Here is a 288,358-nt window from a genome sequence, read left to right as displayed (position 1 = left end):
GTTTTTTAAACTATTATTTTATTTTTCTGTTTTTTAGTCTTATGTTGGAGAATTATCAGGCGACGAAATTATTCATAAAACGAGTGCGAGGTAATATCTTAAAGTTAAGACAAGGGCACCCCGATAGGAAGTAGCTTCCTATCGGGGTGCCCTTGTCTAACCACGGATTGTATGGAAAGGCAAACATCCGGTTTACACGCGGAAATGGAAGCATCTATTAGTTTATAGGGATGTCAGATTTTGTAGATGTATGTAAGCCTCTAAATTAAGCAGAGTCTCATTCAAATGAGCGTAATACGCTCATAAAATTTTTATTTTTCCCCTCATTCAGATGGAGTCGCCTAAACTGGATGTTTGCCAATTTTTATATAATCCGTGGTCAAACAGTACTGTGAGTCATCGATGTATGTTTGCGGAAATCATATTTATACTAGCTGCGTCGCCCGGCTTTGCACGGTCTACCTCGGAAATAAAAGTTATGTGAAGTGACGCGTGTTCAACAATCAGGCTTGAACAAAAAAAAAAAAAAAAATATCAGTAAAATTTTGCGGCAAATTGCGGAAAAATAACCAAAAATTAAACATTTTAAATCTTCCGATTACAGGAAAAGCCTTAAAACAAAAGCCAAATTTTATTTCTTCATGTTCGAGAAAAAAATGGCAACAGATCTTTCATCTCAATGATTTTCTTCACGCTGTAAATTTTAATAAAAGCGTTCATCCGGAAAGTTGAGTTGAAGCACTGAATAATAATTTGAATGGAGGAAAGCCTTCGAAAAATATGGATTTTATTTTGAAATCTAAGAGTCATAATTAATAATTTTTAATTGATATCTCCGCTAATTATTATCGGAGGATTATGTTAAATAGCCAAACATGAAGACGGGAGGATTACGAATCCATCGATACCTGGTTCGATGGTCAGTTCACTGTCGTTCGGGAGAAGAAGCTTGGACATAGATAGATAGATACTCAGATTTTATATGTATAAGACTAGCTGCGTCGCCCGGCTTTGCATGGTCCACCTCGAAAATAAAAGTTATGTTAAGTGACGCGAGTTCAACACTCAGGCTTGAACCAAAAAAAAAAAGTCAGTGAATTTTTGCGGCAGATTGCGGAAAAAAACCCAAAAAGTAAACATTTCAAATCCCGATTACAGGAAAAGCCTCAAAACAAAAACAAGAATTTTACCTGTTCATATTCGAGGAAAAAAATGGCAACAGATCTTTCAAATCTCAATGATTTTCTTCACGCTATAAATTTTAATAAAAGCGTTCATCCGGAAAGTTGAGTTGAAGCACTGAATAATAATTTGAATGGAGGAAAGCCTTCGAAAAATATGGATTTTATTTTGAAATCTAAGAGTCATAATTAATAATTTTTAATTGATATCTCCGCTAATTATTATCGGAGGATTATGTTAAATAGCCAAACATGAAGACGGGAGGATTACGAATCCATCGATACCTGGTTCGATGGTCAGTTCACTGTCGTTCGGGAGAAGAAGCTTGGACATAGATAGATAGATAGATACTCAGATTATATATGTATAAGAACTGTTCGATCCGGTGATGGTGCTGCCATCTATCGGTATATAAAATAATGGAGGCAAGGCACTAGTATGCAGTCCTCGACATAAATACAGTTGTAGTCAGTTGTGACTCTTTAATAGAATAGAATAGAATATGTATAAGATTACTTTGAAAATTTGAGATGCATTTGAATAAAAGTTTTGTTCCACAATGGTCTAATCAGCAATGAATTTCCAATTGAAGGCTCACCTAAATTTTGGCATGAAATTAGTTTAAAACAATTATATTTCATGTTCTAATTACCTTGGAACATTAGAACAAATATTGTCTGATGCAGAAAAATTAAAGGTTTGTGTAGATATTTTTAAATAATTTTTACGAGCATTTATTAATGTATTTTTTTACATTTTTCCTTTCTCACATTGTTGGACTTATGCCAAAATATTGATTAAAATTGGAGGAAACTAACAATTAAAAGATTTAATTAATTAACTTGATTATAGAATATTGCATTGTCATCGGATCTGAGGTCGCGTGCCAAATTTCAAAAGAATCCGATCGCAGGAAGTGGCCGAAATTTGAGCTGCAAGATTCCGTTACAAGATACATACATACATACATACATACATACATACATACATACATACATACATACAGGTGAAGCTAATAAAAGCGTGTTAAAAATAGCACTTTTGACTGAAGGAAACAACCCCATTTTTCATTGTTGTGCTACTAGGGTTACCACAGCAAAGTTTCGTGTTTCGCCAAATTTGCTGAATATAATGTTTTATCTTTATACATAAAGGGCAAATCTCTGTCCGGATGTCCGGGGTAAACTTCAAAACTACTGGTGGGATTTTAACCATTTTTTTCACCATAGATAGCTACATTATCGGGGAACAACTTAGGCTATAATTTATCGCTAAAAAACTTAGTTTAAGAACGTCTTGATCGAAAACTGTGAATGTCATGTAATTTCCACATCAAATGATTAAAGATTAAACACATTGTTTCGAAAATTCGTTGCCTAACAACAGCAATATTAAAAGTAATCATAATGTAAATTTCGAATCAAGGCCTCTCTGGAGCAAGCATGACATTGCTTTCTTAGGAATTGCATCCTCATCTTTATACATAAAGGGCTAATCTCTGTCCGGATGTCCGGGGTAAACTTCAAAACTACTGGAGGGATTTTAACCATTTTTTCACCATAGATAGCTACATAATCAGGGAACAACTTAAACTATAATTTATCGCTAAAAAACTTAGTTTAAAAACGTCGTGATCGAAAACTGTAAATGTCATGTAATTTCCACATCAAATGATTAAAGATTAAACCCATTGTTTCGAAAATTCGTTGCCTTACAACAGCAATATTAAAAGTAATCATAATGTAAATTTTGAATCAAGGCCTCTTTGTAGCAAGCATGAAATTTATTGCTTTTTTAGGAATTGCATCTTCATCTTTATACATAAAGGGCTACTTCCGTCCGGATGTCTGAGGTAAACTTCAAAACTACTGCACGGATTTTAACCATTTTTTCACCATAGATGGCTACATTATCAGGAAACAACTTAGGCTATAATTTATTAATTAAAAACTTAGTTTAAAAAAGTTATGTTGGAAAACAATAAATTTCATGTAATTTCCCCATGTTATGATTAAACATAGAGTAATGAAATATACATAGAGAGGCCACGTCTATGGTAAAAAGGAAATAAAATTAAAGCCGAAATTTTAGGATGCATACAGTGCAATGATGGGCTGGGTTATGATAACGTGATCGCTTCGTGAGTATAGTTTTCACCAATCTCGCAGAGAGACCGTATAAAGTAGCTGACGGATTGGTTTGCATTTTAATTCATGTTTTCATTCAATTTCAAAAACGTGCTTCATAAGCTTGCAACAATATCTAAGTTTAAATTAACAACCAATGGAGATTCAGTAATAGAATGTTTTGAATCAAGATGTATCTTAAAATACTTAGCAAGAAGCTAAAGATCTTGTTATACAGCGGTGCAATTTCCGGCTTCAATTCCTTAGTATAGCAGGGCCTCTCTTTGTAATTTCTTTAATCTATGTGATTAAATATAAAACCCATTGTTGCAAAAATTCTTTGCCTAACAACAGCATAATTAAAAGTAATCATAATGAAAATTTTGAATCAAGACTTCTCCGGAGCAAACATGAGTTTAAAGTCATTTAAACATTTGGAAACTCTACTTTTCGCACCCTGAGGAAAACATAGTAGAGAGCTTTTTTTTCTTTTTGTGTGTGTATGTGTGTACTAATTAATTAAATGAAGCAAGCGCACGGTTTTTTTAGTGATCTTTGCTTTTGTTAGTTCATATTTTGGAAATTGATCAAATTTTTATACGCTTAAATTCGTGCTTTCGTTTCTAAATGAATATTCGTTGGTTCTTTATACTTATTGCTATTTTACTTTTATGGGTAAGGAAGAAGCTCGATTTTTAGTCATGTCAAAGCGGTGTGTTTTGAGTTCTTTCAGCTAAAACGGAAAACGAAAGAAAGTAGCGATTGTTTCTTACAATTATTACTGACCCAGGTAACGCCGGGTATTTTTGCTAGTTTAATAAATAATTCACGTACCGCTAATATTCGCTCGCGGTGAACAATCACCGAACATGACAACTTGGCAGAAAAGACAACCACTCAAACACGCGCTCCGATCCAAAATGGCTGATCTTAGAGGCCATTCATTAATTACGTAAGGGTCCCAAGGTAGAGAGGGGTTGTTAAAATCTCTACATACCCTTTCTTGGGGTGTCAGACTCATTCTTAAGCAATATTTTTCAAGTCGATATTTTACATTAGAAATCACGCGGTTAAGTGGTTTGTCAGGGATCATATTTCATTTGCTCTTGGAAAGTAAAAAAACGTATTAGGATGATATGTTTTTTACTTTTTTTCGAAGAATGAATAGTGTAAAATATAATAAAAGAATCGCACTGTGTATGACATGTCTTATTTTTAATTACTATTGCATCATATACGAAAAATAATTGTCGAAAAAACATTTAGTGTCCATTCCTTCAGTAACTATTTCTTTACACAAAAAAATTTCTTTTTTAATTTTAAAAAGTGAATTTAATAACGATTCTAGTGCTGTAAAATTCGTTATTTTTATTATTTTGAAAAACGAAATGGAATCTTACGTAAGATAGGGTTGGGGGAGTTGAAAAATCTTACTTACCCTTACATGTGGGAAGGGGGCAAAAATTGCCAAAATCATCCTTACGTAATTAATGACTGGCCCCTTTATCTGATGCGTCGACGCGTATGTAAAGGGCCTTAGATTATACCAGAGTTTTGGGCAAAAAATATACTTTTGAGTTGCATAAAAATGATTTATTTATTTATTTACTTTATTTTTATTTATTTATTCATTTTTTTTTATTTTATTCATTTATTTTTTTTATGTATTTTGAGGGGGGATGGTTTTCTACCCAACGTGACGTTACTACGTGTTGCAAACATTATTGTTTAAGTTTTCCATTAAAGTAATGGTGAAATGATGCACGTTCTCTGCATTCCATGAAATTGTTTGCACATTTCATATATCGTTTAAAATCCCAACTTTCCACTGCTTATGAGCAAGAATTAAGCTACAAATTGAGGCTAAGTGGCTGTCAATAAATATGTCGCACTTTTTTCGATAAATTCGCCTCCCCCCCCCAATCCCCTTGTCACAAACTGTCACGTTTCATCTTTCCCTCCACTCCCCTTGTTACCAGTACCGCTGTTTTTGTAAGCATGTTGTAAAGCAAGTGGTATGTCCTATTTTTGTTCGACCCTTCCTTCCCCTTGTCATAAATCCATCATCCTTCCCCTGCATACACAACACGCATACACATACATACACACACACACACGAATCCACACACATGCGCCTACACAAATGCACACACATGTGCCAATTTTTTATTGTTCTTCATATTATTTTTAATTACTCTTTTCACTGATTTGAATGGTACTTCGCGTTTATCATTAGACTTGAAAATCACCCGTCTGATATGACGGGTGAAAATTGCTTCTACATTAGATAGAAGCAATTGCATGTTTGGTTCCATTTTTATTGTTGACATTTTAACCCTAACTCCAGTGAATTAACCCTGAACTCCAGTAGGTAGTGTTAATTGTTGACCATACTTTCGTTTCTTCATTCCCCTGAAATGACAGTCTTACCAGTAAAACAATTAAGTTTCTGGATCGAGTTCAGCCTTGTCACAATGAAGCCTTTCCCTGTATTTTAAACTTTACTAAAATATATTGTCAAATTATCATGCCGTGGTGCCAGTTTCATTGCTGGTGACGTCAGGAGCGTTACTCGATCATTCACTATTATATACAAGGACTTCCCTCAAAGATAACCGCGAAGTCTTATTCAAATTAATTAAAAAAAGTAATTGAAAATATTACCAAGAAAATAATTGAAAATATTACCAAGAAAAATTACAGCACTCAATTTCATGAAGGAATTAAAAAAAAAATTCAAAATTAATTTGAATTCTGACATTTTAAATTCAAATTATGTTTTTCGCAATCACGAGTTACGACAGGGCCCTACTCATTGGGGGCTATTGTTTCCAGAAACAGTTCCTGTCCCCCAAGCCTACCCCTCCTCCTGGGCGTTTGTGTGTGTGTGTATGTGTGTGTGTGTGCAGGCGTGTGTGTATGTGTAGGCGCGCGTGCGTGCATGTGTAAGCTTGTGTGTGTGCGTAGACCTGTGTGTATGCACGTAGGCGTGTATGTGTGTAAATGCTTGTGTGTATGAGCGTGTGTGTGTGTGTGTGTGTTTGTATGATTCGCAATCACGAGCGTGTGTGTGTGTATGAATGCGCGTGTGTGTTTGTGTAGGCGCATGTGTGTGGATTCGCGTGTGTGTGTCTGTATGAGTATGCGTGTCGTGTATGCAGTGCTGTGTGTGTAGGCGTTCGTGTGTGTGTGCGCGTGTGTGTAGGATATGGACGCCATCGACCAGGAGAAACGGATTCCAGGAGGCAGTGCTCGGAGCCGCGCCTGCAGAGACCGGTGGGCGGTGGTGCTGGTGTCCCTGGTCCAAGCTGAAGAAGGAACCAAACACCAAGGACGGTCAAATGAAAGCAATAAGCACTCGTGATTGCTCAACAAGAAATAGAGGGAAACTTTTCAAAATTTCAGATTCTCAAGGATCTATTGCAGTTGCAATATTTCGTTTGGAAACTGGACACAATTGCTTTGCTAAATACCTGCATCGCATCTTCCATCCTCACATATATAATAGCGAATGTTCGAGTAACACTCCTGACGTCGCCAGCAATGAAACTGGCACCACGGCATGATAATTTGATAATATGTTTTGGTAAAGTTTAAAATGCAGGGAAAGGCTTTATTGTGACAAGGCTGAACTCGAACCGGAAGCTTAACTGTTTTACGAGTCATTTCAGGGGAATGAAGATACGAAAGAGTGGCCAACAATGAACGCTACCTACTGGAGTTTAGGTTTAATCCACCGGAGTTAGGGTTAAATTTTCAACTACCAAAATATCGTCAAACCGGGAATTGTTTCGTTAAAATGTAGAAGAAGAGAAGCAGTTTTCACCCGTCATACCTTGACGGACGACTTTCTAGTTTAGTAATGATACTGACATTTAGCAACTGGATTCTTTTATATTTCATGTATTTATACGTAATTTTTCTCTTTTGAATCTTTGCACATACTATTTTTCTTGTTTTAGTGTTGATAATTTTACTATTTTATACGGGTCATTCTCTAGAAATGTGGAATTTTCTGTCCCATATTCGCTGCAACCTTATAAATCTTTTTAAATTATTTTTTTTAATACTATTTATTTGTCACCTTCTACCAAACAAAATAACATAGCTTTAACAGTGATAGACATTACCTATTTTTGTTGAGACAAAAAAGATATACTTAAAAGTCATTACCAACCACTGTCCCTCGACTCAATGTTTGTCTTTTGTGATCTAACTATACTGCAAATAAAATTTAAAAATGTCTTGTAAAAATTTTTTCATATTTGTCTCACATAATCAAATTCAAAACAAAGTTTCTTTTTCGTTTGATTGCAATTTTAAAATTTCTGTGAAACAGTTTTAATTTGTCCCTCACATTTTGCATCATTATCATATCCAACAGGTTTTACACTCTTTCATAACCACTTGGTGGCACTATTAACCCAAACAATATTCAGTTTTAGTAACAGCCACCTTAAGTTTGTTTGAAAAGCAAAAATTTACGTGTGGAAATCTTCATGCGTCTTGCTTAGATGTGTAGCTACCAAATTAAGTAGAAACATTTTTATTGCTATCATTACCATCCATACCTATTGATAGGTATTTTAAGCATTATTATGTATTTTTGTTTTTTATTTGTTTACATTAGATGAACCTTTGATCAAAATGTGCAAAATTTTTAGAATTGTAGCTACAATTTAGCTCATGCCCGGTAAAGTAAAGTGAAATATCATTACCATCCACGTCATTACCATCCAGCACAAAGTATAAAGATTTGGATGGTAATGACAGACTGAGGATAGAATAAAATTATTTGCTTTGTTTTTAAAATTATACACATTTTTACCTTCAAATTCAGTACATTGAATTGTTTTTAATATTTTAGATGCATAATTTTCTTAAACTTACTTTTTTTAAATAATCTAATATAATAAGTACTTGTTGGGCAGTGGGTTGCTGTTATTTTTAATGGTCAATGGTTCCCAGTTAACTATCATTTTGTAAAGTACATTATATTTTAAATTGATTGGTTTTAAATGTAATTTGTCATAGGATGATAACTAATTCAGACCTTAATGTGCAGGTGTTGTTGATTCAAACCAAAGTAATAGTCTGAGAATCCACTTTATGTCCAGATCAAAAACAAAAAGTAATTTTGTTGCTCCATAGAAGAGGACAAGCACCAGATAGCCACAGAACACATTTTTTGCGTTATTAAAGATCCTCCTATTCTCATTTCTCTTAGATATACTCTCTCGTAGATTTATGTAGAAAAGAGGAACATAATTCTGCAGAGAAACAAGCAGCATCTGTATTTAATGCGAAATAGATACATAAATAATGACGTCATAGTATTCTGTTTTGAAAAAAAAACATAGCATTTTGACATTAATTTTACTTTATGTTTGCTTAAAGTTATTTTAAACATGCATACGTCATTTCCAACTTGCCATAATCATTACTGTCTTTCCAGAGTCATTACCGTCCTTGCTACAGAATTGCTTGTCCTCGAAGTATTAATGTTCAATTTTTTTAATAAATGTATTTTAAATAGTTAGTTCTATTAGTATTTTCGAAAACGTATTTACTTTAGGTTATAAGACTTAATTTGAACGAGTGAAAATGAATGATGTAATGCATTCAGTATATTTTTATCAAAAAAAAAAGAATCTCAAAATTATTTTTAATTTATTAAAAGACTTAAAATGATATATTTGTTCTTTATTTTCTCTCAAGCTATTGCTGGTACTTAATTGTAATCCTTAAAACCACTTTTTTTTTTTGAGCAATGACGATTGCTTATTGTTCTCACTTGACTGTTTTGAATTCCTATCATTTTATTTTATCACCAGCACCCTCTGCCAGCACCACCGCCGCGTCGACCGGCCTCACGATGCTGCTCCTCTTGCGAAAACAGTCTCCAGGTTGCGTCCATATTCTACACTTACACGCATACATACACGCACGTACACACACATACACACACTCATGCCTGCGCACGGACACAAACACACACTCCTACACACACACACATACACATACACACACTTATGCCCGCACACAGACACAAACACATATGCCTACATACACACACACATGAACGCATACACACACGCGCGTACACACAGAGCACTGGATGCACAACACGCACACACATGCATACATACACACGCACCCACACACATGCGCCTACACAAACACACACGCTCATTCATACACTCACACGCTCGTGATTGTGAAAAACATAGTTTGAATTCAAGATGCCAAAAATTCAAATGATTATTATATATATATATATATATATATATATATATATATATATATATATATATATATATATATATATATATATATATATATATATATAGATATATATATAGGGGGGGATTTCTGCATGATTTTTTAACATGGGATGGTAATAACACCTTTTGTATTTTTTATTACAAACGAAAGCATCATTATCTGCAAAATAAATGTACATGTCTAATGAACTATTGTAGTTTTACCAAGACACATATTTTGTTGTTCAAAAAAAAAGCCAAACTGCATCCTTCCTGAAAACTTCAAAATTTAAAAATTCAGGATGGCAAAATTCCACTTTGCAGGAGAATGACCCATACATTTCCAAATTTGTCATCGTTGTTTCTTTAATTCGATTTTTAGCTTTCATGTATCAGCGACACATGAAGTCCCATATCGAGTGCTTTTGAACAATTAAAACAAAATCTCTCAAAGCGTGACATCACTTGTAGATGATCTCAAACCCTTCCGCTGTTACGGCCTTTCAAAGAAGACGAAAGCCAAGCGCATTATATTCTTCTAGTTCGCCGTAGGTCGTGGAATTCTGACCCTTTTATCTTGTCTCATAATAATATTTTAAGTTTATTTAATTTGACAGTTAAAATCTTGTCAAGAATCAATAATAACGAAAAGCAATGACAGCTATATTAAATATAGGATTTTCCTCCGAAATTGACTGGTTAAAAAAAAAAAAAATCCGAACAACTTTGAACATCAATTCGTATTCGCACATAATTTAACTCTTTATTTCTCGCACATCTTTTACAAATTTCAGTATTGTAAAAAGTAAAAAGTCCCAAGAAGGAAATATGCCGCTTTTATGATCGGCAATGTTGCGAAAATAAGGGTAGGAATTCTGTTAAAAATAATTTCTATTCTTGAAAATTCCAAAGTTTCCGGATTTTTCCCTAAAATCTCCTGGTTTATCCCAACTTTTCAAAATTCCTGATTATTTTTACATCTTTATCCACAAGTTGGCTTAGTGTACCAGGTTTTATGTACCAGGTACACTAAGCAATGTTTAATGTATCGGGTTTTTAACTAAACATAATTTTCATTATTGAAATCATCTATGCATCGTAGAATAAGTGTATACAATGGTCAGAAGTCAGTCCAAGGCCTCACAGGCTGGCCAGATTTAAGAGCAGTAAATACGGGACAGGCTTCTATGAATGAAAGGGGGGGGGGGTATTTTTGAGGTTGAGGGCAATTACTGCACTGTAACAAATTTCGGAAACGTTTCTGGATACATTGGAAACGTCTCCGAAATAGTAAGAATCCTTCATCCAATAGCGAACTCCTCATTATTCAGAAAGCTTTTTGTTATTTCAAGAAATCTAGAAGCGGAAGTGAGGCGCAATGCTTCGAAACGTATTTTATCCTTTCAACACTGGCGCCAGTGAGTCGAAAATAACGAGAGCTTATTTTTTCCTTATCTATGGTTGCTGCAGTCAGCAACTGTTTAGCATTGGATTGCTTGTTATTTCATGTCTAGAAAGTAGTAAATTGTGTCGAAACTAATTTTAAGCCTTTGCATTTTGGGCTGCCTTGATTTTTTAGACGATGTACGCAGCTATTAAGTTAATTAATAACGATTTGCTTCTTTACAATTTCCGGTGCGACTATGATTACATATATATTGTGTGTTCAAGCGTGAATAGTTTCAACACCCGTTTTTATACTTAATGAAACGAAACCCTTTGGATTACTTATCCAGTTGTAATGGAGGTACTTAGATTTTTTTCCGCTCATGTTCATTTGTAAGTATTAATGAATATTTTAAAACATGTTTTTATATACATTTATATTTTTGTTGATTTGCATTTGATGAGGCTCCAATTGTAACTGTTTTTGGGTTTATCGAATTAATTTAAAGTTATCCTACATACCTATGTGCGCAGTGTACTATTTGTTGTAACCAATTGAAACTGATTAATTACGCAAAAGAAATAAGATTTATATTTGAAAAGCAATCACAGAAAAGTTATTTTGAAATACTTGGATATACGTACATTGGTTCAAAAAAAAAAAAAAAAAATCAATTGTTTAATTCATTAAAAATATGTTAATGCAAATGTTTTCTAGTATTGTAATATGCTTCACAAAAAATGTGCCAGTATTATTTATCTTTTTCTATTATAATTTATTCATTTATTTAAAAATATTTATACCATTAGAAAATGGCCCAGTTATCTATTAGTAAGCAACATAATTATGCAATTAATTCATGTGCTTATTCATTTTGTTAAATGTGGTTGACAATAAAAAATTCCTTGACATTAGTTGTTCGGTAAATAACATTTCCTTCGTGGATATACTAGTTTAGTGTAGGACAGTCAGGAGGAATGGGGTAGTGGCAAAAATGGAACACGTGCATTTACATGCCGAAATAAAAAGAAATATTATTTCATATCATTGTTTTAAAAGTAATCCTTTTTTAAATACTATGTTATTAATATACAATGTACATATGGGGAGAAGACGAGGGGCGTTCACCACGCAGACTGCCATTGACATTTTCAGGGATTGCTTTTTTTTAAAGGGGGGGGGGGGGGGGGGGGGGGGGGGGGGGGGGGGCGCTTTATTGCATTTTATGGGTTCACCATCACTCTTATGGTGTGAGGGGGGGGGGAATCTCGTATATATGAAATGGAGTAATCATGCAATAGAATTCAATTTTTTAATAAATAAAATATGTAATGTATTTTGCGCACATTGTAAAAATAAAATCAGTAACCTATTTTGATTAAGTATTTATATTTGTGATGAACTGGAAAAGGGCAAAAACAGAAGAATCACCCCGAATGGTTCCAACAGGAGGACTTGGTGTCATATTTAAATTCACCAATTTCTTTGTTGGCCCTTTTCGGTACACTTTGTTCGTCAGAGAAATAGACTTGACGCGAAGGGAAGGTAAGTTCTGTCAAATTTTATCCGAAAATAAAAGCTATCAAGTTTGATACAAGATATGTTTTTAAGTTCTGCATTAAAAATACAATATGTTGATAATTTTGTGTTGAAAATATTGAGAGAAAAACTGAAGTTTAAGATTATTTAACAAACAATCCCACTTTTGAGAAAGAACCCCCCTCCCCTCCTCTGACGATTTTGTGAATAGGAATGAAATTACTATATTATTTCATAAATTTTCAAAAATTTATAACTGTGCATATGTTATGCTGTTAACCATGCTATTTGTCATTAGAAATTCAAAAAAAAAAAAAAAAATCCTCGAATGATTCTAAAATTGTTTGTTTCATTGCTGTTAGATATGAAAGAACTGAAACTGATATGGTATGCAATACTATAGTAAATAATTATATTTTAGAAAAAATCACGGAAAAAGGATTCTGAAATTCTCGGAAACGTTTCTGAAAACTGTTTGGAGAGTTCCGAAATACTCGGAAACGTTTTCGAAACTTTCATGAACCACAGCTGCACAGAATACTCAGAAACATTTCTGGAAATTACGGAAAGACGGAAAGAGGATTCCGAAATACTCAGAAACGTTTCTGAAAATTACAGAAAGAGTATTCCAAAATACTCAGAAACATTGAAAGAGGATTCCGAAATACTCAGATACGTTTCTGGACATTACTGAAAGAAAATTCCGAAATACTCAGAAACGTTTTTGAAAATTTCATGAACCGCAGCTGCACGATATACTGAGAAACGTTTCCGGATTTTTTTTACAGTGTGGATATGGTGTATTTTTAAGGGTTGCTTACGGACGTAGAACGTCTCTTCATGATAAATCTGAAAAATTCAATCGTAACAAAACATTAAACCTTACAAAACGTCACCGATCGAAGTATATAAATCGTTTTCATTGCGATTGACGACGCATGCGCAATAGATATATTTCCTGCATTAGTCAATGATCTAAGAGGTTGCAATCATTCGGCTCCTCATGGTCTGCCGACAAAATCAACACCAAATAAAAACGAAAATAATTTTTGCTTTTGCAGCCACATGATTTTCTTTCTGCTCTTTATTTCACATTTTTTGTTTTACTTTATTTTTTTTCCTTAAAATAATGTCTCCTTTTGTAAAATATTGTTATTAGCTAGAATACGGGACTTTGCCCGTCCTGTATGGAAGTTCTCCGGGATGCGGAACAATTTTTCAAAATACGGGACTGTCCCTTGAAATCAGGGACGCCTGGCAACCCTGGTCTCATCGCCGCCACCACTTTGCAAGGATTAAAATATTTGTGGTTGGTGTACTCATGAAAAATCACCCTAGTTTAAAACTTCCATTTGCCTTTTCGATCAGTTACTTATTTCACCGGGAAAAAAAGTAATGGAAAAAACTGAGACAGCTCTTCCCCCTGAAATATGCATTTTGCATCTCACTTTTTCTCCAAACTTGCCCCCTCACAAGGTCCCACAAAGGTCTGTTAGGGTGTGGTTGATATGCAACTGCCTATTATTACCAGAGACTTCAGAAAAAAATACCCTTGAAATACTGGAGAGCATCTTGAAATTGAAGGTTGTATCATCCATTCAAGATCAGACTATTGAGGAAGGTTTTAATGACGTGCATAGGGCGTGGGGGTCTATAAACCAATCATTGGAGGTTTTAATTACAGGTCCCATTGTCTATGCTTTGATTTTTAATAATTAAGGTCAGATTAATAGTATAAATATCGTTCAAACTTTGTCATTGGTACTTGCTTACCTTTGTAAAGCAACGTATTCCTTTCGCAAGATGAAAGTTATTGTAAGTATATCAACTGTTATATTACTCGTAATGCTTAAAAATTATTACTGTCATTAAAAAGTCACCCGTCAAGGTATGACGGGTTAAAATTGCTTCTACTCCTCTACATCTGAAGGAAGCCATTGCTTGTTAGGTGATATTTTGGTAGTTGAAATTGTAACCCTAACTCCAGTGGATTAACCCATAACTCAGTAGGTAGCGTTCATCGTTGATCCCTTTTTCGTTTCTTCATTCCCCTGAAATGACACAGTTTTACCAGTAAAACAGTTAAGTTACCGGATCGAGTTCAGCCTTGTCAGAAGTCTTTCCCTGCATGTTAAACATTACCAAAACATATTACCAAATTATCATGCCGCGGGGCGAGTTTCATTGTTGGAACACGCGGGTTACTCGATCATCGGCTGTTATATATACGAGGATTTTCTCTTTTAAAAACTGTCCCGTTCATATTTTAATACAGTAATCCCTCATGAATCCGGACTCTATTAAAATCCGGACATCCATTGAGATGTGCGTACTGTATAAATAAAAGACGAATTAGCGCAGTAATGTACTTTTGCAGGAAGTGTTTTTTTTTTCCTCGTAATGTTTTTTTGTAGTTTGCTATTCCATTCTCTTGAATTCAAAATACAACCTTTACTGTGTTTACAGTATGTTTGCATACCTTGGCTTAATTTATAAGTTATTTTGTTTAACAAGACATTTCATTAACTCGGACGAACTGGATTCCCTATTAGTTCGAATTAATGAGTTTTTACAGTACATAGTCACAGGTGCCTCGAGTTAAAATTTTTGAGAGGGTGAAAAGTCTCACTTTGCCGGAAGAAATTCCAATTTAACCGAATAATAAAATACTCTATCAACCTCATATATTTCTATATATAATAGCGGATGACCGAGTAACGCTGACGTCATCAACAATGAAACTCGCATCACGGCATGATAATTTGATAATATTTTTCGGTAATGTTTGACATGTAGGGAAAGACTTTATTTTGACAGGGCTGAACTGGGTTCGGTATCTTAACTGTTTTACTGGTAAGACTGCCAATTTAGGAGAATGAAGAAGGGAAAACGTGGTCAATCATGAACGCTACCTACTGGAGTTTAGGGTTCATCCAGTAGGGTTCGGGTAAAAATTTCACGTTTCAAAATATCACCGAATAGGCAATTGCTTCGTTCAAATTGAGAAGCAATTTTCACCCATCATACCTGGATGGGCGATTTTCTAGTTGTAAAATAATGTTACATTTTGCTTTTTAAAAAACTATTCAGTCATTTTTTTTTTTTTTTTGCATTGCCAAACTTTCGATGCACTTTACGATATTGTATCATCTTTCATATGCTTTGAATCGCAAACTGTGATGCGATACCGCTTATCGCATCACAGCTCGAGGAAGAGGCCAGAGGGGGCCCGGCCCCTCACTTTTTTCAGATAATAATTTATAACTTTTTATTTATTTTCTTTTTTTCTTTCTTTTTTGTGAGTACTACATGCTTGAAAAAAAAAAAAAAAAGATTGTACCGTATTCTTATGCGTATAATCATCGTATTATCTGTTAAAAAAGTGTAAATTAATGAAGTGCGGATTATCTGAGTTTTTTTTTTTTTTTTTTTCTTCCTCAACACCAATGCATTGAACCTCAATGTTTACAGCGGGATTCGCAGAGACAGTTATCCTACCTGTATGTTGTTAATTTTACATTGCTTAAATGTTCCTCTTTCGCGATTCAGGCTATGCAAAATAAACAACATACAGTAAAGGAAGAAGCCTTCATTTGCATAATATTGCTCCGTGTGTCATCCATCTGAGGGGTGACACCCTAAGTGGACTTGCAAGTTTTTGAAAATATGAAGCCAAAATGCATTTTAAGACTACAAGATTGAAAACTTTCTTGGGGGGGGGGGAGGTAAACCCCCAGACCCCTTACTTTTATCTGCTTTCTGTACATTAACTGACTTAAAATTTCGTTCTAACACAAATGTTGTTGTTTCTGAACTGCATTAATTTCATGTTTTCATTTTTACATATATTTTTTTCTTTTGCGTCTGTAGGGGGCGGGGGGGGGGGGGAGTGACACCACAAATTATTACCTCGGGTGTCACCCGTGATAGATACGTCACTGATTTACAGTCAAGTAAAATATTGACAAAATTTGTAAAAATACTAAATTCTTCAACGACGTTTTTTATTTGTTAAAAAATAACAAGAAGTAAGCATTCTCGTTCGTATGAAACTAAATAAAACGCACAAGCAGTGAGTCCTTCAAAAAATAAATCTAATTTTGTTTTCCGTCCATTACCTCTAGCGCTGCTGCAACAAAAACTGAAACTTGATTAAATATCATCTTCATTACCTTAGTAGTAGATGGCTTTGAGAGAGCTCAACTTTGTTCTCATAATATTTTTAAACTCAATTAAGTAGAATTGCAAGCAAACGCGGAACAGTTCAGTTAAGAACCACTCAAACCGAAATGTAGTCGATATTTGCTTGAAATTCTGCCTTAGCTTATTTGTAGCTGTATTGTCCGTAACGCTTGAAAAAACGGGAAAACTGAAAAATCAACGAGAATGAACGCAAATAAAATTTTGTTGAAATTAGCACACTATTTTCAAAGCAATATTCTTCGTTCGCCGTTGGCAACGAGCTTTTGGAGTCGGTGTGTTAATTTTAATGAAATTTTTTTTGTGTCCATTCATTTTGCTTTTGTCAGTGTATTTCCCTCCAGATAACTCTTCTTTATACTATACTGCGTTCATGCGAAGAATAACTAGATGTAAATAAAGAAATGCGCCATTTGGCGACACCAATCACGTGTTTGGCCTAGAAAGAACAAATTGGGGCCATGCAAATGGCGAATGAGAAAACAGTAAAACCTGTAAAGTTGACTACCCTTACAAGTTGACCACCTGCCTAAGTTGACCTCTTTTTTCAGGCACAGAATTACATCTATGTCACATAATTCAACCTCCAAAAGTTAACCACCTGTTTAAGTTGACCACTAAAGTAGTGCCCCGCAGGTGGTCAATTTACACAGGTTTCACTGTACCATTGTTTTTTTTTTTTTAATTTCAAAAAAAAAAAAAAATCCCCAAAAATGGTTTAAAGTGGTAAACTTTCCGGCAACCTGTTACTTTGCTTCTGATCTATCTTTTTCGTGAACGCAGTATAGTTTATTAGAATAATTAAACCTTATTACCGTAATTGCACATTGCAGATCGCCCTCTTCTTGTTCGCCATGGTGGTGTGCGCCATGAGCCAAGGGCCTGCTTACAGTTATGGATACACTAGCTACACTCCAGGAGCCAAAGTGTCTCACTACGCTGCTTCTGGACCATCTTATGCAGTTCCAGCTTATCACCCGGTGTACAACTATGCTCACCCAGCAGCTTATCCCTACAGGCTGTATTAAGCACTTCTACAACGGTAATATTCAACGAAATTTTCTGCAAATATCTTCTACATTTTTACTGTTTTCCACAAACTTTAAAAAAAAATTGCATCTTTCTCCATAAAATCGGTAGTAGCTTAGCTGCCATCACTACTCAGCAGTAACTTATCTGACATAACTGGTGTAAAGTTACACATCGCTTGTGGAAGGTTACACCATGATAGTGTAACTATAGCGTAACTTCTCATTCATTTCTGCGTAAGGTTACACCAGAATTTTCTGTATGTGTACAGAGGAATAGCTTGAAAGGTTACACATTACCAAAATTAAGCTTTCATCTGAATTTCTTAAACGATTTATTAAAATTACGCTTTCTGACAACCAATATACATCAATTATTATAACATAGAATGTTTATTTCTTTTAATATACAAACAAGACATTTTTATTGATTATTTTATGATCTGAGTGGTGACCGAACTCAGAACGTGAATCTCACTGACTCGCAAAGCTACTCGCTCGTAGAGCTTTTACTGCTCGGCTACCTAGGTCGGTTTCCATTTCACTAATAAAAAATTACCTGCTCTGATCCGATTCTGATCTCTGCGCATGCGCTTTGAATTGTACTGAAACCATAGAGCAAGGTTCCTCCAACAATTTCAGTTTTTAAAACAATGATACTACACATTCCAAAATTCGTTAACATTGCATCCATTAATACTGGTAACCTTACACAATTTTTTTACAGTGCATGTATTTGGCACATGGTTTAAGGCCTCGAACAAGAAAATTTGACTTGCGATTTTTCAAAAAAAGAAACTGACCTTTTGTGTTTAAGCTAGTCCGTAGCAAATGTGACCTTTTCAAAACCAATCACTTCATATATTGTAAAAAATAAAGGTCAGTATTTCACAAAGAAATTGGTTATAAATCTATCAAAATTGACCTGCAATCACGAATCTTGACCTTGATCACGAATGAATGGTGCTTTTGATGGTCAGCAGTTTATAAAAGTGCCGTTACATTTGAAGCAGTGAGAAGCAAAGGGATGTAAGTGGGCATTTTCAAGTTTCGAGTAAAACGCGTTTGAAGATAACATCCTAGGTAGGCTTTTATTGATTTTTTTCCTCTTCTAAATCATGCTGTATAGCAGCAACTGCCAGGGCAACTAGTACTATTTCCTGCCCCCAAGACAGAGGAGAGGTTCACCTACCATTTGTACTGGTTATCTCGAAATTTTTAATTTTGCCACTTACATCCCTTTCTTCTCACTGCCTCATTTGTGAAACTCATCACCAGTAAGAAGGTTGTCACTAAATTTTGTGAGATCAACCAATTTCTTGGTGAAAAATTTTATTTTTAACAATTTAAAACTCTTATTACTCTTATGATTATTATTTCGCAATTGTGAATAACTGTGCAGTACTTCAAAAGTTTTTCTTCAGTTCTAAGCCAATGGCAATTAAAAATAGAGTAATTGTGAATCAGAGTTATCCTGAATGCCAGGGGTGCCCATCCCCTCCCCCCCTCAAGTTCAATGGCGTAAACGGCGTAAAATCCCCCCCACCTCATTTTTCTCACCCTCTTCCCCTTTTTTTATTTTTAGCTCTCTTTTTTTATTTTATGCATTTTTAAAAAATACTTTTAATTTAGTTTATTTTTTAAAGTTATCTATTTATTTATTTATTATCATTATTATTTATTTTTGCTTTATTAGAAAAGTTCTGTGCTACGCCAATGACACACACACACACACACACACAAAAACTAAATAAATAAATGAAATAAATATGAACAGAATAAAGTAAAATTAAAAAACAGTTTTAAATTAAAAATAAATCAATAAATGAATTTAAATAAATAAAGTAAAATAAAAATTTACATCCCCCCTTTTTGATGGCGCAACTTGCGCCATAATTCTCCTCCCCCTCCCCCTTCCCCCCTTGTGGGCACGCCTACTGAATGACCTTAAGTGCTTGACGATGCTGAATAGTAATAAAACCAATATTCAAAGTATATTTTAAATGTTTTGAAAATTATTACATTCGTATATTGTAGTGGAGCGACATCGATGAACAAATATTGATGTTTCAAAACACCGTTGTTCAAAATTAAAATAACGATCTTATCGATACATCGACCTAAAAATGTCGAAGTTCAGAAACATTGAGCCTTTTTAATGCATATTCCTGCATAAATAACTCTAAAAATGGTTTTAGTGCTAAAACTAAATCGACAGTAATCTATTTATTAATTACTAGTGGCACCCGCACGGCTTTGCCCGTAATAGAAGATTAAAAGGTCTTTTGGTTCGCCTGTATATTTACAAATAATGAATGGTGCATTTTTCGCCAATTGGCTTGCCCATGTTACGGTTCCACGTTATGACAACTTGGTAATTTACTCGTCCATCTTATGATAATTTTGCTCGGGAAAATGTTCTAAAAATTGGAATAGAAAAAGAACAAAATCGAATTTTTGAAAAATCGCTTCGAGGTGCACACCGTCATGCTACAAACTAATTCTGTGCCAAATTTCATGAAAATCGGCCGAACGGTCTAGGCGCTATGCGCGTCACAGAAATCCTGATAGAAAAGACAGAGATACGGACAGATATCCAGAAAGAGAGAATTTCAGCTTTATTATTAGTAAAGAAGAAAATGTTTAAACTGCTGAAGAAAAGCAAATAATGATGATGAAAATTAATATTAATATCTAGTATAAATTAGTAACGTTTTACAAAGTTGATAACATGCTCAAAAATAACTGAACTTTTTAAAAAATACTAAGCACTGTTCATAATGCACTCAAAAGGACAAAATAACTTCTCTGAGTCAGAAAAAACAATTTAAGTGTTCCTGTAGTTTTTACCAAAAAATGATCCCGAAAGCTAAGAAAAGTGTGGTTCAAATCATGTAGAGAATTCTTATCATTATCGAACTTTTTTTACTTGGAATAATCCAAAACTACAGGAATAAAATGTTCTTTCTGACTCAAAAAAGTTATTTTGTTCTTTTGAGTGCATGATGTAAAAGTGCTTAGTATTTTTTTTTTTTTTTTTTTAATGGGGTCGTTTTCAAAATTTTAAAATTATTTTTTTTCTGAAAGAACATACTTAAAAACATAGGATCTAACCATTTTTTAAATAATTTGTTTAAGTTTAATATTTTTTAAAAATTACCTAAATCGGTGCGCTTCCATTGTTTACATTTCTTGTCGGTGACATCACAAATGATGAAATGCCATTTTGTGTTGCCATTCACAGAGCAAAATATTTAATTCGCATCTTTACTCACGTGTATTGGCAACGATATGGTTAATAGCACGCGTAGAGCGCAATTTTAATTCGCTTCTTGATTATCATAACGTGTAAACGCGGTACAAAATGCGCCAAAGATCATCATTTGTGACGTCATCAAGACCACGCCTTGTGTGCAAAATCGGATATTTTAAAAAATTAATTAAAAAAAAAACTGTTGGGAAAATAAATGAATTTTCTGGGTCCATGTTTTTTTTTTTTTTTTTTTTTTTTTCCCCTGCTTATTCTATCAATTTCAGTGACTAAAAGTACTACTTTTGACTGAAGGAAACAATCCCATTCTGTTATTTTATTCTTTTTAGTGTAAATATATTTTAGAAATAGATTTGCCATCACGAAACTACCTTATTTCTTCATATAAATGCTCCATACTAAAAGCGAAAAAACCGATATACGTGTCTAAAACTTTAAGCAGTTGGCACGAAAAATTAGTCCTTGTTCCTTTCAAGGATTCATTTGCATGCTAATTTAATTAAAACAATTTAAATATGAAAGGTATCCCAAACTAATTTATGTTTCAAAACATACAAGTTACTCGTGGTAAAGATCCTAATATATCTAGCATAATATGAAACATCGACATCGAAAAACCCAAACTCAAAACGTCGATGTTAGAAAAAACATCGACATAACATCGATGTCAAACATCGATGATAATAACATCGATGTTTAACCAAAACATCAACGTTTCAAAAATATCGACATCGATGTCTCGTCTATTTGTGATTTCAAAACTCAATAGTATTGAAAGCTCCATAGATTATGTAAAATTTGAAATTGGATTTTGCTTTTTTACAGGCCTTGAATTCCGGATGAACGCACATCTTTGAATTTATGAATGTCCAAAGACTGCATCGTCCGATGAGTTATCCAGGATCATATCTGCTGTATATGAACGAATGTTGCTCCTTCGTTCTATAAATTTCATTTCAAAATTTTTGTACTTCGAACCATTAAAATCTTTCTTTATTATATCGTCGTATTTGCTTTTTTATATGTTTATGCAATAGTAGTTAATTTTTTATACTTTTGCATAAGACTTTGACACATATATACAGTCGAACCGCGATTTAACGAATTCATCGGGACCGATCCTTTTGTACGTTAAATCGGGGTTATTTGCAATATCGAGGCGTGAAAATTTTTTTAAAAAATTGCACTTACCTTATCTAAAAGCTCAAATAAGCAACTGCGCAAAAATATCCATAATTAGAAAGTGTACACTTTTTATTCAGTACTTCGCGACTTATTACACACAAGTTAATTTGAAATTTTAAAAGTACTGAGTAATAGATATTTGAAAATTTCTTTGATATTTGACTCAAAATAGTTCTCTTTTGACTTTATGGAGAGAAGAAAATACTGTGTTATTGACAGCCTATGCATGAGATATGTTTTTAGTTTTCAGGCCATGTAAAGCATTTGAAAAAGTAACACCTTTAATGGGAGTTTTATTATCGCTTTCGGAAGAATAGCTAGTATTTATTGGTTGCCTTCCCGCCCGTCAAAAGTAGCAGATTCCAAGAAAAGTCTTTTTTTGGTTCGGAAAATATGGATATATGATTTCGAAAACAATCCAGTATTTCCTAACACAAATTAACAAAAAAAATTTTTTTTTTCTGCCGTTAAAATAATTCGTTAATTCGGGGTTTATTATTCGGTAAATAGGGGTTTTTGCCTTCATTTTAGTCGAGTCCAACACCTTAGTGATATAAATTGTAATGTATAATGATCGATACTAACGATCAGTTTCATGACAAAATTTTTATTTGATATTGTTTTCTACATAATTTTCTTTAAAATAATTGTATCTCTATGCATTTTTTGTGCATTTTATTAGTTCTTATTGCGAAAAAAAAAATAAAGATATCAAATTGAGTTATTCACCATTTTCAGAATAAGTCTTTAAAAATAACTAATTTTGAATTAAACTTTAAAGTAAGAAAAAGAATTACTAAAAGCTTTTTGAATGTTTCCATTAAAAAATGTATCAATTAAATAAAATATCTAGCGTTGCCTGGGTCAGTAATAATTATGAGAAAAAATCGCTACTTTCATTTGCTTTCTGTTTTAACTGATAAATATATTTATCAGTTGTGTTTGATGAAGCATATGTAATTAACTTTTTGCATAATAAAACGAAAACAATATTTTTTCTGGATACAAATTATTGAGTTCATATGTTCAACTAGCATTCCCGTACCCGGCATCGCTCGGGTAATGGAATTAGCAGGGTTTAACAGTGCTTGGTGCACCTAGTTTCGAAAATCCCCTATAATCCTTATATATTATTTCAGTAGCCTGTTTTTGGTTTCTACGCCAGATTTTCCTCAATTCTTGATCGATTTCTTTGATTTATGCCTTATTTTAAAGCTTATGGTGTTGGCTAACTGACGAAAAATAGACCCACGGTTTAAAAACTGTTTTTTTTTTCAGCCGAAAAACCTGTTTTAAAGAACCAGAATGAGGTTTTCGGTTAAACTTATAACTTTAATTTGCGCTGTGACCGACAGAGCTGAATAGCTTGATCGGCAGAGCGTTCTCTTCATAACCAGGAGAATGCGTGTTCGGGCCCACGTCCGGACAATCTGCAACAAAAAATTAGCGAAATATCGCGCGTTACATGAACACTTAATTAAGTGAATAACAGCTATGAAGGAATAGAATAAATGAGAAGGAAACGCTCTTTGCTGATATGAAAACTTGAAGTGACTTTGTGCCAAATTACTTCGGAATTGTAAGTTTTTTTTTTTTTCTTTTTAAGCTTTGGCTCTGGTAAGAAAATTAAAGCATAATGTAAGCGAAAATATAAGTAACAGATTTAAGATTTCAGACCACAATAAAATTGTTTTTTGTTCAGAAAAAAATAATAAATCGTATATTGAAATATATATTCTTCTAATGAGTTTTTGACTCTTTGTACAAATAAAAAAATTACTACCTCAATTTGACGGGTAAAATATATATATATTTTTTTCTTTTTGCAAAAAAACAAATAGCTTATCACATTTTTACTACATTCGAAAAGCTACGCTTAAAAAAGAGCATAGTTCAATTTATTTTGTATTTTAACCGTGCTGTTAAATGATGAACACGTGCTGCCATCTAAGTAATAACGGTTCAAGCAGCCTGCGGTAACAAATTGTAAAAATTTTCAAGAATAAAAAAATGTTTCTTCAATATCTTATATATTATTCCCTTCTCATTTTAAAACTTATCAGGCTGGCTAATGAAGAAAAATAGACTTACGGTCGAAAAATCAAGTTTTCGAAAACGCCCCTTGCTGTTTCAAAACCTTGATGCTGCCTGTAGTTCTTATGCATTTTTTAAAAGCAAAGTTCTAATGCAGTTTTCCATTTTTTACGTCGCTTTCGGCAAAAAAAAAAAAAAAAAAATATCCTGTGTGTGCGTTAATATTTTAATAAAGCTTAAAAGCACTGGACTTAGTTTTTCGGTTAAATTGATAAGTTTTTTTCGGTAGAGCGTTCGGCTATAAACTATCTGAACTTCGGGCAAGTTTGGGCTGTCCGATATAATGTCAAATTTATATTAGTATTACGCATTACATGTACTCATAACATACAAACGTAATAAAATAAATGCAGTGGGAATGCTACTTGGTGTTTCGACTCCTTTATGCAAGCTACAGTTTTCATTCGGATAAGTTGACTGTTAATCGAAGAGTGTTCTTCCTTTTTTTTAAAGCTTTGACTACATCCAGACCACTAAGCATAATGTAAGCATAAAAAAATATTAGATTTACCTCAAGGAAATCCTTTTTCTGCAGAAAAACATTTTCATTGTAAGCTGAAATGTAGATGTTTCTAATAGCAGTCAGGGTCGATCCTAGCAGGTGTGCAGCGTGTGCACCGCACAAGGGCGGCCAAAGCAAGGGGCAGCCGCAGGCCGCATAATATAGTTCTTTTAATCAAGCAAAATTCATCAAGAATTTCTCAGAAGATAACTTATAATAATTAAAATAAATATGCTGAATTTTAAATGTTCAATTATCAACGTATGTGCCGATTTCCCGACAGCATAAGATAGTTTAAGAAAAATGGATTGTTAGCGAAAATTGTGTTGATTCACTGTCCATTAATATTTACTCTTTACTCACATGCTTCATTTGGTTGCAAAATTCGTGACAGAACCGGTAATCAGGCATGGATACAGGGAGGGGAGATGAGGGAAATGGCCTCCTCCTGAAGCATAAAAGGGTGTCTACTAAAAGGAGCCCTCAGGGCCCAGGGCGGCCACTAATGTTTACCCACAAGCTTTTATAGACCTAAACAATGAAGACATATTTTATATATTATATTTAAAAAAAGCTATACTGATTAGATAGTCTCGAGAGTATTTCAAACAACAAATTCTATTTTCAAAAATCGCGGATGCGTGGAGAGACAGTGGAAAATTGTTACTCCGCTGAGAGTCAAACGTATTAGAACTAAAATTTTGTAGTTTTCCCCCTTTACAGCATTTTTTTTTCGAATTAAAATCACGAATGAACTGCTCGGTTTCAGATCAGGGCTCTTGCTGCTAGTAGTAAATTTAAACGTAGCTCCAAAACGAAGGTCTAAAAGGGTGCCATGACCTCCTTGACGACACTAAAGAAGGCTTAAAATCGCGTTTTTAGGACTTTAATTTCGGAAAATTTTGCTATTTGAACTACCGATCATAAGGACCCAATTAAATCTCTGATTCACTCCTTCCACCTTAACTTAATCAAACATAGCCTGAAAATGTTGGCTTTAAAATCCAAAATGTGTTTTCAGAGGACAGTCCTTCTTAATGTCATCAAAATTTGTTTAATGACATTTTTCGTATTTCTCTTTCGAAATTTTTGCGATGGAGGGCCCCAAAATCCATTCCCAAACATTACTACCAAAGATAGTCTCCATTAGCGCCCCTAATCCCACGCCCTCAGTTTGAAATTGACTTCAGTTTCAAAAAAAAAACAGTTCGTGAGGGCACACTGAACCCCCTCCCGATCTTTGTCCCATCGTTATCAAACAATGCGTAAAATACGATTTTCTAAAAAACTCTGGAGGAGTCTGGCTTATGTAACTGCCTGGCTTACGTAACTTTTTACGGCGCTAGGGCATATACCCATCCATTGTCGAAGTGAGATGGATAAAAGTCTGTAGTTGTGTTTTTCAGATATAAATATCGAAAAATATCCGAAAGATCCGCCGAAGCTTCCCAGTTTTGTTAACGTCACCAAAGATAGCATAAAATTGCGCTTTTAGAAATATTCACTTGGGAGCCCCAAAACCCTTCCTTCCCAAAAATAGCCTAAAATGAATTTTAGTTCCGAAAAATATTTCGGGTCGGAATATTTTCCCGTTTTCCTTATCGTTTTCAAATAAAGCCAAAAATGGGTTTTTTATACAACAGTGCCAAGAAATTACTGGAGGAAAGCCACCAAATTCCCTACCATCACCAAAGACACCTAAATTTGCGTTTTAAACTTCAATTTTGAAAACTTTCGACAGGAAGTGATTGAATCTCCCTCCCTCTAGCAACGTCAACAAAGATAACCCAAAACTGCTTGTTTAAAACTTCAGTTTCGGAAAATTTTCGGGAAGAGCGCCGATCTTTCCTAAGCTGGTCACAAAAAATAGCTTCGAATTGATTTCAATTTTGAAAGAATTTTAGGAGAGAACTCCAACATTACTTTTCCCCTGAAGTCTCGTAAAAGTTCCTAAAATTGCGATATTTGACGTCAATTTCGAAAATTTCTCCATGCACCTGGAATATACCCAACTCTTTTCTCCTTGCAACCAAACACAACCAAAGATTACTAAAACTATTTTTCGCCCGCCAATTTCGATAATTTTCTGGGAGCAATCCCCCTCCTCTGATTCCCTCTTCTCCGTCCTTTCTCTGATGTCACCGAAGACAGACTATAAAATGCGTTTTTTCGACTAATAAATTTTGGTATCTATTACTTTCTTCAAAGATGTAAATTGTACCTAAGGAGTTTCTTACTATAAAACTTTTCTTCCTTTTTATAAGTTCATCATTCTTGGTTTTTTTTTTTTTTTTTTTTTTTTTTTTTAAATTAGAACTTGATATAGAAATTTAAAGAAATATTTATATGGATGTCAAAGATTAGTCAAAATATGCAAATTACTCTTTAGGGGCGGCACATTAGATCTTTGCACATGGGCGGCCCACACCCTAGGATCGCCCCTGATAGCAGTGTTCGACCTTTTGTATAAATGAAAAAATACTACGCCAAATTAAAACTACAAGTTTCACCCAGTAAACCTTTATTTTTTTTTTATTCGCGCGAATACAATATAAAACATTAAAATTATTATCAACTTCATTAGTAAGAAATCATTTTCTACTCCTCTGCTTTCTGCTGAAAAAAAAAACATTTTGTCTACGTTCGAAAAATTACACTTAAAAAACGGACTCAGTTCAACTGGTTTTGGTTTTGAATTTTAAGTGTTCGATTAAAAGAGAAACATGTGCGGGCATCTAAGCCGTAACGGTTAAAGCAACCTTCTATGTGAAATAGTTCAATATTCAAAGATAAAAACACTTATTTTCAATCCAATTTATTACTTCTCTAGAATGTTTGTTTCAATCGCTACGTGAGATCTTCGTCATTCTTTATCAAATTCCATGCTTTACGAATAATTTTAAATCGTATCATGCTGGTTAATGACAAAACATAGAAGCATGATCTCATTTTTTTTTCGGCAAAAAGCTTTTTTGCGGTTTTTTACTACGCATTCCTTCAATGAATAGCTTTCGAAAAAGAAGGAGCAGTTGCTAGGTTTGTTGGGGTGTCGGGCTGTTAATCAGAATGGTGCCAATTCTAATCCGTGCCAATAAATATCTCTTTAATGTTTCTTTTTTTCACGTCAGATGCTCACATGGACAGGATGTATTTGCCACAACCTGTTTTTTCACATGCACAATTATTGCTTTTTCACGAGTCGCTACTCAGACCCTTTTTTTTATGATATTTATGTTTGCATTGAAAATACGTACAACCAAAAGTTGAGCGATGATCAAATTATTATAACGTTGTATTTAACGAGGTTTTGTTGCTGATGTCTCTAAATTACATGCCTTCTCTTCTGCGCTTACTTTTTTCGGTTCTTCTTCATAATGTTCTTCCTTTGAAATTTTTAAGGAGCGAAATGCCTTACGAAACGATTCGAAACACAGTGCGGAGTTCCGCACGGATCGACTAGTAATTACTTATTACCTATATTTTTTTCTAATTTTGGAGGATCCCGGGGTCCCTGGACTCCTTATATATATGCCCTTGTCCTTAACCGATCTTTAACTTTTATTAACGATCCTTTTAAAGTATTGATTATCTTTGCAAACACAGGCCATCCACATTTTATTGATATATCTATGTTTAAGCAAGAACTTCTTTGTATACAACATTTTTAGTTTTTTTTTTCTGGTGCAAAAATTATTAAGCTGCTTGATGAACTGACTTTGGAGCAAGCTACATAAAATTGGCCGTGTAAAAAAAAGGTCTTCTCTTAAATCGATCCCTCCTACTTTTAATGTCTGTCCTTGTGACTTATTAATGGTTATTGCAAAGCAAACTTTAACAGGAAACTGCACTCTTCTAAATTCAAAAAGATAGGTCTGCCTGTGATGATGTTTTCAAAAACTGCGTTTCTAGTTTTGAAAAAATGAAAGCAAAAGACAGCAACATTATTATTTGTCTTGAGAGAAGCCTCAATGATTCACGCGAGAAATAAAAACAATATCAAATTTAAAATTCGCTATTTACAAAAAGTTGAGATGAAGTACTGAATAATGATTTGAATGGAGGAAAGCCTTCGAAAATAAGGGATTTGAATTCAATGACAGGTTTTACTTTCGCAGAAATTAAGGTGTTTTAATTAATTTCTCCCGAACTAATTGGGATTTCGAAAAATCCTTTCTTAGTGGTTACTTTCGTAATCATGCGGACATGCCTGCCAAATTTCAAGTCTGAAGCTTCAGCGGTTTCGGCTGTGCGTTGATATATATATATATGTATATATGTTATATATATCATATAACATATATACATATATGTTATATGATATATATAATCTATAACATATAATATATTTAATTCTAATCATCATCTTAAAAAATCTTTAATTTTATAATATCAGCGCGCTCAAATGCCCCTAGCGAATTTTAGCAATTAGCGAATTTAGCAATTTTATAAAGATAAAATCTTTAATTTTATAATATAACACATAATTTCATTCAGAACCAAATTTCCAATATTTGTTTTTTATTAATTGGAAGCAGAAGTCACGCCTCCCCCCCCCCCCAAAAAAAAAGTTTTTCCAAAACATTTTATTCACATACATTTTCAAACAGAAAACTTCCTATTTATATTCATTAAAGATTTGCAGTTTACATTACTCAAGTAATTTTGAAAATGCTTCATTTCGAAAATTTGGACTAATTTATCACAAAAATGTTTCATACACGGAATTTACATTGATTTTGATAAATTTTACATAACCTAATGATTTTAAGTAACATATTAAGGTTATGTATCTACTTAGCAGAGTTAACTTTAAACTATAAAGATGAAAAGACGAAGACATTAATTAGCGAAACTTGATTCCAACTTACTAGATGATCGCCATTGTTAAAGTTCAAAAACTACTTTGTGTTGCCAAACAATAATAAAGAAATACATATAAACAATAATACAACTTTAACACTTTCCCTTATTATTGTTTAGTGCTCCTGAATTTCATTTAGCAGTTCTTAATTCTAAATCAGTCCTATTTTGCTGCACAGATTTAGAATCCTAGGACCGTAAAGTGGCTTAGTAAAAAGGTCAGCTAACTGTAGTTCAGTAGGAACTCGCTTTACAGTAATTTCTTCACTCGTTACCATTTCTCTCACAAAGAAATGTCTAATCCGAATGTGCCTTGTTCTCTTATGGAATTCTCCTTGATTCTGAGATAATTTGACTGCTGCCTCGTTATCCACTTTAAGTTCTGGTACCTGCTTTAATTTTTTATTTCCTTGAACAATCTCTTAAGCCAAACTAATTCTCTGGCTGCTTCACTAGCTGCAACTATCTCCGCTTCTGTAGTGGAAATTGTTACAGTAGACTGTCTTTGACTGCACCATGATATTGCTCCACCAGCGTAAATACAAACAACACCTGTTGTTGAACGGCCTGTTGTGGTGTCTCCTCCATGGTCAGCATCACTATAGCTTTCTAGAATGCCTTTCTTGTATCCTGATTTGTAAACTAATCCTTTGTCTAAAGTTCCTTTCAAGTATCTGAATATTCTTTTGACTCTTTGCCAATCTTCTTTATTTGGGCTTTCTAAAGCTCTGGAAGCTACTCCTACTGCATAAGCTATGTCAGGTCGAGTTCCTGTCACGATATACATTAGTGCTCCTACGGCTTGTCTGTAGGGAAATGTTGTCTCAGTACTCACTACTTTCCCTGATTGAATACTGTCTTTGATAATAGGTGTAGACACAGGATTACAATCACTCATGCCGAATCTTTCAAGAACTTTCTTCGTGTAGGCTGTTTGAGATAACTTAATAGAATCATCTTCTTGACGATGAATCTCAAACCCTAAGTAGTATTCAGCATGTTTTGTTGTAATTTTAAATTCTTTCTTCAGATCTACAAGAAAATTTTCTAAGTGTTGTTTACTTGTTGACGCAACTAAACCATCATCAACATACAGAACTAACATAAGTAATTCCCTATTGCTTCTTCTAATAAACAAGCATGGATCTGCTTCACTTCTTACAAAACCAATTTTACGCAAACATTCCCCAAAACATTGGTTCCAGCACCTTGGCGCTTGTTTCAGACCATAAAGACTTTTCTTTAAGTGGCATACTCTGTCAGTGCCATCTGCATAGCCTTCAGGTTGACACATGAAAATATCTTCTTCTAACTTGCCATACAAAAAAGCTGTTGAGACATCAAATTGTACTAAACTCATATTTTCATTTGCTGCGATACTAAGTAAAGTTCTTATGGTGCTTGTTCTTGCAACTGGACTGAAGGTCTCTTGAAAGTGAATTCCTTTCCGTTGAGCGTAGCCTTTTATTACTAACCTTGCTTTGTATTTATCAATACTAACATCTGGATTTCTTTTTATTTTGTAAACCCACTTGCATGGTATCGGCTTGACTCCTTTAGGTAGTTTACATAACTTCCATGTCTGATTATCTTTCAGAGAAGTCATTTCACTATCCATGGCCTTTTTCCAGTTTTTCATTTCCGAACATTCTATAGCTTCTCGATATGTCTCTGGATATTTTTCATCATAGACGAAGGATTCAATTTCCATGATGTATTCTTCAAATCGCTTTGGTTTCTTTATCTGAGTAAGATTTCTTAGATTCATATCATGTGAAGACTTAAGTTCATCCTCTTCATCTGTACTTTCAGCTTCGGTATCGGACATATTAATACTTTCCTCTCTTAATTCTTCTTCCTCCTCTTCACATGTTTCTTGATCTGGTGGATGATTTATTGAATCTGAATTTTCCTGTAAAACTGTAATATGTTTTTCACACTCTTTCGTTTTCTCATGAAAAATCACATCTCTTGACAGGATTACTTTTCTTTCTTCTTCTATCCAAATTCTATAGCGTTCATCCCCATTATAACCAATCAGAAAACCTTTTACAGCTTTCCGATCCATTTTCTTTCTTTTCTGTACCGGCACATGAGCATAACAAAGTGAGCCGCTTATACGCACGTGTTTTATCCTTGGCCTTTTTCCAAACCATAATTCATGTGGACTAGCGTTTTCCACGGATGAAATTCCAGTTCTGTTTAAAATATATGCAGCTGTATTCACAAACTCTGCCCATAAGAATGCTGGAAATTCGATTTCTTGGTTGGAATACTTCAGCGTTCTGGCCATTTCTACGATTGTTCTGTTTTCTCTTTCACTCGATTCATTTTGTTCTGGTGTGCATGGTGCTGTGAGTCTCTGAATAATACCTTTCATCTGAAGAAATTCTGGAACCTCTTGGTTGTCGAACTCACCACCATTATCACTAAGGATTTCTCTAATTGAATGTCCCAAATTTTCTGCATGAGCTATGAACGATTTTAGAGAAAATGTGACATCCGACTTATGTCTCGGAAAGAAAACATACCGGTACTTAGAATAATGATCTTTGAACACAACGAAATATTTATACTTCCTGTGTGACTCTTCGAATGGTCCACAGACGTCAGTCGACACAAGTTCACCAACTCTTGTAGCTTTTGGTTTAGTGCCGAATCTTAAACGATGTGCTTTACCATATATGCAAGGCTCGCATGGCTCTTTATCAACATTCACTTCGATATAGAATTCATTTTTGAGCATATTCCTAACGTGACGCTTGTCTTCATGACCCCATCTACTGTGATACAATTGCAGCAGGGAACTTTTCCCGCTATACGTATCTGCAATTTGAACTTCTATTTCTTTATCTGGAAGTATTGGCTCTAGAGCAGCCCTGTAGAGAGTTCCACATATACTTCGAGTACCGTAAAGCTTCACTTCATTGTTGATCTTCAACCAGCATTCAGTAGGAGTAGAAGTAAACTCACTATTCTGATTTCTATTTTGAGCAGCTAACACTGAAAACAAATTTCTGCTAATTCCAGGAACATACCAGACATCTTTCAACTCAATTACTTCTGTATTTCTTCCAACTGAAGCTTTGACTAGAATGCTTCCTTTCCTTAAAGCTGTCAACACTTCGTTTCCTGCCGCTTTTATAGTATGGGTGCCAGAAGAAGGAAATGTCTCAAAATTGCTAAAATAAATAAATGTGTTATATGTTAACATGTCTTGTCGCTCCGTTATCTATGCAAAATGTGCATGTTTCCCCTTCTGATAGGAAACATTCTTCACAATAGGATTTCATTGCCGTACTTGGCGATGAAATGTTCATTTGATTATTACAGGACTTATTCTGGAAGCTCGAGCTTGGCTTAGGAGGTCGACCATCTGCAATCCATTTGGAACATGACTTGACCCAATGTCCAACGGCTTTACAATAATTACAAATACTTTTGTTGCTTAACTTGTTCTTGGCTTGAAATTTCTTCGCATGCGCTTTATTTTTAGACTTGGCGACAACAAGAGCTTCTGCAGCTTTTTCACTGCTTTCATTGTTGTCGGCGAAATTTCGCTCAAACATACTTAAATGAGCAGCCAAATCTTCGAAAGGCTTTTCTACATCTTTTGCAAGAAGCATCCAACTTGATTTGAATGATTTGAAGTTACTTGGCAAAATATGTAGAATTTTGCATACGAGCAACATTTCCGGAATTTTATTTTCCCCTTCAGCTATGAGCCCGCTGTTCAACTCATTCCACAAAGTACTTAATTGTGCAACATGGGTTGAAATGTCATTTCCAGAAGTCCAACCAAACTTAAAAAATTCATTGCAGATTTTGAACAGTTGATCCTTTGATGAAGCTTCAAACAACGTTTTTAAAGCTTCCCAAGCTTCAAAAGCTGTCTCTTTGTCCATAATCTTTTGATAAACGGAGTCTGTTACTGTACTTGCGATCATACTCTTGGCATAACTGTTGGCTTTGCGGTATATATTGGCGCATATTTCATACTTCTGGACTTCTGTAGCATCTGCTGTACTAGGTAATTCTTCTGGTTTCTTTAACTTACCATCAATTACGTCCAATGCCCCTTCGTGATAATCTAATATATCTCTTATCTTCCGTTTACACATTGGAAAATCTGCTTCTCCAGATAACGGCTTTACAGTTCTTGATAAATCCATCTTGAACTATTTTCTTTTCGGATTTAACTTACTCTCCGCTTTAATCTTTTAAAAACGCAATGAGCTTGCTGGCGCCCATAACCTGATAAATTTTACATAACCTAATGACTTTAAGTAACATATTAAGGTTATGTATCTACTTAGCAGAGTAAAGTGTGAACTAAAAAGATGAAAAGACGAAGATATTATTAGCGAAACTTTATTCCATCTTACTAGATGATCGCCATTTTAAAACTTCAAAAACTACTTTGTGTTGCCAAACAATAATAAAGAAATATATATAAACAATAATACAACTTTAACAGATTTAACTAGATGAACGTCCTCCTAAGCTTCTATTCATGTGATTTTGTTTCAAAAATTATTTTTTCTTGAAAACAAAGTTTCATATTTTTTCACTTTTAACCTAAAATATCTTTTCAAACACTTTTCTTTAGGAAGAAAAAATCCACTTTTAAATTAACTCAAATCTTTTGAACTCAATTTTGAATACCTAGTTTAAAAAATAAACTTATCTGATGTTTATACATTAAAAGTTGCCACAAAATCTAACATGTCGCTGGAGTCTGACCAGGTTTTTTGTTTGATTGATTGGTTATTATACTACAACTTTTATTGAAATGAATGAACCTGATGAGACGCGTATCAAGTGAAGCCTTGGTTTTTATTATTGAGACTTTTTGGATAACTACGGGCATTCAAAATATTTTCATTCTGATTATGTTTTTGCGATTTTAATTCGCAACTCCAACGAACTATAGGGGGCACTGTCTAATGGCGGAATTGAAAACTAAAACAAACGCACATGGTAACGAAGAAAATGCTAAAAGTGTTGTGATTTATTTTCGTACGTATCATTTTTTCGCTTTATTCTTTTTAAATTAATTTTCAAAGTCTTGTTGATATTCTGACCTACGTAGAAAGAAATGAGAATTCAAGAAGCATTACTAAACGTCAAACATTAATGCAAAGTACGTAGTTCATAGTTCTAAGCAGCCATTTTCACGATGTTGAATTCGATATTTATCAATTCTTGATAAAACTAAATAATAATTGTGGCCTGACAAGAACAACAATTAATGCTAGAAAATTTAATATGACATTACAAATTATTAACAAAAGAAGATGATACTTCTTTGCTTTGCTTTGGCTAGCACTTGTTTTCCATTTGTAGCTGAGTTATTTCTCTTGAATTCCCAAATCGGTTAATTTAAAAATCTTCTGTTTCGATTTTTCTAATTTCTGAGTTACGATTTAATTGTGTCATGTTATGCAAATCATCAACAAAATTCTCACGGATATATGGTGGTAGTTTTCTTTTCAGTTGATTGACAATTATTTCTTTTTACTTATCGAATTCTGTAATCTTACTACCATTTTATTCCACTCATGATAAAAATTGAAAATGGTTTAACTAAAAACGCGAAATCTCGCCAAGGCTACTTTGCTCGCACAACACCAAAACGATAACCCTAAACAAATTTGGCGATACCTTTCAGCTGAGAATAAAAGGAATAAAGTAAATTCTTTCTCGGTTAAACATTTTTCATTTTGTTCTATGATAATATATTCAAGAAAATATTTTGCATACTATCCATTCCAACTAAATGCTGCTGTAAAATATGGTAAGTTTAATTAATTTAAGATTAAAAAAAAACCCCATATTCTTACAAATTCATACAAAACAATAAAATTTTTTACCTTGTATAACGTTATCCAAGTATGTTAATCCAGTATTTTCGCTTTCACCAATTATTAAGGAAATAATGAAAACTAACATTATTTTGAGAAGCTGGAGAATACTACTAAGTGACGAATTAATTTCTGTAGCTGAAAGCAAACTAAGACACATCGATTGCGTTAATAAATACTCAGAACAAACTGCCTGTGTTTACGTCAACAGACACACGTGGAACGCTTCATTTGCAGTTTTGTAAATCACCGCAAGGTAGCGTATTCGAGCGCTGGAGTTCCGAATATTTAAATAAATTATTTTACGGAGTGAGGGACGACTTTCAGTTCCAGCTCCCAATAATACCTGCATATGCTCAGTGGCGGATTGGTTGAAAAAATCGGCCCTGGCATTAGGAGGTGTAGCGGCCTCAGCTCTTATGGATATTAAATTTTACCTAACGATTGGGATATTACTTAAATATGAGGAAATTATTCTTAACAATTAAATATGTTTTATTTAAACAAAATTTAACAGATAGGAACACTTCTGCGCTTTAATGGTGAACAAATTAGTTAAACCTTTTTTTGGGGGGGAAATTGTGATTGTAATTGTCCATTTAAGTAGTTTTATAATGCCCGGAACTTGATTGAATATTTCCTTAATGATAACACTGCTTGGCAAGTATGTCCTTTTCTGCAGTCATAACAGAAATAACTTGATTGCCCTGTAAATTACTGGGACTGTCATAAACATTCCCTGTTTTATACTGCCATATCCTGACGACACCCAGACTCGATGCGAGGTCAAAAACCTGGTGGAAGGGGTCGGGTACGAGTTTGGCCGCCCCTTAATATTTTTTCAAGCGCATGTACCGACATAAAGAGAGAGAGAGAGAGTGGACTTAGTTTTCTGGCTTCTGGTAGTCATTAAAGTATAGCAATAAAAACTTAATGGAAAGATTAACATTGAGCCTGAAATTGGGGGGTCCGGGGGCCTCTCCCCCGGAAAATTTTCGAAATTGTAGTCTTAAAACTCAATATTAGACAATATTTGGTGATGTTAGGGGAGTGTAGGTTCAGAGTTTCTCCTGCTGCAGTTTTTCAGAAGTGGAAATCCAAAAAGAGAATTTTAAATTATCTTCGAGTATATGGTACGACGAGCGGTTCCAAGGACTCTCTAAAGTTTTTAAAAATATATTAGCGCTGAAAACGCAGTTTTAGACGATCCTTGGTGATTTTAAGTCGAGATAGATTCCAAGGCTATCCACCAGAAAATTTTCAAATTGAAGTCTTAAAAGCCTTTTTTAGTAAAGACTAGGACACCGGCAGTTACTCGAAAATTGAGTTCCAAAAACGAAATTTTTGCTGACCTTCAGTGATGTTAGGAAAAGGAGTTTTCAGGAGGCTCACCCCGGAAAATTTTCGAAATTGAAGCACTAAAAACGAGATTTAAAACGTTCTTCATTGATGATGCCTAGAGAGAGGAGGAGACGGGGCACTTTCCCAAAAGATTTTTGATACTGTTAATTTAAAAACACAGTTTTAGACCATCTTTAAGAATATTAAAAAAATGGAAGAGGTTCAAGTACTTTCTTCCAGCAAATTTTCGAAACTGGATGCTCCTCAATGGTATTTTAAAATTGCATATTTTTAAATAATTTTACGGAAAAAATATTTTGTCACTTTTATTCCAATTGTTAAAAAGAGGGTCGCCGAAAGCAAAAGCGGATCTGGGGAAAAAATGACAAAGGTCAATTTTTTCACAAGCCTCCTTTTACACCTTTCACTATTAGGATATTTTACCCTCTGCACGAGTTCAATTCCGAGCCGGGCCCCTATTCTCCAACTAAGCTGACATGACCTCACGTCGGCCCTTGTTGTAAGTTGCATTTTATAGCAATTGTGAATTGTCATTTATAAATAAAAGCGTCCAAGAAACCAAAGGTATTTTACCTTTTTACGACCGCTAAGGTTTCCCTGTTTTTAATTTATTCATTTATTTTTATTACACCGCTAAAAATATATTGGCATCCCCAGAGCTCGACCTTTGGAGGCCTCTTTGTCTAATCACACAACTATGTATAAATCACTTATGTGCATTTATGAATCCCCTTTGGGCCCCCTCATAATCGTGATCAAGTAAATTCGTTACTGGCAGAATGATTAAAAATTTCCTTTTAAAGAAGTTTTTTCCAATTTATAAGTCATATTTTTTAAAAAATACATGTGATTTTCATATCGTTGCAATGCTATGCATAATTCTTTAAAAAATTTTGGGGCCCCTTAGGAACATGGGGCGTCAGGCCTAGGCCTAATCAGCCTGTGTGGTAATCAAGCCCTGGGCAGCCCCATTTCAGAAATTCCCCCTCCCCCCCCTCTTGTGGGGACGGCCCTACCTCCCTCCACCCGCCAGCTTTAGCCCATACGTAAAGAGGAGCAGAGACTGTGTTTTGCGAATTTGCGTTATTCTAAACACATGCGCGCAAAATTTACATTTTGCTGTTTGTAGACAGGCCCGAAAGACTTTGCTGATAGTTGATCGGCCCCAAGCAATCCAAGCATGACCGGCCCACCGGGCAAATGCCCGGTTGCCCGCCGGCTGTATCCGCCACTGCATATGCTATCATCACAAACAGATCTCAAGGTGAAACTTTTGATAAAATTGGCGTATTATGACGTCCAGTGCTTTCACATGGACAATTATATGTTGCTGTGAGTAGAGTTCGCATTCATTCGACTGTTGGAAATTTTATATTTAACGGCAAGATCATGCCTACTTTTACAAAAAATATTGTTTGTACAGAAGTTTTACGTATTAAGGGAATTTTGCGGCATCATTTCATTCAGAACGACTTTCATAATTGTGGAAATGGCGAACTTTATCCATTTTGGCACCAATGCCAGGACGAGAAATATTTTTCTTTTGCATTCGTAAAAAACGAGTACAGAAATGTCTATTTGCAAGGAACTGACTACGAATGAAGTCCTTCTTTAAGGTGGGATTCATTAAATTGTAACAGTTCGTGATAAGGCGGAGGAAATAAATGACAAGCGGAACATACGGTGGGGAGAATGGGACATCAAGCTTTTTTTTTTTTTTTTTGTTTTTTTGATAAGAACGTTTATGAAAAACAGTGTGATATGTGGCAGAGGGAATAGGTGTTATGGTGAAGTGTGAAACATTGCGACAAAGGGGAGAGAGATCAAAAATTTTGAAAAGTGCATTTGTCAGTTTTCCCCTAAACCGTAATCAAATCAAACACGATTTTTTAAAAAATTATATTATTATTGCTACGTCCAGTGTTTTTGAACGGACAATTTTTAATGTAGCAAGTAGGATTCGTTCATTTGTCTGTTTGGAATTTAATAATTCTAACGGCAGAGGTCAAGGCAACTTACTCAATAATATTAAACTTATTAAAAAAAGCATTGTTCAAGCAGAAGTTTTATGTATAATCTGAGTTTTGCAGGATCATTTCATTCGGGAAGATTTCGATAATTGTTAAATTGGCGGGCGCTCTTCATCTATTGGTGTCAAATTTTTGGCACCAATTGCAGCTCGAGAAATGTTTTTACTTTGCTTACGAAAACAAAGAGTAGGGAAATGTATTTGCTTACAGTTGTCACAAAATAGGGGGCTGTCCAAGAATGAAGTCCCGCTAAGGTGGGGTTCACGAAATAGTAACAGTTTGTGAAAAGGGAGAGGAAAGACATGACAAGAGGGGCATACAATAGGGAGAACGTGACAACAAGCCTTTTTTTAATAGAAACGTTTATGAAAAACAGCGTGACATGTGACAAACTGAAGAGGGGGGTAAAGTGAAGTGAAAAACATTGTGACAAAAGGGGGGGGGGAGCGGGTCAAAAATGTTGAAAAGTGTGACATCAGTTATGCACCGCCCTTAACCATAAATAAATCACAAAGTCGACCTTTTTAAAAAATTGTACAATTATTACGACTCCCAGTGTTTTTGAATGGGTAGCTATATGTTGATACGAGTAGAGTTACTTCATTTGATACTTGGAAATTTATATTTCTAACGACAAAGAAGCAACTTACTCAATAATAGTAGACGTTTTATAAGTAACGTTGTTCACACAGAAGTTTTACGTATAAATTGAGTTTTGATGCTTCATTTCATACGGGAAGCTTTCGAAAATTGGATAATTGGTGAATTTTATCCATTGGAGTCAATTTTTTTGTTCCCAATGCCAGCGCGAAAAATGTTTTTCTTTTGCATACGTAAACAAAGAGTAGGGAAATATTTATTTCCATAGGGTTAGCACAAAGTAACATGATATCCAAAATAAAATTTTTCAAGCCAGCAATTTGTCGACCACACCAACTTCTCAATGGGATTGTTTCTTTCAATCAAAAGTACTACTTTTAGTCACTGAAATAGATAGAATAAGGAGAAAAAAAAATGTTGAGCCAGAAAAAACTTTTATTTTTTTAAAAACTTTTTTGAATATCCGATTTTGGGAATAAGGCGTGGTCTTTATGACGTTAAGTGATGTACTTTGGCGCGCGACTCCATTGGAGCGCTAAATATTTACCGTTTGCTCTCAACCATGTTTTCGGGTTATGATAATTTGCGCTGTGCGCTAATGGCATCAATGAGTGGCATTTTATCGCTTTTGATGCCAAAAAAATTAATTTCAATCTGCGCACCGATTGAAATAGTTGTTAAAAAATATTAATTTTTTTCAATTTATTTTAGAAATGGTTAAAACCTTTGTTTTTAAGCAAGCTTTCAGTAAAAAAAAATACTTTTAAAATTTCGAAAACGACACCATTACCGAAATATCCTCGTTCATCCAATTATTTTGAGATTAATAGATGAATAGCAAAATTGGAATAAATTATTACTGTGGTATTGTGTGTCCGTATAAAAAATTGTATGTTTTCAGTTAACATGAGTAAGAGTAGAAATAAAAATGTTGGAAACAGTTAAATTCATACTAGTTTTCTCAAATATTCATTTATGAATATGGTCGAATTTCGACTACTGGGCGAACACTAGTCAACCTAATTCAGTTAAATAGAAGTCGCTCCAGGCTATCAAAACACAAGTATGTTTGTGGGTGTGTGGGAGTGTATGTTCCTTCTACAAATCCAGTTTTCGTCGGATTTCTTCCAAATTTAGCACAAAGGTAAATTGTTGCTCAGGAGTTCATATAGGCAGGTTCTTGAAATTTTAAAAAGACCCAAAATGGTCTAAATTCATATTTTGAGTCAGAAAATTGCTCTTTTCTACACGAACGAATTTGTGTATAGTTATTAAATTAGTCTTAATGAAAAGCTCGTAATAAACCGCCCTAGATGTAGTTTCTTCAAAGATTAACTACTATCGTTAAATTTAGGAACTTTGATTCCAAGCTCATAAAAATGATTTGCAACTTATAACCGCCAGGAATAATTTTAAATGCAATCAAATCTAAAGGTATTCTCAACGTTGACCGTTAATGCCGATTCGCGACTACAGTAAAGCATGTTTGGCAAGAAAACCGAACGAAATCGAAATGCTGCTGTTAAGCGTTTGTTTATAGCAAAGCATCCTGCAAATCAGGAATGTCTTGCGGTCTTCGACGGTTCTACTTACTTTGTATGCTTTCTTTTGGTATTTACGTTGTAGTAATGGTAAAACGAAATTATAGATCTGTATTTCACACATGAACAGCCCTGAAAATATCAAAACCAGCTCGGTATATCAATAATTCATTTATTATCCATGTACAAACTTCAACAAAATAATGCTGGATGGTCCTTAAAACCAATCTGCTTATAGTCTTTATACTATTCCATGATTTACGTCGGATCTTTACCTGATTCGGTTCAACTAAGTTTAATCGCTGAAGGCTATCAAAGAACAAGAGTAAAAAATACTAATTTCGCAAATAAATTGCAAAATAATCATATTTGTGCCTAGTAGCGTATCTGGAATTTGTTTTTCGAGGGGAGGGGATGGTCATGACGGTTCTTATATGCATATATAAGCTACCTTACTAGGATTGCCAATATGTGCTAAAATTAAAGGTTGTGCACCTTTTTAACCCTCAAAACCTCACGTAAATATAATTTGGCAGAATTTATACACTTTGGGATGGTTGGAGCTTTAAGTTTGAAAAAAATGAAAATTAATATTAATTTATATTTAAACTGTTTTAAACTGCAAAAAATTGCTACGTTTTTTTATATAAACAAATTTCTTCATTTGAAATTTTATATTACCTTAACGCTCGAGTAATAGTACATCTGATGAAGCATTTTTGCCGACTAGCAATAATTTTATATCTGTTAGCAGGTATGATGCAACTTTTGACACACATATTACTATTACTATTTTGATATTACTATTTAAAGGCATGATGAAATATTACTCCACAATATGAAGTTTTTTCTTCATCGTGAAATAAGTTGAAAAAAGCTGCATTCCCAATTAAAAAGCTAAGTTCGATAACTGCTATTGTAAACAATCGAAAAATATTGGAAGTTTGCAGCTACCATTAAGCATTTCAACCATCACTGAAGAAGTGCTGTGAGGTATGAATGGAAAATTATCACTATAATAGCTTAAACTATCTTAAACAGTATAGGGACAAGGTGAAACACTTTGTATCTCACGTGAATGGAGTTATCCCGTTCTTTCTCACAAGAAAATTGAATATGAGGATCAATGAAGTTTAAAATACTGTAGATAAAACTTCATGGTTCGTTAGAACACAACAGTCATCAACATATCGAACGTAAAATTGAAACAGCAGTTGTTGGAACAGCTTGACCTCAAAATAATGCATGCAAGTATCACTAAGAATGGAGCTAAGTGGGTTTCCCATAGCCAGACCATCTAATATTGTATAAAATTTCCGGTTAAAAACAAAAGAACATTGCTCAAGACAGGTACGAGTAAGGAAAACTAAATCTTTAATTTCCGTAGAGGTGAAATAAAATTCAGGAAGTCTTCTTCGAAGGCATAACAATGAACCCTCGACGGGAACGTTCCTAAATAAAGCGTTAACATCAAAAGAAGCCATAAAAGAATCATTTTTAACGAAACTATGAATTTTTTAAACAAGATCTGCAAAATTGCTATTAGAAAATAACTTATGACTCCTTAAGAGGAGAGAACACAGAGATTAAATATTTTGCAAACCAATCTTGGAAACAATCGGACTGAAATTAGTAGATGGATTAACAGAGCGTTTAACGTTTGAAGGAATAGACTTTTTTTTTTTTTAATCTGGCGCCCTCGGACCGTTTTTTTAAATATTATTTTACTATATTTGCGTCCTCAGACTCAAACTTGTGCGCCACACGGTGGGGCGAAAACGCCGAAAAGCACTTATAAATGGTTTTTTTTCCTATATTCAACAAATTGAGGGTTAATAAATTTGCACAGGCCTCCCGCTTAGGCAGTCAGAAATGGAATTTCAGAGCCTTTCGTCCAATACAAAGCTAAAGGGCGCCTTTAGAAAGTTGAAGAACCAGGAGCGTGGGAATTAAAAAAATTGCTTTAAAGCAGTCTATATATTTTTTTCTTATTAAAGGCGGACATCTTTAATTTCTCTCGTGTCCAACGATAGAAATAGGACGAAAAAATGAATAATCGAATTCTCAAACTGAAAATTGGTTTTGATCAGCACCGAAAACATGGGGGTTCAAGTTTTTTTTTTTTTCGAAACACTCTACAAAAAATATCCTCTTATATCCTCTTTGAAATTAATATTAATCGGTCATCAATTGTCTGCAGAAAAGCCCTGAAAAGGAATTAGCTGCGTAAATCTGCGAACTTCGGACCCTGAATTCGAAAAAAACTCCCTAATAACGTGCCTGTATAAATTCAGCAATACGATTGCTTATTGCTCTCATTTGACCGTCTTTGATGTCCGTGCCTTTTTCAGCTTGGACCAGTGGCGGATGGGACAGCATGAACCGGCCCTGGCATTTAGAGACCAGCCGGGTCCTTAAGAATTGCTACATAAAGAGGAGAGAGACCCCACTCTACTTCTTTCAAATTAATGTAAAAGGGAGAGCGAATCCAGTTTCTAGTTTCAGGAGAGAGTCGTCACTAAAGTTTGAGGACTCAAGTTAGGAGAATTTGCGTTTACAAATTTGGAGAAAAAGTATAAATAATAGAAAGAGCAGTCAAAAGTGTAATATTCGTACATAATATGGAGGGTCCGGGGGCTCTCCCCCGGAAAATTTTCGAAATTATAGCTCCAAAAACTCATTGTTAGACTATTGTTACAAATTCTGTAAATAGTAATTATTGTAGTAACGTAACCTGTAAATAGTTTCCGTAATGAATATACAACCCCTATACATTCGGCTAAAGTATACGATCCCCCTATTTCTTTTTTTGTTCATTGATAAAATTTGATAACGGTCTACTATTTTCGAGAAGCGTTTGGAATCTTGTGGAATATTTGAGAGATTTCTTTCGATGTTTATAAAAGCGTCCCGCGTGATAAAAAGTTAGTTTCGATTGAGAATTTGTGCTGAGAGTGTATTAGCTCTGTTTATTGCGAGGCATTTCGCTGTGTCGTTTTTCGTATTTGGAAGTAAATACGTGTGTAACCGTTGAGTTTACGGTTTGTGTGATATTTGCATAATTGTTGATGATCAATTTAGCAGTTGTTGACGATCTTCCCTGTACATAGTGTAAATAAATTTCCTGTATTCTTAATCAAGAACTGTGTCGTCCTTTCAAGAAAGTTGGAAGTCTTACCGGATCCGTTACAATTGGCACCCAACGTGGGGCCTCTTCTGGACTTTCTTGGAGTAAGTGTGACTTTGGACATTTTTTTCATAAAGACTCTTTGAATTTATAGACTTTGTTTTTATGGTGATTACTCGCGCAATGGATGACCAATTAAAACAACTTCTGAAAGCAATTAATGCTGTAAAAAGTTACTTGACTGAATGTTTGGCGGCTAATCAAGAACAATTAAAAAATGATGTGGCGGCTAATCAAGACCAATTAAAAAGTGATTTGACTGCAAGTTTTACTGTAAATCAAGAACAATTGAAAAATGAATTAGCGACTAACCAAGAGCTGTTAAATAGTGATTTAACTGCTAAAATTACTACAAGTCAAGATGAAATAAAAAGTGACCTTTCGTCGATGAAAACCACGATGGAGAATCAACTAACCACCATGGGAGATAAAGTCGATGCTCTAGAAGAAAAATTTGATACTGTGGAAGAGCGCATCGCCAATGTGGAAAATAAGTTGGAAGAAGAAGACAAGAAATTGACTTCATTTAAGGAAGAAATAATTAAGGACATGGAAAGGAGATTGGCGACCGCGGAAAGCAGCTCTGTACAGTTTGGCGCTCCCACATCGGTTGCTCGACCGTCCATTAAACTTGCCACATTTGATGGGAAAACTTCGTGGCAGGTTTACAAAACTCAATTCATGATAGTGGCGGAAGCGAACGGATGGGACTCTGCTACCAAGGCCTTTCATCTTGCAGCATCCCTGAGAGGTGACGCAGCGGACATTCTCCAGACCCTTCCAGACAGCCAGCGCCTGGATTTCGCCGCCCTCACGTTTGCGTTGGAGCTTCGCTTCGGTGAGAAGTGCCGGAAAGATTTCAGCCGACTCCAGTTGAAATCCCGTTTCCAGAAAACCGGGGAAACCCTGCAAGAGCTTGCGGCGGACATCGAGAGACTGCCTCATCTTGCTTTTTGCGACTGCCCTGCGGATGTTCGAGACAACTGGCACTCAACTACTACATCGACGGGGTTCGAGATCCGGAAATCCAGAAAGCTCTACGGATGGCAGATGTCAAAGACCTGAATTCTGCTGTTGTGTATGCGATGAAGTTGGAGGCCGCCCAGCAAGCAACCTGTGTGGATCGCCATCCTATCCGAACTCTGGAAGCTGATGAGTCTGTTTCCAGGTCGTCCCACCTCGCTGAACTTGAGAGACAACTCGGTGACTTGGCAAGACATCTGAACAGCATAACAGCCCAAAAGAAACAAGAGCAGAAGGTCTGGAAATGCGGTAGTGAAGGGCACCTGCGAAGGAGTTGTCCGGCTCGCCAAGCTACGCGTGGGAAAGAAATCACCTCCACCAGAGCTCTGCAGATTTCCTCTACTAGTAGTGGCAGTGATGGACTCTTAATTTACGCACATTTAAATGGGAATCCTTGCAAACTGATTGTCGACACTGGAGCCAATGTGACAATCGTTACGGCAGATGTGGCTCGTGAATTTGGATTGAAACTGTTGTGGACATCGCCACGCGTAAGTCTCCAGACTGTGACAGGTGACAAAATTGAGATTGAGGGTAAAGTGGACTTGGAAATAGTGTTTGGGAATGCCACCTACCATCATACGGCATTCGTTGCTGATATCACGGACCCCTTCAGTCTCGGATTGAACTTTTTAAAGAAATACGACTTCACCCTTGACTTCAAGACTAATGAACTGCACTCGATGAGAGAAGACATAGCCATCTTCAACGTTGAAAATGATGTAAAATCCGCTCATCAAATAATAGCCCAAACAGATTTATCGACTCCCTCAAGGTCAGAATCATTAATACTTGACTCCATTGAAGAAAGCAATAGTTTTCGATTTGTACTCATTGAATACCCTAACCTAAGCAATAGCCTAAAAGGAGTGCTGGTAGCATTTACGCTTGTGGACCTTTCTAAGGATGTAATTCCTGTGAGAATCGCCAACGTGAGTGAAAGGTCAAGGAATATCCGGAAAGGTGAAGTGTTAGCAACTTGTACTCCAGTAAATTGCATCATTAGAAGAATCAATTCCCCCGAGACTGTCTTCTGAGTCCTTGTCATCGAAGTTAATTGGGAGTGCTCCATTATCGAAAGATCAAAGAACTGCTGCGGAACAATTAGTGGACGACTTCAAGCATCTGTTTTCATCTACATCGGAGGATGTAGGCCGTACGAATTTAACGCAGCATAGGATTTACACTGGAGAACACCTCCCTATTAAACAGCATCCAAGACGACTACCGTTCGCCAAGAAGGAAGAGGTTGAGACCCTCCTGAAAGAGATGAAGGAGAATGATGTAATCGAACCTTCATCCAGTCCTTGGGACTCTCCCATCGTCTTGGTCCGAAAGAAAGATGGCTCCACCAGATTTTGTGTCGATTACCGACTGCTGAATGAAATCACCAAGAAAGACAGTTACCCTCTTCCACGGATAGATGACACCTTGGACACTCTTTCCGGACACAAGTGGTTTTCGACCCTGGACTTGAAGAGCGGCTACTGGCAGGTTGAGATACACCCTGATGACCGAGAGAAGACAGCGTTTACAACTGGACAGGGCTTATGGCAGTTTAAAGTAATGCCCTTCGGCCTCTGCAATGCACCAGCTACGTTCGAGCGTCTTATGGAGACAGTGTTAAGAGGACTTTCCTACGAATCCTGTCTGATCTATTTAGACGATATCAATATCGTGGGACGCAGTTTCGAAGAACATCTGGCAAATCTTAAGAAGGTGCTGCAAAAGCTTAAGGAAGCCGATCTGAAGTTAAGCCCGTCCAAATGTAATTTGTTCCGCCGGGAAGTGAACTACCTTGGTCACATCATCTCTTCTGAAGGTGTACAAACCGGAAAAGGTATCCAGAAAAGGTATCTGCGATCAAGAGTTGGAGTCGTCCCGAAAACATCCATCAGCTGCGAAGTTTCCTGTGGCTCTGCACGTACTACAGGAAGTTTGTGAAGGGTTTTTCCAGCATTGCACGACCTTTGCATAAGCTGACGGAGAGCAAGCAAAAGTTTGAATGGTCCAAAGAATGCGAAGATGCATTTCTACTACTGAAGGAGGCTTTAACATCAACGCCTATCCTCGATTATCCTCAGCCTGAAAAATCCTTCATCCTGGACACTGATGCGAGCAACGAGGGCATCGGAGCTGTTTTATCCCAAGAAATTGACGGCAATGAACATGTCATCACTTACTGGAGCAAATGCTTATCAAAGTCGGAGCGAAATTACTGCGTCACCAGAAAGGAGTTACTGGCCATAGTGAAAGCTGTAGAACACTTCCATCATTACCTCTACGGCCTAAAATTTCTGCTTCGGACAGATCATGTCTCGTTAACTTGGCTTTTGAACTTCAAGAATCCAGAAGGCCAGATAGCCAGGTGGATACAGCGGCTCCAGGAATATGACATGGAGATCAAGCACCGAAAAGGGTTGTCTCACGGTAATGCAGACGCTTTATCAAGGAGACCGTGTCCTGAGAACTGCAATTATTGTTCCCGAATCGAGAAACAGTATGGAACGACTAGCCCTACTGCCTATCAGGTGACAGTGACTCCAACATCATCAGAACCTGATCCATGGAGTGACGACCAAGTTCGAAAAGATCAACTTGAAGACCCCGACATAAAACCAATTTTGGAGTTCATGGAGAGTGACAGTCGGCGACCTAGCTGGCAGGACGTTTCCATCTTCAGTCCTGCAACAAAAAGATACGGGACTTTATGGAACTCGCTCCATTTACGGAACGGCGTGCTACACCGAAAATGGGAATCTGACGACGGCAAAACATCTAGGTGGCAGTTACTACTTCCGATCAAGGATTTCAGATGTTCTGAAAGAAATACAGAGTAGTGCGACTGGAGGTCATTTTGGTGTCTTGAAAACCCTCAATAAAGTTCGGGAGCGCTTCTTCTGGAGCAAGGCGAAGGATGACGTGGAGAAGTGGTGCCATTCTTGTGACGCCTGTGCTGCTCGTAAAGGACCGAAGAAAAGAAGCAGAGGGAAGCTACATCTGTACAACGTTGGAGCTCCTTTCGAACGAATTGGGATCGGCATCCTGTGTCCTCTACCAAGAACTGCTGATGGGAACAGATATATTTTTGTTTCCATCGACTATTTCACCAAATGACCCGAAGCGTATCCCATTCCAGATCAAGAAGCTACCACCGTAGCAGAGACTCTAGTCCAACATTGGATCTCGAGATATGGAACACCTTTGCCGATTCATTTCGATCAAGGGGGGAATTTCATCTCTGCTGCGTTTAAAAGCCTATGTCAAATTTTCGGAATTGAGAAAACTAGGACAACACCATTACACCCACAATCGGACGGCATGGTGGAGAGATTTAACCGCACAATCCTGAATAATCTCTCGCTAATGGTATCCAGAAATCAACAGGATTGGGACAAGCTACCTTTGTTCCTGCTGGGCTACCGCAGTGCTGTCCACGAGACTACCGGATTTGCCCCATCTCAGATGCTCTTCGGACGAGAGCTTCGGCTACCTTGTGATCTCATCTTCGGTCGTCCTCTGGATGCGCCTTCATCGCCTGAGGAGTACATCCAGGATCTCCAGGCCCGGTTGGAAGACGTTCATAACTTCGCACGAGAGCGAATCAACATCACGGCGGAGAAGATGAAGACCCCATACGACACAAGGTCTTCTGGAAATGAATTCAACGAAGGCGACAAGGTTTGGTTATGGAATCCCATCCGACGGAAAGGTCTTTCACCCAAATTGCAGTCGCATTGGGATGGACCCTAACCGACTGAATGACGTCGTAGTGAGGATCAAAAATCACCTAATGCAAAACCTAGGGTCGTACATTATGATCGGTTAGCCCCATACTATGGCCATAGTTCATGAGTATTACGTAAACAACCATGGTTGATAACATAAAAGTTGTAGATAATTTTTGCTTTTAATGTTTAGTAATATTTCTTGTTATTATTGTGTTTTCTGTATCTGTTAGTTATTAATTAATGTAAACTTGTGATAGAAGTTTGGCACCCTTTCTGGGGATTGTACTGCCCGGGACGTGCAGTCCTTGGGACGGGGGTAATGTTACAAATTTTGTAAATAGTAATTATTGTAGTAACGTAACCTGTAAACAGTTTCCCGTAATAAATATACAACCCCTATACATTCGGCTAAAGTATACGCCCCCCCCCCTATTTCTTTTTTTGTTCATTGATAAAATTTGATAACGGTCTACTATTTTCGAGAAGCGTTTGGAATCTTGTGGAATATTTGAGAGATTTCTTTCGATGTTTATAAAAGCGTCCCGCGTGATAAAAAGTTAGTTTCGATTGAGAATTTGTGCTGAGAGTGTATTAGCTCTGTTTATTGCGAGGCATTTCGCTGTGTCGTTTTTCGTATTTGGAAGTAAATACGTGTGTAACCGTTGAGTTTACGGTTTGTGTGATATTTGCTTAATTGCTGATGATTAATTAAGCAATTGTTGACGATCTTCTCTGTACATAGTGTAAATAAATTTCCTGTATTCTTAATCAAGAACTGTGTCGTCCTTTCAAGAAAGTTGGAAGTCTTACCGGATCCGTTACACTATTTTAAGATCTTCTACGATATTTGCGGGAGGGGGGATTTGAAGAATTCCCCATAAAATTTTCATTACTAGAGTCTTAAATGCACCTTTGTAAGCTAAATTTAGAAACACTAGAAGAAGGGATGGTTAAGTGTTATGGGGAGAAGAGGTTTGGGGGCTCTCCCGGAGAAGTTTTGCGAAGTTGTAGGACCAAAACCGCAGCTTTAAAAGGTTTTTGGTGGTGGTAAGGAAAGGAGAGATTCAAAGTCTTTACATAAGTTAAGGGTGAATTGGGGGGGGAAGTCAGCCATTTTTCGAAATTGATACTTTAGAAGCGCTATTGTTAGATCACTAATCTCTAAAAACAATCTCTTAAATCAAACGATCACTAATCTCTCAAAACTAGTCTATTTTCGACAATGTTAATGAGAGCAAAAATCCGATGCCCCCCCCTCCCTCGGGAGATTTTTAATTTTTTGTCTTAAAAATGCATTCTAGATGACCTTCGGTATTGTTAAAGAGTGAAAAGGTTCAGGGTTGCTCCCCATGACATTTTTCGAAATTGAAATCTAAAAATAGGATTGTCTTCCTTGATAACGTCAAGAAGACCGACAATTTTTCAAAACTGAAGTTTAAAAACATTTATTTTAGTCGACTTTCAATGACGTGAAGCGGAGGAGTTTCCGGGAGATCTCCTCAGAATTTTTTTCGAAATTGAAACCCATAAAACAAAATTTAAAACAACCTTTGATGATGCTCGCGAGCATGTTGGGGACGCTCCAACGAAAATTCTTCAAATTTAGCTTTTAAAATGCAGTTTTCAAGCAATCTTTGGTAATGTTTAATAGTGCTTTGGTTTTTCCATAGTGGAATTTTCAATTTCCAGCCTAATGTTTTTACTTATTTGAATTTAAAGCGCTTTTGGATTCATTAAAATAATCTTTTAACATTTTAGACTGATTTGGTACTTTTCAGTGACAACGTAGGTCTTCTTTTCCCAACTTTATTTTACTTTAAATATCATTCTTCCAGAATCTCTGGATAGTCATGGGTTTTTACTATGTACTGAATACTTATTTTCGTTAAAAAAAAAATAGTTCGAATATGCATTTCACGGTCCTTCAGTTAAGTAAATTATAATAAAGCATGGTAGATGTTCCTAACTGATATTCAAAGGTTTAATTGCTTAGTATTCAACCGTCGCATTTTCTTCTAAAATAAAAAAAAAATACTTTTGTCACTGAAACTCCACGAGTTATTTTTTAATACTTCATTTTTTTAATACCGAGAACTTTTTTCCCCCCTTTGTTTATCACTAAATTAAAATTGGCAACCCCGGTTCGGCAGCCTCCCAGGCGACGAAACTATCTTGACGTGTTCATTGTCCCCTACGAACGAAAGGCAGCTGTTCCTTAGAAGGTCCTGGGCAGTTATGCAACAAAATTATCTTATGGGCCGATGAATTTACCGACATGCAGAAAAATATCTTATTGCTCACAATATGAGTCTATAGAGTTTTTTTTTCTTCCCCAATTTGTAGCCATTAGTTTTCTTGCAGCGATTTTCTTGTAAGTCGTCGAGAAATGTACCAGAATATTATGATATTGCCATAGATGTATAAATATTTTTAAAAAAAAAAGAAGAAAGAAAAAAAAAAAAAAAGGAAGAAAGTTTTTTTTTGTGATATTTAGTTGAAAAATTCAATGCGACCCAAACAGGGGCAGCCCACCGGGCAAATGCCCGGCCGCCCGCCGGCCCCATCCGCCTCTGGCTTGGACCAGGAGCCTCTGCAGCACTACCGCCCATCGTCTTCTACAGGCGCGGCTCCTCTGGTCCTGAGCACTGTCCCCCGGAACAGTGCTCAGGACCGCTTCTCCTTCTCGGTGGCGTCCATGTCCTACACACACGCATGCTCGCACACTCACACACGCCTTCACACACATACACACATACCTCCAAAATTTCAGAATTCAGATAAATTTCTTACTTTTTTGAGCAATCACATTGCTTATTGTTCTCATTTGACTGTTTTGATGTCCCCTATTATTTTATCCCCCCCCCCATCGTCTCCCGCTGCAGCACCACCCTCGACCGGCGCCTCCCGATGCTGCCCCCTGGCGAAAACAGTCTCCAGGTTGCGTCCGTCGTCCATATCCTCTATACATCACACATGCATACATACACAACTACACACACACACACACATGCGCGCACGCACACACACCCCTACACACACAAACTCATGCCTGCATACACAGACACATACACACACACATTCGTGATTGAGAAAAACATAATTTGAATTCCAGATGTCAAAATTCAAATTAATTTTTATTGAGCAATCACGATTGCTTATTGTTCTCATTTGGCGGAATTGAAAACTAAAACAAACGCACATGGTAACGAAGAAAATGCTAAAAGTGTTGTGATTTTTGTTCTTACGTATGATTTTTTCGCTTTATTCTTTTTAAATTAATTTTCAAAGTCTTGTGGATATTCTGGCCCACGTAGAAAGAAATGAGAATTCAAGAAGCATTACTAAACGTCAAAGATTAATGCAAACTACGTAGTTCGTAGTTCTAAGCAGCTATTTCCATGATGTTGAATTCGATATTTATCAATTCTTGATGAAACTAAATATTAATTGTGGCCTGACAAGAACAACAATTAATGCTAGAAAATTCAATATGACATTATAAATTACTAGCAAAAATACCCGGCGTTGCCTGGGTCAGTAATAATTATTAGAAAAAATCGTTACTTGCTTTTGTTTTCTGTTTTAAGTGAAAGAATTTAAAACACATCTTTTTGACGTGATTAAAAATCGAGTTTCTTCCTTACCCATAAAACTAAAATAGCAATAAGTATAAAGAACAAAGTAGTATTGATTTAGAAACGAAAGCACTATATTTAAGCATATACAAATTTTAAAAACATGAAATTAATCTTCTCATGTTTAAAAAGATTAATCTGTTGATACTTTTTTTTTAACATGGAGTCTAAAACCTTCTCTGTATGGCTAATGAAGTACGAAGTGATTAAAAAAAAGTAGCTGCGCTCGTAATCCCCTTTTACTTGCTTTAGTTATTTCGGGAAATTTCAATCATTGTGGCTCTTGGTGCGATTTTACCGAATTTGCGAAAGTCGTTTCGGGGTACCTTCGATGATGCTCCCCCATTCTTTCCTTACTTTGTAAAACGATATGATATTAATTTTCGTTACAGAGATATCGTCGCCAGATGCTGAGATATTTTTGGTCACCATAAAATGGCGCTAAACAGTTTCATCCGAAATGTTACCAAAATAAGTAATAAAATTTGGTGATTGTTTGAAATTGTGCAAAAAGGAAAATTAATGGAAGTTTTTGAGCTGTTTATGGATTTGCCTAATTTAGTTGCTGGATTATTTAACACAGTAAAAAAAGTCTTTTGAAAATTCTTTGATTGGCGATATTTTGTTTACATGGTGAAAGCTGAGAAACATTATGACGTAGTCTTCGGCTTCAAAAACAGCAACGTTGAAAAAACTGCCAAATGCATCAGCTACGGAAATCTTTCTGCAAAAATTTTGGCGATCTGCTGGTTGTTTGGATAATGAGTAAGTGTTCAATCAGTATAAATAATAATAAAAACCATTAATTACATTAAAGTTCCGTTTAAATGGAAAATCTTCAGCCAAATCATGTATTATTTGCCAATCTTGTGCAAAAATCTTACTTCAAGATTTGACTTGAGAAAAGCCTTGAACAATCACGAAAAGCAAAGAAAGTCAACAATACAATTGTCGCTATCGATAGGGAGTTGAGATGATACACTAAATACTGTATTGAGTTGAGGAAAGCCTTCGAACATGGATCTAAAAAGCTCATAACTCATTTTTTATTCTACTTAGAAATTTCGAACAGGTGCCATCTTCAGCAGAAAAATCAGAGCTTTCGATGGACATATAATGTAAATATGTGCAAGTATTTTTTCATCCCAATATTAGAGAATTTATACAAAAATTGTGTTTTATTGCCCCCCTAAGGGGGTTTTGCCCCCCATAACGGGACTAAAACTACCCTATGTGTTATTCTGATGCATAAGCTATATTATTGTAAAGTTTCATCAAAATCCGTTCAGTAGTTTTTGCGTGAAAGAGTAACAAACATCCATCCATACATCCATACAGACAAACTTTCGCATATATAATACTAGCAAAAATACCCGGCGTTGCCTGGGTCAGTAATAATTATTAGAAAAAATCGTTACTTGCTTTTGTTTTCTGTTTTAAATGAAAGAATTTAAAACACATCTTTTTGACGTGATTAAAAATCGAGTTTCTTCCTTACCCATAAAACTAAAATAGCAATAAGTATAAAGAAGAAAGTAGTATTGATTTAGAAACGAAAGCACTATATTTAAGCATATACACAAATTTAAAAAACATGAAATTAATCTTCTCATGTTTAAAAAGATTAATCTGTTGATACTTTTTTTTTAACATGGAGTCTAAAACCTTCTCTCTATGGCTAATGAAGTACGAAGTGATTAAAAAAAAGTAGCTGCGCTCGTAATCCCCTTCTACTTGCTTTAGTTATTTCGGGAAATTTCAATCATTGTGGCTCTTGGTGCGATTTTACCGAATTTGCGAAAGTCGTTTCGGGATACCTTCGATGATGCTCCCCCATTCTTTCCTTACTTTGTAAAACGATATATTAATTTTCGTTACAGAGATATCGTCGCCAGATGCTGAGATATTTTTGGTCACCATAAAATGGCGCTAAACAGTTTCATTCGAAATGTTACCGAAATAAGTAATAAAATTTGGTGATTGTTTGAAATTGTGCAAAAAGGAAAATTAATGGAAGTTTTTGTGCTGTTTATGGATTTGCCTAATTTAGTTGCTGGATTATTTAATACAGTAAAAAAAGTCTTTTGAAAATTTTTTGATTGGCGATATTTTGTTTACATGGTGAAAGCTGAGAAACATTATGACGTAGTCTTCGGCTTCAAAAACAGCAACGTTGAAAAAACTGCCAAATGCATCAGCTACGGAAATCTTTCTGGAAATATTTTGGCGATCTGCTGGTTGTTTGGATAATGAGTAAGTGTTCAATCAGCATAAATAATAATAAAAACCATTAATTACATTAAAGTTCCGTTTAAATGGAAAATCATCAGCCAAATCATGTATTATTTGCCAATCTTGTGCAAAAATCTTACTTCAAGATTTGACTTGAGAAAAGCCTTGAACAATCACGAAAAGCAAAGAAAGTCAGCAATACAACAATTTTCGCTATCGACAGGGAGTTGAGATGATACACTAAATACTGTATTGAGTTGAGGAAAGCCTTCGAACATGGATCTAAAAAGCTCATAACTCGTTTTTTATTCTACTTGGAAATTTCGAACAGGTGCCATCTTCAGCAGAAAAATCAGAGCTTTCGATGGACATATAATGTAAATATGTGCAAGTATTTTTTCATCCCAATATTAGAGAATTTATACAAAAATTGTGTTTTATTGCCCCCCTAAGGGGGTTTTGCCCCCCATAACGGGACGAAAACTACCCTATGTGTTATTCTGATGCATAAGCTATATTATTGTAAAGTTTCATCAAAATCCGTTCAGTAGTTTTTGCGTGAAAGAGTAACAAACATCCATACATCCATCCATACATCCATACAGACAAACTTTCGCATATATAATATTAGTAAGATTAGTAAGATTATCGAAAGAAGATAATACTTCTTTGCCTTGCTTGGCTAGCGCTTATTTTTTTTCCATTTGCAGCTGAGTTATTTCTCTCGAATTCCCGAATCGGTTCATTTAAAAATTTTCTGTTTCGATTTTTCTAATTTCTGAGTTACGATTTAATTGTGTCATGTTATGCAAATCATCAACAAAATTCTCACGGATATATGGTGGTAGTTTTCTTTTCAGTTGATTGACCATTTTTTCTTTTCAGTTGATTGACCATTTTTTCTTTTCAGTTGATTGACCATTATTTCTTTTCACTTATCGAATTCTGTAATCTTACTACCATTTTATTCCACTCATGATAAAAATTAAAAATGGTTTAACTAAAAACGCGAAATCTCGCCAAGGCTACTTTGCTCGCACAATACCAAAATTATAACCCTAAACAAATTTGGCGAAATCTTTCAGCTGAGAATAAAAGGAATAAAGTAAATTCTTTCTAGGTTAAACATTTTTCATTTTGTTCTACGATAATAAATCCAAGAAAATATTTTGCATACTGTCCATTCCAACTAAATGCTGCTGTAAAATATGATTAGTTATATTAATTTAAGATTAAAAAAAACTCATATTCTTACAAATTCATACAAAAGAATAAAAAATTTTACCTGGTATAACGTTATCCAATTTTGTTAATCCAGAGTTTTCTTGTTTACGCGTCCACCATTTAATACTTTTTTGAAAGAAATAAGGAAAACTAACATTATTTTGAGAAGCTCGAGAATACTCTTAGGGGACGAATTAATTTCTGTAGCTGAAAGCAAACTAAGACACATCGATTGCGTTAATAAATACTCAGAACAAACTGCCTGTGTTTACGTCAACAGACACACATGGAACTAAAACGTGGCAATGTTTTAGTTCCATCGGCAGTTTTGTAAATCACCGCAAGGTAGCGTATTCGAGTGCTGGAGTTCCGAATACACACAGGTCTACGCACACAAACAACTATGCACATGCAATCGCCCAGGAGGAGAGGCAGGCTTGGAGGGAGGGGGACAGGAGCCGTTTCTAGAAACAATAACTCCAATGATGAGTAGGGTTCTGTCTCAGTTCGTGATTGCGAAAAACATAATTTGAATTCAAAATTTCAGAATTCAAATTAATTTTCTTTTTTTTATTTTTCTTTTTGCACCCTTCAGGAGTCAAGTTTGCCTGTAAGTGGACGCAACTATGCAATGAAAGGACAAACAGAGATCGGCAGAGAATGTGCGCAGCTCGTGCTCGTATATTGTCGTCTTGTAATCTGGCAACGCCATTGTTTGTTTACAAACATAGATTTGAAGAATGGAATATTTGGAAGTTTCACAGTATTTTGCAGAAGGTTTTTGATAAAAGGTTTAGAAATGTTGAGTTAAATTTGTCTATATATTTATTTTCAATATTTTTTTCTGATTAAATTCCATACATGATAAAGAAAACGGTACCGTCTAAGCGTGATATTTATGTATCTAATTATTTGCAGTGTCTCTGTAGTTACTCTCTACACGTGGTAAAGAACGACATGTTTTTGTATATTTTTGAGAATAAATGGTGTGTTTTTTTTTTTTTTTTTGAAACCGAATATTTGGAGGAATGAAGCAAAGAAGTGATACTCTTTCGCAGAAACATTCTTTTGAATCGGAAATACGTGATTTTGACGTGAATGATTTTGTACATTATGAGGTCATAAATATTAAGAGAGAGCAATATTTTCAAATATCTTCTATCATTTCAGCAGTCGTTTAATTTTATATTTAATTTATATATTTTTATTTTAACTTTGTTGTTTCAGGTAAAATGAGTGTGCAAAGTGTATATGTGTGTACTTTCTGTCAAGTATTTTCTTCTACTGTGTCAACGATTGCTCATCATATTAATTCTTCTCATTCTGAACTTCTTCCTGGTGGAACTACAGCTGAAAACTTTGTTTCCAAACTAAATGCTTTAGAAAGTTAGTTTTTCCGGTTCTTCCACTCTAGTTTTCTTAACCTTTTTTTGTCCCATGCACAATTTGGCGAAAACGCCAAAAAGCGCTTATAAATTTTTCCTATCAACTAGCGCTCTTTTTTCCTATTCAACCAATTGAAAATTAAAAAATTTGCACATGCCTACCTCTTTGGCAATCAGAACTGGAATTTTAGATGCCTTCTTCCATTACAAAGCTTAAGGGAGCCTTTAGAAAGTTGAAGAACCATGTGCGTGGGAATTTGAGAAAATTGCTTTTATGCTGTCTATAATTTTTTTCTCATTAAAGGCGAGTATATTTAATTTCTCTCATGTCCAAAGATAGTAATAGGACGAAAAATATGAATAATCGAAATCTCAAACCAAAAATCGGTTTTGATCAGCACTGAAAACTTGGGAATTCAAGGTCATTTTTTTCAAAAAACTGTGCAGTAAAGAAATGTCCTCTTTATTAATTAGTCATCAATGGTATGTAAAAAGACCCTGAAAAGGAATTAGCTGGGTAAACCTACGAACTTTAGACCCAGAGCCTGCACAAATCAAAAAAACTCCCTAATTACATACCCCTTGTGTAATGAAACAAGCAAGAGAGGTTTAAAAACATTTCTAAGCGCTTTCTGACGTTTTCGCCCCACTAAGCGATGGACTGGAAAAAATTTGTAAAATCATGTCACACAGATCAACAAGTTTTTTTTTTTTTTTGTTAATTTTGTACGACCAAAAAAAAAAAAAAAAAGCTGCAAAATTTGAAAGAATTTATAAATTATGATTTTTAGTATGATTTACTTCTAGCAATAATTAAATGCAAAGGTTATTTGAATTACTTTTCATTTTTATTAGTTAACAAACCTTCAAGGAAAAGGATGAAACTTACTTGTGAAAAGTAATCTAAAATATATATAAAAATTATCATGTAAAGGTTATAACTACACTTTTCAATAAAGAAATAATTTTTAACATGCACTGGTAAAACAGTCTGAGGATCAGAAAAACTTTTCTGGGCGCTGTTGCCAGTCCACTGGATCAATGGTTAAGAATCGCTGTTCTACTCAGTCCAATGTATTCTTTTTTCCTGGATGAACGAAAGCACGGCTCGAAATTAATAGTAACCTCTAGTCCAGGCAGGGCCAGCTCTAGCAGTTATGCTGCCCCGGACAAATCTGCAAAGTGCCGCCCCTCCCCATGGTAAATAAAATAAAAAATGTTCAAACATTACATGTTTTCATTTTTACATTACAAATACAGTTTATTTCCCTTCCCTTTAGTAATAATTCCTTTTAGTTTAATATGAAATGTTCTTCCAAAAATAAAAAGTTGCCCCCCCCCTTCCCCCCTTAAATGGTTATGATAGAAAGCAGTTGTTTCGCCTTGTCTTCAACTATTCATCAATTTATCAGTCCTACGGCCACAGCTTCCTACACTGTCCCACAGTGGCACAACCGAAAAATATTTTTAGATGGGGGGGGGGGGTACGTTTAAAATTTCTTGTGCTACAGGGGTCCGGGTGTTCTCCCCCGGAGAAAATTTTGAAATTAAAGTCCTAAGAACGCAGTTTTAGGCTGCCTCTGGCGGTTTAGACGATGAAAAGATTTAGGGGGCTTTCTGAGAAAATTTCAAGAAACTGAAGTCTTAAAGACGTGATTATAGGCGCAAGGGTGCCCATATGCAAAATTTTAAGAGGGGGCTCAAAAATTTTCCCCATGGTTTAGCAGAATGTTCACCCCATGGAAAGCGATTACAGTACATATTAGAGGTATTAAAATTTGACATTTTAAATACCTTATTCATTAATGGCTGAAAAAGAAATTTTTATACATTTTTGCAAAGAAAAAAGCACTAAAAGCAAGAAAGTTCTCATTTCCAAGGGGCATCTTGAGCCCCCCCCTTCCCCCCTATGTGGGCACCCTTGTATAGGCGATATGTGTTAACATTAGAGTAAGGGATGAAACTTTGTTGCTGTCTTCGATATATATATATTTTTAATAAAGTGAAATCGATCACCTCTCATCCCAAATTTTCCAACTTGAACTTCCAAAACAGAGTTACTGACAAACTTTGATGAATACAAGAAGGGGTGCTGCGTGGTTTCCCCCTCCCAAAAAAATCAAAATTGAAAAAGCGAAGTTTTTAAGCAATGTTCAAGGACTAAGGTGAGGGTTTAACCCGTTCACAGCCAGCATCTCACGGGTGTAACACAATGATTCCTCTCTTATCAGCGAAGTGGCACTTCCCTGCTACACGCTCTGATCAACTCTGATTTCTGCCCCATAAAAACAAATTCTTTTGATCTGAATTGCAGCTAAATTTAATTACTCTTGCTCTGCAATGTTTTAAAATTTATTTATCCAAATGGTGCAATGTGTTTTCTCTGTACTGGAACAAATAGAACAGTTTTGTCCTAGTCATAACTTTAAGGGTTGTAACTAAAATCATGAAACACTTTTGCAACTTATAGAAACTTAAAAAACATACCATCCCGGCATTTCATTAGAAATTGTACTTACGTGCACCATCCGTGAGTAGCACGAAAAGAAAAGATCGTAGAGAAGAAATACTGTTTAAGGCTTTCACGGCCGGCGTCAATATGAGGAGCTCACCAAACTCAAACCACTGATGATGGCTGCAGCAAAGCAAGCCGAAACGTCTGGAATTTCTACTCCAATTAGACCACGGCCAATAAGCCCGGAAATGTTATCTCCTTATGTAAAGAAGAAAGTTTTATAACATGAATCGCTACTGTGACTGCTCAGTTACATGCAAATCAAATGTCTTGCTTCTTAGATTTAGAAGTGAATAAAACAGTTAGTGTTTTAACATAAATGCCAACAAAATCAGTTTAGAAAATAATTACATGGAGGGCAGGTGGCACAGGACCAGGAACATTTCCAACGGCAGGGCATGCCCCATGGGGGGGGGGGGGGGGAAGCACACTTGGGGGGTGGGCGCAAAAATATCCAAGAGAAAATATTATTTAAAAGAATTGATTGACTGAAAGGTAAAGCAGACATACAAACATATTGAACAGCATTTCAACATATTTAATAATTATCTTTTTTAAAGTAAACAACTTCAGAATCAAAACTTACTTAATAAAAACATACCAAATTAAAAAGAAATTTCATAATTATTAGTGACTTCTTTAGGCCTGTCTTGAACTTTTTTCAAAGGAAGGCTTAATATGAGAAATAGCCACTCTCAGTTCTGTTTCTATATTTAGCTGAGATCTATATTTTGTCTTCAAAGAAGCTGCAGCAGAAAATTCAGTTTCACAAAGGTAGAATGTTGATAATGGTAATAGAATGAGAAATGCCATTGTTTTTCGTGCGGAAAAAGAATCTTACTCCTGACCAAAATTCTAATAGTGATTTATTATTAAATTGTTTTTTGATTTCGCCACTTTTCGTAAAGTCGATGAACTTTTCTTCCTCATCAATGGAGAGTTCTTTGGGAGTCTTATAAAATGGATCTCTAGCCCATTCCTAACTTGCTTACTTGCTATCAGTTTGTTGTCAGCAAGAAAATACTTTATAAAATTCTTTGCCAGCATATCTAAATGATTTTTAATGGTTATAAAAATAACTTTTAAGTGTTATTCAGCTTTTGAATATTAGTACTGTTAGAGGTTGATAATCAACCTCATCTAGGTCCTAAATTGCTTCCAATTTATTTGCATTCAGTTCTTTAATTTCCTATGTTCTAATAAGACTATGCTCAAAACAATGTTATGTGTAATAACATTAACTTTGTTTACGAAAAAATCAATATTTTTATTTAATACCCTGCTTCAGCTATCCCAACTAACTTCAGTTTCAAAATTTGACTGTGCCCTTATATTGATGGGGGCTTGAGTTCTCGTCAGTGTTCAAAGGGGGGAGCAGAGCCTAAAAGGTTGAGAACCCTTGAATTAAACCTTTTCTCCATGCAGGGTAGAATTTGCTTATACTCTTGCATAAAAGTTGTCTCTAATCCCTTTCATTTTAATTATTGCAATACCTTAATCTTGTTAAAGAGTTTTAGGATCTGAATTAATAAGTTTGAAGAATGTTAAAGTTAAAAATTAAACTGTCTAGCCGTAGCAAGTAGAAATTGACAGCCCTATTATGACATCAAGATTCTACAGTTTCATCCTAAGTCTTAGCCCAGTCTTGGAGGGGTAACTTGCAGCTTATTATTCTTAAACTGTTATTCTGCTTTTGAAAGAGTTAAGTTTTTTTTTTAGGTTGCTGTTTTGCAATTTTTGTGAAAAGTTTTTGCAAACAATGACCAATATTTAATTTCAATCATTGGAGTATTTTCTTGCATCTTTTCATTCAATCAAAATTCTTTTGTTTCAGATGAATGTAATAAAAAACAGGTGCAAAAATCTCAAAAACCAAAGAAAAGCTTGTGGTATGCCTTTAAGTTTATATGCTTAAAAACAATGAATTCCCTGCTTCAGATTATAGATTATTTAAAGAAATCTAATTCAAGAGCACACATTTGCAATGAAGGAATTATTTTGCTTAAATCTGTGCCTTATCAAATTGGATTTCAGCTATATCATAGTCAATGCAAGGTAATATTTAAATTAGTATTTAAATACATGATGTATTTCCTTATATTTATCCTACTTGCAGCAAGTTTTAGTCGTCAGTAAACTGTTTTCAAAACATCTGACTACTCCAATTATAAAATAACTTGCCAAGTTTTAAATCCAATGTCAAAAAAAAAAGTAAAAAAATGTTTTCTAAATGAATTGAAGACGGGGTCAAATCCAGCATCTATGAGAAATTGTTGTGGAACTTGGTACCCGTTTAGATCTGAACTCTTTTGTCGGTGACACTGTCTACTCCGAACCTCATTTAAATGGAACTTGGCTCCTTTTTCACATTTATGTTTGTTGTGATATCATTATTTTTTGAAAAGCTAAATCAAAGGTTATCTTCTTATTTGAACAATTAAATATAAAAGTGTGTACAAATATATGATTTCCTCTTTTTTTTTGTTCTACTTTTACGATGCACTGGTTTCTTTTTATTAGTAGTTTTGAAGATATTTCGATAACTGGGGATTTGGCACGATCGCCAATTTTGGGCAATAATGGTCCAACGAAAACATTTCTCAATTGCTAATATTATTGCATTTTTGCTCCTCCATTTTACATTTTAATTGAGATCTAAAGTTTTCAAACAACTTGATAAGTTTTAAGGCTGATTATTTTCGATTTTATAGGCTTAGCTCTAGATTTGGTTATTTAACTATTTGATGCATCATTTTTCATCTTAACAAAACTTAAAGTATTGTTTATAGTCCCATTTTGCTTAGAAGTTAAATAGGTGATTTAAAACTTCAACAACCTTGTTTTGGCAACGTTTGGTGGGCTCATTTGTTTTGATGTATTCGGCGAAATATTTTGCAATTGCGCTGTGAAGTGATTGCGACATGATGCTCATAAACAATAGCATATTTTTTTTCCTATTTTAGTGAAGTTTTTTTGACTTTTTAGATTTTTCCCTTTACATATGCATAAAAATCTCTCTTATGCCAAATTTCAATTATGTAGGACACTTGGAAGTTCGTAAACATTTTGATGAATGACTGAGTCTGTGTAAAAAATGATACTTTTCATTCCTTAATTATTCGATAAGAGATACATTGATGAAATTTAGGATTGTAGGTCTAGGTCTTCTATGCAACTCTATTGGACATACGGAATTTCAAGCACGTAGATCTAACATTTTTTGAGAAATGAGGGCGTCAAAAGTAGCTTGAAATGGTTCATGTAAGATACACACTGGCAAATGCATTGTCTGATTTCTGAACTTGGCTGACACGCTGCCATGTGTCTATTATGTGTAGATGTTATTTACACTGATTTCAAAATTGCTTTTGAAAAAGTAGAGTAATGACACCTGTAACAAATAAGGGTTCAGTAACAGACAGTCATGAGTTTGGATTTCAATAATAAGAGTTTTAGACGAGTAAAACTGATGTTGCTGTGACTCATGAAAATGGTGCGATCATCTAGTGTTATCAGAGTGAATTTCATAAGCCAGTTGGTATTTACAAGGCAGTGGTGGAAGGTTATGAACAACCACCATGAGGTCAGCTGATGTTTTATGTTCATTTAAATTTAATAAGACTTAAGTTCTAAAAATCAAGAACTTTTGAATGTTTTGAAGAGAAAAAGGGAATTTTGTTCGTCATTCATCCTTTTCTCATCCTATCTGTTACTGGATATCATTACATTTATCGGTGTCTGTTACTGGGGGTTGGATCGTTTTTCAGAATTTATCAAATAAAAATAGAATCAACTAATTCAGAGGATTCAAGAGGAGCCAAACGTTAGATGAAATGTAGTTACACAAGAGAAAAAGCTCAAAGAAGTGAGTTAATCTAGAGAGATGTCCTAAGCATGTCTGTACCGGTACCGTTACCCTACTATTTCCACTTGCAAACTGGATGTTAACCTTTCCATCTAATCTGTGTTCAGGCAGTAGTTTGCTGAACAATGTTCGATTGAACTGTAACCCTATGGCATGATGCTCTGCTTAGTGAATTTGTTTTCGTTTCAGTGGGAAGTGAGACTTTTTATTGAGTTAGAAACTGGCTTACTGGAAGGAAATCAAGATTAGTTCTTAGGGGATACCACTCTCAGTGAACTGATGTTTTAATTGGGGATCCACATGGTTCAGTTTTAGTTCCATTTTTGTTTGTTGTTTTTATTAATGATGTTAGTGATGAAAAGCTTTCGATATATATATAATATATAAGAACATTAATGTTTTTGCAAGTGAGGTCAAAGTTGTGGGGATCGTTGACAGTGAAAGCAAGTGAAAAAGCTTCAAAAGGATTTAAATCAGTTTCAAAGTGGGCAGTTAAGTGGGGTGTATGATTCAATGTTGGAAAATGTCAAATGGTCCTTAGGTCATGGAAAAAAGCATGCAAGTTATCATTTACTAGGGTGCAGCTTTAGTGACGAGGAAACAGGTATTGATCTGGGTATTTGAATTAGTCTGGGCTGTAAGAGTTTAGTCAACAGTGCAGAACAGCAAGAAACAAAGCCAACAGAATGTGACGTTTCATCAATTGGTCTATTTCTCATGCTTTCAAGGAAACTTTTCTACCTTCATGAAGTAAGTTTAGTTTGGCTTCATTTGGAATGTGCGGTTAAGTTTTGGTCTCCTTAAGATATTGATTTATTGGAATGGTTTCAAAGGAGGGCTACGAGGTTAGTAAATAGGCTTTCTAATTGAGATTGTGATTCCAGACTTGTTGTGATCCAGTTATTTAGGTTTATAAAAATGGAGGTTGTTGATGAACTTAATTTCTGCACAGATTTCAAAACCAGCGGTTATTTCATTTAAGTTTTCAATTCCCAAGCTAATCTTGAAATCAGGAAAAATTACTTCTTCAACAGGGCTGTACTCGGGGGCGTGCACAAGGAGGGTGAAGGGACACCTGTTGGCCCGAGCTTGAAAGGGGACCAATATTTTTTAAACTAGGCATGAAATATAGGGGTAAATAATATGGAGGTGGCCCGGAAAAGTCACTTGTGATGGGCTCCAAAATTTCTGTACACGTCCCTGGTTGTACTCATTTGGAGTAGCTTACCAAAAGCAACTGAGTGAGTTTAAAGAAGCTCTTGATCTGATTGAGGATTCATTCATTGACAACGATCATGCTTGCTGTGCCCTGAGCCTATTGCTGGACTTTTTTATTTGTTTAAATCCATCATGGTATGACAAAGTTGCGACATATCCTCATTGCAAGTTTGTCATCTGAATTAGATTTCACTTAATTGTACATATGAATTTGTTATGTGGATCTCTTGGTTCTTTTTAAATTGAAACAGTATATTGATAAGTGTCCTTTTCATTTTCATTTTTTGCAATTTTTTTTTAGAGTTGAAAATTTTCGTGGATGATTTAAAAAATTTATTGTTCTTTCTACAATATTGTGATGCATATGTTGGTAATACAATAAATATAACGTAAAGTTAAAATTTAAGGAGATTTCATTTAAATATATTTTATTTAATATGTTTTATTTTGTACAGTGAATATGCTCTGGAAGAAGAAAAAATGGAAACTAAAAAAAGTGTACCTGCTCCGAAATCCGATGGCCTTTTTTGGTGTGAGAAATGCCACAAATGTTTCAATAAAGCACGTCAGCTAGTGAAACATATTTGCATGGATACTGAAGAAGAAGTAAATTTTTCAAGACTATATTATTATTTAAGCAATTATTTTCCTTGTTGCTTAGTTTAGTGTACGTTCAACCAATTGAGCAGTTTATTCTATACATGTAGTGATGAAAAATACCCGGGTATTTATTTTTAGGGGTAAATACCCAGGGTATATACCCGGGTAAATACCCAAAATAGGTAAATACCCGGGTATTTATTTCAAAAATTTATATTCAACTAAAATACTTTTCTGTATACAACCAACAATATACAGAACAATAAATTTTTACCCAAAAATTGTATTTTGATCACATGTTTAAAGAATTATTGTGTGAAACAGCTTAGCAATCTAATATGATATTCACGTTAAATGTGTTGGATATGCCTGATCAATGTCAATAGCCAAATTTCAGATATAAAAAGCCATTCTACAAAAAGTAAAAAGATTAACTGGTTACAAAAAAAGCAAACATCAATTTTTTAAGGTCCTAGTCTTTTATAACGCAGTAATATGTCCCTGCATGACATTCAAAATGTAACGAAATGTCGCTCAATTTATTATTACTATTTATTTACCTATATCTTATGCAGAAATTTCCTCCAAACTTAGTTCAATTGTTCAGGTGTATTCTGTATCACACACACACATATATATACACACACACACATAATATACATAAACATTTAAAATTTTTAATCTTTTATTTTAGGATTTATGTTTAAAAAAGAAAATAGTCACCTTTTAATACCACCTAAATTTTTTTTGCAAAATGCGCAATTATTAGGGGATTTACCCTGCCTTCGGAAAAATACCCAAAAAATTATTTACCTTCCCACCCTACAGAGGAGCAAATGCAAATGGGCAAGGCAACAGAAAAGAATATTTTGCCTTTTTTTGCTTATTAATGTGAAAACTGTTTCTATATTTTCCATGTTATCACTTAAATATCAATAAAATAAATAACACGATAGTCTTAATAACTTCTCAGTTTATTCTTCCAAACATCCCTCATGCTTCCTTTTTTTTCATTTTGGATATGACTAACCTAGATTGTGATTTTGAAATCCTGAAGTTCATAATGAATTGCTTATACTTCTCCAATTATGACATTGAAAAGAAAGATTCTTTGGTTCACCATATGTTTCTTCCATGATTTCATCAAGTCTTTCAATAAAAAAAATATTATAAACTGTGTAATACATATATGTATCTATCAGTTTTACCAATTATTTCACATTTAGATTTTTTAAAAAAAATCCCATTCACTTTTTTGCAATTTTTGTAAAATACCCAGTTTTTGGGTATTTACCCAGGCCTTGGGTAAATACCCAAAAAATATTTACCTACCCGCTGGGTATTTACCCGATCCACATCACTATATACATGCAATTAATTTTTTCTTTATTTGTTAGGTTATTCAAATGCAATGGTCCAGAAAAACTTTCTAAATGCATTTTATACAAGAATTATGAAACCCACATTTTAACTTTGTATAAGAACTAAGTTAAAATCAAATTTCCAATTGATTCTAAAAGACTTTCTTGAATTACGTTTATACTCATCAAAAGAAAAGATAGCAATTCAAACTGGTTCTTAAACCTGAACTTTGAGATTGTAGCTAATTCCGTTTAAAAATATTGGAATCAATCTGAAAGTGCTTCCAGTTTAGATGAAATCAGTGATGAAGAGATCAATTTATTAAAATAAATAATGGACCTTGATAGCCTCGATATATCAATTAAAGGAATTGCAGTAGTTAACATTTTTAAAAAATGTTTTGTATGATCCTCCCCTACATGTTCAAGCTATGATAATGGGGTGGGGGGGGGGCTGTCAGCCCACAGTTGCCTTCTTGAATTCTTGTCATAAATCAGAATCTTATTGTTTCATTTTAAATATATTGTTTTTTATGTTGGTAAAATGGTTTCTCATTAGTTACTCAGCAATCCACTTCTGGATCAGCAATTATTCCACATAGCACACACCAAACATTTTCACTATCCACTACTAGTACATTTTGCAATGCTCCTGACACTATTAATTTAGAAGTTTTAAATTTCTTAAAATGTCCAGACTTGTTATATCATGGATAATACAAGCCACAGATAAGCAAGCTACCAGAATTGAAGCTTAAAATTGAGTTTTTATTTGAGCCCCATAAGACTATGCGATCTGGTTCTACTATATTCTACTTGTGCGTTTACCTAAGTGTGTTTGTAAATGAGTTAGTGCCACCAATACACAAAATTGTTTAAGAAACTTCATTTGAGTTATGAAATAATTTTTTACGAAAGGTTATTTTTCATTAAAACGTTGTTCTATATTTATGCATGAAATTTGAAAAGAAGAAAAAGGTTTGAAGATAAATGAAAAAAAAAAGAATGTAATTTTCAAAATATCACTGTAATGAGGGAAGGAAACACTCAAATGCTGTCTTAATATTCTTGCTGAAATGTAGGCTTGTCATTTTGTGGTTTTCCAGAAAAAGAGGAGGAAAGCAAAATGTATGAACTAAATGCAAATTATACAAGAGTGCCCATGGGGGGGGGGGGAGGTCATAATAGCACAAACAGTACCATTGAAATTTTAGAAGGGTTTTATCTCATGTTGGTGAGTTGGGGCGCTTCATAGCTTTGGGGGGGGGGGGGGGGTGAGCCATCAACGTTTGGAGGGGGACAGCCTTGAATCATATCAAAAACAAACAAAAATTTCTCCCAGTCATATGTAACATTAATTTCTCCAATTTGGGAGGGTTGGGGGGGGGGACTATCACCACCTCCTGACCTTCCTAAATGGTGGGCCTGCTGAAATCTAAAAAGTTAGTACTTGCAGCTGTTCCTCATAGAATTAGATATCAAACAGGTATTCAGTGGCGGATACAAGGAGAGCATCATGAGGGTAATGAACCTCCCTAAACCGTCGACAGCAGTATCCCTCCACATTGTGTTCAAATATTTTATGCATAAAATCTAAATTCTTCATTTCATTAGTTATTTTTAAAAGTAAATATTTGAACTGCTACTTTATTTCATTTCTTATGAACTCAATTTGCAACGCTTATCCCCAATTAGGAGGTGCTTTTTTTTTATGACCCCAAGCAGTTTCAGAAATTTTTCGTACCCAAAACCGTCGGTTCCTTCATGGGGTTGAGAGGCGGGGGCAGGGCCGGATTTGGAAGTGTGGAGGCCCCGGGGCAACGAAGGAGTGGACGCCCCTTATCAGGGTTCGAAAAGATCATCATATTTTCGAAAATATCCGATACTTTGATATATATCTAATCTGACTATTTTATATATATGTATATATCCGATATTTTCGATTTAAAAAATTTCCATTCAAGTCATTTCGTCAAATAATTTTAAAATTTTTGAGCTCAAGAAGCGAGAAGTTGTAAGAATGACCTGCAAAGTTAACCATTTTTCGGATTTTTTTTTTTTATTTACTTTATTTCTCTTCAACTCATAGGTACAAATTACAAATTAAATGAATAAAAAAAATATTACCACTGAAATGCTCGATCAAATGAAAAAATTGATAGTAAATGGATACTTGCAATCAGGGCTTTCTGATATATGGATAACTAGCAAAAGTACCCGGCGTTGCCTGGGTCAGTAATAATTATGAGAAGAAATCATTACTTGCTTTTTTTTTCTGGTTTAAGTGAAAGAATTTAAAACACATCTTTTTGACGTGATTAAAAATAGAGTTTCTTCCTTACCCATAAAAGTAAAATAGCAATAAGTATAAAGAACAAAATAGTATTGATTTAGAAACGAAAGCACTATATTTAAGCATATACAAATTTCCAAAACATGAAATTATTCTTCTCATGTTTAAACAGATTAATCTGTTGATACTTTTTTTTTTTTTTAACATGGAGTCTAAAACCTTCTCTGTACTGCTATTGAAGTTGCTCGTAATCCCCTTATACTTCCTTTAGTTATTTTGGGAAATTTCAATCATTGTGGGCTCTTGGTGCAATTTTACCGAATTTGCGGGAATCGTTTGGGGATACCTTCGATGATGCTCCCCCCTTCTTTCCTTACTTTGTAAAACGATATGATATTAATTTTCGTTACAAAGATATTATCGTCAGGTGCTGAGATACTTTTGGTCACCATAAAATGGTGCTAAGAGTTTCATCCGAAATGTTTCCAAAATAAGTAGTAAAATTTGGAGATTGTTTGAAATTGTGCAAAAAGTAAAATTAATGGGAGTTTTTGTGCTGTTTATGAATTTCCCTAATTTAGTTGCTGGATTATTTAACACAGTAAAAAAAGTTTTTTAAAGATTCTTTGATTGGCGATATTTTGTTTACATGGTGAAAGCTGAGAAACATTATGACGTAGTCTTCGGCTTCAAAAACAGCGACGTTGAAAAAAACTGCCAAATGCATCAGCTACAGAAATCTTTCTGCAAAAATTTTGGCGATCTGCTGGTTGATTGGATAATGAGTAAGTGTTCAATCAGCGTAAATAAGAATAAAAACCATTAATTACATTAAAGTTCTGTTTAAATGGAAAATGATCAGACAAATCATATATTATTTGCCAATCTTGTGCAAAAATCTTACTTCAAGATTTGACTTGAGAAAAGCCTTGAACAGTCACGAAAAGCAAAGATAGTCAACAATACAACAATTGTCGCTATCGACAGGGAGTTGAGATGATACCCTAAATACTATATTGTGTTGAGGAAAGCCTTCGAACATGGAACTAAAAAGGTCATAACTCGTTTTTTATTCTACTTAGAAATTTGGAACAGGTGCCGTTTTCAGCAGAAAAATCAGAGCTTTCGATGGACATATAATGTAAATATGTGCAAGTATTTTTTCATCCCTATATTAGAGAATTTATACGAAAATTGTATTTTATTGCTCCCCTAAGGGGGTTTTGCCCCCCATAACGGAACGAAAACTACCCTATGTGTTATTCTGATGCATAAGCTATATTATTGTAAAGTTTCATCGAAATCCGTTCAGTAGTTTTTGCGTGAAAGAGTAACAAACATCCATACATCCATACAGACAAACTTTCGCATATATAATAGTAGTAAGATAATATTATTTTTGTGCAAGCATTCTTTCTAGAAATACAAAAAGAAAATGTCTGGGAGAAAAAATGTAAAATTTGCTGACCCGTGAAAGTTAGGATATTTTGTAAAAATTTTGTTGTGGAGGCCCCGGGGCGGTAGCCCCGCCTGCCCTCCCCTAAATCTGGCCCTGGGCAGGGGAGTCATTTTTCAGCATGACCCCCCTCTAAAGTAGTTTTTTGTAGCCACTCCTGCAGTAATTATGTATGTCCTTAAAGTTTATCACCAATCAATATTTTTTCCTTACTGTTTTGAAATTCTTATCTTTATTAATTTCTTATTGTAAATGAATGTATTTTTTCTTAAATTAATTTCTTACTTTATCAGTTAGTTAATTTATGTAAAATATGCTAAATATATTAAATTTATGTTTTATGAGTAGTAAATTCAGATTAGTTTTTGGGTATTAATATGACAATTTCCCTATTGCAGGATAATTATTTTGAGGACACATCTGTAGACTCTGATGTAACTCAAAGCTACAAATCATACATCATGATCGATCCTGACCCTTGGAGCAAGAGAACCAAGTATAAAAAAGCTGAAGATCCAAATAGTCATTGCACTGAAAAAAATGAAGGTGGGAAAAAGTTTTTTTTTTTTCTTTTTGTAGACTGCTTGTAATAAATTTGGTTCGGGGTCTCCAACCTTTTTGGGAGATAAAAAATGGACACTTCAAAAAAAATAATTAAATTGGATTTTTCAGTCATGTTGCATTGAAGCAATTACTTTATATAGATGCTGGAAAATACCATTTTGCAACAACTTAGTTCTTCCCCTCTAAGAACTCTTCTATGCATTTTTATTTTTTACCACCTTTTTTTTTACCAACTTCTTATAAGAAGACTTTTTCAGTGGAAATTATTTATAATTTAACTGTTAAACATTTAATTCATGCATGTTTATTTATTTATTTATTTATTTTTGGCAACTTTCAATCTTTAGATCAGTGACATTCTATTTTTATAGTTACAGTAAAACCTCGTTAAGTCGTCACTCAAGGGACCAAAAATTTTTGACCACTTATGCGAAGTGACTACTTATGCGGAGTGGGAAGTTAAGGAAGAAAAAAAAATCCTTACAAATATTCATAAAGAGCAGTAGAATTCTGTGAGAAAAACAATAGCTTATGTAATCAATATCTATAAATTAGTGGAAATATTAAAAAGGAAGAAAAATACTAAGGATAGTTACTTTATTTCATTTACTCTTACCTATACATTACTAAATAACAACTTATTTTAATGTAGTTACAGTACATTAAGGTGCCGCGGTACTGAGATCTATTTTGGAACTCGACCACCGTTTCAAAGGAAATCATTTTACGGAATAGCAAAAAGGCATGAGCTAAGCAGACTTGATTGACAGACGAGTATCCAATCAGAGACGAAATTTAGGAGAAAGTACTAAACCACACAAGTGATTTATAGTCGTCATTGAGGCTCTTCGCCTGTGCCTAGGGGCTCGGGGTTGGTGTTGTCTGCGTCTGCCCTTACGCATTCACTACTCGGTCCCCCACATGCTGACTTCCCGCTATTTGGTTAGAAGCTGGAACATCAAATCTTGGGACAGTATCATTGGTAGCTGTCCTTAGAGTTTTGTAAGCGGAATTCTAACTATCGAAGACAAAAAAAATCGCAACTTTGTAATGCATTTTTCATAACTTTTTTTCCAAAATATTATTGATGTTTTTTTTTTTTCAAAAAAAAAAAAAAAATCGACCAATAATTTTTCTCTTTAAACTTAAGAAATGAATTAATTGATTTAAATCGACAATTTTAATCATACTAAGTAGCTAAGACACTTCTAAATTTCACTACTTCAGCCTTTTTAAAGTCAGAACAGCCTATCGTCTTTATTTTTGATTCTGTTAATATAGGGTTTGTCTCCAGGCCCGTAATTTCGAATTTTTATGGGGGGGGGGCAAAAGGTATGTGTTTAGTGTAAATTATCCCCAAAACAGCAAAAACCACGCCGACTTACAAAAAACAGGGAAGTAAATCTTTTTTTGCATTACTCAACCTGAAATTTCAAATGATTAGTAGCCAGTGACCAGCATACACTTTTTCTATCACTAGAAGCCACATTTTTCAGAACCTAAATTTTTTAACTGAAAAAAATCAGGCAATCTTAAAGTGTTACGCTTAAAGGTGGGTCTGAAAAAAAAAATGTATTGGGAAAGTAGGCTTGTTGCTACATTGTATGCATATTTGTAAAAGTAGAGAAATGGAAACGTAAAAACTAATCTTGCTTCAGTCATCATTTCCAGTTGAAAATTTTAAAGAGTGTGTAAATTAAAAAGCAAGAGTTATTTTGAAAGCATTTATTATAGGTGAAAAAGAAGTTTTAAAATGTAAACTTCAAGTGCAAAACAATAAAAAAATATTTATATACCTTTGCTGGAAATGGGGGAAAATAAAAATGGACTGACGTCTAAAAGATATCAGTTCTCAACATAAAGAGTAGATATTATTATTACTTATTTTTTTTATTAATACAAATTTTTAATCTGGGTCGAGAAAGGTCGAATTAAAATGCAATATATATGGGTCGTTCCATGTCAAGTGACCTAGGAGTTCCCAATAGACCCTCTCCAATTTTTATGAAAATTTTAACGGATGTTCATAGAAGACGAATATGAAGCTATGCCAAATATCCATAAATCGTATGGAGATCCATACGAGATCCATTCGCCGATATCCATAGTTTGGCCTTTTTTTTCCACGTTGCGATTGAAACGACAAAACCACCAAGTTTGTGCTTTCCTTGCTCACGGCGGCCTGAGATGGTTACAATACTAGTATTTGGTGATCCTGAACAACTTTTGCGGTAGAAGAGCCTAGTTGTATAGCAAAAGATCGATGCATGGTAGATTTTTCACAATTTGCTGCAAAAGTAGGATAAAAATCACATTTTTACAAATTATAACTATACACATCGGCTTGTACCTGCTGAGAGATTAATTTTCTGAAGCTAATTGTTTCCTCGTTTGTAGCCTGTTGTTATGCAAGTGGCATCTTGATAGCCCAAATAATTGCTGAATTTTTTCCAGTTGAAAAACCAGTCAAAAAAGTTTTCGTCAATATTGTCTCAATTACTTATACATTACTTAATAACAACTTATTTTAATGTAGTCACGGTACATTAATACAATCCTTCAATGCTGACTGATGAAGTTGTTGCTTACGGAAAAGAACTATCTATTCTAACGTACATCAAGCTTTAAATTTTGTGTTTTTTGTTCCTTGTGAAGGGATGTTAAATACTGACTAATTTTCTCCAGGTATTAGATTTCGTATGTCTTGCTGAAAGGAGTTTGATTCATACTCTTGGCACTCGGCAGAGTCACAGCAAGAAATATAATACTTTGAACGACCAGAACGGAGGATCGAGATTTCAAGGAAAAATGACTTTCAAACAAGTCCGACACTATTTTCTAAGATCCGATAAGGAAAAGGAATTTTAGAAAACAATTTTTGAGTGACTAGTTCACCGGGTAAAATTAAATTCGGTGACCAGTAAAGCAGGATCATTTTACCTTACTGTGAATGAGACCTTTTCGGGACCAAAGAAAAACGACCACTTAAACGGAGTGACCACTTAACCGATCGACTACTTATTGAGGATTCACTGTATTACGTTCCTATAATTTATTTTTTTGTAAGAAAATGCAAGAATTCAACAAAAAATCCATTCTTATCAAAAATAACTTTGAATGGTTATTCAGCGGTGTCTGGAATGAGAACGGTGTCTGGAAACGACGATTCAATTTTGAAATTTACAGATTGTTTAGAGAACCTGACATAATAAAAAGCATAAAAATTAGGAGAATGAACTGGGCGGCCCATGTCTCTCGAATGAACGAAGAAAACCCAGTGAAAAAAGTTTTTGCTGCAAAACCTGTGACAATTCGAGGAAGGGGACGACCAAATATGAGATGGTTGGATTCTGTTGAATCTGACTTCGATATTCTCAAAGTTAAAAATTGGAAAACCCAGGCAAAAAGTAGGACGTCTTGGAAGATTCTCCAAAGGAAGGCCTTGGCCCACCCTGGGCTGTCGAGCCAACTATGATGATGATGATGGTTATTCAGCATGTCCATTGTTTATGAAATAATAAGTAATATATGAAACCAATAGCAGATGGTTAAATGTCAACAAAGTTAATTTCAAAACTGAAATACTATAAAGCCTATTTTTCTGCTTGCAAGCAAAAGAATGCATATGTTGTTTTCACTTTGCAATCTTTCTGCATCCCGCGCAACAATTGAAATTTTTCTTTTTAAATATTTTTTAAATCTTTGTTATGAAGTAAATAGAGTAACTTTCTTTTTATTGTCATTGAAATTCTATTTTGAAAATGTAGATGCACTATGTGTAACTAATGTGTTATTAGAAGCATTTAAACAACCAAAAATAAAAATAAACCAAGAAGAAACAAGCAATATTCCAATAGCACGGTTATAACATCGAGAGACTGCAGTTTCGTCATTCTTATGAATTCATCCGTCTGCAACAATCTTTCACCGAGTTGAAGGCAGATTGCCCTTCCACATGGAAGCTGAGCTTTAAACTGGAAGATCAAATTAATTTACCAAACCAGCAAATCAGCATGCCTCAGAGCAATACTGAGACATTTAATCCCTGGAATAACACTAAGATATCATACTGTTGCTTTGTGGCGAGAAAGTGTCCGCAAGCAATGGTGCGGCAAATATTTTTATTTTAAAAACTTTTACAATGTAATTTTAGTACAAAAAAAAAAAAAAAAAATTAAGCCTTCAGCTATTTTAACTGTTTCAACTATGCACAATGTCAACTAATATACCTGACTCTTATTGGCTATTCAACATCCACTTTGGACATTTTCAACACTTTTTAAATTTTATCTTCATTGTACTTCAAAATAAAGCAATGATCAAGTTCTGATTGGGGCATTACTGGAAAGAATTAGAAGAGGGACAATATTTCTTTACAGACTTTCTCAGCAGAATTCATTTATTAATTATGCTCACATATACCAATGCAATGTGTAACATATGATTTGCCTGAATAAGTTAATAAAATAAGAGCCAGTTTTTGTAAGAGTCAGGCAGGTCAGATACATGCCATTTTTGATTTTGCTAAAAATTTTACAGTGGTTTCTTTGAATTATTTTAGAAGACACGGATTTTTTCTTTTCTTCCAAAAAATTTTTTGTGACCCACAAAAATTCCGAAAGTTGATCCCAACTTGGGGTTTTTCTCAAATTGACATTTTTTAATATTCAATTATCTCTGCGCATTGAGCATTTTCAAAAGTAATCTTTGTGGTTACAACACGATATTTAGTGCCTCAAATGAAATACATCGTAAATTTTATGGCTGACCTTCAATGACCCTGGCAGGGGTGGCTAAACTGTGCCGAAAAAGGGAAAATGTGTCATGTTTGAGGCATCCTGGTTCCATGCACTGAGGTTCAACCATAGTTTTTACAAGCAATTTGTGTAGGGATACACATACATTATTATTAAATAGGCTCATTAAATGCATGGTTAATCCTCACTGCTGTGAAAGAATAGCAGTTTTGGCATCAAAATATGATAAAAAGTGTACTTTTTAGGGGTCTCTATCTCTGTGCACTGAGGGTTAGTATACAACTTACTGCCTGCATTTAAAACTAGAGTATGTTTATTTTCACAATCAAGTGACAAAACTATGAGCAAATTCTTTTCAAGAACACAATATGTATTTCAAAACAGTAAAACGAACATTTAGTTTACAATTCAATCAACATATCTGGGTTTAAACTTTCCTCCAGGAACTTCCAAATATTATTTGAAAAACTAGTATGCTCAAAAACTTACCATAAAAGAGTTATAGACTGGCAAATAGACTGATTATGTTTACTCGCATGCTTTATAATATGATAACTGGAAGCAAAGTGAAAAAAAAAGTTATTATTGCGGTAAAAACGTAAGTTATTTGTAACACTTTTTTGAAGGCGTTTTAGGTATATTTTAAATTATTTTAATTAAGATAGCTTTTTTACGTTTGTACTGTACTTTATAGTTCGTTGACATTCATTTATACTGTACATTATAGTGACAAAAATTATTTTCTCTGCACTAAACTACCATGATAGCAAACAATTACTAAGTCATATTTTAGTACTTATGATAAAAGCAATACTATGGCATTATAAAACAAGGGTATGTTTGGCTAACTGACTAGTGGGACAATAAGAAATACAAAACAAAGCATTGTAGCTTGAGTACAACTAGCTGGATGCGTCGTTAACTCTTATGCTATTTCCTCATCTTGAAGTGCATTTTATGAGCCTGCAGAACCATTGCCCATAGTTATGTCACTTGTTTGTGAAAAGACATACACTCTAGTTTGAAATGTAGGCAGCAAGTTCTATACTAACCCTCAGTACACTGAGATACAGACCCCTAAAAAGAACTTTTTTTATCATATTTTGATGTTTTTCTTTCACTTTGCTTCTAGTTATCATATTATAAAGTATGCGAGTAAGCATAATCAGTCTATTTGCGAGTTTATAACTCTTTTATGGTCAGTTTTTGATCATATTAGTTTTTTAAATAGTATCTGGAAGTCCCTGGTGGAAAGTTTAAACCTGGATATGATGACTGAATTGAAAACTGAACAGCTCATTTTCCTGTTTTGAAATACGTATTGTGTTCTTGAAAAGAATTTGCCCATAGTTCTGTCCTTTGTTTGTGAAAATACACATACTCCAGTTTGAAATGCAGTCATCCAGTTCTACCAGGGGCAGCAAATAGGGGGAGCAAGAGGGGGCGGTTGCACCCCCAAATATTTTGCGCAGAATATTAAGAAATCAGGAAATTCAATTTACCTAACGCGCAAATCAGTGATCATATGCAATAGGAAGTTAAAAAAAAAAAAATCTGCAGATGATCTTTAGTAAAAGTTGATGAAACTCGAGACCTGTCCAGCCACGAGCAAGTGTTTTTCGCTATTTGGATAAAAACTTTGAAATTCATGAATCATTTTCAGAACTTTCATAATAAAAAAATAGATGGAGAATAAGTTTATTTCAACTAAAGAAGAAATTTCCTCATATGGTTTAAATGCCTCATTGTACTTGTAAGTGCAGTGTTAAGATGATGCTTCTGCTTCCAATGTGAAAGGGCAGTGCAGTGTGACTGGCCCGATTTTTACGAGAAGTTTCTTGGTATTTTGAGTTCATTGTTGAGCTCATATTTTAAATATACGTTCAGTTAGTGAGTGAACATTGATCCTCCTGTTAAGAGGCATATTTGAGCAGTTCAATATATTGTATACTTTCATGGAAACTTCTTACAAAAGACACGCTATTTTTTAAAACAATTCGTGCATCAACAGATACTTTTGCTGGATGAGGTACAAAATGGTCTTCAAAAGTTAAAGCTAGAACTCTTGATCGAGCTCCTATTGAGAACTTCTTGTTAATTTGGATTTATTGGACATATTAAAAAATAAATAAATAAATAAGTGACAAAAATCCACATGATGATGCAAAGTCAAATGATTGACTCAATATTTTGTATCAAATAATAGATTCATTCAGTTTCTAATGAAATTAACACAAGATTTAGTGATAAATCTAAGTTCAATATTATATGTGCAGGTTAGTGAACAAGATAAATAAAATATTTCAGTTACAAGTAAAAGTTGTTGAACGAATCAAAAAGAATTGTTTTGCGGAGAGCCAGTGTACTTCAATGATGAAAAATGAAGACTAGAGCACAAATTTTAAACTTGCATGATTTTTTCTTTTAAAGAGAAAAATTTTAAAGATGCGGTTTCTAACATAACTTTGTAGCTTCAATTATTTTTTTACCGATTCCAATCAACTCAGCTAACTGTGAAAGATCATTTTCGTGTCTCAGAAGGTTAGAGATTTTTTTTTTTTTTTTTGGTGCATGATGGGACAAGCGAGACTTTCATCTTCAGCTATACTGCCAAGAGCATGCCGCTGGATATTGACGGAATATAGTACCAAGATTTCCTCTTCTTCTGGATTCCAAAAATCGTGCATTAAAAATTTACTTTAGAAACGGTAGTATCAAGATCTTTTCTGTTATAGCTGACTATAAAATAAATTAAAAATGTGGATATTAAAATTTGAATTTCTTTAATGACCTTACTTAAAAAAAATGTACTCGCATTTTATTCCACACTGAGAAAATTCATGTTTAAAAAACTCGACCCCCCAAATGAAATGTTGAAATGCCGCCCCTGAGTTCTACACTGACCCTCAGTGCACTGAGATAAAGGCTCATAAAAACTGCCTTTTTTAACTTTAAGGAATGTTTCTGTTTCCGAAATGAGAAGTTTTTTATACTTTTGGCCTCATTTAAATGCAAACTTAAAAACTGTTGTGCTTACTCTGATTCTAATAATATTTTTACTCTGAACTTTTTGGTATTTTAATCAGGACCGTTTACGTTATTTAGAAAGAGTTGATTTCCTTCTGATGGGGATTTTAAAGGTTTGATGTTCTCTCTCTAAAGGTACATTGTTAGAATCAGGATTTGTAGTGACTTTTGACCCCATTTTAGACGATTTTTTCGGTATACAGTAATTAAACCATAATAAGCTATACAATAATTTAGATAGCCGGTTTAGTTTTGGACGGGGATCGAGATTATAAGGGAAATGTTTGACTTTATTTAAGAATTGTTGATCTCACTCAAATTGGAATTTTTGAGAATTAACCAAACTAACTTCTTTAAGACTCCTGAACATTTTCCTGAGTAGGGGACTAATGTATGTTCACCGGCAAGAGGCGGAGGGCCGGAGGGAACTCCAACTCCCTGATTGCGCCTCTCACGTCCTCTCACTCCCCCTCTGACCTTGGGTTGATCTTCCTCCTGATAGCCGCCTCCCAGGGCCGCCGCGAGGACTCCTAGAAGGTTACGGGGTTTTTTCCCGCGTTTTTGAATATTTTCGCGCCTTTTTGGACTTTGTCGTTTTTTCTTCTAACCTTATACGAAGGTTTTCGCATGACCACGTTTTGGCACGACCGCGTTTTTGCACGACCATGTTTTCGCACGGCCGCGTTTTCACACGACCGCGTTTTCGCACTTTGTCGTTTTTTACTTTTACGGAATGGCAACACTTGTTGTCATGACAACTGAAGTTTTCGGGTGGCAACACTTGTTGCTATGGTAACCAAAGTCTTTACTTTTCGATTTTTACTTTTAAGAACGTTCGTGGTGCCATCTATCGTGACTTTGAATGTTTTTTTCCGGACTTAGAATATTTCCCTGAATTTAATTATTTTTATTTTTCGAGTGTCGGAGTTGGAAATCAAACACCCAAACTTTGAGTTAGCAAAAACGTATGCTAACCACTATGCTTTATTTCCCATTACTCTTTCAGTCTTAATGTGAATCTGTACCATGACGACGAATATTACAATTTAATTAATTTTAAAACCATCAATTAATTTACTCTTTAGTACTAATCAAGACACATCATTAACTTAATTTCGGCTCATAATTGAAACTATCATCATTATTATTATTATTTTTCATAATAACACAGTTTTTCACTTAAGTTAAGATTTATTTAAATACAACCCATTCGAGATTTTTGATTTATTTCAATGCTTTGTGGACTTGAAATTTATTTTAAACTTTGATTTTCTTTTTCATGCATTTCAAACTTTATCATTTTTTTTTACAACATTGATTCTTTGCATGAATTTCAAAACTTGCAACCAATTTATTCTTAGCATTAATTAACACTTATCATTAACAAATTTTCACGGAATTTTTTAAAATCATCTTAAATATGTTTTTTTCTTTTTTTACTTTTATACAACAAAATATTTTTTCTAACTTGTTAAATTTTCTTAACTATTTTTTTTTCTTTGTCAAATTTACAAAATAATTTTTCTAACTTGTAAAAATTTCGAAGAAATAATTTTCTTAACTAATTTTTTTTTTTAACTTTCATACAACAAAATAATTTTTCTAACTTGTAAAAATTTCGAAGTAATAATTTTCTTAACTATTTTTTTTTTTAAACTTTCATACAACAAAATATTTTTTCTTACTTGTTAAATTTTCGAAGAAATAATTAACTTAAATGTTCTTTCATACATTTTGAACTTTATCGTTTTTTCCTGTCATTTAGCATTTTGATATTTTTTTTTTCACTATTTTGCCGTTTTTCAATTATTTTCAGTCTTTAACTATTTTCTTACTTTTTAGTCTTTAACTAATTTCAAGCATTTCAGACTTAGATTATTTTTTCATGATTTTGATTTTTTTTTTAGTATATTTTAGAGTTTGATCATTTTCTCGCTTGTTTTTACTTTATCGTTTTTTTTCCCGATATTTTTAAACTTAGAAATTTTTCACAATTAGTAACAGGAATCGAACCCTCAAATTTTTCGAAACATTATCAGGTCTACAATTTTCATCCAACTAATTTAATTTAAAAACTTGCAATCAATTTACTCTTAGTAGTAACTAACACTTATCATTAACAATTTGTCACGATTTTAAAAAAATCAACTTAATTAATTTTTTCATGCAAGCTAATTTATACTCTATACTGCCAAGAGCATGCCGCTGGATATTGACGGAATATAGTACCAAGATTTCCTCTTCTTCTGGATTCCAAAAATCGTGCATTAAAAATTTACTTTAGAAACGGTAGTATCAAGATCTTTTCTGTTATAGCTGACTATAAAATAAATTAAAAATGTGGATATTAAAATTTGAATTTCTTTAATGACCTTACTTAAAAAAAATGTACTCGCATTTTATTCCACACTGAGAAAATTCATGTTTAAAAAACTCGACCCCCCAAATGAAATGTTGAAATGCCGCCCCTGAGTTCTACACTGACCCTCAGTGCACTGAGATAAAGGCTCATAAAAACTGCCTTTTTTAACTTTAAGGAATGTTTCTGTTTCCGAAATGAGAAGTTTTTTATACTTTTGGCCTCATTTAAATGCAAACTTAAAAACTGTTGTGCTTACTCTGATTCTAATAATATTTTTACTCTGAACTTTTTGGTATTTTAATCAGGACCGTTTACGTTATTTAGAAAGAGTTGATTTCCTTCTGATGGGGATTTTAAAGGTTTGATGTTCTCTCTCTAAAGGTACATTGTTAGAATCAGGATTTGTAGTGACTTTTGACCCCATTTTAGACGATTTTTTCGGTATACAGTAATTAAACCATAATAAGCTATACAATAATTTAGATAGCCGGTTTAGTTTTGGACGGGGATCGAGATTATAAGGGAAATGTTTGACTTTATTTAAGAATTGTTGATCTCACTCAAATTGGAATTTTTGAGAATTAACCAAACTAACTTCTTTAAGACTCCTGAACATTTTCCTGAGTAGGGGACTAATGTATGTTCACCGGCAAGAGGCGGAGGGCCGGAGGGAACTCCAACTCCCTGATTGCGCCTCTCACGTCCTCTCACTCCCCCTCTGACCTTGGGTTGATCTTCCTCCTGATAGCCGCCTCCCAGGGCCGCCGCGAGGACTCCTAGAAGGTTACGGGGTTTTTTCCCGCGTTTTTGAATATTTTCGCGCCTTTTTGGACTTTGTCGTTTTTTCTTCTAACCTTATACGAAGGTTTTCGCATGACCACGTTTTGGCACGACCGCGTTTTTGCACGACCATGTTTTCGCACGGCCGCGTTTTCACACGACCGCGTTTTCGCACTTTGTCGTTTTTTACTTTTACGGAATGGCAACACTTGTTGTCATGACAACTGAAGTTTTCGGGTGGCAACACTTGTTGCTATGGTAACCAAAGTCTTTACTTTTCGATTTTTACTTTTAAGAACGTTCGTGGTGCCATCTATCGTGACTTTGAATGTTTTTTTCCGGACTTAGAATATTTCCCTGAATTTAATTATTTTTATTTTTCGAGTGTCGGAGTTGGAAATCAAACACCCAAACTTTGAGTTAGCAAAAACGTATGCTAACCACTATGCTTTATTTCCCATTACTCTTTCAGTCTTAATGTGAATCTGTACCATGACGACGAATATTACAATTTAATTAATTTTAAAACCATCAATTAATTTACTCTTTAGTACTAATCAAGACACATCATTAACTTAATTTCGGCTCATAATTGAAACTATCATCATTATTATTATTATTTTTCATAATAACACAGTTTTTCACTTAAGTTAAGATTTATTTAAATACAACCCATTCGAGATTTTTGATTTATTTCAATGCTTTGTGGACTTGAAATTTATTTTAAACTTTGATTTTCTTTTTCATGCATTTCAAACTTTATCATTTTTTTTTACAACATTGATTCTTTGCATGAATTTCAAAACTTGCAACCAATTTATTCTTAGCATTAATTAACACTTATCATTAACAAATTTTCACGGAATTTTTTAAAATCATCTTAAATATGTTTTTTTCTTTTTTTACTTTTATACAACAAAATATTTTTTCTAACTTGTTAAATTTTCTTAACTATTTTTTTTTCTTTGTCAAATTTACAAAATAATTTTTCTAACTTGTAAAAATTTCGAAGAAATAATTTTCTTAACTAATTTTTTTTTTTAACTTTCATACAACAAAATAATTTTTCTAACTTGTAAAAATTTCGAAGTAATAATTTTCTTAACTATTTTTTTTTTTAAACTTTCATACAACAAAATATTTTTTCTTACTTGTTAAATTTTCGAAGAAATAATTAACTTAAATGTTCTTTCATACATTTTGAACTTTATCGTTTTTTCCTGTCATTTAGCATTTTGATATTTTTTTTTTCACTATTTTGCCGTTTTTCAATTATTTTCAGTCTTTAACTATTTTCTTACTTTTTAGTCTTTAACTAATTTCAAGCATTTCAGACTTAGATTATTTTTTCATGATTTTGATTTTTTTTTTAGTATATTTTAGAGTTTGATCATTTTCTCGCTTGTTTTTACTTTATCGTTTTTTTTCCCGATATTTTTAAACTTAGAAATTTTTCACAATTAGTAACAGGAATCGAACCCTCAAATTTTTCGAAACATTATCAGGTCTACAATTTTCATCCAACTAATTTAATTTAAAAACTTGCAATCAATTTACTCTTAGTAGTAACTAACACTTATCATTAACAATTTGTCACGATTTTAAAAAAATCAACTTAATTAATTTTTTCATGCAAGCTAATTTATACTCTATACTGCCAAGAGCATGCCGCTGGATATTGACGGAATATAGTACCAAGATTTCCTCTTCTTCTGGATTCCAAAAATCGTGCATTAAAAATTTACTTTAGAAACGGTAGTATCAAGATCTTTTCTGTTATAGCTGACTATAAAATAAATTAAAAATGTGGATATTAAAATTTGAATTTCTTTAATGACCTTACTTAAAAAAAATGTACTCGCATTTTATTCCACACTGAGAAAATTCATGTTTAAAAAACTCGACCCCCCAAATGAAATGTTGAAATGCCGCCCCTGAGTTCTACACTGACCCTCAGTGCACTGAGATAAAGGCTCATAAAAACTGCCTTTTTTAACTTTAAGGAATGTTTCTGTTTCCGAAATGAGAAGTTTTTTATACTTTTGGCCTCATTTAAATGCAAACTTAAAAACTGTTGTGCTTACTCTGATTCTAATAATATTTTTACTCTGAACTTTTTGGTATTTTAATCAGGACCGTTTACGTTATTTAGAAAGAGTTGATTTCCTTCTGATGGGGATTTTAAAGGTTTGATGTTCTCTCTCTAAAGGTACATTGTTAGAATCAGGATTTGTAGTGACTTTTGACCCCATTTTAGACGATTTTTTCGGTATACAGTAATTAAACCATAATAAGCTATACAATAATTTAGATAGCCGGTTTAGTTTTGGACGGGGATCGAGATTATAAGGGAAATGTTTGACTTTATTTAAGAATTGTTGATCTCACTCAAATTGGAATTTTTGAGAATTAACCAAACTAACTTCTTTAAGACTCCTGAACATTTTCCTGAGTAGGGGACTAATGTATGTTCACCGGCAAGAGGCGGAGGGCCGGAGGGAACTCCAACTCCCTGATTGCGCCTCTCACGTCCTCTCACTCCCCCTCTGACCTTGGGTTGATCTTCCTCCTGATAGCCGCCTCCCAGGGCCGCCGCGAGGACTCCTAGAAGGTTACGGGGTTTTTTCCCGCGTTTTTGAATATTTTCGCGCCTTTTTGGACTTTGTCGTTTTTTCTTCTAACCTTATACGAAGGTTTTCGCATGACCACGTTTTGGCACGACCGCGTTTTTGCACGACCATGTTTTCGCACGGCCGCGTTTTCACACGACCGCGTTTTCGCACTTTGTCGTTTTTTACTTTTACGGAATGGCAACACTTGTTGTCATGACAACTGAAGTTTTCGGGTGGCAACACTTGTTGCTATGGTAACCAAAGTCTTTACTTTTCGATTTTTACTTTTAAGAACGTTCGTGGTGCCATCTATCGTGACTTTGAATGTTTTTTTCCGGACTTAGAATATTTCCCTGAATTTAATTATTTTTATTTTTCGAGTGTCGGAGTTGGAAATCAAACACCCAAACTTTGAGTTAGCAAAAACGTATGCTAACCACTATGCTTTATTTCCCATTACTCTTTCAGTCTTAATGTGAATCTGTACCATGACGACGAATATTACAATTTAATTAATTTTAAAACCATCAATTAATTTACTCTTTAGTACTAATCAAGACACATCATTAACTTAATTTCGGCTCATAATTGAAACTATCATCATTATTATTATTATTTTTCATAATAACACAGTTTTTCACTTAAGTTAAGATTTATTTAAATACAACCCATTCGAGATTTTTGATTTATTTCAATGCTTTGTGGACTTGAAATTTATTTTAAACTTTGATTTTCTTTTTCATGCATTTCAAACTTTATCATTTTTTTTTACAACATTGATTCTTTGCATGAATTTCAAAACTTGCAACCAATTTATTCTTAGCATTAATTAACACTTATCATTAACAAATTTTCACGGAATTTTTTAAAATCATCTTAAATATGTTTTTTTCTTTTTTTACTTTTATACAACAAAATATTTTTTCTAACTTGTTAAATTTTCTTAACTATTTTTTTTTCTTTGTCAAATTTACAAAATAATTTTTCTAACTTGTAAAAATTTCGAAGAAATAATTTTCTTAACTAATTTTTTTTTTTAACTTTCATACAACAAAATAATTTTTCTAACTTGTAAAAATTTCGAAGTAATAATTTTCTTAACTATTTTTTTTTTTAAACTTTCATACAACAAAATATTTTTTCTTACTTGTTAAATTTTCGAAGAAATAATTAACTTAAATGTTCTTTCATACATTTTGAACTTTATCGTTTTTTCCTGTCATTTAGCATTTTGATATTTTTTTTTTTCACTATTTTGCCGTTTTTCAATTATTTTCAGTCTTTAACTATTTTCTTACTTTTTAGTCTTTAACTAATTTCAAGCATTTCAGACTTAGATTATTTTTTCATGATTTTGATTTTTTTTTAGTATATTTTAGAGTTTGATCATTTTCTCGCTTGTTTTTACTTTATCGTTTTTTTTCCCGATATTTTTAAACTTAGAAATTTTTCACAATTAGTAACAGGAATCGAACCCTCAAATTTTTCGAAACATTATCAGGTCTACAATTTTCATCCAACTAATTTAATTTAAAAACTTGCAATCAATTTACTCTTAGTAGTAACTAACACTTATCATTAACAATTTGTCACGATTTTAAAAAAATCAACTTAATTAATTTTTTCATGCAAGCTAATTTCGCACTCAAGTTACATTTCATCACTACATATGCTTTTCAAGAGTTTCATTTAATTTATCACATTTTATTTAATCAACTCTATTAATTATTTTTTGATTAGTATTTAACTTAGGCATTTTATCGCATAGTATTTTACTTTAGTATTATTTTTTTTTTATTCATACAAGCACTCTTGTTAGAATAAAACAAAATTTTCAACCTTCATGAATTAGAATCACTTTGACTATTTCATTTTCCCAATAATATTTTATTTTACTTTAACAACTAATTTCTTTAACAAAATCGATATCATTTATTTTAGTCTTTATCCTTTTTGAACGATACATTCAAATGGTTAGCTATACGTTAAATTAAGAAACTTAATCTAAAATTTGACAAATTAAGTTATAGCTAAATACTGAGTAAAATTAATTACAAAAGACTAACCTTTTTCGGGTGAAATCCCTCAAGTACCAGCTATCGCGAAGCTATTTAAAAACAATGAATGAAATTGTAATAAGTGGATTGTTAATTATAACTCAATCTCACAAAATTACAATTACACACATGTTTTATTTGAAATCGCTGCATACGGCTGGCTGCCCATCGTCGATTTGCAGAAGGCATGCCGTGATATCGGCAAATCACCGCGGTTGTTGAAAAAAGCTACCCTCATCCTACAGCACTTCGGATCGTCCACACACACCGATGCGAATTGAGGAAATGACTTTATCGATATTGCTATCTACCCCTTTACCGATAACAGATAACAAACCCCACGTGTGAGTATGATTCACCCCTAGCAAGCACATCTTGTAAGTGATGTCACTGTTTCTGACCAATTAAAATTAGTTCACGTTTCTCAAACGTCACAGCAAATCTCAATCATAGATCGTTAATAGCCTGATGCCAGGTTTTCCAAACAAAATTTTAGATTTTAATTCGTATTTTCGAATTAATTTCTTTTTCATTTCAAACTTATAAAAAAAATTTCCAACTTGTAAGAATATTTCTTTCAAAAACAGATTTTTGATTCAAAACAGTATGTTTTCAAACTTGTAATATTTTTCTACTTGAAAAATGAAATCAAATATTTTTTTTTTCTTCAATCATATAAAATGTTTTTAAGAAATAATTTCTAAAACTTGTAATATTTTTCCACTAATTAAAAAAAATCAATTTTTTTTTTCAATCATATAAAAATAAATTTTTAATCTTACAAAAATAAATTTTTCCTCAAAAATATTTTTTTCAAAACAAAAAATAATATTTTTCTAACATGTTTTTTCTTTTTTCTTTTCAATCTTTTTTTTTTTTTTTGCAAAACTTTTTTTTTTTTTTCAAAAATTTTCAAACTTACAAAATAAATTTTTTTTAAACTGAATCTTCAAACACAATGATTTAATTAAATTTAAAACTGAATAACACTTTACTCTTAGTATTAATAACCAGTAGCACTTAACCATTTACTCTTTGCACTCTAAGTATTAATTAACACACACGCATTACAAATAATAATAATAATGTTTAAGATACTTACAAATCATCCACTCAAGCTTTCAAATATCCATCTAGCATGTTATTGTTCATTCGTGTGAGGGAACTTGTAATAAAACTTTACTCATCAACCGAAATTATAAGCGAAAATATCACATTTTTAGCACTTAATATAATCCTACAATTAACAAATTGGTTTTAACTTTGAATTTAAGAAAAATAAAAACTATTACACACTTAGTAACATATCTATCGATATTATTTCATGACAAATCACAAATAGGTGAGGGTCTTTTATCGATTATGTGACCAACTATGTTAAGAAAGAGCGTTCTTATCTCATATGAGAATTTATAAGTCTTTAATATTTCTCCTTAATGTAAGTGTATTGATGCGTACGAGTTTGTGCATGTGAATATAACTGTGTATTGTTTTCAAACCATTGACATGTTTAAGCTTTACGGTTCTAATTTTAACTTTCCACTTAGCATTAGTCGAAGTCCTTCGCATGTATTAATCTATTGAAATACCACAAAAATTATATTTTCATTCATTCTTAATTACAAAACCATACAATAAGATGAAGACAACACCGATAGTATAAAGATTACTTACAAGAAAGTGCATATAAAAAATATATGTAAGAGTGATTTCAAAGTATAATCCATCAACCATATTCAACAACTCAATAAAAACATAAGTCTCTTTTAAAATGATAAACACAATTTATTCACACACACAGTAAAAGACAATTAAATAAACTTACATCTTTAAGTAAAACTCTTCAAAACTTTCAAGCATATTTTTAACATCGATTGCATCAAATAAATCAGACACATGACATTTTAAACATGGACTATCAACATTCAAAGTAACGAAGTCACGAGCCAAGTTTTCCCAATTAACATTATAAAGAGCCTGTTCGAAAAAAGTGTCGAACTTTCGACCCCTTGTTAATGATTCACATTCATGCACTCTCATGTAAAAAAAGAATCCATTTTTACAATCCATACATTCTTTTTTAGAAAGGTAGTTTATGTTGCATATGAGTTCATCAAATAGACACTTACGTAGAGAACCAGCCAATTTACCAACTATATGTGCTGATTTTATCACATCGACAATCACAGGGATATTTTTTCTCAATTTAAGAAAGGATGTACTCTTTTAGAGTATAAGTCATAAGTTTGTCTTTGACACTACGTGAGATACAAGGGGACGCGTAACACAATTTGTCAATCTGGCTTTCCAAAAGTAGAACTCTATCAGGCATCAACTGGAACACTTCTCGTTTCAGTTTGAACAATCTTTGCACACTAACACAGATGTTACCATTCGCACTCTCGATGAATACACATAAGTCCTTTTTTATAACAAAAGCGAAATCACGGTCTTCGATTAATTTTTGATTTATATTTTTATGTAGGCTTGAAATAAGTGATCTCCACATATCTGGTTCTAAGGAAATACCATCCTTAGTTGGTCGAAGAATACCATCTTTCCCACACGTATATCTTCTAATATGCACGCGTGTACGTTTCCGAAAAGTATTCACTAAAGTGAAAATACAATCGCCCAAGTGTATCATATCATCAGGCTGTGGAGAAGCCTCAATGTTCATTTTCATGTTCGTTGCATCCATCTGTTCATCTTCAGGCTTCAAAGTTTCAGAATGATTTTCACCAACGTTACTCATTCTTAACTCTCATAGGATTAGGAGTCACAATACTAAAATAACTTCCTGTGAACTTTAAAAATAAATCAAACTAGGTTTTAACACTAGCGGGTGAAGAAAAATCTTAAGTACATAGAACAAAATTTCACGACGTCTTTCAAAGCTCAGAATCACTCTGCTCAAAAGTTCGTGTGATATTCTATGACGTCAGTAGCAAGAGACTTATGTACACTTCTCATTGGTTAAAGTGAATATTCATTGGTTTATAGTGGATGTTTGGAGAATCATTTTCAGAGTGATTGAAAAGATTGAAAAGAAAAAAGAAAAAACATGTTAGAAAAATATTATTTTTTGTTTTGAAAAAAATATTTTTGCGGAAAAATTTATTTTTGTAAGATTAAAAATTTATTTTTATATGATTGAAAAAAAAAATTGATTTTTTTTAATTAGTGGAAAAATATTACAAGTTTTAGAAATTATTTCTTAAAAACATTTTATATGATTGAAGAAAAAAAAATATTTGATTTCATTTTTTAAGTAGAAAAATATTACAAGTTTGAAAACATACTGTTTTGAATCAAAAATCTGTTTTTGAAAGAAATATTCTTACAAGTTGGAAATTTTTTTTATAAGTTTGAAATGAAAAATAAATTAATTCGAAAATACGAATTAAAATCTAAAATTTTGTTTGGAAAACCTGGCATCAGGCTATTAACGATCTATGATTGAGATTTGCTGTGACGTTTGAGAAACGTGAACTAATTTTAATTGGTCAGAAACAGTGACATCACTTACAAGATGTGCTTGCTAGGGGTGAATCATACTCACACGTGGGGTTTGTTATCTGTTATCGGTAAAGGGGTAGATAGCAATATCGATAAAGTCATTTCCTCAATTCGCATCGGTGTGTGTGGACGATCCGAAGTGCTGTAGGATGAGGGTAGCTTTTTTCAACAACCGCGTTGATTTGCCGATATCACGGCATGCCTTCTGCAAATCGACGATGGGCAGCCAGCCGTATGCAGCGATTTCAAATAAAACATGCGTGTAATTGTAATTTTGTGAGATTGAGTTATAATTAACAATCCACTTATTACAATTTCATTCATTGTTTTTAAATAGCTTCGCGATAGCTGGTACTTGAGGGATTTCACCCGAAAAAGGTTAGTCTTTTGTACTTAATTTTACTCAGTATTTAGCTATAACTTAATTTGTCAAATTTTAGATTAAGTTTCTTAATTTAACGTATAGCTAACCATTTGAATGTATCGTTCGAAAAGGATAAAGACTAAAATAAATGATATCGATTTTGTTAAAGAAATTAGTTGTTAAAGTAAAATAAAATATTATTGGGAAAATGAAATAGTCAAAGTGATTCTAATTCATGAAGGTTGAAAATTTTGTTTTATTCTAACAAGAGTGCTTGTATGAATAAAAAAAATAATACTAAAGTAAAATACTATGCGATAAAATGCCTAAGTTAAATACTAATCAAAAAATAATTAATAGAGTTGATTAAATAAAATGTGATAAATTAAATGAAACTCTTGAAAAGCATATGTAGTGATGAAATGTAACTTGAGTGCGAAATTAGCTTGCATGAAAAAATTAATTAAGTTGATTTTTTTAAAATCGTGACAATTTGTTAATGATAAGTGTTAGTTACTACTAAGAGTAAATTGATTGCAAGTTTTTAAATTAAATTAGTTGGATGAAAATTGTAGACCTGATAATGTTTCGAAAAATTTGAGGGTTCGATTCCTGTTACTAATTGTGAAAAATTTCTAAGTTTAAAAATATCGGAAAAAAAAAACGATAAAGTAAAAACAAGCGAGAAAATGATCAAACTCTAAAATATACTAAAAAAAAAATCAAAATCATGAAAAAATAATCTAAGTCTGAAATGCTTGAAATTAGTTAAAGACTAAAAAGTAAGAAAATAGTTAAAGACTGAAAATAATTGAAAAACGGCAAAATAGTGAAAAAAAAAAAAAAATAATCAAAGTGCTAAATGACAGGAAAAAACGATAAAGTTCAAAATGTATGAAAGAACATTTAAGTTAATTATTTCTTCGAAAATTTAACAAGTAAGAAAAAATATTTTGTTGTATGAAAGATTAAAAAAAAAAATTAGTTAAGAAAATTATTTCTTCGAAATTTTTACAAGTTAGAAAATTATTTTGTAAATTTGACAAAGAAAAAAAATAGTTAAGAAAATTTAACAAGTTAGAAAAAATATTTTGTTGTACAAAAGTAAAAAAAGAAAAAAACATATTTAAGATGATTTTAAAAAATTCCGTGAAAATTTGTTAATGATAAGTGTTAATTAATGCTAAGAATAAATTGGTTGCAAGTTTTGAAATTCATGCAAAGAATCAATGTTGTAAAAAAAAAATGATAAAGTTTGAAATGCATGAAAAAGAAAATCAAAGTTTAAAATAAATTTCAAGTCCACAAAGCATTGAAATAAATCAAAAATCTCAAATGGGTTGTATTTAAATAAATCTTAACTTAAGTGAAAAACTGTGTTATTATGAAAAATAATAATAATAATGATGATAGTTTCAATTATGAGCCGAAATTAAGTTAATGATGTGTCTTGATTAGTACTAAAGAGTAAATTAATTGATGGTTTTAAAATTAATTAAATTGTAATATTCGTTGTCATGGTACAGATTCACATTAAGACTGAAAGAGTAATGGGAAATATAGCACAGTGGTTAGCATACGTTTTTGCTAACTCAAAGTTTGGGTGTTTGATTCCAACTCCGACACTCGAAAAATAAAAATAATTAAATTCAGGGAAATATTCTAAGTCCGGAAAAAAACATTCAAAGTCACGATAGATGGCACCACGAACGTTCTTAAAAGTAAAAATCGAAAAGTAAAGACTTTGGTTACCATAGCAACAAGTGTTGCCACCCGAAAACTTCAGTTGTCATGACAAGTGTTGCCATTCCGTAAAAGTAAAAAATGACAAAGTGTGAAAACGCAGTCGTGTGAAAACTCGGCCGTCCGAAAACATGGTCGTGCGAAAATGCGGTCATGCGAAAACGTGGTCATGCGAAAACCTTCGTATAAGGTTAGAAGAAAAAACGACAAAGTCCAAAAAGGCGCGAAAATATTCAAAAACGCGGGAAAAAACCCCGTAACCTTCTAGGAGTCCTCGCGGCGGCCCTGGGAGGCGGCTATCAGGAGGAAGATCAACCCAAGGTTAGAGGGGGAGTGAGAGGACATGGGAGGGGGTGGGAGGCGCAATTAGGGAGTTGGGAGGCGGATTTCCCTCCGGCCTTCCGCCTCTTGCCGGTGAACATACATTAGTCCCCTACTTTCCTGATTTATGTTGTGTGATTTTTTGGGTGTCTTCCCAGTTTCGCCGACATTTCATTATTCCCCCCCCCCCCCCCCCCGATTTTTAGTTTTAATCATACTTTTGATATATTAAAGGAAAGGGGGCAATTTGAAATATCGGCTAGACTGGGGACAAACTATTTTTTGGTGACTATTTGTCCTCTGCCTGTGTTGACCATTTACTTGAATCGATAACCCCCCCCCCCCCCCCAAAAAAAAAAAACTACGTCAATGTGAGCAAAGCCGCGGGTAAAAGCTAGTTTATATATATTTTTACACAAATTGTGTACAAAAAACATGGTTGAGCCTGAATGCAGGGAACCAGTGTCAACACAAGAATTTTTTTGTCTGATGCTTAATACACAGAAATAATCACATTTTAAAAAACGTTGATTTTGGAAGACCTCTACGTCAGGCTCCACTTTAAGAATTTTTACAGTTCCTCAAAACATTTTTTGGAAGAAAAGAAAAAATATGTGTCCTCTAAAATCTTTCAAAGAATCCACCATACAAAATTTGAGCAAAATCAAAAATGGTGTATATCTGAACACTCCATTTTTGCCCGGTTCTTATAAAAACTGGCTCTTAAGATCCAACACTTGAACAACCTTTATTATTTACTTTTGCATCATTGCCTATAAATCAAGTGCATTGTTTAGACTTTGATTTAAGGTATGTCAGCACTGATTTTACGTCCATTTTTGTCCGTGAAGACAACTATTTTAATTATTATTAGTGAATGATACATATCTGTTGCATTCAAGAAACTGGTTGATAGTCCCGGTGTCTTATATTACTGCTGTTCTTGTCCGTTTTACTTGTATTTGTTTGAGAAATGTTTATGCTTTTATTTGCTTCAATAAATAAGTGATTTTTTAATACTGCTTGTTTTCTTTTAGGTCAAAATGAAAATAAAAAAGTAAATGCTGCTTCCCAGAACTCTCTTATTAATTGGCGAGTAGACCCATCTTACCTTCCAGTGTTTCAAACTGAAGAAGAAAAAAGAAGTTTTGAGAAGCATTTAAAATCCATAAATTACAGTTTTGTTGATAATTTGTTTGACAAAAAGGAATCTTCAGTTACTTCAGGGTCAAGTGATGTGTATTTTTGCAAGAAATGTAAAAAGGTGATGATTAATATTGCAATCAACTAACAAATGCTTTTACTTTACTTGTGTACATATTAGTTATTCAGAAGCCAATGAAACAAAAATTTAGAAGATTGATGTTTTTAATGCCTATATGTATGATACATGCTGAAGCTTTAGAAAAGTGGTGTTTGATCTAAAAAAGAAAAAAAAAGAAAGCAACATATAAATGCTTTAATAACTAAGAGGCAGATTATTTGTACCATTAAGACTTACAAAGATCAAAAAGTATCCAAAATTGGGCTTAACTACATTCACTTCTGAACGATTCATGTAAAAAATAAAAGTTTTTATTTTATTTACTAGTTATTTTCTGAGCAAAATGTAAGTACTATACAACGTCAGTTATCCGGACTAACTGAAACCAAAGGCAAACTGGATCATCAAAAATCCAGATAAACCATCCTAGTAGCACACAATATCGTGTCGTCATTTATACGTCATTGCCGTATATCGTTTCATCTACCCGATATCTTTCATTGTTTCTACTGTATAGTGCGTCATCGTCAAGATATCACAAAAACGACATGTTACATAATTGCTTATAATAGTCACATTTCAATGATGTACCTTTATGTTATGGATAAAATGGAATAAAGATCAAAAATATAATCCAGTTTTAACAAAAAAAATTCAAATTTTTGAAATTTCACCCACCACTCATCGCTACACCATGGCGCTTACATTATCCTAACAATGACTTGTAAACGATATAGGAAGACATCATAACTATGTGCGAAACGATGACTGCACAATGACGGTTGCGTTATCATTACAATGACGCGCAACAATATTATCACAATAGCGTATGCTCTGTCGGATTCGACATTGTTTTATATCGAGACCCGATGACGCATCGATATAGCATTGGTAACTTTTACGATATCGTCGTACGTCATGTGCTACAGGGCAAGTAGAATGGTTAATAAGCAAAAAAAATCCTTAAAAATTCAGGCTGTGTGATAAAAATGTTCAAAAGAAATAAAAAACAATCAAAGGGAGTAAAAGATGTAACCATAGTAACATACAAATTTAATTTCGAAAATAATTTCCATTTATCATGACTATAATACATCATATTTTGTAACAAATTGTTTAAAAGACACAAAAAAAATATCAAAACAAATTTTTCACATAATTTCAGAAAGGGAAAAGCAGAGGAGAAAGAAATAAGAAAGAATTTATTCACTGTCTTCTGATTCGAAAAAAATGTGTCTTTTGAATAAATAGTGCGGGCTAGAGTAGCGTAATTTATTTTGCTGTCTGTGTAATATCTGTACTTTTAGTCAAAATAAAAGCAAATATTCGGCATAATTTTAGTTAAGTCCTTGCTATCATATTTTAAAATTATCTATTTGAACACAGTTATTTTTTAAGATTCAAATTTGATCCGGAGACATTTATAAAAAAGATTCTACTGTAAACTAAAATATTTGTTTATGGAGAATTATTTTTAGTGCATTAACTCTACTTTTTTTTCTTCCAGACTGCTAAGTCATTGTCTCACATACGAATGCATTGTCTTATTCATACAGATATAAAACCATTTACATGTCCTAATTGCTCTTATGAAACTAATTCAAAAGGAAGCCTGTACATCCACATGAGAAAACATACTGGAAATATGTTTCATTGTTCGTATTGTGACTTTAAAAGCAACAAGAAAGCTCATGTTTTGGATCACGAGGTATTTTGCTCATTATACTTGTTTTTGTTTATTCTATTATCAACTAGTTTGACTAACTTGAAAGTGAGAAATTGATCTAAAAATGTGCATCATTTGTTTTGATGACTCTTTTTTGTTGCTTGCATTGTGTGTGACTTATAATTTTAGTACAGCTACATTAAGAACTTGCTGTTGGGCCAGCTCTTTTCAGATATTAAATGCAATTTGTTAATCCAAGCTTCACCCGGGCCACAGCATCAAAACTTACAATAAATGTTTTTCACTGACAAAATGTATGATAATATCACTGAATTCACCTAACAAACAATCTTTGAGGTTAATCCAATCCACAGTTGCTTCTGAAAAGGAAAAAAAGACTCTATTGGTGCAAGAAAATAACTTTTTATCATGGCTGGATAATATATTCATTGCCCTTATTGGTTACTAGCGTTACTCGCACGGTTTTGCCCCTAGAAAAAATATTAAGAGGTCATTTGACTTGCCTGTATACTTACTACAGTTAACGTCTACTATGCGTTATTATTATTGTTTTCCAAGATCTCTTCATATATTTGAGGGGTTTAAAAACTTAGCATGTAGCTTAACAGAAACCAGGAGAAACCTTAGAAATATTTTTTTTTGTGGAAAGAAGTTCCTTTCCTTGCTGATAAAATGTAAAAAACATATTTTTCCAAAATTAATTACTATCAAAAGAACATTGTAATAGCAATATTTTAATAATTTACTGAACATAATTCCATAAATGATAAGAAAATAAAAGCAGACGACCTTTTCTTATCAGGTTAAAATATTTTAACTTAAATCCTTTTCAGTAAATTAAGGATTGATCTTCAAAATAAGCACATTTTTAAAAATGTTTAAAAGAAAAAATGTAACGAAGCAATCAAAGGGAGTAAAAAACATAACCATAGTAATGTACAAATTTAACTTTTTAAATAATTTCCATTTATCTCCAATATTTTATTTTATTCTTGAGCTTAATCATTTAAAATGGTTTAGCTTCCAATGCTCGTAGAAACTTCAAACAAGCTTCTTCTTATGCAGTTATGCCAAATTTCATGAAAATCGGCCCAACAGTCTAGGTGTTATGTGCCTCGCAGACATCCAGAGATTCAGACTTTCAGCTTTATTATTAGTAGTGATAACTTGGCCATCAACAAAAACTTGGTATTCTATATTGTTCTTAGTCTGCAATTTGTTTGAAAGTAGCTAGCTTAAACGGTGTACTTAAAAAGACTCAGCAGAGTGAATCTTTAGAAAAGTAAACTATTTTTTGAAAAGTTCTGTTTAGAAAAGTTCTACAGAAAAAATATTGTCATTATGCATTCCTTTATTTGTTATTTTCAAATTTGTGCTACAGATGATAGTTTGCTCATCAGGAAATTGAAAACTCGGAAATATTTTCTGTCCAATGTTTATTTACCTGTCTTTAAATTACAGTAAGATTCTTAGAAATATAAGTTTTCTATTTCTTAGTTGTGAGTCATTGTCATTGTCGACTGAAAATCAGCATTTTCGAAAGAAAACGTAAATTTTTTATTTATTCATATGTAAAATGCTCCAAATACAATCAATTTTGTTTCTATAAAATTTATCGAATGCAAGCTTTCAGAATAGCATGGCATGTACATGTTGTAATCTTTAGTACTTTTTGTTCCCTCTTTTTTAAAACTTTCTCGAAAACAGAAATTTCACTATCTTTCATTATAACTAGAAAACATGTTATATCATATTGCATGAGATACATGAAGCTGTTTAAATTATGCCTTAATAAAATGTACTGTGGCGGCCGCTTACTTTAATTTAGTTTGTTCTAAACAGTTTTGATTCCACAAAGTGGCTTCTTTACTAATAATAAAGCTGAAAGTCTCTCTGTCCGGATCTCTCTGTGTCTGTCAGGATCTCTCTCTGTCCGGATCTCTGTCTGTCAGGATCTCTGGCGCCAATTGAGCCCAGACCGTTCGGCCGATTTTCATGAAATTTGGCACAAAGTTAGTTTGTAGCATAGGGGTGTGCTCCTCGAAGCGATTTTTCAAAAATTCAATATGGTTCCTTTTCTATTCCAATTTTAAGAACAAAATTATCATAAGATGGATGAGTAAATTACGAAATTATCATAAGGTGGAACCGTAACATGGGCACAAACCAATTGGCGAGATACGAAATTTTCATAACGTGGAACTGTAACATGGCCAACTGTAACATGTAACTAGGCCAATTGGCGAGAAAATTCACCATACATTATTTTTAAATATACAGGCGAACCAAAAGACCTTTCAATTTTTCTATTACGGGCAAAGCCGTGCGGGTACTACTAATATTTAATAAAGCTGGATTTTGTTCTGTTATTGACGATTTGATTCATTAAAGGGTTTGGTTCAATTAACCACTTATTCAATTAACCGTCATGAACTGTACTACTACATTATGCATCATATACTACGTTATGATGCTATAGAAAGTAGTTAAAAATGCTTTATCATCATAGTTTTTGCACAGTATATGTTTTGAAGTTATTAAGCATGAAGCAAGCTAAAATATCAAAGTTAACCATGTGAATGAAGATTTGCACATCAGGGCATATTTTAAGGAAATTTGACTCTGTGGGCAACTCCAACTTCCTCCGAAGGGGGGGGGGGATTGAAAATGTGCAGTTTATGTTAGTTGAATAATCCTCAAAAAAGAGTTGGGGTGTGAAAATTGGAATTAGGAAAATTATTGCTAAAGGTCGTTTTGTTTGATAGGAAAAGAGTGTAAAGAACCATTCATTAGAACCATTTGAATCTAGTTTCTTTTTCTTAGATTCACTAAAAAATGCATCTTTAATAGAAATTTACTGCTGTGATTTTCTTTTAGCACTCATACTTGCATACTCGATCGAATGCAACTGCAACACAGAATATAAAAAAGAGCGCAAAAACGAATGCTTCAAATGACCATGCACTACAAGCTTTGTACAGGACACATGGGGCCAGTTTCACCTAAAAAAAAAATGGCTACGGAAGATTACGTGACGTTAATCCATAAAACTCTGTTTACGTTTTACGTGCTGCCATCTATGAGTTTTGGAGTGCGAGACATCGTTGTTTAATAGTTTTATTGATTTAAAAAACTTTTGTTTGTGGGAACGGTTAGGGGTCATGCTTCCATTTTTTTACAGAAAAATTAAAAATATATAGAAACACATAACCAATGGAAAAATTTAGGAAAATGTAAGTGGGCAATTTTATTTGACTGTGAGGCCAATTTTATTTGACTGTGTGGGCAATTGCCCAAAAAATCCCATTAAAATATGCCCTGTTTCACATGTTGAACTTATAAATCATCTAGTTTTTTACAGAATTTTAAGTTTTCTTGTACAACGCCTATGAGATGTTTCTGTTATAATTGTAACTGATGTTACTTTCAATTTGAATGTTTGGGTAATGAGTAATCTTTTCTCTTTAAAATAGTATCAGAACAATAATGATATAATTCTACTTTCGATTAATAGCTAAAATTGAAATAAAAAAATTTCCTGCCTGATGGAAATTTAACACATTTTACTCTCATCATATCAGGACAAAAAAGGAAAACATAAGGTTTCTATTTAGGTTGTCGCCAATGCTTAAAAGGGTAGAACTATAGACATGAAAATAAATAAACATGTGTAGGAAAAATTTTTGAGTTTGATTATATTGTTATTCGGCCGCGAAAGTTTTCCGTCTTCTTTTAAAAAATCGAAATTGAAGAAGATATAAGAAAAATAAAATAAATAATCAGTGAGCAAGTGAAATCTAAGAAGTTGAGATAGTTTTGCTTTATTATTTAATGTATATTTCTTGATCATAATTAAGAGAAAGCTGCTACTCATTATTTAATGATGAAAAACAAATTTTTAAACTTATTACAAATTATTTCACTTAATTTCTTTTTTTTTTAAAACATCATTATTATTCAGCGTATTTATAATACTTTAAAAAAAATAAAGACTTCTTTTCTAGGAAGAGGGTTTAGAAAAAGAAAATATTAATAAAGTTGTTATTTGATCGTTTTACACACTTAAAAACAAAATTAGGACGTACCTCCTTTTTAATTCAAAATCCCATCTTAAAAATTGTTGTAACTTTGTAACTTGTTTTGACTTATATTTGTGTTGTGTTTACTTTCTTCTCTGCAACAGATAGAATATCTTGCCTCTCTAAGACAGTATATCTTGCCGAAGTTTTGAAGAGTTAAAATTGTTTATCATGTGAAAATTAGAATAAGAACATTTGTTAAATGTTTAGCATATGCATTGTTTTTTTTTTTTTTGTAAACATTATTTTTTTCTTTTTTTAGGCTACTCATTCAACAGTGCCACAGATTTGCAAACTATGTAAAAATACTTACAAGACTTTGCGCTCCTTGATCGCCCATGTAAAGAAATACCACAATAATTTGGGTGGTAAGAGATACGTCAAAAGTCTTTCACCTGGGCGTAATAAAGTAGCTACCATTCATTGTAGCATTTGTCATAAGAAGTTCTCATCTTTATCAACTTTTGAAAATCATTCCCAGACGTTTCATTCTGTTGCTAATTTACAGCCAAAAGATAGCCCAAAAATTAATACAAATGAACTTGTATCTGAAAATACATTGTGTAAAAGCACTGGTGATGTACAGCTTCAGGAACCTTGTTTACCTAGTCCAAGTAAAAGCTTAGAATGTGAAAGTGTTCCTACTACAAAAGATCCTCTAGCTGAGCTTGTGTTTAGAAACTTTTTTGAGCAAAGTCAATCAAAACCAATTATTTTTAATGGCTTATGTGATGAATCTGAACTTAAAAAAATGTTTGCTGCTACAGTTTTGCTCAATGCTTTAGAAACAGAATCCATTTCAGCGCAATTGGCTTCGTTAAATGAGGCTAATCAATTCCATGAACCAAAACAACCTGATATTGAAGAATGTAATGAAACACTTTCGATATTAGATGAATGCTTGAGAAGCCCAAACTTTGAAAAAGAATGTTTGCGTGTTAACTTTGAGGAAACCACGTTGCCGGTAGAGTGTCAGCAAGAATTTCAACTTCCTTCAGTGCAGCAAATTCTGCCGAATGAAACTGCATTACGGAATCAAGAAGTTAAAGCTGGTGAAAGTAGTTCAAATTCTGTGTCGCAATTGCATCGTCCTGGTGAAAATGGAGGGGAAGAAAATAAATCTGCTGAAATTAAGTTGTTTGAAAAATGTCATCGAGCCCCTGCATATGTTTGCTGTGTGTGTTCTGCTATTTTTATTCGTTCTTCAACATTAAAAGTTCACCTAAAGGATCATATTGACAATTCGAACAGTAACTTTATAGAACAAGAGGAAGAATTTACTTCAAAAATCTCTGATGCTTGCTCTGACCTGAATAATGTTTGTCCAATGCTGATAGGTATTGCTTTTTGCACTTTTATTGATAGTGTTTTCTCCCCTTTTAGTATCATTTTTAATTTTATGCAGTTGTGGTTTAATACTCTGATAATCCAGATTGAGGTTCATCCCCTACTTTTAACCTTTTCTTCTTTTCCTTTTTTCTCTTATTTTATATCTTTAATAGCTGCATTGCCCAGCTTTGCACTTTCTGCCTTGAAAATAAGAGTTTTGTCAAGTGATGCGTATGCGTGTTCAACAATCAGGCTTCAATTAGTGAGAAAAAAAATATTGTAAAATTTCCCGTCAAAATATTCATTCTTAAAGAAAGAAAAAAACGGCACATAAAAAATTCCCGAATAAACTAAACGCAACCTTCCTGACATCACTGAATAGAACCTCACTCATTTGCAGCTTTTTTTTTTCAGAAAGTGGGATGGTAGAGTGGGGGGGGGGGGCAATCTGGAATGAAGCTTAACAACATGGAAGGTTATGCTCAAAAGTGCAAAGTTTGTTTGATCTATAACTGCTTTTAATATATGTATGGATAGATGTTGCATTACTCTCCTTTACAACAGAAATTAAAAAGAAAACAAGCAATAAAGAAAAGAAAAAAAAACAGCTGCACTCCAGATGTTGTACAAAATTATGTGTGGACAGACATGATCTGATATTTTGATTTATTCGTAGTTTTGTGTGAAAAGAATGGGGAAACAAATTAAATAACATTGGGGAAACGCCATTTTGCTATGATCTTGGGTTGGGGAAAACTTTCTTTCCTCCTTCCGAAATTGAGGGTTGGTGCTGGGGTAAGGAATGAAATGAATCATAACTTTCCTTATCAGATATTGAATTAATCAAATGCATTTTATGAAGTGATGATCTAACAAGAAACACTTTGTCTGAAAAGAAAGAAAACATATGTGGTAAAAATAATTCTCAATTCAATCCCCAGGTAAGACATGATACTAGTATAGTGTGCTAATTGTATGTATGGGTGGGTGGGTGGGAGGGGGATGTACTTCATCTTGTTTTAAAGAAGAACATTTACCACGTTAAAATAAGTTTACTATTCATTTTGTTTTATTTTATTTATTTTTTTACATTTTAAAAACTAAAAAAAAAAAAAAGATTAAAAGTGGTGGTGGGGGGGGGGGGGCTTACCAATCTACAAGTTTATGCCAGTTCATTTCAAGCATAGTCATGTTTACTTACTACTCATTTGACCACCACCAGTAAGAGAATCCCATACTTAACTAAATAGAATCTGAAAAATATCATTATTTAAGTCAAAATTTATTCAAAAATTCATAAAAATATGATCCCAACTTGAAATTTTGTACAAAGATGAAAGGCACAAAATTTTTTGGGGATTTTTAGAAAAAATTCATTATATGTTTTCTGCAAATTTTAAATTTAAATTTTTTAAAATGAAATTTTTTACTAAATTAGTCATGTTGCATATCATATTAAACAGCATCTCATGTACTTTAAATTGTTTTTTACCATTTTTTTCTATCTATATTTAGTGTTGAGTTATCATCCATTTTATGCTCAAGCATTTATGTAAAAGGAGGGTTTTTCCAAAAATCTCAAAAATAAAAAATGAAAGAGATAAAAATCCAAAAATTTGGACTTTTGGATTACCTTGAAGGTACAATCGATGAGCCAAATTTCAAAGAAATACAAAATTTGAGTGAAAAAATTTCTGAAATTTTGAACCACTTGACATGGAATGACCCACATGTTTTTTAATTTTACAAATTTCAACCGGATAAAAAGGTTCTACTGAAAAAATACAAATAGAATTGGTAATATTACTTAAAACCAAATCTTCTTGGAATTTGAATCTTCTCCCCTTCCCCTGCCCCTCGTCCTTCATTGTGACCATTAAACACAAATGAATATTTTGACACAATTTAGTGTTTTTCTAACAATGCAGATCAGAATGAAAAAAACATTGAAATCAAAACCCCTCCCTTTATGAAATCCTGGACACAGGCCTGAGTTTGACATACAATAGAAGTGAAGTTTTTGACTATCGTTACTCAATCGATTCAATCAACCCTGTAGCCCTGTAAGCTTAACACCTTCAAATATATATATTTTTTTAATTTGCTTGCTTCTTATTATCAACTGTGCTGCATAACTTCATATTCCAGAGTTTAAAAAAATTCCTTGCTTCGTAATTACTTAATGTATGTTGATTCTATTTATTAGAAATCAATGCCTTTTTTTTTTTTTTGCTTTCACAAAATCAGGTAATATACGAAGGTTTTCTTTTAAAAAATCACTTAGTCAGTCATGTTCTCAATGCATGTTTTTCAGATGTTTAATTGTTGTTATACTTTCAGAACCAACAAGCTCTTATTCTGAGGGTGAAAAGGAGCTAGAGAAACTCTATACTTCATCTATGGATATGATGTGGTATCTCCCTGAAGTTAGTGTTGTATTGGAAAATGATCCAGCATTATTTGATTCGGTATTAGATGATATTAGTAACTTTCCCATCACTGACAAATATGATGAAGTGGAAGTACTAAATGTAAAATCCACGGAAAACAGTGTTTTGGAATGTTTTAAGGAAGTGAGTTTTTTTCTTTTTTTTGGATTTTTAATATTATGTAAATGCAAAATCCCATGTATGATATTTTAACAAATTTTAAAAGATAATGATTCCGAAATTGTCACCAGCTGTAATGTATTTTTTCAGTAATTATATTACAATCAATTCAAATTTTGTTTTCAAGAAAATTTCTTTAGTCAGTGTAATTTTCAATAAGCTTGGTCCATAGTTCTCAAACTTTCTGTGCAAAAAGCCACATGTGGACAGAGGCGTTCACTTTGGAAGATCATGGGAGATCACCGTAACCTCCCAAGAAATGTCCTTATTCGTCATGCTTTATTTGAGGCATCATCAAATTTGGTGGCAGTATTGCAGTATTACATTTTTGCTCCTTTTTATTTTCAAATGATGGCTAATGTCTCCTCTCATTGGTAATTGTACACTATCATATTTTATCATTGATTAAAATTCAATTTCACTTAGTAAGTTGAGAATTTCCAACTCTCAAAAATTTAAGTTCAAGATGCCCATGCATGTGGACAGCTTGCTTCACTTATTTATTTGGTTTGAATTGACAAAGTGAGAAGCAAGGGGGTGTAGTGCCAAAATTAATAATTTTGAGATAACCAGTACAAATAGTAGGCAAAATGGTTTAGGTGGCAGTGCCCTTGAAGCTGTTTATTTTATTTATTTATTTATTATTTTTTTTTTTTTAAAGATAGTGCTTTATCATTGGATTTAAACTGATTACTGATTCGATTTCCTCAAAAAAAAAAAAAAAAAAAGTGGAATATAGCCTTAAAAACAGAACCAATGACCACCATAAACTTCCTTCTTCCAATTCAAAATTCCGTTTTTGTAAAATAACATAAGAAAAGTGCTGTAATTTTTAATTCATATTTTCATGAAATAAATCCATCCTGTAAAACATCATTTTTCAATGAATCTTTAAATTTTTTAACTCTATAAAAATGAGGGGCAGTTGCATACCTTTCCCCCTCATATCAGACGCATATGCACATCGTCATGCAGAAAAATCATAACTTTCATAAGTCAACCTTAACCTTAACATTTCTTAAAAATTGTTGTCTTCAAACGTGTTGGGAAGCATGTCTCTTTAATGTTAACTGTGTACTTAGTTTTGTACATTAACTTTTGTAATAGGTAAAAATAATTATTATCTTTATTATCAATGGCTTAACAGCCCCTTGTGGGTCCTGTCCTTCAAAAAACTTCCCATTCCAGCCTCCTGCCAGAAATTGTCCTCTGAAAAAGGAGGAGGCTTTGGAGATGCTGAAAGCAGTTTGAATAATACTCATCAATTTGTAAAATTTCATCTTAAGCTGCGAGAGATTTTACGTAGTTATTCAGCGCATGTCAGGGAAATTTATTTTCCAGTTTCTGTGGGAGCCCTACTATTGTAATTTTGTGTTTTTTGTAGTATTTATTGAGCACTTTAAAAAGTTTAAGCCCTAGTGCTCTGCTATGTTAGTTAATTTTTGCAACAATTTTGCTTAATGTAAATCTTTAGGTTGTTCAAATAATGTTGCGGCACAGATCAAGCAAAAAGAGGGTCACACCCCTTCCTCTATAAGTGGCCAAAATAGCCAAAAATTGTTATTTTTGGAAAAATTAGCTCCAGATCCTAAATTTAATGCCCAAAAATTATTTATGATTCATCCCCCCTTCTGTAAATTTGGCATCAGTGCTGTAGTTTTTTTTCTTAGAAATATTTATCTGCAAAAAAATGTTTTTAATTTTTGCATAGTATCTCTATTATAGATGTTAAGTACTTATTTTTTTTTTATTCATTTTTTACAGCTCTGAAAAACTAATATACAAATTGCATCAGCATAACATCCGTACAGGTATGAACACAATTGTAAATATTCATGTGTTTAATAAAATTTTCAATTTATAGTTCTTGTCATGTGTTGAATGATACAATGACTGCTAAGTCATTCCAATCTGGACCGTAACCATCAACACATTTTTCATGAAATCCATGTAACCAATAAAGTTAGATTTCATTCATATGCTCTGTGTTCATTACAATAGGTTATATAATTTGGGGGAGGCTACATTACAGGATTTAACGTATCAGTAAATGTAAAAGGTGACTAGGGCTCGACCGATGGCATTTTTTGGCCATTGGCCCTTGCCGATTGTTGGCCGATTGTTCAAAGATGGCCGATGGCTGATGACCGATTGTTTTCCTCCAAATGGCCGATGGCCGATGCCGTTGGCCGATGCAAAAAAAAAAAAAAAAAATAATAATAATAAAACAGAAATAAATTGATAAGATTGTCAGGGATTTAAAGGATTATTGATTTATTTCACTTTACTTCCTTTCTACGAATAAAGAATTGTAATCACAAAAAAAAAAAAAAAAAAAACAGATTTCGACTTAAATTTCTATTTTACTTTTCACCAAATTTATACTTCACTAGTTTTTTCGGCACATCTATACATACATATGTACCTAAGAACATATAGATAACCAGATATCCAATTTGAACACCTCCTCAGTTAATTATCGCAAATTCTCTTGTGATGTCTTCATGCGTGTAATCTTGCGTCACTCAAAAACGTTATGAAATAGTAAATTGAAAACTCATACGTACGTAGTATGATCTAAAAGTTCGAGGTTAAGTTGTATAAAACCTTACCCTGAATAGTTCACATTCCCGAAGCATATATCTATCTACAAAATAGTCACCTTGAACGATTATGCACTTCTGCCAACGTTCGTATAGCTTTTAGAAGCACTCCTGGAAGGCATTTTTCGCAAATTCCTGTAAGGCCTCTTGCGCTGCTGCTTTAACTTCATCGTGGGGAAGAAGGCGACTTTCATGCTGAGGATGCACGGTTTGATTGGTCAATACTCTGATATGACAAACAAATAACATAACGTTTCGTCGGACTTAGCTCCGTGTGACTTTTACCTGTTCCCAGCAAAAAAACATTTGCATAGCCGCCGCTTTTTTCCGTCAGGAGTAGATGAAGCTGCATCATAGAAGGTAGCGAAAAATGGCTTCCAGGAATGTTTCCAAAAGTTATATGAACACTGGCAGAAGTACATAGTCCTTCAAGGCGACCTTTTGAAGGTGGATGTGCTTCGGTAATGTGAACTATTCTGGGTATGATTTTATACAGCTTGTCCCCAAACTTTTGCTTCGTACTACGTACAATCTGTATAGGGTGTAGTTATGCTTCTCCTTTTTTGACTGCTGTATGATGAAAGAGAAAGAACAATAGCCAAAAAAGAAGGAAGAAAAACAAAGAGACTGTTTAATAACCAATTGATTTGTTTTGTTTTTTTAAATTGAGCATATAACTAAGATTTCAGTAATGTTGTAATAATGTATGGATTCAGGTACACTAAACATAGTTAAAAAAAAAATTAAATTACATTGTTAATCATTCAAAAAAAAAATTAAGAATAGAACTATGAAACCGTCAACAAATTACGCAATTAAAGTGGAAAGATTGCACGTAGACATTTTTTAGTCATCAAATTAAACAAAAAAAGTAACAGATAAATTACAATATTAAATCAAAATAGGAATATTTTTATACTTATTTAATATTTATGAATAGAAAATTTTGCATTTTTCATAAAAGCTATAACAGTGATATACATTTTGCTGAAAAAAAAATAGCCATGAAAAGAGCAAGGTTCTTAAAACGCAGGTACAATAAACAAACTTAATATTTACTCCAAGTTAATAACTGAATACATATACTACTTGATCTGATGTTTGCACACATAGTATTGAACAATTTGATTTTTAATCTTTTATGAAGCTTTACAAACAAGTTCAAATTAAATTTTTCAATTTAACAATAATTTTCTGAAATTTGAAAAATTGCATAATAGAAAATCCTTGAAACTTTTCTATAAAAAATGAAAAAAACTTATTCATTGATTTTATATAAATACATAAAAATAGTTACTTACAATAGAAAAAAAATCAATCGCTATTAATGATGCAAAAAAGATGGCAATTTACGAAATATAGGTGAAACAAGTATGAGAAATACGCAAAATAACATTTCTTGACCAAAATAAATAATCGCTAAATATTTAAGAAATGCTTGAAACGACGAGGTAAGGTTGAGTGGGGAGGGGGATCACCCTCTGAATTTGGAATAAACCACACTTCGGCCCCAACCTCTGCCTCATTTTTTTAGTACAGAACAGCTACCACCAACGCCTCGGAAGAGTTTCTGAATCTACTTCAGCACTTTCGAAAAAAAAAAAATTCAAAAGTCTCTTTGATTTCCGAATTATGTCACCATTCAAAACGTCTTTAATCAATTTCTTACATTAATGCCCTAAATTCTTTCTAAACAATAGATAAAGTTTGAAAAAAACCCCACTAATTTAATGAATGGTGTTAGTTTTAAACAACTCAGAAGTGCAACTAGAGTTTAATTTCATAAATTGAGGGAGTGGGAGGAGGGGCACGCAAGTGTTCTCGGAAATTCAAAAAATAGTCGTAAAAATAGAGTTCAAAATAATCATAAACATTGAGCAGAAAACCCTTTCAAAACTTGCATGCAAGTTTGTTTTGACGTGCAATGGCGGATTTAAAATATAGCAAATGTTGCAATTGCACGAGAGGCCCCATAACCATAGGGCCACCGAAGGAGTTACAAAAATGCGAATGATAAATGTTTTACAACTTCTGTGATCCCCAAAATGTATTTCAACGGGCCCCAAACTTGTAATTCCGACGAAGCGATACAGAAAAGACTGCATTACTGTGATTCATATTACAAATATCGAAAAATAAAAAATTACCGTCGGTTCAACGGGAATCTAATAAAATGACACAAAAATCGGTTTCACCATCTCATATTTGTTTCCATGGTCTCCAATTCGGCAATATATCACCAAATGATAGTCAGTCTGAGACGCTATATTAGTTTTGCATTGAAATAAGTAATTAATAGCCACAAAAAATGAGTAAACAGGCTTTTCAGAACACCTGATCGAAAACAAAAAGGGAAGTGCACAACTGGAACGTCCGCAGATCCCACATACGAAACTTTAACCTTCTACCGATTATCATTTTTGAGTTATGACTTATGACAGATACATACATACATCCTGCTGCAAGAAACAACGCAATAGTTAACTTGTTTTTTACCTGAATGTAGTATTAAATACTCTTCTAGGGATGACTAAAAATAGAAATTCATACTGAAATTTAAGTAAATTATTTTATATGAAAACAACAACTCCATTTACTTTGTATTAAAAAGTAAAATAGCAAAGGTCCTTTTTTTTCAAAAACATCGGCCAATTCCATTGGCTTTTCGATGTTTTTTAAGGCCGATGGGCCGATGTTTCCCGCAAGTTAGCATCGGCCGCCGATGCCGATGGCTAAATTGTTGAACCATCAGCGCCGATTCATCGGTCAAGTCCTAAAGGTGACAGGTCTATTTTATGAAGAAGAAAAAAAATTGATGTCTACAGTACATAACTTCATCCCTATTAACTCATTGGCGGTTTGACATACGTGCGATATTTCACCTGGAAAAGGTCACCTTGGGAACATGGCTATCTGCTCGAAATGGTCGATACTTTTTATCTTGAAATTTCCTCCCCCTTTCCGAAGGAGAAAAAAAGCACTTAATCCCTTTTGACCAGCACGTGTTGTCAAACCTCAACCCCTTTCTTTTCAACGCATGTCGCAGGGACGAGTCGAACTCCTCCAGACATGCTGCTAAGGTCCGTCCCGCCCATTTCTCCCCTCAACACGTTTAGCAAACAAGAATTGAATTCCTTTCACCCAGTCGTGTTTTACAAACCACAACTTTCTGTAATATTTATGAAGTAATAATCTAGATTTTAAATCTCTGGAATTACTACCTCCTACTACTACTCTAAATTACTATTCACATATTTTATTATTGAATTTAACTACTCATATTCAACATATATAAAACAATATTTGGAACAAGTTATTGCAATATGAAATAGCTAAATACATTTAGTTATGATTGTAATGTTTTGCATAACCTGAAATGATGCATAATAATAAAAAGCAATAAAGGAATTCCCTTCCCCCCTTCCGCGTAACAGCAATTCGTTGTTTTTCTTTTAACGCTGGGGGAAAAAAGCACTGCAAATTTATACTTCAATGCATACTTTTTACATACTATGTTTGTATATGTATATTTATTTCTTTATTTGGGCATTTTTAGTATGTTTCGAATCTCGCCATATTTGAGACTAAGTGATCGTAATAGCAGTATACCTAGGCTTGCCTTATTTCCGAAATGTTACACCAGGACACCCCCCTCCCCCATCGTGGGTATTTCAAAAGGTACAAACCCCGGCTGGTTTTCAGAGAGTTTTAGAAGGTAGTTTATTCTCAATGCTATGAATAAATGATTATTAATTATCAGCTTAAACCAGGAATAATAAATGATAGATGGTGCAAGCAGATACATTTAAACAATTTATTTTGTCAAGGTTAATCTTTTGAAGTTACTTTAGCAAGAAATGAGGAATTGAATTTTGAACAATATTTACATGTTTTTTGCATTGGCTAGGACTTTTTTAGAAAGTCATCTTTTTGTAAAATTCCTTACAAGCTAATCCGATAGTAATTTTACAGGTCATAAATTACAAATCTGTACTTCAAAGCTAAACTAACGTGAGTCACATACGCTACTTTACAGGAGAGAAAAAAATATGTCTGGTGAGTGCAATTTTTGAAAATATCTAAAATATCCGATATTTTAATATATATATCCGACATTTTCAATCAACACAAACTAATGTCTTAAAAATAGTAAATGCATCCTCAAATCACTCTTTAATTATTATTATAATATGTAGACTTAAAATTAAGGTTTCTTTAATTATTCATATCTAATATTTCATTTTACATTTTAGTCAATTTTAAATAGAGTTAATATAGCATTAGCTGTTCTACTCATTTGTCTTCTGTTAGCTACTTTTACACAGTTATACTATTCAGGAAAAAAAAAAAGCAATATGCAACTGTCAGGAGCACAGTCATAAGACATTTTCTTTTTTTCCAACCAATGTTTAATATTTAATTAGGTACTTTTAATATGCATTAAAATTGTTATATTACTAATAATTTTATGAATAAAAAATAAAAAAAGAATATATTATTTTGTTATATTAATGTGTATTAATACATCATAAAACTATAGTACATAACTTTTTGGTTATTTTTAATAATAAATGAACAATATTACTATGATTAATATAATTTTTATATTGAAAATACCGTAGTTGGAAAAATAAATATCGAAAATATCAAAATATCATGATATTTTCAGAATAAATATCGGATATATATCGACTGATATATATCGGAGAATCCTAGCAGTAATAAACAGAAAATTCATATTTTTGGACCTACGTCAGTCTGGCTACAAGGTACAGAAATGACAAATTTATTATTTTAAATAATCCTTCACGGTTAATTATTTTTATATTTTTTTGGTCATCTGTAATGAAACTTGTGTTTTACCGAGACGTGAAGTAAACTGGCCGGGACACTGGGTTTTTGAATGAAAATTGGGATTGTCTAGGATCCCGTTTAAAAATCGGAAAACAAATTACTATATCCAACATTCACTGAGTTATGGCGTATTTAACAAAGCTATTATTAAAGAAACACTGTCTAATCTTATTAGTTCCTTTAGTATATTGATATTAGGAAGTGAAAAAGAATGAAGTAAAATACGATTCTGGACAAAGAAATATACTATCCTTCTACAAAAATCCTTTAGAAGTACAATGCCAGAATGGGCATGCATTTTGTAGGTTTTTTCATTAACCGTAAATAAAATGTGTTCTTGAAGCTATCGAGGGCAAAAGCTCTTCTTTCTAAAACTAAAAATAGTGTATCTTCCAGATCAATGCCATGAGTGTAGTACAATATGTTTTTGGAATAGAATTTCTGCTTGAATTTCTTCCGTTGGTTACATGGTTTTCTTTTTTTCAACATATTGTCATTATTATTATTTATTTATCTTTTTATTTTTTGATCGTTTAAAATTTTGCTGAAAGAATTGGTCTCAGAGATTTTTCTTTGATTTTACTACGAGCAAAACCGTGGCTTAAAAATTAAAATAACAAAAAAAAAAAGCGTTTAACTGAAGCTTAAAAAAAAGAAAGAAAAAAATGTCAAATCAGATAATTACCAAGGCGGTCATTTTATCGCTCTTGTTGTGAAAGAAGCAAAATTTAAAAGTCAAAAAAAAAAAAAAAAAAAAAACTGAAAAATATGATGACTTTTCTATTTCGATTTTCTCTGATTACCTTCCAATTTTCATTAGACTGATTAAAAGTGCTATTCATTTAAATGCGCGATATAATGAAAGTTCCATTAACTTTTCAGAAAAATCTGCCAGATCAGTAACCAAAAAAAAAAAAACCCACTTGTTACAAGAAAAATTCCATTCAAATATAAAATATTCCCTCAAATCAACTATATATCGCTTTATCGCTTTTTTCGCTAAGAGCCCCATTTACCGGAATGCAATTTCATTCATAACTGGGTATCTAAGCGTTCAAAGTTGAGTAAAATGGCTCATCTTTGAAAAATCCAAATTCTTTTTTTTTTCTTTTTGAAAACTATTCATTTTCATATACTTTTCCATTTTCAATAGCAATAAAAAAAAATTATTATTGTTCTTTGCTAACAACTGATTTTTTTTGTATAAAAGTTAACACAATAGCTGCCTGGTGTTGTGCAAAATTTTTGCTCTTACTATATATTGTTTATTTAGTTTTTTGTTTTTACTTATACAGAATTGAAATTGTATGCTATGAGGTAATTGTTTGTTTTTCTTTGTGATTAAAATAATTATAAGCTGAAGTATTAGACAGAATCGGTGAATTTAAAATGTTTCTGATATTAACGATTGAAATTTGCGACCAAAACTAAGGCCAATCAGTTAGAGTATAAATGAATTTGAAAAAATATCCTTTTTTTTAATATTTTTTATAATGTGTTTCGAGTACAACATCTGCCTAAATGTGCGTAAAACGCGACGTAAGCGCACATAAAAGTTGAAAATTGATCTTTTGCATGTACTTCCGCTCTTTGGTTTTCTTTACAGCATTGTGATTTTATAACACTTAAAGTTCCTAAATTATATGTTAGTAGCGAACAAAGCCGTAGCTATAAATTTATTTCCAAAAGGATACTTAGTTTGTTTTCGTTCAATTTGAAATCTCGCGGCTTTTATTTATTAATTTATTTGAAATGTAATTGAATGTCATTGTCGTCGATTAAATTATGTTGCATCCATTTACAGCACAATTATTACTTAAATGTAAATTTTAAGCTTAGAAGAAAGAGAAGTGGATATTTCATTCTTGGAATACAGTTTTGCTTTTAGCAGATGCTTACAATAAATAGCAAGAAGGTTTGCTTAGAAATCTTTTCGTTGATAAGAAGGATGCACTGAACCTTGAATTCCCAACCTGATGAATGAGCATTGTTTACGTTTGTGAATACAGAAGGTGGGCCCCTGCGCTCCGGGGTGCCACTCTCAGCAGAGGAGAAAGGAAACGCAGGATTCTACGCCTTGGACCATTTGACAACGAAAATTTAGTGTCAGAAAAATACGTGCAAAACACTCTCGACGTGATCTTGCTACGGCATGATAAGACGTGCAAAACCACCGGTAAGTTAAGTATTCTATGTCATTTTAAATAACTTAAAAGAATAGATGTGTGTATTCATATACTCACAAGTAATACTTCTTAAAATCATATTTTTTGGCACCTGCAAAATATGTTAAATATAGAGTTTACCAAATTTGAATTTAAAAAAGTTCGAAGTTTTTGATCTCAGGTATTCCAAATCTGAACGAAAAACGAAAAAACACTGTATTGTTTTGTAAGAAAAGATTTTTGCAATAACTACATTAAAAATAAATACTGCAAATAAAGCACTGCGTTTGTACAATTTGTCAAGAATAATGATTTCTTTTTTCAAATGAAACTAAAATAAATGAATAAATAAATAAAAACTATTTCAGTAATGTGCTTTTCAGCAAAAAAATGAAAAATAAAAAGCATATTTTGGAACAGTTTAAAATATTTCAGAGTATGTTTGAACCCTAAAAACCCACCCCTTAAATACGTTCATGATTCCAATGTATCTACAGTAAACCGATTATCCGCGGAATTGAGTGGCACAAGTGCCGCAGATAATAAAAATTGTGGATAAACCACAAAAAGGCTAAAATGAGGGAATAATAAGGGAGAAATTGTTGTTCCTCAAAAACTTGGCTGTATTGAGGCATAATACTTTCTACAAACAGTTTAAAATATATACAGTACAGTAAAAACGCTTTGCATTTTTACCCAACACAGCTTAACATCAATAAAGAACATGTGTATGTATGATGAAGAAAGCGCAATAAATAAATAAGCAAACAAAAACAACCGAGTTTAATTTTCTAAAAAATTGACCAAAAAAAAAAACAACATCAGTATTTCTTTTTTTTTTTTGAAATAAGTAGGGGGCTCTGCCCCCTGCTCGCTAACACTCACCAACCCCCAAGGATTGCTTTGCAATCTTATTTGATTCTCAGAGATTTAAATCGTCAGTTAGAAAGAAACAGATTAAAAACGCATTATGAGCTCCTTTTGGATCAAAAAGCACCCCTTCCCCGGGTTTCAAAATAACTTGTACCAACTTGCAGGGCCGTAAGGGCTAAGGGGCTCCTGAACATTGCCAAACTGCCGTTTTGTATATTCATTGTCGCAGTAATATATTATGCTCTTTAGCTCGGGGCTTAAATTGAGTTGAGCAGACGTAACTATGGCAACGCCAAACAAAACATCAATAATTTTAATGGAGATAAGGATTATTTAAATTTGATTTTTAACTTTTTTTCTTTTGGAGATGGGAGCTCACTTTTTCGACCATAGGTCAAGTTAGAACTGGAGTAAAAAAAATCCGCTCTTTTCAGTGGTGTCAAAAAGAAAACTGTGGGACAATTCCTTCGCTTTTTACTGATAGATTTAATGAAGAAAGTAGTGCTTAAATTTTAGCTAAGCCTAAAAGAGTTAGAGCTAAAAACGCAAATAACTGCCGCCGTATTCAAGTTAGAGCATTGAAACAAATTGTGTAGAACGCGGAAAATTCTACCCTTTCTAATGGTATGCAATATTAGTATGGTGCAAGTAATTTTTCACCCCTTTAATAGGCAATTTATGCAAAAATTAAGCTTAAAAAAGTAATTACAAAAAAATGATTCAAATTTTAAAAAATAAAACCCCAGGTGCACACCCCCAGGGCTCAAAGTAGTTTTGTACAAAATTGCAAGTCTGTAGGTGCTATGGGGTCTCCTAGACGCACGTCCGTCAGAGTCCATTCCAGAATTTCTTTGAAACCTTACTTTTATTTACTACTAGTGGTATCCGCACGGCTTTGCCTGTAATAGAAAAATTAAAAGGTCTTTTTGTTCACCTGTATATTTACAAATAATGTATGGTGAATTTTCTCGCCACATGTATCCATGTTACGGTTCCACGTTATGATAATTTCGTAATTTACTCGTCCATCTTATGAAAGATATTTTTGTTCTTAAAATTGGAATAGAAAAAGAACCACAGCGAATTTTCAAAAAATCGCATCGAGGTGCACACCCCCATGCTACAAACTAACTTTGTGCCAAATTTCACGAAAATCAGCCGAACGGTCTAGGCGCTATGCGCGTCACAGAGATCCTGACAGACAGAGAGACTTTCAGCTTTATTGTTAGTAAAGAAAAAGAGAAAATACATGTTCCTGATTGTTAAATGACTCACGAATAATCTGCTCAAAGATAATCGGGAGTTTACTGTACAATCTCTTTAAAGGGGGGTTAGCTGAAGTAATTCTTATCTACGAAAAATAAATCTTTCAGAAATCAATAAAACTCATACTTGTGAAGTTTTCTAAGAAAACATTGTGTCTGAAAATTTCTTCATTTATCATATTGTTTGTGCTTAACCTACTGAATTGAAAACTAAATTGAAATTCTCTGTCTGTGTGTGTGGCTGGGTGACCTTTTATTTTCTAAGGATTGCATTTTTCATTTTCTATAAATAAAAAAATTCTGAAATATGATATCCAAGTCCATATCTATAGCTGATTGATTGAATTTTTGTAAGTTTCCCATACTGGTAAATGCAATATTGAATTTTTGTTTTATTTAACGTGATAAAAAATCATATTAATTAATAAACTGGCTGTTTGGCATGGCGGTTAAGTGCAGGCCTTTAAGGTGTGGACACGGGTTCGGATCCGCGGTGGCCAGTCAATGGATTTTTAAGATACAGAAAATCATCAGGGCCCATGATTGTGTGGCGTGTAAAAGACCTATTGGATACTTGTTTGGCTTTGGATGCTCTCGGAAAATTAAATCCCTTGTGCAGCTTTGCATCAAAGAAAGCCCAGGTGCCTCTATTTGGTTGAAACTGGGCGTCAAAATTATCTGTGCCATTGACTTCTGCGCCTTAATGGTGACACATAAAAGACTGGATGCCTTATCGGGGGGGGGGGGGGTCGCACTTGGTCTTCAAAAAGTTAAAATGTCTAACACAGCCCTATTAGAAAGTAAGAAAAAAAGAATATGTGAAGCACAAACTAAGCAATGCTATTAGCTGTAGTTTAGCAGAGAGTTATAACTTTGTGTAGAGTTTTATTATTTAACCGATCCCCTCCTTAATTAAAATATTTCTTAAATTAACTGCAGCCCAGGAAGTATTCTAGTGCAGAAACTGGGAGTCAAAATTATCTGTGCCATTGAAATCCGCACCTTAATGGTGGCACGTGAGATTCTGTGGTTTTGAAAAGCTAAGACGCCTAATGCATTGCCAGTAGAAAAAAAAATTAACTAATGATTTCAAATTGCTAACTAACAAATTAGCCAAATTTTAAAAGTCAGTTGAATTCTGAAGGTATAAGCCAAAGACTTTAAGTTTAATTAATTTCAATTGTTATTTTTTTTTTCATAAATCTTCAATCAAAAACAAAGAAATAATTATAAAATGTCCAATGCACATGCTCATATTTTAAATATGTAGCATGCACTTAAATTGAATAAACAAAACAAAACAAAAAAGAAAAAAAAACAATGCATAAGACATTCAGTTCCCAATTTGATATTTTTTTTCTTTCAAAATTCCTGGTACTAATTTTGAAGATTGAGGGGGGGGAGGACTTTTTTTCTATTTCTTGTGGAAATTTCTGAGATTTTTGCGCTTGCTAATGCATTTGCCAAATCAGTTGCCATTGCTGCTCGGTGCAGACCTTGCTATACTCAATTTGTTTATTTACCCCTATTTTTAAGTATTTATAGTGTACTGCTATGCTATCTTAATTCCACGTAAAATTTGATGTAAATCATGTACATTTGCATTAAAATTTGATTGAAATCATATTGCCACAAGTGTTTTAGTGCTGCTCACTTGAAGTATTTTTTCTATATTTTTTAAAAGTATTGTTTTTAAGCTTAGTTAGGTTTATAAATGGTTTATAGTAAGTTTATAAATTAAAGGTCTATTAAACAACTAAGAAAAAAAAGTATTTAAATTTTAAAATCTAATTTTAAAAAAATTAGAGCAAAATTACAATTTTTTACACCCTGTATAATATTAGTACGCATTAAGAATGAGGTGTATTGTATTCTATTTTAAAAGGCGCAGTATGATAGATTTAACATAGTTTTGGTTTTGTTTTCTTTGTATATGTTTCCCTTTTTTGTTCATCTTAGAATAATGGGCTACCTTTAAGAATCACCTTTGTTAGAATTATAATTGATCTATATAAATCGTCAATGTGCTTAAATTAAATGTTTAAAGTGCTTCATTTTGTTTTGTGAGTTAAAGAAAAAAAATGTGTCAATGTAGTTGAACTTGAAGAGATTTAAAAATACTCATGTAACTGTACACAATTTCTTTTAATTCTTAATGCCATGCTGAAATATATTCATTCAGAAATAACAATAATAAATAATATAACAATGTTGGATTTCCACATAAATTTTTGTTTTTTTTATTTACAATGAAGTATGTGTGATAAATCAAATCTGAGTATTATATAATAAATACAACATTTATATTTAAATATTAACATGGCAGTGTTTTACATGTTCATGAATTAACTTTATATAACTTATAACAAAAATCATTAAAATATAATAAATAAATAATTTGTATTTAAATGATGAATAAAGTCCTAAATTACTAAAACATCAACTACAAATCTGACATATATTTCTATACAATTTGTAAATATATCAGCTGAGCATCGCAAACTGAGTATGTATTTCATCTTTGTACATATATTATGATTTTTTCAGCAAAATTTTTACTTTTTGTGTGAACAAGTACTCCAAACCCTTTTGTTTTCACTTTTGATGTATTAATCTCAACTTTTGAACATCTTTAAATATAGAAATCATTAATGATAAAAAGTTTAATATTAAGTAGTAATGAAGTAAGTGATTTCATACCTTTCAGACGTTTACTTATAGTGTATATCTAGTGTACTTGTCTTTTAAAATTGCCTTTTAAATTAGGTGGATTTTCTTTCGTTATTAGCTCATTTTCAGTAAAATCATTTACCAAACATAAAACGAAAATACAGGTTCCTGTTTTTTTGCATGTATCATTAAATGGTACACACAACTACTATGTGCTATTTGAAATTTAAAAAATTCATAAATTTGTAGGACAATACTGCTATAGCTAATTATAGAGCTTACGTAAATTCAATAAATGCTCTACTCATCTAGACAAGTATTTTAAAAAAATTAAGTTTTGTTTTCCCGTCTAAAATGCATCACAAGTTTATGTCTGACATTTCAGAAGAATTCATTAGGGAAGATCCGAAATACTGTAAGTGGCTACTAGTTTGAGCTAATGTGGACTAAACTTATTTAGCCTCAACATGCTACTTTCCACAAACATGTTGCTTTTCACAGAATCGTGTATTTCTTTTTCATCCAGTAATCTCTTTCAGTAGGCTTGTCATTTCAAATTTTTCTAGGAGGAAGGAAAGCAAAGAGTCTGTACTCAATCCTTTTTTTTTTTTGAAAAACAATAAAAAATGCACCCATTTTTTATACATACATTAATTTTTCAAAACAGGGGGGGGGGGGATTATCCCTAGGGTGCACAAAAAAATGTTCTATTGTCTTGTACATATTATTCAAAGCTCAATACTAGTAGGGTCAATTTATTCGTGCAACAATTGATAATGTGATGTAATTATTAACTGAAGTTTTGAAGTAGTTGCTATCAGATTTAAATCTTTTTTTTTTTTTACTAGCACATAAGATTTGCATTTTAGAAACAATCAGGCCTGTCATTCCGAAACCGAGTTTCCCAAGGGGGGGGGGGGGAGGCAAGTGCTATAAATTCATTGAAGTGAATTTAATTTCAAAAAATAAAACTATGCCCACTTATTTGTGAATACATTAATTTTTCAAAGCTGGTGATGCATGCAATTGGCCCCCTCCTGACCCCCCTAAATAACAACAGTTAAAAACAATTTAAATAAGTTTGGTTCTTAAGCAAATACAGGTGCTCATTATTCGTTTTCATTAGATGACAGCTGAAAGAGCAATTTGTATTTGTTAACTGATGATTTAATCTCTTAATTCTGAAACTGATTAATAATTTTATTGTAGATGAATAACTAAGTAGAATCTAAAATTTAAAGAAATATATCATCTGAATCCAATGTGTCTTCCAGATTGTTTCATTATTTCTTGGTTTTAATATATTTTTTTTTTTTTTTTTGCTAAAAAATTGACTGTATAGTTTGTTTTAATAATGTTCTTTATATAGTTCTTTAAAATTTCAAAAACTGCTGTTTGAGATGGGGTAACTACTAAAAATTCCCGTCTCTGAGCAAAAATTATTGTTGTAAATCTTTTTTGATATGCTACAGCTAGGTTATGCTGCTGATCAGTAAACTACCAAACTGAAAAAAATTCCACATTTTGATATCTTTCTGTGACAAATAATATGTATACATTCATTAATAATTTCATGCTCTAGTAATTGCTCAAAAACAAGAAGAAAAATAAACATTTTTGAATTCAACTTAAGTCCATCAAATTGGCTGTAAACATAAGAACAAGACTGTTATATTTATATCACCTCTACTAATCTTGCTAATTAAAGAAGTGCATTTTCTGTCAAGAAAATTATACCATAAAACTTCTTTCTTATTGCTGAAAAAAAAACCTCTTTCTTTCCTGCCAGGCATAGCAAATTTTGAAATTGAAAACATTTTTTTTATATTGAAAAAAAAATCATCTGATGATATTCTGTCAAATAATATTAAAATATAATACAAGAAAATGCTCCATATTATCTGCACACTTGCAAACCCCGTAGTAAAGGGGGGGGGAGGTGCCAAAAAGTTGGAAAAAAAAACAGCACTGAGACTTACTGACGTCGTAAATATGGAGAGGGGCCCTTACAGATTTTGTTAAAAATGATATTTAGAAATTTAGGGGGGTGGGGTGCAGTGGCGCTGACTCCATGGGGCTTGAGGGGGCCCGAGCCCCCTCAATAGTTTGTTTTGGGGGGCAGAGCCCCCTCAATAATTTAAGAACATTATTTGTCATATTGTGGTTTCTAAAATCACAAAATTATGTTGGTATTTTTTTACTTTTCTTGTTTGAAGATAGTTACATTGTAAAATACATTCAGTAATGAATTAAAACAAATAACTATTGCTGTAGTAAGCAGGTTAATTGAAAACGAGTGGTGTGAATAAGGATAGTGTTACGGTGCTGAGAGCACTCATAGAATTTGTCCCAGTGCGCAAACCTTCGGATGAAGTCTGTCGTCGGCGGCTATCTCATCTAAATAAGTGTTGCTGATCTGGAAAAAATATATCAGGGTTTGATTTGTACATTTAATGGAAGGCGTGATAGTTTTCTTCAATTATTAGAGTTAATGAAGTTATCTGTTTATTAACTTTTTTAACTCTATTAAAGCATTAATTTTGAGACATTATTTTTATTTAATGAACTCTGAGCCTTATTCAAAGCAAGCTTAAATTAGTTATTTCACTTTTAGTAATCAAAGTGCGACATCAATCTTTTATGCTTTATTCTTTTAATGATAGTTTAGATTTATTTAAATATCATTTCAATCTTTTCAGAGCTATATATTCACTGCTAATAGACTAAAAGTATAATTATTACTGTAAATTAAATTAGCTTTTCACAAAAATACCATTTTTTTCTTTTTTTTTTCAAAGCCAAAAAATGTGTCGTCTTGTCGATTTTCTCAGAGTGTCGATTTACGCGAGAGTCGAGTTTTTGGGGTTCTAATGTTGATCATGTGACTCTAAAATGCTTAAAAAACTTTAAAACTCACTATTTTTTATCTCAAATTTAGAAAATTTCAACTGGCAAGGCCCCCGTTATGGTACCCTCTCCCCAATAGTTGTTTTGAATCGGTGCCACTGGGAGTGCCTTTCCATGCAACTCAAGTGCACTACCTTGTATAGTGCCGTAGCCTAGCTATGGTACTGCACGTCTCCCCACAAAATGGAACTGTAAAATTATCCCTCACTTAAGGCAAGTGACATGATCTAATTGAAGCAGAAAATTTGTGTACCAATTTTTAGATTGTTTTACTTTGAAAACGCCCTGTCACATATGTTTGTTTGTATAAATTATACACACCAGAAAATATGTAAGTTGGCATTTTCAAGGCACAAAAATCTGAATTTTTTCGGGGGGGGGGGGCTCCGTGCTTTAACATACTCCCTAAACCCCAGTGACATCCGGCCCCCCCAATAATTTTTCCAAGTCGGCGCCCCTGGTGGGGTGTGGGGGCATACTGCCTGGTTTTACTAGGTCATGTAAACCGAATAAGGAAGCTTTCAATGAACAAAATTTACTGCAATTATGAACTGCTCATTTACAGATAAAGCATGTTGAATATAAACTTCAAAACGATACTTGAGGATTTTTAGCATACCACTTTCACCGGATTTGAACTGATGAGGTTAAGCTGAACTACCTTTTAATATTAAACATTATTGTAAGATGTATTTGAATATTAATTGACATCAAATGCACTTCCTTTTATCAATGCATGGAATTAACAACATTTGCGATTATTATTCGCTCCTGAGTGATGTCGTTGCAAGTTGCTCCTTCGATTGGTCTTCACGCTTGATTCATAAATGTAGTTTTTGTTCTGCCGATTCAAATACGACCTGGAATTTAACTTTCTTGTATCTCGTTGCATAGCTTTTTGGGATGGTTTTAGCTGCTTGATTTGTACCAGCAAAGCTGTAAAAAAAAAAAAAAAAAAGCCTTTAATTTCAGTGGAACAGGTGGAAAACAATTGTACACATCTTTCTTGTTTTGATTATCAGCATTTGCATGTTTGTTACTTTTTTACTGCAGTGGTAGATTCCAGTTTGCAAAATAATGAAGAAAAATACAGTAAGAAAAACATGTTTAAGACATAAATCCTTGCATTTCACATAAATGAGACCTTAAGAATAAAAAATAAATATGAACACATAAAACCCCCTTGCCTCTCGGGTGAGGGTTACTCAGTACCTGCTAAAATAGGGGCTTCCTGGTGCCCTTCAATGAAATTGTAAACCTTAAAAGCCAACATTTTTAGCTCTCTTTAAAAAAAAATTCTTGAATTCCCCCCCCCCCCTCCCCATGGGGTGCAATCTGCTAAAGCATATGGTATTTTTTCATTCTCTCTCACACTCAATGTAGTGTAATGATGGTGAAATGTAAGTTTTGCACAGATATTTTTTTCATTATGTTTACTAATAATAAAGCTAAAAGTCCCTCTGTCTGGATGTCCGGAGGATGTCTGGATCTCTGTAACGCGCATAGCGCCTAGACCGTTTGACCGATTTTCATGAAATTTGGCACAAAGTTAGTTTGTAGCATAAGGGTGTGCACCTCCAAGCGATTTTTCGAAAATTCAATGTGATTCTTTTTCTATTCCAATTTTAAGAACAAAACTATCTTAAGATGGACGAGTAAATTACAAAATTATCATAACATGGAACCGTAACATGGGCACAAGCCAACTGGCGAGATATGAAATTATCACAACGTCGAACCGTAACATGGGTACAAGCCAATTGGCGAGAAAATTCACAATACATTATTTGTAAATATACAGGCGAACCAAAAGACCTTTTAATTTTTCTATTACGGGCAAAACCATGGGGGTACCACTAGTTTTAAAAATAAAATAATACAGTGATTTTATGGAGTGTTGACTGTTTTTCAGGAAGGAGAGGAAGGTAAAAATTGATTTATTCAGAGAAAAGTTATGACTAGTAAAACAAAATAAATAGAAGTTGATTTCATGCATTGTTAAACTAAATACAACAATGCAATGGGACGAAAGCTTAGAATTTCTTCTTGAAGTTCTTTTTATTGGTTCAATTCTGGAAAAAAAATTATTGAGTTATCTTCAGTTGGGTTTTCAAAAAAGCTGCTTTATGCATATCTAATGAAAAGTAGGATGCTTATTAAGTTGAAGCAGCTTGTATGATGAAAAATTATGAATGGGGAAACAAATCAAAATTACATGCATCATGAATTGATAACCTCAGGGTTGCCAACCTTGGAGGAACACTTTGAAGAGCATCTGTGGTGATTTTGTGGAGCAATTTGAAAATTTGCGGAGCAATTTGGTATTTTGCATAAAAATAATTAAAACCAATTAACTAAAATTGTTTTAGAGGTTTAATAATCATTTTAAGTACTAGTATAAAAATAATTATTTGTAAATTTGTAAAACAGGCTTTAAACACTATTTCAATCTTTGAGCATGTAAGCATCTTAAATTTCCGATATTTACATGTTTGACACGATAATAGCAATATATAAGATTGAAAGCGTTCGGCTGGAAAATGCACAGCAAAATGACTTCTTTGCAGAGCCGCGAAGTTTCACCATTTTTGCGGAGTATTTGGCAACCCTGTAACTTCCAACTTTGTTGGTAGTTAGTTGAAAGCAAAGAAAATTTACTTAACCATTCTGTTACCTCTTTAAGTTTAGTTTCAAAATTGAGGACAAAAAGCAAGGCTTTCTGTAGTAGAACGCATAAGATGCACAATGCTCAATCCAACTGTATTATATTAAAAGTTGCTAGAAAACATTTTCTTCACTCGCTGCACTAAAATCTTTTTTCCCCATTACTAACAGTATTTTTTGATGGTGGCTAATCAAGCATGTATAGTTTTAAATGTCTGGAGTAGCAGAATGCAGCAACAAAAATGGTAAGGAAATGTGATTGATCTTATTGTTATTCATTTATTTATTCATGTAATGCAAGTTCTTTTCGATAGGAAAGTTCTTCCAGAAAGAAAATCCTCGCTGCTACTCACTAGTGCAGCCAGAAATATATTCTGGAGGGTTTTTTCTTTTATCAAAAATATCTTGTTTTTTTTTTCTTTTTAAAATCAAAAATACCTTTTTTTTTTCAACAAAGGTACCTTTTGGGGGAGGGATGATTTAAAAAAAACCTTCTGAGGTGGGTTTTTTGATCAAAAATACCTTCTGATGGGTTTTTAAAAATCAAAACAGCCCTTTCATTCGCATAAACTACTGTATTATACTTTACATTTATGTTAAAACCAATTCCTCTACGGGTGTCCCCCCCCCCCTTCGCTGTGCTACTGCTACTGCTATTTGTACTGCTGCCAACACTAACTTGTGTAATGGCACAAACAGGAAAGCATAGCAACCTTGATAAATAAATGCATGTGTTGTGTATACACAAACCGAGGGGTCCATAGGAAAAATAAGACATCATTATGCTTGCGTTCAACAAACCTCATTGGTTGACCGGTGAGTAAACGGTGCTAAGTGCAGCATTCTTGAGAGCTACCGGTTAACTGGTTGCTTCTGATGTCGTTTTATGAGCTTCGCCAGTTGATCTACCAGTCGACCGCTGATTGATTGATTGATGGAACAACGTGACATTTTTGACCAATTATATTGTTGAGAGTTCCAGTGCAGCTTCAAACTTTCTTGAAATGATGACACAGTTCTTGAGAAAACACAGGAGATTTATTTACAGCTATGTACAGGAAGCATAGTTACAACTGCTAAATTAACCATAGCAATTAGGCAAGTATCGATTAACACCGTAAACACAATGGTCAACCACGTGTTTACATTAAAATATGCAAGAAAATACAGCTCAAAGGCTTCACAAAACAGAGCTAATGCTGCTCTCCAACGTACCACTGACACGATTTACAAGAAAAAACTAACTCGAGACTAACTTTTTATTCCGCTGCACGGCTATTTATAAAACCCCGAAAAGAGCTCTAAAATATTCCAGAAAATCGTAGAAACTTCTCTGGTTCTACCTCTATCTTATTTCTTTCCATTCACAAATTTATCATTCAGAAAAGAGGGGACTGAATACTTCAGCCGAATGTACGGGGGCTGTATATTCATTACAAGAAACTATTTACAGGTTACGTTACTACAATAATTTTAGATAAAAGTTAATTTAATAAACGCCAAATTTAGCTAGATTACGACAAATTAATCACAAAAATAATTACTATTTACAGAATTTGTAACAATATGTATTTTTCACTTGCATGTTATTCGTCCCCGTCATGTCTGCGCAAGTAACCAGTGATCAACCGAAAGCATTTGATGAAGCATTGGTTCGTAAACAACCGGTTAGTAACCGCTGACGTCATTGCTGTCACGTGATTAACCAACCGGTCGCTACCAGTTGTGCTCGTCGAACATAAGCATTATGATTATTTTACCATTCAAAAATTGTTGGGTTTTGATCACGCCTCTCTCCCCCTCGCAGTGTCGGATCTGCGATTTTTTTGAGTCAGGGAAAAAGCTTGAAAATGCCGTCCTTACCTATCTTCATTCAAGATTTTCTAACTAATTTCATTTTTTAAAAACACAAATAAGGTGAATTCTCCGTTCCCTAGAATTTGCCGCCCGGGGCAAGTGTCCCGGCTTGCTCCCCCTAGATCCAGCCCTGCCCCCTTGCCAGATGGAAATCCCAAGAGTAATGATGTGGTTCAAGAAATTTGTTGTAGAGGTTGATCCCACTCCTAAGTCCCTATAAATAAATAACTGGTTGATGATAATTAGAAACTGTTGTTGGGATTTCTTTTTTGTGTATCGTTGTTCTTGATGCAACGAGTTTTGAAGACTTGAATATTATTTTAATAGGATTTTCGAGGATTCTCTTCTTATTCAAATGGAGATTTTTGACTTAAATACATTTTTTTTTCAAATTTCAATTTAAAAGTTAGACCTTTATCCTTTGAACTTTTTAAAATGCTTCCATTGCAAACATTTACAAATAACTTAACGTTTTGATAAGTAATAACATTTTATTAGTTAATTAGCATAATTTTGAGTAATGATTACAATAAATCGAATTCACCCACAGATTCAATATATTGAACCTAATAAAGGAATTATACAGGCCATAGTTTTTATGGCATCTTTTTCCATCTGAAATGCACTTCAAAAACTCGTGTTTTTTATGATAACAGCTAATTTATATTTAAAGAAAAAAAATTTAACCAATTATTTAGATTTAAGGTCAAAACATCCAGCACATTACGCAGATTAACAGAAAAAACAATAAATAATAATTAAATGAGAATTTGAAATGGAGTTAATACTGCTTGAATGATATACAAAATTGCAAATACAACATTCTGAGAAAACGCGTTTAAAGTATCAAAATATCATGCTTGACATTTGAGAAGGCATTTCAAAAAATCTTGTAATTTTTTAATTTTTGGAAAATTTTAACAATTTTAATGTCCCTATTTGCTAAGGATTAAATGTATACTTTAGGTGAACAAAAAAAAGTTAAACTTTCGTCCATGTTTTTGATTTGAAACCTGTACATATAATTTTTAACACTTTTTTTTTTAGGAAATATTGTCTGAATACCAATATGAATTTTTAGGGGCTGATCTTTATTGCAATGGCGCAGCCAGAAAATAATTTTTATGGGGGAGAGGGCACTTAAAAAAAATTCCCATATGAAATTAATGTTACTCCCTCCATTCTCTTTCTCTCTCTCTCTTTCTCTTTGCCTCAATCTTATCAAGCATCTTTAGTATATGCATTGTATGTGGAGAGAATGACTGATAAAATTTATGGTTTTGAAAGGGGGTTGGTCGAAGATGAGCATGTAGCAATAGAGGTAGGGGGGGCCCAGGGGCACTCCCCCCAGAAAAGTTTTAAAGCTCTTGTTCTAAAAACAGTTTTAGAGATTTGGGGATGTTAGGGGGGAGGGAGTTCGGGTGCCCTCCACACACACACAAGAAATTTTTTTCATGGATTGGTGGTTTCAAAACGTGATTATATACCATATTTGTTGACATTAGGGTCATTCCATACAGATTCAACGGATGAGTGCGCTCGACCATTTTTAATTTTTTTGAAACTCATATCCCAAAAAGATGCTTATGAATAATGTTTAAAACCACTTTTATTTTTTCTCGCTTAGGGAATAAAAACACAAAGGGAAATATGGCAAAAACTAATCACTGGAGTCGCACTAATGAGAAAATATAGTTGTAATTGTGTGTTTGTTTACCCTTTATAAATTACAGCCCTTCAAAGATCAGAAAATTGAGAAAAATGACATTTTTAGACCCCTGTAAACAAAAAGGGGATGGAATTAAAATTAAAATTTCTTGACCAATTGAATATTCCAGTCAAGTACTATACATGTTATATATATTGTTTTGTGTATTTGGTTTGTAAAAAAGATACAGGTCTTCGAAATTGAGCAATTTTGCTACTTAATTTACGCACTAAAACAGAAATAAAAAGTGTGAGAACTTTATTGCACTTTCTTAAATGGCCTATATAATATATTATACTGGAAAACGATATTTTAAGTATAAAATTAATTATTTTAATTTGATAACTTAGAAATATTTGCACATAAATGAGTAGTTCATACATGATTGACAGCTTAAGTAGTTCATTTATAGACTATCTACACACACAAATTTTCAATACATACAAACATACGCTCTGTACATTAACTTATGTAACTTGCCTAAACACGTGCAAAAGCATTATCTACATAGTTAAAAGGAATAAAAAGGTGCGTTTTTCATTTCTTGCTTCAGTGTAGTTTTAAGAAAATGAACTCACACAGTAGTACTATAGTTCTGGTGGTGACACAGCATATGGCTTACTGAAATACTTTACTCAAATACACAACAAAAATAGAAAGAACTTTCTTAATTTATGTAATCACGAAACGGATGTCAACTTGAGAGAGCTGAATGGCATTGCTATGCAATATCACACGGTAATGGACATTGTAACAGAATCAAAAGAACCGTAAAAAGAATTGATACTACTAAGACTAGCTTGCAAAGAACTACTAAAAGTCACATTTTAATTCCTACAGAAATGCATACCTTCTGCATTTTTGCTACTAAATATTGCATGTATCCTTGTGAGCATTCAGTATATTAAACTAGCTGAAAAAATGCTGCAAGAAAGGTTTGACTCCGCAAATAAAATTCCCAATACAACATTTAATCACTGCTTTATGCCACCGTACTTACATATTATCTCTGTAAAATTATTGTCCCCTAGCAATAGGTATGACGAATAGTGTGTTACTAAAAAGATTATCAAAAGAAAATGCCCATTATTGTCAAAAAAGTTATTACACAGCTTGTGTTGATCACTAAATTTAGAACTCCTGTCATTGTCTTGCTCCTAGTACATTTTCAAAGTATCCAATTATAAATGTGTCTTGGTAAAGCATTCCAAAACGCCATATACTTGAATCACCATTACAGCTATAGGACTACTAGGTGAGTTCATTTTTTCAAAACTACACTCAAACAAGAAATAAAAAACGCACTTTTTAAAATTTAAATTTTGTATATATAATGTTTTTGCATATGTTTAAGGCAATTTAGATATGTTAATGTGTATTGAAAATTTGTGTGTGTAGATAGTCTATAAACAGGGTTGCCACGCCACAGGGAAACCTGAAGAAACAGGGAAAACACAGGGAATTCAAAAATCAACAAAAAAAAACAGGGAAAATACAGGGAATTTCGAAAATTTCCTCAAAAACCTGGAAAATACAGGGAATTTTTTTTCCTTCTTAAATTACAATTACAAAAATCAATTCCCAAATATATAAACTACCAAAAATTAAATAAATAGTAATAATTATAATGAGAATATTAATAAAGTTCAGAAATAAAGTAAAATAAAAAATTTTGCTTGAAAGTTTTTTTTAAAGTAAATATTAAAATATTTATCATAAAAATAGAATCTTGAATTTCATGGTAATTTAGAGTATATGAAATTAGTCGTCAATAATCATTGTTCTGGGTCACTTATACACTTTTAGGTCTATGGCTAAGAGAAGTTTTTTTTTTTTTTCGAATAAAAAGTTGAATATATTCAACCACCATGCTATTATTTCAGTTATTATGAATTCAAATTAATTTTCCCTTATTTATTTAGAAATTTGTGTTTCGTTTTTTTACCCTGTGGTGAAATTATCAAGATATTAATGTTCTTTTCCAAATAATCAGTGCTCGCTCGTTTGTAATGTTTTATTTTCATACAGGAAAAACACAGGGAATTTTTTTTCCAAAATTGAGTGGCAACCCTGATAAATTAACTACTTAAGCTGTCAATCAAGTATGAACTACTCATTCATGTCCAAATATTTCTAAGTTATCAAATTAAAATAGTTTTTTTATACTAAAAATATGTTTTTCCAGTATAATATATTATATAGGTCATTTAAGAAAGTGCAATAAAGTTTTCACACTTTTTATTTCTGTTTTAGTGCGTAAATTAACTAGCAAAATTGCTCAATTTCAAAGACCTGTATCTTTTTTATAAACCAAATACACAAAACAATATATATAACATGTACAGTACTTGACTGGAATATTCAATTGGTCAAGAAATTTAAATTTTAATTCCATCCCCTTTTGGTTTACAGGGATCTAAAAATGTCATTTTTTTCAATTTTCTGATCTTTGAAGGGCTATAATTTAAAAAGGGTAAACAATCACACAATTACAGCTATATATTCTCATTAGTGTGACTCTAGTGATTAGTTTTTGCCATATTTCACTTTGTGTTTTTATCCCCTAAGCGAGCTATGACCATTTGAAATGAGTAAAAATTTTACATTTGACCTTGAACTTTAACCTGTTGCCATTATTTTAATTATTAAGTTACAGCCACGTAACTGAGCATGTAAGACTATCATCTTATGCAATTTAACATCAAAGCGTAAAATTAATCGCCATAAATGTAATTCAAATAGATTTTGGCCAAAATGCAAAGGTCCAAAAGTCCCATTTTTGACTCGAAAATGACTTTTGATGACCTCTAAAAAATCAAGGGTTAAGGTTAGAGAAAAAATAAAAGTGGTTTTAAACATCATTCATATGCATCTTTTTGGGATGAGTTTCAAAAAAATTAAAAATGGTCGAGCGAACTCATCCGTTGAATCTGTATGGAATGACCTGTTAGAGAAAAGGATGAAACTCATGCACTATGCCCAATCGATTTTTCGAATCAATTTACATCTCTCCAAGTATTTTGAAATTGAAGTTCCAAAAAACGCAGTTGTAGACAATCCGCAATGATGTTAGGAAAATCGGAGTTCTAGGGCTCTTCTCTGGAAATTTTTCGAAATTGAAGTCCTAAAAGACGTTTCTCAATGATGTTACCGATAGAGGTTGAGAGGTTCCCCACGAAAATTTTTTGAATTTTCAGTTTTCGACGCAAGTTTGGTCGTCCTTTTGGTGATATTAAAGTGAGGGGATTTTCGGACCTCCAGAAAATTTTCGAAATTGTAATCTAAAACACTTGACTTTAGATCATGTTTGTCAACGTTAGGGACCCGGAAATTTTTCGAAATTGAAGCTTCAAAACGGAATACTATACCATCTTCGATGTTGTTAGACAGCAAGGCTGTTCAGGGGCTCTTTTTCAGAAAAAAAGAAATTGAGCCCTGAAATAAAATTTGAGACGCTCTTTAATAATTTTTTAGGAGGGCGGCGAGGCTTCTGTAGCATTGTTTTCAAAGAACTAGAAAAGAGGGAATAAAAGAAGGAGGTGAGTGGAAGAACGTAGTTAGCTGACCAATATTCTGCAACTACTGGAAATATTTACATCAAGATTTTGTTTAAAAAGAATTGAATTTTTCCCAACATTCTTTGTTTTTTTTTATTGAAATAGCTTCATTTTTTCCAAGACATGTTCTTTTCTTCTGTTCACAGGGTTCGTACGCTCCTTCAAAACTCCTCCAATACTCCTTCATTTATGAAATTATTTTGAAGGGCCCTTCAAACTCCTTCATTTTGGTTTTAACTCCTTCAAAACTCCTTCTTTTTTAGTTCAAGACTCAGGGTTCGCCGTTACATATCAGTCGATATATATCATGATATATATCACGATACATATCCGATATTTATTTTGAAAATATCATGATATTTTGATATTTTTGATATTTATTTTTTCAACTATGGTATTTTCAATGTAAAAATTATATTAATCATACTATTGTTGTTTCTCTATTATTAAAAATAACCAAAAAGTTATGTACCATATTTCTAAGATGTATTAATCCATCATTAATGCAGCAAAGTAATTCTTTTGTTTTATATTCATAAAATTATCAGTAATGCTAAAATTTTAATTATATTAAAAGTGCCTAATTAAATATTATATGTTGGTCAGAAAAAAATAAGTGTCTTATGACTGTGCAGTGACAGATGCATATTTTTTTATTTCTGAATCATTTAACTGTGTAAAAGTGGCTAATAGAAGAAAAATGAGTAAAACAACTAATGCTAAATTAACTCCATTAAAATTGATAAAAATGTAAAATGAAATATTAAATATAAATAATGAAAGTTCCCTTAATTTTAAGTCTACATATTATAATAATAATTTAAGAGTGATTTGAGTATGAATTTACTATTTTAAAGACTTAAGTTTGTGCTGATTGAAAATATCGGATACATATCAAAATATCGGATATCTTCGATATTTTGGAAAATATCATGATATTTTCGAACCCTGTCAAGACTACATAATCGTCCTCTATAACAGAAAGTTAAAATACTTCGATTACTAACTTCGTCACAAAGGCGATTTTAATGTAGTAATTTTGTGCATTTATTTTTTTCAATTTCCAAATTGATCATAGTTAATTCATAAAAGTTGAAGGTGAGAATTTTATTAGAAGACTAAGACATTCCTTAAGTGAAGTAAAACATGCTTAAATAGTGCTTGGCTATTTTTTCAAGTTTTATGATTACTGTTTTTCCCTCCACCACACTCTCAGCAGCAAAAGTCAGGTTGTCTAATTATTATTTAAATATTTAAAAATACATAAGTAGATGTACTATATTAAGTGATTGCGTTTTAAAAAAACAATAGGGAAGTTGCAACTATTAAATGTTTATATTTTGGCTATTGGATATTGTTAATTGACTCTCAAAACTAAAAAATTCACCATCGCCGAATTTTAAAACACCGTGGTTGATTTTTAATGAATTTTTAAAAATCCACGCGCAAAAGTGCGCGCTTCTGAAACGTCACGAGCCTACGTCACAGGGCGCGAATGGGCAGCCTTCCGCCGAAGATCCCTTGTTTTCGCTAGGAACATTTTGAGCGCGCTGATATTTTTATTTTTTAGAACTTCAATAATCCTTTTGAACACACTATGGAGACCGGATTCATTAAAGCACAATCTAAATAATCTTCCTCAAGTAACACCAATGAGATATTTGAATATTTTCGAGAGGATGAGAGGTTTAATGTTCCAGAAATGCGAGGAGTTAAATGCGAGGAGAAAGCCTTTTACGTTTCGTCTTCGAAGTCGAATGCGTGACCTTCGCTTCTCCCCTATCTGAAGAGGGGATGACGTCACTTCCTATGCCATTTGACGTCACAAGAGCTTGAACTTTAAAAATTGATTTAAAAAAAACTACTTATCGTAATTGAAAAATCGAAAACTTCCCTATTGTTTAGTTAATTGCAGTTATGATATTGTAAAAAGGGTCATCCACAAGTGATGTCATGCTTTGAGGAGGAGACAGGCTCATGAAATTGTGACAAGGGGAAGAGAGAGGGCGACAAAAAGTGACATCACACAGTTATTGTAACGATATGTTTGTAAAAATATGACGTGACAACAAGAGGAGTTTGGGGTGAAGTGTGACACTTTGTGATAAAGGGTGAAGATGGTCAAATATATTGAAAAAATGTATGACATCATTTAATGACACTCCATTAGTACTCCTTCAAAATCTCATTTTACTCCTTCAAAACTCCTCCAAAACTCCTTCATTTTATTTCTGAAATTGAGTATGAACCCTGGTTCAGAAGGAGAAATGTAGGTGGAAAACATTCAACTCTGCATCCTGGAGTGGGCACGGGCCCTGTGAGCAGCAGTGGCTCAACTAGAGAGGTGGGGGCTCCGGTAGCCACTGCTTTATGAAGGCATCTTTAGAAACTCAAGTCCTAGTCGTATGGCACATTTTAAGGAAATTCACAACCTAGAATGATAAAAAACTATTTATATACTACACACATTTTACACAGTGGCCCAGGCTCGCTCAGTAGCACTCCAAAAAGCTGTTCATTGAATGTTATCAGCAATCTCAGGAGTTTGGACTTAGAAAGACGGGAAAATGTTTTCTATTTGCAATGCCGCATCCGCGTAAAATCAAAACTCATACACATAAAGCAAAATAATGACAACAAATCTTACAACTGTGAGTAATCAAATCCGCGTAAAATAAAGGTCTACTGTATTTTGTACAATACCTTGTTTTAATACAAAATTAACTTGCCTTCTTTTGGTGCCAGTGCATTGGTCTTCGGAAGTTGTGGTATGACGATTGGTTGAGCTATCGTCTGTGAAGAATTCGTTAATGGAGCTTTTCTCGTCAAAACCTGATTCAGATTATGATTCAACTGTTCAAGTTCCGCTATAACTTTTCTAGATTTGATAACCCGATCTCGAAAGAGCTGTTTTAGAGCCATCACCAGGCAATAGTCCGAGGGGTAGTACAATGAATGATTTACGTACGATGATTCTGGTATTACTTGAAAGTTTTCTGAACATTCCTCGATGAGGATGGATTGAACGGCTACCCTTGTAGCCATGTCCAGGCTTCGCTTGAGGGCAACACTTTGTATGCAGATTGTATCACAGACGTGGTTATCTTGCCCTAAGAGCAATGGTAATGAAGTAAGAATGTCATCTTCCTCGTTTTCCTGATCATCAGGGATCGCTTCCAACTCATCTTCTGATTCTGGACTTTTTTCGTCAGCAGAATCGAAATCTGTGTCATCAACAGCTTGATCTGTAAAGGAAAAAGGAGGAAAAAAATGTAAACATTTGTAACTATTAGCACACTGAGATGAATATTTTAAAAAAATTCTTATACTTTGCGGCTTTTGCCTCCTGCTCACTAATTGCTCACCAACAACCCTGACATAGCTGCCATCTCTCCCAATTTGTTCAGGAGATTCCCGAATTTCGATATCTTCTCCCGAACTCCCTTATAAAGTAAATATCTCCCGAAATTTCATCAAAACCGTGAGATTTCCTTAAAAAGGATTTTTTCTCATGGTTAAAATTTCAGGAAAAATTCCTACAGTAAAAGATTAGAATCGTGAAAACAAATGGACATTTTTGGTACATGTTTATTTAATTTTCTTCTTCTTAAATTTGTATTTCCCAAAAAACGAGGTGAAATGTTTCCGATTTTTCTATCGATTTTCTGAATACGAGGGCAAGTCAAAAAGTCTTTTCGCCTATTTTTTTTCCAGCCGAAATATGGCTGTGAATATAAAGCAAACATATACATTCATAGCAGTGACTGTTCCTTGAACCGTACCAGGCGTATCTCCCTTTTGTTCGGAAGAGCTGAGCTGCTATCTGTCATTTAAGATGCTGGTTGTTCTTCAGACCTTTACAACTTATGAGCTGCGAAGTGTTATTCGTTTTGTATGGAGCAACGAACAAAAGCCCATAGCAATTCACAGGAACACCTACAGTCCAGACCTTGCCTTAGTGATTTTCATGTTTTCGCTCCACTGAAGAAGTTTTTGGCAGGGCAGAGGTTCACATGTGACGAAGAAGCCAAGAACGAGGACCGACGGTGGTTCCACAGGCAGCCAGAAGAATTCTACCACAGCGGGATCTCTAATTTAGTGCTGCAATGGGACAAATGTCTGAACAGGTGTAGTGACTATGTGGAGAAATAGTGTAAGTGGCATAGTTTACTAAGTATATTTGTAATTATCTGTATGTTTCTTTTTTTTTGGCTAATAAAAAATAGGCACAAAGACTTTTTGATTTGCCCTCGTACCTGGTCGATTCTCAAAAAATGTCCCGTGCGTAACACTAAGTTTTTTATTTTATTCAAGTAACTGTTAATTATATATGAAATTAACTGCTATGCTTTGATAGTACTCTTATATTAAAGCATGTATTATTCCCCAACAGCATTATTTTTTGAAGGCTTTGGTTAGCTGGAAAAATTAAAAACTTAGCGTTACGCACGGGACATTTTTTCGAGATTCGCGCACCTGCTGTTAGGAATGTTTAGTATCACTTATAAGAGGAAACTCATTCCTTATTATATATATATATATATATATATATATATATATATATATATATATATATATATATATATATATATATATATATATATATATATATATATATATATATATATATATATATAGAATGTCGCTAAATAGAGCATCGTTAAACATTGTATATGTGTTGTTGTATTAACTTCAAAAAAGTAATAATTTTTTTCAGTAGTGGGAACCAAGTTCATATAAAGAGTCATTGGAATTACAAAACATTTTTCATATTTTATTCATTATTACCCTATTGCATGGTTTCCTGGTAAGCACTTTCGCAATTTAACTCAGTATGCCGGTATTTCCTCTTTGCTCAATCGATAAATCTACCTCAGAGGTGAGGATCCTTTCATACTTGACCTAAGATATTCTTCGCAATGGCTCCAAATGATTAATACGGCAAACGGTCATTAAATTTAAAGCAGCGCGTGGTTTCAAATTTGATGAATTTTAATTAGCAATGTAAATAACAATGCATTAAAGAGATGGAAAATAAAGAAAACTCTAATAAAATAATTCTTATATTATCTTGTGAAGATAGGAATTATCTAGTTATGGTTGAACTTCTATCATCTGAATCAGTTGGTTCCGGAGCCCACTCGAATAATCAAAAATTCGAATAATAGGATTTTTTCTGAAAAAAAAAAAAGGTTCTATCTCTCTAAATAAATTACTGCATGTGTGTTGAAAATAGGAGAAAAAAATCTAAGAAAAAGAGCTTTTAATTAACAATGAAAAAAAAAAAAAACAATCCTTGGAGCTATAGGTCTTTTAGTTTATTTTCAATATTTTGAGCTAGATCTTAGACTAACTTGATGAAGTGTGTTTCATAGACTAACCTGATAAGCTGTGTCTAGGGGGGGGGGGGGGGAGCGTGAAATTTCTGTTGCCTATTTCATGCTATTTTACAAACTCGCCATCAGTTTGATCCGATTAAGCAAGGATTGAAGTTATATTAATTTTGTCTTTAAATCTCGTAATAATCCAGTCGAAACGTCCTTGAATTGCGTTAATCTTGGACGACTGCTTGGCATCATAACAGAAATATATTCATTCCAAAATAAGCAAACTGGTTTTTGTTTTACATTTACAAAAAGTATAGGTCAGTCCCAGGGTTGGCCAAATTGGACCCACTGTTTTTTTTTTTTTTTGAAAAAACCCATTATTTAGCCAAGTTTTGTTTTTCTTTTTAAATTACTGAGAAGTTTTTAAAAACATTAATTAATTTAAACACTTTCACAATTTAAACTCCTTTTCTATTTATTCTTCACTACAGACAATTAATAAAACTGAATAGGATGTACAGTGCTTTCACTATCTTACAAAAAAGTTAAATATTTCTTACTATGTAGAAAGAAAAACAGGCAACATAAAATTCAAAGATATGTAGTGATTAAGCTGCAATTCAGTAATAAGGGATTTAAACAATTTGAGGTTCTACTGTAGTTTTGCTTAACAAAATGAAATACAATAAAGTAAAATGCGGAAAAAAATGTAATTAAGAAAGAACAATAGATTTTATCACTTGAAAAGTAACTTGGCCTGAACTGTTGGTAATCGTGGATAAATCTGAAACTTCACCATTCTTGAGTTTTATCATCTTTTACACTTTTCTTCAGAAAACGCTAAATTTTAACTAGTTTTCCAGCTTTTCTTTACCCCAAGACAGTTTTTACTCGTTACCATATACAAGTGCCCCACATGTTCCCTACAAAAAAAAAAAAAAAAAAAAAAAAAACAGCTTTAGTTGGGTTTTTTTCGGTTTTATTTAAAAAAAACCCCAAAAACTCTGGGTTCATGGTTTTTTAAAAGAAACCCCAGGTTTTTGCCAACCCTGGTCAGTCCACTTTTTTTAGATTTTTTTTCTCCCCTAAAACTCTCTGAAAGCAATTCGATAATTAGCTATTCGGACACTCGGAGTTTAGATAATTTTGGAGTTCCACTATCTTTACTAATATTATAAAGAGAGAGGACAAATTTTTGTGTGTTAATATGTTCGAGGTAATCTCCGGAACCACTGCACCTGTTTGAAAAATTCTTTCACTGTATGAAAGGTGCCTTCTCACTTAGTAACGTACAGTGGCTCCCAAAAGTGTTCGTACACTTTGCAATTTTTTAGTAAAACCAAAATAACTCAAAACTGAATTCGAATATGAAGTCCAATATTTTTTCACATCATTCCTATGGCATTCTAAATACAACCTATTGGTTTTTTCAAAATATTGACGGATCTTCTTTTTGAAATGAGTTAGAAAACGAAGAAACAGAGAAATAACACGCTACAAAAGTCATCGTACACTCAAATATTTTCAAATAAATTCATGATTAAAATTATCATATGCCGTTTTATTAATATTTTTGCATTGTGTTGACCCTTATAAGTGATTTGGCTTTAATTTTTTGTTTATTTATTCCTTAATATTGTGCGTATTATTGTAAAATGACTGGTATTCGTAAAAAACCGCAAACACCATTCAAAATTTGAATTTTTTTCCCACAGTAGTGGTAAATTGGTTTGAAATGTCTCTAAATTAGTTAATTTATTTGTTTGTATAGTAAAGTGCTTGATAAAATGCTTTAAAGAAAGGAATAGAACCGAAAACAAGGTAAGAAAAGGTCAACCAGCAAAGTTGACAAAACGTGATCGGAGATTTAAAGTTAAACAATTTATGAAAAATACACATTTGAGTGCTGTAAAAGTTTCTGCAGAGTTAAATGAAACATTTTACATTTAATTTTCACCTAAAATTGTTCGCCAAGTTCTCTGATTAGCTGGATTCCCGCAGAAATTTTCTTGGACGTGAGAAAAACAGAAAGCTTACGCTTTTCGTCGCAAAATCAATGATAAACAAGCTAAAAACGCTTTAGAATCACGTCTTACTTACAGATAAAAATTAATTAAACATTTTTGGTTAAATTTTTGTATAACTGTAAGTAGAAGAAAAAATTAAAAACTTAATCTTAAGAACTTATTTGGATCAGTTAATCAGGACGGTGGAGGTGTTCTAGTGTGAGGGTGCATATCAGCATCAGGACTTGGTAGTTTGTAATTTTTTGATGAAATAATGAATCATGCTGTTCCTTTAAATATTTTAAAAACTAATTTTGAACTCTTAGCCAAAAATTTGGTTATTGGAAACAACTTTGTTTTTTTATCAAGATAACGATAAGAAGCACACAGTTTTCAACGTTTGCGTCTAGTGCCTCGAGAATTGTCCTAAAGTTTAGAAAATACCGCCTCAATCTCCAGATTTTAACTTAATGTAACGTATTTAGAGATATCTGTAGGCTAGATTACGAAAATAGGGCTTTAAAACGAAAATAGAGCTAGAAACAGTAAGACTCGAAGTGTGGTTGAACACGTACTCAGAAATTACGCAAAAAAAAAAAAAAAAAAGAATGAAATCTATTCCCAGACGTTTAAAAGGTGTTATGAATACTGTATGATATTATACTAATTAATAACTGAATCAAAAGTTAGATTATTCAATAATATATAGACATTTTATAAAGTGTACGAAGACTTTTGTAAGATAAAATTTCCGGCACTTTTTGGTTTTTCATTTTTAAAAAAATAAGTTTTAATATTTTGTAAAAACTTTTTATGTAGTTTTGTTAAAAATTGATCATAGATCTTATAATTAAATACCTATCCCGAAATATTAATTCTAACCAATGGATTGGGGCCTATTTCGTTGAAAGTCATAGGTGTACGAAGACTTTTGGGAGCCACTGTAGGCTATAATTCGAAAAAAATCCGATAAATAGTTCTTTTTTTATTCCCATTTAGGCCCAAATTTCACGTAAATTGCCTATTATTGGCTATTAAAGGGGCGAAAAATTACTTGCAGATATTAATATTATACATCGTTGAAAAGGGTAGAATTTTCCGCGTTCTAAGCAATTTGTTTCGATGCTCTAACTTCATTACGACGGGAGTAATTTGCGTTTTTAGCGCGAACTTTTTTAGGCTTAGCTGAAATTTAGGCACTACTTTCTTTATTAAATCTATCAATAAAAAGTGAAGGAATTGTCCCACAGTTTTCTTTTTGACACCATTGAAAAAAGCAACATTTTTTACTCCAGAAATATCTCGACCTAAGGTCGAAAAAATTAGCTTCTATCTTCAAAGGAAAAAAAGTTACAAGTGTTTTTAAATCAATTTCGAAATATGTCATTGTGATTCATGTTGTCAACTATTTCATTTTCACGTTTCCACGGTTACGCTTGAATCCATTGTTTATTTATTTCAGGTTTTATTTCATGTTTCCATGGTTACGCTTTCAAAATCCATCTTTCGCATTTTAATTTCTCAAAAGTATTTTAATATCTGTCGTCAATGTTTGGAAGGGTCATTTTGCATGGTGTTTTTTTTTTTTTCCTTTTAATTAAGCCTGATTGTTGAATATATGTCACTCGACACAATTTTTATTCTCAAGGTAGACCGGGCAAAGCCGGGAAACGCAGCTCTTAATATGTAAAGATGTGAAAGCTACTGTTAATGTGATCATATACCTTTTTGTTTATTTGGCGAAACATTTATTATTGCCAAAGAAAAAACATCCGCTTCACTCGCAAAAGGACTGGCTTCCGGTAGCGTGGTCGCTTGGCTCGTTAGGCCCTGAGCAGACTGTTAGTGAAATTCATTGTTTTGGCGATTTGTTTTGAAATAAAAGAAACTTTTGATTTGTTTATATCCGAGTGAAATGTACGACATTTTCTTTTTTTCTGAGGATGATTTTTGAATGGTCCACGGCATGTTTTTTTTTTTTTTTTTCGTTGGACGGATGGATTATGATAGCGTGGTTGCTGGGCAAGTTTGGCGATAAACAATAGAGATATGGAATTATTTTTACATTTGAAAGATATTATTTGATGTCTTTTTTTGTTTATTTGGCGAAATATTTTATATTGCAGTAAAAAGCGCTGCACTCGCTAGATAGAGTTTTAAAGCAAATGTAAATCTAATTTAATCATTTGACGAAAAGTTTTAAATTCCAAAGAAACTTAAATAGTTTTTTTTTTTTTTGAAAAGGTGAGTAAGCATTTTATACAAAGAAAAATGATCATTTCACATCAGAGGGGGAGGGGGCGTCATTTTTTTTTTTTTTATTCAACGGACCTCCATTAAATTTTTAGCACGGGCATCGCTGTGCGGGTACTGCTAGTATCTATATAAACAAAACAATTTGTGTGGAAATGGTCCAGATTTGCGAAGTCATGACAAACCTTGGGTTGAGTTTTAATTCACCTTGTAGTGTGTTTCATAAAACTCAATTATTATTTTTTCCCCCTTTTTGTTCCAATTTTAAGTTTAAAATAAAAATAATAATTTTCAAAAAAAGAGTGAGATCGATTGTTTTTTTATTGTCTGAAAGAGCGTTAATAGTGTGAAAAATGAAACCGATGTGAAAATTTAGTAAAAATTAAAATATTTTCCCGGTTAGATGTCAGTTGCCCTTACCTGCTTTAAAGGAATTGTTGTTTCGAATAATAACAATGCAATTATTAAGCGATATTTGAAGGTTTATTCTAATAACTAAAATATAAACCACTTTATTCTTAGCTGAACCCGTACGATGATGCCCATCGATGATTTTTCAGCTAATGAAAATCCCCTCCCCCTTGAAGTAAAAAGAATTAAATCCCGCTTCTGGTTTTGGAGGAGGTCATTATCTGAAGTGGGGTCAAAGTGCACAAATAGGGTTCTGGGGTAAATATTTCGAAATATAGACCCCAAAATGCAGTTTTAGGCTATATTTGGTCGCTAAAGAGGGGAGATCATATCCCCCTATCCTTGTACCCGCTCTGGGGATCCAAAGTTCCCATCACAATTACCTCAAAACAAAAATCCCAATCACTCGAAGAAAAAATTATTCAATTAAAATACAAATTACAATTTGGAGGGGTTTAAGCGGCTTATTTGCATCAGAATATTGAATTATCCCAGCCAGGAACTCACCAGGCATGTTAATGAGTAGCCAATCGTTCACCTCCCTAGTTTCACACTGCATTGATTCTTCCTGGGCATTATCCATGATGCCTCCGAAGATGTACTTGGCCAACGCACTCAGCATGTTGGTGGTGGGATGGATGAATGCAAAATTTTTCTCCAAGAAATGAGTTTTTCCGCTCTGGTTGGATGAATCTGTAAAATTGACAAAGTAAGTCGTTTGAATCATCAGTAGCGTAACTAGGGGTTGGCAGGAATGGCTCTCGCCAGGGAGGCGGCATTTCGACTGATTCAAAAAAATAAATAAATAAAGATATTATTATTATTATTTATTTATTTATTTATTTATTGATCATAGAATTTGAAAAATGCTTAATTTTTTATTTTTTTTAAATCGCAAGAAAAAGAGCTAAAGGAATATATATTTTAAAGATGAAAAAACCTGCAGCTAATGCATAAGGCATTGGTTTTTGAACACTGATATAATGAATGTTATTCAAAAACTTTTTTTTTGGACACAAAAGAAGTTTTTTTTTCTCTCAAAAATAACAGACAAAAGAATGAAAAATTGATAAACTTCCCTGAGCTGCAGGAACTGCGCCCCACCCTATACCCAGTAGCGTTCCAAGTGGTTGGTAGGAGTGGCTCTCGCCAGGGGTGCAGCAGCCAGGGAGCGGTATTTCGATTGATTTAAAAAAAAGAAATTGTTTTTTTTTATTTAAAAAAAATGATCATATAAGTGGAAAAATGCTTTTATAAATAAAATTTAAAATAAAAATAAAATTCGCAAGAAAAAGAGTTAGAGCGGAAAGAGGGATTTCGCAAAAAAAGGGGGGAGGGCGATTGTACTCGTGGCGTGAAATTCTATTCTTATTCATTGAGTTAGCTTAAGTTTTTGTTTTTAGCTTGTTTTAAAAGCACATAATTTGTATACAAGGGAGCAGTAGTGGAGGGCGTTTTATGGCGGATGATTTCACTTTTGGGGAGTAGGGGGAAGGGGGCGAAATTTGTCGGTGTTATTGCTTGAAGTGTATAGTTTTCCTTCCAGGCTATGTATTTACTCTCATTATAATAAATAATCTAAGCATAAAAAGCTTTATTTGAACAAAATATTGGGAGGCTCTTATTAGCGAATATACTATAGTGCTTTTATTTTGCCTGTATATTAGAGGTGCGACATCGATAGCGAAACATCGATGTTTCAGAATATCGATGTTGGAAATAAAAACATCGATGGTATTGATACATCGACCAAAAAACATCGATCTTTTTGTCAATATTTATCATACATTTTTTAATATACTACACTACAAACTTACATAGATGATAAACTCTAACAAATGTTTCTTAATGGATCAGGGAATTCTTTTGGCATTGCGTCTAATTTAAGCAATGCAAAAGAATACGAACCTCACGAATATATTGAAACTACTGAACTGCAAATCATGAATACAATTTAATAGGAATAATTTCGCAACACCTTGGTACTATAATAAGACAAAAAATGATAATAAGACACGCAACAATTAATGCAAACTAGTTAAATATGCGAAAAAATATATCATAGCACTTACAGTCAGCTGTATGATGGGAAAGAGTTGTGCAAATTATATTAAAAGTACAAAATTAACTCTGACAATTATAAATATGTTTTGTACTCTTAGTGCTATATAATTAAACACAAATTGTGAGTAATTGAGGGGCGGCTTGTTGGGGGTAGACGCAGTGGTGGATACAAGTGAGGGGGGTCATAACACCTCGTCCCCCCAACCCGCAACAGTATTTGAATGTTTGCTCGAAAAGATAAAAAACTTGATCGAAACCGTAAGAAGTGTATACAAGGAGGAAGGGGGATTATGGGGGTCATGAACCCCTCCTCCCATCAAAATCTGCGACAATACTTTGTAATCTGTTTCAAGGTTCATTGCATTTGAGTAGTGAAAATGACTGCTTGAAAAAAAAGGACCGAAAGCATAATAAGAAACAATAAATAGTTCTCAATTTTTTTTGAGAGGGGGGGGGGGTTAACTGTCACTTTTCTATTTATAGCATATGTATTTAAAATATGTAGACAGTAAAAATAGCTTTTCTTGAGAGAGTTAGTCTGCGGCGCTGGGTTCAGGAGTCAGTATAATGAAAAGTAATAAAGTTTCTGACGCCCGTTTGCTTTTTATAAGCAACAACAATAATCAACGACAGTTTTTGCAAAACCATATCCAAAGCTTCAGGCATCGCTTCAATCGATAAAACATTTGAGTTCGTAAATGTTTTTTTTTTTTTAATTTATTTTTTTTTTAAATGTAAAAACTCTGTAGAATAGAATTTCTTTCTGTTGTAATTTTTAGATAGTTCAGTTTTTAGTCGTACAGAGTTTATTTTTAAATGTGCTGTAAATAGTTTGTTAGTTTAAATCAGTGTTTAGGATTTATTATCGTGCAAGAATTGTAAAATTTGAGTGTCGTGTTAGCGCAAAACCTCATTATACATAGATTCTTGAGGGGTGCCCACCTAGGCAGTGGCGGATACAAGGGGAGGGTATAGGGGTCATGACCCCCCAAAACGTCGACAATATTATTCGTTCGCGTTGTATTCAAACACTTTTTGGATAAAATGTAAATGATTTCAGTTTTTGAATTATTTTTAAAAGTAAATACTTGAAATACTACTTCTTTTAATTGTTTATAAAATTTATTCATGTGGTATTTATCCTATTAGGTGTCGTATTCCTGACCGATGTAGTATTTTTTAAACACCTATGCAGTTTCAGAAATTTTTCATACCAAAAACCATAAGTTTATTCATGGAGGAGGGGGGAGGGTAACTCTTTAGCATGAACCCCCTAAAATGTTAGTCTGTATCCGCTCCTGGGTAGACGATAAGTAACCCCCAATATTTGGTGTTTAAGTGCATTTCTCTTTTCGCTGACTATTCCACCAGGCAGAGAATAAACTCTTTTCGATTAAACAAAATTCGCCATCACTGTCAAGTACTTCGACACAACTTTTAACAATTCTGAATTTTTACAGTTATAACATTCACCGTAGTAATATATAGGATTCTCCTTTAGTTTAAGAATTGGAGCCTTAGAATCGACTGTAAGGTCTGCCAACAAACTACTAGTGTCGAGTTCTTCCAGTAGCTTTGATCTTTTCCTCACCCTCCAGTTATCTTTTACCATGTAGTAACCTTCCCAAAAATCATCCTTTACACAGAAAAATCGATCTTTTTAAATTTGCGCAAATAAATGAAAATTTTAGAGCAATTCCATAAGTAAACTTAATTACCTAGCGAGAAAATTGGAGCAAATTTTACCATAATTTTCAATTATAATACAAAAACATCAACGAAAAAACATCGAAACCAAAACATCGATGTTCCGAAAACATCGAAAGTAAAACATCGATGTTTTAACAAAAACATCGATGTTTCCAAAACATCGACCCCTAACTGTATATAAATGGTTATGTTTTTTAGTCAGTTTCAGATTAGCCATGCTTTTTTGCATTTGCTTTGCTTTCCTAATTATAATAGAATTTTTTAAATGCTTTGATTTTTATTTGAAAAAAAATATATATATTATTTATTTATTTATTTCTTTTAGAAAATGCTTAAATTATGTTTATGCAGTGAAACCTCTCCGAGCGGCCACCCCTCTTAACGGCTACTTTTTGCGGCACGGATTTTTTTAGCACATAGACTTAACGTTAAAAACATCCCTAGCAACGGTCACCCAACCCTTCTAAACGGCCGCCGAGTGGATGCGTCGATTCCATTTTTCAAAAAAATCTATTCACTTTCTGTTTCTAATCTGCTGCTTTTCAGTTCAAAGAGGCGAATTCTTATTAGCCTTTAACGAATTCCGATAATTTTGGAGTAAAAATGTCACTCATGTTTATTTTATTAGTTGGTCAGTGTGTACGTGTAACCTGGGTTGCAAACAACACTGCCGGAGATCATTTTATGAATCTCGAACTATGTATTGAAATTCTGAGCAATATGAACGCGGAAAATCGGCGAGAGAATTAATAGAGTACGATTTCGAGTTCTTTCCTGCACGAAAAAGCAATGTAGAGCTTTAATAGTTACACTGCCGGCTGAGAAACATTTTCTGGTTAACGGGTCGGCGAAAATAAGCGTTTTTCAATCAAATCTAATATTAGCTTGGGATTGGTTTACATTAACTAATCAGTTTGCTGTGTGCAATTAACGTCTTTTGAGCAAATGCATTTTTATGCTTTTTAGGCACTAATTCGGCCTTTGACAATCAATTTGCGTTTTGTAATCATGAGCACACTAAACTTTCAACTGAAGTGATTTTGAGAGATATATACATACATTACATCTACTGCGAAGGAATATTGGGCATAATTGAAAACTATTTGCGGGTAATAATACACCCCACCTCATCACTTATGTTACAAAAAAAAAAAAAAAAAAAACACCAGTAATGGGTTAATAGTGTTAAACCGACACTTTCTAGACTGGGACCAAGTCAAGAAGGTACTGGATAAACTGATATATTTTCTGCAAAACTAATGTGGTATTTGAGGGCTGCATAAGCATTGAAGTTTTCGCAATAACTTGACAATCCTTTCTAAAGCTTAAATTTGCGAAACATTGTACAGCTGTAATGTGGCAAGTTATCAAAAATGGCAAATATCAAGGCCCTCATAATGTCTCAAAAGAAGGTTCGCAACAAATGCATTCCTCACCGAATCAAATCGTTTTCTACAAGTAGTCCTCTTGATACCCAGGCTAGAACTAGTAGATTCTGTAGTGCAATTCAAATTGTCATACATACAGAAAAGAATTCAAAGAAGTGAATTTCTTCTTTCTGCCATTAAGTGAATTTCTTCTTTCTGCCATTCCGACCTTGCTAAAGTCAGAGAACAGTTTTTGAACAAGTGCCACCTAATGACTTTTCCGAAAATACACTCCGGATTCGACCTTGCCCTCGAAAAAAAGGAAGCAAAAAATAAAAGAAAACGTTTTTGCAATCCTCAAGATGTATGTACACCACTTTTGGCAGGTGAAACAACATTGCACCATAATCCCATTTGGGAACACCAAAAGATTACAGACTGCGCGGAGTCCTTTAAATTTGAAAAACCCTGGGCGGCCAAGTGTCTAGTTTTGACTCATTAATGCGTGTGCTGCTTTCAGCTAATTGATTCAATACCTGAAAATGCTTCAAAAGTCTTTGAATAGTTACTGTCTTTTACCGCATTGAATTACAGCCTGCTAGTTGGATGAGATACAAATTATTTTGGAAAAGAAAGAATTGGGAGTAGTTCTCCGAAATTTAGGCCCAAAGACAAAAGGGTCGTTACGTCATTTGATCAATTAATAGATAAATTCACAAATAATTGAAGAAAATAACACCAGAACACTCGAGAAAATGGTGCTTCTTGTTTAACTAGTTTTCTTTCTTTCGTTTTTTTTTTTTTTTTTCCTAGGACCTTCCTATAAAAGATATGTATCGTAGAACAGTAAATTACAGGAGCTACATTCAGATTTTAGCAATGATTCACCGAGTAAATTCGCTCCATTATTTAATGTGCAACATATTAATATTTATCTCCCAAGTTTTCTGATTTGCTACACATATTAAAGATGTCTACAACAGCAGTTTTTATTTTAGACTTAAAAAAATAAATTAAAAAAAAATCCACAAAAGCCCTGCTTTTATTTTTTCTTTCCTTTCGCAGCTCTATAAAAAATATTTATGTTTTGATTTTTTCATAGAATATGATTTTCCATAATTTAAAACAAGTAAACACATTACATAAACAATAAAAATTATCAACTTTTTTACTGAGAAATGTATATAAAAGAAAAAAGACGCTGGTCTTTTTTCTAAGGGACTGTCCACAAGTGATGTCACGCTTTGAGAGGGAAATTGTGAGTTTTTGACGAGGGAAGAAGGGGTAACAAAAAGTGAGACATCACGCATTTTTTTTTTTTTTAAATATGTTTATAAAAAACAGTGACATGTGACAAGGGAGAAGAGGGGTCAAAATTGTTGAAAAAAAAAAAAAAACTGTGACATCATTTATTGACAGTCCCTAATCAAAATTCTCCGTATTCCTCACGAAACGAAGAGTAAGGAAAATGTTAATTGAAACGGCTGGAGTATTATTCCCTTTTTGGGCCTCCTGATCGTTCAGAAGTTGAGTCATTTGGCTCAGAAAAAAATATGAGAGCAAATCATAAAGTAAAAAAGTGTGTTTCGGGAACAGAAGTGTTCTTCTTTCATTTGTTGCTCAACAGTTCTTCAGTTCCTCAGTCTTTCTTAGACTTCTATTTTTTTAACACCTCTTAGAATTTGTAGGATTTATGCATTTTGTTGTCGATAACATTTGAAGCAATGTTTTGTTTACAATTTCGAGAAAGCTCTCTAATGGGCGCAACGAAAAATAAAATTTCTTATTCGAAATGACAGAGCCAACAAAATGCCTATATCAGTGGCATTGGTAGTGGTACCATTTATATCAGTGGTTCCCAACCTAAGGGCGATCGCCCCCAAAGAAACGATTTGGCTCCTCAACGGGGGGGGGGGGCGGTGGATAAATTCTTGAGGAGTGACAAGTATTTATAAAATAATAATAATAATCTAAAGAAAAACTCAGCGAATATCGAAATTGAAAACGAGTACGAAGCTGATTATTCAGAGTTCAGACAAGGAATCTCAAGTTAAAAAGTAAACAAACTAAAGGTCAAGAGCTTCTTCTTCACACCTCCGTTTTCCCATAAGGAAGTACATATTTCATCATTTATCGCCAAGTTTATGAGTTTTCAACTTTTCATTTATTTAATTCTCTTTTAAATTGTTAATGGCAGTGTTTTTTATTCCTCCAGATTCCAATTTAAAAAAGAAAAAGGTTTCATAAAAAATGTACTTCTGGTTTTCAAAAGTACGTCAATGATCTTGTTTAAGTATTTCCCTCCGAATACCTGTAAGTTCGTTTTGTAAAAGAAAGTTTTAAAAAAAGTAAAAAAGGTACTTTTATGTATTCATTAGCGCGGTACCCGCACGGCTTTGCCCGTAGTAGAAAATTAAAAGGTCATTTGGTTCGCTTGTATATTTACAAATAATGGATGATGAATTGCTCGCCAATTTGCTATGTTAAATGGCTCACCCATGTTACGGTTCCACGTTATGATAATTTGGTAATTTACTTGTCCACGTTATGATAATTTTCCAGGTAAAATGTTCTTAAAATTAGAATAGAAAAAGAACAAAATCGAATTTTAGAAAAATCGCTTCGAGGTGCACATCTCCGTGTTACAAACTAATTTTGTGCCAAATTTCATGAAAATCGGCCGAACGGTCTGCGCCCTATTAGCGTCACAGAGATCCAGATATCCAAACAGAGAGACTTTCAGCTTTATTATTAGTAAAAATAAAGAAGATCAAGATTTCTATTTCATTAACCCCGACACACAAAGGAAGGGGAATATAAATATGACGTGTGTGTGTGTGTATTTGTCTGTGGCACTCTAGCGCCTAAACGGATGAACCGATTTTGAAAAACTTTTTTTTTGTTCGAAAGGAGAGTTAATCGAGAGTGTTCTTAGCTAGGTTGCGTCTTCGGATGACCCTAATTAAAGAAGATATAATTAAAAACCTCTAAAACGTTTTTCACGATTTTTGCAGTGAAAATGTTGTTGAAAATTTTGAATTTTAGTACCAAAATAAAGAGTATTTTTTCCTGTGTCTGATAAAATGGGTTTGGAACTTCCATGTTTCATAGAATTCGAATTATAACTTTTTTTTAAAGCAGATTTTAATAACGGCTACTCGAAACTTTAGAGCTTTGATAAAAGCTTCGATAAAATCTAATCGAATTTTTAAGCGTAGGATCTTTCTTCCAGGTTCTTCTATTTGCTTCAATTTAGAAACTTCATGGAAAAAAAAGTTGAGGAATAAGAACAAAAATCCTTGACAAAATCGTTTTGGGGAAAAATTAATTTAAAAAATCATGGGTAGATAACATTGAGAAGTAATAAAATAGAGGGAGTGAAAACTTTCATTCATGAAACCAAGATCCCAAGTCACGTGATAAATTTTAAAGCAAAACATTTAAAAGAAATCAGGTTTCTTTCGTTTGTTTCACGCAAAGTGCCAACGATTCGTCTTCGTTGAGTCACGTGACTTGGGGTCTTTGGGTCAGCTTTTGCTAAGCCAATGATTGGACTTGTTCCTCTATTTTAGTTCTGCTCTAAGGTAGATAATGAACTCCTAAAATATTGAAATCAGCCAACAAAGTTGCAACCTATCTCAATTTATAATCTGAAATTGCTACTGAAAATAGTTTAGACAACCGTACAACCGTTTATTTTCCAATCTTACGTGCGTGTTGTGCAACTTATTTTCATCCTCTGTGCAACTTAATCTTCGACGGGTTTTTTTTTTTTTTTTAACGTTTGCTTTTGTTTTGAATTTAATACTAAATTATTAATGTAGAATGTAGTTAGTTAGCTGTGACCTTCAGTTGATACATGCAGTTTCAGACACAAATACTCAAAGCAAAGAAACTGTTTCGTTCAAAGAAATGTCTTTAGACAAAAGTAGCATTGTTTTTTCTACGCATAATCAATCTCATTATTTTATCGCCCATTCTTCGGCGCTGTAAATATGTTAGATCAATTTACTTCTAGATAATCATTGTGTGGGAATAATACTGTTATTAATTTCTGATGCCTTTAACTGTACGACTACTGTAGACTAAAGCCAATGAATCATTGAAAATTAGATAGAATAATCATATAAGAGATGGAAACACTAATTTGGAAATCTTTACTGGTTTCTTATGTCCATTTACATAATTTAAATAGCAGTATAGCTAGGCTCGTCGATAGGGCCGGCACTAGTAGTTCTGCCGCCCTAGGCAATATTGACAAGTGCCGCCCCCTCCCATTGAATAATAGTAATAATATAAAATAATAATATATTAATAAAATAAAAATAATTGTAAAGTGCTTGAAATTAAAGTGTGTTTCTAGTTAAATTAGAAACTAGGTTTAGCATATCCAAGCACTGGTACACACTTTAAATTATCTTTTTTAACATTAAAGTAGTGCAATTTATGGCACTGAAACAGATATTAATATTTTTAAAAGACTTTTAAGTCACGCAAGTTGACACCTATGAAATTAAATTGAATTTCTTGTTAAATTCTGAACTATGTTTTGCATATCCAAGCACTGGTACACACTCTAAATTATTATTATTTTTAGTAGCCTGCACGAGCCGTGGCTTGTCGATAAAATGCAAATTATATTTAAAGATTTACTAAAATTCGTGCATCCATTTTCAATCTGCAGTTTTACTTTACAGATAGTTATCATTTGTTCAGCTTGCTCAATTCGTTGATTGTTTTCTAAAGCTTAAAATAAAGTTTTATCTTGATTGCATTTATCTGAAAATAGTTAGTCAGCAAATGTTTATTTTGTCTTCACTATAATCTACTGATATTTTTCAGATTTGTTTTTTATAACATCAACTCTGATGACAATAGCTATTTTGAAGCTGAAACTTCAACTTCGTTACGCCAGCATTTTATCACCAAATATTTTTCTTCTGGGACATTGAGTTTAATTTCAAGTTAATCATTATATACGTATTTCTTCCTCCAGAGCAGAGGTCTTCAACCTGAGTTCCTCGGAACCACGGGATTCCCTGGAACTGGAACAGGTTATGGATCGAATAAAAGTTATTCCCGGCGTGAAAATACTTTGCAATAAATAAAAAACAATCGCAGCCAATTTATTGAAAAAATAAAAATTTTCATTCATGTGATATAATGAAAAATATAGTTGGTTTTGTTTATTATTCATGGAATATATTCCATGAATAATAATAAATAGTCAACTCTCGATAACCTGAAGCCTTGTAACTCTAATATAGTGAAGCCTGGGTAAGTTGACCACTTGCGGTGCACTACTTTCGTGGGTAACATTAACAGGTGGTCAACTTATAGAGGCTGAATTATATGAAAAAGACCTAATTCTGTGCCTGAAAATAGCAGTCAACTTGTACAGGTGACCAATTTACAAGGTTGGTCAACTTTACTGGTTTTACTGTAGTCCTAATTTCTTTATCTCGAAGTTTTCTTTGAGTCCCAAACTCTTGAAAAGATTATGGAAACTTCACATAACTCTAACTACCAATAACTCGAAGGTTTTAGCCGGTCCTTTGAGACTCCGAGTCATTGAGAGTTAACTCTGACTATTTTAGAAAACCAAAAGAAGAAAGAGAGAGAGAAAGAAAATAAAACCGTTAGGCTACATTGCCATTCAAAATCTTAAAATATTTGTATTGTGATTAAAAAAAAAGATATTCCTCATATAAATAATAGCCAGTGATCGAGTAACCCGCGTTTCAACAATGAAACTTGCGCCACGGCATGATAATTTGATACTATTTTTCGGTAATGTTTGACATGTAGGGAAAGGCTTTATTTTGACAAGGCTGAACTGGGTTCGGTAACTTAACTGTTTTACTGGTAAAACTGCCAATTCAGGAGAATGAAGAAGCGAAAAGGTGGTCAATCATGAAAGCTACCTACTGGAGTTTAGGGTTCATCCACTGGAGTTCGGGTTACAATTTCAAGTACCAAAATATCATCAAACAGGCAATGGCTTCGCTGAAATGTAGAAGCAATTTTAACCCGTCATACCTTGACGGGCGATTTTCTAGTGCTTAAATAAAATCAATAAAATCATCTGTTAACAAATTTATTCAAAAGTATTTAAATGTAGCAATCAATTTTTGACAAAATTTCCGACCGAAGTGTAACCAGGTGGCACAATTAATAAGCAGCATAAATTCAAAAGCAGAATAGAAGGATCAACAGTCGGTACCCATTCAAATTTTACGGGGTTCCTTATTGATTTGGGTATGATTTGTCTTACCTGTGTACGATTATGAAACTATTTCAATGGTGTAGTTATTCGGTAGTGCTTAATAACATTCTAAACTACCGGGCATATACATTTTTATCTGTAGTTTTTTTTTTGGTTTTTACGCAGGCGGGTTTTTTTGTTTTTATTTATTTATTTATTTTTTTAAGGATGTAAACTAAATTCGTTAGTAGACAAGGGCGCCCATATGCGAGGGGGAGCGGGGGCTCAAGCCCCCCTTAGAATTTAGAACTTCCTTGCTTTTAGTACTTTTATCTTTGCAAAAATGTAAAAACATTTCTTCTTCAGCCGTTAATGAATAAGTTATTAAAAATGTTAAGTTTTAATAACTCTAATCTGCACTGAAATCGGTTTCCACGGGGAAAACATCTGAGGCCCCCCCCCCCTACAATTTTGCATATGGGCGCCTTTGTTAGTAGGATATGTGGTTTGGGAGGGAGCGGAATGGATGGAAAAATGAGAGACTCCGATTACTGAACTTTTAATGCGTCACCTGACTCCAACTCCTGAGACTCGAAATCAATCCGACTCCGCTATCCTAACAGAGCAGCGAACTCGGAAGGAAAATGACAGACTCCGACCCCGAAATCAGTCCGACACTCCAACTCCGACGGACGTGCCAAGAACTGTCGAAATGATAAGTTTACAAGGAAAGTGGTTTCTAAGACCGCAAGGGAAAAAGCAATTGATTATGAGAAAAAAAATGCATGTTGCAAGTGTAGCTGTCCCACATAACCGCATTGATATCCGAAAGTTTACGAAAATCTTAAAGAAAAAAATTAAAAAAAAAATTCATAAAAGATATCTGTTTCACTTACGCCCTGCTGATTATTTTTCAAAAATAAATAGAAGAAGGTATCCGAAAGTTTAAAAAATATCTTAAATTAAAAAATAAATAATTAAATAAAAGATGTCTGTCTCACTTACGCCCTGCTGGTTGTTTTTTAAAAATAAACCAGTAAAGAGAAGTTCAATTTGGATTTATTCCAACTGCAACTAGTTAAATTTCAGCATTTCAAGCTTTTTTAAAGTCGTGAAAAACTGCGGAAATTGTTGTGAAAAGCACCAGAAATTTTCCTAGGGAAACCAGCGTGCCTAATTTATTTAGTATTCTGCGCTGAATAATGAGGCATTCACTTCAAGTGCGAAGTAAATTAAAGACCTATTTTTGTATTTAGTGAAGCAAAGCGAAAACATCGATTAAGGACCCTCTTGAAACTTTCTCCAGTAAAACTGCTTTTGAAGAAAGTGCTCGCTTACAAAAACCCTTTGTATTTTTTTTTTCCCTTTTCGTCCAAGCTAATTCAGTCGACTCCCGCCACAATGCGATCCGACTTACTGGAAATGGCTATAACGCGATTTTTTCGACAGTAAAGAATTTTTGAGCTAGCACGAATTCCTCGCCCGCAACATAAAAATTTTCGGAAGGGAACCGCGGTATGTAAGTTTTTTTCCGTGAATGGACCTTCATCCCTTTAGCATCACTGAGAGCAGAAGTACCCACACCGTACTAGTCTTTTATCGCTTATACAAGTAACTACTTCTCATTTTCCATTAAATTTTTTCATTCTAAATGCGAAAGTTAACGAAATATAACGACACCTAAGAGCGCTGTTTCATCTAAAGTTGGTGAAGATAGAAAGAAAAAGAGAACGTTTCTGAGTGAATCTTCCATACGTACAATTAAAAGTCAAGAAAATGAAATCCATAAAAGTTCACACCGAGTAATAGTATCCAAGCAAAATGCAAAAAAATATGAAAATGGAAGCTGCTCTTTATTGGAAATTAAAGAAACCAGGAAGAGGGGTAATGCCATAGATGGAAACTTTATGTAAAAGAACCAATGAAACAACTGTATTTAAAAATATCTTAGAATAACGGTTTGATTACGCAGCATAAATCATCATCATTGTCACTTTTTTTTTAAGTTACAAATATCATTACTGAATCAACTGTACAGTACACAACTATAGGGCATTTGTTTTCCTTACTACATGCTATACGTACGCTACTGGTTTATTCTATGTCTTTCTTTTCCATTGATCATTATTTTTGTGCATCATAGCAGTATTTTATGTTGAATAAAACTTTTTTTTTTAAATACAAATAAAAATTCATTTCTTTATGTAAGAAACAGTAATGTATAGTTAAGAAAAGGTTTTTAACTGTTTAAGGTGGTGTTTACAAGTATCTAAAATGATTGGTTATGTTTATAAAAGTTTTTACACATACCTTTTTCCACAACGCGAAATTTCGACTTCCGGGAGGGGTCTTGGAACGGCAACTCGATTGTACTTTTTCGTCATCCGAAGTATAGGGGGTCATTTTGTTTCGTTAATAGGGAAGTATTCGATTTTCTAATTTTATTTTTATTTGATAGAGTAACATACATGAACATCATCTGCGAAAAAATTTTTACGATACGACTAATACTTTTTTTTAAAATAATTTTTTAAAGTTCACGCGCGAGTGACGTCATTTGCTTGTAAGTCCTTTGACTGACGTCACTGCCGCGCTGCGAGTCGGCGGGGTTGGCTAGGACAAAGAAGTGCTTGGCGAAGTGCTTTGGGGGAAGGCGCGGGAAAACAATGGCCTTCTAACAGCAGCGCGCATAAACGGCTAGTGAAAATCCTTTGCTGTCTCTGTAGGGTTTAATGCATTCTGCGATTGTTTTTAATTTGATTTTCTTTGTCATGGCTAGTAGAATCAATTACAAGTATTGCTTCGTTCCTGGATGCGTATCTACATCTAAAAAACTCCTCACAAGCCATTTGTTATTGTTCCGTCCCAGCAGGATCTTCGAAAGAAGTGTTTTCAAGTGTGTTTATTAATTAAAATTTGAAAATGAAAATTTGCACTTCATTTTAATTAAAAACTATGTCAAGTGAGAAATACAGTTTGAAATATATGTTCACAACTGTTCATAAATAAATGTTTAATAAGCATATGAGATATTTTTAAAAAAATGCAAGTAAACAAAGGAATTTAAACAATGCACAATAAACTTAAATAGAAAGTAATAGATGCATTACTATTTCCATTTTAATAACAATGCAAAAACTATTAATACTTTCTTTTTAACATTCAAACTATCTTCAAATTTTAACTATTAAAAATTGATAATTTAAAAATACATTTTCAGTTTATCACCAGAAGCGTTTCTATATATACAAGACCTTTCTCAATTGCAAAAAGGTACTTATTTTATGAAATGAACACCATTTTCAAATTTATTATTTTTATCAAAAGAGCAAAAAAATATATTTTTCCTTTTTTTGCTAAGTTGCACAAAAACTCAAGGATAATTAACATGTATTAGTGGATTTAAAACAATTTTCCACAAAAAAAAAAAAGCAAATCAACTTTTATTGCCAACAAAGCGAAAAATTTTCATGCAAAAACTGCTCTAAAACTTAGTACTGGAATCACTTGCAGTAGGGTTGTTACAAAATGCGCGCCTCATTAAAAGCCGCCAAGTAAGAACTGGAATAGCGCTCTTACATTGTAATTTATATATTCAGATAAAAAAACATCGACACACAAATGGAAATGATCAATCTTGATAAGGGAAACTAATGCGAATAATATGAACTGCAAACATAGACGGATATGTACGTACAATTTTAAAGAATAACAATGGTGAAACTTTGTTGTCTCACTCCCCGTACTTCTAGGACATTAAATATCTCGTCCTTTCGAAAAAAGTCAAACACCATGAATGACTTTACTTGAGGAAGGTTATTGGATTGACCTTTCGTGAATCCTAGCCCCATGATGGCAAAAATGCTGGTAAAATGCTTTAAAAAGGCTGAAAAAGACGGTGCTATTCACCTCCTGGTAGGCGCAACACGGCATGGAAATGGAGCTCTGATCGGAACAGGGAAATGACGTCAGCTGCTGACGTTTTAGGCCACACCTCTTTTTTGCGCATCGCTCTTTAAAAAATTCATAAAAAATCAATCGTTGGTTTTAAAAATCCGGCCATGGTGAATTTTTGTGTTTTGTAAGCCTGTCAACATTGTGCAATAGTTAAAATTGGAATATTTGATAGGTTGATACTTCCCTATTCTGATCGTGTTATTGTTTGGATCAAATTATTATTGCCTGAACCAGATTTGAGTGCATTTCAGTGACGACTCCTCTATATGCATAGCTAAATTTTTACTAATTTTAATCTGAATTTAATTAGACAACACTTTAAAATGTTTTTTTAACTCAAAGTATTCAATGTATCATTGAAATCGGAATCTAAATGTTTAGTTAGTATTCTTTGAGTAAACTGCTTTTTTAGTTTATACTACAAATGCAGAACAAAAGGCGGGCCAAAATATAAAAACTCGTTATTTTTTTGAGCATGAGTTGTGGTTAAAATACATGGTGTTAATGAAGTCTTACACTGCCAAAAAAGGAAAATTCATCAAAAATAAATATTCATATTTAACGTATATTCTTTTCTTCTCTTTTTAAATTCTTGTCTATCAACTATCAAGGGACTTCTGGCCCTCAAACTATGAAGGACTGCGTGCCGGGCGCCTTGCCTTCAGAAGACAACACAATAGATGGTGGTGCCATCTATGGATAGTTCGAGAATTTAGAACTAGGCCAGGAGCCGAATAACTTTCTGGTCTGGCACCCCTAAAGGTATCGTTTTACTTGGAGGACATTGTGACTATGAGCATATTTAACGTCACCCAGTCACCATTAATGACGACGGTGGATCTTCAACCAGCGAGGATCGAACCCGAGACCCTCCGGCCCCCAAGTCCAATGCCTTACCGATCAGGCCACCACCGCCCTATATCTTTATCTTAAGAAGTTTCTTTCACAATGTTAACACTTCTACGAGTGCACCTTTTGTTGTTCTAAAAATATTTAGACGATTTTTAACTTTGCGGCAGGTACTAGCGCAGCCAGAATTTTCCTGCTGCGGAGGGGGTGAAGGTTTGGCCATAAACGTTCTTATATGGATATAAACTGCCATATTATAATTGGCAATATGCGTTAAAACCAAAGATTCTGAGGGGTGGTGGTCTTCAAAACCCCCCTTGCGACTTCATCTTCAGTTAGCGCCACCGATATACCTTTCATGGACGGATATAAGGGAAAGGCGATGGTGGCGACCCCCCCCCCTTCCCTTGAAGGACTGTACAGGCAATTTTTGACATTAAAAGTTCCAAAAGTATTTTTTAGTCACTCTACTAAGAATTCATTGAACTCTCAGCCGGAAAATGTTCGGAACATTTCAAACTCGAGGCTTTAAAAATGCGATTTTAAACCATCTTTGGTTTCGTTAGAGGAAGGAATGAGGTTCAAGCTCTTTCCTCAGCTAATTTTTCGAAATTACAGTTCCAAAAATTCAACTTTAAACGATATTGGATTGTTAGGGGAGAAGTTTCCAAAACCTTGTAATTTTTCCAAAATTGAAGGGGGTTTTTTAAGGGTAAGATTTTGAACCCCTCCCCCTCCCGGCATTCCCGAAAGCAAGCCAAAAGATTTGCCAAAAGCAAGTACTACAGTGAAACCTGTGTATAACGAAATTGTCTATAACGATAACCTGTCTATAACATTTTTTATTTTATTTATTTATTTATTTCTTTTTTTTGGCCCCAGCAAAATGTCAGCATGAATAATCAAACTATCTATAACGATAACCTGTCTATTACGATATTTCTTTTAGGTCCCAACAGTATCGTTGTAGACAGGTTTTACTGTAATTCATTTTAATTTACTACTGATACATTTCATCTAACAGTGAGTGTGGTACCCTTACCTTAAACTTCTTCATATTTAGTTTAAAATAATGTCCAACACATACAACAGTAAGCTTCCCGAATTAAAAGCTATCTCGTGATGAGATGCAACGGCAACATTGTAATCTAACGTTTATTATTATTTTTAAGCTCTACTATCACAATAAAACATCCTACATTTAAAAAGCATTACGATACTAGCCATAATTCTATTTATCTGTTGGCCAACACACTTTTCAACTCCTACACGAGACAAAACATGTTTCTTACAACACCTCTACGACAGCATCTACGCGGTAAAATTATTTCACCATTCTGCTAGACATTAAGGTCATATCATAATTAGTAATATCTTGTGGAATGATTTACTATTATTTTCTTTTTCGTTTTTTTACTATGAGGCTTCCTACTGTCTGCGCGAATGAAATTTTTTGGGTTATTTTTCTTTGAGGGGTTCTCGTCCCTCGATTGTTATTTAGTGTTGGGGGGGGGGGTGCATCCCTGCTATTGTCTCCAATCAATTATTTTTATTTACTGAAAAGAGATTGCCACAGGCGTGTCCAGTGTGTGAGGGGGGAGGGGGGATTTGGAGATGTATCCCTTCCAATAACTCAGAAAATTTCCTTCTTTGAATAGAGATGAGAAGTAAAACTAACCATATCCACCCCTCCGGGTTTTTTTTTTTTTTTTTTTTTTTTTGTCCCCGGCTTTGGATTATGCGAGATTTATGCGAGCTGTAACAGAAGTTTACAGATAGCATTGAGCTCTGTAATAAACTGGAGTACCGTAAAATGGATTGTATCGGGACAGCGGTAGAAAATGGAACGAAACTTCCCAATCGTAGAAAACAATTCCCCATATATGTACGTTTGGGTATTTTTCGTTGATTTTTATTTACTTTTTTTTTTAGGAAGGTTTTAACTTTTGTTATAAAACGGGGTTGTGCGTTTAAAAGGTGCAGGAAACGCTGCATTCAAACTTTTAAAAAATAACTATCTTTCTAAATAGAAACTAAGTGATCGAACATAATAATTTATCGTCACATAATTTAAAGTACTGCTTTCTATTCAATTTCATCTTCTATTGTATTGAAAAGAAACGTGCAAAAATTGATCAAAGAGTGCATGCGTTCTAAAGCGTAGTATATGGATTTCCTTATCATAAAATTTCTTACATCAGGTTTTCAATGATGCTATTTGTTTTCAAAATCCAAATGAACAAAGTTCAGATAAATATAAACCACTAAATCCTCCCAAAACAACCGATAGCAAAAAGCGACCTGAGCTCTATTTTTATTCTATCTTATCAAACGGTGGGGAAAGAGAGAGCTGAATGGATCAAGCGGCTATTTTAGTTCCTATAATAATAAGAGCGTGCATCCCACGTGATATCCTTTTAAATAGCCATCATTCTCTCGTGCAAAGGAACAAACTCAAAGCAGCTGTGTTACGTCACAACGCTATCTGTCAGACACTTATTTGAAAAATGACGTTTGGTATTTTATGATTTTTTGCGTATCCGTTTACTGAATTGCTCAGCACATGGGAAGGTTTAAAGATGTTTACTAATGTTGGGGCCAGAGCTGTAGTTGGAAAATTTAGTTTAGAATCTTTCAAAACAGATTATTCAAATCGTTCTTATTGTCACATTGTTCGAACAAACATCATATCGGATAGTTTTCTACAGGCTATCCAGTGGTACCAAATACGAAACGATGCAGTGTTTCCTTCGTACAGAAAAGAGCTTTTAAACGCAATTTTATGGCTTAAAATTAATTTTCGAGCACTCTGGAATTTTTGAATTAATTTTCTCTAATTTTCGAACCAATTTCCTTGAATTTTCATTCGATTCTGAACTATGTTCAAAATTTCAAGTCTTGATCTCTTCGGGAAGTTAGTTTGAACTCAATCGCGAGACTCTACCTGAACAAACATTAGATCAAAGCGAGTTAACAAAAACAAAGGGGGGAAAACGTTTGGAGAAACTCACCTTAGGGTTTGGGGGAAACCAAAAGAAAAGGAAGTTTAACACCAATGAGGTCGTTTCCAAAATTTTAAAAGTATTTCTTTTTCTGAAAGTGCGTGCTTAAAAACATAGAATCTGACAATTTTTTAAATAATTTCTTTAAGTTTAATATTTTTTAAAAATTACTTAAATCGGTGCTCTTTCATCGTTTAACGCTTCTGCCGATGACATCACAAATGATGAAATGCCATTCAGTGTTGCCACACGGTCCAAAATATTTAACTCGCTTCTTGATTATCATAACGTGGAAATGCGGTAAAAAGATGCGCCATAGTGCATCATTTGTGACGTCATAAAGACCACGCCTTGTTTGAAGAATCGGGCATTTAAAAAAATTAATTAAAAAATAACTGTTGGGAAAATGAAAGTATTTTCTGAGTCCATGTTATTATTATTATTATTTTTTTTTTTTTTTGCTTATTCTATCAATTTTAGTGACAAAAAGTACTACTTTTGACTGAAGGAAACAACCCCACAATAAAAAAACACATATGTCAGGGCACGGCTCTCCCCTCCCACCCAAGGGCGTACACAGAAGTTTTGGGGCCCGTCACAAATGACTTTTACTGGCCCCCTCCATATTGTTATATTTTTTTTTTCAACAAATTTGACCCTTCACCCTCTTTTGCTACAATCCACCTTCACCTAGTCACATGTCACACGAAATTAGATACATAAACATGGTATTATAAAAATACTATTTTTCCAACCAAAATGCCTGATGTTTCACTTCTTGTCACCTCGCTCTCCCTTGTCATAATTTTATGAAACCCCTTCCCATCTAAGCGTGACATCATTTGTAGACAATCCCTCAACACATAAAAGGTAAAACATATTAAACACTGATTTCCTTAACTAGGATATGGTATCGAAATGGAATCTCCATAAGCACAATAAGTTATTAGTTAAAAGAACATGTAGCGGGGCGATTCTTGAAAAAATGTCCCGTGCGTAACGCTAAGTTTTTTTTTAATCTTTTACAGCTAACCAAAGCCTTCAAACAATAATACATGCTTTAATATACTATCAAAGCATAACAGTTAATCCCATGTTTAATTAATGGTTACTTGAATAAAATAAAAAGCCATTTTTTCGATAATCGCCCAGTGGTATATTTATAGCATAGTTTGTTGCGCCCTGAGTTGACTGTCAAAAAGGGATTAGGATAAATGATTACAGAAGTTTTCCAAAGTTGCTACTGCGGACATACGCGAATGCATTTAAAGATGCTCAAATTCGCCTGTGATGTGGTTTTCTTAAAAAATGTTCTTTACATCACTCTTTTCCTAAGTTTTCTCGCAATTTTCATCAACTATCGTGGGTTGAGATACCATTTTTATTGCAGTTTTTGTTCTTTTTGATGCTTGTTTGCAAGCATGATCTTTGCATTCCCTACACGGTGTTTATAAAATTGGCAATTGAAAGTCCTGAAAAGTGGGGTACCAATATTTCATGGGACATAAGAATTCGTAGAATATTATGTGTATGCAAAACATAAAATAATGCTTAAAAAATTGCAAAAATTGGAATCGGAAATGCCTACTTTTGCAGCTACACGTTACAATTATACTAAAATGATTCTGTGCTTTTAATTCCACGATTCTATGTTTCAATTCAACAATTCTATGCTTTCAATTCAAGGATTCTATGTTTCTATGAAATGATTCAGGGTTTTCAACCTATGGTACGCATTTTCTCTCAAGTTTAAAATTAAGTTGTATGCAAAAAGTACCAAAACCGTATCTTTTCTGAGAAAAATATCGAACTAAGCATTTTATTGTCTTATCTTAAAATAAGGAGTCTTTTTTTTATTAATATAATCCCCATACAAATCATTAACAGAAACGTAAAAATAAGAAATAACAACGCACAAAAAATTGCAGATGACTGCATATGTACACGTGTTTTAGGGTGAATAAGAAACCCTTTTTTCGATGCAAAATAAGTGAGCTTATGGAGGAAAAGACATCCAGAAATTTTTATGCAAGTATATGTTATTATTTTTTATTTTTCCTTTTCATGCACAGAAACGTTGGGACCCGAAAAGGGGCTTTCCCTTGCTGTGATGCACGCAGAGGAAAAAATTACTATAAGGGGATGATAAGGCGTGTCACTTCAGGGCTGCCAGAGCTTGGGGTTTCTCCCAAGTCTTTGGTTTTCAATAGAATCTCGGGTTCTTGGGACTTTAATTAGGTTTTTGTTTTCCTTTGATGAAAACGAATTCATTGAATATTTTAGAGATAAAACATAATATTTTTACTAAAATATAATTTTTTGGCTAAGCAATCTAGATTGCGATTTTTTTTTTCACAATCTTATTGTAACGATGTATATAAAAATTTGTATTGGGAAGAAGAGAAAAAAAAATCGTGGATGTGCTTTCCTTGTACTATCTGTTTGATAGTTGCATCTAAACATCAAAAGACATTATTTTATTGCGGAAGGCGATTTTTACACCGTTTTTTAAAAGAAATTGTTCCAAAGAAATGATTATTGAGGGATTACTTTTAGTATTTACTGTCATTTTACTGCCATATTATTTTCTATGTCGTTTTATAAGATTAACAATTGGACAAGGGAAAAAAAGCGAATTAACTTTAAGAATAATGAGTTGTACGATCTTCGTAGTTTTCTTGCCTAGATCTTGATATTTTATGAACCCAACCTGGAGTTTTGCGAAAAATCGTAATTGCAGCCCTAACCACTGTACGAATAATAAACTTGCGTATATAGCTGTAAGTACCTCAAAAATAAAATATGAAGTTATACATAAGTTCAGACAATGATATACCACAAGTTCTCTTTTACGAGCCCAGGCCATAAAATTCCGATTTAATTCTCCTACTTGGTACGTAAAACTCACACAAAGTTACTTTACATAATGGGGTGGTTTCCATCAGTCAAAAGTACTACTTTAAGTCATTGAAATGGATAGAATGAGCAAAAATAAATAAATAAATAAATAAATAAAATAACGTGGACGCAGAAAACACTTTCATTTTCCCAACAGTTTTTTTTAATTAATTTTTTAAAATGTCCGATTTTGCAAACAAGGCGTGGTCTTTATGACGTCACAAATGATGCATTTTGCCGCATCTTTCTACTTCGTTTCCACGTTATGATAATCAAGCAGCGAATTAAAATATCGCTCTACGCTTACTATCAACCATATCGTTGCCAATGCACGTGAGTAAAGATGCGAATTAAATATTTTGTTCTGTAAATGGCAACATTGAATGGCATTTCACCATTTGTGATGTCACACGACAGAAGTGTAAACAAAGAAAGCGCACCGATTTAAGTAATTTTTTAAAAATATTAAACTTAAATAAATTATTTAAAAAAATGGTCAGATCCTATGTTTTTAAGCATGCTCTTTCAGAAAAAAGTACTTTTAAAATTTTGGAAACGACCCCGTTGGTGAATAGTGGCGTATAAATGGTGTAATCAACAGTGACAATCATTAAAATTTCATAATTTAGAAGATTTTTTTGTTTTTCAAACTAACCACACGCTAGTAGTTAAAAAAATAAAAACCTAACAGAAAACATAACAACATAGGCGTTTTGCGCATATTTTCGAATTTGAGGATAAATCAATTTGGAAGTAGTAATGCGTGAAATAAAAAATAACAACGTCAAATAGCACAAACTGCTGATTACTGCAAACACGTGTTTCAGCGTTACAAGGAACGCCTTTTTCAATGCAAAAGAAATGAACTCATGGATGAAAAGACATCCGAAAAAAATGGATGATTTCACTTTGTTATTTCTTATTTTACATTTTATGCACAAATGTTTTTATTCTTATTAGTAATGAGTAGCTTTTATTTTCCGCAAAGCTCTTTTTCGAGTTGTGTCACATCTGCTGCTGCGGGGTGCGATATGGTTATAATTGGTGGGGGGTGGAGGGTACTTTACAATCAAAAAATCTAATCAAGGGGTAAGCTAGGGGAAGAAACTTGAAATCCTGGCTATGAATAAGTTTGGTGTGGATTTTCCTTTTTCGTTCAGTCATGATTTCGAATAAAACGTCCCACTCTTTTGAGCTTAGAAACAACCAGTTGAATGAAACAGAATAAAGCCCCGGATGAAGGTTAAACGTTCTCGCATCGATGGAGAAGGGGGGGGGGAGTAAGATGGCATAAATGGGTGTTGGAAGGGGAAATGTCAAGATTCCAGGCACGTTTACAAACAATAGGTAACTTGTCCAATTCCTGCTTTTGCGTAACATCCCCAGCCAAATGGGCGAGATTAGTTCCAAGCAAGATCTGCAGTAAAAATATACTGACAAGGTCGGTTGCTTGTTTTATTCACAGAAGTCAGTGGGACAGGTAGCAAGACCCAAGTAGTACTTCAAACACATTATACTAGTTCCGCTCGATGCCAAACAATTGTTGCTATGGTGATGGAAATGATTGCTGAATACCCGTTGCTATGCTGTTGGCAGGAATCATAAAAGAAGTCTTAGCTCAATAGAGTGTAGCGATTAACCCTAGTTAATTTACTTCACGTATTATTATTTTTAGTTGAAAAAGAAGGCGCAAATTGTCAAGGTAAAAATTATTGGAAAATGACATGAGAAAAAAACGTTCAAATATTTTATGCATTATTCAGTGGCGCTCCTAGCACGGGCGTCATCCGGAGCAGTAAAATGGGGTGTCATTGTGACACCCCACGCCACCCTATATATATATATATTTAGGGTGGTTACACTAAATTCATTCAATTTTCAGAAAAAATCATTTTTATTATGGTGTTGGTGTAACGAAAGTTTAAATTAAAAGACAATGAACGCGTTTTATGTAAATGTTTTGCCCTGAATGAATATGTGCTGTGCAGCCACCCCTTCCCACAATATTGTGTACTATTATTTTCGTCGAATTTTGGTACGATTAGTAAAATTTAAAATATATTTTTGAAATTTTTCAGAACTGAAGAAGTATTTATGTTATTTTTGATGATTATGATATTTAATCCAAACCAAAACTGCGTAATGGTTTTCAAAGCTGAACCAAAACTCACGCTGGAGTTTCAGTTAACTATACGGCCGTGGTAAGTCATACGAAATAAGCAAAATTCTCAAAAAAGTGGTGGCCGCATGGTAGCAGATTTTTATGAAACTTGGTATACAGGTTCCTTTTATGCCTGTGTAAACATATCTAAAATGATTTGGCTTAATATTTTTTAATTTAATAGTTACATGCGAGTGAAAGTCGGTCAAATTGAACAGCATTCTCATAAATGATAAATGTTGCATTTGTGAAGGTTTGTATTTTATTGACTCTTTAAATAAAACATAAAAGTTATATATTGTTGTAATCTATGGAGTAGGGCCCTTTAACTGATGTAAGTAAAATTTTCAAAATTATTATAGTTAACTTTTAACCGAGTTGAAAAAACTGAAAATATTTCAGTTTTCTCAACTAAGCATTTTATTTTTTAATCTCATTCTTTAAGGAATGTATTAGCTTTGCTGAAATTTATACCCAATAACATGCTATGTATCAAAAAAGAAGTACCGTACATTTGAAGTTGTATTTCAACTCCTTCAAAATCAGTTTTAAAACTTAGTTGACATTTTGTAAAATGATGGTTATCCCCTTCACATAGACACAAAAATTTAAATGAGGGAAAAAAATTCAATAAAAGCGTACCTAGGAAGTTCTCTTTAAACGTGTTTTACTCAAAACTTGAAAATATCCTCTTCTATCCCTTTGCCACTTCCATCCCCACTGCCTCAAATGTTGTTTCTTCGGTTAAAAATGTTTTATTGTCAATTCAAATTTTTCTAAACGAGGTTCAACTTTTATCAGTCCCTGACAAAATTTATAATATACCATGGATTCCCACACCTCTCTTTTGCCCAGAACAGTTAACTGAAGGGTCACTTATTAGTCTTTGTAATCTAAGTCACAATCTTTTTTTTTTTTTTTTCTGTTCTTAACTTACTAGAACGAGATCAACGAGTTGTCTTGCGTCACGTAATGCTCCATAATTGTTTCGAGATCGTTTCGTAAACGAGTGATTATGACATAAAGGAAATTAAGGTTTCCAATCTTGTTCGATATTTCTGTTGCAATTACGTTTTGAAAGTCAGTGACCTTTCTCCAGTCGAAATTTCTAACAAAAGATCTGGCAGCAAGATTAAGAGAACGTTAATACAATTGTTATTGTCTTTTACTAAAAAAAACTAATAGCGCTTTTGGAAATCAAATTTGAAATAAATAAATTTAAAATAATAACAATTATGATGAATAAATAAATAAATAATAAAATGTAGTAAGGGAAGGGGGTACGAGATTTTTTTAAAAACTTTCAAATTGTAGCATCACTTTTTTTCAGTGCGAACTGGAAAGGGGGGATGTATAAATTATAAGAGAAAATAAAATATTATTCTCTTAACTGTAGTTCTATAAAATTTATGAGAAATATACGTATTATGTACAAACAAATTGCCTATATTTTTCTGTTAAATCAAAATTAAGACAATTTAAAGTAATTTGTTTGATTTCAAATTATCAGCTTCATAACCACAGAGTAAAATGTTTCAGGTAAACTTTTTCTTATAAGTTCTACAGGAAAAGAAATTACAAGTCTTGCATGCGCAAAATCCTTGGCAAAGTTCTTCTAGAGAAGTACTCAATTACGAATTAAAGAGCAAAAAAGATAAATAAATAAAAATAACACCTAAAATACAGTCTGCGTGTGCATGTCATTGTTTGTGAATTGTGTGTGGAGTTCATAAATGGAATAAAATATCCTTGATTTATTTCAAAAACATTATGTGCTTTAAGATTTGCTAAATCTCGCCTCACCCCGATAAAATTTTTCACTACACCAATATTTTTTCTCATAAGCGACAAGCAAAATATTTTCTTAACATTATTTTGAATTGATTTGTTTCTCCGTCAATAAATTATTCACAAGAAACAAAGGAGTTATCAAATAATAATCTGATTAAGATCAAGCCCATCATTTCAAAGTTTCGGATGGTCGGGCAAACAGTATCAGATCAATACATTTATACATTTTATAGGGGGAAAAAACTGCAAAATATGTACCCGAATGCATGACATTGTTTCCAAAATTCGGGAAGAATTTTGGAAATAAATTCGAGATGAGTTTTGGGAACTTTGGTCTCTTTGAGAGTCATTCCACGTCAACTGACCTAATTTTTCAAATCATCCCCACTCGACCATCTCCGATTTGGATGAAACTTTATAGAGGAAACTAACCTATGCAAATTTTCAGCTTCCTAGATCCAAATCCTAAGGATCTATGATCTTTGAAAAATGTGAAAAGATGGCGGATTAGCTTTTTGTGCCAAATTGCCTTGTTTACACCTAGTTTACAGAAAATTTTATCACACTGGAAGCCTGAAATTTTAGGCGCTTAAAATATGTTTGACCGTTAGTATATTCAAGTATTTCTGTGAATTTGAGCTCGTTAGATTTTGTATAGCATGCGCGTGAACTTGTGAAAAAGCGCGATGGGAAAAATTTTTCATGGGTTGTCATAAAATCTGAACAAAAATAATTCAAAAGATCGTGCTGCGTAATTCCTCTGTAAAAATGCTTGTTTTTAATGGGTTACAGTTGCAGAGCTTAAATATCTATTTTCTAAAAGATATTGTGATTCAAAGTGGCTATCAACAGTGGATTGAACATGTCAATTCGTTACGATAGATATAATTTCAAGCTCGTTTTTTTATCCTTATTCGAAAGAACACCATCGAAGAAAAAACTTATTTTGAAAGGAAAAAATGTTTTCTTCCTAATGGTATAAACGAAAAGAAGATGCGAGGCGACAAACTTGAGCTATTGCGCTTTGAAAATAAGCTATTTTTCACTTTAACGGTTTTGATAGCCACTTTGAATCACAATATATTTTAGAAAATAGATATTAACTGTAATCCATTAAAAACAAGCATTTTTACAATGGAATCAAGCAGTACGAGCTTTTGATTTATTTTTGTTCAGATTTTATGATAACCTAAAATCCAGAAAAAAAAATTTCCCATCGCGCTTTTTCACAAGTTCACGCGCATGCTACACAAAATCTAACGAGCTCAAATTCACAGAAATACTCGAATATACTAACGGTGACACCCTTGAAGCGCCTAGAATTTCAGGCTTCCAGTGTAATACAATTTCCTGTAAACTTGGCAATTTGGAACAAAAAGCTAATCCGTCATCTTGGATCACATTTTTCTGAGATCCTAGATCCTCATGATTTGGATCTAGGAAGCTGAAAATTTGCATAAATTATAGTTTCAAAGGCATCTATCTCTACGCCTCTATAAAATTTCATCCAAATTGGAGATGGTCGAGAGGGGACCCCTAGATCACTTGACATGGAATGACTCTTGAGGGAGATCTCATTTTTGAGTATTTGAGGGGGTGCTCCATCACTCTTGAGTAGTTGCGGATACAGGACTTAGTAATGGGTGGGGCAATTTGTTTGATTTTAGATATTTATCTGAAAATGTCTTCTTCCAGGGGTGCCCACAGGGGGAGGGGGGATTATGGCGCAAGTTGCAACATCAAAATTTTTGGTGGGGATTTTAATTTTTTTTTTAATTTATTTAAATTCATTTATTGATTTATTTTTAAATCTAATTATTTATTTTACTTTATTTTATTCTGTTCATATTTTATTTCATTTATTTATTAGTTGCTGTGTGTGTATGTTATTGGTGTAGTACAGACCTTTTTAATAAAATTATAATTAAAAATAAATAAATTTAAAAATAAATAAATTAATTTAAAAATAAATAAATTAAAAAAAATTAATTAAATAAAAAAGAAGGCTAAAAATAAAAGAGAAAAAGGGTTGAGAATTTTTTTTGGGGGGAAGGGGGGGAATTTGCGTCATTGAACTTGGGGGGATGGGCACCCCTGTCTTCTTCAGGGGAAAAAACTATAAAATTTTAGTTCATTATTTGTGCATTCCAAAATTTGAATTGAGGGGGGGGGGAATTGCCGCATTGCCTCCCCAGTATCTGCGCGCGCATGCCCTTGAAGAGGAAAAAGGGTGTGGGCACTCCTGTATATAATCTATCGTCAAATAAGCGTGCCAAAACGATGGAGATCCTCGCGAAAACCATATGGGGAACCGTTGCGCACAATCAGCGGGTTTACTAACCTCAAAAGCAGGCAGCGAACTGGAACCATTTTTTTTTTCTAGTGCTCACGTGCGGTTGAGTGGCATTGTTGGAGAAAGGGGGGGGGGATAAAGCAAATTCAAAAAAACATACTTAGGGGTCATTTGTTACAGGGAACACGGTATAATTTCAAAATGAAAGTTTTCGGTTCCTTTCAATGCATTGCTTATTATATAGTCAATTATTATATCAATATTGAGACCGGTCCATTGCTTCGTCAAATGGTGTGTGCTGTGTGCATGAGGAAGCACACAATGCCATTTGATTTAGGCTTTTCTGGTATTTCAACGTTTATTTTAATTTGAATTCGAACAGTTTTTAAAAATAATTAAGTGATTTAAAAAAAGGGTGTACGAAAAGGTTTCCTTCGTGTTGAAAATAAATTGATAAAAATAACATAAACAAATCGCAAAAATTGCAAATTATTTTATATTTACGTCGTTTTATCAATCAACTGTTTTTAAAATTTGGGGGGGGGGGGGGGGAGGGCGATGCGGATTTAGGTGTTATGCCGAGCTCCCCCTTGGCGTAGCACGTAGATGTGCATGCACGTATAATCACATAAATGTATAGTCAGTGTAGTCCATCTCACACCATTGTTGGCGCTAGGCAAACAACAAAAATCAATGTTTTTTAGTACACGTTGCTTGCAAAATTGTCAACACACAACGATACTTAACGAAGAAAACTTGTTTCTTCAATGCTTGATCGTTGCAGGTCTGGCTTTTTTTTTTTTTTTTAATTTTCAATCCGTTTTAAAGTAGATTTGTTCGTAAACAAATGCCAACAATTGTGGAGCTGGTCTGTATTCTCTTTTGGTGTTTTTTTTTCTTTCTCAAGAGTAACCTTGTAACAAAAAAAAAAAAAAAACTCAGGGTATCAACATTTGGGAGGCACCATTTCTGTATCTAAAGATCTTTTTTTTTTTTTAAGTATTTCCATATCGTACTGCAACAAGGTGTAAATCTTATATCTAAAAATAAATTAAATAATTAATCTCCTCAAATCTCTAACCTCTCTTTTATTACTTCACTATACAGTACGAGGGGAGTAAGAAATAAAATTCCTGCTCAGAATCTACAAAAGTCATAGTCGTGCCCTGAGAATCTTTTAGTATAATTGATTACTCAGTGTTCCTAAACACTACGATTTTTATAAACTTTACGCTAAATTTCAGTTACTTCATAGACGCTAATATCCTACGATAGGTCCATGCGCCATTAAATTTTTTTAAGGGGTGTTTTTAGAGAATGTATTTTTCTCCCTTTTTTTTTGGGGGGGGGGAGCTCTCGTTCGGTGGGGATACATTATTCACGGTATTTCAAGTATTCTGCCATGGCTCTAGGGAGATGGGCACCCTTTTGCAAAAGAACACTATTAAATTAACATATTTAAAAGTTATCTCATAATACGTCCAGTTATCATGAAAAAAATGTATACTCGGTAAGAAACTGTACTGTTAAAAGAAACGTGTTTTTTAGAATGTAAAATATGTATACATAAAAAATTAAATCATTAATGACTAGTATAAAACAGTGCCTTTATCTATCGTCTTCAACAAAACGTTTGTAAATAATGTTTGCAAAAAAAAAAAAAAAAAGAGAATCATTACGATGTGAAAAGATTTAGTTTGTAAAATAATTAAATAAAAAGATTAAATTTTTGGCGGGAAAATGATCAGTAAGATGTGAAAGAACTTATTGTTTGCAAAAAAAAAGGGGGGGGGGGGAGAAGAAAAAGTTCTATTTAATGCTTTTAATTGAGGAAAGATGTTTGAATTCGGGCCGAAACGTTTGTAACTCCAGTTCTGATAAATTTAGAAGCTCCAAATAAATCCCAGTAAGTAGAAAAATTCACTAATTCGATTAGTATTAAGTGTACGCATATATTTCCTCGCCAAACTCGAGAAAGATTGCATTAATATCTTCGGTAAATATTATAAAGCTAAGACAGAGATAACCGAGTTTCAATGAAATTTCTTATTTTTTAAAATCTGGTATGCTCCGTTACTCCCAGTTGTTCTCGAAGGAAAAAAAATTCAAACACTAACGTTTGCTTATAACGTCACTCGCTATTTACCAATCACAAAACGAAGAGATCTGCAGCCAGGCCACGGCAAAGTGAAATCAACAAGCAATCTTGATTGTTCAAAAAACACCCCATACTGGAAATATTTGTATGAACAAATCAGCAAACATAATCAATCGCACACTACGAATTGATAACATATTTTTGAAGTCGGTTAAAAAGCTATTGGGGCAAACAGGATGAATGAACTTCATATTTTACTAGGAAAGTCTTCATTCAGCATTCTTAGTCCAATTACTTATCATTGTTTTGTGACAACCAATTCTCTTCAGCACTGAGTTTCATATTTAGTCATTTATTCAATTAAGAAAAATATATGAGTGAGTCTTTGCTTACTCATTGGTTTGCTTCCATCTTCAAAAGTACTACTTTTAGTCACTAAAGTTGATAGAATGAGCAAAATATATATATATATATATAAAAAAAAAAAGACATGGAGCGAGGAAAAAAAAACTTTTATTTTCAAAACGTTTAATTTTTAAAATGTCCGATTTTTCAAACAAGGCGTGGTCTTTATGACGTCACAAGTGATGTACTTTGGCGCTACTCCACTGGCGCGCTGAATGTTTACGCTTGCTGTCTACCGCGTTTCCAGGTTATGAGAATTCAGAATCGAATTAAATATTGCTCTCTGCGCTAACGGCAACAGTGGCATTTCATCACTCGTGATATAATGTGCAGAAGCGTAAAAAATAAAATTGCATCAGCGAAACGATTGAAATAATTTTTTAAAAGCATAAAACTTTGTCAAATTATTTTAGAAATGGTCGGATCATATGCTTTTAAGCATGCTCTTTCAGAAAGAAATACTTTTAAAATTTCGGAAACGACCCCTTTCTAAACTACTGGTTTTCACTCACAGTGGTTTTTTTTTTTTTTTTTTTTTTTTTTTTTTTTTTTTTGAACAAAAGAATAAATACGGTGCAACGAAGGTACGGGACCTAAATTTGAACGGTTAAAAACGAAACGAAATCACTGCATTTAGTGGGAAGTTGTGGATGGACGGAAAAATAAATAAATAAAGAGAGAGAGAGAGAGAACAGAAATAGAAGAAAAAGAGCTTGCAAACAGATTTCAAAAATAGTAAAAAAAATTATAAATTAATAAATTTAGAATTTTTTATGTTTGGTTATTTGTTTGCATTCAGCTATTATAGCATCCCCCTCCTCGCAATCATGTAGGACGAAGTGCGGTAACTAACTGCTTATTAAGTTGTGTAATATTTAAACGGTCCCTCATACTTCCGTCCGTTCTACCGTGCAGCTTGAATGATTCACGGCATGAAATAAAATTAAGCTTTGGAATACATTGAGTAATTAGTGTTGAAAATTAATTCTTTACTTTTTTATGGTGTTAATTTTTAACATTTTTCAATGCGTTTACACATAAATTAAATTAACATAAATAAAGTACTAAAGTAAAATTTTAACTTAAGCACAAAATAACGGATTTATATAATAATTCAAACTATAATAACGTCTAAAACATCAATTTTTAATTTTATTTCTGAAAAAAGATATTTTCCAGGATGTTATAACCTCTAATTAAAATTTAAAAAAAAAACTCAAAAAGTCTTAAATGTGGCTTAAGTTCTCAGTTAGTTAAAATGTGTTTTAAAAGTCCACCAGTTAAAGTTTCTTTTTCATGGGGGAAAAAACTAAATGAAACAATAGAAAGAATTTTTATGACAGTTATAATTCTTCATGAAAAATAATTAAATAAACGAGTTTTTTTTTTTTTTTTTTTACATTCCATTGTAAAACAATTATTGATTAATTTTCATTGCGTTTACTTTTTCAAACGAATAAAAATATTTAAAAGAAAAAGAAAGAAAAAATGATCATGGAAAAATGCTACTTAACTAAAAAGTGTAATCTCACTAATTTTATCGCTTCAGTTTCAGTTATTTTACAAACATAGAATAGTGAATAGCAAACCTTTTCAGAATGCAAAAAGTTTCAAAGGGAAGTTTTCTTATTTAAATGATTATTTTTTACAAAGAAAAAAATATATAAGTGCATTAATGAGCATTTAATGAAAAATTAAAATTAGAAGAGAGATGCAAATTTTAATTTATTAAATAAAGTGTTGTTATGTTTTTTCATTATGCAACCTAAGTAATGTTTCTTTTTCTGTTTTTCTTTCTTGTATTATTTTAAGTTTTGTATATTTTTTCTTCGACTATATTGATTGAATAAATATTATTAGCCTGTGTGTGTGTCCAAAATTTCAATGTTTACATTCTCCAATTTTATATGAAATTTGTTTCTGAAAAATAAAAGGAAATGATGTTTAAAAAATAAGAAAATCAAACAATATATTCACCTTTGGCTTTTCAAAAGGGTGATAGAATTTACAGTAGAGATATACTTAAATAATTTCTTGGTAAAGGACACTTTCGATCGATGATGAACCAAGCTTCGCCTCTCAGCTGAGCGAACAGATGCCCTTCCCCAAGCTTCTGTTTCTGTTTACATCGATGTGTGGCGTCAGAGCTGTCAAAACTTGGCGAAACGCCATTGGCTGAAATGTGATGTAATGTAACGATACGGATCTTTTCTTTAAAAAACTTTGCTGACCTAAAAAACCGCATTTTCAGAGCACACTTCTCTTTTCTGGAAAATATATAATGATCAATTTGCACTATGTTTGTATTTATGACTTTTCCAAATGTCTTCTGGAGCAGTCTTTTTTTTTCACTCACATTGCTGTCGTAGCTGTAAAACCTAATTAAACAAATTCGTTTTCAAACCAAAAGAAGAAAAAATCATTAATAATGTTAAAATATATGAATATTAAAAAAAAAAAAAAATTCTCTTAACAAATCAAGATCAAGCCTACATTTTCCCTTCATTCATTAACTGCGCGTTCTGCTGCGTAACCGAACCTGAACACTGATATTTGTAAACATGGCTGATGTAGATGATTTGGAATTAGCTGAAGATAGTGTGAATCAAAATGCTTTTTTGGGATTGAATTACGATAGTTATGACAGCACAACAAATGCAAAGACTGAAACTGAAGATTTAAAAGAAAGTTCCCTTGACAAACTTGCTACTAAACTTTTGAAACATAATTTTATTCTCACTGCTCTTGAATTCCACACAGAACTAGTTGAGAGCGGGAGAGAATTACCTAGACTTCGAGATTATTTTTCAAATCCTGGGAATTTTGAAAAACATTTACAAGAGACTGACACTTCACCTGTGTTGCGTAGGTTAAATAATACATGCTTCGTGTGTTTTAAGTATTTTCTTCGTATCCGCCTCATTTTTGTTTCAGCTAATATGAATGTTATTTCTTTCCGTCTCATTCTGAAAATTATGTTATTTTTAAGCACATAAGGACATAAAATAGCTGTTTAGCGTGTCAAAAAGGTTTATACTACGTATTAATCGGTGGCAGGGCTGCTGTTGCGAGGCCAAAAAATTATAAAATTGTCGTCCTCTTTATTGGTCCAAACGTATCTCAAGGTTTCTTCCCCTGATTTTTTTCTAATTTGTAGTCTTTAAAAATGCATTTTCTGTCGATCTTTTTTAATGTTAGAGGCAGAAGAAGTTCGGGGGCTCTCCCCTGTTCATTTTCGAAATTGAAACTTGAAAAACGCAATTGTTATATCTATAATTATGTTTGTTTAGAAGGGGTTTCAGGGGCGCTTTCTGGAAATTGTTTTGAAAATTTTGGGGAAGGTTTAAAAATGCAATTTTAGATGATCTTTGGAGATGTTACTGGATGGAAAAGTTCTTGGACCCACCTCCGGAATTCTTCTAATTTACTCTTCAAAACGCACAATGGGGATCTTTAATAATGTTAAAAGGAGAAAAGGTTCGGGAGTGCTCCGTAGTCCATTTTTCGAAATTGAAACTTTAAAAACATAATTGTTGATACACTAATTACGTTACCGAGGAGCAGGGTTGGCAAGGTTTTGGACCCTACGGTAAAAAGCCTGGTTTTTGCCGTCCTGTCCAAAAGTGTCCAAAACTATATTCTTAGAAAAGTTATATTCTGTGAGAAAACATCAAAAACAGAATAAAATGTATCAAAGTTATGTTTTATATTGAACATTTATTCAATGGAGAACATTCAACTTATTTATGCAGCTGATTTTAATCTAGTTACATAGAAGTTATATTCTTGATTAAAATTTCAATTTGTATGCACATTACTTTATTATTATTATTTATTTATTTTTTGATAGTACAGTAAAACCTGTAAAGTTGACCACCTGTCTAAGTTGACCGCTTTTGTCAAGAATGGAATTAGTCTTATCTTATGTAATGAAGGAAAACCTCTGTAACTTGACCACCTCTCTATCTTGACCACCTGTCTATCTTGACCACCTGTCTATCTTGACCACTAATATACACCAGCTTTGGTTTGGAGTATTGTAAAAAACCCTTTGTAAGTTAACCACTAGGCAAAAGCATTAAATGTGCTAAAAGTTTCATCAGTTATGCCTCAAATAAGCAACCAGACCATTTTAGAAAAACCTATGAATATTTATGTTGCCATCAAAAAACATTGGACTAATGTTAAGTCCCAGAAAATGAGCCAAACTTCAATAAGGAGTTATTTTGTTGAAAAATAGATTACTATGGTTACAAATGTGCAAGAAAAAATCAAATGAAGAATTCAGGGTTCGTACTCAATTTCAGAAATTAAATGAAGGAGTTTTGGAGGAGTTATGAAGGAGTAAAATGATATTTTGAAGGAGTAATTTTGAGCTATCCTTATAAATTTTGTCACTTTTTTTCAACAGATTTGAACCCCTTTCCCCTTCGTCACACTTTACCTTTCTCCTTCCCTTGTCACATGTCTTATCTTTCATAAACATATTGTTACAATAACTGTGATGTCACTTTTTTGGCACCCTCTCTTTCCCTTGTCACAATTTCTTGAGCCCGTCTCCTCTCAAGGCATGACATCCCTTGTGGATGACTCTTTTTACAATGTCAAAACTGCAATTCACTAAACAATTGCTTTTTTTAACAAAATCACTTAATATAGTACATCTACTAATGTATTTTTTAATACTTAAGTATTGAACAAACTGACTTTTGCTACTGAGAGTGTGGCGGAGTAAAAAGCAATAATCATAATATTTGTCAAAATAGTCAAGTACCATTTAAGCATGATTTAATTCACTTATGAAATGTCTTAGTCATCTAATAATATTTTCACATTCAGCTTTTATGACTTCTATAACCAATTTGTAAATCACATCTTTATGAAAAAAAATATATCAAATTACTACATTAAAATCGCTCTTATACCTTCGCCCCTGTGACAAAGTTAAGTTGTCGATCGAAATATTTTAAATTACTGTCATAAAGGACAATTATGTAGTCTTGATCCAAAAAAGAAGGAGTTTTGAAGGAGTTAAAACCAAAATGAAGGAGTTTGAAGGGCCCTTCAAAAAAATTTCCTAAATGAAGGAGTATTGGAGGAGTTTTGAAGGAGCGTACGAACCCCGGAATTTGAGTCACTTTTGATTTGTTATGAATTTTTAAGAATTGTTAATATCAGTAAGTAGTTTTTCATAAGCAATGAAGCATTTTTTTTTAATCAATTCACAGAAATTTTAAATTTGTATGATACTTTACGAGTCATTCTGGTAAATAATCTCTAAAAATATTTAAACAATGAAAGTGAGTTTAAAGTATTCCAGTTAGTTAAAAAATAAATGCATGGGACAAGAAATGGCAAAAAAAAAAAAAAAGCTTTCATTACTACCCTCTATAAGTTGACCACCTGTCTAAGTTGACCACCAAAGTATTGCACCGCAAGTAGTCAACTTACACAGGTTTCACTGTAGTAACCAAATTTCCCTATGTTTAAGCATGTGTGCAAAGGAAAGCAGGGTTCGCAAGGTTTTTACCATCCTGTTCACAACCCTTGTGTCCGAAAGTGTCCAAAACTATTTTTTGAAACTATATTTTATGAGACAATATCAAAAACAGAACAAAATGTGTCAAAATATTTTTTTTTTCAGTATTAAAATATATTTATTCAATGTGAACATTCAAGTATAAATATATATGTAGCTTATTTGTGCAGCTGATTTTGATCTAGTAGCATAAAAATTAAATTCTTCATAAAAAATTTCAATTTGTATGCAGGAGTTTTTTTTTTCCATAAACCAAATTTTTTTACATTTATGGCTGTGTGCAAAGCAAAAGAAAATATTCAAAATATAGTGCAATAATTGATTTAAATGCAATAAATTACAATTTTTTGTAGTTACAAAATGTATTATGTTAAAAATATGAACTAAAAAAAAAGAATTGCACAAGTTTAATAATTAAGGGTCATTCTTCAAAAAGTGTAACTTTTCTGTTGTACGCTTTTTACGGAAAACATTTTAAGGAACAATTCATTTAACAATGCTTTTTAATTGCATCAAAAATATATCTATTTAAAGGTACGAACAATTTTTCATAATAATTTTTATTTTAGTATATTTTTGGTTCACAACATGTGAATTCTCACCTCCATGGCATGTCACATGCCTTGTGAGACTGTTTATGTTGCTTAATAACGTGTTTAATTAAAAGTATGTACTTATTTATTTATTATTCCTTTTACAAGTGTCTCAAGTACTAATTATTTAAGTATATTTGATTTTTTAATATTGTGTTTTAGTTCGTTTTAGTAGGACAATTAGTCATGTCACACAATAAATTCTCACCTCCGTTACTTTAACACAAAATGCCATTCCTCATTAACACGTGGCAGTAATGACATCAAATTTTATTTTCCATGATACAAGAAAGCCCCCTTGTTTATTTTCAACCATAATTGAAGTTGTGAGATTTTTATCGAAAAACAAGAAGATAGATTTTGCTTTAAAAACTTAGTGAGGTTACCCTGACTTCTCACCTCCGTGAACTTGAATTTCAGGGATGTAAATTAATGTAAAAAAAGAAGTGAACATGCTTTCATATGCTTAACATGTGCAGATTGTAGCAACGAAGAAAAAAAAATTCCCTGAAAAATATATGTATTAGGCCTATATGAATGGACAATTCCTCACCTCTGTGACAGACCTTATCAAAGTCATTACTTCTGAGGTGAAAATAAATGATGGAGGGGAAATACATCAATAATAGGCAAGTAAAGTATATCTTAATAGAATATCATGGAGAAAAATATTATTAAATACTCATTAATTAAACCTCAGTAATGTCTATATTTTTATGCATTGTGCAGTAAATATAAATTGATTAGATTACACGCCTTTAGCTTTAGCATAGTTTTGGACAGTTTTGGATGGTAAAAACCACCTGTCGTGTCCTAAACCTGTTTTGGACAGTCCAAAACCCAACCCTGCCGAGGAGGATTTGAAGGTCTCCAAATTTTTTTCGAAATTGTAACTAAAAACCCAGTTTAAGATGATCTTTGCTTATGAGCAGTATGGATTCAGGGGCACCATTTCCAGTAATTTTCTTAGTTGAAATCTTAACACCATGATTATGGGCTATTTTTGGTGACTTTAAGGGGACCGACAATTTTTCTTAACTGCAGCTCCTAAAGTGTAATTTTAGTCGACTTTCAATGATGTTGTAGGGATGAATTTCATTTGTTCATTTATTAGTAATATTAAATTTTTTAAAGAATGCAAAGGTTTTTTCTTACATTATTTTTAACCACGAAAATGAAGTTGGTGGCCCCATTTCATAAAATGAAAGGCTGTAGCACACTTCCCCTTGACATGGGCTCTGATCAGTAGTGTAGTCAAAATGGGACATTGTCCTCCACCTTTTTATTTTATTCGAAGCTTTCCCCAGAATTTTAAATCCAGCGTTTTTTAAATTAAATTTTTTAAAGAATGCAAAGGTTTTTCTTACATTTTTTTTTTAACCACTAAAATGAAGTTGGTGGCCCCATTTCTTAAAAAGTGAAAGACTGTAGCACACTTCCCCTTGACAAGGGCTCTGATCAGTAGTGTAGTCGAAATGGGACATTGTCCTCCACCTTTTTATTTTATCCGAAGCTTTTCCCCAAATTTTAAATCCAGTGTTTTTTAAATTTTGATATTACAAATATTTACATCTGTGAGCATCAAGAGACCTTGTCGGAAACTAGTACTGGCCGAACCTTTGGAGGAGCCCGTCTTGGAATAAGATTAGCATCAGTGTCATTGAAGTAGGAGATCAGGTGACCGAACTAGCAAGTATCTGCTTGCCTTTGCTTTCAACCAGCTCAACTTGACATCCACACACATATATTACCAATCCTAATACAGTACAACCTCAATATCTCGAATCTCTTGGGATGGGGAAAAAATTCAAGATATCGAGTTTTCGAGTTATCAAGGTTTAAAAAAAATCACACTAGTAACTCTAATAATTACAGACACTAATGCTATATGCATTTAATATGTAATATAGGACTTTGAATTACGATTAATAAGTTAAGTCTTTAATACTTTACAGGATTTGAAATTTTATAATTGTTGATACTGTGCAGGATGAAATTTTGAAATAAACAACAATTTCAACTTTGTTTTTTCATCTGAAAATTTAAAAAAAATTGACATTTTTAGGGGGGAAGGGATGTTTGAGGGGGGGTCATGGGCGGATTTATGGGGGGCAGAGAGGAGCAATGCCCCCCCCCCCAGTTTTGGGAGGATTTTATGTAGTAACAACACAACTTCCAAAATGTTAAAACAAAAAAATCATGACTTTTTCTTTTTTGAATTGTTCAATGAAAATGAAGAGAAAAGCAAATGTCCTTTGCTGATGGGAGAAAAGAAAAGGAAAAAAAAACGAACATTAAATACAAATAGTACAGCTGTCACTGGGGTGCTGAAAATGTGTCTAAATTCACTATTTTGAACTGAAAACCATTTGGGCAAGTATATGAATGAAAATATAGGCTAACGTGCTATACATTAAGCTGCAACACTTATAATAATTGACGATTATTTTAAAAAATTAGAACCTAAAACAAAGGGGAAAAACTCCCCCTCCGCCATTCGCGCTAACAGAACGTTCTACTCGTTATGATTTGTGTCCACATTTTAAGTATTTATTTGTGCATAATATTTATGTTCTTAGTATATTAATTGGCCTTTTGAGAAATTCTAAAAAACATAAGTTTTTTTTCCCTTCTCTCTCTCTTTTTTTTAAGAGAGAGATAGATAGAGAGAGAGAATAAATACCATCGCAAACTGAATAAATTTTAGTTATCTGAGGGTTCTGATTAAATGAATCTTTTAACTTAGAGGGAGAGTACAATTTTACTTACTTTATAAATACTGTTTAAAAAGAAAGGTAAGTCATAATCATCTAAGTCTAAGTGAGTCAGTCCTTGTCATTATTGAAATCTAAATAATTGAGTCATCAAAAGTTTTGGAAAAATTTGCTGAAATTTTATAAAAGTCTATAAAAACCTAACAAAGATTGGTAAAATCGTAAAAATCCTTTAACCATAAAAACTGACGAATTTTCGTAAAAATTACAAAAAATCAAGCAAAAATTTACAGATAAGAATGAATTACAAACAAGGTAGAATTTGCCTATAAGATAAACAAGCTGTTGCTTATGGCCCCTGCTTTGAAGTGGGTCCCTAACTCCCAAAAAAAATTCATGATTCGTTCCTTAAAAATGGAAATTGCTTAAAAAAACTAATTTCTTTTTTAGGTGCTTGAAAACCTTGAATATTTGGAAACGTGTGGCTACAAACCTTAAATTTTAAAATTTCTAACAAATGGTAGAGGGGGAGGAATGCCAACATATGTCAAATTCAGCTCCTTGCCACATCCTGTATTAAAAATGTAAAAATCATGGTTCTCATGTTTGTAATATATTATTTGAAGTAAAGTTCTGTGTAGAGACGTACCGAGTACTCGGTAACTACTCGGTACTCGGCCTACTCGGCCAATATGCCGAGTACTCGGTACTCGGCCAAATTTTTATCAGATACTCGGCCAATACCGAGTAGTTGCAAAAAATTGAATGTATTAAAATTTACAAAAAAGCTCAAGCATATATAATTTTCTTCAACCATTTACAATTCAAATTTAAATTTTGAGAATAATGAAGTTTGAAATACTTCAATGGAGTAAATCTTGGCTCGAATGTCTCGAAAGTTAATAAAACTTTTTTGTTAAAAATTGTGCAAATATGGAATTTTTGCTACAAACTAAAATTAGTTATAAGATATATAAAAATACCTTAGCTTTAAAAATAAAAGGAAATAAAACAACGTTAGAAGCACAGTGCAGGATCACTGCAGACACGTGTTTTGGCGTTACGAGGAATTTCTTTTTCAATGCACAAAATGTGAGCTCGTTGATTTAAAGGCAATCAGCAAAAGTCGAATTTTTTGTTGTATGCCTTTACATTCTTTAGTTCACATGTTATGCACTGAAAAGATGATCCCTGTAACACAGAAAAACGTGTCTGCAGTGTTCCTGCACATTTGTTTTTTTGCTTTTAAAAATTATTTATGTTTAGCGAACTAGACCTATAATGAATAAATTTGTATAATTTGTTTTAATTGCAACTTGATAAGTCATACTTTTTATTTATTCATTTTTAGTTTAAAAAATATTATTTTGCAAAATTTTGTAGTTAAATTTCAGCAGGAATTTAGTTTAAATACTATTATATGGACAAGGAGGTCTATACTACTATTTCAATAAGTTCAAAATTCATCAGTGTGCAGGGGTCTGGCTAACGGACCCTTCACAAAAATCCGATCAACCAAAACGGACCCTTCACAAAATTCTGGTAAACAAAAACGGATCTTTCACAAATTGTTTATTGAAAGAGCAAATCTCAAATTAAAATAATACAGCATATTTAAAGTTGAATTAGAGGAATCAACTTATACAAAATCAGCTAATTTTGCAAATGAAAAAAAAAAAAAAACGGCACTCTTGTGATGCTCCTGCAAGCCATAAATAATTACTACCGCCAAATAAATATAATGCCTGTTGTTGATTTCTTTGAAAAGAATTAACAGCTGAAAGTCAGTTTGGTTAATAATTTTGCTTTTTTTTTATGCAGTGGTGTTGTTGTAAACTTCTTTGGAAAAGCGTCAACATTCTCTAAATAGGCGTAGAAAGCACTTTTCTCTCCACTCATGATTTAATTATCAATAATATACAACCGAAATGAATTTAGAACTGCAAAGGTTAGCATGGGTGGGGCGGATGTGATCGCTTCAGATAGGGTTACAAAATTTAAACTTATCGCCAATTAGTGTCTGGTGGTGTGATGTTAAACTGTTATTTTGGGAGAAAGTTATATGGGTTTGGTTTTTCGATACTAAAAAGGATAATTAACTGTAAATAAACTTTTATTTACCGTTATTTTTTTCTATAGATGTCTACATTTTGAAAAACGCAATCTTTACATCCGATATAAGAATCATATTTTATTCTTTTTTTCAAGTTAACTTCGCTTTATTAGGATGCAAATAAATGAAAAGTCTCTTTATTTTTGTAACAAAGCTTATTTAAAGTTTTTAAAGGGGAATTCCATTTTCTTTTATGAGTCAATAATTCAAATGCTGAATCGATGGTTTATTTTTTATTTTATTTATTTATTTTTGCTTCAACTGTGTCCAGATATTAATGATATGTTTATCATAGGACTCTAAAATGCAATTCAAAAGTAATTTTATCAAAAATGTTTTTATATACTTTTGATTCCTTCACTTTGAGGATTGCAATCTCTTTGCATCCGCTGTGGAAATCTGATTTTTCGAATTTTCGATGTTTAGTACGCTTAGTTAAGAGGTAAACACATAAAATATTTTTTTATTTTTGTGAAAATCATGGAGTTTATAAGGTTTGAACGAAACTCTGTGCTCTTAAACAGTGTCTTGGGTTAAAAAGTTAAATGCTGAACCCCTGCCTAATTTTTTTTCTTACAGTTATTTTAAATACTATACAAAAAACATTTCTAGTATAATTTAACATGTTGTAGAATGGTAGATAAATATTGATACTTGAGGGGTGCCCATCTCCCAGGGAGCGATGCCTCCCCCCTCTCTTCAAATACTAGAAAAACACTCAAGAATGATATTCTCAACAGAAAAGAGAGAAAACACTCAACTTTAAGTGTCAATGATGCAGTTTCCATCATCTCAAGAGTCTAAACTTTCGTTTTTACAAGGAAAAGAAATTTAATTATTTGATTTTTCACAAAAATAATTTATTTTTCACAAAATTATTTTATTTTTCACAAAAAATGGACCCTGTGCAAAATCCTGGACAGACCCCTGGTGTGTGTCGGTGGTCCTTTTTTCAACATAATTAGTACTGGGAAACTCGGCCGAGTAGTGAAAGGCCGAGTTACTCGGTAACTCGGTACTCGGCCGAGTAGTAAAAGGCCGAGTACTCGGTACTCGGCTACTCGGCCAAAGTGCTACTCAGTACGTCTCTAGGTGACTCACATGTTTCATATCTTGGTATTTACTCAGTCATCTTAATGCAGTATTTTGGAAATTCTTTTGTATTGATTGCTTTTATCTTACTTCTGCACATTGTCTATCTATTTAGCACGGAAAAAAAAAACACACACTACTTCTATTTCTTTTCGTTTTCTGCCCCACTTGCAACTGAAGAAAAGTTGTTGTCATGAGAAATCTATGGTTTCTTTTTTCTTTTAAAGTTAAAATAGTTATTTCTCCCAAAGTAAGAACAGGACTGCAAAAATTTACAATCAAGTACTAAAATACCAGAGACTAGAAAGTACAAATGAAGGGCGTTAAATAATTTTATTTATTCCAGAGTCCTTGAAAACAATTAGATAAGTCTTTGAAAATTCTAAGCAAAGTAGGCTCCAATTACTTCTACTGCATATTGTTAATCTGTTTAGCCAGGAAAAAAATGATACACTACCTCTATTCATTTTCGTTTTCTGCACTACTTATAATTAAAAAAAGGTTGTTGTAATGAGAAATCTAGTTTATTTTTTCTTTCAAACTTAAAATGGCTGTTTCTTACAAAGTTTGAACAATATTGTGCAACTGTATAATCTAGTTATCATTTTCTATGTCTATCCAATTAACCTTTATAAGGCTTCAAAATGCAGAATTTTATATCTATTTTACAAAATGTCCTCCCGGGGAGAAACCCCCGGCCCCCTAAAATTGTAGATATTCTATTTCCCACTTAAAAGGGAGCACTGCGTCACTGTTGATACTAGCTCCCTCTCTTAAGGTCAATTCAAAAAGGACATTTATTCAAAAAGGACACGCATTAATGAAAACGGCACACAAAAAAGTAAAGCATGGACTTATGCATCACAGGAAACAGACAAAAACATAGGAGTGGGGGGCAAAAAAAAAAAAAAATGTTGCTAAAAAAAATAAAAAAATCCTGCCCCCCCCCAGGAACTCAGTCCTAAATCCGCCTATGGGGGGGGGGTTTGGGAGATTGCTCATTCTTGGGGAGGGGGTTGGCATGCCCTTGCTCCCAAGGAGGGGGAGGGGAGATGGGCACCCGTGAATCAGGTGTATCTGAAATGAATCGCTTGCTCAACTTCCTTTCCTTTTAATTTTTCTGAGTAATTTGCTATGTGTAGGTTGCCCATAAACCTTATGAATTTTGATATTCTTCCCTAAAAAACTTTGCTGCATAAGTTGTATATGTGTTCATTTACCATATTTTTATGTACCAAAAGCAATCAATTAAGAATGAATTTTTATTTTTTTTTTCAATTTTCTAGCAAGAACATCCAGTGTGCAAACTTTTGACTCATTAGATTTTACAAGGTATTCAGATGATGGTGAACGGCAGGTGGATGAAAGAGTAGCAGGTACAATATATGTTATGATTTGTACTTTTAAAACTTTTTATGATACTTATTATTTAAGGGATATTCTATATTACTCTTCGTGTATATTTTTGCGTTTTTGTATTTACTAATATTTATTGTATATAAAGTAATCTGTAGCACTATGACAACAAAACAATGGTCCTACAGAATCAGAAAAACCTGAAATGGAAATTGAAAATAAGGGCTGCTAGTTGTGCACAAGAGACGAGATTAGAAAAATGGCAAGAAAGAAGTCAGGGGAAAAAATAATCCTAGTCTTATGCAAAAGTACATCTAACATTATAAATGCAAATTTTCAAAAAAAAAAAAAAAAAAGCAGAAACATTTCATGGCTTTAAGGAACAATTTTTTTCAATGCAATGATGTGAGCTTATGGTTGTCTAGATATAAGTGTTGCACTCATTAGCTCACATCTTTTTGCATCTAACTCTGAAGTTGCATTTTTTTTTCTTTTTGCAAATTTGTGCTTTTATAACATAATTTTTTAATTTACTTTGTAATTTCATTTAACTGTGCTGATGTCTGTCATTTTCTAATTTGGGCGGGGGTACGGGGGGGGGGGGGCAAAGGATATATGCTCAATGCAAAGTTATCAGAAAACAGCAAAAGCCATGCTCACTTAGATGTAAATGTATTATTTTTTTTTAAGTCATGGGAGGTGCTCTGTACTCCCATTAATGACAGACCTATCTGTGCTCCTACAACTATTTTATTTTCTCAACTTTTTGGAAAATAAGGTTCCTCCTCATCATCATCATCATAGTTGGCTCGACAGCCCAGGGTGGGTCAAGGCCTTCCTTTGGAGAATCTTCCAAGACGTCCTACTTTTTGCCTGGGTTTTCCAATTTTTAACTTTGAGAATATCGAAGTCAGATTCAACAGAATCCAACCATCTCATTTTTGGTCGTCCCCTTCCTCGAATTGTCACAGGTTTTGCAGCAAAAACTTTTTTTACTGGGTTTTCTTCGTTCATTCGAGAGACATGGGCCGCCCAGTTCATTCTCCTAATTTTTATGCTTTTTATTATGTCAGGTTCTCTAAACAATCTGTCCAATTTCAAAATTGAATCGTCGTCTCCAGACACCATTCTCATTGATGCCTCCAAAAATGCTTCTTAAAACCTTTCTCTCAAAAATTAATATCTTGTGCTCTCCGGTTTTAGTCAAAGGCCATGTTTCAGAAGCATAACTTAGAACTGGCCTAATAAGAGTCTTATAAACCAAGATCTCAAGGTTCCTATCAACTCTTAAACAATGTTTCATCATAAGGAAAATGTCAACCATTTTCTTTTTTTTTTTTTTTTTGTGTGTGTGTGTGTGTGTGTGTCATAGATCTTAAAATAGAATAGATGTGCCTTCTCCCCACTTTTCTCCTCAGAGCGCGCGTCAACATCCCCCGTTGGACATCACGTGATCAAGGGACATCTCTCACAAGAAACTGTTTCCCCTATCGAAGAGAATCACTTTGCGATGCGATCATTTGCACAATTAAGGGAAATTAAAGCATTTAACCCATGGGTTAAATGCTTTAAGCATGGGTTATACCCCATGGGTTAAACTCCCCTTTAAGTATGGGTTAAATTAAAGCATTTAACCCATTATTAAAGAAAAAGGGAACACTCTGTCCCTCACGTAACACCTCATAATTTTCACTAAAAGTAATAATTAAAAAAGGTAACAATTTTTTTTTCATTAAGAAATCGCAAATGTATTTGTTGTTCTTTTGCGAAAAATGTCCTTTGTTACTTTTTAAGTTATTACTTTTTAATGAAATGCGGGACAAAATGACAGCTTTTTAATGGAATGGTCCATTAGATATTTTCCCAATCATAACTTTTGAAGCAGGCGCGCAAGCTATTTAAACTTTCTTTCGAGTGCTTTAAATACTGAGTAGAGATAGACGTTTTCAAAAATCTTGAACAAAAATTGACCTTATAAATTTTCTTTTATTTCAATCAAATTTTTCAAATACAGATAAATGGTTTCAATGCGTGCTTTTTCCCACAACTTTTGAAGCCAGTGCAACAATTTAACATAAAACCCTATCTAAAACCATAAACCAATTAGAAATACAAATGTAAATAGTATCGAATATCAATTAACTCAATTAAATAATATTCTAAGATTCGCATGCGTTTCACACCAACACTCTATTAGCCAAACAAATAACTTTGGTTTGTTCCTGATTTTTAAGCAACTTCAGTTTTTTTTTTAAGTACTCAGAAAATAAATTCATTTGCAATTATAAACTACTTGAATGGTCATTTGACTTCCGTCCCCTCCCCAATTTTTCTTTTCGTCCTACAGGATATGATAATTTTGACAATTTAAACTCGAGGGTGAAGAAAACTAGTGATTATTGTCCCTCAACAATATTAATTTTGTCACTTTCCTACTTATTGGTCTTTGTGAATTATTTTCATTGTTTGAATTGACTGCGCGATACATTCTAACGCTTCAATATTTAGTAGCGATTACTTTTATAAACTTGTTAACGAGAAAATCTGCTGCTTCTGTTTCCAACATATGCTTATTTAAACTTAGAAAAACGGAATTAGAAATTTTTCTCATTACTCTTGTGGCTACATGAGAAACATTATATTTTTTGTGCTTTACTCCCAAAACTTTTTCGCATTCTCGCTCAGTTCTTCACAAATGTACATATTTCAATGGTTGCAATCTTGCAATTAGTTATCATCTCAAAATTCTTAAATTTTATTATGCCTATTTTTTAGTTTATTGTAGTTAAGACTGCGTTGCAATCGTCGCAGTTCACGTCAGAGTGCACTTGCCGGACAAAAAATCCAGCGTAGTCAGAAACATCATTAATATACTGCGTCATGTTAATTGAGATGATTTCTGAATTTTCCAAATCGTCGTCAAAGGAATCGGAAGAAAAGGCTTTCTTTCAAAGCATTTTTGTTACGCTTCAAATTTAATCTTAGCATTTGAAGGTTGTCAAAATCAGCGCAATTTAAAGAACTGAACTCCTTAAATTTCCGTATGAATGAATAATCTTTTTTTCGCACTTCGAAATTGTCCGACGATTATTGTTGAATCCCCCCTCACAACCTGATCGCACTGAAAAGTTTCAAAGTGATCCTGAGTAAGCTTATAAGTCATTACGCAGTTTAGAACTGGAATTCGGGCACCTACATACTTTTCATATGTTCCCAGCACACTTTTCATAGAAATTAGGAAAGTTTAAAATCCAGTTTTTCGAGGACATACTATAACTAATTTTCCATCGCTTGTTTTTAGTGATTTAATATAATGCTCGGCATCTACAATAAATTGCTTAAAATATTCTTAATTTCGACTATGCATGGGATTTTTTTGCCTTTAACAGAAAGATTTCTGTTACTCAGAAAGTCCACTATGTCTTTACTTTTAATAAAATTGGCACCAGCATCGCATTCATCAAACCCTCTTTCGCTAGAAAATCTCAGATTCACATATATAGAGATTTCTCCAATAGGTATAATGAAAATCTTCAGACAATCCTAGACTTTTAACGACGCTTCGCATTGTTATATCACTGCTGCCCGAGAAGAGGGAGACACGATGTCCCTTGATCACGTGATTCTCGGCAGAATCATGATGACCCCATTTTCTCCGGGCGAAATACGCTGCGCTGTAGGAGAAAGGCCTATCTATCCTTTTCAAAGATCTATGGTGTGTGTGTGTGCGTGTGCATTTGTTGGTTAATTTTTCTCAAATAATTATTTATTTTGCCAACTACAGAATCTTACCTTTTGATTACAACTTTAATTCTATTTGTGCACTTTTTCCATCTGGGGTTTATTGAATGTAGTAAACTCTCTCAATCCAAATTCATTTATCCTAAAACCTGAAGTCCTGAATTAACAGAAATCCAGTAATCTCTGGCATATGATACATTTGTTAAAAATCAAGTTCACTGTTTTAATAACAGGGCCCTCTTTATTATTTATTTGTTATCCTCAAAATTTAATAACCTTGCAATGCCAAAACTTCATTTTTAATTTCTGGATGTTGATACTCCAGCTGCGTCAGGTGCCCTTTTCAGAGACTATTGCTGCTTGAATTTTTATTCTGAGGGAGGAGAATTTGGTCATAACAGTTCTTATAAACTACCATATTAGGATTTGCAATATGTGTGAAAAACACAAAACGCACTGGGGGAAACTTCTCTTGCTGTGCGCCTGAGTGTAGAGCTAGCTTCAAAATTTTCTTTGTAACTTTGTCCAAGCAAAATTCTTCAACACAGCATTTTATGAGCCTGCAATTTTAACTTTCATTACATTGAAAATATGTTTTGAAATACCAATCACTTTTTAAACTAAAATAGTAATTAAGATTCAGAAAAAGGAAAAACTGTTTTAAAAATTTTAATACAAAAATAAGGATAGGCAATTTAGAAAACCTGTGTGGCTACTCAAAGATCAGAAGACAAATAGGGGGAAATGCTGCCACATAGAAGCACCTGCAGAGAATGAGCTAACAAAACAAAAATAAGGATAGGCAATTTAGAAAACCTGTGTGGCTACTCAAAAATCAGAAGACAAATAGGGGGAAATGCTGCCACATAGAAACACCTGCAGAGAATGAGCTAAAGCCATTTCTATGGCAACCACCATCTGCCCAACCTCACAACAGGAGCTTTTTTCATAAGTGACAATAGTAACAGCTGTTTTAGAAAAACATGAATATTCTTTCAATTTTATTGATAACAGTGATGCTTAAAACCTTGGGTTAAAGTTTAAAGATATTCTGAAATTTTTACTTTGTAACTTTAGTTACTTTGCTCATCTTTATGTAGATGGTACTCCTTTTTTCTGAATTTCTCTTTTACTTTTTTACATTTTAACTTGTACAAGTGTTATTCTTTTCTTTATCATGGTTCACTGTGTAACATGTTGAATTTATTGCCTAATTTTGTACTTGTATAAAAGCCTTTTTTGTTTTAAGGAAAGCCATTCTATTTTATGTACAAAAAGAGTATATTGAGCTTGTGAACATATATGTAACTGCATATTTAAAACAAACGAGTGAAATCAGCTTGAGCTGGATATCTTCAAAATGATGCTTTAGCATATATCAAAAAAGCAAAATGCTGACACACCTTTCAGAACCTGCAATGACTAACAAGAAGATAACACAAGCATGGGAAAAAACCAAAGTTGGTTACTTCCTCTTCCTTTGGTTGGAGGGGGCGGAGCCCTCCCCCATCCCTTAATGTCCTCAAATAAAGACAAATTCATTTTTAAGCTTTCAATTTCCAAAATTTTCTGAGATCCCCCATTGCCCTAAAACGTCTTAACATATAACTTTAAGATTGCATTTTTTAAACTTCAATATGAAAAATGTTTTGCGAATAGCTCCTGAATTTTGTCTATTCTTCCAACATCACCAAAAATATTCTAAAGTGTGTTTTTAGGACTTATAATTTTTAGTATCTATTTTTCCTTTAATGCAATAAGTTGCATGAAAAGAATTTGTCAGTATTAAACTGATCCTTCATTTTATAAATTAACCAACTTTTAAAATGAAACTAAGTATTGGAACTTTAAAAAAAGATGAGTAGCAGCTTAAAGCCTTTGCCTTGCCTTGAAAAAATCAAAGATCTGGTACTGGAGAAGGAGGAGAACAGCTAAAAAATCACCATCTTGTTGCACTTTTGCATTCATCTCCCTAATGTTAGTCCTGGCTATGCTCCTCCATGTACAGAAAAGATAGACTAGATGTAAATAAGAACTCTATTTGGTAGCATTAACCAATGTTTGCCGTAGAAAATAACAAATAAGCACCAAGTAGATAAGCGAATATTGGTTTATTTAAACTGCCGGTTATTAATTTACTGCCGAGAAAATCACCAAAAGTGGCAAACAATTTGTTTACTTTCAGCACATCTTTTCGCTTAGAAGAAAATGGATTGGTGTCTTCTTGATGACTAATATTCTAGTACGTATCACCAAAATAGATTATCTAAAGTCTGGAATTTTGCAGAAAATTTTTGAAAATAAAAAACAGCACAACATAATACTTGGAAAACTGCAGTTTATCGTCAACAGTGATATACTAAAAGTGCACATTTTCATGGCATTAAATATTGCATGCTTTTTTAGTTCTAAGTGAAAAAAAAAAGAGAGAGAAAAAACTTTCAAAACCTCAAAAGTGGAATTAACCAAAAACATAGGTAAAATCTCCCAATATATGTATGGAATCACCTGAATTCTTCTTAGTTTCTTTTAAAATTTTATTTTAAATTTTCATGAATTTCTTAAGTGCATTAAATGATATATTGTGCCTTTTTTTTAAAAAACAATCTATCTGTATGTTATGCATTGTTAGTATTTATATAAATTATTTAATGTGAAGTACTGTAACTGTTTATTACCAGATGCAATTTTGCATAATGATCATGTGATGACCAATAATTGATTGTTAAATGCTTTTTTTTTTGTTACCGAAGTATTAAAACATTTATTGTTCTTTTGTTTTCAGTTAAGATGATTTTTATTACATGATGTATATGGTAATATTAGTCTTAACATTTTGTTGCAGTTTTAGAATTTGAGCTACGAAAAGCAAAAGAAACCATCAAAGCTCTTCGAACCAATTTAACAGTAGCTACTGGTAAGAACTATTTTAAAATTCACCCCTTTTATGTGACAGTACTACTCAGTGGCCATTCCTCTATCCGTGCATTTGAGCTTGTGATTCCAAGAGGAAAACAAAGAAATGAATGCATAAAAAATTGAAATAAAGTATTAAATACACTGCCATATAGATTTTTGTTAATTTTCTAGAAGAGTTCGAGGGAACTCTTGACAATCAAAGTCTTCTAATCGTGCTCTCTAATGAAAAAAAAATGTGATAAATGACCTATTTAATAATGAAAATGTGAATTGTTTGCCTCAAAAGCAATAAGAATTAATAAGTAAAATGAAAGTAATAAAAAATAACTGATGGGTTTTGTCGTATCTGCATATTTAATTTTTAAAATTTGTTTTCTTAACCTTCACTGTCACTTGTTTACCAAAAATCCAGTATTTTTCAAAATGTCGACCCGGAATACCTGTATTAGTAACTAGCAGTACCTGCACAGCGATGCCCCTGCTAAAAATGTAATGGAAGTCCGTTGAATTAAAAAAAAAATTGACGCCCCCTCCCCCTCTGATGTGAAATGATCGTTTTTCTTTGTATAAAATGCATACACACCTTTTCAAAAAAAAAAAAAAACTATTTAAGTTTCTTTGGAATTTAAAACTTTTCGTCAAATTATTAAATTAGATTTACAGTTGCTTTAAAACTCTATATAGCGAATGAAGCAGTTTTTACTGCAATTTAAAATATTTCACCAAATAAACAAAAAAAGACATCAAATAATATCTTTCAAATGTAAAAATAATTCTGCAGCTCTATTGTTTATCGCCAAACTTGCCCAGCAACCACGCTATCATAATCCACCCATCTAACGAAAAAAAAAGCATCCCGTGGAACATTCAAAAATAATCGTCAGAAAAAAAGAAGAAAATGTCTCACATTTCACTCGGATAAAAACAAATCAATAGTTTCTTTTCTTTCAAAACAAATCGCCAAAACAATGAATTACATTAACGGTTGGCTTAAAACAATAATCCTAGACTGAACTGCTCAGCGCCTAACGTGCCAAGCAACCACGCTACCGGAACCCAGCCCTTTTGTGAGTGAAGCAAATTTTTTTTCTTTGGCAAAATAAAAAATGTTTCACCAAACAAACAAAAAGGTATAAAATCACATTAACAGTAGCTTTCAAATCTTTATATATTAAGAGCTGCGTTGCCCGGCTTTGCCCAGTCTACCTTGAAAACAAAAATTGTGTCAAGTGATATATATTCAACAATTAATTAAAAGAATAACCTAATAACTTAAAGAAGAACTTAAATGTAAGAATAAATATAAGAAAAAAAACACCATGCAAAATTATCCTTCCAAACAATGACGACAGATATTAAAATACTTTTAATAGAGCCGCTGGGAGAAACTTTTAAGAAATTAAAATGTGAAAGATGGATTTTAAAAGTGTAACCATGGAAACATGCTATAAAATAAGTTTAAGAAATCAGATGCAAAATAAGGAAATAAACAATGGATTCAAAAAGCGTAACCATGGAAACCCAAAAATAAAATGGTTGACAACCTGAATCAAATGACATATTTCAAAATTGATTTAAAAATGCTTGTAACTTTATTTCCTTCGCTAGCTATTTTTTTCGACTAAAGGTCGAGAGAAATCTGGAGTAAAAAATCTCGCTTTTTCCAATCTGTCAGAAAGAAAACTGTGGGACGATTCCTTCACTTTTTATTGGTAGATTTAATGAAGAAAGTAGTGTCTACATTTCAGCTAAGCCTAAAAATGTTCGAGCTAAAAACGCAAATTACTCCCACCGTAATTAAATTAGAGCATTGAAATAAATTGTTTAGAATGCAGAAAATTCTACCCTTTTTAGCGATATATAATATTAATATGTGCAAGTAATTTTTCTCCCCTTTAATAGCCAATAATAGGCAATTTACATAAAATTTGGGCCTGAATTTGAATAAAAAAACAACTATTTATCGGATTTTTTCGAATTATAGCCTATTTTACTCAGTAAGAAAGCACTTTTCATATAGTGAAAGAATTTTTAAAATAGGTGCAGTGGTTCTGGAGATTACCTCGAACATATAAACACACAAAAATCCGCCCTCTCTCTTTATAATATTAGTAAATTAAAAAAAAAAAAAAAAAAGATATAGAAACACAGTTGCTTCATTGCCATATTTATTAGTTTCATGCTAAAAATTAAAAGATTTTGATTTTCTCCTTTAAACGACTATCATTTTTCATATATACAAAATAATACTTTATCTATTAAGCACACCAGGAAGTAATGTAATGTCACATCAGTTTTTTTTTTTTTGAAATGAAATGTGATTAAAGGCTCTAATTATCCTTTTGGGATAGTTTTATTTTTATGTTTACATCTTTCAGATTTAGTTTTGTAGATATTTTATCTGAATGAAGATGCTCCAAAAGAAATGAACAAGATGTAAAAAGTAGGAAAAACATTACTAATACATCGACTTGAAACAGAATGCAAGATGTTAGAGTACTTTAACACTTAATTTCATTTCGTAAGAGTCCTTAAATGTAGGAATGCAAAGTGACTTTTTAATCAAAATAAACAATATAGCCCTTACTAACTTTTGAATACTGTATTACCCTGCAACAGCTCGCATGCCGCAAAATTCGAGTTTTGCCAAGCTTTCAATGCCCTTTCTGGCTACCAGAAAAACTAAGGTTAGAAAAATACATTTAATTTGATGATATGTTTAACTTAAAAAATAATATTAGTTCTATATATTATCTTATGAATATTAATAAATGATTTGATTTCGTTAAAACATTAATAAACAATACTACTTTTATTGTTCTGATAATAAAAAACTAATTGATTAAAATAATTTGATAAAAAAGTAATGAAATAAAGAAAGCATTTTACCACAAAAATTAAAATATTTTGCAAATGCATCAATCCTTTAGTAAAACTCTTCAATGAATGAAAAACAAAATAAAAATAATTTAAAAAAAACCCTTGCCTCCCTAAAAAGAATTTGAAATAATGTTAAAAGATGTTATAAATAAATCGCAATTGCTATGATTGTTTTCGGGTCCATCATTTTATTGAGGTATAACTCAATCCACAATAAATGACCTACATTAATCATAACCACATTTTTCCTCTTCATGCTTTGCTTTGCTATTGGAACTGAGGGGAGAAATTAACTGCTTTTTCTTGTTCTTGTTTCAAAACTAACCCCAAATTATCAGCACACCCGAAAGTTCTAATTTCTCTGCATGTTGGTCAACCTCATTATTTCTGACATGCTGGCTGATATGGAGTAACATAGTATTTGTAAAAAAAGAAGTAGTATTTGTTGCAATTTACCTGTACACTTGTGTGCATTTTTAATTGTATATGTGTTATAAAAATTATTAACTCTAATGTGTACTTTTAATTTTCCTTGCAGAATCGGATCCAAATACTCCTACTTCTGCTTCATCTAAGTCAATTGCTCAAGAAACTGTAAAACCTCATGAAAAAAGGGCATTAAATTTTTTAGTCAATGAATATTTACTTTCCAATTCCTATAAGTTGACTTCCATTACATTTGCTGATGAAAATGAGGATCAGGTAATATTCACAGTTGTTTATGGGGGGGGGGGGGGGAGAGACAGAGATAGGGAGAAACATAAACTATTTCAAATTTATGAGCTTACTTTTTTTCCCTCATCAAAATTGTCTTACAAATGTAATAAATTTAATAACAACAACAAAAAAAAGTCTTTTAAAAGGCTTTTCATTCTTTGTGCTTGAGTACACTTCTCTCTATATGTAATAGGAAATACAGTTAGTTTTGATTGCTTAATATTTTATGTTAAACAAGAAACGTATGAATCTGCCACAATCGAGTTTACATATGTCTTATTTTTTAAATATGTATTTTAAAAATGCGTGTTTTAACTCATTGTTAGTAAATTATTTAATGTATACATTGTGTGTCAAATTAGTTCAGTTTTGTTTTTAAAGTATTGTAAGTATATATTTTGTGTATGAACACAAGTTAAATATCTGTATTGAAACCTCCCTAAAGGGTACTTACACACCTACACACAAATTTTTCAATATTTTTTTTTTTTTTTGGGGGGGGGGGATAGCAAGATGGCTGTTTAATGAAGTACCTTTAAAGAATGGATGGCATTTCTAATGTCGGAAATAAATATTAGAAGGATGGTTTTAATAACAATGAAACAAATAAAATTCGCTATAGATATATCATAAAAGAAGTATATTTGTTTAATAAATATTCTATGACAATGAGCTATACAGTGAGCATTCGTTACTTTTAGAAAAAGAAAATTATGCATTAAAACAGTTTAAAAACTAAAATAATATATTTGTTATCATTGTATTAGTGCCTAAAATTTAGAATAAAAATAAGAATTGAAAATTTTGGAATTAAAGAAAGGGTTGTTTTAAAAGGGAATGTTATGTAAAGTAGTTTGCTTACTGGTGGAAAAGTTTGCATTTAATGAGTAAGGAAAAATTATTCCATTAAATTTTTTTTCTTCTAGGTGTTAATTGTTTAATAGAAGTGAAGCATTGCTTTTGGAGCATTACTGTATAAGCAGGGATGGGGGGGGGGGGGGCATACTGCACCATTGAAATTTCCAGGGAGGATAATTTGACAGGAATTTTGATCTCATTTTTTATCCGCGCTGTTGTTTTGGGGGGGGGGAGGGGCTTTGCTTCATTTGAGGAGGGTGCCCCATTGCCCTTGAGGAGGGGGTTTCTGCGGTGTAAGCATTTATATGTACTCATGTTTGCAATGATGAATATATGTATGCATAACTTTATGATTTGTGTTTATAATTTCTTAGGACTTTGAAGATTGGGATGACGTAGGATTAAATATACCTAAGCCACCCAATTTGCTTCAGTTATATAGAAACTACAGCCGATATATCTATTTGCGAAACGAAGTGGTCAATAAAAGCGTCCAAACTGAAACAGTGTCTGTTAATTCTAGTGAGGAAGAGAATGTGTGTGCAAACGAAAATTGTGTGAGTTGAAGTTTTATTTTAATTAATTTTATTTTCTTTTTGAATCAAGTTATGAGTAGGAAATCCACAGAGACTGAGTTGAGTTATGTAGCAACATTTTGAAAATCCAAATTTGCACACCCTGTGTAAAATTATAAATGTTATATTTTGAACAAAGACTGCATTGCAAATTTGTGTGTAGGAAGCTATTATGCAGCACATCAGACTTGATCTTTAGTGTATATATATATATATATATATATATATATATATATATATATATATATATATATATATATATATATGATAATAAAAGTGAAAAATATTGAAAAGACCACACCAAAACCCATAGATGCGCAACGCAGCAAAACTAAAAAGCCAAGTAAATATAAAATTAAGCAAACAAAATTTCAAATATTACACAAATTATATAAAATTAATGATGATAAAAGGGAAAATTGCAAACAGCTATTAAATAGGAAAAGATAAAGTATGTAAAGTATGAAACAATAAAGTATCTAGTTTATTGTTTTTAGTTTAGCAAGTGGTGCTTTTGCCCAATGTTACTCTATATTGCATGTACTGGAGCTTAAACATTCTCTTCTAGTTCATAGTTAAATTTTTGGTCCTTTGACCATAATTAATGAATCCTCCACGACTTATGAGCTCTGGATTCATACTTTATCTTTTCCTATTTAATAGCTGTTTGCAATTTTCCTTTTTATCATCATTAATTTTATATAATTTGTTTAATATTTAAAACTTTGTTTGCTTATATCTATATCTATATATATATATATATATATATATATATATATATATATATATATATATATATATATATATATATATGTATATATATATATGTATATATATATATGTATATATATATATATATATATATATATATATATATATATGTTTTAATGCAAATTGCATTAGTCCTTGAAAATGTGGGGTGGAGAAATGCTTGTAGAACATTTAATGTTATTTTTTAGTCTACCATCTTGTGATTTCAGGATTATCTTATAAAATGTAAAAGCCTTGATCACAGTTCTTGCTTTTTTTTTAGAAATTAATTGTTGGTGGGACGCATTAAATGAACATTACTGGTGCTCTTTCCACCTGACATTTCAATTCTACTGTAACCTGCATTTGTATGCGCAGCAATTGGGTGTTTTTTTATGTTAACTTATATTATTGGAATTGTGAATGCATATTAATGTGTAATTATTTAAAATTGTGTTAACTTGGCTTTACAGATACAAGAAAAAACACATTTATCGGATCAACTTTCCAGGCTAGTTGACATAAAAGATGAGTTGATGAAATGTACCAATGAAAATGAAAAGCTGGAATCACAAGCAAAAACATTGAAAAGGTTTTTTTTTTTTTTTTCAAATGTTTCCATCCAGTTATATATTTATGTTTTGTCATGTATGTGTGTCTATTAGCCTTTTTTTTTCTTTGTAATTGATTTGTTTTCCACTTGTAGTTATAAAAGTTGACTGAAGAAAATGTAGCAATTGGGGGAAGGGGGGGGGGAGAGAAAAGTATTCTGGAAACTCAATGCAGTATCATAAAATTTAGAGAATGCTTATTGTTTTTTTTTTTTTTTTTTTTTTTTGTCTTTAACTCAAGTTATACATTTTTTCAAAATCAATTAAGAGGAGGTAGATTTTATTACATGTCTCCCTCTTTGTGCATAAAGTTTTTTTACTAGTTTTCAAACTAAATAAGTAGGGTAGACCGACCAGTAAGTGAACACCACCCAGTGAATGAACAGTGCGTCATTTTTAAAAAAAAAATAAGCTTCCAAAATTTTATTTCTGGATAAATTCACTACAAAAGCGTTCTTCATTGATATTCTAAGCTATCTGACACCTGATTGGTTACTTTTGATACGTATTTTTTTCCTGGAAAATTTTTTTAATTTTTACTGCCGTGAATCCTTTTTTCTCTCTTTCAAAATAATAAGGCTGGTTTCGTGCTAGCAATTATTTTGATACATATTATTTTTATCCATAAATTTTATTTTTTAACTCTACGAAAGAAAAATTAAGTATACATATTTAGGCTATGGATTTAAATTGTTTCAGTCAATGCAGAATGCATAGATTTTCAGGTAGAAGGGTGTTCAGTCACTGGGTACGAAAAATTGCGAAAGCCCAGTCAATGAACAATGGCAAAATTTCATTTGATTTAAAAATAAATTTAAAGTTGCTTTGAGATATTTTCATTATCGTACTTTTTTGTAATGCAAATAGTTTTATATGCTTATTTATTTATGTATTTCATTATATATTGTATATTATATATGTATATATTTTATAATTTCTTTATTTTTGTGTTTGTAAACAATGCACTTTTTACTGAGTTTTATCTTTTATCGATATCTCTATCTGTATATTAACCTACCTACCTAAATCTATCTTTATATAACTTTATCTCGCTTGATAGATAGACAGGTAGATAGAGAGATAGAAGAATAGAAATATATATACAAAGAGAGAGAATAGATAGGTAGATATGTATGTTTGTATATAGATAGATAGGTAGATAGAGGAAGATATAGAGATAGATATATAAAAAAAGGAGGTAAATAGATATATAGGTAAATAAATATAGAGATAGATAGGTAGGTAAGAGAGACTGATATAGAGATAGATAGTAGGTAGATATATAGACTGGTAGATAGATAGATAAATAGATTGATTAGGATAATAGATTGGTAGATATTTAGATGTACAGACAGATAAATAGGTAGATAGTTAGGTAGATACACAGATAGATAGATAGATAAGTATATAGATAAGTAGAGAAGTAGATATATAGAAAGATAAATAGATAGATAAGTAGATAAGTAGATAGATATATTGATAGATAGATACATACATACATAGATAGATAGATAAGTAGGTAAGTAGATAATTAGATAGATAAGTAGATAGATAGATAGATCAATAGATAAGTATATAAATAGGTAAATAAACATAGATATAGATAGATTGGTAGATAAGTATATAGATAGATAGATAGATAGAAAAATAGATAAATACATTGATAAATAGTTAAATAGACATAGAGATAGATAAGTGGATAGATAGATAGATAGATTAGTAGATAGATCGGTAGATAGGTATATAGATAGATAGATAGATAGAAAAATAGATAAGTACATTGATAATTAGGTAAATAGACATAGAGGTAGACCGATAGATGTGTAGGTAGAAAAATAGATAGAAAGGTATATTGATAGATGAATAGAGATATAAGAAGATAGATAGATAGATATAGTTATATAAATAGATAGATAGATAAAGATAAATAAATATAGATAAATAGCTAGATAGATCTCAAAGAAACTGTTTAATTATCACGATCTGTAGAGTATAGAATTTAAAATTACTAGGATTTTTTAAAAATGAAATTGTGCTTAACTGTTCATTCACTAGTCGGTCTACCCTAACAAATATTTGATGCTGTTAATTTGATTATAAATGAGTTAAGTCTTCCATTAGTATATTTTGAGTTGTTTTTAATTTAGTCTACATATTTTTATGAGCAGTAAAATGATCAGTATCAAGCAGTTGTTTTCAATATTTCATCTTTGAATGCTTAAAAAAGCCTTATTGCAACATTTTAAATTTTTATAGAGAGCTGAAAATGTTTAAAATGAATTCTAATTCTGAGCTGGATAGTGCAAGTGCTGTTTATACAATGATTGCAGATGACAAAAAATCTTTGGATTCAACAGATGCTCAAGAATATGTGATAGTCAGTAAACAAATTAACAACAGCCCTGTATCCATATCAGTAAATGATTCACTTAGCTTGGATTCTGAAAATCTGAGCCAACTCAATGGGCATGGCAAGAACTCCAAAAATGTACTTAAAAATGAGAGGTAGGGAAAAAATCTTCTAGTAACTTTTATTATTTTTTTTTATTTTCTACCTTGCCAACTAATTTAAAAAAATGTTTTAGGTATAAGTTTTATTAATTGCTTACGTTTGTTTCCTTAGCATATTTCAAATTACATTGAAATTAAATTTACTTTTCTTTTTTATCGCTGGTACAATGTTTTATCAACAAAGGTTACTATTTTAAAAATAAGATTTAAAACTATATAGCTGAGTTAAATGGCTAAATAAGATGATATAAACCGTTTTAATGATAAATTAATTGTTGACTGATTTTATAGTGATCTATACTAATATTATAAAGAGAGATGGCCAAGTGCGCCCATATAGGAGGCAAGAGGGGGGGGGGGCTCAAGCTCCCCCTTGGAAATGAGAACATTCTTGCTTTTAGTGCTTTTTTCTTTGCAAAAATGTATAAAAATTCTTTTCCAGCCATTAATGAATAAGTTATTAAAAATGTCAAATTTCAATATCCCTAATCTGTACTGAAATTGGTTTCCATGGGGAAAATATTCTGCTATACCATGGGGAAAATTTTTGAGGCCAAATTTCCTTTGGCCAGACCCCTGTGAAAGATGCTTTCTTACAGAGTAGCATAGGCTATAATTCGAAAAAATCCAATAAACAGTTCCTCTTTTATTCCAATTTAGGCCCAAATTTCACATAAATTCCTAAATATGGGAGTGAAAAATAACTTGCACATATTAATATTATATATCATTTTTCAACGATATCCTTGGTGTGGTTACTAGGGCAGAATTTTCTGCGTTCTAAACATCTCGTTTCATTGCTCTAACTTAATTACAGCAGGAGTAATTTGCGTTTTTATCTCGAACTTTTTTAGGTTTAGCTGAAATTTAGGTCTTACTTTCTTCATTAAATCTATCAATAAAAAGTGAAGGAATCATCCCACAATTTTCTTTTCGACACCATTAGAAAAGCAACATTTTTTACATCAGATCTCTCTTGACCTGTGGTCGAAAAACTTAGCTTCTATCTTCAGAGGAAAAAAAGTTACAAGCGTTTTTAAATCAAATTTGAAAAATGTCATTTTGATTCAGGTTGTCAACCATTTTATTTTTGCATTTCCACGGTTATGCTTTTTGAATCCATTGTTTCTTTCCTTATTTTGCGTTTAATTTCTTTAACTTATTTTATTTCGTGTTCCCATGGTTACGCTTTTAATCAAACTTTTGCATTTTAATTTCTTAAATCTTTGTATTTTAATATCTGTCATCATTGTTTGGAAGGGTAATTTTGCATAGTGTTTTTTTTTCTTTTATTTAAGCCTGATTAAATGAATATATGTCACTTGACACAATTTTTGTTCTCAAGGTAGACCCGGCAAAGCCGGACAACGCAGCGCTTAATATATAAAGATTTAAAAGTTACTGTGATTTTATACTTTTTTGTTTGTTTGGCGAAACATTTATTATTGCCAAAGAAAAAACATCCGCTTCACTTGCAAAAGTGCTGTGTTCCGGTATGATAACTTACGATGTTTAAACAAAAAGCCGAAAGGCTAAATTCCGTAAGTCAGTCAACAATGTTACATGCTTATACAAGCAGAGATAATACCTTACAGTGGAAGATGCAGAATCAAATGTTAATGTGAAGAAATTAACATTGGAAACTTGTTTAAAATCATACCAAAAATTTATTGGTCCATAGAAACTAAAATAAATGAACTAACAAAATAAGTTTATAAGAATAAACCCTGGCCATAAGTGGAGGCGGAGTTCGCAACTCCCCAACACCTACCGGACCTAACTCACAAGAGGCTGACGAACACAAAAAGAAGAGAGAGAACGGTTGGAATCGTTCACAATTTATACTTGCCTCATTTGCATATGATTGGGCATCAAAGGATGCCAACCTAAAACTGAAACTTTACACGTGCCGAAAGAGTTGAGAAGTTAATCTAATTTGAATAAAGTAAATTTTATATTACATTACATTAGGAATGAGAACGCGGTTAAATATCGTTTACCGATGTCTATCACGGTAGCGTAGTCGTTTGGCGCGTTAGGCGCTGAGCAGTTTAGCCTAGGATTATTGTTTTAATGCAACCGTAAATGTAATTCATTGTTATGGTGATTTGTTTTGAAAGAAAAGAAACTTTTTATTTGTTTTTATCCAAGTGAAATGTTGGATATTTTCTTCTTTTTTTCTGACGATGATTTTTGAATGTTCCACTGCATGGTTTTTTTTTTTTCATTAGACGGATGGATTATGATAGTGTGGTTACTGGGCGAGTTTGGCGATAAACAATAGAGTTGCTAAACTATTTTTACACATGAAAGCTATTATTTGATGTCTTTTTTTGTTTATTTGGCGAAATATTTTAAATTGCAGTAAAAATCGCTTCCCGCACTAAATAGAGTTTTAAAGCAACTGTAAATCTAATTTTATGATTTGCAAAAAGTTTTTAATTCCAAAGAAACTTTAATAGTTTTTTTTTTTTTTTTTTTTGAAAAGGTATGTACGCATTTTATACAAAGAAAAATTATCATTTCACATCAGAGAAGGAGGGGAGTCAATTTTTTTTATGCAATGGACTTCCATTAAATTTTTAGCACGGGCATAGCTGTGCGGATACTGCTAGTATTTAATTTAAAAAAAAGAGTGATCAAACATTTCACGTATGCTAATTTCATGCTAATTTTTCATTTCATTACTTTAAAATGCATATTGTGAAAAAAAAAAAAGTCTTATGACGATGTCATAAAAAAAAGCAACCTAAAAAGCTCCTTCTACCACTTTTTTAGAAGAAAAATTATGCAGTTTTAGGTAAACAAAGAGTCATGATTTTGCATTTAAAAATCTCTATTCACATGCTCCTAAGTCTTACTTGTATATGTTTAAATAAATTAATAATATTTGGCGTTTATACACTTATTTCATTTCATAAAATTTTCTGGCAATGTAGTGTAACTTAAAAGATACGTTAATAGTTATAGAAAAGTATTAATACTCATCACCACAGTATTAAAAGTTAAATAAAATTCATGTGCAAAACCTTCCTGAATATTTCTCAGAAATGTTCCCATCCAAATTTGTGCTTCATTTATATAGAAGGTTAATGTTAGTAAACAATAATTATATGTTTGTTAGTATATTTGAATCTTTTTATTTCATAGGAATATATCACAAGAGTTTGCTAAAGCTTTGTTGAATCTTTGCCAATCTCAAAAAATGTCTCAAGAAAACAGGTTAATTAGTGAAGTGTCTGACATCATAAATTCTAAAGACAACATCGTTTTAATGTTATCCCGGTGCTTACCTCATGTGGTTCCCAACATCCTTCTTGCAAAACGAGAGGTTAGTGCTCAGGGGGAAATTGAATCTTTATTAAAATGTTTTACTTTAAAGTTAAACTAATGTTAGTTATGCCCCAAGTGCAAAACCAATATATATATATATATATATATATATATATATATATATATATATATATATATATATATATATATATATATATATATATATATATATATATATATAGGTTTTGCAATATCTCGGTATGTCTATGGATTGATTTTCTGGATATGTTTTTCTCTTTATTTTATTGTTTCGGTATGTCTATGGATTGATCTTCTGGATATGTTTTTATCTTTATTTTATTGTTACGTTGACAACTGGAATGGATTTTTATCAGGTTGAACAATGGAATTGGCTTTGTTTACATGGATTTCAAGGTAAGACAATTTTGTTATAGGCAGGTACTATCCCGTGGATGGCTAATTATCGGAACTTGTTTTCCTAATTAGTCGAGGCGAATCCCCCTGCTTTTAGTTTTAGGTTTGAGCTCTAGTTTATTGTTTTTAGTTTAGCAAGTGGTGCTTTTGCCCATTGTTACTCTATATTGCATGTACTGGAGCTTAAGCATTCTCTTTTAGTTCATAGTTAAAATTTTGGTCTTTTGACCATAGTTAACGAATCCTCCACGGCTGATGAGCTCTGGATTCATACTTTATCTTTTCCTACTTAATAGCTGTTTGCAATTTTCCTTTTTATCATCATTAATTATTTATAATTTGTTTAGTATTTGAAATTCTGTTTGCTTAATTTATATTTACTTGGCTTTTTAGTTTTGCTGCGTTGCATATCTATGGGCTTTTGGTGTGGTCTTTTCAATATTTTTCACTTTTATTTTTATTATATATATATATATATATATATACACACAGTGAAGCACCGTTTATACGTTTCTCTTTTATGCGTTTTTATCAATTATATGTTTTTAAAATTCGTCCCTGCAAAGTCTAGTACACATTAACCTATACCTATTTTACGTTTTTTTGTTTGTACGTTTTTTCATGCAGTCTCTTCAAAAACGTATAAACGGTGCTTCACTGTGTATTGAAAAAATACAGTATACAGTTATTTTAATGCTACAATGGAGCTTCTTTATCAGTGCAAAAATTCTCCACACACAATAAAGTAATGAAAGATTACAATCTTAGGTGGAATAGAAAATTGGTTAACTTTTTATCTGGCCCCTTTTGGTATATATACCCAGTGTCCACATTGACGTTCCATTCTCTTACTACTTTCTGGCTGTGTGTTGAGCATTTTTGCTCTAATGAAGAACGAGGCTTCATTATAGCCTTGAAATAGTTATATGTTGCATTTTCTTGATAATTTAACTTATACTGGTTTTTCACTTTAATCATATTTTAGCACAAAGCTAATTTGATTGTTTTTTTGTTTAAATGTTAATTTTAATTGGTTTTCTTCTCTTTTAAATGTAGGTTTGATATTTGTGTGTTTAGTTGGCAAATGCTGGATTAAATTACAATTTACATCTATTCAATTTTAATTTGTAATTTCATGTCTCTTTTCAGTTAAATAAAGGTTTGGTTACAAGAAATAATCCACTTAACTTTAAAAATAATTTTAACAGGGCTCTTTTACCTCAGTAAAAACCTGGAATACTCAAGGAACCTCCCCCAAATCTCAGGAAAAACACATTTATACTTAAATCCTGGAAAAAGTGCCGAAAATCTGAAGAACTTTTTTCATGCATATTTGAAATCAAAATGCATCAATGTTTTTACTATCACCTATGTCATAAGCAATGCCAGAATTTATCTCGGGGGAGAGGGAAGGGGGTCATAACTCCTTGTGTGTATATAAACTACTATACTATAATTAGTAATTGGTAATAAACTACTATACTAGGTTGGTTTAACAAGGAGAGGTTACGGTCTCGGAAATTCAGATCGGGATGAGATTTGGCAGATTAGTAGTATCCCTTAAGGGTACTCTCAGGGTAAAGTAATAAAGCGCACTAGCCATAAAATTCCGAGAAAACAGCCTTTAAAGATTTACGCGCAACTTATTAACTAGTAGAGATTGTCCGTAAACAAGCGCCCGGCAGTCATGTGGGCAGCGCGCTGGGCTTCCATTCTGTCGATGCATCAAATCCACTGCAAGTGTTTTTTTTTTTTTTTTTTGTTCATTTATAAAGTAACTGTTACAGCTTTGTACAATTTGAATTGAAGATAATGCGAAATTTTTAAACACGTAAAGCACTTGAATAGAGAAAATGGAGATAAATTAAATCGATACAAGTTAAAATTTGAATTACAACGGCTACAAAATTACTGTGGAGCTTAATTTATAGATGATTTTTAACAATATAGCTGTTATTTATATACATACACCAGAATGATATTTATCATAAAAACATGGAAAACAAAAACTGTTTTGATATCTCGCACAATTTATAAAGGAAGATTGCTTACAGGATCAACTTTTTTGTGAAAGAGTCGTTGGAAAACATACTTCATTTACATTCAGGAAAATTTCTGTTTTGTCAGAATGTTTAGAAGTATACCAGGTATATCGAATCATTTTATCAAAAATTGGCGATGACAGTTGATGGACAATTGATTGTATTTTTATGCAGTCTTCACGGGCATTTATTTCTCTATTATTTTCAACGAGAAACGCGCAATTATGTATATTTTTTATTAAATTCTTTACCTGTCTATAAAAATAGACGTCGCAAGGTTGAACAAGTGGAGTACATTTTGGTGGAATCCCTTTAACTGAAAAGTTGGAGATTTTTCATCATCCTGGAAAATTTGGTCGTATAGTTCAGGTTTTGTTTGTCTTCGCGAAGAGTCGATAATCAATAGAAATTCTTCCTTTCCCACATAAAACTTCAAGCAAACGGTTTAAAAATTCGATGTATAGTCTTGTCGTTACCTTTCCTGATTTCGAAGATGTTATTATGACATTTTTATATTTTTGTTAGTATTTATCAATTGTTTTTTGAATTCGGGGGCCAAAAATACCAGTTGCTTTTTGTAAAAAAACAAATACAAAGGGCAGAACTTTTCCAGACAGGGTAAAAGAATATTGAGCTGTATATGAATGCATTACTCTATTCATGTCGTGCCTTTTGACGAAAATAGTTTTACTTCCCTTTCGAGCCAAAGTCCTGTTGTACGCCGACTGATACTGACATCCTGGAAAAAGGAAATGGGAATTAAAATATTTTGTAAAAATCAGGCGCGGATCTAAAGAGAGGGTTGTGGGGGGGGGGGTCATGACCCATCTTTTAAATGACCAAATATAGAATAAAATTGCATTTTTGGGACATATTTTGAAAAAAAATTTCCCATTTCGCACAAAAATTACCCTTTTACCCCTCCCTTTCCGAAAATGACCTCCTCCTAAACCAGAAGCTGGATCCCGCCCTTGGTCTGAAGATTGTAAAATAAGTTTTTAATTACTTACCAGTTTGGTCAGCATTGATAACATAATCGTTTTTGAAATTCGGTATCAACTTTAACGTCTGGATTACAAAAGTGTCTGCAGAAGCCAAAGTTTCTTCGATCGTCGCAGTTTCTCTTTTTGAAACAAATTTTGTGACTTTTCGCTGACGAATGGCATGCTTCCTTTTGAAATTTTTTTACCCAACTGTCAGATGTTTTAAATTCAAAATCTGTAAACTGTCGTGCTGCTGCTAAAGCCCACTGTTGCAAGTTCCGAGTAGTAACTTGTTGATAATTCTCTCGAGCTTCTAGAAAACGATCATATGTCCAAGAATTGATTACATCGTATTGATCTAATAGATTTCCTCCATTTTTTATTTCTTTCTCCCATTGCGATAAATATTCATTTTTTTAACCTTTTTTTTTGTAAGGTTTGTAGATTCCATGAGGGGTGAGCCGTTGCTATGTTCACAACTTTAATTTTGTAATCCAAAGGAAGATGCTCTACCTCTCTTCTTTTTTTCTCTTTTGGTTCGTATTCAGCTGATGAGCTTTGAATTTCGACTTGCTCAAAAGGTTCCTCCTCACAGTTTTCATTTTCATGAGCAAGTTCGTCATCAGTTACAAATATTTTTTCAACCAGCATATCCATAGTACGTTCATAAATTTCTTCGCCCATTAACACTGCTTCATGAGAAATTGAACTTGATGATTCTGCTGCAATCAAATGGTTTTCAGTAAGCAAGCTCTCGTAATAAACGACCGCATCTTTTAATCTCTGCTTCAACAATTCCTTGTGCAATGAATTTTGATCCATTTTGCCAACAGATTTTATTTGTTTCAGGATTACTTCAATAACCGACCATTTCGATTCACAATATTTTAAAAACTGAAATCCTTTTTCACGGTATAGAATGTTCCAGTCTAATATAGAGTACAGACGATAAATAAATTTAATGATGAAAACAAATATGAACATTGCAAACAATAATAGATGGGAAATAAAGAGTTGAATATTCAATGAAAAATACAGCAGACGATAAATTTACAAATAACAGAATCAAGGAGCAAAACCATTGCTCGATAAGTACGGTTAGGTTTTTTTTAAATTTGACTACCTGCTTATATGCAATAAAACAACATTCTTACTCATCCACAAAGAAACTGATTATGTTTTTATTGCAAAAATCATTTACTTCGTCAAAGTTTATAATATCTAAAAATGTGTAATCACTTGTTTGTGAGAATAGTAAATAGAGTTTTGCAAACTGCAAAAAGCGGTAATAGTCACTTTATAAATGAACAAAAATGAAAAAACTCGCAGTGGATTTGAACCCGGATTGACCGCATGGAACCCCAGCGCGCTGCCCACATGACTGCCGGGCGCTTGTTTACGGACAATCTCTACTAGTTAATAAGTTGCGCGTAAATCTTTAAAGGCTGTTTTCTCGGAATTTTATGGCTAGTGCGCTTTATTACTTTACCCTGAGAGTACCCTTAAGGGATACTACTAATATGCCAAATCTCATCCCGATCTGAATTTCCGAGACCGTAACCTCTCCTTGTAAGTCATATCCTAGGATTGGTAGGATATGATTTAAAACTGAGGGTTCGGGGGGGAGGGCTAACCCCAAAACCTCCCTAGCTTTCCCCTGATATGTGTAATGTATATTTCTTAGACAAAGGGCTGATTGTCTTAACAATGCATTGATTTCTGTGTTTTACACAAATATGTACATGTTTTATGAATCAATGTATTACAAACCTAAATTTAGCTCAAAAGCCATATGTCCTTCAATCATTACCAAAATTTTATAAAACCAAATTCTGCCAAATTCTGGGTTTAATAGCCAAATGCACTCTTTAGTGGCTATATAATATCAGAAGTAAAGCTTTAAAAGTTAAGGTATTTTTTCCCCCAAAAAATTGAGTTCTAACCAGTTTAATTATTTGATTTGTTGAAGACAAAATTTTTGTTTAAGAAGTGTGCCGATATTTAATTTTCTCCCCTTCATTTTCTAACTAATAATTATCCTTCAGAATATTTCAAGAATGTTACATTAGATTTCGAATCACTGATAAATACCTAGAGTACTACCTAGAGTACTACCTAAAACTTGAATAACAATGAGAGACTATATCACAAGATACAACAGCTTTCCAACCAAAATTTATATGTCTTATTTCTGACCTTTAAATTAATAGATTTACTTTAAATGAAACTTGTGCTAAATGCTTTTTTTCAACATATTTTTCAGGAATTGATTCCTTTAATATTGTGTGCGACAGCTTTACACCCTGATTCTAAAGAAAGAGACAAATTACTGAATATATTATTCAACCTCATTAAAAGACCTGATGAAGATCAAAGGTTAGTTTAAAATATAAATTTTCATGACGGTGATTCACAAAATGTGGATAGAGACACAATCTACTATAAACATCTGTCTGTGTTTGTTTATGTTATATCTGTTATAATTAAAGTATGAAATCCGTTATTTTATAGAATACCTAGTTATTTCATGGAATAACTGATCGGGTCCGTTAAAGTGTAAAACTCTCTTGTATTTCATGGTTTAACTAGTTATTTCATAGAATAATGATCTGCAGCCTGTTCAAGTGTAAAATAATCTATATCATATATCTTGTAGGACAAATACATTTACCTTCCACTCCTTTGTTACCCCCAAAATGTTTGTGTAAAACCCAGTGTCTCAACAAAAAATGTTTTTGTTTTAGAAATAATCTTCTTTGTAATTCCAAGTGTCATTTTAGTAATCCATGTTGTAACAAATGATTTTATGGTACGTTTCCATAAATACCATTTGTACACTGCATAAATTAAATAAATTGCTTCTTTTTCAGCTCAATTATCTGTCATTAGTTAATTTATAGAATACCTAGTTATTTCATAGAATAACTAGTTAAAGTGTCAAATTATTAACATATTACACACTGTAACGGACACGATCAGTTATTTCATGGAATAACTAGGTATTCTATAAAATAACTGCATTATATACTTTAACAGTAACATATCCAAGTTCAGTGTTTACTCTAGATGAGTTTTCAAAGATGACCTATCCTACTTGCCTTTTCTCCCTAATCAATTTTTTTTATTTTTGAAACTTAAATCAGGGGTCGATCCAGCGCCAAATTGGGGCCGCTTTGCGGCCCCTTCACAAAATTCCCCATCGCAAAAGCGGCCCCATTCACAAAATTCAGCGTCGTAAAAGCAGCCCCTTCACAAAAATTTATAAAAAGGCAGCCTTTTCACAATATTTTTTAACCGCATATGTGTACGCATCTACGCGGGAGCCTCTTCCACCTTCCCCCATCTTATCTTTTTGCTTGCTGCGTGAGGTGTTTTTGCTTGAGAGAGTCAGAGGGGGGACGGGAGAGGGACACTTGTGATTGGTAGCTTGTTTTCAGGATAATCTTAAATTTTACTTTGATTACGCAATATATATTTAGTATTAATTTGTGTTGAGTTTCAAAATCCAATTCTAAAATAACTTTACTTAAAATAAAATTATTTTACATGCTGTTTTTATATTTTTATTTGTTTTGAAGATCTTGATTTCCTTACATCGGCCATGGTAAACGAATTTTTCGCATTTTTGATGTTTACTGTACCTTGTTAAGAGGCAAACAAATAAAATTTCTTATATATTTATTAACATCATTAAATTGCAAAGTTTTAAACGAAATACCTACTCTGTAAGAACGTCAAAAGTCAAAAAATTAAACGCTGAATGCTGGTGCAGTATTATTTTGGGTTTTAATTACTTTTAAGTGTTTCAAACACATACATGGAATCTTTAATGAGTATTTCACTTCTGTGTTAAGAAATATGTGATATCTTTGAGTCTGTTCATATTGTATTTATTAGGAGTTATCATTACGTTCAGCAGCATGTGCAATTTTCATTGCTTTTAAAGTATTTGAGAGGGGCAAACAGGAAATCTGTTGTAAGACCTTCACCTTAAGAAAGTGTGCCTTGCATATGTATATTTGTAAAAAGCAATAAATGTAATGTATGTGTCAAATTACGAATAAAATGTTAAGGGTCTTATTTCCCCCCTCCCCCAGCGCATTTTCTCTTGACAGCTTTCAGGTATTCTTCAAGAACTTGCAATCACCCCTGAAACCTGTCTAGGGCTTTTCCATAACGATACGACAGCTAAAAATGCTTTAATATAATCTTTTCCAAGAAAAAATCACGAGAAGGTGTTTTTTACAAAAATAAAGAAAATTCACAAAAATAAAGAAAATTCACAAAAATATTTTGCTTTTTCACAAAAATAACGAAATTTCACAAAAATATTTTGCCTTTTCACAAAATGGGGACCTAAAAAATAAAACCTGGATCGACCCCTGTAAATATACTTTGCACAATTTTCATTTACTATGGGAAACTATTCCCCCTTTCGTTTGACATAAAATGGACTTTGACTTATCAGATCTGCATTTGAGGGTTACTGTGAAAATCATGGTTTAGTGCTTCTGTGGCACAGATCTGCTTAGGCGGTAAAGCTCTCGAGGGACATACTTCAATTCCTGGGGCATTTGTGTTATTGATTTAATAGCAATTCTTCTGGTCAATTTCTATAAGTTCATAATCTACTTTCAGACAAATGAAATATACCAGGGCCGGATTTGGAAGTGTGGAAGCCCCGGGGCAACGAAGGAGTGGAGGCCCCTAATCAGGGTTCGAAAAGATCGTCATAGTTTCGAAACTATCTGATACTTTGATATGTATCTGAATATTTTGATATATATGTATATAACCGAAATTTTCGATCAGCACTTTAATAGTAAATACATCCTGAAGTTACTGCTATTTATTTGTTTATATTACTACTATTATAATTTATAGATTTAAAATTACTGTTTCTTATTTATATCTTAACATGCATTTCATTTTAAAAGTTATGTACTTTTAAGTTATTTTCATATAATATTTACAATCAGTTGCGAAAGCTGATAACTTAATGTTATAAAAATAAAACACGTACATGTAACGATATTGATTGGTTATTAGTTTGGATGTTGAATATTATATTTATACATGCTTTGTAAAACAGACATATACCTTGAAAAATTGCCAAAAAGCACACACAGTGTCATATACAATACCAATATATAAAATAAACCAATATGTAAAATTAAAACATGATAAAATTATTTTTAGCCATATGTTTTTGTGGTATATTTTTTTTATTGCTTATTGTAATGTGCACTATTTATACATATTGGAAAAATATTTAACTAATCTTTTTATTAATTTTAATTTAACTTTTTTTAGCATAAACTGCTTTTTTTTATGCAATTATATAACTCTGAAATTAAAAATATGTATTAATCAGTGCATAATATAAAACATTTTCCTTTTTTCTGATCAACTTAAATATTTAACTTGGCACTTGCAATCTGTATATAAAAACTGTTACATTACAAATAATTTATAAATATAAAATAAAAAAGAATACTTGCAATCGGGGCTTTCTGATATATCAATAATAATATTATTTTTTGTGCAAGCATTCTTTGCAGAAATACAAAAAAAAAAAAATGTCTGGGAGAAAAAATTTGCTGACCCGTGAAAGTTAGGATATTTTATAAAAATTTCATTGTGGGGACCCCTTTGCTGTGGAGGCCCCGGGACAGTAGCCCCACCTGCCCTCCTATAAATCCGGCCCTGAAATATCCCACAACAAAAATAATGATGAAGCAAACCAAAATAAGTATACTTGGTCAAAAGTATTTTAAAAAGTTGATTTACAAAATAATGGTTAAAGTACCCTCAAATACAAATTCATTGCTTCCATTTAAATAGGCATTTCATTGCAAATTATAATTCTATTAATTTGCAAGGAAGTATATATTTTTTTTTCTCAGAAATTCTTTAATTAATTACAACAGCTCTTAATATATTTCAATTTATAACTAAGTAAATGTCCTTTGAAACTAAAAGTTTTTAAGTTTATTTTTTTTAAATTAATTCTTGGAGTATCCACTATAATATTAAAATCTGTTCGCGTCTGTCTGTCTGTCTGTCTGAAGATCTATCTTCTCGAGAACCGTTGCGAATCGAGAGTCAAACGAGATACTGATCAATTCGAAATTTTCCAAAGAAAACAATAGGACCAATCTCGTAATTGTTAGACTTTAATTAGCGGAGATATTAATTAAAACGTTAATTAACATAACGTTATTCAGGAATTTTTATTTCTTTCCTGTTGCCATTTTGCACATTGGTGAGCAAGTAAAATTCTAATAATTCTTTTAAAAGAGATTTTTTGGCTGCTGTCCAAATCTTAAAATAACGTTTCCATCTGGAATTTTTATTTTAAGTTAGTTTAAAATTGGTTGCACTATTCGGATATAGCCTTTATTTTATCGTCTGTCTTTTTTTTTTTTTAATTTTTACATTCAACGTTCTTAACTTTTTTCAGCATAGGAAAGTTGTTTCTTTAGCTATGTTTATTGATTGTAGTGTAAGTTTATCATTCACCGGCCTTATATTTTGGTACATTTAGGAGGTGTGACTAATTACGTTTATTTTGTTAGACCTTTTCCCGTCACATGGGTGAGTTTTCGAATTGTAATAACTCTCTTTTTCCTTCCTGTTTCTATTTTTGAAATACAGTTTGTATCGTTAAAAGAACATGTTAAATTAAGATTGTTTGGATTTCTTTAAGTGAAACAGGGTTGAACAGAAAAAAAACTGTTTTTAAGGATTTTAACTAAAGCTAATTTGGAATCTAATGACTTTAAATTAATGCTTATTGGTATTTATTTAGTCTTGGTCCTTTAATTTCATGTAATCAACCAAAAAGTGTGGGTCATTTTAAGTAAAAAGCTGATTGTAATTGTACATACATATTTCAGATATAGTCTATCAGATGTAATTCATTTTAACGTGAGCACACATTATAGTTGATAATGCATACATTTTCATCTTTTGTGCTAATTGAAAGTGCTCATAACTTGTATCATTAATAACTATGATTAACGTTAAAGAGATTTTTGCCAAAAATAAGCTCTACTGGTGTTTTGAAAACCTTGCATTACGCGTATTTATTTACTCCTTAGCGCTTTGGAAACTAATGTCAGAGTAATACAAAAACATCAATTGGACATCTCTTTCATTTTTTAAAGTAGCCCGTGCAACGCCGGGTACGCAGCTAGTCTTGATGAATAAGTGTTGTTTACATTCGTGAATTTTGGCGTATTTGTAACCTGATTGGTAACTCAATGCATATAAAGCCCTGAATTTTAAAATGTAACTTTAAAAATGTTTTAAGTAGTTTTTTTTTCTTTTTCACTAAGTTTTCATCTGTATTTGCTTATGGTATAGGTAATCAATGTACCATCGAAACCATGTATCATCAATGTACCAATGTACCATGAATAGGTAATCAATGTACCATTGTACCATGAAAAAGCACTTTTTAGCCTACTTTCCCAGTAAAAGTCAGAGAAGAAAAAAGCATGAAAGAAGGCTTTAATGCATCTTAAAAATATCCCGAAAAACAAAAAAAAAGGCAAAAATAAGTAAAATAGTTAGATAAATATTGAAAAATTAAAAATTGGAAAGTGTGTATTGAGATAGGAAAATGTCTGTCGGTCTGTCTGTCTGTCCCCCCTCCCCCCTAATAACTTTTGAATGAATAGTCCGATTCGAACAAATTTTTTTTTGTTAGAACGATCTCGGCGAGGACATCTCATTCCTATATTTCATTTTTTTGATATGAACATTTTTTCATTCAGTTTTGAACAGTTCAAAAAAAACTTAACATTAGCGCCTACGGGGAAACTCAAGGCAAGAATAAATCTTGAACTTAGAGGCGAAGTGGCTCCAAACAAACTTTGTAGGGAAAAGCTTTTGTTAAAAAACATATATTGAAAATTTTTTTTTGATTTGAACAAGCTTTCGTTCAATTTTGAACAGTTCAAATCTCTTAACATTAGTGCCTACGGGTAAACTGAAAGTCAATATAGATTCCGAACTTAAAGGCGGATTTACTTCAAACAAACTTTGTTGAAAATAGCTCTTGACGACCTAATCCCGACTCCGATAATTTTGGTGCTCCTGACTCTGACTCCTGTGCCCGAAAATTACTCGGATTTTGACTTCCCGACTTTGAATCTGACTTTGTAGCTTTGGCAAAAATTTATGCACGGAGTAAAAATGGCTGACTTCGACTCTTGGAAATTCGACTCTGACTCCGACTCCTATATCAAATAATAAGTCCTACTCCGTCTCTGCAAATATTGGCAGACTTGCAGACTTTTTGGGGAAATGACCGATTCCAACTCCGAGTCTTTTAATTTAAAACTTTCGGCTCTCAAATCTAACTCTTTTGTCCCAAAATCAGATGAACTCCGACTCTGACTCCACAGCCATGGTTTTTACTGTGAAATAATTGTTTTAAATATGTTTTGATTTTATTTTCAAGCTAAAGTTTTAATTTACGTATTCAGTTTTTGGCGGAGAAATTCTGAGTCCTTTATGTTTCTACATGAAGATATGCGCAGACGATTTTTTTTTTTCGACAATGAAAATTATTTCTTTAAGTTGACATTTTATTGTTTTAATTTATTTTTGAAAGTACATTAATTCATTCTTAAAAATTTTTTTGACAACAGGGGAAAAACAAACAATTTTTTTTTTGATATGATTATTTTAATGAGCTTTTAATTTGAATTCTTTTTTTTCCTTTTTGAAAGCAGTTGAATTTTTTTTTTTTTTTTTTGATGGAAAAAATGTATTTACCTGCTTTGCACGGTTGCCACACTTCCGTCCATCGAACAGAATTCCATCTTTTCAAAAATTTCGGCCATCGGATTTTTTTTTCTTGTTTAAAAACAAATCAGTTTTGAAAAATCTTTTCCATCTTAAACAATAAAAAAAAACTGTTTTACCCCTCTTTTTGCAGCTACATTTTGAAGTCCCTCCATCGTTGATGCCAGAATGAAGGCTTAAAGCTTGCAATAGTGTTGCGGGAAGCGAGTGTCACTCCGCTTTTGAGTTTACTCGGATTAGCGGGTGTGAAGTGAAGGGAAGTCTGTGAAAGAATATTTATTTTCTCTCTAAAGCCAAAATGAAAGTGGAAACGAGTTTCATGTTTGTCACGATGATTTTCGCTAATGAAACGTTGATTTGAACTAAAAGGCGAATTTTGTATAAATAAATGTGCTTATCTTTTTTCTTATTGTTTTTTTCTTGTTCAAAATGATTTTTATAGATGAAACAAATCTTTACTTTTAAATCTCCACTCTATGCCTCAAAAAAAGGTCTTATTCTTCTGAGGACAAAAAACTGGTCCATCTGCTAAAGTTCAAAAGATAACCTGTTTTTTTTTTTTTTTTTTTTTCAAAACATAACTAATTAAGTCACTCAATCTGTTGATTGCAACCATTCTTATATTAATCTGGAAAATTTTGTTCAAGTTTTTATCACAATGCATCTTATAGCCAAGAATCTCATACCTGAATTTTTTTTAATAAATATTTTTTGTATGAAATATGAACTATTTATGTAACCTAAACTATACAATCTGAAGCTTTTTTCCTGCAGTAGAAAATAGTAAGTTTTATTTTATTGTATTTTATTATTAGGTCCTCTTTCTACTTTTACCTCCTAAAAATCTTAGACAATGATATGTTATTTTTTTTATTTAGGTTTTAATTTTTACTTAATCTAACAATTTGGTTTTACTATATAGTTACAACATCAAAAATTAACATTATATATGTCTAAAACATCAAACAAACTAAGCGCTAACATTTTCGTGTCGCGAAATGGAGCTACGCGCTTTTCAGTCCTGGCCAATTTTTAGAGTGGCACCCATGCTGCTTTGTTTAAAAGGTGCTGCTATTTTATTTGTTCTTTTATTTATTTTTTACGTATCTAATTCTTTAGATGAGTGAGGCATACTTTAATTCTCGAAATCAGCTTAAAATATTAAAAAAATATGTTTGAAATAATTTACCATTTTAGCTAATTTTGAGAATACTGATCAGATACTAGAAAGTCAATATTGGTATATAGGAAAGTAGGCTCGTTTAGTTCTAGACAGAACTTCTTGTTTATATCACTAAATCTCGTTTTAAACTTCAAACATGTTCTACCAAACTTTAAAAGATTAAAAAATATATCTCTTTTCTGAAAAGATTTTAAGAATATAAAACTGAAACTCTGGTGTACATGGAAAAAAGGGCAGTAATTAGATAGTTTTGCTCTTATTTAAAATGATCATCCAAACTAATTTCTTCCATTGTTTTATTATTGATTCTTGTTTCCAGGGGTCGAAGTGGTCCTATATATCCTATATTTCCTATATTTTTGGAAAATGTCCTATATTTCCTATATTCCTGTTTTTTATCCAATTTATTTCTTTAAAACAACAGTAAACAAACTATCTGACTTTGGATTTTTCGTCGAAAGTACGTGTGCAAACAAATCTGCAAATTAAAAAACACAACTCATTAAATCCTGCAACAGGCATCTTCTCTCATTGGCCACAGCAATATGACGTCACTGTAGTGGGTGGAGTTTCGAGAACGAATTCTGAAGTTGGTTTTAGAATTTTGCGTTTGGCAACAGCAGTTTGTTTTGTTTTCCAGCGTGGTTTTTTTTGGTTTTGTTTTCGTGGTTATTTTTTGGTTTTTGTTTTCGCGGGTATATTTTTGTGTTCAGTGCATTTTCTGATCGGAATGTTATATAATAGTCTTTTTGCAACTTTTCTTTTTGTGGAATTTTATAGAACAAAATATCTGTATGTTTGTGCTACAAAGCATTGGTTATTTCCTGTTAGTTCTCAACACAAAGACGGTTTTTATTTATTTATATAAGCTATGTTTGTGACACTTCTATCCCCGCAAAAATTGTGAGTTGCTGTGTTAATTATCAATAAATTTCACTGTTCTTTTTTTTTTTTGTCTACAAAGTACACTTTTTTCAAAAATTATTCTTTCAACTACAGGAAAGTCATTTCAGGTGTAAGTTATAATTTTGTTTGAAGGTTTTTTTTAAAACAAAATCATTGATAAGAATAAATAAATAATATGCATGTATTATTTCTTTTTTCATAGCGAAACTATTCATATAATGTGTCCTATATTTGTCCTACATTTTTTGTGGAAAATGTCCTATATGTGACAAGTCGATCACTTCTACCCCTGTGTTTCTGAGTTCCAAGATTTTGTTCTTGATGTAGCAAGTTATGAGTTTCATAAATGAGGAAATCTTTAATTTGTTCTTTTTGTTTAACAAAATAAGTATAATTTTATACCTGATTGTATTTTGTGTTATAGACAAATGATTTTAACAGGACTGGTAGCAATTGCACAACATTTAGGTCCATCCAGAGTGGAGGGTGAACTTCTGCCTCAGTGTTGGGAACAAGTCAGTGTTTTTCTTCATTAGGAATCTATATAGGATTGTTACTGTTTTAGTTCTGAACTGTTTACAGGGTTCCCACAAATAACTGACGGCAAAATTCATGTGTGCATAATTTGCATTCAAGATGTTCTTTAGTTTTGGCAACACTTAATATTTTTAGTTTAATTTTATGAGCAATAGCGCAGACAATTTTTTGAAATAAAATCTGTTTTATTCTTTGCATTCTCAAGATGGATGCTAAAGACATTTAATTCTCAAATTGCATTTAAAAGGTAAGTGAAAGTGTGAAATTTTTAAAAAATAAGTATTTAAATGTGTCAAAGAGATTAATTGAAATAACTTTAAGATAGTTTAAAGAAACAGGTAGTGTAGAAGTAAGGCATAGTGGTGGAAGAAAACAATAAAAAAAATTAATAAAATGTGTCTGCAAAAGAATTCGAAGAACTCCTGCACAATCTGCCCGAAAAATTTCACGAAATCTTAATTTATCAAAACATATGGCTGGAATCATCATAAAACAGAATTTAAAGTTAAAAGCTTACAAGAAAATGACAGTCCATGGATTAACAGAGAAAAATAAAGTTGAAAGACTAAGAAAGTGCAAATAACTGCTGATAAGACACAGTGCTAGTGAGACAATTTTTTCGGATGAGAAATAATTTCTGCAACAAGCATTTCATACTAGGCAAAATAACAGGATTAATGCAACATCAATGCTGAATATCACTTCAACTAAAAGAATTGTTCAGAGGTTCCAGAAACCATTTTCAGTAGTGATTTGGGATGCTATAAGCAAGAGAGGATAACTACCCCTTCTTTTTATTGAAAAAGGTGTGAAAATAGACAAAAAATATTATTTGCAAAAAGTATTGAAATCTTACATGATTAAAGAAGCTCAAAAATTATTTAAAAAGGATTCATTCACATTTCAGCCGGATTCGGCACCTGCCCTCAAAGCAAAGATTGTTCAACACTGGTGCAAACAGAATTGTCCATCCTTTATTTCCACAGAAGAATGGCCTGCATCCAGTCTTGATTTCAATCCACTGGACTATTGCATATGGGAATACATGGAGAATCAGTTGAAAAACCTCTGTAGTGCATACCGCAGCAGAAGCCTTTCCAAAAAGATTGTCATCTGTGGTTACAGTTAAAGGCGTGAGAATGGAAACCATTGCTTAAACATTGATCAAAATGATGCTACTTTTATTTAACATTTATTTTATCATTATAGAAAAACTTGTGTTACAGTAATAAAATTTTTTTGAACCGTCAGTTATTTGTCGGCACCCTGTAGTTGTATCATCAGTTTTCTTTCTGTAATAATCCTGTGCAACATATTAAAATAATTAAGGGGCTCTCTGAAAATTTTTGTTGAGTTGCATTTCTACTGTATTGATGATAAAAACAAAGATGAATTAACACAAAGTCAGAGAGTAGAATAAATATTATCCTAGTTTGAAGTCGCCTACAGTTAACCCTCCAAGACTGGAGCCAATGACACATAACTAAAAATAAACTATTTAAGTATCTGTTTTTGAAGAAAGATGGTTTTATTCATGTTTTTTATGGCAAAATCTGTTCTTGCAAAAGGTAGAAAATAGTAATTCATAATAGAGTCATGTCAAACACATGAATGAAATAATATTTTTGACCATTGAGTTCTCAGATTATGTTAAGTTTTGGCTCACATTTTCTACTTATGGGGAATAATAGAAAATCAAGTTTATAAAACTTTTTGAACAAAATTCTGTTTACTGCCTTTCAGAATGTCAGATATTGAAAAACTTTGTAGACATTTAATAAAAAGTTGAATAGTTTTGCACGAAACTATTTATGCCTCTAAAAATGATGCTAAAGAAATCATCTGCGTATCAGTTTAAAGCTCTTACTTTTTTGAGCTTTGAGTGTTATAAACAACACAACACTTTAAAACAATACAAAATGTTTTTAAACTTTTAGTTTAAATATTTCAAAATTTTAAATATCGCATAAACATTATCGCCAACATTATAATAAAAATTATATTTGTATATCACTCAAACATGCAAACTTTCAATATCGAGAAATGATTGTATTTTGAGGACTTAACTATATAAAAGTGGCTTCAATGTAGCATAAAAAGTACAATGCAGACACATTAACTTTTATTACTTTATTTTCTAAAATACATTAAAAAAATAGGTATAATTTACTGTTCTAAGCAATCTTTATGACACCTAAAGAAAAAAAAATGTATAGTTAATTTAACTTTAATAGGGAAGTTGCAACCTATTAAATGTTCATATTTTGGCTATTGGATATTGTTAATTGACCCTCAAAACTAAAAAATTCACCATCGCTCAATTTTAAAACACCGTGGTTGATTTTTAATGAATTTTTAAAAATCCACGTGACGTCAATCTGAAACGTCACGAGCCTACTTCACAGGGCGCAAATGGGCAGCCTTCCGCCGAAGATCCCTTGTTTTCGCTAGGAACATTTTGAGCGTGCTGATATTTTTATTTTTTAGAAATTCAATAATCCTTTTGAACACACTATGGAGACCGGATTCGTTAAAGCACAATCTAAATAATCTTCCTCATGTAACATCAATGAGGATATTCGAATATTTCCGAGAGGATGAGAGGTTTAATGTTCTAGAAACGCGAGGAGTTACATGCGAGGAGCCTTTTACGTTTCGTCTTCGAAGTCGAATGCGTGACCTTCGGCTTCTCCCCTATCAGAAGAGGGCATGACGTCACTTCCTATGCCATTTGATGTCACAAGAACGTGAACTTTAAAAATTAATTTAAAAAGAAACTACTTATCGTATCGCAAAATTTTTTTCACCTATGATGTTCATACATGTTACTCTATCATATAAAAATAAAATTGAAAAATCGAAAACTTCCCCATTTCTTCCTTTGTATACTCAGTAGATTCATTTGAATTACATATTTGAAATCTGTTGCATAATTCTCCAATTCTTTCTGTTTATCTTTAGCAGTATATTAAAAATAAAATATTTTGTTGAATTTTTTGCAGATAACCCACAAATATGTCGAAAGGAGGCTGTTAGTAGCAGAGTCGTGTGGCGTTTTAGCACCATATGTTATGGTGAGTACATATTAGACTGTCCCCCCCCCCACAAAAAAAAATCACAAATCAATATACATACCAACTAATGTTGTGCCAAATGACATTTCAAAGGTGTGATAAAAATTTTAACCAAATATTTTAAAATTAACAGACCTCTCATGAACATCCAAAATCATTTTTGCGCCTTTTTTTTAATACAGAATGTACTTGATGTAATAAATATTAAACAGAAAAATCTTTTTGTTGTTCATTAGTCTGTACATCTAAAGCATAATAAAGTGTAAAACATGATGGTTTTTTTTACATTACAAGCAATCAGTTCTGGTTAACTTAGTGTTTTCAAAATTCTGACTGTCTTAATTTTAACCGCCATCTTGTGAAGCAGAACACTGCCATTTTGTTCTTGACTTATTGTAACTCTCAATTTAAAATTGCATTTAGCATTTTGTACAAAAATTCAAGTTACTAACTTACATTCTTCTCATTTTTGATTTTGTTTAAATTTTTTTTTCCTCATTTTTAAGTTTCATTTTAAATTATAGCTACGTTTTTTAATTCAGAAGGAGTTTCAAAAGCATCTCCTATTTTTGGGACATAGGCATCACATACTAGAAATCTTGGCTGCTAGTATGTTTGAACTATTCTTTCCATCATCAGGACCACAAATTGCCATTGTTGCTCAATTTAAAGACTTTTGGCCTTTCATAAACCAAGAAAATTATGAATCAATTGGTAAACACACTCCTGGTTTTGTTTTATTAGAAAAGAAAAGTAGTGGATTACAGAATAATCAAAATGATGTTGTACAGTTATTTAGGCAGCTACTAAATGAGGAAATCCAACTTTGCCATGATTATTTAATTTTCCGACTGTCACTGATTGCTCTTGGTGGTGCTGATCAAGTTCTTTGTAGTATGTTTAGTTTACCTGGTGCTTATCACCGTGCAAGGTGGATGACAAAAGGCATTTATTGCTTCAAGATTTTGTGCTTTCGCAGGGAATTTAAGCTAGCATCATATGAGATCCAAGCATTAAAAGAAACAAGTCTGCTCATGACAAGAATCTATGTAAAAATGTGGCTCAATGCACCATATAATTAACTTGCATCTTTTAAAAATACTAGAACTATATAAAAAAACTGATAGTGAAATGGCTCTTATAGCACTTAAAAAACTTAAAGAACAACTTTGGTATCTAAGTGAGGATTCAATTGGATTAGCTTTTTTTTTCAGATCCTGTGTCTCTAAAGGAAAAGTCTGCCTCGGTTAAAGCTTTGCAGCGACAAAATTCTAAAACAGTTTTTAGAAGCCTAGAAGCCAAAATTCACCACACATTATTTGTAAATCTACAGGCAAATCAAAAGACCTTTTAATTTTTCTATTACGGGCAAAACCGTGCAGGTACCACTAGTACTCAATAAATTAGGTTTCCGAAACTTATAATGGCATTGAGCTGTCACTTAATACTCTTCAAATAGTTTAAAATTTTGCAAGACTTTTATTTACCTCAAATGTCACAATAATACATGTTATGTGAGCTGAAATTCCAAAAAAAAAAATTTTCCCATACAACTTTGGGACAATCTAGTGCTTATACATCTCAGACGATCTCTGAATTTTAAAATGAAATTTTATAGATGACTTATTCTGTTTATTCGATGTTTCTCTTAATTTAAAAAGGCATTTTATATATTAAAGTGCATTTTGAGTCAAATTTTAGTTGTTGTAATAGTTTACTGTAATACAATCACAATGAAAATTATCTGTGCTCTTTCAGAAAACTAAAATACAATACATTGTCATTTAATCCAAATAATTTATTCTTAATTATTGAACTAAATAATAAACTAATATATAGAAGAAATTCTTATCATTCAAGCTTTGGTCCATGTGGAAGCTTGCATTGGTGAGAAAATGGAAAAAATAAATGTTGTCATATGACACTGCCACTGATATATTTGATTGTTATGGGGTGATACAGGAAAAATATTTCAGATGTGAACAAGTTTGCCATATATATGTCTTGTACAGTTCATTAACTTTTTCTGATCAGAAAAATTGTTACTGACAGTTCTGACTTTTTTTTTCTATCTCTTTCTCTCTCTTCTCCATGCTAGTTAATCTATATTTTACCAGTTAATAATATAATGTGGTTTAAAAGTTTTAGTGCTGGTTTAAAAAAAAAATGCTCCATGCATGAAATTAATATATCATTACGATTTTTATTGTAGAGTGGAATACGTAGCTCTCTTCTACTTTCAATGCTACAGCAAATGTTACATGAAGATAAAGATGAATTAGTTAGAGAGACTGTGGTTAAAAACTTAGCATTATTACTTCTGTATGTTGAAGATTGTGATAAATTTTGTAAAGTATGTATGAATAACTAATTGTTCTCAACTTTTATTCATTGAAAATTGTATGATTTTTTTAAAAATAAAAATTAATCCTTAGAATTCATTTGAAAAAAAAATTGTTTAGTTTGTTTTCCTTCTAATTAATGAAATCTCTCATAGGCTTCTGAATTTCTGTTTTTGTCATTAGAAGACAGAAGCGTCAGTGTGATTGATTCTGGTCTTAATGTATTGCTTCCCTCTATAGCAGTTTGGGCTTTAGAACTAAGGCAGTTGGAATCTCATCTTCTACCTGCTCTGATGAAAGTTTTAGACAATCATTTTAAGGTATAAAGCATACTTAATGATAACTAACAATTTATCTGTGAATTTTAATCATACGACCATTTGACATTTTTTTAAAAAAAAATTTATTTTAACTAAACATTTTTTAAAAAATGTCTTGCATTTTATTTTAATTAATGTTCTATACTTTTATGTATAAATTTTGAAAAACCTTTTTTACAAATTTTGAATTAAGAAAATTAGGAAGAATTATATTAATTCCAATTATTATTATTATTTGAAAATGTATTGCGTTTTACGATTTTGAGAATGTAAGGGAACATAATTAATTTTCTCACAATGTTGTTTTACTTGGTTTTTAATTTAAATCTTTTTAAAATAAATAAAATATGAAAAGGGAAATAAGTCCGACTTCTTTCTTTTCTTTTATAGTTTGTTAGTAGAAAACTGGAATCTTTGTTGTAGAAATGTAATGCCCATGTCTTAATTCAATATGTGTAAAGGTAGAAAATAAAATAAATCTCTACCCATTTCAAGAAAGTCTCTTAATAAATTATTTGTAAGGAAGAAGAAAACCCCTCCCGTTTAGCGAAATTTTAAGTGATTTGTCCTAGTAATCAGTGCTGTATTTTTTTGGGGGCGGGGAGGGGATATCCTGTGCCCCAAGATATTTGGTTTTCATTGTAAAAATATGCAAATGTAGTAAAATTTGGTTTTAAACCTTTTTTTTTTGGTGGGTCCACTCAAACCCCCAGTGAGTTCCTCTAAATATTTTAACCAATTATAGTGCTACTAGTAATGCCACTACAAAATGCATAGTTATGAAGGGAATAGACAGGTGTTTTTCTAGGAATATTTGAAAAAAGCAAATTTGGAAATAAATATTAAGAACTAATAATACATACTTGATTTTGATTACACTTTAGTTGTAACAAATTACCTTGTCATGTTAGTTGTTAAAAAAGTCTACAACAGTGTTGAGTACATGTGTTGATTTATTTATTTAAAAAAGAAAAAAAAAATCTGACTTTCACTTATGTATATGTTATATATTGCCTTTTGGGAAATTGTTTACTGTATGTTGAAACAAAAAAGTCAGTTGCACTTGTGCGATGTGCATCTCTAATTAATTCTCTGTTAAAATTAGTTTGTCTCTTAAACTTAATTATATCGATTAAGCTTACCTAATCTGTGACAACTGTTGTTGGTTTTCATTTGAAATTTTTAATTTGATTCACATATGGAGACTACTCTTAAAAATATTTTATAATCGCTTTTTATGAACCGCATTGTTCTTGATAAAGTCACATATTTAGTGTCTTTGGTGCAGATAATATTTACCGCATAAGAAGCTATCTTATTTTTGTATTTTGTGTTGCTTTCTTTTCTTTCTTTATTATTATTATTATTATTATTTTGGAATTATGCTTGATTTTGTTAACAATGTTTCTCTTTTTTTTAGATTTTAAGTGATACCTCTTTGCCTTCTGTCTCAGGCTCCATTCAAAATGAAGAACAGCAGTGTGTATTGCTAGTGAAGGCAATTTCAACTCTGTTGCCATTTCTTCTTATATCTGTTATAAAATCAGGTCCTTTCTCTGATGATGTTGAGAGCTGTTTTAAATCTGCTTCTGAATTTGATGGTAAAAAGAAATGTCGTTTTGATTATGTTTGCTTTTTCGTGTAGTTTCAATTGCAGCTATTAATTATAATAACTTGTCGATTTGAAAAACAAGCAACTTAGTATTTCATTACTATAACCACAAAAGAATAGTAAATTTTTTAAATTGTAAATAAAACATTTTTGATTTGTTAACTATTAATTGCTTTTCATAATTTAAAAGAGGTAATTCCTGTTATTATTTTGGTTTAAACTTCCATGGCAGTGTCCACAGAATATCATGTGAAATCTGAACTGAACTCGTATACTTAAGTAACCAGGAAAACTTGTTAATACAGCAGTGATAAAAATTGATTCAAACTAAAATCATAAAATACTACTCAAAGAAATGAAAAACATACCATCTGGCATTGCATTGTGAAATAAAAGGGCATGTAGACCAGATAAAGTATTTAAATCTCTGTAACATGTGAACATAATGTGTCTTTCAGTTTAATTCTCATTCTACAACTTTTGTTTAAAAAGTAACAAGGTAATGTTAAAAGGTTTGAATGTAAGCATTATAAGCATACAATAGTGGGTGCTAAAAAAGAAGTGTTGCTTTGTAATAAAATAAAATATGTCATATATTTTTGTATTTTAGTCAGGGTTGGCAAGTTTCTGCCGAGGTGGTTAAAACCACTGGTAGAAACCGGTTAAAACCGGCATGGCAGAAACCACTTTCTGCCACATTTGCGGCAGAAACTGGCAAAAACTCACAAAATGAAAAATTAATTCTTGATATACAGTAAAACCCCTCCTAATGACACCCCTTTTATGAGGAGAATTTTTAATTCCCAGGTTGCAATGCAAATAACATTATTAAACCCCTGTTCTGCGGACACCTCTCTATTGTGGACAAAAAAATTTGTCCCGTTAGTGTCCGCATTAGAGGGATTTTAATGTACAACAGAAAATGCATGGAAAAAATAATTAATTGTTAACCAAAGCACTGTAATTTTATCACAAAATTATCACAATTCAAAATCAAATGTTACATTGTTGGGACTCTGCAATTGCCTCTTTGAAAAGGTGGTTACAAAAATCAAAACAAGTTCTCAATTTAATATGCACAAATGAGAAACTAGAATATTCTTGAAACAGAAGAGCTAGCAGACAATGCATCAAGGAGCAAGCAATGCTCGTGAAACTTTCATATATTGTATAACTGGTACATCATGTTAGGTGATAGTAACTGTGGTTGTGGTAAAAATTTGACTAGAAAAATAAGTTTTGAGAAATGGGGCCAATTTGTTTTGCAAAGCTGTGACATTAGGTACAAAATTCTAGGCAAGTAAAATTCTGGCACTTTCTTCTTGAAGCACGTGACATGATAATTTCAATCACAAACAATTTAGAGGAAGCATATAAGTGAGCAAATTACAATCAGTAATGCCTGTTTAATTCTGTATGTCACTCCTCTTTCCTAAGCACCCACGTATGATTTTTTATCCTTTGTTAAATTAATCCAAACACTACGAGCCTCTGCAATTGAAAAGTTCCCTCTCTCTGAACTAAATCAAGAGCACTAGCACTGGATTTTATTTTTTTAAATGATGAAATGATGTTTAATTTTTTAGTTTACTTAAACAAATATCATTTACTAATTACTTGAGTTATTAAAGACACTTTTAAGTTTTTGCCAGTTTCTGCCGGTTTTTACCGGTTATAACCAGTTTCTGCCACTGGCACGGCAAAAACTAGTTTCTGCCGGCAGAAAGCCAACCCTGATTTTAGTGTAATTTCAAAGTTCAATATCAAAAAGATAAAATTTGATTTTTGAAAAATTCTTACTACTTAATGTCATTATTTTTTGAAGAATTATTTTAGTGCCTAGTGTGGGGCATCCTTTATATATTTTTTTTTTTTCATTTTTAAGTAGCACTGCTTTAAAGTCATGGTCATTTCAGAGGATTGTTCAAACTTTTTATGGAGGGAAGGGGGGGGGGCTCTAAAATACATATTTGACGATCAGCAGAAGGCTCTGGAGTCTAGGTTGGTCCAAGTCAGTTTATTAGTCCCCAACAAAGATCAATGGCCCTCTTAAAGCTATCCACCCCCGCGCTCATTTCAGCCTGTTCTAAGTGCCCATGACCCTACTACAGTTATATTTCCTAGTTTCCAAGTTAGCCTGAAATTTGGAAACAGAAGATATGAAATAGATTGTCTTATCCTAGTTATGTTTTACTCAAAATTGATTCAGCTGTAAAAAGTGGTGTAATCCAGGACAAAAGGTAGAGGGTCGCTTACAAGTATGAGCACAAGTTAATGCTACTGAAAAGTAGGAGAGCTCTTTTCTAAGAATTGAAAGGAGGGGGAGGCTGTCCCTCAATGTCCTCCCTCGACTACACCACTGAGTGTAAATTTATCCATTGTTTTTAACAACTCAATCAGCAAAAGAGAAAAAAAAGAAAGAAATTTGGAACAAAGTCTATATAACTGAAAAAATTTCAAATTGAAATGTTAGAAAATTCTATTTGCTTTTTCCAGTTATCTGAGCTTTCAATCTGAGCACCGACATCCCAAAGCCTTGAGCAGCTGTTTGCTTTGATGCAAATTTTTCATGTGTGCATGCCTATGTAGAAATTGCTTTGTGCTTTTCAACAGTTATATTTTGCTAAAAGTTAAAGAAATATTTCTAATGTGCTTTAGCAAAACTTCAATTTCATTTTCTTATTGCATTTTTAGTTGATCGTCTACCTGGGTTCCCAAGCATTTTACAAGATCCATCTGTGATACTGGGCAATGGCGAAGAGCTTTTAAGTTTTGTGAAAGCTTTTGATAAATATATTAATTCAGAGTGGTATAAGCCCTGGGAAGAACACGATTGGATTGTGAACTCTATGTAAGTACTAAAATGTTTTATGTTCAGTTATTTCAAATACCTAAAAAACAATGCAAACAGAGCATAAATCATTTTAAGTGTTAACTTTCAGGCTTCCTTGGCTACATGGAATTTTTGGATATGTAAATGCGCAAAGGCAAATGACGGTACATGCGTTAGTTGAACTAATGCTTAATTTCTGCCATCTGTTCGGCCGACCATTTACTCAAAAAAGGTTAAAACCTTCTTTTCTGTCAAGACTTTCAATTGATAAAGAAGAAAAGGGTATTTATGGAAATATTTCAATGTTTTTACTACTATTGTTACTATTGTTTTGATATATCAACACTTGTATCATCCTATGCATTCTGAAAACTCATTCAAGGATTTTTTTTTTAATGCTATTATTACTATCAGTATATAGCCATGAGCATTTTTTTTTTAATACCAGGGACCATACACTGGAACTTTAAAAAATAATATTGATTTGGAGAGACCACCAATTATGAGGACCAATTATGTGTGATTTAGAACATGTGGTCTCCAACCTTTTTCACTTGCAGGACAAGTTGTAAATTTTTGGAGACAAGGCGAGCCGGTCCAACAATATTTTAGCTCAGATGATCTATTTAGCACTAGCCCCCCCCCCCATCCCCATCATGAATGTATATAGATTTGTTTTAAATTAAGTGCTCAGTGGTGGTTTTTAAAAATTTCTGGACTTGCTTTTAAGTTGCTGTATTTCCTAAATTAAATTATACTTTAAGTGCCCATAAATCTCTAATAGTATAACGATAGGGAGTCTTGTAAAATTTACAATAGTACAGAAATCTGAAATAAAAAGTGTTCTTTGTTACAAAATAAAGTGAAGTTATTTTTAAAAAAGGCTAATTAGTGAGTGATACAAGACAAAATTATTACAGTATACTACAAATTTATTTTACTGAATTAATGATGATTAAAAACTCAGAAATAAATGAGAACACAACACATGTAAAGATTTTAAAATATTTTTTAAAGTTAAAAAAATAAAGAGAAGGTTACATTTGTTTACCCCTTAAAATTTCAGTCCATTCAGGGACAAACTTCGTAGTTCCAATCATTAAGAGGGATTTTAAATGGTCATCAACAAATGGTTATATTTCAAACAAGACTGTCTCTGTTCCGAAAAAAAAAAGGTTTTTATGCTTCCGCGGACCGGACTAAATCTGTTCGCGAACCGTAGGTTGGGGGAGCCCGGATTTAGAAACTATTGCTCTAGTTAAGTGTAGTTGTCGGTAATAATTCTGGTCAGGGCAACCACAGCCAAGCAGGTTTTAATTGCTATCTTCTGTGTTTTGACTAACTCCAATTAGATAACAATTTAATTATAATCTTGGCAACTATGACTACTGATATTATCAGTGTTATAGTTCCTATTCCACACTTCATGTTGCCTTAGTTCTCTTTCTGGAAGTTATCCAGAATTTAAAACTATATCTTTTAAATCTAAAATTGTTCAGGAAAAAAATCCTAAACTTGTAATAATATTGCAACAATCCCAAGAAGTTCTGCAAAAAAAAAAGAAAACAGTTGCATTTCTAGCTTTGTAATCATTGCCTGGCAAAAACTCAAATATTTTTCATCTTTCGAAAATTATTTTTAGCAGGAAGTGAAAATCGCAGCAATTCTTAAAACTGAATTTTTTTAAATAGAAAGTGACAATGTCCTAAATTTATTTTTTATGAAAGAAAAAAAAATGACTGCGGCCCTTTATACGTAAAAATTAAAAACTTATTTTATATGAAAAGTGTTAAAAAGCAGAAGATTTTTGTAAAAAAAATGAAGAAGTATAATGTTTTTTTAAAATTATAAATGAAATATGTACTTTTCTTCATTAGATAACAAGTAGAAATTTCTCTTAAATATGATCATAAGAAACAAATTAAATAAAAAACAAATCTGAACTTCCCAGATTTAAAACATTTATTACGTTTTAACTAGGACTTGACCGATGCATCGGCGCCGATGGTTCAAAAATTTAGCCATCGGCATCGGCGGCCGATGCTAACTCGCAGGAAACATCGGCCCATCGGCCTTAAAAAACATCGAAAAGCTGATGGAATTGGCCGATGTTATTGAAAAAAAAAGGACTCTTGTTGTTTTACTTTTTAATACAAAGTAAAGGGAGTTATTGTTTTCATATAAAATTGTTTATTTAAATTTCAGTATGAATTTCTCTTTTAGTCACCCCTGAAAGAATTTTAATACTGCATTCAGGTACCAAACAAGTTAATTGTTGCGTTGTTTCTTCCGGTGGATGTAGGTATGTGTATCTCTCATAAGTCATAACTCAAAAGTGGTAAGCTGTAGAAGGCTAAATTTTCGCATGTGGGGTGTGCGTTCGTTCCAGTTGTGCACTTCCCTTTTTGTTTTCGATCGGGTGTTCTAGAAAGCCTATTTACTCATTTTTTGTGGCTATTAATTACTTATTTCAATGCAAAACTAATATAGCGTCTCAGACTGGCGATTATTTGGTGATATATTGCCGAATTGGAGACTATGGAAACATATAAGATGGCGAAACCGATTTTGTTTCATTTTGTTAGATTCCCGTTGAACCGACGGTAATTTTTAATTTTTCGATATTTGTAATATGAATCACAGTAATGCAGTCTTTTCTGTATCGCTTCGGTGGAGCTACAAGTTTGGGGGCCCTTCGAAATACATTTTGGGGCGCTATTTCTCTATCACAGAAGTTGTAAAACATTTATCATAAGCATTTTTGTAACTCCTACGGTTCCCCTATGGTTATGGGGCCTCTCGCGCAATTGGAACTTGCTATATTTTAAATCCGCCACTGCACGTCAAAACAAACTCGGGTGCAAGTTTTAAAAGGGTTTTTCTGCTCAATGTTTATGATTATTTTGAACTCTATTTTTTACGACTATTTTTTGTATTTCCGAGATTACTTGCGTGCCCCTCCTCCAAATCCCTCAATTTCTGAAATTAAATCTAGTTATACTTCTGAGTTGTTTAAAACTAACACCATTCATAAAATTAGATTTTTTTTCAAGCTTTATCTATTGTTTAGGAAGAATTTTGAGCATTAATGTAAGAAATTGATTAAAGACGTTTTGAAGGGTGATATAATTCGGAAATCAAAGGACTTTTGAATTTTTTCTTCGGAAGTGCTGAAATAGATTCAGAAACTCATTTGAGGCGTTGGTGGTAGCGGTTCTGTACTAAAAAAATGAGGCTGAAGTTTAATGTTGTGAGTTACTCCAAAATCAATACCCCTTAACCCACCCTCGTCGTTTCAAGCATTTCTTAAATATTTAGCGATTATTTATTTTGGTCAAGAAATATCATTTTGCATATTTCTTATTCTTGTTTCACTTATATTTCGTAATGCGCCATCTTTTTTGCATCATTAATAGTGATCGATTTTTTTTTTTTGTAAGTAACTATTTTTATGTATTAATATAAAATCAATGAATAAGTTATTTTCGTTTTCATCATATTTTTAATGATATGTTATAGAAAAGTTTCAAGGATTTTTTATTATGCAGTTTTTTAAATTTCAGAAAGTATTTGTTAAATTGAAAAATTTAATTTGGACTTGTTTGTAGTGCTTCATAAAAGATTGTACAATCAAATTGTTCAATATTACGTGGGCAAACATCATATCAATTAGTATATGTATTCAGTTATTAAGTTGGCGTAAATATTGAGTTTGTTTATAGTGAATGCGTTTTAAGAACCTCGCTCTTTTCATGGCTATTTCTTTTTTTCTCAAAATTTTTTCACTGTTATAGCTTTTATGAAAAATGCAAACTTTTCCGTTCATAAATTTTAAATAAGTATAAAAATATTCCTATTATGTTTTAATATTGTAATTTATTTTTTACCTTTTTTGTTTAATTTGATGACTAAAAAATGTCTACGTACAATCTTTCCACTTTAATTGCGTAATTTGTTGACAGTTTCATAGTTTTATTCTTAATTATTTTTTTTTGAATGATTAAACAACATAATTTAATGTTTTTTTAACTATGTTTAATATACCTAAATCCATACATTATTACAATATTACTGAAATCTTATTTATATGTTCAATTAAAAAAAAACAAATCAATTGGTTATTAAACAATCTCTTTGTTTTTCTTCCTTTTTTTTCTTTTTTTTTTTTTTTGCTGTTGTTCTTTGTCTTCAATCATACAGCAGTCAAAAAAGGAGAAGCATAACTACACCCATACAGGTTGTACGTAGTACGATCCCAGGACCGATCCTAATGTGTCGGCCGTCCATGTGCAAAGACCTAATGTGCTGCCTTTGAAGAGCAATTTGCATGTTTTGACTAATACTTAATACCCATATAAATCTTTCAATTTTTCTTCAAATTTCTGTATCAAGTTCTAATTTAAAAAAAAGAAAAAAAAACAGAAGGATGAATTTATGTAAAAAGTTAGAAACTCCTTAGGTACATTTTATATCTTTGAAGAAAGTAATAAGTACCAAAATTTACTAGTCGTAAAAAAGCATTTTATATTCTGTCTTTGGTGACATCAGAGGAAAGGAGAGGGGGGTCGCCCCAGAAAATATACAAAATTGGCGTATGAAAAATAGCTGGAATTAATCTTTGGTTGTGTTTGGTTGCAAGGACAAAAGATTCGGGAACATTCAAGGTCCATGGAGAAATTTTCAATATTGAAGTCAAAACTTGCTATTTTAGGAAATTTTTCCAGATTTAATGTTGGAGTTCTTTCCTGAAATTCTTTCAAAATTGATGTCAAATTGCAGCTATTTTTTGTGACCTTAGTTTAGGAAGGATCAGCGCTCTTCCCGAAAATTTTCTGAAACAGTTTTAAACACGCAATTTCGGGTTATCTTTGTTGAAATTGTTCGAGGAAGGAAGATTCGGTCGTCTCCTATCGAAAGTTTTCGAAATTGAAGTTTAAAACTCAAATTTAGGGTGTCTTTGGTGACGTTAGGGCGTCTGGCATCTTTCCTCCGGTAATTTATCGGCACTATTGTTTCAAAAACACATTTTTGGCCAGATTTGGACACGATAAGGGAAACGGGAAAATATTCCGAACTGAAATATTTTTCGGAATTAAAATCAATTTTAGGTTATTTTTGTGAAGGAAGGATTTTGGGACTCTAAAAAGCACAATTTTGTGCTATCTTTAGTGACGTTAAGGAAACCGGGAAGCTTCAGCGGATTTTTCTGAATATTTTTCGATATTAATATCTGAAAAATACAACTAAAGACTTTTCTCCACCTCACCTCGGCGATTGTTGGGGGATGCCGGATGCCCTAGTGCCATGAAAATTTAGATAAACCATCCGGAATTTTTTAGAAATGGAAGTCCCAAAATCATATTTTACGCATTGTTTGATAACGATGGGACAAAGAGCGGGCTGGGGTTCAGTGTACCCTCAAGAATTGTTTTTTGAAACTGATGTCAATTTCAGGCTAGTTTAGGCAGGAAGGTTTGGTGGCTCCACGGAACCATATAAAAACTGAATTTTGAGCTATAGTGATTACATTGGAGAAAAGGGGGATCCGGGGAATTTCCCCCAAAGTTCTTCGAAACTAATGATTGAAAAACGCAATTTTTGTTTGTTTTTGAATATGTTAAGTGAGAGGGGTGGGATTGGAGGCCTCTCTAGAGACGCGAATTCAGACTATCTTTGGTAGTAATGTTAGGGAATGGATTTCAGGGCCCTCTATCTCAAACATTTCGAAAAAGAAATTTGAAAAATGCCATTGAGCAATTTTTGATGACGTTAGGGAGGGCTGTCTCCAGAAAAGACATTTTGGAGCCATCATTTTTAGGCTATGTTTGATTACATTACGGAAGAAAGGGTGAACTTAATTGGATCTTGAAAATCGGTAGTTCAACCAGCGAAATTTTCCGAAATTAAAGTCCTAAAAACGCAGTTTGAAGCCTTCTTTAGTCTCGTCAGGGCGTCCTTTTGGATCTTCGTTTTGGAGCTACACTTAGAATTTGTAACCCGGGGCAAAGGCCCTGTCCTCCTACCTGATCTGAAACCGGGCACTTCATTCGAGATTTTAATTAGAAAATATTGCTGTAAAGGGGGAAAATTAAAAATTTTATTTCGTTGATTATATATGTTTGACTCTCAGGGGAGTCGCAATTTTCCATTGTCTCTCCCTCTCCAGTCTCCATGCATCCACGACTGCTGAACACAGAATTTGTTGTTTGAAATACTTGCGAGAGTAACCTATCAGCATAGTTTTTTTTTACACAAAATATGTCTTAATTATTTAGAGTCAGTAAAAACTTGGGAGGCTGGGTGAAGCATTAGTGTCCTTTAGAAGGCACCCTTTCATGCTTCGGGGGAGGGGAGATTTTCATCATTGCCCCTCCCATGTAACCATGCCTGATTACCATTTCTGTCACAAATTTTGCAACCAAATGAAGCATATGTATAAAAAGTTGATATTAATGGATAATGGAGCAACACAATGTGCTCTAACATTCCATTTTTCTTAATATGCTATGCTGCTGGAAAATTGGCACTTACTTTGATAATTGAACATTTAAAATTCAGCACATTTATTCGACTTATTATGTTATCTTGTGAGAAATTCTTGAGAAATTTTGCTTGATTAAAAGAACTATATGATGCGACCTGCGGCCGCCCCTTACTTTGGCCGCCCTTGTGCGGTGTACACTCAGCACACCTGCTAGGATCGGCCCTGTACGATCCAAAAGTTCGAGGGACATGCTGTATAAAACCTTACATCGAATAGTTCACATTACCGAAGTACATTCACCTTCAAAAGGTCACCTTGAGAGACTATGTACTTCTGTCAGTGTTCATATAACTTTTGGAAACACTCCTGGAAGTCATTTTTTGCTACCTTCTGTGGTGCAGCTTTATCTTCTCCTGATAGAAGAAAGCGGCGTCCATGCTAATGTTTTCTCTTTTTTTTTTTGCTGGGAACAGGTATAAGTCACACGGAGCTAAGTTCAACGAAAAGTTTGTTATTTGTTTGTCATATCAAAGTATTGACTAATCGAACCGTGCATTCTCAATACTCAACATGAAAGTCGCGTTCTTCCCCACGATGAAGTTAAAGCAGCAGTGCAAGGGACCTTACAGGAGGTTGCGATAAATGTCTTTTAGAAGTCCTTCTAAAAGCTATACGAACGTTGGCAGAAGTGAATAGTCGTTCAAGGTGACTATTTTGTAGATAGATTTATTTCGGTAATGTGAACTGCAGGGCTCCCAAATGGTCCGCTTTTCCCGCCAAAGTCCGCTTTTTCGGGTTAAGTCCGTTTTAGACCGCTTTTTAACATTTTGGTCCGATTAGTCCGCTTTTTTATTGTTTTTACTTAAATATCAGATTTTAAAAGTTTTCCATTGTGTTAAAAGATACTGTACACCCAAACACGCGTCCGCGGCGCCTTAACCTGACTTTCCAGTATTATTTCGCTTTAGATTGACGTCATTACACCTCCTTCAACCGCTGCAGCATGGAAATTCATAAAAAAGAGGTTTGGGGAGGAGTTATGACGTCGAATCGCGAAGCAGGGTGCTACCGATATTTCTCGGAATTTCAGCCTTACGTTTGCAATAACGAACGAACTTTCCCATCTCGAAACTCGAATATTCCTTTATCTCAAAGTTTTCATTGGACCCCAAGCTCTTGAGACTGTTGTGGAAACTTCCCATAACTCGGAACGTTTTAGCCGGTCCCTTGGGACTTATGTCACGCGTTGACTGTAATAGTAACGCTGCTATGAACCACCCCTTTTGCAAATAAATTCGGAAGTAATCTCGTGGCGCATGCGCCATTTTTTTTACAGGCGCATATGCTGGTAAATTTTACGCCTTGAAAAGTTCCTGAAAAAAAAAAAAAAGTTTATTTTCCAAGTGCTTGAAAGCCTTGAAAAAGCATAAAAAGTATCTTTATTGCTTGAATTCTTTTACAAATCATCACAAGCAATCTAAAGCATACTTTTGCTTGTAATTCTTTTGAAAATATTTCATCAGTGCAATTTTCTCAACGCAGGTTCGACATGCAGTATCGCGAAAAATTGCTTTCGTGTTTGAGGTTTCAATCCTTTTGCATCTTGTAAATATTTTGATGTTTTTTACAATTGGAAGTTATTTTGACATGTGCTACCTTACATTAGCTTATTTCTCGTTTAATTTCAATAATTAATGAAGGAATTAGTTTGGAAACCATGAGAACATTGAACTTACTCGAACTTCGCGGAAAACTGCTTCTCGCGTTGGAAATTTCAATCCTTTTGCATCTTGTAAATATTTTGATGTTTATGACAATAGGAAGTTATTTTGACGTATACTACTTTAGATTAACTTATTTTTCGTTTAATTTCAATAATTAACAAAGTAATTATTTTGGAAATCATGTCAACATTGAACTTACTCGGACTTCGCGAAAAATGAGTTTTAGTGTTTGAAATTTCAATCTTTTTGCATCATGAAAATATTAAAATATTTTGCCCAATCGATTGTTATTTTCCCAATTGCTATCTGAGATTAGCCTGTCTTATGTTTAATTTAGTAGAAAATAAATAAATTAATTTTATGGGAAATATGCCAAAATTGAACTTGGTTCGTGAAAATTTGCTTATCTGAGCTTTCAATCGTTTTGCATCTAGTAAATATTTTTATATGTTTGGCAATTTGAAGTTGCTTTGACATGTTGCATTAGATTAACTCCTTTTAATTTTTATTTAAATAACTAAAAAAAATTGATATATTTTTTTTAATTCAAATTTTTAGTTTTTCAACCTTAACTTGCAAACTTAAATTTTAATTATTATTAGCTTATTTTCGGTTATTACTGTTTTTTATAGGGGGGGGAGATCAAATGTAAACAATTGAGTGCATAACATTTTAATTTAGTGTTTGTATTTAAAACAAAGTTGAATTATAAAATTTTATAAAGGTGAATTTTTGTTCATTTTTTTTCATTGTCATGATGCCTGCTAAAGAGGGGAATTAGCCCCCCCCCCCCCATAAAAGTTCAAAGCACTGATGGTCTTGCAATCATGGAGTTTTTTTTTTTAAATCTAAGTTTTATGATTCTTGAAAATATACTTTGAATATGAAAATTGCAAAACGAAGCCTCATGTGATCTGCTTCTCTTTGTGATTAAGCATTTCAGACATTTTTAGGAAAACTTTCAATACAGTAGATCTTTTATCAAAGTGTCTCTTGTAGAAAAAGCAGTTTGTTTTCCTATACTTTTTATATTACTTTCTTTTATTTATATGTTAGCATTAAATGAAATCTGCATGTATATACTAGTGCAAATTTAGGGTAGTACCTTGAAAAATATTTTTTTACTCTTGAAAAGTGCTTGAATTTTTTTCTCCCTAAAGGGTATGAACCCTGTGATAAGAGATTAAATTTAAAATATAAAATAATTTTACTATAAACTCAGTTGTAACTTTCTTGAAAATCAAAACAATATTTTTTAGATTTCAGTGTAAGTCATGAGGAAGTGCAAATTTCTTAACAAATAGTTACATGAAACTGATGACAATGGGAACAAAATTAAAGACTGGGGAAAACAACAAGAGACTAAAGTTTTTTGTTTGGTGTGTGATAACGCTATATTAAGAAGTATTAAAAGACAGGAAAACATAAAAATAATTTTAAACTAATTAAAGATGCTGTGCAGCATCACCTATCCTTCAGTGAGACTACTAGCATCCCTGGTTCAAGTCAAAATGTATCATTATGCCTATTTAGTTCTAAAGAGGCTGCCTTAAATGCTGAACTAAGTGCCCCCCCCCCCCCCCAATGTTATGCACTCTATCAATGGATAAAGAGATCAGTTTCACAGGTGCTAAAAGAATTATATCTCTCATTATTATAGTTAATTAATGAATTATCTTCACGAATTTAGCAGCTGGCAACTTATTTGCCTTTTGGTGCTACCATGGATTTAACTCTGAGTGGTCCTCCCAAGGTCCTCTTTTTGATCCTAACTGCTCCTCTTTAGTCCCCTTTTTGATTGAAAATGGTCCTCTTTTACCCTTTTCTGAAGCTAAAATGTGTTGGGAGCCCTGGAACTGTTTAGGGTAAGGTTTTATACAACTTGTCCTCAAACTTTTAGATCATACTACGTACGTATGAGTTTTCAGTTTACTGTTTCATAATCTTTTAGAGTGACACAAGTTTACGCGCATGAAGACATCACAAAAGAATTTGCGATAACTAAGGATGCGTTCAAAATGGATATTTCGGTCATCCATATGTTCTTAGGTACATATGCATGTACAGATGTGCCGAAAAAACTTGTGACGTTTTAATTGGGTGATCGTAAAATAGAAATTTAGGTCGAAATCTGATTTTTCTTTTTTTTTTTTTTTTTGTGATTACAATTCCTTATATTTAAAGGAAGTAAAGTGAAATGAATCAATGATCCTTTAAATCCCTGACAATCTTATCAGTTTTTTTCTTTTTTTGCCATCGGCCAACAGCATCGGCCATCGGCAATCGGCCATTTGGAGGAAAACAATCGCCCATTGGCCATTTTTGAACAATCGGCATCGGCCCATCAGCCAAAAAATGCCATCGGTCGAGCCCTAGTTTTAACTTGTTCCATCAACACTCAGTTTCATTTTTTTTTTTTTTAAAGACAGAAATCTGTCAAAAGACTGAAAACTTTCATCCTTTATTAATATACTACAGTAGAAGACCGTTATAACGCCGACCTGTATAACGCAATTCTCTATAAACCGCACTACTTTTCAAAAGTAAACAATAGGTTTTGAAGTTTAAAAAATCCCCCTGTTTTGCTTTGCAAAAATAAAAACTGTTAGGCAAATTAAATTTTGAATGTTTTTTATCTTTCCATCTTATTTTAAAGCTTTTAAATAGAAAATTAGTACTCATAGTAAACAAAAAAAAACAGATGGCTCTTGAAAATGCAGCTGTTTTGCAAACCATGAAGCTAGCAGAAGTGCAGGATTTTGATTGTGAAACATATTGTTATGGATTCGGTGCGACTTCCACTTTCTTGAAATGAAGACACAGTTCTTGATAAAAGCACAGGAAATTTATTTACACTATGTACAGGAAAGATGGTCAACAACTGCAAAATTATTCATCAGCAATTAAGCAATTATCACGCAACACCGTAAACTCAACGTTTACACACGTATTTACTTCCAAATACGAAAACAACACAGCGAAATGCCTCGCTATAAACAGAGCTAATACACACACTCAGTTCGAAATCTGAATCGAAACTAAACTGTTTATCCATCGCTAACGGCTTAAATACACCGAAAAGAAATTTCTCAAATATTCCACACGCTTCTTTAAAGTAGTAGACCGTTATCAATGAAGAGAAAGAAAATAGGGGTCGTATACTTTAGCCGAATGAAAAAGGGGTTGTATATTCATTACGGGAAACTATTTACAGGTTACGTTCCTACAATAATTACTATTTACAGAATTTGTAACATTGCCCCCTTCTTAAGGACTGCACGTCCCGGGCAGTACAATCCCCAGAAAGGGTGTCGAACTTCTGTCAAAAATTTACAAATATTCACATTAATTAATAACTAACAGATACATAGGAAACACAATAATAACAAGAAATATTACTAAACATTAAAAGCAAAAAAAAAATTATCTACAACTTTTATGTTATCAACCATGGTTGTTTACGTAATACTCATGAACTATGGCCATAGTATGGGGCTAACCGATCATAATGTACAACCCTAGGTTTTGCATTAGGTGATTTTTGGATCCTCACTACGACGTCATTCAGTCGGTTAACGACTTTGTAGGGTCCATCCCAATGCGACTGCAATTTGGGTGAAAGACCTTTCCTTCGGATGGGATTCCATAACCAAACCTTGTCGCCTTCGTTGAATTCATGTCCAGTAGACCTTGTGTCGTATCGGGTCTTCATCTTCTCCGCCGCGATGTTGATTCGCTCTCGTGCGAAGTTATGAACGTCTTCCAACCGGGCCTGGAGATCCTGGATGTACTCCTCAGGCGATGAAGGCGCATCCGGAGGACGACCGAAGACGAGATCACAAGGTAGCCGAAGCTCTCGTCCGAAGAGCATCTGAGATGGGGCATATCCGGTAGTCTCGTGGACAGCACTGCGGTAGGCCAGCAGGAACAAAGGTAGCTTCTTGTCCCAATCCTGTTGATTTCTGGATACCATAAGCGAGAGATTGTTCAGGATTGTGCGGTTAAATCTCTCCACCATGCCGTCCGATTGTGGGTGTAGGGGTGTTGTCCTAGTTTTCTCAATTCCGAGAATTTGACATAGGCCCTTAAACACAGCAGAGATGAAATTCCTCCCTTGATCGGAATGAATCTGCAAAGGTGTTCCATATCTCGAGATCCAATGTTGGACTAGAGTCTCTGCTACGGTGGTAGCCTCTTGATCTGGAATGGGATATGCTTCCGGCCATTTGGTGAAGTAGTCGATGGAAACAAGAATGTATTTGTTCCCATCAGCAGTTCTTGGTAGAGGACCCAGGATGTCGATCCCAATTCGTTCGAAAGGAGCTCCAACGTTGTACAGATGTAGCTTCCCTCTGCTTCTCTTCTTCGGTCCTTTACGAGCAGCACAGGCGTCACAAGAATGGCACCACTTCTCCACGTCATCCTTCGCCTTGCTCCAGAAGAAGCGCTCCCGAACTTTATTGAGGGTTTTCAAGACACCAAAATGTCCTCCAGTCGCACTACTATGTATTTCTTTCAAAACATCTGAAATCCTTGATCGGGGAAGTAGTAACTGCCACCTAGATGTTTTACCGTCGTCAGATTCCCATTTTCGGTACAGTACGCCGTTCCGTAAATGGAGCGAGTTCCATAAAGCCCAGTATCTTTTTGTTGCAGGACTGAAGATGGAAACGTCCTGCCAGCTAGGTCGCCGACTGTCACTTTCCATGAACTCCAAAATTGGTTTTATGTCGGGGTCTTCAAGTTGATCTTTTCGAACTTGGTCGTCACTCCATGGATCAGGTTCTGATGATGTTGGAGTCACTGTCACCTGATAGGCAGTAGGGCTAGTCGTTCCATACTGTTTCTCGATTCGGGAACAATAGTGGCAGTTCTCAGGACAGGGTCTCCTTGATAAAGCGTCAGCATTACCGTGAGATAACCCTTTTTGATGCTTGATCTCCATGTCATATTCCTGGAGCCGCTGTATCCATCTGGCTATCTGGCCTTCCGGATTTTTGAAGTTCAAAAGCCAAGTTAATGAGGCATGATCTGTCCGAAGCAGAAATTTTCGGCCGTAGAGGTAATGATGGAAGTGTTCTACAGCTTTCACTATGGCCAGTAACTCCTTTCTGGTGACGCAGTAATTTCGCTCCGACTTTGATAAGCATTTGCTCCAGTAAGCGATGACATGTTCATTTCCGTCAGTTTCTTGGGATAAAACAGCTCCGATGCCCTCGTTGCTCGCATCAGTGTCCAGGATGAAGGATTTTTCAGGCTGAGGATAGGCGAGGATAGGCGTTGATGTTAAAGCCTCCTTCAGTCGTAAAAATGCATCTTCGCATTCTTTGGACCATTCGAACTTTTGCTTGCTCTCCGTCAGCTTGTGCAAAGGTCGTGCAATGTTGGAAAAACCCTTCACAAACTTCCTGTAGTACGTGCAGAGCCCCAGGAAACTTCGCAGCTGATGGATATTTTCGGGACGACTCCAACTCTGGACCGCAGATACCTTTTCTGGATCGGTTTGTACACCTTCAGAAGAGATGATGTGACCAAGGTAGTTCACTTCCCGGCGGAACAAATTACATTTGGACGGGCTTAACTTCAGATTGGCTTCCTTAAGCTTTTGCAGCACCTTCCTAAGATTTGCCAGATGTTCTTCGAAACTGCGTCCCACGATGATGATATCGTCTAAGTAGACCAGACAGGATTCGTAGGAAAGTCCTCTTAACACTGTCTCCATAAGACGCTCGAACGTAGCTGGTGCATTGCAGAGGCCGAAGGGCATCACTTTAAACTGCCATAAGCCTTGTCCAGTTGTAAACGCTGTCTTCTCTCGGTCATCAGGATGTATCTCAACCTGCCAGTAGCCGCTCTTCAAGTCCAGGGTCGAAAACCACTTGTGTCCGGAAAGAGTGTCCAAGGTGTCGTCTATCCGTGGAAGAGGGTAACTGTCTTTCTTGGTGATTTCATTCAGCCGTCGGTAATCGACACAAAATCTGGTGGAGCCATCTTTCTTTCGGACTAAGACGATGGGAGAGGCCCAAGGACTGGAAGAGGGTTCGATTACATCATTCTCCTTCATCTCTTTCAGGAGGGTCTCAACCTCTTCCTTCTTGGCGAACGGTAGTCGTCTTGGATGCTGTTTAATAGGGGGGTGTTCTCCAGTGTAAATCCTATGCTGCGTTAAATTCGTACGGCCAACATCCTCCGATGTAGATGAAAACAGATGCTTGAAGTCATCCACCAATTGTTCTGCAGCAGTTCTTTGATCTTTCGATAACGGCGCACTCCCAATTAACTTCGATGTCAAGGACTCGGAAGACACAGTCTCGGGGGAATTGATTCTTCTAATGATGCAGTTTACTGGAGTACAAGTTGCCAACACTTCACCTTTTCGGATATTCCTTGGCCGTTCACTCACGTTGGCGACTCTCACAGGAATTACATCCTTAGAAAGGTCCACAAGCGTAGATGCTACCAGCACTCCTTTTAGGTTATTGCTTAGGTTAGGGTATTCAATGAGTCCAAATCGAAAACTATTGCTTTCTTCAAGGGAGCCAGGTATTAATGATTCTGACCTTGAGGGAATCGATAAATCTGTTTGGGCTATTATTTGATGAGCGGATTTTACATCACTTTCTGCAGGGAAAACGGCTATGTCTTCTCTCATCGAGTGCAGCTCATTAGTCTTGAAGTCGAGAGTGAAGTCATATTTCTTCAAGAAGTCCAATCCGAGAATGAAGGGGTCCGTGATATTAGCGACGAATGCCGTATGATGGTAGGTGGCATTCCCAAACACTATTTCCAAGTCCACTTTACCGTCAATCTCGATCTTGTCACCTGTCACAGTCTGGAGACTTACGCGTGGCGATGTCCACAGCAGTTTCAATCCAAATTCACGAGCCACATCTGTCCTAATGATTGTCACATTGGCTCCAGTGTCGACAATCAGTCTGCAGGGGTTCCCATTTACATGTGCGTAAATGAAAAGTCCATCACTGCCACTACTAGAAGAGGAAATCTGCAGAGCTCTAGTGGTGGTGATTTCCTTCCCTCGCGTAGCTTGGCGAGCCGGACAACTCCTTCGCAGGTGTCCTTCACTACCGCATTTCCAGCACTTCTGCTCTTGTTTCTTTTGGGCTGTTATGCTGCTCAGATGTCTTGTCAAGTCACTGAGTTGTCTCTCTAGTTCAGCGAGGTGGGACGACCTGGAATCAGACTCATCAGCTTCCTGAGTCCGGATTAGATGGCGATCCACACGGGTTGCTTCTTGGGCGGCCTCGTATCTCATCGCATACACAACAGCAGAATTCAGGTCTTTGACATCCGCCATCCGTAGAGCTTTCTGGATTTCCGGATCTCGAACCCCGTCGATGTAGTAGTTGAGTGCCAGGTTGTCCCGAACATCCGCAGGACAGTCGCAAAAAGCGAGATGATACAGTCTCTCGACGTCCGCCGCTAGCTCTTGCAGGGTTTCCCCGGTTTTCTGGAAACGGGATTTCAACTGGAGTCGGCTGAAATCTTTCTGGCACTTCTCACCGAAGCGAAGCTCCAACGCAGATGTGAGGGCGGCGAAATCCAGGCGCTGGCTGTCCGGAAGGGTCTGAAGAATGTCCGCTGCGTCACCTCTCAGGGATGCTGCAAGATGGCAGGCCTTGTTAGCAGAGTCCCATCCGTTCGCTTCCGCCACTATCATGAATTGGGTCTTGTATACCTGCCACGAACTTTTCCCATCAAATGTGGCCAGTTTAATGGACGGTCGAGCAACCGATGTGGGAGCGCCAAACTGTACAGAGCTGCTTTCCGCGGTCGCCAATCTCCTTTCCATGTCTTTAATTATTTCTTCCTTAAATGAGGTAAATTTCTTGTCTTCTTCTTCCAACTTATTTTCCACATTGGCGATACGCTCTTCCACAGTATCAAATTTTTCTTCCAGAGCATCAACTTTATCTCCCATGGCGGTTAGTTGATTCTCCATCATGGTTTTCATCGACGTTAGGTCACTTTTTATTTCATTTTGACTTGTAGTAATTTTAGCAGTTAAATCACTATTTAACTGTTCTTGGTTAGTCGCCAATTCATTTTTTAATTGTTCTTGGTTAGTCGCCAATTCATTTTTTAATTGTTCTTGGTTAGTCGCCATATCATTTTTCACAGACTTGATTGCGTCAAGAAGTTGTTTTAATTGTTCATCCATTGCGCGAGTAATCATCATAAAAATAAAGTCCAAATTCAAAAAGTCTTTATGAAAAAAATGTCCAAAGTCAGACTTACTCCAAGAAAGTCCAGAAGAAGCCCCACGTTGGGGGCCAAATTGTTATGGATTCGGTGCGACTTCCACTTTCTTGAAATGAAGACACAGTTCTTGATAAAAGCACAGGAAATTTATTTACACTATGTACAGGAAAGATCGTCAACAACTGCAAAATTATTCATCAGCAATTAAGCAATTATCACGCAACACCGTAAACTCAACGTTTACACACGTATTTACTTCCAAATACGAAAACAACACAGCGAAATGCCTCGCTATAAACAGAGCTAATACACACACTCAGTTCGAAATCTGAATCGAAACTAAACTGTTTATCCATCGCTAACGGCTTAAATACACCGAAAAGAAATTTCTCAAATATTCCACACGCTTCTTTAAAGTAGTAGACCGTTATCAATGAAGAGAAAGAAAATAGGGGTCGTATACTTTAGCCGAATGAAAAAGGGGTTGTATATTCATTACGGGAAACTATTTACAGGTTACGTTCCTACAATAATTACTATTTACAGAATTTGTAACAATATTTATTTGTGATTAACTAATTGTAATATTGGTGCTTTAATACTCATTGCAGATAAAACTCATTCTGAAGTGCTAATATATAGATATATTCTGAATATTAGTTTCAAAATTTGTTTAATGATCTATATAACGCAAAAACCTGTATAATGCAAAAGCTGTGGTCCCAAGGTGTGTTATAACGGTCTTCTACTGTAATAGCACTTTTGTTTGTTTCATACAGTCACCTTAAAGTTATATATTTGACAGTTATTTTAACACACTTTTCAGCCATTTTTGTTTGCTTTCCTGTTTACTTTAACTGTTTCTTTCATCTCAAAAACATAACTATTATTGACGGATAAATTCCAAATTTCGTAGTAGTTTCGACTGGCTTCAGTCCTTGAGCTGAAATTGTTTAAATTTTTATTAAAAACATAAAAGTTTAAGTAAAAAACATTTTTTTTTTTTTTTTTTTTTGCATGCTTAAATTTATTTATACAGTAGAGTGATGAAAACTCAGCACTTGACAAGCCGGCTGAATCCAAAACTGTTGATCACACCCTGGAAAGACCAGAAAAGCAAGTGCAAAAAAACCTATTGATTGCATTTACAATTCTGAACCACTTTTTGAACCATTGGAATTCGACTGTATTTGCTTAGTTAATTACAGTGGAGTCCGGGTTATCCACCATACCAGCCACATTTACTTTTTTTTTTTTTTGTAATTTAATTATTATAACAAAAATTGTCGAAAATAGTCTGCTGATCGCTTAAAGGTGTCAGTGAGTTTGTGTGTAAGCTAATAGCTTGGGCGTGTCAGTCACTTGCAAAATATGTCTGTGACTCGGGGAATTTCCCCCAATGTCATTAAATTGATCAAGAAAAATAAAACAATGACCTTAATTGATTCATAAGTTTATTTTAGTATTTTTTTAATTTCCTTATTAATATAACCTCCTTATTGTCTGCCAGTTTAGCTTATCCATCTTTACGTTGGTCTGTTTTTCGCGGATAACTGAAACTCTGCTGTATTTTGTTTATGAATTGAAATGTTTTTTAAACATTGTAGAAAAATGATTTCATTTTAAAGTATTTTGCATTTTGCAAGACTGTATTCTTAACTATAAGTTGAATTTAATCTTTTAGTTAGAATTCATATTTATACAGTGTTATAAATTATTAGTTTCAGGCATAACGTCTTCACGATCAGCATATCAGGATGCAACGGTACCTGTTTATATTGCTGGTTTGCTTGCTGTATTTCATCAGGTATTTGTATACATTTAATTCTTATAATTCTAAAATTCTGCTGTAAAGCAAAATAAAGGGCAATGTGTCACTTCTCCTTTAATTTATGGGGGAGGGGGTTCCCCCACTTCCTTCATAAATTTTAAATTCCTCTCTTATTTTAACATCATGAAATAAGTTTCTCAATTCTGTTTTGCATAAATTTTTTTCCAATGAAAATAGCTTTATTAAAAGTTAAAGAAATCTTTTAATTCTATATAATATAACTAAGGATTTAATAATACTTCTCTTATAAAAAATACTTGAGTCACAATGCTTCGAAACATAAGTTATAATAAAAATGAAAAAGAACATTAAATGCACAGATTACAATTAGACCTGCATGCACCTGTTTTATGGTTCCAAAGAATGCTTCTCAACGAGGGCCCCAGTTTGAACCCCAACGAGGATATGGATGTCATTGATCTATATATCACTTCTTCAGATCATGTTCTAGTGATTTGGATCTGGCTTTAAATTCCCTGCAATTCACAAGCGCACTCCTACTCAGCCTGTTTAACCAAATATGTGTGTGCAGGATGTTTAGTTGTTTGGGTTATAACCAAAGAACTGAGTATAAAAATATATTTACAAAACATTTAAATTGGTTTACTTTAGGATTTTGAAGAAGTTTTAATGAAAAAACTGTCATTGTATAATTTTTTTTAAACAAAAAATGACTCTGTGTATCAATTTGTGTGTTTGTTATACGCATTTTTTCAAATGAAATTTGCTTTCAAAATAGTTCAAAGAATTTTTATTTTGAAAAAAAAAAGGTTTAAAATATTTATCACACATGTATAAAATTTAATAAGGAATCTGTCATATCCATAAAATTTTACTCAGAAACATGAAAGAACTGAATACTGAAAGTTTAATCACAATGTTGTGATAGGTAATATAATTATATTACCTATCACAATATAACTATCACTCATTGAAACCAGTGTTTTAATAGCTTTTTTTGATTGTAGGCTGAAGAAAGACAAGAATTGATGGAGTTTCTGCAAGACTTACTTTGTACAGTATCACTTTATAACTTACCAGATTGCAGTCTTAAAACAACTATTGTTGAATTAAGGTAATTGGATGAAAAGTTAACATTTCTAATGATAATATTTTAACTATAAAAAAGTTAAAGATATCTTTTCTGTATATTGCCAAAAAAAATATTGCAAGATGTTTTTGTCTTATATTGCTCCTAGTATGTCTCATGCTTTTGCAGAGTACTAATGTTTTTGAAGTAGAAGACTATATGGATCTTCATCTTAATATTCATTTGATAAGGTACCTATCTCAGACAGGGCAGATACAGGATTTCAGTTTAGGAGGTGGGGGTCATGGCCAGGGGCGATAGTGGATTCAAGTTCTGAAAACACTCTGAAATTTCGAAAACGATGAGGAGCCCCCCCCCCCCCCCCAAAAAAAAATATATATATATATATAAAATCACTGAAATAAACATTTTTAAAGTTATTTTTCAAAAATAATTTTTCAGTTTTAAAATGTGTTCTCAGCCCTAAATTTTCGGGAACGGCAACCCAAGTTTTTCGAAAATTTCAGATCACAAACACCCCTTGGTCATGCTTAAGGATCTAACCTCACATACGGCAATTTTCTTGAACTTAGGTTAAATTTATTTAAAATAATAATAGTTAAAATAAATCACTTGGTTTGACCTCTGGGATTCATCTAGTAAAAACTGTGAAGGAATAGTATGATATTTCCTGCTCAAAAGTGAACTTTGAATTTGTGCTGAAAAAAAGTTTTGATCCTGTTCCAATTTACATAGCGACTTAAAATAAAACAAGCATCTCAAATACAAGCTGAAAAACATATAGGACTTGTGGATATTTGTAGTGGAACCCGAAAGTTATATATTTGGGCCTGAAGTGAAGGATTGTTTGGCATTCAAGTTGTGATTAAACATTAACAACTGACATAACTAAAAAGTTATTGCACATTAATTAAAAATTTATTTATTCCTCCAATTATTTAAGTTCAAAAAAAAAAAAAACAATTACAGAAGATCTTTGGTGATGTTACAGAAAGGGGAGGTTTGGGGGCCTTTCCATGAATATGTTTCGAAACATTAGTGTTAAAAACAGTTTTTTGAATTTCAGAAAAATACTTAAGTACTTAGACTAAAAGTAATTCTAAAGCCAGCGGGCTATTCTCAAAAAAATGTCCCGTGCGTAACGCTAAGTTTTTTATTTTTCCAGCTGACCAAAGCCTTCGAAAAATAATGCAGAGAAAATTTGTTAGGTTTAAATTGTTATCTTTATTTACTGCTTTTAACTATCATCATAAGTTCTTGCAGTATAAGTGAACATAAGTTTCTCTACATGCAAAAATATTTGCTGATTAGTTAGTAATTAAAACAATCTTCTGAATGTGTTCTGGGTGTTACTAAAATAAATTTTAAACTAAACATTAACAGGGTTAAATGTAAAATTTATAGACTTTTTTCACTTTGTATTTCCTGATATCAGGATTTTCCTTAAAGTTGTGTTTGCCAGTGAGTTTACAAAGAAAAATATTGTAAATGAAACACTGCTCTTAATCATTTAATAATATTTTGACCAGTTGCAAGATCTTTTTATTTATTTTTCTAGTTTCAGAAAAGTTTATTCATTATTCAATAAACATATGAATTAAACTCACAACTTTCAGTCACAATTTGTACCAAATAAGTCTTACATTCTTTTGCTGCACATTACAAATAAAGCTAGCATCTAGTTCACCAAGTATGATACTATTTTTTGTTACACCAAAGTTTTAAATTTTAGTCAGTATTGGTCAGTATTTTATAAATTTTGGTCAGTAAAGTCAGTATTTTCATCCCTCCAAACAAGTTTTACCCCCTGAAAAAGGTTTTCATTCATTTTTCCTCAAATAGCTATGATTGCAAAATAGTCGATATTTTATTATTAAAGATAACTCTTTCTTTTTTTTTTTTTAGTTCTTCATGTTTGGTTTTATTACTTTTTTTCATAAAAATATTGTCTGCTAGGAATCAGAAATTCATTTAATTTCAATTCTGTGAACAGAAGTCACAGATGCTATTTAAAAATGAAGATGAGCCTTGTTTTAGAGTATGAAATCAACTTAAAATGAAGAATTAAAGGGTGTTCTAGCTATCCCTCAAACTTTGGGTAAAGTTCATACTGTGCAGCTTTTTGAGGGCTTTAAAATGCTGAAAAATTAAACAAATATAACTGAGAGATACTATAAAAATAAGGACTTTTCTGTTAAGTTGGAATAAAAATCTTGGAATATTTTTTGGGGAGATGAAAGGTAGCCTCTGTTCCAGGATTAAAGCTGCGTTTAAAAGTTCATTAGCATAAAAGCTAAAATTGAGGGAAAATTTTTAGAAAAATTCTAAAATGTTACACATTCTCATATATTTACATATGCCTCAGTGTGTTTTGTCTCCAGTTGAAAATAAAACTCATATTTTATCTGTGACATCTTTGAAGAAATAAGTACAGCAGCTTTTTTTTTTAACGCAAAATAAAAAAAAGAAAACAACATGATTGGTCTTTAGAACGTTGCAGTCACTCCTCCTAATAAAGCAGTTATTGGGAGACATAATGCCGGATAAGACAAAGTCTTATTGAACTTAATAGTTGTTTAATCATCTTAGCTAAGATTTTAAAAGATTAAGTTGATTTTGGCGATGCATGCTTCCTCTCTCTAGGATCATAGATTTTTTCTTTTTTTTTAAATGAATTTTTTTATTTCAGCAAAAAAGCCAAAATGCATTGCTTTGTTTTCGCAATTGAGATAGTGTTTTCGCATTCTGCAAAAAATGCGACAGTAGTGGAAACCCAGCTCTGGTCTATTCTGCACCCCTGACAATGGGTGTATAAACGTTCATGATGATGAGTTGAGTAGTTTATGCGTGAAAGAATTACAAACGAAGACATTTTTGCATTTACACTGCTCAACATTAAAAATGCAACACCAAGAAGGAGGGTTCAGAAATTTATGCAATTTTTAGAGTAGATGTACATCACAGAGTTACGTAAAGGATGTGAAATGCACAACTCTCCGACGTACGTGAAGTAAGATATAAGGGATGGAAATTGCGGAATGATCAATATTCGTGTCATTATTTCTGACTGGAGAATTATTGAAGAAATTTTGTTATTGTCTTGGAGGATACGTGTAACACGAGAGAATGCCAGACCAACGTAAACGAAGGCAGATAGACGATTTTACGAGGGGTATGGTTAGGACTGAGAAGGGGAGGCTGGTCCATAAGCCAAATCGCAGCTGATACCCACATGGATGCGAGCACGGTGCATCGGCTGTGCCGAAGATGGTTGAAACAATGAAATGTGGCAAGATTGATGGGTGCAGAGGCAGCCAGAGTGACGTCAGAATGCGTGGATCGACGCATTCATCGACAAACTGTAGCAGACCCACAAGTCACTTGTTCCTCGATTCTGCAGCAGGTGCAAGATACCCTGAATGTTCCCGTGTCAACCAGAACCACTTCCCGTCGTTTGATCACACATGGTCTGCAATCACGGCTTCCGCTAAGAAGACTGCCATTGACCCCACAACATAGACAGCAACGTTTAGTATGGTTCCAGACTAGAGCGACGTGGATGACAGAATGGCGAAATGTCTTGTTCTCAGATGAATCCTACTTCTGTTTATCCAGTGATAGTGGCCGCATACAGTGTGTGGTGTCGACGTGGAGACGGATCTAATCCGGCAGTAACTGTAGAACGTCCCACCGCACGACAACGTGGCATAATGATTTGGGGCGCAATTGCGTACAATACCATATCACCTCTAGTTCGTATTCAGGGCACTATGATGGCCCAACGATACTTGGATAATGTGCTGCGGCCGGTGTAAATCCCTTACCTTCAAGGGCTACCTAATTCAATTTCTCAGCAGGATAACTCCCGAACACACAGTGCTCGCATCTGCCAACATGCTCTCCAAGACACACAGATGCTTCCCTGGCCACCATACTCACCTGACCTGTCACCAATCGAACATGTATAGGATGTGATTAGACGCTGTTTTCAGACTCTGTCCCTGCCTCGTTCAGAAGACGAACTGTGGCAAATGGTTGAAAGGGAATAGAGAGCCATCCCTCTGGACACCATCCACACCCTTATTGACTCTATGCCTAGACGTGTTTCTTCGTGTATTGTTATCCGCGGTGGTCCTACATCCTACTGAGCCGACGCCGTTCTCGCTCTGTATTCTGCCTATCATTTTGAAATTAAGATCATTTATTATTCCTTGCTGTCTCTGTATTTTTTCCAAATTTCATCACTTTCTGACCACTCCTTCTTGGTGTTGCATTTTCAATGTCAAGCAGTGTATAATAGTAGTAAGGATTTTCTGGTACAAGAGTTGAAAAGTATCTTCGTAAAGAGATTTTGAAAGTTCTTAGAAGACTGAAGAATGAAACGCGTTGTGCATTTTTTGAACTTGTATATTTTATTGTCTTTTATTTGTCTCTTCATTTGCATATTATTTCATTACTTAAAGTAATATTGTTTACTTATCTTGTTATCTTGTATCAGCAATTTATGTGTAACTGTTACAAATAATTCTTTTAAGCTCAAACAAAGCAAATCATGAGCTGCTTTTGTCCGTCCTATGGGATGGTGTTGTTCATAATTCATCCCTTGTACGAGTTACGGCTGGTCGACTGTTTGAGCCATTAGTTGGAGTTGTTAGTGAAGGGTTATTACGAACTAGAGTTACCCCAGCTCTTGTTACTCTTGCATCTGACCCAGAAATGTAAGTATGTTTTGAAGGCAAATTTTTGCAAAAGTGAACTATTTTCTTTAGTGGTGTACTTTGGAGGTTTATGATGGGATTGTGGAACTGAAAAAACTCATTCAAATTAGAATATATATATATATGTATATATATGCAGAGCCGTCCAAAGAGCTGACAGCGCCTGGAGCGAGGATTTCCTGCCCAGCCCCCCCCCCCCCCCCCAGTTTTCCTCTTAGATTGAAAAAAAAATTCTCTTTAGCTTTTTGTTCTTTTATTGCTCTCCCTAAAAAAAATTCTGATAACATCACTGCATGCAGGGGCAGAATTCCAAGAAATTTGATGGGAACTAGGCAAAGGAGAAATGCCTTATGTTATTCTTTATAGTTATATTCTCAGATATTTTATCTGCTTCAATGATGCAAAGGAAGCAAATGTTTTAAGAGACTAAGAAAGAGAGCAATATTTTCGTGCACTAGGAAAAAAAATAGAGAATCATTGCAATGATTCTCTTTTTTGTATGTCTATTACTATGCATCTATGATACACAAAATGAGGGGCGCCTTGCCCCCTTTTTTCGTGGCACCTGGGGCGATTGCCCCGCTTGCCCCCCTCTTTGGACAGCCTATATATATATATATATATATATATATATATATATATATATATATATATATAAATACTTAAAAATATATGTATATGTATATGATTAGGGTGTTCCAAAAAGTGCTGTTTTTTTTGGGAGGGGGGGGGGGGGCAAGATTCCAATCTGCACTCTGAAATAAAAAAAGAAGAAAAAGCTATTCTGCCGCGACGAATATGGAACCCCATCTAGTAGTATAAAAAATACTAATAAAATGTACCTCATAAAAACCCATCTGTGGCACACCTTTCTTAAGAATCCATTTGAACAGCAACCTATACATGTCACTTACTGTTTGAAGATAATGTTTTCAGGTGTTCAGTTCATACCTGTCATGGTCATCCCAAAAGTGTAAATAGAAATAAGATTTTCCTACACTTTGCTCATCAAAAAAAAAAACCTACATTCTGGTGAAAGGTTATGTATTGATATTAATCTGCTGTATTACACATAGAAAATATCCAAGTACAGTGGAACCAGGGCCGTCCGAATGGGGGGGGGGGGCGAGCGAGGCAATTGCCCGGGTGCTACGAAATGAGGGGGCGCCGCAAGGCGCCCCTCGTTTTGAGGGAACACAAAAACGTTCACACAAAATGAGGGGCGGCGCCCCTCATCTTATAAAATGCCCCAATTGTATAAAATTAGGGGCACCTTGCTGCCACCCCCTCATTTCGTGTATCATAAATACACAGTCATAGACACACAAAATAGAGAATCATTGCAATGATTCTCTATGTTCTTCTATTACACGAAAATATTCCTCTCTTTAAGTCTCCAAAACATTCGTTTAATTTGCAACAGAAAGAATTTCTGAAAATATTAGAATCAAACAAAATTCAATTCTCCTTTGTCTAGTTCTCATCAAATTCGCTTGAATTCTGCCCCTGCGTGCAGGGACATAACCAGAAAAAAGATTTAAGGGGCACATTGAAAAAACAGAAAACAGCAAAAAAAAAAAAATTTTTTTTTGATCCAATATGAAAAAGGTCAAAAGGTGTCCCGTCAAACATTTTGAAACTTTTAATTTTAAAAACGCAATTTTAGCCTTAAAAACGCGATTATAGGTTATGTTTATTGACGTTACGGTAAGGGAGGGAGCTCAGAAACTGTTTCCGATCGATTATTTTTTTAAATAGATTGAAATCAATTCCTTCTTCCCCTGCAAGTTTTTCAAAATCATTTTTTCAAAAATGAAACTTTAGACAAACTTTGGAGATTTTATGGATAGGAGGGTCTGGAGCATTTTCCCTGGAAAATTGTTCAAAATTATGGTCCAAATAATTTAAGCAATTTTTTACATTCAGGGGCTGTTCTGCTTAAATTTTTTGCAAGTGTAGTTTAAAGCACCCATTGCTTATGATATTAAAGAAAGGCGACATGGAAACCCTTGCACGAATATTTTCTTATACTCATTTCTTAAAACGCAATTTGTAAAGCCATATTTTGTAATATTAGGGCCAGTGATTTTTCAAAATTAGAGCTCCAGAAACGAAATTCTGCATGATTTACGATGTTGTTGAGTATTTGTGGGCTTCTCCCTAAAACTTAAAAATATTTGATGCAAAAGAATAGCATCTTTGTTTTTAACATATATGAAAGCTGGTATTAATTTGGTACAAGTAAAACCAAAAAACTCTTGAAAAGAATCATTGGATGAGTCCAGATCGAAATAAAATTTTGGATGTAATTTACTTCGAGAAATACATTTGCCATTTATAATCAGCAAATTATTTATTCGTGTTCTTAGTTCGATAAATATGAATAGCCAATTCAGTTTTAATTGTTTGTTTTTTGTCTAAAGGAATGACATTTTACTAGATAAATCTCTCTCTCTACCTTTTCTGAACTGTAGGAATTAACGAGCAGATGTGTGCTTCACATGACTTCCTTTTACACCAATTTAATGTTATTTCCCCATTATTGGCAATTTTAATATGATTCAGTACAGTGGTTGATACAAGGGGAGGGTCATGGGGGTCATGACCCCCCCCCCCCTACTTTCGACCATATTGTCTGTTCACAACACTTTATGAACAAAAAATAAACAATTCAGTAGTCTTTTCATATTTACAATTCATTAATTATTTTTAAAAGTAAATATTTGAAAAGCTACTTTTTGTCATTGATTATCAAATGAAATAGTGACATTTTTGCTCTATTAGGTGCCTTATTCCTGGTCAATTTGGTTTATTTTACTCATATCCAAGCAGTTTAGAAAATTTTTTGTACACATAACCATAGGACACCCCTGGGAGAGGGTGTCTATCTGCAGCATGACCCCCCTAAAATGGTATTCTGTATCCACCCCTGATTCAATAGCTTACTCTCTAAACATCACCAACAGTGGCCAAATCAAAAATTCAAAAAAAAAAATTGCCAAATTGGCGACAAAACTTGGCGATTAAAAGACTGCCAATATATCGCCAAGTGTCCACCAAATTATAACACCACTTGAGATTGTATTGAAATTAACAATGATTTCCCACAAAAAAGTGCAAAAGACCCCTTTAAAAACACCAGAAGGCAACCAAAAAGGGAGGTGCTTAACTAGACCCCACTAGGAGTCTACGTACCAAATTTCAACTTTCTAGGACATACCGTTCTTGAGTTATGCAACATACATATGCACATACATACAGATGTCACGAGAAAGCTCGTCAAAATGGATATTTCGGGTGTCTAGACGTGTTTAGGTATATATGCACGTGTGATCGGGTCGGAAAAAACCTCAACATTCATTCGGGGTAGAGTAAAATGAAATTAAGGTTGATTTTTGAGTAAAAATTTTTTTGCGAATACAATACTTCCTTTTTTGTAAAAGGAAGTCAAAAATGTAAGCAAAAGAGCCTTCGTGATTTTCTTTTTATTATTATTTTTTTATTTCAGGACACAGGGGGGAGGTTGACAAGAGTAAGATAAACAGGAATTATGTTGCCTTAACTCTGATTTCCTCCTGTTTTCTCAAACCTTTATTGTTATTGCTTTCAATTTCATGCGTTGAATCTGAAAAAGAAAAGACATTGGTTGTTCAATTATTGAATAATTTTGGTGACTGGAGTTTAGATAATCAGCACTAAATTATGCATTGTTATTTATTTATTAACAAGGAATTTAAATGTTTGCTTAATTTGAACTTTTTGTTCATATTTTTTGTTCCTTTTTTAGAGTTGTAAGAATTGCTACTGTTCCTGCTTTAGGTGCAATAATGGAACTCAGTTCTCAAAAAGATGTGAGCATGGAATATTTACTTTTTAAGAGTTATATTTAAATGATGTTAGATGGTTTATTTTATATTTTGTTTTTATTCATTTTTTTGTTTTTTTTTATTTATTGCTGGTTAAAGCCTTTTTAGGCCTAATTATAAAAAGCTCATTTGCTCATATTTAAAAAAGTCATATTTTATTGTAAATACAATACACTTTTCAAAAGAAAATGTCAAAAGCGTTTTCTTTTTTACACTGCATAACATTTTCTTTCCCTTAAAGTTTTATTTTTTTTTAAATTATCCTAATGTGTTTTAAACCTTTGTCCATCTTATCTACAATTTTCATTATTCTACTTTGAAAGCAGGATAGGTTCCTCTTTGATTCTTCCCTAGTTTTGTTTTAGATAATCCAGGTACCAATTATATTTTTCATATGTTCCTCTTTTGTCTTTTAAAAATAACCTGTATTGGTAGCATCAAGGAATAAATATTATTTCTGTAAGTATAGCAGAAAGTGTTAAAATTTTGTGCTTGAAAAAGTGAATGAAATTTTGAAAAGCAAAATAAAAATGTACTGTCCAAATATTTAAATCGATTTCATAGTAAAGTTAAGAAATAAAGTAATTGAATGTTAGTTCATATGATATTATAATGAATTTATTTTGATTGTATTTTGAAAACCTATTTGTCTTGTTTTTATGCTGCAAATTAGAATTTTTCTGGTTTTCTCAGACAGGTAATTTTATCTTTTTTCAATTACATGCTTCTTCGATTTATTTGTAAAAGAAATTTGTTGCTGTAAATTACAATGCTAAGTGACATTTAATTCTTCATGCTTGGCAAAAAAGACTGAATACATTTTTATAGTAACTAATGCAGTTCATAATAAATTAAACTTTTTCCTTTTATACACATGTCAAAGTTAATATCTGTAGTAAACTCCTTGTCCCCTCAACTTATTCATTTGTTTCCTTCCTCTCTCACTTCATACATATGTTTGACTGTTAAAGAGTTGTTTTCCCAGTTTGATTTTCTGATCTCCATTGTTTAAACCTACTCAAATATTGATTATTTTGATATGAATAGGGTAAAAGAATAATGTATTAAAAAAAAAAAACTACAACTATTATGGTAAAAAAATTTTTTTCTATAAGCTATTTTGTTTTTTCAGTCCTTTTTAATGTATGTACTTTTAGGATTTTTCAGGCTTTTAAAGTTTTTGGAGCTTTATTATATTACCATAATGCATACAATTTTCCATTTTTGCATATTTAATGTGATATGCTTGAATAAGCTATTACGAATATGCATTTGGGCTTAGCAAAACCCTATGGAATCTATGGAATTATTTTTAACAGAACAGAGTGTGGCGCCAATAGGTTTTTCAGTTTTAATTTTAAAATAAAGGTTAACAAATTGTTGTTCAACAGCATTTTTTTGGATTTACTTAGTAGTACAAAGATTTTTTTTTTTTTTTTTTTTTTTTTGAAAGATTTATGATCTGTCCCAAAAGGAAAACTGCAGTGAAAATAAAAACTTTTATGTGAAGTATTTAGTTATATAATCCAGCTAGTACTCTACTTAGTCAATGTGTTCCTTGAGACATTTGTCGTAGCATGGCTCTAACTTACCCAACCCTTTTCATAAAAGGTAGCCACCTGATCTTGTAGCTAAATCTCTATGCTTTTCTGAGGCAAACTTCTATCCAACAAGCCAAATCTTGATCTGAATAGAAATTTGGAAATCAGAATGAGCAAAGTCGGAAATTTTATGATCAGACAGCATGCTTCATGAACATTTGTATTCAACACCATTTCAACAAGTTGCTGTTGTTCATAAAAGTTTTCCTGTACATATTGCTTATTTACAAGCAATATATCAACAGCCTGGTTGTGACATCCAGAGACTGCAGTTTCATTTTTGCCAAGAACGAATTGGAGTCTCTGGATGTCAATACTGGACTGTTTGTATATTGCGTGTAGTTTTGCCTGATATCAGATTGCTTATTACATTACTCATTTGTCGGTGAATTTCTGCTGAGTTGAACTCCTCAGCAAATTGAATGACAGCATGCGACTTGAAACTCACACTTTACAGGAGATTCTATTATTCAAGGTATGTTCACTTGCTCACTGTGCACTCAGAACTAACAACAATGGCCCGATGTGATAGATGGACACTGCACAATACATCTGTAAACAGCACTATTGGATTTTCACGATAGTTTCCTTTCAGACCAGGGGAAGGGGGGGGAATCATAGGGGTCTCCCCAAACTGTCGATATTGTTATCCATGCAGATTGCGTTCAAATACTTTATGAATAAAATATAAACAGAATTATGAGTCTTAATTCATTAATTTTTTTTAAGATATATATTTGAAATACTACTTCTTTTCATCGTTTACGAGTTAATTAGTTACATTTATGCTCTACCAGGTGCCTTATTCCTGACAGATTTGGCGTTTCTTATTGATACTCTACATTCTTCAGCATACCCCTCCTCCCCCTCCCCCCCTAAAATGGTAGTCTATATCCTCCCCTGTTTTAGAACTTGTAAAAAAAAACTGTTCTTGTAAATGAGTGCTGAGGAAGTAAAATATGACCTGCCCAATAAACCACCCATTACAATGATGGAATAATCTTTAATGTTAATTCTTACTAAAAAAAATGCTCTTGATTTTCACAAAATAATTTCAACATGAAGTGTTATTGTGAAAGAATCAAAGAATAATTTTGTTTAAAGAAGATTTTTGTTGGTTTAACTACATATAAGATTAATTATCTTAACTTAACTTTCAATGTCAATTGAGGAGTGAGAAGCAAAGGGATGCAAGTGGCAAAATTAAAAATTTGGAGATAACCAGTACAAATGGTAGGTGAACCTCTCCTCTGTCTTGGGGGCAGGAAATAGCACTAGTAGCCCTGGTAGGTGCTACTGTACAGCATGATTTAGGAAAAAAATCTATGAACGCCCACCTAGGAATTATCTTTATGCACGTTTTACTCAAAATTTAAAAATGTCCACTTGCATCCCTTTGCTTCTCACTGCCCCCATTGTTCATTTGCATGTATTAATTAATGACTTGGCCTGTTTTTTAGCTTTTAGAAAAAGTTCATCTACAACTACAGACCTTTTTAGATGATCCTATGTATTGGGATCAACATTTGTTGCATGTGGAAGTTATCAAAACATTTGCAAAAGTTGGTCCAAACACAGAGCCCAAGTTCAGAGATGAATGTAATTTTTTTCAATACCTAATTTATATATATCTTTAAATGTACTATTTTTTGAAATATTTCCAAACTTGACTTATGTTTAAAAATATTACTTCATTAATTTCAGTCAGATTTCTCTTTGCTGCTGACATTTGACATAGAAAGCATCTAATTTTGTTTTAATGTGTGCTCAAAAATCGTATAATTTGAATATTTGTAACTAAAATGGCCATCAATCAAATAAAGTTCTTTCGAATTGATGAAAACTCTTAACATATCCAATTTGATTATATCCTTGTGTCAGAATATTATATACTAGTGGTACCCGCACGGCTTTGCCCGTAGTTGGAAATTAAAAGGTCATTCGGTTCGCCTGTATATTTACAAATAATGGATGACGAATTTCTCGCCAATTGGCTATGTTCAGTTGCTCTCCCATTCCACGTCATGATAATTTCGTAATTTAATTGTCCATCTTATGATAATTTTGCTCCGGAAAGTGTTCTTAAAATTGAAATAGAAAAAGAACAAAATCGAATTTCCGAAAAATCGCTTCGAGGTGCACACCCCCGTGCTACAAACTAACTTTGTGACAAATTTAATGAAAATCGGCCGAACGGTCTAGGCGCTATGCGCGTCACAGACATCCAGAGTGAGACTTTGAGCATTATTATTAGTAAAGATACTGTTGCACAGAGCGGTGCCTAAAACTAGCAACTAATGGTTGTTCTTATGACCCCTCCTCTAACTAGGAGTAGGAAAAATAATTTTGTGAAAATCCACTCTATTGAAATGTGTAGACTTCTGTGTTAAAAATTATTGCTTTTTGTATACAGGGTAAATTTGGCCTAATCTGCCAAACAAAGAGGGGGTGGTGGATGAGCTCAAGTTGAGCATAAAACCACCCATTATTGTGTCCAATTCATAACCATTGCCTAGTTATAGTAGATAGAAAGAAAATTAGCCAAAAAAGGATTTCCTGAGGATAAGACCAATTTCTAAAATTCCTGGAAAACCTACACGCAAAATAAGTACATATTTAAAAAGAGCAGACAAAATCCCATAAAATGACACTTTTTTTCATCGATATAGCTAAATATTTCTGCAAGCTACAAGCTTTGAAACATTCAAAGTTTGGGCACAAAGATCTGTAAATGGCATTTTCAAAAATAATCGTTTGAGCTACAATCGATCAATCTACCAAAAACTAGTTCACCTCACTAGCTTTCAAATGATATCACAATAAATCATATTGGTGTTGAAGTTCAGCAAAGATTAAGCCTTTTGTTTGAAAGTTTAAAATCAGTGTTTGTCAAAAAATAAGGGGACTAGTAAACGTGTGTTATATCCCTTTAAGTACAAGATCAGTCTGCAAATTACTACCTTTATATGATTTTTGAAAAAAAACACAATTTTCATACATTATTATGATAATGTTTTTGCCATGTTATTGTCAAAATGTGCCCGGACGCAGGGGGAACTCGCACCACCATCTTGGATTCTAGGTGCATTTCTTCAGTCTTCATTTCATATCACGAAAACTATTTACTCTAGGGTAAAACTATTTCAAAGGCCATAAATTTTAATTAAGTCTGAGCTAAAACAAAAAGTTATGTATAGGTCTTTTTCAAAGACCAGAAAATAAAAAATTGAGGAATAAAGTCCAACCACGAAGGAATTGGCAAGTGGCCAGTTAAGATAAGTCTACCTGAATGAAGGGGAAAAGTAAAAATGTGATGCACATGTGCAGCTCATTTGAATGAGACTCTGCTTAATTTAGAGGCTAATTGACATCCCTAAAAACTAATAGATGCGTCCATCTCCGCCTGTAAATTGGACGCTTACCTTTCCATACAATCTGTGATCAGACAGTAGTCACTTTTCCCAAACTTTATTTATAAATATTTTGTCATTTATTTATTGGACATCCTATGCTTTTTTTTTTTGTTTTTCTTTAATCAAGATTTAGGAATGAATTTTTTGAGTTGTAAAGTAATTCTTTATAAAACCAAACTACCAAGTAGTTTAAACGCAAAGCAATATTTTAAGTAATGTTTTAAAACTCTTTCAGAATGGTTATTATAGCTTTCAAATTTTTCATAATATCTAGGATCAACCTAGTCTTTTGTAATTGCAGTTCTCTTTTACCCGGTCCTATTATTCTATTTTAATGGTAACTTATTTATGACTGTAAAATTTGAAAGGAATTTTGAATGTGCAAGGTGTTATATTTCTGTGTATCTAAGAGCTTATTTTTTAAAAAGTTCCCTTAAGTGACTTTCAATTCATTATTTTGTTCTGAAAATTGAGAATTAACCTATTGCTCCCTACTTCAGTTGTATTTGTTTAAAACTTGTAACATTTGTTTGCATATTAAGCTGTACCTAAATTCACAACTTTTTTCAGGGGAACTTTTGCTTCACTTTCCATATGCCCATCTTTGAAGAAACTATTAGGGGACATACCTCATCCTAATTTGTTCCCCTTTCTTCAAGAGATTGGATTTTTGTCTCTAATTTAGTGTTTGTCCTTGTCTTCTTCTTGTCTTTGTGCTGTTGTAAATGTTTTTATTTTCCTCAAAATTATTTTTTTTTTTTTTTTTTTTTTTTTTTTTTTTTTTGGCTTGTTACACAAAATTCAAAACTTTGTTAATGTTCTTTATTCGGCAAGCGTTTTCAAAATTCTAGAAGTTTTGTGTCCTTTTCTCTTTGAACAATTTATCTTCTTTGGCACCTTTTTCGAATAAAAACAATCGTTTGGCACGGTATAGCCTACTAAGGTTCTTGCTCCAAAAAACCAAATAACCAACTAGCTTCCCATGTGTTTAATATTGATAGTTTCAGGCCTTCCTTCAAACCTTTCCCTTTTTTCATGAAAATACAAATAAAGAATCATTCTAAAACAAAGTTATACTATTACAAATTAAGCATATTTCTACCATCTTATAAACTTAAAATGCTTGTGTAAAAAAGAGACAGTAAAATGCATTACTAATTATTGTTTTGTTTCATTTTGATAGTTGTTCTGCCCCGTTTAGCTGCACTAGCTGCAAAAAATAATAGCACAACAAATGAAACCAAGAAGATGGATATTGCTTTAGCTCTTTTAGAAGCATATACAGCTATGTCATGTTGTTGTATCCTTAGATATAAGGTTAATTTTTGCATTAAGCATTCCATGTAATTAATATACATTATAAGGCCAAAAGCTACCAGGCATTTTCAATGTTATTTATTTTCAAGAATTTCTAGACGTGCAGTAATTGTGGTTGTAATTTTGAGCTCATTTTTCCCAGTAAATGTTCAAATGTAAAGGAATTTAGGGGAACTACAATAAATATGGGGGGGAATAATGTTTTTCATCAGAAAAGAAAACAAAAAAGGAGGAAAAAAATTAATTTTTCAAAATGGTATACTTTTTGTGTACCATATTTTTAAGTATTTTCATGAAATATTCGCTGTAATGAAGATATAAATGTTTCTTTTTAAAATACCATTTATTTATTTAGTTTTGGTATGCTTTTAGCTTATAACAGGTTTTAGAAAAAATTCTGATACATTAGACACCATGGAAGTCATATAAGCTAAGCATTACACCAAAATTTGAAATGAAAACATTAAATGTTCGTTTTGAGCAACGATGCAGGAAAAAAAATCGTGTAGGATAAAATAATACTTAAGAAATATCATCGCTAAAAACTCATATGGCTGTTTTTCAGTGTTTAACAGTTAATCAGTCTAAAAGTATATGCAGTAGTGTCTACATACAGTTGGCTTTCTGTTTAACGACTTTTTCTATTAAAGAATGACTTTTCGCGGTCCCGGATGCTCCCCTGTAGTTTTAGAAGCATTCTATTTAAAAACGCATTCTACTTAAGGACTTTTTTTTGTGTGGTCCCTTGAAAGTCGTTAAATAGAGAGCCAACAGTACTTTGCAATCTAATAGATAGCTATTGACCTGAAAAATGCCTGCCGAGCAACATTTACCATAGTCCTTAGTTTCCATTGTAAAATTTGATAGTGGAAGCATCATAGAATGGAGCTCATTTAAGTGCAATTATTACTATATGAATTGAAATCAGAAAAAAAAAATCACCTACTTTTTTTAGTAGAAATAAATCCAAGTCATGTATATATATATATATATATATATATATATATATATATATATATATATATATCATAATTTCATAATTGAATAATATAGTATTAAAAGAGATTTAAATGTTTGTAAGAAATTGAAATAAATGATAAAAACAACTGCGAATGATTTCTCTCATGCTTGCTGAAAAAATGCCATGAGATGAGTATTTTTAAGTATAATTATAAAGCTAAGCATAGTGCAAAAATAAATACATATATTGAAACTTCATGTGACCTTTTTTCTTCAATGTAATTTTGACTACATTTCTCTGCACTCATTTGCAGCTTATTTGTGCTAACCTTTTTTCCCTCCCTTATTCTCGTTTTTGTGCTCTTACATTTTTTTTTCCTGTGGTTTTGAATTTTCAGACAAACAACTACAGTGTTATATGTTTCTTAATTTATGCTCAGTTATGAGTGATCAGTTAATTGCAGAAGCCTTTCTGCCCGGACTAAGGTGTCTGAAAGCTGATTTTCAAGTAATTGCTCTCGAATATGAAGATGCTGTGAACAATATGATTCAAGAGTTTGAAACAAAACTTGATCTTGGAAGATCAATTGATAGGTTTGCTATTCTTGCTATATTATGTTGAAATTTATGCATGCATTTTTACTGCTTATTAAACATTTCATTGGTTGCCAAAGTACCCCTGGGCAAATTTTCAGAAGGCATTGCCCCCCCCCCCCAGCCCCTCATTAAGGTTCCTGCAAAACATTTTTTAAATAAAGAAACAAACATTTGTGTATCATTTCAAAGCAAAAAAGGAAAATGCTATTTTTTTCCTTATTTGAGTAAAGAGTTGAGATTTTAGAAGTATTAATTATGAAAAGTGGGATTATTTCTGAAAGATTGTACTTTTATTAATATTGCTGCAAACAATTTCACTGAACAAAAGACCTAAGTTAGCATTATTACCTAATTGCAATATTTCAGAATGGCCAAGAATGCTTGATTTATTTATTCAAATCTCCACTTTAGGCCAATTTGCTGCAACGAGTATTTGAAAGAACAGAGATCAATATCATATTAAATATTGTCATTATAAATAACATGACTAGATTTACTTTTAATAGAATTATTGTGTCATTTGACCTGGGTGCTAGTAAGACATTTTACCCCTGTTTTAAATTCTGCCGTGAAGATAAAAATTCTTTTTATGAGTCAATTTTGGTCAGAAATGAGCAACATGCTTGGACAAAAATTAACTTTTTTTTTTTTTGCTCTGTATGTAACATTCTTAAATTGATTAACTAATTTATTTATTTTCAGCCGTCCAGCTTCGTTATCAATTTCTTCTCCTAGCAGTATGGAAGACATGAAGAACAGGGTGACAAAAATGTTTACCACACGGCCTACTGGTTCAAGGCCTAATATTCCAAATTTGTTTCAAATCCGCAGAGGGAAATAGTTCTCTTTTAAAACATTTTACATGTTATTTAGAAACTACATTTTACATATTTTATTTGTTCTCCTTAAATAGTTTAAAGATTTTATGTATGCAATGGTTAATGTTTCTTATTTCTATTGAAATATTGTAAGATCTGTTATTTTGATTATTTATTTTAAAGAATTTATACTTGTATGGTTTGTGATCTGTGTAGGCTTATTTTATTTGAGATGAGAAGTGTTATGTGTAACTTGATTGAGATGTGCAGAATATTTTTTAAAACAATGTTGTGATACTTATTTTTGAAGTGGAAATTATTGTTAAAGATATGGTTTTCATTGAATTTTTTATTTACTTACTCGGAAATAAAAGAGAAGATAACTCTATTGTACAATATTGGAATATAATTTTCAATAATGTAGAAAAATTCATATATATATTTTTTCCTGCCTCATTAAATACTGCATGACTTTAGTTATTTGATTTGATACAGTTATTTGATTCGTATAAAACCATCGTTATCCACAATCTGAATAAAATTTTTAGAGCAAGCTATTAAGTCCTATTTCTCTAAAGGTTGTATATAATAACATGTAAATATAATTATAATGCTGCTTATAAATATATATTGTTGGGATCTGTGATAAATAGTGGTTAGGTATAGCTTTAGAACAATGTGAATCAATTATTTTTCATTATATTATTATAGAAGCTGCGACTTCAAGTGGCTAATCAATGTGATCGAAGATCGAACTTAGGTTGCCCTACCCTCATAGAGTTTTCTCAACATGATGGTATAGGGCTGTCTAAGCAAAAGTGGTCCAATCATAGTGTTGCCATGATTTGAACTTCTAACAGTTGAGTAATTCTGTGGATTATCTGCAAATTTTTACAATTAAAAGTAGACATAAACTTCCCGCAAATAATGCTTATTCAGCTCAAAATTCAACATTTTTGCAGGAAAAAGATTATGTGATAACCTTACAAAATTATGCAGAGATTTTTCAGATCTCTGCAAAATCCCTTCTTTAATTTGAAGATACCTGCAGAAAATCTGAAGAGTTACTCAATTATCTAAACTTCAAATCATAACGACCCTATGATTGGATCATCTTTGCTTAGGCAACCCTATACCATCGTGTTTGTAATATTTTATGAATAACTTATAAGGAACTCAATGAGGATAGGTCAATCTAAGTCGGATCTTGTACTAATGGAAAAGTCTGAAATTTTACATTAATGAGGAATAGCTTAAAAGCGGGACAATTTTCATCAGAATGCTAATGGTATAGGAATTGTCATATGGTGTATAACTTCAGTTTTGGAAATTTAACTTCTAAAATTTAAAAAAAGTAATTAATGTATTGGTTTTATGGAATGACCAGCACATTTTAAAAATGTTTTTAATGTGCAAGGATGCAAGATTCTTTACTGTTAACTGAATTTTAATACCAATAAAGGCAATGAAGTTAGCACTTAAAAAATTCATTCTTTACTTGTGTGCCATTTTAATTTTCAACTTTATCATGTGCTCAAAAAATAGCCATTGTCACTATTTAATGTATACCTTTCATTGCTGTTTCATGGAAGTTAATATCGGTTACTAATTTTTCAAAATAATATAATAATTGTGCATAGAATTGTTTTTCATGAGTTGAGAAGTATTTAATATTTAGCAAAAGGTGTTGTATCAAATAAAATTTATACATTCCCTTATGGTCAGTACATTTTCGTTTTTCTAGTGCTAAATATTAAAACAGAAGGAACATTTGAAAAAAAAAAAAAGAGAGAAAGATTTTTTTAGAGTCTTAACTGTAGCTTATTTCATTAATTATGATTTTTTTTGTACGTAAGCCATTTTGTTTTGTGATGAATTTTTTACAGTATTGCAATAGAGAAGAGTGTCAGCATATATTTTTTAATTATTCATATATTTGTAAATAATGTACTACTTTTACCAGTCCCTTCATTCCATGAAAGTAATTTTATAGTTGATATTTATTACACTTGTGAAAAATTGTAATAAGCTTTTTGTGATATCAATAAAAATGATTTTTATTAAGACGTCTTTCAAATTTTATGCACTTTATCTCTGTACATTTTAACCAAAATCTAAAATACACTTTTAAGCTTTAGCTGTTTTTTTTTTTTTTTTTTTTTTTTTAATGGCTTAAGACGTTCAACAGGCTATACCAATTGCCTGAAAATAATTACTTGTCACCTGGCAAATAAGGATTTTACTTTGGCGACTAAATAAAATTATCAACCGGCCACTTTTTGAAAAAACTACCAACTACCAGCCACAATTAAATATTCATTGACTTTTAACTAACAAGTAGTTTCTATTTCCTTGCCCTTACTTTTGTAAAAGCAATTTCGAGATCCAGTGGTATAACTACATATCGCAAGACCCCACAAAGGAGGGGGGGGGGAGTCTGAAGGGGCCATAAAACTTTTGAGCTTTTTCATTCAATTGTATAAATTTTTTCCGTAAATCAAACTTAGTTTTATATGCTTGTATTTTTCGTGGGGCCCCCTACAACCCCAGAACCTATTGACTAAAGGCCCTGATCACGATATTGGGGACCCTAGGCCAAACACTTTTTCTGGGCCTTCTTGTAGCCAAACATTACAATTTTTACTGTTTGATAAAATAGTTTTAGCCATTTGAGGCCCCAAATCACAGAGGCTCTAGGCCACAGCCTAAAAGGGCTATTCAGTAAACAGGCCCTGAGTAGAGAGGAAAAGGTCTATGGCCCAACTTCCATGCATGAAAACTAAACCTTGGTTTAGTGGTGGCCCATCTCTCCATGGCAGGTGGCCTTCCCTAAGCAACCTGCCATAGAGAGAAGAGAAAATCCTTGAAAGGAAAAAGTCCTGACCATACCAGAGCCAGGAAAAAGACAGCCAAGAGAAGTTTTTAGGTTGGATCTGCATTGGAGGAATAGGGGTGGAAGTTGGAAGGGGCCTGAAAATTTGAGGGTTTTTTTTTTTCAATTTTTGCGTAAATCAAACTTGGTTTCAAATGCTTATATTGGTTCTGGGGCTCCCTAGAGCCCCAAAACCTATTTACCAAGGACTTATTGACCAAAGATATTGGGGACCCTATGCCTAATAATTTCCAGGGCCCCCTTGTAGTAGTTTTTGCCATTTGCTAAAATAGTTTTAGCTATTTGGGGACCTCAAATAGCAGAGGCTGCAGTTTAATTTTCCTATCTTTTAAACAGGCCGTGAGTAGAGAGAAGGGGGGCCCACTGTCCTACTTCCATACGTGAAAACCATACCTTGGCTCAGTGCAAAAAGTATCATATTGCCCTCCCTAGACCACCTGCTACAGAGAGAAGAGAAAATCCCTGAAAGGAAAATGAAAACAAGTAAAAAGTTCCGACTGCACGGGAGCCTGGAAAAGGACAGCCAAGTCAAGTTTTTTGGTAGGGTATCTGGAATGGGAGATTACTCCTGAAACATTAAGAAAAATCTCACAATTAGCCGAGATTTATGCTCACAGAAATTTGTCAAGGTTTGTATATGACTCGATGAACTAGTGATAGGCGCCCAAACTTGGCAAATTTCAACAACTTATAGTGATTGTCAAAATTTCATTCATGGGGGGGGGGGGGCAAGAAGGTTTAGGTAACATTTTTTCTTTTGTCACTGATCATCATAACAAAGCATAGTAAATTCTAGCAAATAAGATTTTGTTTAAAAACCTGGAACTTCCTTTAAGTTTTTTTTTCAAAGAGGAATGTTTAGTTTGAAATAAGACAAGAGAATCTGAAAATCCTTTGCTTCTACCACATTAAACTGCAGGTTGTTCAATACAAAGGAATGAGACCAGAGAGAATATTTTAGCTCATGGGACCAACCCTGATTCCAAGAAATGCAGCTGTTAATGGGCATTTCTTGGAATAAGTAATAGGGTCATTCCATATAAAATCAACAAATGGGCCGAGCCGCACCATTTTTGATTTTGATGAAATTTGGTTGGTAATATGTACCAACATCATGTACTCCAAAACAGCTTGTTTTATTTCTTGAAAAAAAATTTTCTCTGAGATATCGCTCTTTGTTTGTTCCACGGATGCGTAAAATTTGCCTTTTTTGACCTTTCTTCTGGGAGCTGTAGTGGATTTATTTATATTAGTCGAAAGATCAAATACGGCTTATTGTAAAGCTAAAAGAATGAACTTTTGTTTGTGCATAATAAAAAACTATTTAAGTTAAACCTAACTAGAAAATTTTCAAGGTCAAAGCGTGGTTAAAAAACTGCTGTTTTGGTTATTTTGGGAATGAAAATAACAACAAAGGACTTTCATTAACAGGCTAATTTTTTTTTCTGTTGCACTTAGGTATACATACTAGACGCAGAAGAAAAATTAAGCTACTACTGATAGTCCTTCATTATGAAAAAATTGCTTAAACTTGAGAAAAAAGGAAAAATGTACTTTTTCACCCTCCAAAAAAGCCCGGTAGGTAAGGAGATAAAAATCTAAAAATGCTATGGTAAGAAGCCGTCACATTGCCCTTTAAAACAAAACAAAAACTGTCTTGTTATTCCAAGGCGTAGAGGAGATATAAGGGTTTCAAAACTGAAACATTTAGGGGTTTTTTTTTTTTTTTTTTTTTTTTTTTTGCACAAGTTGGAATATTATGAGCGTTAAATGAATCTCTTTGTAAAATTTGTTTATTTAAAAAAAAAAAAAAAAGAAAATTGCCCTCAGCTAGCAGACGACATTTTCCAATAAACTGCTACAGTAAAAAACTATAGAATTAGACACAAAACATAATTGAGATAAATCAAATAACCACTTGATAAAATTTTACATCGCTAAGTTTTTACATTGTCCTTTAAAATAAAACAGAAACTATCCTTTTATTTCTTGGTGAAAAGCAGATATAAGCTTTTAAATAATACAAAACGACCGTCTGCATGCTATTTGATACAATGTTTAAAAAAAAAACATGCTAGTTACCAAATGAAACACATTTAAGATAAATTTAACTGAAATATAGTGAAATAAAATTATGTATAATAAATGGCGTTCAGGTTTAAGTAAATATTCTTACACAATATAATTTTACACAAAAATTGCTTTTAGTTTTTACTTCGTGTTTACAGTTTTGTGTCTAGCGTTTTACTGGAATTTTTTTGTTGACAGTAACAGCCTTGAATTCTTCTAACAGAGATGGCAAACGGACATGAAGAATCCCGAAGCTGACAGGAACAAAACTGCAAAGTTCTTGTTTGTGGGACAGGAATTGCAAGTTCGAACCTTGCCTGCAATTGATGTTTAGTGTCTTCAATATTTTGCTTTGGGCAAAATACAAATTCAATATTTTTGATATTTTTTGAGCAGTACTCAAACATATCAAGGGGATTTTTAATTTGGTTTTCTAATGTTCTTTGAAGACTAGCTTTTCTTCACAATCCTTTTAACAGCCCCACCAATACCGTCACATGGTCCCTTTCCATGGCATGTGGCGAAAAAATGCCACTCAGCTTTCATTCCAAAATCCTGCTGGTGGTAACACAAATTTATGAAATTTTTCTTGTTCTTGTGCTGGGCAGCTGACCCATCAGAAAAATAAATTATTCTCTTCAGATCAGGAAAGTATGCCTTTAAATTTTCAATTACTAATTTCTGGAAAGCGTGAAAAGCTGGAGTACTATGTTCTAATGAGTCACTAATTACGCAAAAGCAACGGTTTTTCAACTCCTCATTTTCTTTTAAGTATAACATAAAGGGATGAACTGTTGTTTGGTTGCTTGACCAATGTTATGCTTGTACTTCATCTTGTATAATGAAAGAAAAATTTTCAGAAAAGTCTCCCATTAATATATGCATTCTTTCTCTTGCAGATCTTTCTTCTTTAAGTTCATGAATTCTGTTTGTTTTTTTGTTATGAAATGATGAACTTTAAGTTTAACATTTCATGTAACTTCTCCAAATATTCTGCAAAAGGAAGAAGACTGGTTGACAGCTCGCAGCAGTCCAAAGATACCCATTGTGAACATTTTATCTCTGTTTCATTCTTTTCAAAATCTTTCTATCCTTCTTCAAGTATTTCCCGCAGCTTATCTGTTCCTGCACATTCACTACACTTTACAAGAATACAAGAATCTCTATCAGTGTTGCAGACCATACAAGTGAGGAGATACTTGTAGTCTATGTCTGATTTCAAGGCCGAGAGCATTAGTTTTACGTTCTGGTGGATGATGAATACCATACAGAATGAGTTCCAGATGCTCCGGCTAGAATACAGAATTTAGGTCTCAGATCTGCAAATTTTGAAAACCCTATCTTTATAAGGGGATATTTTTCCTTGAAAGCTCTGCAAAGTTCTTTAAGGTTGCATAAAATTAACCTTTTTTGGACATTAACTTTTTCTCCGTCAGGTTTTCTGACTGATATGCAGTCTCTTTGTCCTGCCAGAATTCTACTGTTCTCATTTTCGTAAAATTGATGTACAGTTTTGATTGAGTTTCATCAAGCTTATTCCTGGTTTTATTCTTTCGAATTTCTGGCAGAATACCGTCTTTTTGTACTAAATATTTGGATTGTCGAGCAAGGTACTGACTGACGTTAAATTCCCTCTGGATTTTATCAATGCTCCAACTACTAGGAACTAAACTTAAAATATTTACTTTTTCTTGTGTATAAAATACAACTTTCATTTTTTCTTTGAGCTTGTGAATTAGTTGTTCATACTCATTACCTAAATTACAATGCAAGTTTTGTGAGAAATTCTCATTGTCAGCAGAAATGTTCAAACCAAAGGCTTTACTTAGTTTTTCAGCTGCAGATTTAGCTATTTTACTATCTTTCTTCTTTAAAATTGAATCCCTTTCTTCAGCTGAACGCTTCTGTGCATTTACTGGAGAAATGTTAAGGGCTATGCAAGCTTTGTTTACTTCTTTGACGAGAGCAGGTTTCGGTTCAAAAGTGCCTAAGCACTCATTTTCAAGGTCACTATCTGTGTCTCGTTTAGAGGTTCTAATTTTGTCAAAACATCTTGAACATAACGCTTTTCCTGGAATTAATTTCAGATTAGAATTGCACATTGAAAGTTCAATTGATATTTGTCTTAGGGATTTTTAATAGATTTTGAGTGAATATTGTAGGGGTCGGAGCAAGATTTTCCATAAATATAAAAGTATCTGTTCAAAAACTTTTCCCTATGAAAAGTACAAACATTCTCTATATCACCGCACTAATTGAAAATAATTTTATATCTTCATCTGCGAATTCAATGATTGAATGTGATTCTGAATGTTTAGGGTAATGCAATTTATGACATATCTCTTTTGTAAAGATTCCAATAGAACAAGAGTCCTCCATCATACAACTTAACCTTTGTAACAAAGGTTTCGTTCTAAGAGCGCTGCATTGTCAAATCAAATAAAAGACTTGGGAGAAAAAGCAGAAGCTGAGTTGTTTATGAGAAACTTACATTATCTGCAAATTTAATTCTATGTCGTTTGGAAAACTAATTCGTTATTTGCATTGCCACATTGGTAATTATCGTTGACTAAAATCCAAAATTTAAAAAAAAAATTTTTTACACTTTACAATAAAACCATTTGTGCTATAAATACCAAATAGAACATAATTTTAAGTGGTTATTAGATTTAATTTAAATCGGTTTTGTGACTAATTATATCGAAAAATTAACAAATTTCACAAAGCAGATTCATTTAATACTCATAATACTCCAACTTGTGCTAAAAAAAAACCCCTAAATGTTTCAGTTTTGAAACGCTTATATCTCCTCTACGCCTTGGAATAACAAGACAGTTTTTGTTTTGTTTTAAAAGGCAATGTGACGGCTTCTTACCATGGCATTTTTAGATTTTTATCCCCTTACCTACCGGGCTTTTTTGGAGGGTGAAAAAGTACATTTTTCATTTTTTCTCAAGTTTAAGCAATTTTTTCATAATGAAGGACTATCAGTAGTAGCTTAATTTTTCTTCTGCTTCTAGTATGTATACCTAAGTGCAACAGAAAAAAAAATAGCCTATTACTGAAAGTCCTTCGTTGTTATTTTCATGCCCAAAATAACCAAAACAGCAGTTTTTTAACCACGCTTTGACCTTGAAAATTTTCTAGTTAGGTTTAACTTAAATAGTTTTTTATTATGCACAAACAAAAGTTCATTCTTTTAGCTTTACAATAAGCCGTATTTGATCTTTCGACTAATATAAATAAATCCACTACAGCTCCCAGAAGAAAGGTCAAAAAAAGCAAATTTTACGCATCCGCGGAGCAACGAAAGGGCTATATCTCAGGAAAAAAAATTTTTCAAGAAATAAAACAAACTGTTTTGGAGTACATGATGTTAGTACATATTACCAACCAAATTTCACCAAAATCTGAAATGGTGCGGCACGGAGGTTTCTGAAAATTTGTTGATTTTATATGGAATGACTCAATAATAAGTGAACAAGTCACATTGCCAAAATTTTTGATCTGCTCCCCAGAGTAACGAAACTACCCTCCATATGATCTTCTCTAGTTCCACTGCCTGGGTCTTGTTTTCCGAGTTTACAATAGAGGTTGAATAGGAGACTCTGTAATCTTATAAAAGCTTCTGCCACAATTCGTCAGTTCTACGGCCCTGAACGGTAGAGGAGTAATGAGTACTAAATCCTAGCAATCAAGTTTCTTTTAAAGGAAAAAGAATGCTAATGCATTAAAGGAAGATTTGGGGGTTGCATTCAGGCAGAGGAAGTAAAACTATTTGGAAAGATTTCAAAAGTTGTTAGTTAGGTAGGAGTAAAATTAACACTTTTTGCAGGAAAAGGCGTCTAGCATCAATGTCTGGATATACCCAAAGGATGGTAACTTTTTTTGCTCTTGCATTATTGATAGTTGAGTGGTGATAGTTAAAACAACTTAAGTATACTAATCAAAAACAATCTTAGTATATAATATTTTTAAATAAAGCAGTTATATTTCTTCTGTTGAAAAGAAATGATGGAGATTTTAAAAAAAAGCACCTTATTCTTTCTTTCTCCTCTTTGTAATGCATCTACTTGTCTACTCTTGATGCTGTAAACTTGTGACTACGCTTGTTTAAGTTGTCAAAAATAGCAAGATATTTTATAAATGGAACCAAAGAAAGGAGAATTGCTAAAGCATTTCAAACCAGTATCAACACCTACTGATGGAAAGGTAAATATTTTTAAACTATTCCTTTTTATTATCGAAATAACTGCTTTTCTTAAAAAATGAGTAGTTTTAAAATATTTAACTTAGTTAAATAAATGTCAATGTAGTCTGTTTTTCATATTTACTGGCCCGTCATTCCGAATTTTTCCAGAGGGGTCAAAGGGCACATATTCAATGCATATTGTGCCGAAAAACAACAAAAGTTACACCCCACACACATTTCTCAAAGTCAGCGAATCAGGAGGGGGAATAGTCCACAACTCCAGACTTTGAAGAGAAAAAAAAAGAAAAGAAATGCAATATAGCTATACTTTGTTTTTGGATTAAACTTTTTTGGTGGTAATTGCTACTTAATTTATGGATGATTACCTGAAAAAGCTTGGGAATCGCTGCATTAAGTGAACCTTCGTTCAAGACATAAAAAAATTTCAACTAAGATAGCCATTTGCTGAGTGAGTAGTGAGCCATTTGTTTTTTTAGGTGAAATATGTTAAAATGTCTTTACCATTACTTTTACCACCAAAATGTTTCAGAGTACTCTCATGCCTTGAAATATACCATAGCAAAATCTCTGCATATCTAATGATATTATGGTTTGCACTTTTTTAATTAAAGCGAAGATAGTTTTGTTTAATTCTTAGAGCCAACAATGCTATTTTACTTACATCAAAAATGTGACTTCAAATTAATATGCAAACATTTCATTTTTGCTGAAATTAAAAAACTTAAATGTTTAAAAGAAAAGCGAATCACAGAAATCACAACCATCAATAATTTTTTATTTCTGTCAAAATGCAAACTGCTTCTCAGAGCCAGACGAACGTAAGTCAAAAAATGGCAATTTTCAGGATTTTTACTTCTTTATATGTAGAATTCTTTTCTGCATCAAGTCATCATAATGTTTCTAGAAAAAAAAATTACTTTACAACAACTATTTAAACAGCATGATGAAAAGTTTTTTTGTTCTCCTGCAAAGTAGCAATAATGTGACTAACATTTCTCTGGCTATGAAGTACAGAAATAATTTTTGCATTTTATCGGTGTAAGATATTTGAAATTTTATAATTTAACCAAAGGAAGAAAAAATTGTTCAAAATAAAATTTCATTGGAAACTTTTCAGCATACATTTATTCTATATTCAAGATTTAGAATACCAAAGAAAAATAAATATATTCAAAATATAATATGAATAAAATAACAACAACCATGGTATCTACAAACCAAATGAATGCATTTGATTAAAGGATTTTTCATTTTAAAAGTTCCAACTATTATTAAACAGTATTGTAAACACAATAAATCCAACAATATTGATTATGAATATGAAATCCATGCAGATAAAACATGACTATCTTAAAAACGACTGGCTACAAGATTACATTTTTAGTGTTCTTGCATTTAAATATCAAAGCTTTAAAAATAAACAACTAATAGATTCCATGTCGAGCTCTCATATGCAAAGTTCTTTGGTATTTTTGGATAAAGCTAAAATTGCATACTTGGCAAACGTAAGGACGCTCGTTATTGTGCCATAGAATATGTCTCTTCAAGTGGCTACTATAGGTAAAACCTCGAGAACAGATGTCACATTTGTAAGGTCTTTCATTGGTATGAATTTTGAAATGCATATCAAGTCTCTTTTTGGTAGTGAATACTTTCCCACAAATATCACAAGTACTGCGTTGATCAGGCATATGAACTAAGCTGTGGTATTTTAAAGCTCGTTTATTTGTAAACGCACAGCTGCAAATAAGACATTTAAATGGCTTTGTTCCACTGTGGATGACATAATGGATATCTAATGTGGCTTTAGCTGTAAATGACTTGTTACATATTGTACAAGTAAAAGGTCTAACATTTTGATGAGTAAGTTGATGTTTATTGAAGTTTGAGAGTCTAGAAAATTCCCTGTTGCAAATGTCACAGACAAAACGTTTGGGCTTTTCCTTATGAGTTGCAAGATGACCATCTAATTTTGCTCTAGATAAAAAATATCGGTAACAAACTTTGCATTTGTAAAATTCAGGGTCATGACTTTGTGAGTGTAAGAAGCTTTCTTCTTCCGTTTCAAACGTCATCTCGCATGAATCACAACATAACTTATGGCTCAACTGATGAGCTTCAAAATCATTCTTATTATCAAACACTTCATCGCAAGCAAAACACAAATACTCTTCTGTAGTATGCTCTGCGCAGTGATCAGCGAAATCTTCGGACTGAGAAAAAGTTTCACCACACGTTTCACATGTTAACGCATTTCCTTCAGAGTGCGATGCACTATGAAGATTTAAAAATATTTTTGACGAAAAGGATTGTTGACAAACATCACATAGATATTTATTTTCAACGCAGTTGCTAGTGGAAGGTAAGATTTCAATTTCCGGATTTTCATTTTCAGACAAAGATTCAACTTTCTCTATTTTTATTATGGACAACTCCGTACTATTCACTTGATCAGCCATAAATCACATTCAATAAAAAAATGATTTAAACATATTAAATCCAAATTAAGTACAATAGGCTTAGCAATATCTTACAACCTTTGTCGAACACCGAGTTTCAAAACGTATCTTTGCAAATTAGAAAACAAATTATCAAGAGTTAGTTTTTAACTATTCTTGCTGTGCAAGGACAGGAAAAGAAAATATATAATTAGTAAATTATAGATTCAGAATTTGCTTCGTGTACAATCGTTGCCATAGCAAAGACTGATATAAACAGCCAGATGGCGCTGATCTCGTCGAAACTAAAAAAAAGGGCAGGAGTTGGAAACTTACTGGAGTACAACCGATTCCACCAGATAAAGCAGCAAGCACTATAAATCACTGAGAAAGCTAGAGTCCCTAATAAGGACTCTAGAAAAGCAACTTCCCACAAGATGGCGTGGTGTTGGAAAAAAGTATTGATAACTTATCAGTTGGAGGCAAGGCACTTAGTATGCAGTCCTCGACATAAATACAGTTGAAGTCAGTTGTGACTCTTGAATAGAATAGAATAGAACTTATCACTTCAACTTTAATTATCCTTTAATGGAATGAAAAAGACTAACTTACGCAGAAAAATATCGATATACGAATGTGATAATGCTTGCGCCCGTTTATCGACCGGTAGCTTTCCTGTCAGTTGATCACATGGCAAATAATAGCGTCAGCTCCAATGCTATAGCATACGCTGACGTCAGTCATGTGATCAATCGACCGGTTGAAGTCGGCGAACATAGCCAATGTCGACTTAAATGTCGAAAATTTACCATTGGAGATTCCCTCAAGGGAAGGGAGATTGTCCTTTCCTTGTATCTGGCCTTAGGTTGAATGTATCTTGCAATTTCTGCATTCTATTTCGGACGCGATAAAACAAGAGGTTCACGTCTGGGTCAGAGGAGCGATATGCGTGTCCGTATCAAGGAGGATAGAAGAAAGGGGAGACGCTCAATGCAACAAAACCTGAAGCTAAAACCGTAACCGGTTTTAACTGACACGTGGAAAAGTCTACCCAAAACATTCGGAGGGCCGTGGTAGCCTGATCGGTAGGGCATTGGACTCGGGACCGGAGGGTCTCGGGTTCGATCCTCGCTGGTCGAAGACCCACCGTCGTCATTAATGGTGACTGGGCGACGTTAAATATGCTCGTGGTCACAATGTCCTCCAAGTGAAACGATACCTCTGGGGGTGCCAGACCAGGAAGTTATTCGGCTCCTGGCCTGGTTCTAAATTGTCTCTCGAACTGTCCATAGATGGTACTACCATCTATTGTGTTGTCTTTGTACTGTCCTGGAAAAACAAAATCCTGGAAACATTGTGGATTAATAGAGGTATAAGCTTCCTTAGTGGAATAGCAGAAACCTCAATCTGTGTGTAAGAAAGAAAGAAAGAAAACATTCGGCTTTGAAGAGCTTTATCAGTGCTATTTTACCTAGAATGCTGTGTTTAATAGTGAATATTTTCTGTTGATCTAACTAAAATGCCCGCTTGTGTTGCGTACGGGTGTACAAACAGACCGGGAAACAAGATTCCTGGATATCTTTTGTGCCATTATAAAAGAATATTTAAATGTAAGGATTAGGTATTGGGGAAAAAATACTGAAAAAAAAAAATGCAATTCACTTAGACAATTATATTCAAAATTATTGCACTTTAAAGGGCAATAGTGGGTAACACAAAGGTTTAGACATTTTGCAGGCAAAAAGTCATTTATGCCAGGACAGTGGAAAAAATGGCAGAAACAGAATTAGAGAAAGTTGAATTGAGTTCTGTTAACAAAGATATAGGAATGAAATTTTTTAGCTATCAATTTTATTATTTACTATATTTATTTATAATTTGCGAAATTTGCGTTTAATAACAAAAGTAATCCTTTTAAACCTCCACCACAACATGTTGCAATATAATGCAGTAAAAGTTTTCTATGAGTCTAATTCTTTTAAACATAAAATTTCAGATAAGTATTTTTTTTTTTAATTAGGTTTGGCACATTTCTGCCAAGGATAGGAAAAGAAAAATTCTAAAAGTGTCCTGGCAAAACTATTTTTTGCCCATATTTGCCAAAGTGGCAAAACTAGATTTGCTTCATTTATGGGGATTGAATATAACGTGTTTAATGTCATAGTAATTTTAACTGCATTCTAATAATTTTCATGTTTTTGTGCCTAAAATATTAAATTGCATCAGTGGAACAGTAATCCATTGTTTTAGTCAAATGATTTCCTTTTTTATTTTATGAATACAGAAAGAAAGTGGAGAGTAAAGAACAATAAAAATCAACTCACTGACTTTGGTATAAAATATTAAACTGTCCTAACTATTAAATAAGAAATTCTCATCTCTTAATTTTTAGCAGGGAAGTAGTGCAAATTTTGCAATGCCAACAGAGTAATAAAAATTATAAGAGGTCAACTATGATTATATAGTATGAAATATAAATGTGATAAAAATGTATAATTCATACTAAATGAAATTTTATTATTGACAATTACTCCTAAAAATAGTCAAAGCTCATTCAAATTCAGTTGGATCCGGTATATCAGGATATTTTTTTTTTAAACATTGCATCGCAATATGCAAGCTTTAAACCATTATCTATTTCCCCTAGCTTAATTTAAATTGTTTTAATTATACAGTTATATTAATGAAGAACCTAGTCTTGGTCTGCTTTAATTTAAGTTTCAATTGGATTATTCAAATTGTACTATTGTTGTACTTGTTTTCCCAGTTTTTGCCACTATCCTGGAAAAAATAACCCTTTGCTTTCAGGACGGCCAACCTCACCAAAAATTTAAACTGTTATTCTTTTTCCAGATTTCATTTAGATTTTCAAGCTATTTAATTTTGACAGAAAATAGTGAAATAACATAGAAAATTATCTTTTTTCTCTAAAGAAATAATACATTTTTTCTCCTGACTGGGAAAATTGATACCCGAGGAAAAGTAGTTGAGAACTGGTAATGTCTAATCAGTCCTTTTAGACAATCATCCTTTGCATTTATTTTCCTGTCTCAAATACAAATTGTAAATTCAATTTTTATTAAAAAAAAAAACAAAACAATCTTTAGAAGCATTCGTTTAAGCAAGTTTAATATTACATTTATTTTAAGCTAGATGTCAAAAGAAACCAAAACTAGAATTTAATTAAAGCATGTTTTATATCTTTTATTAATTTACTGAGGGCAAAATTAAAAAATCTACATAAGTTGTCTGTAAAAATTCCATTTTTTGTTCCCTTTTGAATACTGGCAAAAAATCTATTTTTGCTGGAAGGGGAAAACCGTGGTTTTTTTTCCACCGTTGCGAAATACTTGCCAACCCTGGCAACACAACTTGAATAACTCTTTTCTTGTTCGAAATATCTCTACTAGAACCATAGAAAAAAGAGAATAGGGCACATATTTTTTTTAATGCAAGAAAACTATAAATTTGCTACATCATATTATGATGTATAATGATGATTCATCATATTTTAACTGTCACAATTAAAAACAAGTTTAATATTCCAGAAATACAGCGCGTAAAAATGTCTCATTTGTGCAAATGGCTTAAGCAATACATAAATTTTGAACTACAAGGCAGATTTTTTTTTAAACTAAACTTATTGAAGAGAGCTTTTGACAAAGAAAATGTAATAGAAAAATTATTTAAATTTTTGGCTATTTTAAGGGTATTTTTTAAGAAATTTAAATTTTTGTCATGCATTTGTGTTTTACTTTCAATATGTCAATATTTGTTGTGTATAATGAAGACATTTTCTGTACTTGATACATTCTGTAATTCTTTCAAACAATGTTCAAAATCTTATGATTGAAGGCATCTACATTTTTTAGTATAATTTATTTCTTATGTGTTTATATTCTAATTCTAACTAAGCACAGTTTTAGACATACTTTTAAATTAATTAAGTGCGTTTAAGCTTCTGAAATTGTGTGGTAATCGGGGGAAATAAATAACTACTCTACATTCCAAAAATGCATTCACTAACAACAAAAATGAAAAAAAAAATAAGAAAAAAAAATCTTAAAGAAATAGCTTTTTTCATTGTTGTATGTGATATATAAAGCATTTTTTTTTTTTTGCTCCGACAATAAAAATTATAAAAGTGCCGCACATTTATTTCTATTTGAACGTTTTCCTTATTACTCTACATTGAATAATACCATTGCTTTCTTTTGGGTAGAGTTTTCCCCTTCCCCTCTCCGTCCACGGCTTCAAGTGCGCGCAGCAAGTTTACGGCTTTGGGCGTCTCCCCTTTCTTCTATCCTCCTTGGTCCGTATCGGGATTTGAACCACGGATCTTTGTCATACTAACCCAGTGCTAAAACCGCGAAGCCAAAAGGACCTCAAGGCTCGGGGGCAAGGTTAAGTTATGTGCTCTCTGTCTCTGATGTAAGCCACATTTATATTTTTTGTTCCTCAAAATGAGTAATACCAACCTATAGCTCCACCAAAATCTCCGTACACATTTCTCCCAACTGGCAAACAGTGTTCCTTTCTCTCCAGGAGATTGTCCCCGGAGGAGGCTAACTGCCCCCCCCCCCCCGAAGAAAAATTTGAATTACACTTCTTTTACTGTGTAAAAGATTTAAAAAAAAAAAAAAAAAAAAAACGGAAATTATAGAAAATTCGGAATTTTATCATCTGGAAGGGGGGGAGCGAGGATCAGCCTCTGTATCTTCCATTTTTTCACTGTCGATCAAGGAGTTCTATAATAGACCCTTTGCTGTTGATTGAAAGTCCCTCGCTGGCAACAAATTGCTAAAAGCATATTTTCCCCCTGAAATGCCCTCTTTCGTTTTGTTGTCCGTTTATTGCTGTTTTGGAAATATTTTATCTATTATCTATCTAGTTGTGAATTCACGTAATACATTGGTATGGTTCGTATCGGAACCTTAAGACATGTACTCAGTGGGCACTCATTGCCCATCTCGTTGGAAATCAAAAGTTTTCTGGATGAGGATCATTGTAAGGAGGGGAAGGGATAGTGGGCTGTGATTTATCTTTGGTATGCTGTGATGGAAATGCCTATAAACATAATGTGTTTTTCTTTTATCTAACAGATAACATGGTGTCATCGACGTCTTCTTCTAGAAAGAAATGTCTGAAAATTCGGCATTTTTTACTGCTCCCTCCCCCCCCCCCCTTTATGTCATTTCACAGTTTTCACGCCGACAAGACTTTTAGCCAAATCGAAAACTTATGAAAATCTACGCGGATTTTCTCGGAGGAGAGAGAGAGAGAGAGAACAGATTTATTTCATAATCATTCTAGAACTTGAAGTCCTCTAATGCGTGAACTCGTTTAAGTCTCCGAGTCTCCCTACAGAAATCTTTACTGTCTTTACTGTATAGCGATCATCTTTTCAATCAGAGTCAAAAACAAATTCTTTTGAGGAAAGCTTTTGTTTTTAATATTTTTTTTTCTTTAGTTTAAAAATTTATTTACATTAATCACTCGTGATAATATTGTACTGTTCGCTTTAAACATTGTATAAAAGAATGAACTCCAATGTTCAATTTACAAGGGTGTCCAGAAATCATTCTCCAAGTTTTCTTAGCTTGACAGTTTTATCAAAACTAATTTTAATGAAGTTGTAAAAAAACAATAATAAAACTTCCATACATAATATGTTTTTTTAAATAAAAATCTCTATCTACTTAATTATAAATAGTCCTTACATGCGCCTCTGTTTACGTTGAAATTGTTACATCTCAACTCTAGAAGTAACGCGCATGTGGCGCCATCGCAGTTGTTAAAAGGCTCGCACCTTCTGCTTCGGCAGTGGTTACCTGAAGACTCTCGGTGCAGGTACACCGAGATTTGTTTATACAGTATGTTTTAGTTACTTAATAAAAAATGTTCTATCTACGTTTTATCAATTTACCTTTTTAAAAATACAGTCCACTATATTCAACCAGTGAACCTTACCAAAGTGGTCCGCCTAGCCGCATAGAAATACCGAAAATATGGTAACTGTCATAGAAAAAGTTCCAACTGTGATAAACCGTCAAGGAGGAATTCTCAAAGGAAGAGTTACAAGAATTGAAAATTTCCTAAACACCGTTGAGTTGGAAGAAGAAACTGAAGTTCAACTGACAGTGAAATTACAAGCCCTAAAAGAAATTCTAAGAGATTTGAAGACCCTTCAAACAGAGGTACTTGGGCTACCGGATAACGTTGACATAACGGAAAACCTTCAGGCATTTGAAGAAATTGAAATTTCGATTGAGAATACAGAGGTAAGAATCCGAGCTCTCCTCTCTCAAATTCATAAAAACGCTAATTCTCAGATTAGTACTAATGTATCGGCTACGCAGCATGTACCTATCGCTAGAACTAAATATAAACTGCCAGAAATTCCCTTACCCATTTTTACCGGCAAATATGAGGAATTTCAAAATTTCACTACGCAATTCAAAGCCTTAATCCATGAAAACGACCAATTAAATGACACGCAAAAGCTATTTTACCTTAAATCTGCGTTAAAAGGTCAAGCTCAGTCTTTGCAAACCTCGGAAGACACTTACGATTCTTTAATGAATGCCTTAACTTCCCGTTTTGAAAATAAAAGACTTGTTGTTAATGCCCATATTCAAAATTTATTCAACCTAGAAAAAATAAACAATGAATCTCCAAAAGAATTACGAAATTTAATAGATAATTTTAAAAAAAAATCTACGCGCTTTAAAGGTGCTAGAATTTGATCAAAATAACCTATCAGAAATACTTTTGTCTCATTTATTTTTACAAAAGGTTGATAAAGAATCTTCTAAACAGTATCAAATGTCTCTTAAAGGTAAAGATGTTGAAAGCTTCGATCAATTGCTAGACTTTTTTGAAACTATAGGGTGTCAATATTAGAAACCGTGAGTAAAAATGCTCAAACTAAACAACCTCTTAAAAATATTGGCCCTTGGTCCCAAAAAAGCAAGGTGTTTGTAGTTCAAAATAAAAATAATAAACCGAGGGTATGTGTTTTGTGTAAAAACAACCACACATTGTTTTGGTGCGTTGGATTTCATGACATGAGTGCATCTGAAAAATTGAAATTTGTAGAGCAAAAAGGACTTTGCAAAAATTGCCTTAATGCTCATGTGGGGATCTGTAAATCAAAATATGTGTGCTCTGTTTGCAAAGGCAAACATAATACCTTGTTGCATGATTCTTTAGATGAAGTTTATCATACCGCAATCGTTTCTGACTCAGAAGGTCGCAATTTACGTAACCTTTCGGACTCCTCGCAAGGAAGTTCTACTGTTTCTGTAGGTCAGCAAAGTAAATTTGACAGCAAAACAAGTGCGACTTTAGTATCTCGCACACAACAAATAGGTAATTTAATGACAAAATTAAATGTGTTTGTTTTAGGAAAGGGCAACAATCGCGTGGAAGTGACTTCGTTAAGTGATTCATGCTCTGATATAAATCTCATGACGGAAAAATTAGCAGATTTCTTGGGACTTAAGAAATTGCTAGTCAAGAATTTGTCTTTAAGTGGAATTGGTGACCATGCTGTACCAATAAAGTACAAGGTCATTTGCTGCATTAGCAATGCAGATAGAACTTTTGAAAAACAGATTGAGTGTTTTCTTGTTCCGCAAATCGTGGCAAAAATTCCGTCTAAGTCTTTTTCTATAAACGAATGTCAAATTCCTAGTCACATTGTGTTGGCTTGTCCAAATTTCTATAAGAGTACGGATATAAAATTGTTGTTAAATAGTAGCTTGTTTTTTGAAATTCTGCGACCGGAAAAACTGTATTCTGAGGATAAGAAATTAATATTTCAGGACAGTGTTTTCGGGTACCTGTGTACTAACAGCACATTACAGGAAACAGATTTAATTAACTGTTATCTTACGCAAAATTCTAAGTTAGATATTTCTTTGGAAAATTTCTTTAAAATCGAGTCTTTTCCCGGAGATAATATTGAACCGACTAAAACGGAAGACGAAAAATTTTGTGAGGAACATTTTGTTAGAACTCACTCTAGAGATAGTACAGGTAGATATATCGTTAAATATCCAATGAGAGAGAACGCGGAATCGTTATTAGGTTTTTCAAAACTTACTGCAGAAAAACGATTGAATAGTATTTGGGCCAAATTGAATAAAAACAATACTATGGAAAATTTGTACCGTGATTTTTTGGCTCAATATTTATCGTTGGGTCATATGGAAGAAGTGGAGGATGTCGAAGCTGATGAAAAACCGGGTAGGGTATATTATATCCCACATCACCCAATATTTAAACCGGAAAATAAATCTACACCTCTGCGGGTAGTCTTTAATGCTTCCGAAAAAACCTCATCAGGATATTCTTTGAATTCCATTCTTCTATTCGGGGGAACTATTCAGCAAGATTTGTTTTCGATTGTGCTAAGATTTCGTAAGCATAAAATTGCCTTGTGTGGGGATATTCGTAAAATGTACCGTCAGATACTAGTGCATGAGTCGCAAAGAGATTTGCAAAGAATTCTCTGGAAAGATAGCTGTCAGGCCCCTGTAAAAATATACAGGCTTACTACTGTATCCTACGGTATTTGCTCGGCCCCTTTTCTCGCGACCCGTGTGTTGCAGGCTTTAGCGGATGATGAAAAATCGGATTTTCCTATCACTTCAGATATTTTGCGTAATGACACATATGTTGACGACATCTTAACAGGTGCAGCGTCTGTAGATGCCGCAAACCAGTCATTAATATCATTGCGTAATCTTTTAAAGAGAGGAGGGTTCGAATTACATAAAATTATATCAAACTCCACAAGAATTATGGCTGATGAAGAGAATGCTAAATTATCGTTTGACTTTTCTCAACCTGTGAAAACTTTGGGAATGTTATGGAGACGTGATACCGATAATTTCACTTTTGCCATCACGTATGAAATTAAGAACATGTTCACCAAACGAGAAGTCTTATCTACTATCTCTAAACTCTTTGATCCCCTTGGACTAGTAGGTCCAGTTCTCACCAAGGCGAAGCTTATAATGCAAAGTCTATGGACACTGAAGTTGAACTGGGATGAGTCGTTGCCGACGGATGTGATGCAAGAATGGACTTCATTTCTCGCTCAGCTCCGGCAAGTTGATCAAATTAGTGTAAAAAGACCAGTGATTGCCGATAACACCGATGCGTTTGAAATTCATGCATTTTCGGATGCATCTCAACGTGCATATGGAGCAGTAATTTATTTGCGTTGTGCTGATACATCTGGAAATTTCACAACCAGACTTTTGTGCAGCAAATCTAGAATATGCCCTTTAAAGATGTTAACCATTCCCAGACTTGAACTTTGTGGAGCTCTGCTGCTGGCGCGATTGGTGAATAAGATTTCTCTTATTCTGGAGTTGCCAATATCAAAAACTTTTTGCTGGACGGATTCTAGTATTGTCTTATGGTGGATCAACACTCCCGTGACAAATCTCAAGACTTACGTCGCCAATCGGGTGGCGGAGATTGTGACCTTAACCGGTAATTGCAGTTGGCGGTGGGTGAGTTCGGAAAATAACCCGGCTGATTTGATCTCGAGAGGTACCACAGTCAAGGACCTCGTTTCGAATGAACTTTGGTGGAATGGTCCGGAGTTTTTACAAGGTGAATTGCCATCAACTGAGAATTGTGATTTTTCTGGTGATCCTGCTTATGAACTAGAACTCAAGAACTTTAATATTAATACATTTCTTATTTCAGAAAATGATGAATTTTTTGAATATTTGTTAAATGTAACTAATGATTATTTTAAATTATTGAGAATTTTAAGGTTTATTCTCGTATTTTCTCGGAAGTGTAGAAAGGAAGAAAGAAGTCAATCCTCCCTCTCTTTGGATGACTTGCAAAGAGCTCGAGCCATTCTTGTTAATAAGGTGCAAGTAAGGCATTTTGGGCCTGAACTTGCGGCCTTAAAGAATGGAAAAGGTATTTCAGGCTCAAGTAAAATTTCGTCCCTAAATCCCTTTGTGGATTCAAATGATAATTTACGAGTAGGAGGACGCCTTACTAAAGCTCAAATAGTTTGATGCCAAGCATCAGTTAATCCTTCCTCAACATAGCAAATTAACTTATTTAATTTTTGAAAGTTTTCATAAAAGATACTTTCATATTGGTGCCCAGGGATTGCTTCATTTTGTGAGGCTGCAATTTTGGCCTATTAATGGCAAAAGCATTGCAAGAAAGGTTGTGCATAACTGTAATGTTTGTTTCAAAAATAACCCAAGTTCGCCATTGCAGTTAATGGGAGAATTGCCTTCTGAACGAGTAAACCCAGTTGCCCCCTTTGTCAATAGTGGTGTCGATTTTTGTGGACCATTTCAAATTCGCGTAAGTAACCTTCGAAGGGCAAAAATTGTTAATGTATACGTTTCTATTTTCATATGTCTTTCTACAAAAGCCATTCACTTGGAGATTGTTTCCGATTTAACCTCGGAGGCATTTATTGCTTCCCTGAAGAGGTTCATCTCTAGGCGGCGAAAAATTTCAAGCATTATCAGTGATAACGCAACCAATTTTAAAGGCGCGAATTCTGAAATTAAGAAATTACTGGCACAAGCAGACACGCCTACCTCAACGTTAAATAACTATTTATTGTCTGAAGAAATTGTTTGGAAAACCATTCCCCCTCGTTCTCCTCACTTTGGAGGGCTATGGGAATCAGGTGTGAAATCCTTTAAGCATCATTTAAAACGGACCGTAGGTAATAATAAATTAAGTTTCGAGGAATTTACCACTGTAATGGTTCAGATAGAAGCAATTCTGAATTCCCGTCCACTTACTCCTTTATCAACCGATGTAAACGAGTATGAAGTTTTGACCCCTGGTCATTTTTTAATTGGCCGCCCACTACTTGCACTTCCAGAGCCAAATTTAAAGGACATTCCAGAAAGTAAATTGTCTAAGTGGCAAAAATTAACAAATTATGTGCAAGTAATTTGGAAACGATGGCAGACTGATTATTTGAATCACTTACAGCAGCGTAACAAGTGGCAATTTGCTAAGGATAATGTTGAAGTTGGTACTATGGTACTTTTAAAGG

The 288,358-nt window shown here is 33.1% G+C and overlaps 4 protein-coding genes and 1 long non-coding RNA gene across 5 annotated transcripts; 3 read left to right on the top strand and 2 right to left on the bottom strand.

Annotated features, from left to right (window-relative positions):
• Positions 1–14,159: 14,159 nt before the first annotated feature.
• LOC129225665 (uncharacterized) lies at positions 14,160–21,995 on the top strand. The gene is made up of 3 exons (XR_008580744.1): positions 14,160–14,312; positions 17,531–17,739; positions 21,822–21,995. It is a non-coding gene; the product is annotated as an uncharacterized LOC129225665 (long non-coding RNA).
• Positions 21,996–56,820: 34,825 nt separating this feature from the next.
• LOC129225884 (zinc finger protein Xfin-like) lies at positions 56,821–106,417 on the top strand. Its single transcript, XM_054860414.1, has 10 exons — positions 56,821–56,857; positions 57,294–57,452; positions 61,801–61,855; positions 65,505–65,655; positions 71,158–71,305; positions 93,903–94,129; positions 95,637–95,837; positions 100,158–101,232; positions 103,565–103,797; positions 105,598–106,417. The coding sequence occupies exons 2-10, from the start codon at positions 57,299–57,301 to the stop codon at positions 105,601–105,603; spliced, it is 2,250 nt and encodes a 749-aa protein (XP_054716389.1). The 5' UTR covers positions 56,821–56,857; positions 57,294–57,298; the 3' UTR covers positions 105,604–106,417.
• A 12,883-nt stretch (positions 106,418–119,300) lies between these two features.
• LOC129225920 (uncharacterized) lies at positions 119,301–174,147 on the bottom strand. The gene is made up of 4 exons (XM_054860452.1): positions 173,731–174,147; positions 141,461–141,646; positions 133,686–134,201; positions 119,301–122,106 (listed from the first exon to the last, which is right to left on the bottom strand). Exons 2-4 carry the CDS (start codon positions 141,573–141,575, stop codon positions 121,913–121,915), a joined length of 825 nt encoding a protein of 274 aa, XP_054716427.1. The 5' UTR covers positions 141,576–141,646; positions 173,731–174,147; the 3' UTR covers positions 119,301–121,912.
• Positions 174,148–174,304: 157 nt separating this feature from the next.
• Positions 174,305–267,693, top strand: LOC129225918 (RAB11-binding protein RELCH homolog). The gene is made up of 24 exons (XM_054860451.1): positions 174,305–174,618; positions 185,091–185,180; positions 191,747–191,818; positions 195,239–195,402; positions 196,650–196,832; positions 198,074–198,192; positions 200,468–200,716; positions 203,873–204,053; positions 209,719–209,831; positions 218,786–218,876; positions 221,901–221,972; positions 224,185–224,325; positions 224,470–224,634; positions 226,055–226,235; positions 228,941–229,097; positions 229,189–229,361; positions 247,229–247,314; positions 248,307–248,413; positions 252,925–253,107; positions 256,895–256,958; positions 260,035–260,173; positions 263,171–263,287; positions 264,705–264,858; positions 265,564–267,693. The coding sequence occupies exons 1-24, from the start codon at positions 174,315–174,317 to the stop codon at positions 265,700–265,702; spliced, it is 3,444 nt and encodes a 1,147-aa protein (XP_054716426.1). The 5' UTR covers positions 174,305–174,314; the 3' UTR covers positions 265,703–267,693.
• A 7,976-nt stretch (positions 267,694–275,669) lies between these two features.
• Positions 275,670–277,555, bottom strand: LOC129226209 (zinc finger protein 239-like). Its single transcript, XM_054860809.1, has one exon. The coding sequence runs from the start codon at positions 277,312–277,314 to the stop codon at positions 276,280–276,282; it is 1,035 nt and encodes a 344-aa protein (XP_054716784.1). The 5' UTR covers positions 277,315–277,555; the 3' UTR covers positions 275,670–276,279.
• Positions 277,556–288,358: the final 10,803 nt, after the last annotated feature.

The sequence above is a fragment of the Uloborus diversus genome, chromosome 7 (assembly GCF_026930045.1).
Source record: "Uloborus diversus isolate 005 chromosome 7, Udiv.v.3.1, whole genome shotgun sequence".
In the NCBI taxonomy this organism is placed as follows: domain Eukaryota; kingdom Metazoa; phylum Arthropoda; class Arachnida; order Araneae; family Uloboridae; genus Uloborus; species Uloborus diversus.
Note: the sequence above shows the minus strand (reverse complement) of the source record. Positions and strands in the feature narration are given on the sequence as shown.

Bases quoted from the DNA above. Each gene is read 5' to 3' on its own strand.
- LOC129225884 (XM_054860414.1), top strand. From the start codon at position 57,299: ATGAGTGTGCAAAGTGTATATGTGTGTACTTTCTGTCAAGTATTTTCT. The intron at 71,306-93,902 runs GTGGGAAAAAGT...GTTTTCTTTTAG, and splicing joins TTGCACTGAAAAAAATGAAG to GTCAAAATGAAAATAAAAAA. The intron at 101,233-103,564 runs GTATTGCTTTTT...TTATACTTTCAG, and splicing joins TGTTTGTCCAATGCTGATAG to AACCAACAAGCTCTTATTCT.
- LOC129225920 (XM_054860452.1), bottom strand. From the start codon at position 141,575: ATGCTGAGTGCGTTGGCCAAGTACATCTTCGGAGGCATCATGGATAAT. The intron at 134,202-141,460 runs GTGAGTTCCTGG...TTTCCTTTACAG, and splicing joins GCTACTCATTAACATGCCTG to ATCAAGCTGTTGATGACACA. The intron at 122,107-133,685 runs GCAAGTTAATTT...TTTTTTTTACAG, and splicing joins TGCACTGGCACCAAAAGAAG to CTTTGCTGGTACAAATCAAG.
- LOC129225918 (XM_054860451.1), top strand. From the start codon at position 174,315: ATGGCTGATGTAGATGATTTGGAATTAGCTGAAGATAGTGTGAATCAA. The intron at 174,619-185,090 runs GTAGGTTAAATA...TCAATTTTCTAG, and splicing joins TGACACTTCACCTGTGTTGC to CAAGAACATCCAGTGTGCAA. The intron at 224,326-224,469 runs GTATGTATGAAT...AATCTCTCATAG, and splicing joins ATTGTGATAAATTTTGTAAA to GCTTCTGAATTTCTGTTTTT.
- LOC129226209 (XM_054860809.1), bottom strand. From the start codon at position 277,314: ATGGCTGATCAAGTGAATAGTACGGAGTTGTCCATAATAAAAATAGAG.